We start from the raw sequence: 221,305 nt of genomic DNA, 5'->3' as shown, positions 1-221,305 counted from the left end.
GTTGGTTGGCTTGTGTGTGTGAGCGAATTCATTGAGCTTAATTATTATAATAGGCATAATTAGTTCGTTCGATAAAAATGGTTCGATTGGTCGGTGTACGACATCGATTAGATTAGTGGCAATTGAGTAGGCAATTATCGTTGACTTTGGGCACTAGACTCGGGCTAGCTTTATAAGGGACCTGTGTGAACGAGTACTAGAAGGAGCAAATTCGATAATAATACGCCAAGAATTCTTTTAAGATGTGGTTTTCGGATGCACTTAACAGATATGTAAAGCATTCGTCCATGTTTAGGAGCGGTCCTTCTAAAAAGGCGTTATATTTTGATTGTGACAAGATTTGAGTTAAGTACGAAGAATGGTATTTACAAAAGATCATAGATGCAGGAAGAGAGTATCAGTACGAACGATCAGCAGTGTCTTGACAGAACCCCAATGTTCAGTCCTTGCCAATGTGTGTGCTTCAACGCGTGCCTTAGAACACGTACGGAGCGGGCAGTCCAGTGTAGGCCGAGTAGGCACCGAAGCCTGGCAGACCGCCCGCAGTGTAGGCACTGTAAGCTGGCAGTCCCGCAGCAGTGTATGCCAGAGCAGGAGCAGCCGGAGCTACGAAGCGTGCCGCCGGGGCAGCAACGACGGCCGGAGCAGCCGCAACGACCGGGGCCGCTACCGCATGGTTGACGGTGTGCGCGTTGTAGGAGGTGGCGTACGGTGCGACGACTCCGGCCGCAGCAAGAGGAGCTGCCACTGGAACAATACCAGCCGAAGCAGCACGGAACACGCACACAACCAGGCAGATCTTAAGGAGTGGGATGGATTTAAAGATTTAAAATTCTCGACTAGAACAGCTTCGAAGGAGTAAAGGACACTTACCACAATCTTGGCAGACATGATGCTTGTTGGGGTTTGTGGGGAACTCTGACGTTCGAAAGGCTTTTGAAGTTTGTTTGTTAGATTGCTGTGAAGCGACTGATGCTACTGTTGGGGTTGCTGATGCGTTTTATACGAATAGGAGACACATGAACAACTCAACCTTTATGCCGGTTTGCATACGGAATTATTGTTCAATTTCATTTTGTCCCACTGAAGTCCACCCTCACCCTAGTATTCGGTGGGGCAGACAGTGTGTGTCATACGATGGGACTATTACAGGATTGCACAATGTATCTCTAGACCGTGGTACACTTTCCCAAATTGAATGCCAAGGCTACGACATGGTGATTGAAAACGTTGATGATACCTCAATTCATCGAATGCAATAAATCTGCGATATATTTCTCGACCTGTTCGACCTGAAGGAAAATCATGTACCAGTACGTACATGAGTTAAATGTGTAGCTATATTCACCGTAAAACTGATTGTTTTTTATGAAATTCTCATCGAATATCATCAAATGTCAGAGATTTTAATTTCACGGCGTGACGCCATTTCGCGGAATGTCTGGTTGCACGGTAATTAGGCCATAAAAGTTCAATCTCCAGTTCCAGCTACCTTGTGCAATCCCAACCCGCAAAAGCTCACTTTCACCACGATTTACGAACTTATTTGTTCGCCCCATACAAATCCTAAACTTTTTATTTTCGCTTGGTCGTAAATCGCGGCGAAAGTGAGCTTTTGCGTGTTGGGGTTGATGCTTGAAAACGATTAAGATACCTGGGCGAAAAGATCTTCTAACCCACGTTGGACGCAAGTCTTAAAATTGTATGCAAAAGTACTGAAAATCTCGCCCCGATTGGGAAATAGAGTACGATAAAATGAAATTGTTTTTTAAAATTTGAATGGTTTAACATTATAAAATGAGTTTTACTTAATGCGTACTCCAATTCTGACGATTTTTTACTCATTTTGCATGAAATTTAAAGATTTGCATGCAACCTGGGTTATACAGGGTCACTTTCGAATGTGCACATAGTTATTCACCTCTGTCAAACTTAATCCAGCTTAAGTCGCTTTGAAAATCCTGCTGAAGAAATTAAAATTATTATGATGGAAATGAAATGTCAGATTAATGTGGATTAACAGCTTGCATGCGGCGAATAACAATGTTTACATTATTTTGTATGCAATTTAAAGACTTGTATTCAACCTGGATTTTCAATTTTTGCATGCAAGTTTGGCAATTGCGTCCAGCCTGGGTTGTAATAAACGGTAACAGACTCCAACTTTGGTCGTCAAACAAAAGACTCCCTTCCCCTGCGCAACTTTGGTCGACATACATTAGACTCCCCTACCCCTCAGTGCAACTTTGTTTATCGTACATTAGACGGTCCTCCGATGTCCCCATGAGCCGGATGTCTATTCGACTTCATGGTAATAAATAAGTCTTCCACTGCAAATGTTCGTCATAATTCCACAGCTCATTCCAACTAGAAGATAATAATGCAGTAACTGTGTATGAAGTACGAGTTGAATTTCTGCCTCGTCCACGTACGGCTGACATGACCGCCACAATACATCAGCTAGTATAAATTCCCTCAACTCGTGTGACGCCTTTGAATGCGCTGGATTCGCCACGGTCAACAGAACAGTAACAGCGTAACCGAATTGAATCACTCTCCCCCATTCCATCACATCTTTCTGGTGGGTAGAAAGAAAACCTCTCTTGTTCGGAGCCCCTGATGGAATAATGAAGAAGCGTGTGAGATTTTACAGAAACAAGTAAACCTCGACAGCTCACACATCGCACGCATTCAAATTGCCATCCTCACGGAATCATCCTACACACCAACACGTGCCGTGACTGTGGTACAGGGATATCAACAATATTGTCTATTGGTGATGCCTGCGAAATACGACGTGGCTGTCTGTCGCCGGCAGGAAAGCTGATAAAACACCCCCTGCAGCCGTTGGTTGATGGAGGTAGGTGGAAAGGGAATAAGGATTTAAGGTTTGTGCTTTGCCGCCCAATGTAGAGTGGTAACAGACGAGCTCGCCTACAAATGTGAACTAGATGCACCGTCCAAGACTGCATCTTGTCGCAATTTATACACCATAAAGCGCTTTGGATGAACAAATGTAGAGTTTACCACTCACCGGGTCATGGGCAAAATTGAATGAAAATGTCATGAAAACTAGATACGAGGATGATAACATAACATGAGAAACTATTAAGAAGACATTAAATCCCGTTAAATGAGGAAATAAAGGTATATTTTAGTTAAAAAGCACACAAAACTTCACAGACTATGAAGAACAAGAAAGTAAATAAGTAAACAAATAAGTAGGTAATCAATAATCAAAAAAATTGGAAAAAGGAAAAAAGTTAAAAAACCTTGACAAATACCAACCAAACATTCTTGCAAACGATGAGAAATACAAAACTCTTCAAAAAAACAACTAACCACCAATAGGGCAAAAGAACAACTGTAACAAATCGTTCACTCCGCGTGCTCACTCCCTTGTCCCCGCTCACCTACTTGCCCCGCATTCTCGTAAGGCTGCAAATGAACGTTTGCCTCCCCGTTTGACCACACAGAGCGTGAGTAGCATTGTAAAATGGATCGCACTCCCCAAAACCAACCAGTCAGTGCGTGTTGCATCGCTTAAAATATGCTGCCCAGTGCTGCAGAGGAACCTAAGCCATGCCGTGCATTAGAGCTGCATGGTCTCGTTCCGGGACTCGGGATGTAATCGGCACGGTACAGATGCTCAAGAGCATAAGGTTTATGGGATGTGCTCGTTGCTGTTACTGCTGCCACCAAAAACTCCCATCGCATGGTGTCTTCGAGTAATAGACTTTCTTTACCAGAAGTGTAGTCTAACACCGGCATGCACGTAGCGCATGATGCCAGAAAACTGTGAGTGTGGGTTTGCCACCAATGGGTTATTGGTTTTATGGAGTAAAAAATGCATACACTGCGTCGTTGCTCGGGTGGTCTTGTGTCCATGGAGAAAGTGTAACCATTACCAGACTGCAGACCGGCAGTTAGGTTGATCGTTAATAGGTTTGTCGGGCTTTTGCTCGCATCTGAACTTGGTTTGTGATGCTCAGCATAAGGCTCGGCTACCGTATGCCACGTTTAATGCGTCTAACATGAAAGATCTGCTGGCATGAAGTAGGCATGATACAGAGAAAAAACAACTATAGAGCTCATTTCCTAAATTTGAAGACGAACCAATGGCTTAATTCAGGACCTATTATCATTTTTATTTCATTCTCGAAACGTTAATATAATTTAACAAAGTATAATGATCATCTTTGGAACCAAATGATGTAAATCGATAGGCTTGGTTTTAGTGAAACACTTGAGTGAGAATGTTTATTGGCGTCATTTGTCTGTTGACTACAGTTAATGTTAAAAGTTATTTTCCCTTCTAAAATTCTATTTCATAGCAATTACGAGTATTTCTGCCTTTTTTTCACTTGGATGGTTTAATCTAAATCGTCTACTAATCCTTTGCAACATGTTTGGCAGCTGTTGGCCATCTTAAGTTGAAGTTGTTACTTCAGTCTTCGATCTGTCTTCGATCCGTAACTGTCGACAAATAAATACGAAATAATTAAGAGTTCTGATGTATTACCTCAAGCGTGTATTTGTTATTATTTGTCTACATTATTCTTAATCTATTTTACTGCAGTTGCTAAATTATTAAGATGAACTTAACATTCTTTCTGTTTCAACAGTTTTCCAATACAGTAGAACGTCGATTATCCGGGGGCGGATTAACCGGCGGGCGGCTTAACCGTGCGCATAAATGTGACAGATGCTCAAACGTACGGCGAACACTTGCAGCGATAGTCAAGTGGGCAACCAGTTTGTTGTGCAGCTTTGTAGTGTCTAGTGGTATTTTAGAAATAAATTTTTGTTCATGAATGGTTGTTAAACCTATTATTTTTGATTAAAATAATATTTTACTAACGATTAATCGATTGATTCCAGGTGAATTAATCATGTAATCAGTGGATTTTATAATTTTATATGAATTTGACATTTCTTGGACCATTATCCGGGCAAATCGATAAACCGGCAACCGTCCGGTACCGAGCTACCCGGATAATCGATGTTCTACTGTAAATGTTTTCCAATCAATTTGTAAGACAATTTACTGACAAAATTTCTTAAATTTACCCTTATTAAAAGACAACTACGCACTCCCAGTCGATGTATATGTGTAACAGCACCATGTAGTTCAATATTAATCTACGCTAGTTATTCCAACGAAAGGTTCACCTCGCATACTCTACTGTAGCATTTGATCTAGCAAAAAAAAAATCCATTAATTAATTGGTGCTTCTCCGCTAATGCAATCTTCCATTATTAAAGCAGAGGGTAAGGAGAAAACGATACGGTGCAAAAGAAAAAGGCAACCACCATGGCACCACTGTCCTCCCGCTGGGGAACTAGGGCTAGATGGAACCCGTGTTCATTACACTTACATCGGGCGGGCTACCGCACGCTCAGCGAAATGGTTATTTCGATCATCAATTTCAATCTTGCGCTACTTTTACGCGATGCTTTTGCGCGCCCGAAAGAACACGTGTTTTCCAGCGTGATCACCAGAAGGTTCTAGTAAGAATGTAGAACCCATCCAATTGAAAGTTCTACATTCTAATTAATTTCTATTGGTACAGGAGTGCGTTCCGGAGCGATTCCGATTTGTGTGTGTTTGTGGGCGTGAGCAGTGTGTGCTGCTGGTTTACGTGCAGCTGGAGGATGGATTCTCCCACGGCGACACTAAACGACGGTGTTGAGTTGTTCAACATGGGTTCAATTTTGAACGCGAGCATTTAAAACAAAATACGATTTAATGACAAAACTTTTCGCAAAAGGCTTTATGAATTCATAATCTCGCTCACACGGGTTTTAAGCGACTTTCCAAAACTGTGTCACTTGGTGGAGCAAGCCGCAAGCGATCGCTCAGCCTGCACAGTTCATTCACCACGGAAGGCTCATTTGCGTCCGTTTTCGGCACCACATCACATCACAGTTTACGGCTCAAAATCGATTGAAATGTAAAACAATAAGTAACATGCTCGTCAGTCGTAACCCTTGTTTAATGATTCCACCAAAGTGGGAGTGCAAAAACCCGCTCCAGCTACTCGTGAATTGGAAAAGTTTATATTAAAAAAGTTGTGCTAATCTTGACTGGCGCAGCGCGATACTTGAAGCAAAATTCAGTCGCTTTTGCTTAACTACTCCGTAGGCTTGCTTCAAAACTCAGCCAACGCTACAGGAAGAAGCATGAAGGGGGGGGGGGGGGGGGGGGGGGGAGGGGAGGGGGGGCCGCGTATTAATAGGTTATTGACATTCTTTTGCAAACTGTGTTCAAACAAACACATCGTAGCTGCCTCCGGGGGTGTAGAGCCGGTACGTCAATGCAAAAGAATTACGTTGTCCCGAAACAAAGTTTAGCAAACACTTCAACAGCTTTCGATCTTAAAGCGAAAGATTGTTATTTGGGAGCGGGGATGATGCGTTCCATTCCATTATTAAACGCGGTAGATACCGAATTGATGCGAGATGAAACCCTTCAACCTGCTTGCGTAATGTCCTTCAGCAAGCAGGGCCCATACACGGTGTTCCGGTTAACATGGGTAACAAATGGCTTAGGTGAAACGAAGCGTAACAAAATGCACCGCTTCCCTCCCCCGAATGGGAGGTGGGAGGACCGAATCTTTCGAAGGAACGGGTGGAATCGAAAATGAGCGTTAAATTGATTCAGGGCAGTGGTTTTGGGAAAGTTTGCTATTGAGTAGAAGAAATGAAGGGAATAACGGGGTGAGTTTAGAATGAAGATTAATGACTAAAGTGATGGTTAATTAAACGTACTCGTCATACGAAAAATAGTTGACAGAGAGTTGGTTTTGGGTTTGAGATCTTGAATGCTTTTAAATCATGATCTTATGTTTGTTATTTTCTTAAAGTAATTTTTTTGTTTATTCGTTTACTCTCTGAATTGTTTTTACTATCATTTTACTTATTTCATATTTTTATTTGCACAAATTGTATTTCATATTTATATTTTTTCATATGTTTTGTGTTTTTATTTGTGTTTGAATTATTTTTAGATTGGTTATCGTAGCTTTGGGTTATTTATAAACTCTCTTATTTACTTGTATGTGTGCTTGTTTTGATGTTTCCTTAAAGCAATATGAAAGGAGATATATTGATTTGGTTTTTTACTTGATTTCTTTCTCTTTATTTATTTTGAATTGTTTAGATTAGCATTATGACGGTTTTGGTTGTTCATTCTCTTTAATTTTATTAATTACTCAAAGACCTAAATACGTGTTTGAAGCAATGCTGACTTTTTTTTACTTATTTACTTATTCGCAAATTGTTAACGATGGTTATTCTTTATTTTCACTTACTGCAATATCTCGAACCACTTCTCACCACCTTCTCCAACACCGTTTTACTTTCTTGCTGGATTAAATTAATGACCTACTAACTCACTTCATAACTATTTTACCATCAATTTAACAATACACTTTGTTTCATGAACTCTCCATCAATTTCAACAGCCACTTGGCAGCTTTCGGTCGATTCACTTTTTGCCACAACCTTCTCGTAAACCTGTGTAATCTGTCCAGTTATCCTCGCTCGGTTTCCTCTCGACCTCTCGACCGCTCATCACAATAGAACAATTCATTTTTAGTCTACCAAACACACAAACCTTACCGGCCGCTCCCCACAATGCAGCATTCTTTGCCCACCGGCATTGATAGTGGGGTTGTTTTGGTGTGCTTTGTTTTCGGTGCTTGCGTATTTCAGATGCCAACGGATGTGAACGACCATCGTTGTGGCCCATCGCATTACACTGAACTGAAGCGGGGCAAAAAAAAAAAAAAAGGGAAAGAGCTGGACAATTCAGCAGCGGACACAGTCCGTGCGGTGGCCCGTCCGGTCCAGGATTCGTCAGGAACCGAGAGCGGGGTTGGCAGTACGATAGTACATCGTTTCCAAATTGCAGCCATAAATAAATCATAAAAGAGGGATTACCCTGCTATCGTTCATTAAAATTCACCTACCGCAGAGATAACAAAGCCCGGTGGCACGCTGGCCTCGGGGATGGGTTAGACGGTTAGACGGGGGAGTGTCAGAATTCATCCTTAGCTTTGTGACCCGCGCCGAGATAAATGAAAGACGAATGAGGCAAAAACAAAAGGGGTACAAAAACGGACGGCCGTGTGGTGGTATGAAGCTAGAACAAAAGTGTATTACTCACGTGGTTTGGTTTGGTTCGGTGGCTGGTGCGGATGGATGTGCGTGCATGTGTCCATCGAACCTCGTTTTCCAATAAAATATGTCATAAACCTCCTGTCCATCGTGAGCCATGTGTGTACTGTAAGTTCTTTTTTTCGCTCTCTGCTCTCTCTCTCTCTCTCTCTCTCTCTCTCTCTCTCTCTCTCTCTTTCATTTCTCTCTCTTTGTTAGAGAACGAAAGTTGAAGCAGAAACACCAGCAGTAGTCGACAGTTTGTGAATTTCTAGCTTTTTGTGGGCTGGTTTGGTTTTATCGCTGCTCCAATCGTCCCTACAAATGAACAAATGAGTTGGGAGTTGGTTAGAGACTAAAGGGAAGGGAGGCGAGGACACTAGTCATCAAAATCCTTTATTCTTGACCTCTGAGTGCATTCCAACACTACCCCACTGCACTGCATAAGGGGGTAGAAAGGTACAAACCGCACCCAGAGAACCTTCCCGCACATCGCACGAGCATACAGGATGAGCAGGAATTAATTTCATTCCAACTAAGCCAGGGCAAAGCCAGGCTCCAGACAAGGCGGGGCGGGGTGGGATAAATATGGGAAGAAATATTCCATGCAGTAATAATGCCCGCCCGGCGACGACACACAATGGCAAAACCCCCACTAAGCCGGAACGTTTTGCTGCCTAGTCGGTGCCCGGTTTTGTGCAGATAAATAATTCCTAACCTTCCCCAGGTGAGTGAGGCTGTGTGTGAGAGAGAGAGCGAGAGAGGGGGCTCTCCGCCGAGCTTTGTATGAAGCATTAGCGTGCAGTTTTTTCCCCATCACAACACTAGCGAAGGTGGATTGCGTTTTACAGCACAAAATACGGTACGGTTTTAAGCTGAATAATGAACGACGGGTGCAGTTGGTTGGTGTTTTGGATCAATTTTTAAACGCAATTAAAACGTGTCAATGGGTTTTTGCCGCTTCAAAGAATGTGTGGGTGTGTGTGTGTGTGTGGATCTCTCACTAGTGTTGGATGTGGGTTATGTTTCTAAAAGTAATTGACTATTACGCATGGGTAAGGTTGTTTGTCGGCAAATTGTTTTTGAACATTTGGATTCAAAGTTTTGTTGATCGTTAGCGGTTGCTTAATCCTTTAATTCTCCAAAGTTTTATTTCTTCGCAATGTTTACAAGCTGCTGAAAAATGGCAAACTTTAAAGATCCAGAACAAAGGAGTTTGTCCTAATCCGTTGCTTATGTTTGGGGCGATAAAAGTTTTCAAGGATATTGGTCCTAATTAAATAGCGCCATGAATTTTGCATGGAAAAACGGTCATAAGTTTGTTTTATGATGAACACATACCTCACATATCGGGAAAACATAGCAGAACGGGTGAGATTGAATAATAGAAGATATTATATTTGGGTGCGGATTATGAGTATTAATGACTTTTATGTTTCACCCACTGCAAGGTGATGCGTGAGAAAAAGTATTTTTAATGTAAACATTGTTATTCACCGCATCCTAGATGTTTTTCATCAGCTGTCAAATGGTATATTAGCTTCAAAATGAAATTTCAGTTTGAACGCATGGTTTTCAACACATAACAAAGAACTGTAAAACTCAATCTAGCTTGAGTCGTGTTGAAAATCATGTTGTAGAAATTAAAAATTATTTTAATGGAAATTAAATGTCAGATCAATATGGAACAAAATTTTGCATGCGGCGAAAAACAATGGAACCTATTCCGTTTTAAGTACGTAGGCTGAAATTTAAGCCTGTCAAGTGTTTGCGTTGTACAGCAGTTTTCGAGCAGCTATCTATGTGGGTATAATGAATCTGTGGGCTTATCCCAAGGTGTATGTATTTAGAAGGTTGATTTTTATCGCTTCTACTTCTGAATGATAATTTTAAGAGTGTTTTGTGTATTCGTCAAGCCTCAAGAAAGCTCTTTGGAGCAAAAGTTTTCACCCATGCTGTCACAAAGTGATATCCAAATTCGGTTATAAAAACATGCTATGAGACCACTCGGACTACATACACTTTGATTCTGGATTCCATCACCAGATCTCTTTAATGTACCTTGGGATAAATGTAAACACCACCTTGTTTTGCCATTTTTCGAGCAGGCACTAGTATCTAATTCTAGCTTTGAGGCTAGAATAATCAAGGCTGAAAATTGCAGGCTAGTTTTGTGTGTGTGGTTTTGTATGGAGTGTTTACATGATTTCAGCCTCCAAATGTGAAATTCCATACAAAAAACTGACTAGAATCGTGAAGGGCCCCAATGTTTACATTCAAAACTGACTTGGTAAACCCTGTAAGTTCAACCACGAAGAACTATAAAAAAAACTCTCGATTATACATTCGTAGCTTGAAGGATATGATTAAAGTGAGGTGCATCTTGGAGTAGGCTTCAAAGCTTCATTGAATTCTTCATTTCTTCGCTGAAATCCAAACCATTTAAGATTTTCTATTCCTAAGCTCTAATTCACGCATGAACAAATCTGATATCTAACACTACATGATGCAAAGCTGTACAATCATCCAAAACGAAGATTACCCTAAATGAAAATAAGAAAAATAATTTTTATGTGCTCGATTTACGTTCAACAAATACTTACCACTTACTTACTCATAGAAATACTTACTACTGCTGTAAAACATAATTAAAAAAAAAACCACACACACTGCAATCACATTGTAGATATCTACCACCGACGCACAAACGATATAATAATAACCCTTGTGTTTGCTTCCACAGCTTTTCGTAAGCTCTAAGTGTAAGACTGTGGAATTCGAATTTCATCCCGGCTAGCTTATCGGCTAACTGTGCCTTACCGTACTCTGCCCTGTACCATGCTTTCAATCCTCTTCCTAGGCTTAGAAAACTTAAAATGCCACATCATATCCCCTGGAGACTTCTCCTCCGTACTTCTCCAAAAAGCTCTCGGGCTAGCTAATTTCTCGCTCAAGTGATAAACTGGTGTAAATTTAGGCACAGATTGTGCTGGACGCATTTACGTACCCATTAGCCGACACGTTCCAAGTACGTTCCTGCTGTACGTAAGATGCCGAACAAGCTGTGTGCCCAGCTGAGGAGGAGAGTGTACGGGGGGAGAGGTGCAAAAAAATGCAGAAAATCTACACAGCAATACAGAACAGCTAGATTTGCAAGCTCCAGAAGGGTTCGGGTACAAATCAGGTGTGTGTTTGTGTGCGCCGGTGTATCGGTGTAGTTCGGAGATAACATCCAACACGTGAAGTACGGCCCCTAAAACAGGCGCACACACACAGTAGTTGCCAGTTGTTAACCATTTTATTGTGGCTACACCATTTTTGACTATCTCTGCCCGGTAGAAGAATAACAAAGTACCCTTTTTCTCCCCCCTGAGATGGGACGGGAGTGCAGGCTCCAGCAACAAATGGATTTGGATTAGGAGAAGGAGAAGGCAACGTGGAGAGTGTAGCTTCCCAGTACGCATCCGGACAACCGGAGGTCATTGTTTCGTTATGGTGAAATTATTCAAAAACCAATTCCCTTCCCACCCATCCTACAGTGCCCTTCGCCATGGTACGCTTACGCAGAGCTGGGATATGTGTGTCCGTCCGTACGAGTGTAGTTTTGATTGTAAATATTGAAAATTTATTGCCATCCTGGCCACCGCTCACCGTGTTCCATTTTTCCAACCAACCGTCAGCATTCGCATCAGTTGGAAGGAACACTGTAGCCCATTCGCATGTGGTAGAGGTGTAGCCGATGTAAGAGTATTATAAATTAAATTATACTGTACTAGGTTCTGCCGTGACGCAGGTTTGTATGTACCTCCCAGATAGGACGGGTTTTTGGTTCCGATTTAGGGGTATGATTGTAAGTGAGAAGCTTGTGGTGAATTGGAGATGAGTTGCTTGTCCATCGGTAGTGCAGCCAGGGCAAATCCACATTATGATTCCGCCTGCCGATGCTGATGGGGCCATATGGATGATGGAGAAAAGAGCCTGCAAACAAAAGCAAAACAGAAGGGATTCCGGACGGGTAGCATTCCATATCTCCCGAACTCCCGAAATAGCTCGCTACCGCTATAATTTACCTCACTCACTTTTGTTGTAACCATTGCGTTGTGCACAACGGCGTGGAATTCGGGCGTTGGAAAAGTGGAAGTTATTAATGCTTCATCATCGGTTTAAGCAGTGCTATCGGTGTCTTGATTTTATGGCGCAGCACGTCATTTCGGTTCAAGCTAAATGGGTTGCCGATGGGTGAATGGTTTGGGTGTGTCTGTGTCTAAAAGTTACCCAAATGAGTCGTAAAAAACTTATGCTTCTGTGTGGGGCAGTAATAGCCACACGATTAGCGTGCTGTGAGCTTTACATCTGCTCTGTTTAGGGGAGCGTGTTTTAACAGCAGTTTGTAATTGCTTGTGGATAAGATTCTACACAGAGCAAAGGTGAACGTTTTGGAGGGTGTTTTCATCAAAAAGTTATTATTAAAACGTTCAACCAATTATTGCTTGTTTAGAAAACATTCAAACTATGGAGATAATTTTAAGGTTGTAGATTCATTATGATACATAATTTGTGGGTCATTTGCTCGACTCTTTCTAATGGCAAGTTAACTTTATATGATAAGAATTGGACGCCGTGGTGCCGATTTTTGGATGGGCTATTGAATTTGTCCAAAAAGGTTGCTCTAGAGTCCAATTACCTTCACATAAAGTTCATTTATCGTAAGAATGTTTCCTATGATAACTCCTGAAAAAAATCCCAGTAAACAAACCAGTTGAGAGTTTTTTCAACCTCTTTAATTGCTAAAAAACAGGGCTAGCAGTTGGTTAAATTATTGTAAATATCTACCAATTTTTATTGGCATTTTAAATGAAATAAGCCTTTAGTTTGTAGCGTTAAGAGCTCTCAATAAACATAAAAAAATACTCATGTAGCTTCGGCTACATTATTTAACATGATATGTGTTACTAAATAAACCCAAGAAAACAGCGAACTGGTAGACAACTTCCAATATCGACAATTATAACTGTCTACTTAGAATTGATGAATTTTTTTTGGCCACTCCACAGCAACTTAAAGAATTTAATTATAATTTAGCTTAAAAATCACAGATAATAATGGAAATTTAACAAAATCTCATGTAGTAAGTCAATATTTAGAAAATAAAAATGTGTCTTTCTTTGTTAAATGGCTGTAGCAAATCGTTGCTTGAACGAAATTTTATTATCCTATTTTTTTATAAACAATTTATCACAATTTAACAATTTTATATGCAATTTATCACCGAAGCTAGTCAACAAAGGAAAAATGCACTTGCTCCACACTCTGTTTATTAACCCGAAACGATATTCACACAACTCATTCATCAATCGATGTACAAAATAGAAACAAACCAAACAAATCCGTTCACACAAAAATTCCACCAAAATACCCACTATTCCACCCACACACTTGCACCACTGTCCACGGGGAAGGGGTGGCGGTGGTTTATGCAAACAAAACCAATAAAACCGCATAACCCGCAGCGAAGTGAACGGCCAATACATCATCCGCGCGATCGTCCAACGGGAACCCTTCCGGACGGCTTCCGCTTTGCACGCGCTAGCTGTTTCGCAAATAAAATCACTCCATTGCCATTGCCACCACCTACGCTACCACGTACTTCGGAAAAGCGGACGTGACGGTATGCGAGTAAGCTTCCGTACCGAATGGCTGCCCCCTAAAGTCTAAAGTTAAACCGCAAAAGAGGGGTAAGCCGAAAAAAAAGTGCGGAGGAAAAATCACTTGACAAAACATTTGCACACACACACACACGCACTGTCACAATTGGTAATAATCGAATCGTTTGGTGCGGGCTGGGATCTCCCAGGTTTGGCGATTGAAAATTGAGCTTCCGGGTGAGCATAATTCGATAACCAGCCGCAGCTTGGCTTTTTTTTGCTATCCCCTCCCCGGCTAAATGGCCATATGCCTGGAAGGGACATTCTACGACACGCTTAACACCAACTGGCACCACCACCGGGAGGCACTGGATCGACCGCACCGATGGCTTTTCGGTGCAATAAAAATGATTTGTCTTCGGCAATTCGATAATGCTCCCCGGATACGGGATGCTGGCAGGCGGCTGGCTCTCGGTCGGACCCGTGATCGCCTTCATCGCCCTTTTTTACGCTCCGTTGTTTACCCGGAGGGTGGGAGGGGAGTCACTAGTACAACACCATTATGCAAAAGAGACACGCACACTTTGCACACACACACACGAAGCGCAAAACGAACCCGCGTTCACAAAAACCCCTGCAAATCCTTTTCCAATGCTTCATCATCTTGCGTGTGGCCCATTTTCAATCCCGAGTAGGCGATGCGGTGGCGCTGCGAAATGGCGAGCGCCGCGACCGGTGCCATGAATTACGCGGTCTTTACGCAAAGTGGTGACAATAAAATAATAAAAAACATACATAAAAAACAACAACAATCCACGCCGTGGAACGCGCGCGCGCTGATCGTAATGGGATTGTGTGTGTTTTCCCCGCACTGGCCGTGCATTTTCAGCATTGGAAACGATACATTGAGTGTTGTGCGTTTGGAGGTTAAGCTTTTTTCTCTTTAAATTTCATGTTTTATTTGCCCTTTTATTTCTTTCCCTTTTATTGCGGCGGAGGCGCGAGAATTGCGTGCCGTTTGTGTGTGTGTGTGTGTGGAATTGAAAAATGGTAATATTTCTCACCCAATGCGGGCTGTAAGCATTTTGGTTTTGTCCTTTTCTCTCCAGCTCTTATTTGATTGTGCGTTCTGTAATTGACAGTTTAATGAGTATTGATAGTTTCAAATGGGCTTACGGTGGCATATAATTTACTGCGCGCTTTGGGTTCAGATGTACGTTATTAATTTTTAGAACAATTAATTAATGCTGATGAGAGTACTTTTCATAACCTGTTGTACATTTCAATGACTTTTACACTGTTTGGAATCTTTTAGGCATAGTTTGAAAGGGTTTTGAGCCATTTTAGGAACTATAAAATTGATTGTAATAGCTCAAAAATGAAGCAATTTGTGTCGGTGCTTTTCTAGCTCAAGGTGTCGGTTTACCGTCAAAATGCATCAACTCATCGTGAGAATTTAAGCAAGAAGAACTACTGAAGGAGTGGCAGCGATATGCAAGTGCAAGTCCATAGTGCAAGATCAGACTATCGAGCAAAATGTCACAGTCGCTCGAATCGTTCATAAGAGTCCTCCGATCCTCCTCATCGCCCCTTAACGTCACACTGGAAGGCGTCATACGAATCGTGGGTGTAGACAACGACCTCCAGAACCCAATCTTTTAACAGTATCTTCAATTTTTAAGCATCTTAGACTACATTATCATCATCGGCCCGAGATAGGGCCAACTCGGAAGCACCATACAAGGGTTAAGGTTAATATTACGCTAAAATATAAATAAATAATTGGTTCGATTTCTCGAAGCCTTTTGTTTACGGAACCGGGGAACTATAATTAGACAAAGGCACCTTTAGGATGTTGGAGGATGCGAAGGAATCGAACCAACTCACTTACGGAATAGATCAGCTGGAAGGGACACCAACTCGTGCGTGTAATTATGAAGTTCTAACATAGCAGCATCTTCCCTTCTTCAAAAGTGAATTCGAAAACAATCTGGTCTGATTTCTTACAGGTATGTTGAGTGCTTGTCTTTTCCTAATTAATTCTTCCCTGTTTTATCCCTTAGAATGCCCAACAACTTCATGAACAAAGCAAATTTATCCTACATTTTGGTTTGAAGAACCATTGATGAACCATTTTTAAACAGTTTTCTTTGTGTGCTAACCTTCCTGTGCTTTTTTTTCTCTTCCGTGAGCTCATTAATTTGTGTGCCTGTGGAAAGTATTCCTTCAGCATAAAACGTCATTTGGCGCATTCAGCAACGATTTAATAGTTCGTTTGCAGTACTTCTCATTTCGTGACGTGTTAACCCACGTCTCGTATTGTACAAATTAGCTGCTAATTAGATTCATTGCGCTAGCGTGAGGTGTTGCTGGTGTCGTCAGTGAGTCACGCAATCTGCAGACAGTGGGAAGAATATTTAAAAATTAGTTATCATCAAACGTATAAAACAAAACAAATCCCTTTTCACAACAAAAGTTGTGCCGTAGTCTGCTGTTGTCTTGAGCAAAACATCAAAAACCATACTTTAACGGGACACGACCGACCCTGCTAGCCTGGCTAACTCAATGTCCAAAAGTAAGCCAATCATCTCCAGACCAGTTCCGCTCCAAGAACGGTCGAGTACGCAAACTGGCTTCGCGTCAAGTCGCCAACATGTCTGCTCGGCCGCGTTGCCCCTGTGTATCGGTGGTCGGTGGTTTTGGTCCCCAACCCACCCGCGGGCCCGTGGCTTTGGCTGTGTTCGCTTTGACGCACGGTAATTGTGTGCGACAGGGTGATCCAACCAGTGATCGTGACATGGCCGGCGAAAACGTCCAAACACAACCCGTGGTGGAGAATTTAATCGAGATAATCTGATAACAACATTACCATCCAAACCGAACCACCGCGCAGGGTGAGGGGAGAGAAATAACGATGAAATAGGATTAGCGTGTCTGAGTGGGGTGGGCCGGGTGAAATCGGGGCTCGAGAAGGAAGGCCGTTGTTTTGGAAAATTAGTAGTCGAAAGGTGAGCCCGCTCGCTAATTAGGTTCCGACCCGGACCACGAAGCACGTCGGTAATGGAAAGCGCTGCTCTGCTCGCGAAGGAAGCGTAACATCGTCCCGAGGGTGAAAGCAGTTAGTGTGGTGATGGTGAGATGAGTCAAACTTTGAGGCCAACCCACCGGATGGTTAAACCACTGTTTGGCCATACTAAACGAAGCTGAAGCGTAGTGAAGCAATTTTCGCGATGTCCGCGCGGGCGTTCGTGTGAGCGGACAGGTGCATTAACCAGCTTGAGCAGCGGCTGCGGTCGACAGCTGCAGCAGGTCGTGGACAGTCTATAAAGCATTGCAACGTATCCCGTGCTTCGTACATTAGGCTCTGACAGGAGTGGATTGATTCAACAGTTTTGGGTGGCGCCAAAACAGATCGACCAAACCAACCGACCGAACCGCCGACCGACCGGAGGAATTAAATTATGGTTGTGTTTGTGACAGGGATTCCCTGTCAATTGTTTTAACCACCTTGTGGGATGAAGAGAGAGAGAGAGAGAGAGAGAGAGAGAGAGAGAGAGAGAGAGAGAGAGAGAACGAGAGAAGCATAGGAAAATGACATCACAATCAATTCAACGTCACTCATCGCTGTATGGTGTGACGTATGTGCATTGAGTTTGATAGATACATTCAGAAACAAAAATTAACCCGTGGGTATTGCTTCCCACAGGGCAATGGCATCGTTATTTCATCCATTTTTCTATAATGCTTTGGTTACGTTATGTCAATACTGTTTAATAAAATGTGCTTGGTAACTTCACAATCAAGCAGTTAATCATTTCAATACGTTTTAGGTCATTCTGGCTTTGTTTCGTGATTGAACTGGAGATCAAACTGTTGATTGATTTGATTAATTTAATTATTGTTTGATGAATTTCATAAGGTCATAAGGCCTCAAGCAATCGCTTGACGCAAAAAATGTAAATTTAATCATTTGTTTTATTACTTAAGAGCAGTTTTATCTGTCAGCTACATCATTTTACATTGATTTTTTATTTTTTTCTGACATTTCGTTGGTTTCATTAGTTTTTGTATCTATTTGTCGTAGTTTCTTTAACTCATTGTGATCGTTTCTTACTTCCTTTCTTATTTGCTTGTTTAATATTTCTTCCAATAAATATGTGTCATTTCATAGAGTTTGGACCTATTTTTTCGTAACTTTCTGTTTGTATCTTGTTTTTTTTTTAATATAGAGATTTTTAATTTATATTCCATTGCTATAAAAAGACTTTTAACACATCGCAAGAAGGTACTGTAATGCTGACGTGTAGAAGAAAATCATTCATTTATAGCACAACTACAATTAACGCTTTCTGTAATTTCTCATTCTGCTTGAGATTGCCGCAAGTGTATTATTTTTGCTACTAAAATTCAAACCTACCATTAATCATCATCCATTCCCCTAAACATCTCACACGCGGAGGCAAAATAGTGCACCCAGTAGTTACGGCCACTAATAGCAGTAGCAACAGTACACCAATAACAACAACAACAACAACAACAAAAACCCCTGGAGTAAACCACTTCCTGAACGGTTCCCTTTATTGAATGTTTGCACGGCACACGTTAGAATGTGGCGCAAGTGACACGCGACAGCTCGGCGCGCAGAGGGTGCGCACCAAGCGCATAAAGCAAAACGGAATACCGAACCACACGAAGGAGCGTTCGCTAATTAACACCCAGCCGGAGAAGTAATACCATTTTAATAAGCATTTTTCGTCCAGCTGCGTGACCCGGGCTTGATTAGAAACTGCCCTTTCAGGTGAGCACTTTTTGTGTTTAATGTGTGTAATGTTTTTGGGATAGTTTTTTGCTCACCTCGCACCGGGTGTTGCTTAAGACCAGCTGACCCAATTCCCGCTGCGCTAGTATGTCGTGAGTTTTTTTTCGCTTCTGCCACTAAAACACTTTTCGAGCGAGCAAAAGAGCAAGGGTAAAGTGTAATGCAACTGTGTAAACATGTGTAATGCTTTAATCACCCGCAACCCCGAGTTCGGGTTGATTGGGCCTTTTCACATGGCTGAACCTGACCTTTCTGGCGGCGTTGATAGTGGCAGTGCCCGGGCAATGGCGACCGTTCGGATGAACGCACAATCTAATCAAAGCTGCTCATCATGTGTGTCATGAGAATCGTGCCACGGTGTGCGGTGCAATTCGCGCGAGCTTTTATGCTGCGGGAGGGCGCTCTTGTTGATGATGGCTGTTGTTTTTAATGCCATCGCGGTTGGTATGATGTTTATTGCACGCGATGTACTTCTAGATTAGACATTTAATTTGCTATTTCAATTTATGCTTGTGTGTTATTATACTACCGACAAATAGCTACTCTACCCCATTAGGCACGCTATGGGTGATTGTACAAAGACAATCAAGTGACAGTGCGTAGTTTTAACCACTTCCCACCAGCGGCAAGACTTTTCAATTTATACACCTAAAAGTACAAGTTTTTATTCTGTTCCTCAACTCGATTCTGATCATAGGATTTCCTCTATCTGGCTGCATCTAGCAGCGCGACCTTACCAACCGGTCGCCGGCTCGGACATTGTCGAAGCCGGTTAATTAACTCCGGCTCGAAGCCCTTTCATAGCGGCAGCCGCTTGTTGCGGGGGATTGTTTTTTTTATTTTTGTTTTATCGCCATCACTAGTCTATAACCCGTTTTGGACGAGTTTCAGGCTCGCAATAACCAACTGGACCTCACTTGGTCTTGAATGGGCTCGAGGGATCGAGGCTGAACATTTCCAGTGCACTGCGCGCGTACAGAACGCTTGTGCTGGGCTTGTGCATTTTTTTATTGCCTCGATTCTTTTTGTTCCGTCGACCTTCCCGAAGCTCTCACTCTCACTTTCTATGCTTGGGGAAGGCAGTAGCCGGCAGCTGTAGGGTTGAGGGTTGTACGATGCTGTTCAACCGACGAGTTGAATCGGCGAACCGCAACTGCAAGTGCAAAGCATCCAGCGCTATTCCGACAGTGGTGCAGCACGGTGCTGGTACATATAACTTTTTGTAAAACAATCAAAAATTGTCTAGATTTGAGTCCGAATCTTGATTCTTAATTATGAAGGTTTGAATATGATTAAATGCTTTGTGATGTGTTTCTTTTAATTATTTTTCTTCCTATTATCATTCTTCTCGCTTTTTTGTACTTCTTCTTTTATTCTTTTTGTGATTATTACTCTCCTCTTTTTTGCCAATTATTAATTTTTTTTTCATATACTTTATATATTTTTATTTATGTTTTTTTTCTCATGCACTCCATATTTCATTTTAATTATAATTTGACTGCTTCTTTATTTTGTGAGAAAATGTCATAAAATACATAAATTAATTAATAAATAAAAAATATATTTACGAGATGTACTGATATAATTGTTATAATCCATTAATATAACAAAAAAATCCAGAAACACAAAGTTTAAATCTACTGTCGTTAAAACACCACCGAAAATCGTACGCTTGTACCAGCTCACTTTTCCCTCACTGTATCATACCGGTCTGGCTGCATCATACACCGCCTAGCCAGCACCCAATGGCTCATGCAGCATACGCGCATTGCGCGAGCATTTTCGCTTCTCCTTCCGCCCTTGCAAGCTATACCGAAGAAACACCTCCCCCCCCCCCCACCACAACGCAATAGTGACCGGACCGGACAACGCAGCGCAGAGATTGCAAACCGAATGGTCGAAATTTAACGATTGCTGCGCCACACAAAGTGGCTCAGTTCGCTGCCCGTCGCTGAACCAGTCGCACCCAGTGTATCATACGGTCTCGCAAGCGCAGAAGCTAAGATACGCTAAAGTGCTACAGTGCTGTGTGTGTGTTGTGATTAATACAAAGAGATTGAATTTACCGGCCCTCTGTTCGTCGCTTGACGTAGCGTTCAAGTCACTAACGTGCGGTTTCGCCCATTGTGCTTTATTTGTCTTGCAAATTGTACCACCCCGTCAGCGAAATGGCCTACAAAGGAAAAGTGAGTGTCGAATGGTGCGAGAGAAAGCGTAATGTTCTAAACGGTTGCCCAAATGTTTATTTATTTTGTTAAGTGCATTGAACTGACGATCGTCACGATCGGACACCCTGCGTGTGTAGACATTAATGGAGCCAATCTGCAACTGGGTCATGATCCAGTTTGCAGCCGTTTTCGTTTGCGCGTTAGATCTTAAAATGTGACCAAATCGTTGGCCCCGGAGGCCGTACATGGAACGGATGAAGTCGGTGGACGCAAAGGTGTTACGTAAAGTATAACGACCCAAACGGTATCGTGCCATGGTCTTGTGCCGCGCGCGGGCTTTACCGGTGAGCCACTGTTACGGGTGGTGAATGGCATACACTTGGACTGCCCGTATGCGAGAGAAACCGTGATGTCGTTGCCAATGCCGGCTGTCTAATGGCTTGCGGTGGTGTTTGTGGTGTTTTGCAAAAATCTTTGAATGATCATGATGAAGATATGAATAAAAAGGTCAATTCAAAATAGCGAGAAAGCAAATACAGTTGTACAATACAACATGTGTGTATACAGAATTGAAGCAAAACATTATTAAAAATTCCATTCCAAAGGAATAAACGTAGTCTTCTGAAAAATACCTCATCGCATTGCAATTTCATTGCATATGCTCAACGGTAATGCATACCATACGGCGATAAGCAATTCCATTCCCATCCGAGAACAAAAAGAACGCACTCCTTCCAAAGATGAAAAGCATTCACTCGATCGAAAATTTTCGTTGCAAAATGTTTGCTCGAACAATTTCTCACAGTAATTTGATTGCTGCGTTGGTGCAGGCATATTCGACGACAACATTACTGCTCTACTCGGTCCACCGCGCATCGGTCGGTTGGGTAGAAAACGGGAGGAAAATGGCATTTTATACCGCCTGCAACCACAATACATGCAACTTATTATGGCACGTTTTTCCATTGGATCCAATTCAACCAACCCCAAAAGTTGTGCTCGCAGCGTGGGCACTATTGGAGATATATGCCATGCCATCCAGTCCGTTTGAAGTTTCGAAGAGCAGCAGTCGCTCTGGCGCAGCATTTTACGCAGCAATTAATTAGGGGACATTTTCACCCAACCGGGCAATGGTTAAGTGGTGCAAATATTCCGAACAGTGCACCGTGCTGAGTTTTACAGTTCTACAGTTTGCTGCCTGCACTTCCATGGATTTACTTGTCTTTTTTGTTTGTTTTATATCGTGCATGATGGATTGGCACGGTAAGTAGAATTCAAACGGACTGGCTACAATATAGCTAAACTTTTGCATGCGCAGTGCCAAACCACTGGAACGTTCCCGGGGTTTGTTCAACGCTCCAACCTGCATGGGGTCCGTTGTTCGTGTGTGTGTGTGTGTGTGGTTGTCGAGTGGTGAACGGACAGAGTATCCTTGGCAGAGGACCGTAAAATTGTCACTCTATGTTAAATAAAATCTCACCACTCCAATGGTTGACCAGTGTAGGTGTAGTTGTTTCTGTTCTGTTGATGCATCGCATTCACTTATTTATCCAACGTGACGAGTGTATCTCGTACGGAAGAGGAAAAAATGGAGAGAGGGAGTGAAATTAATTTTCCAAACTAACGCAAACATAGCCCATGGAGAGCTGGTGAGTCAATTGGCCGGAAAAAATGGCCACCGGACCGGGACGGGAAGATGGGGAATCTGTGTTCAGCATCATTTAATTTTGGAGCCCAACCCGAGAGGTCCCAGAGCCATTTCGGGATCAATTTATACACCCCTCGCCCGCTGGTAAACGGTCACGTAGTCTTGTGGTCTGTTTGTGTCGAAGGATGCGTCCCCTAATCACGCCTGCACTCCCTTCTCCCCCTCTCGCTCACTATGCGGGGTGTGAAATGTGCCAATCTAAGCAAATGCGTTCTAAAGCTGTGCTTAATCTGGGTGAAATACGCAAAACATATAAAATTGGAACAGCAAGGGGCGAATGAAAATGTGCACACACACACAGGATGGCACAGTTCCACGGGGCGATTGGAATTTATTTCAGTTTGATGGCTCATGAAACTACTTGATTAACTATATTTTTCCCAAGGCGGAATTTTAAAAGCACAATCAGTTTAATGAGTGGGAAAAAACATTTGAAAAGGACTGTTAAGGAAGAGCAACTTAATATATTCTTTCTACTCGGAAGTAGTTCCCAGTGAGCAGGGCTTTATATTTATTTAATTTATTATGAAATAATTGATTAAAATAGTTTAAAAATAATTAGAAAATTAATAATAAATTCAATTCAAATAAATAATTCAAATAATCTTATTAATCGAAAACAAATCAATAATAAGAACTTTTCAGTGAATATATTTAAATTAATTCATGTAAGCTGTCATCTGTTCAAGCCACATTGCAACGCTAACCAAGCACGTACTAAGCAGCAAAGCACATGCTTCTTCAAATAAATTGATTAAATCTACCACCATCTTGTACCTCGCACTCTCGCCCTCAGCTCACGAGCAGCTGCATCCGCTTCGCCGCCGTTGCGTTGGTGGTGTTTGCACTGGCCGTCACTGTCCCACCGTGCAGCGCCCGTCCCGCCATCGAAGGGGACGAGTCGGTAAGTACACCAGAACAACACACATGCCATATCGTTCCAAGTGCACCCTCAAACATGAACTCCCTGTTCGGTTGTCGTTTTTCTGTTACAGGCTGACGGTAAAATTGTCAATCAGAGCGCAAACATTAACCTGCCCCGGTCGAGCATACTGGACAACATATTCAATGTAACGGTTTTTGTTGTTGTTGTTGTGTTGCTTTCTTGCACTGTGCAAAAGTTGAACTCCATACTGACGATTTCGCTTCTCTCTCTCTCTCCCGCCCTTTGCCAGATCCCAATCCAAACGCTGAAGGCCGTCAACGATCTGGTGCAGAGTATTGCCGGAAATTTGCAGCAGGCCGGTTCCGGCAGCTACTTCCGGGCACGGTCGGGCAACGTGCGCAACATCAACGTGAACGTGGACGAGGAGGAGGAGGCCGAGGGCGCGAACGAGACGGACGGCAAGAAGAAGAAGAAACTGGACGAGAAGAACTAGACGAACTTGCTGGTCCGCGCGGTCAGCGTTTCGGTCTGCACTTTGCATTCCAGTGCCGCAAGTCCACCCGAAGTCCACCACACAAAAGCAGGAGCAGGAAGTGGCAAAGTTTAATGGCTAAAAAGCCGCACCAAACACATCCACGGCGGGCTGATTGCACCGTAATGGTTATAATTTGAACGTGCACGCTGTCCCCGGTGCAAATTTGTGTAAATACTGATGTTTCTGTTCTGCGATTGATCGAGCGAGGGGTTCTTTTATGAGGGGCGCGTTTCGACGAGTTTCGGCATTTTAAAACCGATTTTACCCGCTCGAAAACACATTCATACACACATTCAACACGCGAGTTGCGGTAGTAACGAAATTAAGTGCGCTTATTTCCGACGAATAAAACCGCCATATCATCTCACCTTTCCCATGCGTGTAGCGCACGTGTGTGCTTTATTGAACCTTGCGGGTAACGGTGTCAAGGGGTGTCGGTGTGAAGTGAGTATTCATGGTCTGATGTACAGGAGAACAGAGAAGGCGTTGGATTGTTCCTCTCAAGATGGAAGATTGTTCTGCTTGTTGATACTGATACAGTGCCCGTGCGTCAGTGCGGAGTTGTGTTCGGCGCCTTCACTTCCAGGTGACGGCGGTTCTGGTTCTGGTAGCTTCGCTGTCTTCAATTACCAGCAGTGAGGTTGGAAAATTATACACCTCTGATGGAATAGAATCATCTCTGCTTGCTGATGTAAATTGATGTTGTGGTGATGTTGATGAGCTCAATTAAATGCGATGACCTTCAATCCGAAAAATTGGTCGAGCGAGGGAGAGATAAACAAACAACAATAATGCTCGCACCGAAGGCGGTGGTACATGAATGATTTTAATCGGCAACGTGAAGGTCTCAGCAGAGGTTAATTTGTGTTAACATTAAACATTCAGAGTTAGCATAGAATTAGCATTTTAAAAAATTACTTTAAATAACTATATGTTTAATAACTTAAACAAACATATTATTAGATGATTAGTAGTAGTTTTGATTATCAAAAAGCTCTTGAAAAGTTTGCATTTCTGAAGAGGGTTTAGATGATTTCAACTGTTTTTTTTCTATGAACGTTTAACTTACACTCATATTTCATTGACATTTTGAATGGATATTTTACAGTTTAACATTAATATCAAATAATTTATTAACCCACACAATGTTATTTAAATTTTCAGCTAGGTTTTAATGATTTAAAAATAATTGAGACTTTATCAAAATTTCTGAACGCTACTGAATAATTTCAGAAAATTCATTTTGCCGCTGTACGCCTCCGTCTTTCAAAGTTTCGTTCCATTTTTTACTCTTGCAGTGTGTGTATGGCAGCATAAACCCTGCCTGCCTGCATGACCGATTGCACCGAAGTGCATCGTGGCAACCATTAACCTCGTTTGGCTAATGCACTTGCCCACCCGTTTCACCCTTAATGATTGCTGAAGGTCGTGCGATGGGTGGACTGTGTGGGAAAAAAACCCTTCTACCTTCTGCAGCAGCGAAAGAAATCTAACCAAAAAAGCATAAAGAGAAAACCAAACCACAACAACAGCCCCCCTCCACAACTTTGCGGTCAACCTCAAGAGGCTTAGCGGTTTACTGCCCAGGCTAAAAAAAAAAAACGACGGGCGATCCACCGACGCGTGCATCGATTTCGTGCCGTAAACCAATTTTGCACTGTGGAAAGAATGCGAACGAAAAAATAAACGCCAAATTAAGCCATATGCAATGATGTGCGCTTTCATGTGCGTGTGTTTGGTTGTGTGTGTGTGTGTGTGTGAAGATGCTAAAGTTCAACGACATGCCACTACCCCACTCGTGACATGGCCAGGGGCATGGAAGCGCGGCAAAGTTAAATGCTTGTGTGGAGCTTTATTTTCCATATGCATTTCCTGCTCCATCAAGGATTGTTCCGTTTGTGTGTGTGTGTGTTGGAATGCCAAGGTAAGTAAACAAAGCGTAGATATTCATACACAGGAAACGCACTGTTGTAAACATAAAGAGACGAGAGAGCATGCAGCACACGGATGTCATCCGCTCTATGATGGCCTCCTGCTGGTTTGCCGGATGTGTGTTGTCGGCAAAACGAGCGGGATGGAATGGGAAAACAAAACACAAAAATTGCATCAAAAATGCACCAACCAGCAAACCAGTGCTGGAGTGCAGTTTTCGGGGAAAGATGAGGAGTTTTAATAGCGTACCATTATTCCGTTTTCGCATCCGGTGCAGTTGTGGACAAAGCGAACTGTTTGTGCTGCATTGTTTTGTGCTCGTTTGTGTGTGCTTTGGAATGGGTAAAGTGTTGGGGAGGAGAGGGGATGATGCAGCATCAAACAAGCGACCGGAACAATTATGAATTCATCATGTGAGAAGCAACCGAAAACAATCTTGAGCTCAACCCGGATGAGGGAGATTTGTTCTAAGCGCAGAATTACTGCTGTTTGATGCTGTTCTGTATTTGAACAGGAAGCTTGGTTTGGCTAGTCGGTAAAGTCAATGAAGATACCATTTGCAGTGAGTGGCAAGGCTGGCTAGAAAAAAGCGAATTACATAAAAATTTAGGTAGCAGAGGTATGCAAAGTAAAAGCTCAGAATAAAAGCTCACAAGCTCCACTACCTTCAACAAAGTTCTTATAATGCTACAAGAAGATTAAAGGTCAGCTTTGAATGTTGTTACGTTCACTATTAAAAGTTATGATTAATTAACCCGAACTCAAGAACAAACTCAGCTTAAGGTGTGTTTTTTTGTGTGACAAGAACGTGACATGAACGCAGCAAATATCTCTAGAGCTCTATTTTGGAAAATTGCTCTACACGCTGTGGGTTACATTCAGTCGGTGGAGTACGAATAGGTCGTCAGATCCGTTCCGTACATGTGTGTGTGTGTGTGTGTTTTTTGTGGCGGATGTAATTGTAGCAACGGATTCCATACAGTGAAATCTCAATTATCAGTGGTCTCGTTGCAATTCCAAAGCACTCTGCCCTTAACCTCAAGAGGATTAACAGTGTATGCTGATATTTCTTCCGAATTTCCTACTGCAATGTAACTTCCTTTGAAAGGTTTTTATTTCACTTTTATCTTGCATGTGCATAGCTGCATAACGTTGTTACGAACGAGGAACTTTCCAATTAAAAATGTGAAGGTTATTCGACATCAAAAGAAATGGTAGCAAACATTTTAGATACGTTACAAAATATTTTGTTTAAATTCAACGCTTATTGCTGTTACGGATTAAGTAACACCGAATTAGTCAACGAAGTGCTGTGGTAATCATTCTTTCAAAGAGTTGTTCTTCAATGTCCAGACCTTGTTATGCTGCTGTTATATCGTAAAAAACATCATGAAACCTGTTTGAATTGCAGACAACATTGAAATTGCATTGAAATATCATTCAAAAGCAATTGCAAAATACCAAACCCATCAGTGGGGCGATTGGCGGTTGCCAAACCGGTCACAAACAATAAGGCCAGAAGTGCAGCACATGAACGGATATAACTCACGTAGTAATTAAGCCATATTGCATTCGAAATGAATTAAATGGAATATCAGACAAAGAACCAGCTTAAAAAACGCATCTGCCATGCATGACAGTGACGCGTTGGGCTACCGCACTTCCCGGCACGGTTTGGTCTGCAAGTGTTAAGCACTCAGAGTGCCAACAGCCAACAAGTTGCTATTCAATAATGGTAAAATATTTGATCACCACAATCAGTTCCATTTAACGAAGCGACTGCCATCCCCGAAAGCGGTTTTTGTTGTGTTTCCGTTCCAACACACCCGTTATGCAGGGCAACACCCGCAGCGTCAGGATTGGGTTGCGCTTTCCCGGAAAAAAAACCCGAACACACCAAAGCCAAACCAACCGAGCTGGTTGTTGAAGCACTGACACTTGAACTGAAGGGGAACAAAAGCTCACACGACTACCAAACACAACAGAACAAAGGAAAAATAGCAAAAAAACAAACAGTCGAAGGATTCAATGCTACGGCAACGTTCGACACAAAGCACACGCCGTTTGTTCCGGTGAAATTCAAAACTATTTGCCTCTTTTTTTGTTGGCATTGTTGTTGCACCTCACACTTTGCCGCTTTCGATCTGCCACTCGCGGTGGGAAAAGCGGGTCATTGAAATTGAACAAAAAGTAAACACACACACACACACAGACTAGTGCACATTCCTCAGTGGCACTCAACGGTAATTCAACGGTGAGCGCTGCAAGTGCACCTGAATTTGGAAACTTTCCACAAGTGGCCACTGTTTGGCGCTTAGAGCTCACCAGTAAATCGGTGGGTGGATCGGAGGAAAGAGTGGGAGCAAGAGTAAGTCGGTGGCTTCCTGTCCTGACCCTTACCCCACCCTCCTTCCCCACTCCTCCGACAGAAGTGAGCAAAATAAAACCGACCTGGAATTAAAACTATATAGGTGCAGGGTAAGTTTTTCAATGCTGCCGAGCCCGGGATAAAATATGGTGTGGTTTAATTAAATTTCCAAAGTTGTTGGACACCGCTTGCCTAGTGCTTGTCGATGCTGTTCCCGAAATCACAAAGCAACTCGATGGGAGCCGGAAACAAGCAAATCACTTCAAGTCCGTGTGGGTCCGGGCTACTGGTCGGGAGGTGGCTTGGGAGCGGCATACATTACTTACTGCCGAAATGGATGCAAACTTGCACGGGTTGAGCTGGTTGAGTGGTTTAGTTGTGCAAATGTGATTAATGTTTGTTGTTTAATTGTCGATAAGTAATTGCAATGATCGTTCAGCTGGTAGCACGAATTACTATTAGGGCAGTCATGCTTGTTGCTGGGAATTGAGAAAGCAATTTCGATGTGCAATTAAATGGTTTTTATATTAATATTGACTTGGGTTACTGTTTGTGTTACGAAATTGATTGAATTTGATTATTTGTTTCATCGAATTCTGTTGAAATATTAGAGACAATTCGTTGAATCGCAGCATAATTGTAAAATGCACCCTTTTTTGCATACCTTCAGGCGGAATTTCCTAGTTGCCGCAAACAGATATTTTGTTCTTTGGTCGATTAAATTCAAAATTTTACACTTAAAAATTCAATTAACAGTGTTTGTAGGTGTTAATTATTGAGGGAAAGTAATTATTTTAAATGGAAAAACAAAACTGACTTTAATTGTGCTCATGAATTACGTGGTCATCAAATGTCTGAATGCAACAGTGCGATGAAATTCCTACTCGGAAGGTTATACCAATGCACTGGGTGATGTGCATTAATTATCATCACGAACACTATACTGCTGTTGCCAAATGCACCGTAATAACGTCCCATTTGTCCGGATCGATTCGGTTAAAGGGCGACTCAATGGTTCGGCAAATCAATTACTGCACATGGTTTCATGCGAAAGAGCTCATTAAGTGAACCGGGTTGATTGTTCGCCGTACGTAAATCGAGCGTGTAGGTGTTGAATTACGCATCGCACCGAAACGACGGGCGTTCGATCGGAGTTGTCCGTTTTCCAGTCAACTTTTGCTTTGTGTCTATTGTTGATCCAGATCAGTTTTACCCTAGGGGGTGGGGCCTTTGTTAAGATTGAAACTAATTTTGATGATAATTGCGTCTGCAGAGAGTATGTTGCACATAATTTAAAGTCAATTTCGACGGTATAATTCTTACTAAGGCCTACCCGTCGCTAAGAGAGTTGTTGGAGGAACAATTTTGTTAAGCAATTTGCATGCATTTAGGCGCTTTGTTCGATGGACGTGCCGGCATAGAAAACGATACGCCTTGATGTATGCAATGAAATGTTGACGAATGACATTAAAACAGCTTTGTTCAAATTTTCGGTTTGTATGTTAAGATTACCTTTTCAAATAGGTAAGTATAAATGCAATATTGTTAATGCGTTTAAAGCTCACCTTTTCAACCATGTTAGCAGCAAAAACACGATGTAACCACGCTTCTCGTGACCCAGTCCCGGGCAAAATGGCCTAATTAGGGATGCAGACGTTTCGACTATTTGCGATCCACCCGTCTCAGTTTACGACAGTGGCTTCCTGCGGTCGAAAGCTGCAGCTACACATATATTTTATTGATCAAGAGGTAGTAAATCTTTGCATTAAACCCCGAACGACTGGTGCTGTGGTCGTGAAAGCGCGGCAACCAGCGCACGGTTTACGTAAATATGCAGCACCGAAACGCTAAAGCTTAATGAAGCAAATTAACGACTTGTCTTGTAACGGAGCGCAGAGCGGGATTAATAGCGACGCGCAGTGGCACAATCCCGATTTAACCAAAACCACCCGGGAGCTCAGTGGTGATTTTTGGCAGGTTTTTGCAACAAATCACAACCATTCTTGATTGGAAACATAAATGGAATGGCTAAAAAACGGACACAGTCGTTTTGCTTATTTCATCCGTAATCAGGAAGACTATTTTACTGCATATTTACTGTTGTGATTCCACCGGACAGCAATAGGGCTCTCCCCTTTACCTTCGGGCGGGTTAATGCTAAACCCTCAACATAAATATATACACTATAAACATTCGCATCAAACGCTTTGTACCCCCTTTGTCCCCCCCCCCCCCAAACTCTCAAATGTGGCAACAGCTGTTTCACTTACACTTTCTTTCACCCGTCACTCACCCGGCTCGCTTGCGACGAGCGATAAAAATAGCCAGCACGGTCACTCACGAGGTAAGAGTGCGCTCGTGCACGTGCTCCACCACTCAGTAGACGAGTAGGCGTTACGGTATAGCGTTACGCGTAACGTCACTCACGCGCGAAAGGATGCTCGCTTCGGTTCGGAACGCCGAGCTTCGAGGAGGCTGCTTCGCGTCGGACGCGTTCAGTTTCTCGGTGAACCTCCGCACGTGTGGACGTGATCGCGCGAACCCTCGCGCTGAGGATCCTTTTCCCGGTTAACGTTAAGAAGAAGGATAACACAAAATCCCCCCCCCCCCCCGGAGGTTGCCGGTATCTCGGCCCGGTTCGGTTTGCGGAGAAGGTTTGTTACGCGTGTTACGTGCGATGTAAGCGGATGCTCTTTTACCTTCCTCTGCCGCTCAGCGACATCCCGTTCCACCCTTTCGTTTGCGTATAGTTTTGTGGCAAAATGCTTCCAATTTTCACTGCGAGGACTGTGTACAAAAAAAGAAGCGCAAGATGAGCAAATTTGCTTGCCCTAACAATCGAAACCGCAAATTCTGTGCAGGGTGTAACATTCGCCTTAAACATCGAACCCGCATTTCGGTCGCACCCGCGGAGAGGAAGTGTAAGTTCGGAAGCAAAACACTCGATCAATCGCGTAAGTGTAAGTGTGTGTAAGTGGTGTTGATTTAAACGTGATTCCCGGTGACAGTTGGCAGCCTGCGACCGACCCGTTTCTCCCGTTTGTGCGCTCACAGCTTCTATGTAAAGCCCTTACGGCTTGCCAAGGACGAGCAAATCAATCGATCCGCCAAGTTCCAGCGCTGAGTGCCCGGGCAGTAGTAGTAAGGGGGGGTGTTTGCCAGGGAGGGTCGGTGCCTGGCCCATGATTATATGGTCGACCGGCAGCAGAGAAAGTGTTGAATGTGCACATTGTAAAATGGCGAGGACAAATGAAGTTCGAAACGCATCCAAGTGTGCGCTTTTCTGGATGCCTTCGTGTATGTGTGTGTGTGTGTGTCTGTATATGGGTGTGTGTTGATGATGTCCTCTTGATTTGTTGAATATCCCGGTAGCGGAGCGGCACTGCAAACAAGCAAAAAATAGTTCAACGAGCTTGTGTTACAGCCCTGTGACCGCTCCGCTCTATTGTTTGAGGATGAATACAAATGTGTGTGTGTGCACGCGCCTGTAATAAGCGTGTAGTTGTGTGAACGTGTGTGTCTGTGTCTGTGTGTTCGCTGACGACTTACGACCTTTTACGATCGGATGGTTTTGTGAAGATTAGATTTTTCCTTCCCTTTGCGGCTCCAACGCTTACAACGCTGCCATTGAAAATCGTTTTTCCATTGTGTACCGAGTCTTATTACACCATAAAAAAGGGGTTGGTTGGCTGGTTGCGAGTGTGGGAGGGGCCAGTGAGGGAGGAATATTTCCTCTTCTCCTTCTTTTGTGTCTGCGTGTGTAGAGAGGTGTGTGTGTGTGTATGTGGGGGAGTGTTAGTAGCAGCCGGGTAGGATTTGATTTTATTTCCAGTGTTTTCGGTGCTCCCGTCGATGCCCGCCGTGGGAGAACCCAGGCCAAGGACGAGTGGAGGCGCCCAGTGTGTTGCGGTGCATTGCAAATTGAATCATCTATCAGCCCATCATTCGTGTGAAGGTTTTATTTTTCTTTTACTTTGGGGTTTCTTTGCTGTGCCCCGTGCCAAGCATGGGCGAACGGTCTTAACGGGCCCACGTGCCTGCTGGGTTTGAGATATCGGGCGACTAGCCTGAGGATATTGGAATATAATTTAATTTTGATCCCTTTTGGAGGAACAAATAGGTAGTGATGGAGGGGCGGGCATACAACTTTTCCATTTAATCGGTTTAGTGATGTGTATTAAGATTGGGTTTTTTGTTACTTTTTAACAAACGTACCAGAGCGTACCAAAAAGACACAAGTTTTTTTGTGTAGCTAAAACTTTTAAAAAGACAAATAAATAGGCAAATTAAGCAAACAATTTGAGCTCATAAAATAAATAAAATGTGATATTACACTGATCAGAACTTGAGAGCAAAGTGACGGGTGTACAGTAAACACTTATATGTTCATTCCTTTCTTTTAAATTAAGGTGACACACGGAGGAATGTGCTGAAATCGTTAAACAAAGTAAAAACAAAACCTTTCCCCCTTGGAACCCGAACATTTCCCGTGGCAGTGGAAAAAGCGTGTATTTTACTAAGTAATAAAAACAACAACATACAACGAGAGCCCCACAGAGTGCTGATGTATGTGTGCATGTGTGTGTGTGTGTTTGTGATGGTTAATCAAACAAGTGACATGTAAAAGCTGTTAACGTCGTGCACCGCGACGCCCGCCCGTGTTTATCGAAACCACTGGCCGCTGCCCGCAGACCCCAGAAGTCCCATCCCCGGATGCGTGATGTAAGTGAAGCTAAACGAACGAACCCATAGCGTGTGGGTGGGGGGAAGGGGGGGGGGGGGGCGAACAATCATCCTACCGAGGATGGTGCTGCGATAAGCGAAGAGCGTGCTTATTTTTATATTTCACCGTTTCATGGCTCTCTTCTTGTCGGCCTTTTTTTTTTAAACTTACCTTCCTGTCCTTACTTACACGATTCGCTGCGCTGTAACGTGCTGTTGGGAATGAGCACGAGAGGTATGTGTGTGTGTGTGTGTGTGTCTTTATGTGAGCAGAATACCAAAAAATGAAAACTCCCCACTGCCACCCAAAAGGTCCCCGCAGCTCGAAAAGCAAAATAAGCTTTGTGGAGGATTTTTTTTGTGTGTGCGTGGTTGTTTCCGTTGTTTTGAGCTGCCCAAGCGATCGTTAAATATTTACTGGCCAAACCGCCAACCCGGTTTCCGGTTGGGTGGCGAAACGCACCTGAGCATAGAAGTAAATAGAAGAACCGGGCTATCAGGTTGACCAGCCCGGTTGGGGCTAGCCATTGGTACGGCATCGTCCCTGCAAGTGGTCATAAATTTGCGCTAAGGATTATACCCCTCCCCCCCCGAAATGGTAACGGAGCCACACTCAGCGACAGAGAGCGTGTCCAAAAAAAATTGGCTCCAAATGAATGCTCTCAATTTTTGCAAAACCAAATCCCACCCATTTCCACGACCCAAAGCACCATTGGCAAATCCCAATATGGCCGTATTATTTTTGCTAAATATTTCACTTAAATAATTCGGCCAGCTTTTGCGCTTTGGGGGATTCCTCGCTTCGGCAATGGATCGTTGCAAGCAGCATCGAGGCAATTATTTTCACACCTCAGCCTTGGTTTGCGGGCGCAATCCATTTCCCCGGGCTGTTTGGGGAGAGCACTTTTGCAACCATAGAAAGCGCAACAAATCGCAATTAAATGGTACACTTGAAATTTATTATCTCATATACCGGTTTTTTTTCTCTCTCTTTTTACTTCCATTGTGCCGTTTATGGGAAACTTGGCTCGTAAGTGTGTTGCTACATAAACACAGTCATTTGATTTTTCTTTACGAGTTTTGGTGTGAGGGATAGAGTGCTTAGTACACGCCGTGTGTGTGTGTGTTGTTTGCTCATTAAGCGGCACGCATCATAAATCGGAAAAAATATTGTTGACACTAAACGGTACCACACCTGACACCCGCAACGGTGCTGGATGGATGTGACGATTTTACGATTATTTGTTCTTTGCCCGATAAGCCCCCTCAAAAAGTTATAGAGTTATAAAAACCAACCGAATCGAACGCTTTGCGTGGCTTTGCGGAAGGGATCGACGTTCATTTTGCGCTTCCAATACATTATTGGAAGGGTGCGCTTTGGATTGGATTGCAAAGTGCGTGACGCTATAAAAAAGGATTGTAAAATGATTACACACCATTCAGGTTCAACTGCTGTCCTAGCCATAAATCAAGCACAGTGAAATACATTTAAATTGCAACTGCAGAACCAGTCCAAACACGTGCTTCGGGGTGTGTGTGTGTGTGTGTGTGTGTGTGTGTGTGTGTGCACATTTCAAATGCTCCAGCGCCTGGGGGCAATGATTGATGAATAAAACAAAGCTGATACTCTAGTCTTCCCTGTTCGCTGCAAAGTTGGCGAGCGAAAGCACAAGCGCCATGAACAAGAGTTGCAAACCGAGCACAGCAACAAAGCCTTGCAAACAGTTGCAGCACTCAAAGGGCTGGCAAACTTTTGTCGCCCAAGTGGCTTTACCCTTTTTGTTTTGCAGCGCTCGATGGTGTTGCATTGTTTCTGGCTGTTTGGCTGTTTTGGGCAGGGGCTGTAGTGCTGGTGTTGCTGCCGTTGCTGCCAGTTGTTCATTTCCTATCGCAACGGCTCACTGTTCTGGCGGTGACTTGTAAGTTCCCACAGCCGCAGGGAAAAGTTTTCGCCCCACTGGAGGGGAAAATATTCACTCCAATGGTGAATTGTACTATCCCGCAACAGAACGCCCTTTTTATGGAAAAGACGATAAAGTTTTGCTCGCTTTGTCTGCGTGCGAGTCTGCTTTTGAGAGGTGTGTAGCGGATGTTGCCGTATTTGGACCGCCTGGCTCGCCGGGTGATTCGCTAATCTGTGTGGCACTGCGTGTCTAGTGTCTAGTTCCCGCTCATCGATAGTTGTGTTGTGATAACGCGCACTCTGCACGAAAATGCTGGTTCCAATTCCCGAAACTTTCCACAGCAGTTCGAAAATCGATCCCAGCTCGATACAGCTCTCAGAATGGAGGGCGCTTCGTTGCGGGAATGTACACCGAACTTTAGGGGACGGTTTGGGGAGGCGTACAATGCCCCGAAGCAATCAGTGCCTTGACAGAATGTACAGCAAGGGAGTGTACCTAGGAGTGCATAAGTGCAGTGCAGCTTTGCTGGATAAGCTGATTTGCCTTTCAGCACACACTATCAGCACGATCCGATTGTCGGTTGATGGAGAGTGGAGGATGCAATTCTGCTTGCCCAAATCCCAATTGGTATTGCAATTGTAATTTCAAACGTAAATCTATCTTACAGCTAGTACGGGTCCCCTCGAGAGGGAACGTTGTCGCAGCGTTTGTCAAAGCAGGTTGAGTGATTTTGAGGATGAGACTGTTGACTAGATTTGTCTGGCTCTGGAGAGGACGTCTACTCTTATCGGATTTTACAGCGCCTGGTGGCTATGTCTGGGATTTTGCATGTCGCTTTACATGATTCACACTTTGTGTCTTATGTTCGACACGTTATAAATTTAGTCCGTCCTTGCAGCTTGACTAGAGCGATTAGTTTCGTTCAAGGGCAGAGGCTGTACATTGTAGTAGTGTTGATTGACTGGCTCATAGTGCTTACTACGCTGGAATGGATGTTTAGATTTCTGTGAGAGAGAAGTGAATTCCACAGTAGATGTTGAATCTTTAAGGTTTGTTTTATCAGCTTGAATAACAAGCTTTGAGCTTAGATATTGGCTTATTGAACCTATTGAAAAATAATGATCGAAAACTGTTGTGAAATTGGGTTCATTACCCATAAATTATGCTGCTCGATTGATCGATCAGCAGATCAGGTACCGATATTGAAATTCAATAAATTCTTGGAAGCCCTTTTTATGCTCCATCCAACACAGCCAGTTAATTTATATCGCACCCAAAGGGTAGCCTGCAATAAACAAAAAAGCTTCATGATTATAAACTACTGCATTTGCATTTCCACCTCCAAATACAGCCAGTCTTCCATTAGCGAAGCTGGCAGCCCCGATCAGCATTAACCCCGCATCGGCATATTCATAAGTCACATACATTAATAAACATGGCTAATTTAGTAAGCGGAATGATTTGCTATCGCTGCTCACCTGCTTCCTCGCCTGCCCTCACACACTTCCCCCAAGGCTCGTGTAAATCGACCATAAGTCAATGTTATCGCCATCAGCACATCGTAGCCCTGATTTCCCGCGGGAAATTCAACGCCAGCGGGAGTATGATGTATGACAAACGAAACAAAACCCAACAAAACAAAAAAAAACACACACAACTTTCCCTTCATTGAGGTTCACACGCTCCTGGGACTGCCACTCAAAAGCGGCAGAGCGGGAAGGGAAGTGAGCTACCGAACGGAACGCTCAATCAACGAACCGTGACCGTTCCGGCAAAGTGCCACCAAACAACATAGTCGAAAGTCACGCAAAATTCAAATTTGCGCTCATGCTGAAAGTTTTCGGCAAACATGTAACGTAAGCGAACGTAACGCGCCAGCTTAGCGTGGGAATGCAGGGAAGCCTGGTGCCCTGTAGTAACTGTGGGGGATCAGAATGCCGTTTTTTGAATGGAAATGGCATCATATGCATTAGCACTGACAAAATGCTTTTAGTTTAGGGCACTGGTAGTGCAAAGAGTCGGATAAGCTGGATGCTGGGAATGGTTTTGTTTTAAGCAGGACGAGCAATAAAGTACTGGCAGCAAAGTATGCTGATTAGTTGCCATCGCTCGTGCGACGGTGACAAACGTTCAGCATTTGATTCAAAGTGATTTTAATGCTTTAGATGTCTGTTTGAAGCAAGCCAACACTTATGGATGTCAGTTGAAATGCGTTTTTGCTTATTTAATGAAGAATTTGGGTACCACAAATGTAAAATAGATTTAGAAATTCATCATTTATGATCGAAACACTACATGACGACGTTATTGCTAGGGCTAACAGGACTCTCGGACACATAATTAGAAGAAGCAAAATGTTTCATGACCCTCTCTGCTTAAAATCACTTTGCTGTTGTCTTGTTCGTCCGTTGATTGAGTGCGCTTCAGTTGCTTGGTTTCCGGAGCAAGTTACTAGAAATGAGAGGCTTGAGATGATCCAGCGAAAATTTAATCGGGTAGCTATTAAGCAGCTTCCGTGGAGAAATAACGACGTGCGACCAGCTTATCATACGAGGCGTCAGTTGTTAGGGCTTGAAAGTCTTATAAAGAGAAAAATGGTTGCCCAAGGAATGTTTATGTTCAAACTATTAACTGGTAGAATCGATGCACCTCTATTGCTAAGTAATGTAAATTGGTATGTCCCTACTAGACCTTTAAGAACACGACAATTTTTAATAACTGATTTTCGTTATCGTCTTTTTTGTGCTAGGGATCCGTTGTAATTGATGTCCAAGAATTTTAATTTATTTTCAAATTTTATAGACCTGTCCTTTAGTGTACCGAAATGTTATAGTGTCATACGAGACTGCATTACGTCTAATTTTAGGAACACACAGTTTATAAGACATTAGTTGTAATTGTGTATGTAGGCCATGGAGGCTCGATGCCATAATAATAATAAATAAATAAATAAACATGAAAGTATCTTGGACTTGGAACTTGAAGTTGGAAGTGGACATTACATTACCTAGATTCTGCAGTGTACACGCCTTCAAGTGCACTCTCCCCTCATACAGAAAACTCTTATCAACTATCATTGAAAGACATTTATAACTCTAGCAACCCCATTCACAGCCCAGGATTAGGAGAAAAGATCCACCAGAGCCCTCGCCATCATACGCGCGTTTTACGATCGAGCTCCATTGTAGTGCCAGGCATTACAATGTCAAAAACGCAAAACTACATCACACACACACACACACACGCGGTGGTCGTAAAACGCTCTGACCCCGTTTATCAGTACCGGTGTAAGATCGCACTTACATCGCACCAAAAGCCTTCACCCGCCCCGGGCTTGCTCATAAAAGGTGGCCCCACACTAGAGCAAGCGGGAGCAACAGCAAGATAATACATTTTTCATTAAATCCCACCGCTTGTGATCCGGCTTGTGGCCGCAATCCTTGCCGAAGACCTGGACCAACTTTAATGACTTTCATTTCATCCGCGCCAGTGAAGATTACGATGATGAGATCGTGCAGCGAAGAGGTAACGCAAGCCCCGGGGTAAGGGCTTTCATGTCAAGTTGGGTGGGTAAAAAGCTTCCCTACTTTCCCAAAAGCGTACGTAGCGTCCACCGAGCAGACGGGATGCCATTAAAATGCCAATGCTTGACAATTCTGGATATCTGTGTGTGTGTGTTTTTTCCCTGTGTTCAGGCGACGGTCTCCGCCTATCTTCCGAGAGCATACATCAACAACATCGAGCTGCTTGTGTCCGCGGATGAGCGAACGTTTTGCCAAACCGACCTTACGATACACCTGGGACCTGATGGGTTCGGATGGCCGGGCCGGACGCATCCCATGCCCATGTATTAGTGGCACTCATCGCAAAGCTCCCCCCGTGTTGCGCGGGCGGGCGACTGCTTTATCACAACTTTTAAGTGGCCAGTTATGACGAGCGGTCGTAACTTTAATTTAGTTTAACGATTTCATAATTTTGTCGCATAGGTCGTTGCTATGGCGCCCCGGCGTTTTCGCATCCGAGGACGTACTCGCAAAAACCGTTGCCCCCCCCAGTCACGGACGCAGCTTATCCTTACGCTCAGCGCAACTCAAGTATGCAATTTATTAGTTTGCCGTGCAAGGCGACCACATCTTCCGATGGTCGTGATTTGTGCGATTTCTTGCACGGCTCACGGGGCGAGTGGACGAGTGTGGACGGGACGGTGTGCTCAACTTGACCTGTGCTGAAGCGAAGGTTTCTCATCCCCATCCCCATCCACCGGCCCTGTTCGGCACAAGTGGGCATAGGGGTGCTCGAAATATGTGTCCTCCCACGGCTTACGGGAAGGACGATGGCAACGTCTTGCGTTGTACGGCTGTATGGCTTATCTAGGCGAAAGCGCTGCGACGACCAGCATTGACAGCTCCAACAGGAGGATCACCGTGTTCCGCAACTTCTCGAACCGAGTGGCTTCCAATGGCTGGTCGGTCGTACGGCTTGCGTCGTGCGGACGTGCACTTTGGTGACCCAAGTTTAGCGCAAACCCCTGCGAAACGGGCACATCTTGACAGAAAAGTTTCACACATCCTGATGGAACGCAGGGTTTTGGGCAAACCGCGAGCTGTCGGATAGGGAAGCACGAGATAGGAATTCACCTGGACCCCCGCACCATCTTCATTACAGTAGAATGACAAAGTTAGGCCGGGCCTAACCGGCTACACTTTCGCCGATGTAACCGGCCGGCCGGGTCCAACTCTTTGCCCAGCATCCTTCACATCGTGTTAGTGTCCCCGGGCGCTTCCGTTTTCTGTTTCTCCTGTTTCCACTCGCCCGGGGTGACAAGAGTTTTTGCCAGGGATGTCAAGGGACAAGGGACGGAAAGGAAGCGTCGTGCTGACGTGCTGATAGAGAATCTCCGCGGGCAAAACATATTTGCCGTGCCGTGTAGTGGTGGCAAAAACTCGCTTACCATGTGAGTCACGTTGCGTCCGTTGCGTTGTGGTTGGCACAAACACGCGCGCACCCGCGCGCGCCACACCAAACACACGCAGGAACCCCCCCCGCATGTAGGCATACAAAGTTTCCTCATTGTGTATCTAGTCGAGCGAGCGTGTGGATGGAACGAGAAAGAGGTAGAGCGTGGCTGCGTGTGTGAGAGAGAAGGAGCGGGTTCGAGAGAAAGTTTTCGTGCACAGTGCTTGACATTCGTGTCAACGCGTTACGGCTGATCACTTTTGGGATGGCTCGCCATAATCTGTTTGAATTTTAATGAAATGAGTACTGGGTGTGTGTGTGTGTGTTGCGTGCGGATGCTGCGGCACGCCGGGTGTGAAGGTTGATCGGTTCCGGGGCTTGGCTCTACCCCAAGCAAGGAAGACGGGCGACAAGGAGAAGGAGTTTGGTGCATGATGTTTTCTGGCGCAAATCGGATAAATTATGAACCCCGGCCGACCAGTCGCTGGGACGTGGGGACGCTTTGTGGAGTAAGTGTCTAGCGATACGATGTGTGTGTTCGCTTATTGGATTAAAAACCACACCCGGAGAAATTGATTCACTGCTTGGGAAGCTTCCTTAAATCGTGTATGTGTGTGTATGGGAGGGCGTTTTTGCAATGTTTACAATCGGCTGTCCTGTTGGCATGGTGATGGTGGTTTATGGTGGTTTTTTTTCGAGTAAATAAGCCACTTTACTCGAGACGGGTGGTAGAAGTAATTACTAGGAGCCTATCTTATACTTCCTTGAACATTGCTTCCAATAATCTTTGAAGAATATAATGCCGATATTTTTGGGAAGCCTATTTTTAGCTTTGGTTGGAAGGGTGCGATAGAACTATCTAAAGTAGGGCTTATCGGTTTTTTTTTGTTACCATGGAGGAAACCTTTGATAGTCACTCATCTTAAGAGGACTCATCAGATAGGCATTTTTTATAGTATTTATTATTTAAACAATGAACAAAAAAATGCTGCGAGCAAGAGAAAACCCTACAGTACTGGAATATTGGATTGAGTTTTGAATAAATATTCTGCTGAAAAAAATGCAAAAAATCGACACAAAGGGTCGATGCTTTGAGCCGTGATGCTCTTCTTGGAAGCTAGCTTTAATTACGAGGCTTCAAATTTCGCAAAATTACGCTACGGATAAAACCACAGCACTAGCATCGTATTGTGCTTCATTTCTGCAGCGCAACAATGGCGATAGAAGGAAACAATTGCCAAACAATACGTAGAATTGTAAGTAAAAGCTTTAAAAATTCTTGGAAATGAATACCTCCTTTCAATGGTTTCTGGGGCAAACATTGTTCATGTTTGAAATTCCTTGTCTTACTTCGTGTTTCTTCTTGTATGCCGCATTTGTTCTCAGAAGATTGCGTACACTAGTGCTCAGAAATGTTCTTTGCGGGCTGATTATTTCGTGAAAAACCAGCTCAGGCACAAAACCCATTCAGGGGAGTTTCGTACTAAAACCCTGCCCAACACATGCATATCAATGTGAAACGTCACAGTGGCAAAGTGCATCTTCCAACGTGTTTGCTCATCCATTTATGACGTGCGTGCTCTCACATACCGGGAATCAAGAAGGTTTTGTTTTGCGGGTAAGGGTTCTACACTGCGTTACGACAAAACAAGGGCAAATTTATTCCAGCCGGAAGCAAAACAATGCACCAACAGGAGCGAAAATAGCTACAAACAGTTCGCAGAATGTTACCGCATCTCGCAAATGGAACGCAGCAAGTGAAGTTTCTGTATGCGCTATAAAGTATCGAATTGATGCACAGGAAATGAAGGAACGCGTGCAGCATTTGCTACCCTGGGAATGGAAGCTCTCCGAGCGAAAGACGCTCGGAAAAAGATTCCCTTTGCCTAGTGCCGTATAAATAAAGCAAGTTTATGCTCGCCTTCATCCGGTGTACCGATGTAAAAGGCTCGTTTTCTCGCTCGCGTGAGAGTACCTTAGGAAACAAAGCAGGCGAAATCAAACGCCAACCCGGCGGAGCCGGCGGTGAAGGCAATAAACTCTGTTAAGGAGCGGGTTTCCGGCAACTACTCTGGAGCTACTCAGCGGAATTGCCTACATAAGTAATGAGGCTCCATTCGTGGTGGACAGTTATAAACCGAGCTACAATAATAAGCAGTCCTTCTAGAAGTAGCTGTAGCTTGTCTGCGCACATCATCTTGACCGCGAGCGATAGTGTAGTGAACCCTTTCAAGCTTGCTCAACAACACGCTGATGGGATAATGCGCTTAAAAGGCGATTTATTTCACCAGCTGTGTTTGTGGAGGAAGGAAAAAACACTGACGCGGCAAGCTGGAGGCAGCTGGAGGCAGCTTTGGAGCACTCTGTCAAAGGTTGTGAGCAGGGTCTGGGTTCGGATAACTGTCACGTCGTTCGACAGTTCAAATGAATGAAAGTGAGCTTTTGAAATGGGCGAAAACGACTGTTGCGATCGAGTAGGAATGGACAGTATTGGCACTATTTATAGACGGTCACTAACGTGATGGACGACAGGGAGGATAGTATGGATTGGAAGAGGATGAAAATATTTCATTTTCAGGACGCTTGTAAGATATGGCAGTGCTACTGAAAATGTTAAAAAATCTATGCACATTTCTAAAAAAAGAAAAGCATTACCTCTAAAGCACTGCTTAACCCACCGGGCGGATGGAGCACCACTCGGGAAGAAATTGTTTGCTTTTGCATTATTCGTTTGAGCTGTTTTCCGTCTCAAGAGCTAATCCAACAAAGGACAGCAGAAAGATGGCCCTGCTTTGCGTTGGCATCCGACGGTAGATGTTTGCCTCCATCTTATGATCCTTTTTTTTGTTGTATTTCTCCCTAGTTCCGTAGTAGTATGCAGCCATGCATGTTCTAGGAATGTGTGCGGCGGTTTTTTTCTTCTTCCTTCCTCTCATAAGATAAGGACGCAATATGTTTAACAATTTCTCCACAACAACAGCTTTTGATGTAACGGCCAAACTGGGCTGCGTCTTTGTTATTGTAGCCACTTGACGCAAGCATCTGCATCTGTGGTGGAATGGCCCAGCGCATTGCGTACAGTTTCGTGAAAAGGGGTCCAAAAAAGTTAAAGGGACAAACAACACTGCTCTAGCGTTTCTTAGTTCGCCACGGGCACGTCTTGAGCAGCAGCAGCAGCAACCATCAAACAACTATTTACGGCTGTTGCTTTCGTCAAGGGCGCATCAGGTAGATTAGATTCCAAGCAAGAGATCTGGAGCTCAACCATGCATTCTTCGGTTCGGGTTCGAGAGTTTCGGGATGCGCGCGGGCGAGTGCGAAGGTGTACAATGTCAGGGAGGAAAGGATAGAACAAAATGTGCTTACAAACGTCGGAAAAATGAATTTTCCGAAATGAAAGTTGGTTGCGTTTGTAAGTGTATCAAGTCTTGAGCATTTCTAAGAACCGCTTGAAAAAACAATGTCATAATTCTAAGCAAGAGCATTGTGGCGAAAAGGTTCTTGTCAATAATAACAAACAGTTATAAAGCTCCAAATTCTATGGTACATTATAAAAAGTTGCATATAATAATATATAATGCATTTAAAATGGCCATACAACCCCTGACCATCGGTTTGCTAGCTAAATATTATTCCAACTTTTCATGTTACTTCCTTACTACATTTACAAAATATTTCTTTAACCTTCAGCAAAACTCCACCAATATTTAGCAATCATATTCTCAAAGAAACAGAAAGAGTGCTCCGCTTCTTGCAGCAGCAGCAGCAGCAGCAATTCCCCACAGAAATCATCGCGCACGGAAAGACGCAACCTGGCGGCACACGCTGTGCGAATGATCTTGCGAATATGATAATAAAGTCAATTTGCTTGGCCATTTATTCTTGTTTCCGATGGTACTGCCGGCAGCAGGAAGACAAAATTGCAACTGCACACCGTACCGCACCGTATCATGCGCTGTCAACAGCTGTCTCTCCGGGCCCGCCCAACACTGTCATCCCGGGCGTGATGCGATGCTGCACAATTTCCACCGCGTTTCGAGCAAAATAAGGGGGAAACAGCCCCTGGGTTTTTGCTACCATGCCATCGGTAAGCGCTTTACCATGCTGCGCGTCCTCACCGTTCAGGCCCGTTGTGTATGCAATCCGCAGAGCGTATAAGATGCATTCTATATTTATTTTGCTCACTGGTTCGGGCTGCCTGCCTGCCCGGGCTTTGGTGGTGCTCCGGTGGGGGTTTCTATTCACATCAAATCACTGTTCGAATATCAGTGGCACTATAGGAGAGAGAGAATGGTTTCCATATGCAGCAGCAGCAGCAGCAGCAGCAGCAGAACGGTAGCCCATCGTTAGCAGCCATTTTTCCTGTTACAGTACGGCACCAATGCTCGATGGAGACGCCCGGTAGCTCAGCCTGCTGGTAGGCTTTTGTGAAAACCATTGCCCCTTCCCTACCCATCAAAGCAGGCCATCCCTGGGGTGTATTGTATTGTAACGAACGAATAGTGGTAATCGTGGTGGTGGTAGTGGTAGCAGACACACATTGTCTCGCAGCCTCTGTTGCGTCCGTCTCATCGCTGATAAGCAACACAATGGAGACATTTGCCTCTTCGCTACATGCTTTATTTGATTTGCGTCTGATGCAATGTATATGAATGCACAGCAACGAGCAGAAGAAAAAAGCCTGTCACGCTTCTTGTTCTTCTTCTAGTTTTGGCGTGTACTCATCTTATTCCAGTGTAGGGGCATTACCGTTTAGCGTTGAATTGTGTCCGCACCATAATGCACGCGGTGTGTACGAGCACAACGGTGCACCATTTTCGTCCTCACCATTTTGAAGGCACGTGTACGGTACGTACGAACGTTTCAATTTTCACTTGCCCTGGCAACGACAAATACTGGCACGTGTGCGCTGTGGCGCTTTCATTTTTTTTCTTTCTTTTGCTTCCTCCCACGTCAAACAAACATTAAAATGCTATTCTGAATCTAGATTACTAAAATAAAACCGGCAAAAAGAACAAAAAAAAAGAAGATCTGCAAACATTCGCATGTCTCGGATGTCCTCTGTCTGCTCACCTTTAGTTGGTTGGCCACCACGCTGAACGCGCACCGTGATGTGAGCTGTATCCGGTTTAATGTCTTCCTTTGCACACTGATTTGCGCGAGCTTTTGAGCAAAAATGCGCTACAAAAAAAAAAAAAGAAATACTTCGTTGAAAAATCATTTTATCTGTTTGCTCTTTTATTTTGTGCGTCGTTTTGGTTTTTGGTTCACCAACAGCCCGGCACTGTCTCACCGAGCACTGGATTGCTGTGAGCGTTACCATAGACACACAGCACACACACACGGCTTCCCACAGCCCAGAGGCACATTGGGACAGTTTCGGACGAACGTTTCGCAATGTGTCTCGTGTGTCACCGGTAAACGAGCGTTTTACACAGCTTTGCATTTCAAAAGGACATTCAGTGGGTCCATTTTGTGTACAGGCAGAACGCCCGGCGAAAGCTCTCGCCGCTCGAAATAAAGGATTTTGAGAAATTGAAATAAAATCCTACATGTTTGGGGTGGCATTTTTCACTCGCTTTTTATATCTGTGCACATACATGAGCAGACGTCCGATGAAATCGATCCAACTACCAACGCTTTCGGCATACTGCGATTTTAGCTGCAAGTAAACCCTGTAGCACCAGGAAGCTTCGGTTCGGTGGAGCATTTTTTTTGTATCACCAGCTAGAAATTTTACATTTTTGCTCAATTTACACTCGAAATTCATTTGCCAACTGGTGCATACACGGAGCCACCCCGTCCGAGCCCAACGTACTGGCATGTGCTGACACATGCTGTGCGAGCTCTCCCATTACTGCTGCCCGCATGCTTTTGTGGTGTGTGTGTAATTGAATTTTCCTACTACTGCCTTCAAGCTGCACTTGCCCCCTTTTGCTTTGCTGCCGGTTAGTTTGCGATTATAGCGATACGATCCATCTTACCGTGGGGCGAAAGGGGGCTGGACATAATTCTTGCTTTACGGCCCAGCGCAGGCAATTAAAAGTTCAAACAAAGCGCCCTGCCTACGGGCAATTCTCGACAGTAAGCTTCACCATGCTGCGAATGGTGGCAGGGGGTGGTTTTCTGAGTGTAATAGTTAGAGTATTATTACCTTGTATGTTTGTCATTCGTGTTTGCTGCACCTGCTTACCTTTCTCCCCTCTCTCTCTCTGTCTGTCTCTCTACTTCTACTCTCCCAGTGGGTGGTGCCGTAAAATCAGACCGGGTTGCATTTTATCCATCCAGTGGAGACGTAGCGGCACATTGGGCTGTCTCGGATACATTGTTCTACCCAGTTTTGCGTTGCAATCTACCCCTGGCAAATGCAATCATAATCATGGGCAAATGCATAATGAAATGCATACTGCACTGCAGTCAGGATAACAATGGCAATATTGCACTTTGCAACGGCAGACCCACACATGGCAGCACTTTTGGCATAGTTCTCAATAATCGAAGCATCATGATCTTGCTCGGGCCAGGAAGGCGGGCTCTATCTAAAGTGGTGCAATTTTATCCTGCATGTCTTTCCTTCCCTTCTGTGCCTCGCTTTTTACCTCCCAAAATCTCATATCAATGAAAAATACCCATTTATGGTTCAAATTGTCAATACACACACATTCTCATACAGATAGTGCCACCACTTTGGAGCAGCAGCAGCAGAAACGATTGCATCTTGATTTATTTCACTCTCTCCTGCCACGCAACCAACCGACCGTGCCTTGCATTTACGCTTCTTCCAGTTCCGGAATCGGTTTTGCGTTTCGTACTGCACATGCACAAACACACACACACACACACATACTAAGAAACGTTTACTTCCGCGTCGTCGGAGCATGTTTGTACAGGATGCAGGCAATGTATGATGATCGCTTGTAAGCTTCCGGGCGATTGAGCTGGTTGGTCGGGTGCAGCTGCAATGAGGTTGACAATTGCAAAACCCCCCTGCCCCCCCCCCCCACCAAAAAAACGGCAAAATGGTACGACAAAACGGCCTGCAGTCGTGACGTGTCTGTGTCAGTGAAAGGGGCATCTTGTTTTCTATGAATGTGTAATTTTTCGTTGCTTTATTGGGTGTATGGGGTGCGCATATGTGTTTTGAAATCGTTCAAGAACGAAATATGCAAGTCAGTTGTGATCATACGGAAGAACAGGTTTTGACTGAGCTTGGTGGTTCAAAAATGTTTGTAGCTGCAATAATAATTATGTTTTATTGCTTTCACAACTACATCGACCACTCATTTGTAGCTTTAAAAAGACTCTGAAACGTAAACTCGATCCCATCGGCACCTTCACGGAAGATGTAAAGAAGATGTTCTAACAAAAACAGACAAAACCAACGTCGTTCTTTTTTATCCCACACTATGAATCATTCGTTTGATTAATCACCAAAACTTCCTGCTGGTGCAGTATTTTAAGTGTAAATATGCACCGCACCACAATGATAGACAACTAAAACAAACAAAAATCGAGGCACGCAACCACGCCAGAACAGTTGCGGAATGCAGCACCACAGATCCTGTCGGATGCAGTGCGTTTGAAAAATGTTTAAACTGTTTGCTTTTCATCACCATCATCATCATCATCATCAGTTTTATCTACCGAAAAGAAGCACAATGGAGCTTTTATGTTCAAGTTTTTCGATGGATAAAGTTCCGTCACATCCTGCAGCCAAAGTCATGCCGTGTGTGTATGTGTGCCTCAAAGAATGAAACGCAATTTATCACTTTCTTTGCACAATAAGTAGCTCGGTGATGCATTGGAACGTACCAACGCTCCAAGGTATGGAATGGAATGCACATGAGCACGCATAGGAAAAAAAAAACATCTTTCTATCATTTCCATTGTACAGAAGCGTAGAAACACTGGCTGAAAGTTTCAATTTCCTCGCTTTGTCGAATGGTTTAAGATGAATATTCCCATCGCTCTTGTAGCTTTGGTATTTAACTGTGTGCCGCCTCATCATGCCCGCATAGCGTGAATGTTTGAAAACAAATCACAGAAACGGTAGTTAGTCAACAAAACGACCGTTTGATCGATGCATTCACTCCGGCGATATGGAGCGCATACCGGGTGCCATGGCGTGTTAATTAATTTTTCATTGAAAAGTCAGCTAATTGATGGATGCGCATTAAAATTGATGAAATAAGCGCCCGTTTGCCTGTTACACCCCCGGTGAACATTCAATTTGCGTTGCGCTAATTGTTTTAAAGTGTTTGACACTCGCCAGGTGTGATGGTGTGGTGATGTGCGAAGACAGCACGATTTAGTACTAAAAATATTTAATTAAAATTAATCATTGAATGTTTCGTGGGATGTGTGGAAAAGTTAATAACTTTAAATGTTTTACAAACGCTAAGAGTACACCCTACCGGAGGTATTAAACCTTGAGAATGGTAGATTTACTAAACAAACCCTACTTTACTGCCAATTGCCCTTGAGCAGCTTTATTAAACGTCAAGCCAATAAATCAGCAGTAAATTACGATTATGGCAGTAGGCTTGGCCAAAAACGCATTCGCCGAGGGTTGTAAATCTGCTCAGAGAAAATCAATCCCTTTTTACTGGTTTGCATTGCACGTTCACTTCACTCACCCGGTACACTAGCACTTCACCTCACCCGGGCCGCCAGTCTAGGTATAAAGCATCGTGTTTATGCCGAAGCGGAAATGAATCCGTTGCTGAACGTTTTGGAACAGACACTGAATTTCGCTAGAAGAAATTGAAGTCACGAAAAAAAGCAAGTACACCAACTAGGCTACCCCTTTCGGGCAGGATCAGGCACGCATGTTTGAAACGCCCCCCCCCCCCCCCCCCCAAGTACGCTGACGGCACGTTTTGAATGATCCGTTCGACAGTTCGCCTGGATCGTTTGGTTTCGTTTTGGTGAGCCCTTTTGCCAAACGTGTTACGTGCAGCCTTTAGACAGTGATGGCGGTAAGACGTTCGGCTGCTCTGGACGTACTATTTGTACGCTTTTCGCTTTGGTGCTGCTGTTCAAGTATTCGCAGCAAACACACCCCCTTACAGAAGCGTCCTTACCCTGCCGTAGTTTGTGAGCGAGCGACTTCCGGGAGTTCGAAATTCCGTCTGGTTCGATGTCAATGATGAAGTACCCGTGTGTGGATGTGGTACGGTACGGTTCCGGTACGGTGAAGTGTGTATCTACGTAAGTTCCTCGCTCTACCGACCCAAAACGCTGTGGCAGGCACTTGGAGCAACTGGGTAGGCAACTGGCTACACTGGCTGTGTGGTTCGTTGTGATTTTATGTAAGCTGGTGGAAGAATCGTAATATTGATTTAGAGCTTCATCGGTACACGCCGTTCGGAAATGGCGGAGCGTGCTCTATTTCGGATGCCCCTTGTAAACGCGTTTGGTAGTGATTCACTTTTTGCATTCTGCTTGCGTGTGCAGCGTAGCGTACGTTCGTACGTGGAAAATGGCGCCAATCGCTTGGAGGGGGAATTTGAAATTTCATTCCATCATAATGGCTGCAATTGGCAAACAATCGTCATTACGGGATTGTGTTAGCTTGTACTGCCACTGAACCTAAACAGTTTTTGGTAGAGCTTTTGAACATTTAAAGAAACTTTTATTTGAAGATTTATTTATTGTTGTTTATTGACATTCAGTATGATGTTCAATTTATTTAATTAAATTTTGAAATTCTAATATTGGGGCCCTTTCCGTTTTAAATTGGTAGGCTAAAATTTCAGCCTGTCAGCTGTTTGAATTGTATAGCAGTTTTCGAGCAGCTATCTAAGTGGGTATAATATACAGGTGGGCTTATCCCGAGGTCTATGCATTTAGAAGGTTGATTTTTATCGCTTCTACTTCTGAATGATAATTTTAAGAATGTTTTGTGTATTCGTCAAGCCTCAAGAAAGCTCTTTGGAGCAAAAGTTTTCACCCATCCTGTCAAAAAGTGATATTCAAAATTGGTTATAAAAAACATGCTATGAGACCACCTGGACTACATACACTTTGATTCTAGATTCCATCACCAGATCTCTTTAATGTACCTTGGGATAAATGTAAACAAAACCGTGTTTTCGAGCAGGTACTCGAATCTAATTCTAGCTTTGAGGCTAGAATAATCTAGACTGAAAATTGCAGGCTAGTTTTTTGTGAGGTTTTGTATGGAGTGTTTACATGATTCCAGCATGAACTGTCAAACTCCATACAAAAAACTAACTAGAATCGTGAAGGCCCCCATTGTCCTTTCCGTTTTAAATTGGTAGTCTGAAATTTCAGCCTGTCAGCTGTTTGCATAGTAGAGCAGTTTTCGAGCAGCTATCTAAGTGGGTATAATATACAGGTGGGCTTATCCCAAGGTGTATGAATTTAGAAGGCTATTTTTTATCGCTTCTGTTTCCGAATGAAGATTTTAAGAGTGTTTTAAGTATTCGTCTAGCATCCAGAAAGCTTGTTTGAACACAAGTTTTCACCCATCCTGTCAAAAAGTGATATTCAAAATTGGTTATAAAAAACATGCTATGAGACCACTCGGACTACATACACTTTGATTCTAGATTCCATTACCAGATCTCTTTAATGTACCTTGGGATAAATGTAAACACCTCCTTGTTTTGCCATTTTTCGAGCAGGCACTCGAATCTAATTCTAGCTTTGAGACTAGAATAATCAAGGCTGAAAATTGCAGTTTAGTTTTGTGTGTGGTTTTGTATGAAGTTTACATGATTTCAGCCTCGAACTGTCAAACTCTATACAAAAAACTGAGTAGAATCGTGAAGGGCCCCATTGAAAGATTGTCATAAAAATCAATTTTAGTTTGTTAAGAGCCTAAGTCTCTGTAGAATTTAAATATAATATTTATATAAAAAGCATGTAATATGTTGTAAATTACAATTATTTTTTAAACTGAAAGTCTTCTTAAACATTCTGTGAGCCACGCGTGTAGCGATTCTAAGCAATTAAATAAAAATATATTATTGTTTCAACAGAAATCAGCCTATCCTTTTTTCCATAAATATACAAATACCTAAAACATGAATAAAAAGGAAGTTTCACTCATCCTTTAATGCTTAAGCTTCTTACAACGTAAAGGATAATTTATTTATAACTTGCTACTCACATTACCATAAACAGACAACGGCGTTTCCGAGCGAGCTTTCCGACAGACAGAAACTTCAAATTCATTCGACAAACGACACCGACCGCCCGAAGTTAGTGGTCGACCATAAACAAGAAAGTATCGACAAGCGCTTTAGCGCGTCTGGTCATAAACCCGATCACCACTCCCACCCGTTCACCCACGCGCACATCAGCCATGCACATTGTTACACTTTTGTACACATATTGAAGATTTATGAAGCTGCAGCCCAACTGCTGGCTCTGTCTGCGTGGTGCCTCCAGAGCCCACTGCCACCAGACTAGTGTTGGGAATTTCGTTAAAAAAAGGAACGGAACGGAACTAGTTCATTTTTCAAAAAGAACGGAACGTGAACCTGGGGTGCAAATGAACCGACCCAGGGCTTAGAAGCAAAACTGTCATTCGGGAGGGGGGGGGGGTGTTACTTGAGACAGGATATGAAAAGGCGTTTCTTAAATCATCATGCTGAAATCACCAAATCCAGATGGGTTCAACCTGATGTCCAGTAAGCTGTACCAGCTGTGCCAATATAAAGCATGCATTTATTATCTAGCATTTTTTAAACTTTTTAGATGTGACGACCATTTTCGGTCAAAGCCTTCCTGTACCACTAATAGGCTTGGCTATCAGTAACTTAAATGCCCATAGCAGGATAATCATCCCAGCGTATGGGGGCACGATCCATTCGAGGCTTTTACCCATGCCGATGTTATTGAGTGGTAGGAGTTGACGATTGTATCACGAGATTGACTAATTATTTGAATTTCACTTACTACTTAGAACAAATAGTTTTTTTTTTCACATAAATCGTTTACAACATCACGGCACTCAAACGGTTGTCGAATGAAACAGAATGCTTTGAATCGAATGACTAAATATTGGAATCATGCCGAGTGCCAAGATCAAGCAGATATCGTGGCATAAAAAATAAATACATTTTATTTTTCGTTGTTCATAATCGCATATTATAATACATCTCTTCCAACCCGTTCTGCCATATGAGTACAGATTTAAATTTTATAATAATTATTTGTCTGGTTAGGATAAGCTAAATTATAACAAAAAGTATAATAGATGTTACAAATTGCACCATAACACCAAATAACATTTTTGGTCTCGTTTATCACGATTTTTATAAACGATACGCGACGAAATGTGATGAATATTCCTGTGAGCATGGGAGAGTGCACAGACAACACATACTGTGTGCGAGAAAGAGTGAACAGTTATCTTGCATGCAGCAAGCAACAGCCGGACAAAGCCGGTTTTTTTAAAGAACGGAACGCACGAACGATAGCACCTTGATGACATTATTGAAGCGGCAAAGACCGGAACGGAATGAACGGAAAGAACGAATTGAACGGAACGGAATGAACGGAAAGAACGGAATGAACGGAAAGTACGAAATGAACGAAACGGAACGGAATGAACGGAATGAACGGAACGGAACGGAATGAACGGTAAGAACGGAAAGAACGAAATGAACGGAACGGAACGATTTTGTATAAAGGATCGGAACGGAACGGCCTACATAAAGAACGGAACTTTTTTACTAGGTTCGGACCGGAACGGCCAACACTACACCAGACACAGTATCGATTCATCGCGCCCTGGTGTGGTCATTATACTTGCGAAACGAGTTTGCACTTCCTCGAAGGAAAGGAAGATGCTTTCCCTCATACCGTAGCATATGCCACGGCAGCTCTTCCCATAAAAGGCAACGCTCTCGGGTTGGTTCGTTAACCGCGTGGAGAAGAGGGAGAGAAAAAAACAATATTGGGCTGGCTTCCAAACAACAAGGCACACCAAAAGAGAGCACACAGGTTGTGGGAACTGGAAAACCAGACACAATTTTTTTTTTGTTGTTGAAATTTTGGCTATCTTTTTCCCTTTTTTTATGGGTGTGTTCCGTTGGGCTTGGGTGCAAATTTTAAAGCCGCTTGTTTAGTGCGTGGAACGTACCATCCGCCGCCAGCCAGTGGCTTTACGAGACAAACCATCGTCATAAAGCAATTTCGCAGCGACGAGTGAACGAGTGGAGGCCGAATAAATGAGATAAAGTGGCTTTACATGCATGCTGCTGCCGAATTTAAAAATAGCTGGGGTAACTGCTTACCGGTGTGGAAAGGAGCGGAATGGTAAAAGGGTAATAAATTGAATTCGATGTAAAATGTCACTGTAATGAGGTGCTTGCCTGCTATGCTACAAAGCTTTTATGACAGCAAACGCGCTGGTTTGCACTGCAGCAAGCAATTCCTCTCAAGTGCCCGAGTGTATCTTAAACGTCGTATTAAAGCCTACTGCAAGGCTTCAAGCGTGCAGGCTAATGGGAAACTTTCTACTCTGCTCAAGAAAACCACCAAGTGCTACACACACACCCACACCCACACACACACAAACACACACACACACATACACACACACACACACACACACACACACACACACACACACACACACACACACACACACACACACACACGCGTGTACTCAAACAACTCCATTCAAGTTCAACTTTCACACCGGCACCTCACGTCGGGCGTGAGGCAACAACACTTCTCCGGTTTCCGCTGGTAGTGCTGAGCGTTGTGATAAATGTGTGTGTATGTGTACGTGTTTGAGAGTGTTTGTGGCCGGCATAGTTCAGTGGCCGCTCGGTGTGTGAGGTGCGATGTGGTTGATCCATGCCCTGGACACTTTTGCCCGCACGGTCGTAGGTCATCTTCCGGTGCCGATCGGTCGGTTGGTTAATGCACAGTAGCAGTGGAGTCGGTTGGAGTGACGCATTCTTTAACGTACGTTTAAGTTGATGTTGTTTGGATAAGCATTGCAGTGGTGACATTTCTTGCTGGGGCAAGTCTCATTTGTGCTGTTTGTGGTGTGTTTTTTGGAATTTTGCTTCGATTTATCTCGATATGTTTTGATTTTATGCATTGAGTATGAGCTTGTAGGCCATTTTATACCGTCCAAATTTCAACGACCGTTAAAGGATTTTCATACGACCCACAGTGGTTTTCATAGTGGTGCGACAATTCCTTGACTCGATGCTTTATATGATGGTAATTAGACTCAATGCCACCCTTATTGGACAGGTACCTTAGAAATTCTTATTGGATTTGCCAAAAAGGATGCAAGTAGATTCCATTTCCTATCCCATTAAAGAGCCAATCAAATGTCCCACAGCTACGAGAATCCCTGAGAAACCGTGCATTAAAAAATGGGTTCTTTTTTCATCAATTTAGCTACTGAAAGCTTCGTTTGCTGTACTGTTTGATATGGAATCGAAAAATCCCAAAAACATGAGCTGCTTTTAACGTTTTCGCAAAAACCTTTTCCCAATTATCCAAACAGTTACGCAAAATATCATTCACATCATTCCTTTTCGGGAGAAATAATCTTAAAACTCTTTCATCCGTTTCATCTGCCACCAGTTGAAGACGGCACAGCTGAAACCCACACACACACACACACAGATACACCCACACACACACACAAACGTGCATCAGTACTGCAAATCGGTTCCGATCGAAATTCGATGTGAACGCATAAAAGCAAAAAAAAAAATATATCCAAAAACGTTGCTGGAACGAAATGCTTTTAAGTGAATTAAAAATCACTTTCTGCCCGAATGCGGACCGCTTGCGTCCTCCGCAAAAAAAAAGCTGCAGGGGGAAATAAAAATCGGATACTTTTCGCATTTTCCACCAGAAGGATTCGGTTTGCTTTTGCCAATCGGAGAGCGGGTTTGTGTGTGTGTGTGTGTGTGTGTGTGTGTGTGTTGGTTGTGCACTACTTTCTACGAGCTTTCGCCGTCAATTTTGCTAATACTGTGAAACATCAAAATGGACACTCGCGGATGTTTCGCGGGGAAGAAACGAGGGTCCTAACCGTACGCCGGTTTGCCTTTGCATCCGGACCCGCGGGTGCTGTGTCATTGAATCCGGAAACATCCGAGACAAGCTGTTCTGTTCGAGTGGCGGTTGTTTTGCTGTTATGGCCGGAAGGTGATACTGGTGGTTGATACGTTGAAGGGGTTTGTGCTGTTGGTCGATCGATGTGCGATGAGTTGGTTTCGAGATTTTAAAGAGATTTTATCACATTTGTTTTGATGCTGCACTTCAAAGGATATCCTGTACAGGTTTTGTCTCGTTCGGATCGTTGTTTTATGGTTTTTTAAATAGTGTATAAAAACACATGGAAACAGCTCTTTCTACTTTTAGTAATTTTTTTTTAATTCTTCCGGGGGTTTGTTGATAATCACTTTCTTTGCTTAGTATTTTGATCCGTAGTTGTTGGTGTTATACTACATTTGGTATTTTTAGCTTATTTAAACAAATAAAATAAAATGGAAAGAAATACACCTCATCAACGTTTCTCGGTAATGCCTCAAAGAAAGCCCTCTCAATCTACTTCAATAAACGGAACCAAGATTGATGGTTTCTTTGGCATACTTTTTTTTTTAAACATTCCATTAACCGATCCATTATTGATAACAGCGCTTAAAACGTCGTTAAACCGGGATAAAAAGCTTCGAAATATTTCCCGGAACTGCTCAGGAACAACATTCTTCAACTTCGTATACATGCACAAACACACACACCCACCAGCCACGTGGAACGAATTTTTGCGTGACAATGTGGTGAAAAATTCAGCTCAAGATTCCTGTTTATTATGCACCGCAGATTGCACTCGACAAACAATGAGGCACGCTCACGCAGCCTCGACACAACCACAACCACCAAGCTAATGCACTGCACGTGTATGATGGAGTACGAGTTTTACCACCCCCCCTCCCCCCCCCCCCATCCCATCACGCTTCCAATCACGCTTCCTTTTCATAATTCCATCCTTTCCTTCCCATTGTGCCAGCGACACGCGGAAAAGCGTTTTCGCTCCTGGAAAGCCACCGTTGATTTTGCTGTAAGTGTTTGTTACCATGTGGCTCTGTGTGGCTGGGTGTGTGTGTGTGTGTACCGGTCCCCTCTGGCAATGGCGTGTGTAAAACTTCGAACCGAAAGTATTTTACCAACCTCATCATCCGTCAGCATTGGTCGTTGGTGTCTTTGTCAGTGGTGTTCTTTTTCGTCCTCTTCTTCTCCTTTAAATATCCCACAATAATAGCACACATCGGTGGGGCGACTGTAGCAAGCACGAGGGGCAGTGCCATCACGCTGGCAATGTAGGAAGGACTCGGGCGAAAGTAAAAATAAAATTGTTTCACAACAGCAGCAGAGCTTTCTTTCCCTTTCTGTCGTATTTTCGCTGCGGCAAAGAAAAAAAAAGAAGAGGAAATTGAAAGTGATTGCTGCTTGGCAAATGTTCGCCTTATACCTGCCTTAGGCCCCCCTCCAGTGCAGAAGAATGTTTCGAAGTCAACCACCAAGCCGTCCGGATGGTTTGACGGTGAAGCAAACTTGCTTTTCCTTTGAGGGTTTGCCTGTTTTTTTTCTTAGTGGTGCCTTCACTGTTACGCGTGGGTATGTATTTGTGGGTGTTTTTTTTGTTGTACATATATGAGCTAAGCTTTTGTGTCACTTCCCTGTCAAAACTTAAACCGGGAAAAAGCGGTATTTCCTCCCTTCCATTTCAATGTGACGATGCCACATTGAGGGAAATATTTGATTTATGTGACACCTGCACACCATCGGGCAACTTTTGCTTCCTTTTTCCCCTCTCAAATATGTTTCACACTGAGCTACGCGTTACTGTCAAGCGGCGAAAGGTTCCCATATTGACTGAAACTTTTGCAATTAAGCAACAACAAACAAAAAATAAGTCTTGGAATTTGAGTGAAAAAAAAAAAATCCTTTCAAACTGAAAATTAATTACCCAACTCATTACGTGCGTTTAAGCTGGCTGTTTGCTTGCACGCCCCCTCGCCAATGGGCAAGGGAGCAAAGCAGATGGGAAACATAAATGTCCCACGGTCCGGAGCGGCATGTGCGTCCCTTTGGTGGTTGGGTTTTGCAGGGGCAGAGAAAAAGGCAAAAAACATAAAACGAAAACGACCAAAAGTCAAATGCCAACACTTGTTGCACCGTCATACCACCCATCAAAGCAGCGTGCAACGGAAAATCGAAAAACGTCGTTTGACTGCACTGCACGGCCAAGCAGCAGCGGCAGCAGCACTAGCAGTGTGTGATTGTCGAGTGTTTGATTGGCCCTTTTCCCGGAACGGTGATGCATCTGACACATTTTCCGCGAAAGACGCCATCGCCGTTGCAACAATCGGGAGAAGCGCTTTCGCTGCGGAAGTGTACGTGTGTGCCCGTCCGGTGTGTGTGTGTGTGTGTGTCGGAAACCCCGTGAGATGTTGTATAGTGGAGGGAGTTGTTCGCAACAAACAGCACTATTGATGCTTCGATGGTGACGGCGCTCCCTTCTTGGGCTGGGAACACACGTCAACGCAAGTGCACTACAGGTTGACATTTTCGTACCGGCTTCCTGAAGTGCTGGTGTGTTTGGTGCTGTTGTGTCAAAACTTCCAGCAGAAGGTATTTGCTCCGGTCTTTTTGCTCTGGTCCCCCTCTCTTCACCTCTTGCTTCTTCTTCTGTCACTTGCCGGGGCACGATGAAAGCGCGCACGAAAGCTCGTACCAAGAATGGTGTGCGGCGCACACTAGAACAAACAGCAAGCAGCAGGGAAACGGTCGGGATGTAACGTTCAACCATATTGAACACGGGTTCGATCCGGGCGGGTGAAGGTGGCCAACCATTGGGGGGGGGGGGAAACGCTCCACGAAAACGCTCGCTCAAGTGGCTGGTAAGTGGTGCTCCTGTGGCGCTGAGCGATAAACAAGTCAATTGATTTTTGAAGCCGCGTTTACCGACTGCGTTGACAGTATTCGGTGAGCAGAACGCAACACGAACAGATTCGGGTGGCAGCTTTTCGGTACTATAATCGGTTTGACAAAGTGGTGCCGCCAATCGCGGGGTGGGAAGCAGTGTCCGTACGCTAAGCGGACGGAACGAACGTATATTTGCTCTTCCCTGCTACGCGACGAAAATAGCAATAGCGAAAATAGAATGTATGTCACCTTTAAAAGAATGTTAAGTGTAGCGAGCTGGTTGGCGTTTAGTGTGGGAAAATGCTTACTCTTTTAACACCTATTCCTTACCGGAAAGTATTTCAATATTTTGGGGAAAAGGAGTACAGCTTGCTGCAGCGTTAGTCAAAATGGCAGCGAGTGTTGTTTTTTTTATTTGTGTGTGCTTGTTTTACATTTTCTCCAGAGTTTGCTTCCTACTACCTAGAAATGTTATTCCACGGTGTATAAGGTTCAAATTCGAGCGAACCGCTGTTACGAAGGTAAACATTGCTGGACAACTGTCACTGCAGGGATTGGGCTTTAGAGAGAAGAAAGTTGCCCAGGCACTGGCACGTGCTGCTTTTGTTTGAAAAGCGTTGATTTATTCCCAGAAAGTGGTAAAACTTGTTTACCGGATAGCAGTGGTAGCTTAAGGTGGCAATATTTTTGTCGTTTAATTTTTCGAACACGAGGTACTTAAGAGGGCTCAAAATGGCTTGCTGATTGCTTGCAGTTTTAGTTTAAATTTCACCTTATTTTGCATATGCAGGCTTCCCCCAAGATACGACCCCCTCGAGTTACGACAATTCTCAGATACGACGATTTGGATTTTGACAGTTAAAAGTTGTCATTGTGAAGAAATTGATGTATTTTTTCGAATTTCTTGCTGACGGTTATCACAGACACAGACACAGACACAGACATTTCCAAAGATTCCACAACTACCCGATCTGGAATATCTATATCGGGTAAACGGCATTTGGAGTAAAATTAATACACTTGGGACACTACACTACTTGGGACATTTTTTCGGTCCCAAATACAGCCGTATCTTGGTTGACACCTGTACTTGTAAATTTGGCCAGATTACAGTGCTTTACTGTAAAGTGTATGCAGCAATTAATAGCCTCGAACCCCAATTACAATGCAGTGTCTTCAGAAGTACCCTTAAGAGACCCAAAACAAAGAGGTCCTTACATCAATACATTACGTATTCCTGTTTAAGAACCGGACATAACGTACTGCCGATTCTGGACCTGTTACTGAATCTGTATCGGTCCAGTAACCGATATTGAACCCGATCGATTAAGAAACCCACTCCGGTCAAGAAACCAATACTGGGGCCCTTTCCGTTGTAAGTTGGTAGACTGAAATTTCAGCCTGTCAGCTGTTTGCATTATATAGCAGTTTTCGAGCAGCTATCTAAGTGAGTATAATATATAGGTGGGCTTATCCCAAGGTGTATGAATTTAGAAGGCTGATTTTTATCGCTTGTGTTTCTGAATGAATATTTTAAAAGGTGTATGAATTTAGAAGGCTGATTTTTATCGCTTCGGCTTATGAATGAAGATTTTAAGAGTGTTTTGAGTATTTGTCAAGCCTCAAGAAAGCTTGTTTGAACAACAGTTTTCACCCATTCTGTCACAAAGTGATATTCAAATTTGGTTTTAAAATACATGCTATAAGACCACCTGGACTACACATACTTTGATTCTAGATTCCCCCCCCCCCCCCGGATCTCTTTAATGCACCTTGGGGTAAATGTAAACAACACCTTGTTTTTGAGCAGGTACTCGAATCGAATTCTAGCTTTGAGGCTAGAATAATCAAGGCTGAAAATTGCAGGCTAGTTTTGTGTGTGGTTTTGTATGGAGTGTTTACATGATTTCAGCCTCGAACTGTCAAACTCCATACAAAAAACTAACAAGAATCGTGAGGGTACCCCACTGATTATACCATTCTTGGAACTGATCATGAACCAATACTGGTCCTGGCACTGATCATGAAACGATACCGGTACTGAAAGCTTTCATGAACCCATAATGCTCCTGGAACTTATCATGAACCCATACCGGTCTCGGAACCAATCATAAACCCATATCGGTTCTGGAACCGACCATGTGTCCATATCGGTCTCGGAACCGATCATGAATCTATACCGGTCCTGGAACCGATAATGAGTCCATACTGGTCCTGGAACCTATCATGAGCCCATTACGATCCTGGAATCGACCACAAACCCATACCGATCCAGAAATAGCTCGTGATTTTAACCATTTCCTGGAACAGCACCTGGAACTGTTCCGGCTTGAGAACGATAATTGGTTCGGATCTGGAAGGTAGGCAAACCATAACCGGTAGTAAATGTGCAGCGTAGGAATTAAGCGTTGGAACTATCGAAGCAAATTCTATAGAAATTTTAGTAGAGTTTTGTATAGCGATGTTATTGTTTCATCCTTAAATTATCGTGTTTTTGCTATATTCTTTACCGACAGTGTATGTTTCCAATCGTTGACGCTTATTATTGCCTACAAGTCGATTATGGCCTTTGTAGAAATAAAAAAATAAATAAATAAATAAATAAATAAATAAATAAATAAATAAATAAATAAAGTGATCAATGGTTGACTCGTTGTTTTCAGCTTTGTAAGTGTACAGCAATCGTTTCCTTAAATTCTCCTACCTAGGAATAAATATTTATAAAGTAGTCAATTGTTATAATAGTCAAAGTTTTGTATGCGTAACATTTTAATGAAAATATATCAATAAACTACCACGATCTAAGAAAAATGCTATACACAAAGAAATGTGCAGTACAGAATTAGTACCTGAGGAGCAAAACGGATAGCATGGAGGCAAATCTGAGGGTAACAACTGAATCTTGATGCGCTTTTAAACGTTGAGCTTGTCATGAATAATAATCTAGTTACTCAACTTATCAAACCTGAACTGCTCGCTACCAATCCTCGACACCCCAAACCCTCCACGGTCAATTACCACGGCGCATAAGGCACGTTCGCAGCCCGATTATGGCAGTTTAATTAGGGTTCTCTGGGCAGACGGACAGGTGGACATGGCGAACACACACTTTGGCAGAGATAAAGCTACAGCGCACTTTACTCGGTGAACATTTGCAATGATTTCGTTTCATTGTTTTTGCTCTCCTTGTCCACAAAAAAAAGTTCAGTTTCCTCCGTAGCTGAATGGAAGAAACCATTCTGCCAGCTTTTGCCACCATCGCGCACCAGCACCACCTGACAGGTGCAGCGCTGTGGCTGCAGCACAGCAAAAAGGCCATAAGGGCAAACGTCGGCGTAGCTGCAATACGATAAAACTAGCGTAGAATTAGCGATGGAACAGGGGCACGGCAAAACAGCGCTGCATAATTGCAAACCCATTACGCTGACATTTCCGAAACGCGGGCTACAATTGCCATTGCCACTGCGTGGAGCGTGGAGCGGCAAGGAGCATGGTTTCACATGCGCACAATACGTGCCCTTGCCAGGAAGCGTGATTCCAGGGCATAAATTTATTGTTTTCTTGGCCTTTTACTTTGGCCGCTCCCGTGGCGGGTCCAGCTGGTGGTCAAGGCATTCTTCGAGGGAAAAATGCGCCAGCCAACGTGGCAAACTGCTGCAGCAAAAGTTTCTGTAAAAGAGTTTCGGGAGAGAAAAAAAATTGAACGAATGTGAGAAGTGTGATGAAGTAATTGTTTCTTTTGTGTAATTTTGTGCTGAAGAGTTGAGGTTTTTTGTTTGTTGGACAGTATAATCTATTCTTGAAAGAGAAAGGAGGAATAAAAACACTAAACATAAGGTGTGCCTTTGTACTCCACAGCAACATTTGAATGAAGAAACCACACGAAAGACCATTTCAACCCCTAAATGTATGCAAATCATTGTTTCTTTCAATGCGATGAAAAAATAATAAAAAACGCCTAAATGTTCGCTTAAGATAAGCAAATCGTAAAGCATAAGGCAAAATTCAATCATTTCACCTTCACCAACAAATTACCTTCCGGGCACACTGGGCACGTCCTTTTACGAAGATGGCTCACAAAGTAGGGGGAAAACACAGTACTTCTTCAGTACAAAAACCGACTACGAAATATCACCTCCATGACCCGTGTCCAGCCGACACACACACACACACCCAGACAAACAAAAAAGTATACCACCGAAGGCGCTTTTTCCAATAAAAATGGAAATTGTCCCGCCGCCAAAGCGTTCCTAAAGCGAGGCAAGCGCACCGTTCCGGGTTTTCTTCCCGCGGGTGCGGATATTTACCGCCCAGCTCGCCTTCCGCACCAGAATCGAGCAAATAATCATTACAGACAAGCGAAGGTACAGCTCGTTCTCCCGTAAATGGAACGGCAATGTGGCGGGCAGCCGCGTGAACGAATGGCGCCACAGACAACGGCGCATTTCGGGCACGGTTGCCTACCTTTGATCGTCGGTTGTTGCTGTATTAAAATAGCAATTTCCATATCGTTTTGCTTGCCGTTTTCCCGCTACTGCTTTCGTGTGTACGCTTACGTTTGCCCGTCTGCTTATCGCTTTCGTCTCGCGTCTCTCTTTGCAGGTAGCTGCTTCCCCAACGAACCACGCCCTTGGTCACTTTTGGCAGCCGTGCATCACAGCCGTGGTTCACCTTACTGCGCGTGCAGTCCGGTAAGTTCAAAGGAATTATGCAGAGCAGTTCCGGTACCGGGGGGGCAGTCTTTCCCGAACCTACAGCAGGAGGCCACCACAGCAAACCGAATCTAGATTCGTTGATGGCTGGCTGGCTTCAATTAAAGCAATATGCTGCTGCTGCTGCTGCTGCTGCTGCTAACGGCAAGCCCCATTGTACGCTATTGAGCGTTTTATATTGGGGTTTGAAGTAGGCCTCTCGGGGCGGTTCACGGAGCCGGGGCCCAATGAATCGCAGCCTGAAGTATTTCGTAATTAAACTTTATTTCGCTTTTGCTTGAGCCGGGTTGCTCCGGGAAATCGATGACAAAAATCGAGCCTCTGATGATGGCTCGAAACGATCGCAGGCAGGGAAAATCGCAAACAAGCTTAAAGAGGATGGATTAATGTGGCGTTAGATTCAATGGGTAGTTGCAGAATGGTTTTTGCTCTTTGTTATTCAATTTAAAAATCCACTTAAAATATAAAATATTCAATATTTTGAATTTTCACCTAATAAGTAAATATTTAGTGTAAGTATTTAGCTCGACAAAGCCAAAGAAGTCAGGAAATAAGAGACAATAAAAACACCTAAAAACCAGTCTCAATCAATGAAACTATCATACCATTTGGCGTACTATTTTATTGCACAACATGAGCTGAATTACTCCTTCCGCTTTACTTTGCCCTAAGCTTCCCTAAATCATTTCCATAAACACAACAAAGCACACACACACACACGGTACGGTTTTACGATTTGCTCACAGCTTATTCTTTATTTGCTAGGGCACGAACGTCACGATTTACATACGCGAAGCAAATTTTCGTACGCCCGCCGCTGGACTGCTAGCCGATTGTGCTGTGTGTCGGTGCGGGATTATTTGTCTATGCGCAGTGCATCTCGGTTCGAGCGGCAGCACACAGGATGTGCAGGATGTAAAATTTATGGATTATGTAAATCGGCAGCCCCCCATTTAAACCCGGGAGGGTGCGTTTTAACTGACAATCGGGCATGGGCAGCTTTGCATGTGTGCTGCGTGTCGCTCGGAGCTTCGGAGCTTTTATTGATATTTTACAACTCAGGAATGGAGATGCAAACAGCAAGCGAAACGGGCATTTTATGGACAATAACAAAAAAATCCTACTTTTTGTAGCTGTTTTCTTGCTGTTTCCAGCATTCACTTCCGTGCAACGGGAAATGGTTGAAAAATGAAACTTAAATTCCTACTTTTTTGAACCCAAAAGCTTCCCATTTTTTTTCTTCAATATTGACTAGCTTACTATCCGATCTATTTATCATCATCCGCTTTTGGTAGATTTAAATGCAAAAATGCTAATGTGTTTGATTTTTTGCCTTCTCCCGGCTTGCACTCAAAAACCCATCAACCAAATGCCCCAAGGGAAGGAAACGGAGGGGCGGAAGGTGGAGAAGGTGGATGGGCAAAAAGCTCTTATCGGATAAGGCAGGATAAATGGCATTTATCAATCACAATATTTCCCAGCTTACAGTGAAGCGGTGGAAGGGGGGGGGGGGGGGGGAGGAGGTGGAGGGTAACCGCAAAATATCGTGGCTGTTTTATGGTTTTTCTCCCGCAAAACGAACCCGTCCAGTTTCATCCAGCTGACCGATCTTGACATTCAGTCGGTTTTATTTCCCCTTTTTTTCTGGCAGCGAGGTACCTTCATCTACCATGTGTCACACACACACACACACACACACACGCACAAGGGTAACCGGCTCTATTCGCCCCGAGGGTATTTAGAGCAATCACATTCGATTCCGACTTCTCAATCGTGACAGTTTGTGGTTTTTCTTGATAGCGGATGCTGCCATGCCTCCCGAAACCCATCCGATTTTCGTGATTTCGGTCCAACTTTGCGCCATCGAAAGTAAGCGAGTGCCTTTCTCCTACTTTCAGCCTGTCTCGCCTTGACAGAGCAGCGCGTCTTTGATCTTTCCACCTTTCCAATTTGATTGATGGAGCATCGGTGAAATCGGTTCTAGTAGGCGGTAGAATTGTGGTTTTTGTTTGGTTATTCCCTTTCTTTGGGCGGGTTGTATGCTCTTTGTTTCATGGGCATCGTTTTTCACCGCTAACCGATTGCTGGAACGATTCTGGAAGCAACGAGTGTTTGGTATTTTATTTCGATGCAACATTTTCACTAGAAACCGTCCCATTTCCTTTCACCTTCCGCTTAGCGTTTAGCGTTGCAAGCAACGTTTTGGGGCATTTTATTTCCACGAACTTCGAATTGGAATTAATTTAAGGTAAATCAGAAAACCCCTATTCTTGACTTTTAGCTGGAAAAATAGACGCCGTGCCATATTTTATGTCAAAGCAACTGTGTAGCCTCTTCCGTCTTTCTAAAAAAAAAAAACAAAAATCTGCCACAAATCGAAGGAAATGAAAGGCAAAAGATAAACATTTCATTCAAATGTTCGCTCAAATCATTCCGCCCCTGTTTCAATAAGCTCGTGCTCGAATGACTTTTGATTCGAGGCAGACGCTGCTGCGGTGTCGTCCACCTTTTGATCAGTACGTACGTACGCTTCGGTACAAAGTCCAAAAAACTCGGTCAGGAAATTGTTTTAGCAAATGTTTACCAAACCGTAAAAAAAGGCACCCAACCCAACCCAAACAGCCACCGCCAGCTGGCTGCAAACGAACTCGGCGAGCGAAGAAGTCACCGTCGGTCCAGCGTGGAGTGAACGATTTCGTTTTTATGCTTTTACGGCGAACGTTTTGGGGCTTTGGGGGTGGGGGCGGTGTGTTACGGTAGCCGAATTCAATACAAGACATTCAATGGAATGAGCCCCCCCTTCTCCCCTACTAAAATTTGGAGTGCCAACCGAATGAAATCTGTTGCTTGTTCGATGACTTACTTTTTCGGTTCTCGATCCTCGGAGGCCTTTCGGTGCAACTGAAGCGTGCCCGCCCGAACGGAGCGGATGGATGGTATTTCCGTGCTACAACTGAAGAGCTACTTTTTGGCTTTGTGCACTCATACGGGGAGGATGGATTGAGGGCATGGAAGCGCGCTAATAGAAAGGAGAGGGGAAAGGGGAAGATGAAATCGATGTGTTACATTTTTCTTACATGCTCTGGGACGCATCTGATTCGCTTCATTCGAGTGTACAGGATACAGCATGATTTGTACCTTCGATTGATGGGTTTTTACGATTCCAGGGGTAATATCGTGTGGGTACGGTTGAATTATTAGACGAAGTGGGTCATTTTCTTTTAAATCCATCGATGAGTGTGAGCAAAAACAGGGGTACAATGGCATTGAAATGTAGGAAATAAGGAGATTAAAGCTGCATTACTTGCATGTGTTGTATGGGAGAAGCAGAAGGTTGCTTGATATGCGCCTAAAGGTATGCAATGGATTGTTCAAAATTTACGATAAATTGGTATGCGCCTAAAGGTATGCAATGGATTGTTCAAAATTTACGATAAATGTAGAGGAAAGAGCTTTTAGCAAATAATCTTACAGGCGATAGAAGTTAGGATCATAGACATTGTTGAAGGTTCCTATGAAGTGTATTATTTACAGTCACTGACTTTGCTCTAAGAATGCAAATTCAGCTCAACAGGTTCGAGCTCAAAGAATAAATTATTATCATAGAAATTGTTGAAATTTCCTTTTAAGTGTGTTATTTCTAGTTACTAACCTTGCTCAAAGAACGAAAACTTAAGCTCAAAAGGTTTGTTGAATTGTAGGAAATTTAAACAAAAAATCAAACATTTTCTTGTCATCTACCACTTCATCTTCTGCTGTATGTAAAATTCGCCACTTCAATTTCCAGCGATTGGCCTTTCGTAAAATAAATTTCCACTGGCAAATCGATAAGTATGCTACTCCAGTACATTATACAACTTAATTCTACGAAGCAGCCGCAACCTTTCACCACACACCTACACGCCAGCGTTAAAAGTCGAACGAGGTCATACGTTGATGGTGAAAACGGCGTACACAAAAAAAAAACAAGCAGAATAAAACGAACGTTAAAAGGCCAAAGGTTAATAGCGCTGCTAGATAAATTGCAATCAATTCTCAATAATGCTTCATCCTCTTTAATGGTCGGTTCGTTCGCATCGTGAACGGTGGTCAGCGTTAGGGGTTGGTGGCATTTTTTTGCTATCGCTCGAATCCAGCATCGCTCCAGCTCAGTTTTGAAAAGCTTCTTGTACTATTTTTTGCTATTTCTTTGCACCACTTCTTGCAGCAAATAAGATGCGCTCGATGGCAGTGCTGCTAGTTGGCAAATGAAAAGGGGTTCAAAGTTTCGAAGACGTTGCTTTGCTCTAATGGCATCAGGGGTCAAACGGAGGGAACGAAACAATTTGCACAGAAAGGTAGGAACAACAATTCTAAACTATGAAACATCCTTAGCGACACTTAGGAAGGGCAAAAACAAAATCCATTCGCTGAAATAAAATCTGTGAAAATTACCATCCCTCGACACTTAATGCGAGATTCATAAGTTATGCTCAACCTTGTGGGTGCCTCTATCCGGTGTTAGCCGGACGACTCGTATGCTGGCATTAAAATAAATTGATTTTTCAAAAAGCCCCCAAAGTTAGACGGTAACCATAATCGGTATCGCTTTACCGATGCGGTCCAATCTGGTCCACCTTCTGATGGTAGAATATCGGTGTGAAACGTGAAGCTTTTTAGGTCACAAAGAAGGTACCGGAAGAACGGCCATCGATCGTACAAAGCGAAGGGAATTTCAGGAAGAATGTATTGACGGAACGAACATCTGCTTACACGTCCGTTTGAGGAAGGAGCCGGACACGCTTGAATGTCATAATTGTCCTAATTCTGGACCGAGCCGCTTCCTTCACCAAAAAGGAATATCGAATTTTTGGCGTCCCCTTCGAACGACCGATCGCACTTCAACCGTTCGCACACGGCAAGGTGAGCGAAATGGTTGATAGTTCAGCATGACAGCCATCGCTCGAACCGACCTGCACTATTAGCATTCCAATGAAGTGTAATTACGAACGGCCGGAAGCCGTATCGGACACCCCAAAATGGAAAAAAAGCGAGCGTCTTGTTCGCCTTTTCCGACCTGAAGAACGAAATTTTGGCAACGTAACGTAGCACCGCAAGAAAAAAGCAAAACGAGAAAGGATTGGTCGTACGGATGCGAGCCCAACAGGCGGACGACTGGCTGGGCGATACCGCTCGAGGGGCCATCGAGATCGACACAGCCCCAGACAGGAGGCACAATTGGCATTCCCATCGTGCCCCGTCTCCAATTGCGTAATTCCAGCCTCCCTGGAGACCACCATTTTTGCGCATTTGGACCAGCGTTCATCATCGGGGGGTTTTGGGTCGTTCCGAAGACACGAGCGTCTTCTGGAACGTGACGTCTGTTTGAAGGACCGGGTTTGGTTTCACTTTTCACGCCGAGCCGACTTTACCCCTCGATGTTGGTGTGTGTGTGCGTGTATTTTTGGCTGTGAGCCCACGCCACCAAAGATGGGTCGTTACTTTCACTCGTTCCGGCACACACACACACACACACACAGCCCCAATTACGGGGTACTTCAGGCGGGGCTCGAAGAAATCGATTTCGACCAAAGCCTGTCCGTGGTAATCCCGGTCCACCCACCCCGGTGAAACTCGACTCGACTAAACTAAAGCGAAGAATGTGGCACCGATACCTAACGAACGCGATGCCACGGTGTCTTTCACCTCCCGGCCAAACCCGGGCCGTAAACGCACCGTGGTATGGTATGCCGCTGCGAACGAAACGAGACAGATGAAATCTTCATAAAAATTATCATCAATATTACGGTTATGTTTACGGCGCCGGGAGGCGAGGCGGAAAAGCGAAGAGCGAAGCTCTAGCTCGCCCAACACAACCAGCAAACGCGGAAATGAAAGTTCGTCGAGGAGCGCGACGCTTACGGGTAGCGCTACCGAGCACCATGTTGTTATTGTTAGAGCAAGAGAAAATCAATACCAGTGCCAAAGATGGTGCCAGTGGGTATTATTTCATCGATGATGGTTTGTTTGTTTGTTTGGTTGGTTGTGGAGATGAGCGGCGAAGGAAACGAATGGCTCTTTTTGGAAAACCAAACTGTGACCGAATGATAGTCTTTAAGACACTGATTGAAGCTTTGATTGGCAATTATAATTGAATAAAGCCACTGATACAATCTATACTTAAATGAACAAAGTTCCAAAAAACACCTAAAGATGCTCAAATCCCTACACAATAGTATAAAAGCTCGTTAGCTCGGTTAGTTTGACTGCGAAACGTCCCGCCAGTCGCGCAACTATGCAAATTATACAGTGAACTAGACCCATAAAAAGTTGTTGCTTATCTTTACACTACATTCGTCGAGTTTTAAAACATTTCACACAGTATAACACCATTTCCACAATGTCCCACTTTGCCCGCTCTCGCGCGTCAATGGAGACGCCTGGTAGAGCCAGGCACAACCCCCGAAGGACCATTGCGACGCACCGTTTCCTGCGCCAAATGCACGCAAAATTAGCTTGTCTGCCCTGTCTAAGCGCAGCTGGGTGTAAAATTGGCCCAGTCAAACCAAACCAAACCGGGATCCCGCGGGTGGCCGATTGTTGGCACAATCGTTTGGCGTTATGCATCATTTAGCAAGTCAAATTTTGCGAAGCCACATTTCCCCTCCCCCGGGTGCAGCATTACGATGCAAACGGGCTTGGCGATGTCGAATTTACATCGCACGCTGAATCGTACGTACGTGCACACACACACACACACGGGAGACGCAGAAGACACCGAAGCGGCACAATAATTAGCATTTTCACTGTGCAGTTGTTGTCGGTGCACGGTGCCTCCTGCCAGGGAACGTAACCGTAGCGCGACATTCGGGCGTATCAACGCTTTGGTTTAGCAGTTGTTTTGTAGTGTGTCTTTAAGGTGATGTAGCGTTTTGGTTAGATGTAAATGGAAGGAAACGTTTAATGTTTGTAGGGGCTTTAAAATTGGGTTTGTCTAATTCAGCAACAAGATAAAGATTAAAGTATTCTTTAAAAATTAAAATAGTCTCCACTTTGGACTTTAAACACGACACACTTCATGACTTAATCTACATTTCAAAATTCTTCTGTTTTAAATTTCTACCCTTTTTGTGCAATGCTCCATCGTCCAATGGAGACCCCATTAAATTAATGTGCAAATATTACCAACCACTGACATTCCACGCCTTCAATTCAACCCTTCCCAGTCGACGTTACTTCCAGGAAGCGTGTGTGTGTGTGTATGTAATAAGCTCCAATTAAATGGACAGACTAAGTGCTGCCCCAACCCGTCGGGGGACAAATTTAAAATGTAAATAAACCACTCGGTTGTTATTGTGCTCGCCTGGAGTTCGCTTGGCCGGAAAGCGTTCGAACCGGATCGAAATGTGCACGCTTCCTGTCCGTTCGGTTTGCAATGGTGTTAATGGTGCGAGTAGGAGTAGGGCTAGCCTTGTTGTTACTGGTTCAAAACTGTCGTCAATTTCTCCCTCATCCTACTCCTTCCTCCTTCCCTGGTGTAATGGCGCCAAACCCTGCTTCCCCTGCGACAAGGGTTGGTTCATGTTTACGCGTTCATAATTTAGCGTTCCGTTTAAGTTCCTACGCTTTTCCAGCCGGCCAGATGACTCGCTGGCTGCTTGAGTATGAATTCAACATCAAGTGGGAGGAGCGGGAATAAACGGGCAACTGTATCACATTTCCACTGGTAGCAGTGTGGCCTTGGTGAGTTGGCAAGAGCCCTTTATTAATCTGGATGGTTTTGGGGTATATAGCGTTACCAATTAGATTGCTGCCCTTTATAGCGATGCTGTGATGGCAAAATATACATACTATTATTTCAAAATGTAGTGATTTATTTATCATAATTTATTTTTATTTAGAAAGCATTTTGTTGCAGTGGAAAAAATCATTAAATTGCGGAATGTGTACAGAACGTCTCATTAAATTCATACGGTTTATTAATAATCATAAAATAAATTCAACATAATGAAGCACCGCTTGAAAAAGCTTCAGCACCACTAACGCATTGCATTCATTTCTAAGCACCCTGATCGATACCATCGCAACGAGATAACACCGTTTTTCACTGCAACACACTCAATGCTTCCTATAGATTGATACACTTTCCGTGCAAACGAACCATTTCCACCATTTCCCTGCAATCGAACACGGCACTGAAAGCATCGTGGATTGCTTCTCGATTCGCTTGCTACTCCATTATATCGCTGCAGTGCTCTTCACTCACCGGTTTATGCTCGCTTGAGCATATACGATTAATCTAATTAGAGCCTGCATGATGCGGGTGTCGATGTGTATTTTTCCTTCTCCAATTTCATTTTTTTGCATTTTCAATTTCACATTTGTCAATTGTACGTGCTCTCGACACCAGCTTGGACGAAACGGAAACAGGTAGTTGGAACAACAAAAAACATCGGTTCATTTAATTGCACTGAAGAGCATTGATTAAATCATCACTGAATTCTCACGTTTCGACCTGGTTGGGGAAGAATCTGCATGACAAATTGAGCTATCGTACTGATGGGTTATTTGACAGCTGCTGACATCGATCAAAGCACGTACAATTAAAATAGGGGAAAAAAAGAATTTTCGTGTGATAAATTTAACACAAAATATATCCAATTTTTTAGATTACAATTGGAATCATAGGTTAAGTTATCGATGAATTCACATTAGCAAGTAAAACAGTGCGGTTTTAACCTTATAGCCAATACATTGCGATTATTTTTGTTATTATTTACCTTATTCTACCTTCTGCTTGGACTTATAGAATACCATATTTTCAAACATCATCATCAAACCAATACCACACCTCACCAGGGCGAACCTTCACAAACAATCTACCATTTTTCCGTGCCAAATTCTTTGCGTAAATAATATTACTGGACATCCGACCGAAGCGATAGAAGAAAAAAAAAACCAACAGGTTCCACCAAGCCTGCAAGGCCATCCTCAATTCTATTGGATTATCATACCGGCCGACCGGTCTCCATCGAAAAATGGGACACCCCCTTGGCCATCCCCCAATTCGAGTGGGTTTTGGGATAAAACACACGACCCATCGAACGACACGTGCAGCCGTGGCCCGTCCAATCAGCTCTCTGATTCAAATAAACGATCCCTATCAGGCCACCGGTAAGCTCGAGCGCCGCCGGGGTCGAGCAGAGTGAAAAGAAATGTTGATTTTGTACGGTCCCATTCACTAAATCCCCCCCTTTTTGCGTTCCCTTGGAGGCGAGGCACAGTAGCAGTGTCGCAGTAGTAATGTGAGCAAGGAAGGAGGTCAGGTTTTTTTTTGCTTCCATCACGCTGCCTCCACATGGCTGTGGCTCCGGAATGCAATCGAAAAGGATCGATGACATCGGAAGAAAAAGGTGGTATAGAAATCAATTTCGGTCGGTAAACACTCCGGTTGGTTCCGGGTTTTTATTCTTGTTTTCCTTTTTTGTCGATCGAGCTTTTGCTCGACTTTGGAATCGGAATGCAATACGAAACAAGGAAGGAAGGAAGCAGTTCCCGGAACTGCAAAACATGCGATGAAATAGCAAACCTGTCATGCCACTGGGAAGCTGTATGCATTTTTCTCCACACAAAAAACCGGTTTTTGTTTGCAGCTTCTGGTCAGGGGCTTTTATCCGATTCGATTCCGGTTAAACCTCACATGATGCTAATTCCAACGTATTGATGTCCTGTTGGATATTTTTTACGTCGATGCTTGCCTTCGATGGTTGAGCGGTTCATGAGAAAATGTCAAAAGCAGTGTTTGATGGAGAGTATTGAAAAAAATGAAATCATTTACGATAGGCACACCATCGCATTGAGAATGGAATACTGGAAACTAAATGTCCTATACCGTACAGCAATGCTTTAATGACCGGAATGCTTTACAACTCTTTAACTATTTGAAGAATAAAGCTTTGAGAGTGGAAATTGAATGTAAAAAAATGGAACATGTAAGGTAACGTGTAACGTGTAAGGTAACATTGTTTTATATTCCACATGTCGTCATCGTTTGCATTTGAATTCGTCATCGATTTTTCCCTTTTTTATCCAGCGGAATCCTTTAGAGCTTTTCTTTTTTTTCTCCTGTATATTGCTTCGGGAAGCTTTTTTGTACCTCCTGGAGGGCAGGATTTCCGAATATTTGCTAAACCAAGCTTGCTTTCCTAGTTTTATGGCCGCCACATTCGTCTTTCGGGCGTGTACAGACAAATTCAAATCTTTTATCGCTGTCCCTGCGACCGGGCCTGCTGGATGTGTGCCGCTTGCCCCTCCGGTAGGCGGTGTCTCGGCTTTGCCCGAATTCAACCCGCGCAAGCCCGCAACCCACAAGCAAGGCGGCAGTGCGGAAAGCGGACCCGAACGAACACGTGTTGAAAATTATTCCTTGTCAGGGATTTGTCCCTTTCTCGTTTGCTGGGGTGACACAAAAACACAACCGATGTCGATGTTGATAGCAAGCTCCTCCAAAACGGGGCCTTTCCAGCGGAGCGGAGGCACGATTTATCGATCCATTCGGCAGGAGGTGACGCGTGGCAGCTTGCACACCATGCACGAAGATATTTCAATTTCGTGTGCCATGATTTGCATGCATGTACAGCTTATCTGATCTGCTTTCTTTTCTCGCCTCCCATCGATCACGGTTTCGGGACCGGGTGGACGACATTCTTATCGATTGCACGCTTTTGACACTGGCTTTATCGCTTCACTGTGTGCTGCTTTGGGTGCAGGCTAGCTAGGAACGTCGCACGAAGGAACGGCTTGGCCGAGTAGGCAGAGACACGCTTAACGCTTGTGCGACACACAAGCCTGCTGCGTAAATGCTCACGTGGCTCCTTGCTGCTGTTGGATGGTAGGGCTGTTATAGTCGTCGTAAACTGGTAGTGGTAGGTATTGGTGTAGAAATTTAAATTTTTATGCTGCTTCTCAAATGTTACAGCTCCAAAGCGGTTGTTCGTTAAGCAGATGCTGTATCGCAGGAGGTAGCGTGTAGCACATCTACGGCGTGTGATTTAAGGCGTACAGATGTAAAGGACACGCTGCAGTAAGAACTTTTGCTTTTCTGTACAACCGGAAAAGCAGTCACGGCAGCATGTATGAGTGAAAATAATGGTAAATATTCTACTGAATGAATTTATTATACAGACGCAGAAAAAGCACAATAGATAAATTTTAGTAGGCAAGAACACTTGTCAGCAGTTTAAAATGATTGAAATTAAGTTCAAAAATATGCTTTTTAAAAATAAAGCGACTATCCCAACGATATGAGAATAGTTCATGCAAATTTAATTTTAAAGAAAATTCGACAAAGATGTCGAAAAAATAAGCAAAAACTATAAAAATTTAAAAAAAGGTTTCCATTCTTTAAAAAAATCCCTTGGGCTGAGGGATCTTTTTCATTCCCAAAACAAAAAATATTTTATTCCTTTCCGCCCTTTGGCGGCATGGACTGAAAAAAGCACAACAGAGCACTGATATAAGTCTAGTCCTCCACATCTGTTTTGAGCCATTTACACCAACAAAGAAAAAGAATGTAAAAAATAAGAAAGAAAAACAACACCATTTCGATTGAAAAGCACTCACCAGGATGGAATAGACTTCGCCATTGCCGCATTTCATGTGTTGAATTCAATTTAATTCATTTGCAAATAGTGTGTGTGAACGAAAAGGGCCAGCTGAAGGCCGGCCGTTCCTTCCACGAAACCATTCCGGTTCCGGATTTGCTCCGGGGCTGGCGATTGTTTACTCTCGCTTTCACCCGGTGGTTAGTATTGTTTTATTTCCCTGGATCATGCCCAACGCTGAGTGGAAGCAAGTTTTCCAGGCAAACTTACGTTACATTGAAATAGGTAGAAATAATATAGGCTTAAGTTTGCAGCTTCGAGTGGCAAAATACTTCCCAGGGTATGTAAAAGCTCATTCTCATCATCATTCCTCCTGGGTACAAAGGGCCCTTACTAATTTATGCTAGCAAACCATACACACACACAACCTACAGAATGCAGACATTTGCATAGCTCCATTTGTATTCGTTGGCATTTAAGTTCTACAAAATAGAATACTAAGAAATCTTTTCTGCGCTCTATGTTTCTTGACGTGTTTGACACACTGCTGCTGTCGCTCTTCAAATGCAGCCACGTATAACGCAACGCAAACCGTAGGAGTTAAACGACACCTTCTTGTCACGATCAGTAACCGGGCCGTGAAATAATATCGCAACATCGCTTCTCGTAGGCAACATTTTCATCGCCCTTAACGCCCTCACGCTGGCGCTACTGGAGTCTGCCAAGGGGTTAAAAGCACCCCCGATTGCCCACATTAACTTGTTTATTTATTAAAAGCACCGGTCTCGTTATGAAGTTCGCCAGCGCCGTCGGCTACAGCTCGCCAACCGCCCGTTTGTGTGTGTGTGTGTGTGTGTGTGTGTTTGATGGTAAAAGTAGGTTGATTTCATTATCGTACCTCACCACGCTTTCCCTTCGGTAATTGCAGCTGCTCCCATGTGGTTTGTGGCATGCGGGAGTGTCTGTGCAGTACCATTCAGTAATGGACGTTATCGACGCGTTCGCATCGCGTCTCAAAGATCGGCTCGATGTGATGGATAAGTTTCGTAATCGTGCCAATTAGGGACGTTAAAAGGCGGGGGGAACATGTATACAGTGTACGTGCCATACTAGTTGGGTGTAGTGTTGCTGCTCACGACGCGAGTTGTTGATGAGTTGTCGGATGTGGAGGGGAGCAAGGTCCAATCAGGACGTAAGTGAGCAGATGGGTTATGTCAACGCTATCAGCACACGCTCATCAGCACGAACGGTAGGTCAAGCCGTTTGATGTGTGATAGTAACTTTGTAAAAGATATTTTTCATATAATACACACAGTAGTTAGGTTCGCTGACTAACACATAGTTCAACGCGAAGCTTGACATTCAAAAATGGTGCGACTCAATAGGTCGTCACAAAATATGAGACAAATTCTAGGCGCAAACACACTACAAAAGCAGCACGGCTCACATTTCATGCTGCTGCTGGCGCCTATTTAAGCCTATTTCCGTATTATTTTATGTTCCTGCCAACCCATCCACCCATCGCACTGTGTGCCGCCCCGACTTGACAGCTTAAACCACCAAAGCGACTGTGTTTTTTTCTTCCTCCTCTTTTGTTCCTTTGGCCTGGGCGCCCACGCAATACTCAGCACAACATGAATGAAACAACATGAAACATAAATTGACGTAATTTAATTAACGACATCATTCAAAGCTGCTCGCAACAAAAGTGTCTAATGAGGTTTAGTCGATTGAATAAAACTTTGACATTTTCGGATGCTGCGCTGCTACGCTGCCCCATGTGTAGGCAGGCATACGTACAGCCGCAAGGCGTGGTGTGCTTGACAGAGTTGCAAAAAGGTTTCCTTCGGTGTTTTGTTTTTATTTTTCCGTTCATTTTCCAGCTTAAATTTCTTCATTTTCTCCCGGTGTCAGTTAGTACATAAAATGAATATTTTATACCTGCACGAAACGCTCATTAAAGGACGATAATGAAGGAGCAGGGGTTTTTTTCTTCCTTTCATTCGTTGTCTGTTACATACCATTCCTTTCGCGCTGCTTCATGTTTCTGCCATCTGCGTGCATTTTGATCTCACGGTGTAGCTTTTGCTGAAATGATATGCTTTTGCGCTTGCAGCGCAACGGTACGAATACGCACAGACACGCGACATTTACCCTTCGTTGCCATAGTAACCCCGAACACGTCGCTTCATTCTTTTGCAGATTCTTTAGCAATAAAGCTGCAGACTTCGCTTTACCATTCTGCTTTTTCGAGCGTTTCGTTTGTCTACCCCTTGTCTGCGTTGCTGCCCCAACAGAGCGGCCGGCTTTGTGAGCAGGGGATCAGGATTCTTGTGGCGTACGTGTGGCGTGTGTGTGTGTGTGTGTGTGTGTGTGTGTGGGTATGCTGTGTGCTATGGTTGGTGCACAATGGGACACGTCGTTAGTGAAGACACGCAATTCGTCCCCCGGGGGTCATTTGTTGAGGGTACGGACACGTGCCTGGTTGTACGAGATTATGTTTTATTGTCTCTCTGTGCCCCTTTTGCGCTCTGTAGTCTGTGTGTGCTTTGTGAGCCAAAAAAAAGAGCAACAAACCAACCCTTGGTCTTGGAAGAGATCGGCAATGAGGGTCAAAGAAAAGAAAATAAAAGAAAAGACACCCTTTAACTACCGAGACAATCGGTATTTGGGCTCGTTCCCCCACATATGACGACAGTTGGTGTCGGGGACACAAGGACACAGCTTTATTTTATGAGATAATACTTTGCTTTTTTATACATAAACATGACATTGACAAGCAATCAAAAGTGCATTTGCGTCGTCCGATCCGACGGGTTATGTTAATGTAGGTAATTGGGGATAAAAAATGTCGTACGAGGGAACGAAAAAAGAGTAATCGTGGTGAACATTAGGTGCAATTCGTAGTAGATAATTAATCTCATGGGAAAGGTTTGGTTCGAGTGCAAACGATGGCTCTATCAAGGTCTCTAAAGGATTTGTGCCATGCAACCGTGCAAGCAAGAAATGAATAAAAATGTCCAATTGATGAAGTAACTGATAGAGTCTTTAAATATGAAAGGAGACCTTATCCCAGGTGTACTTGGACATTGTAGATATTGTGCAATCCTAGTCCTTGTAAATGGTCTAAAAGTCCCTCCGTAACATCCCAGGAATCCAAACCACCGATGTGAAAGCGCATGCTAACACAGACGACCGTTACCTCTGCTTAACTCAAATATGATCTCCAGCCAAAAATGAGAAAAGGCTCCAGTACGACCCAGCTAGTATATCCCAGCTAGTATGGAGATATCAGGAGATCTTCCCAGATTTCGACTACATCTCAAGAGGGTCGTATCTTAAAGAGGGTCGTACTGCCTCGAATTCCACGCAAGGTCAGAGAAGATAGTCTGTGTCGTGATATCCAAGGCCACAGCCACATGCTTTCGTTTCGACCTGCCCTATGCGCTGGAGATGTGCGCCCAGAAGCCAAGGCATCATTCAAATGAATGCAAATGATCCCCAGAGATGTCGCGGAACCAAGACATCAAAGAAACGCTAGGAGACATCGAATACAGGAATTCATTTCCCGAATTCATCCGTGTCCCACATGTTATGCCAGTAGAAATACACTAGTAAAAATCCTGTGGGAGCCTAGAGAACTCGTGAGGCAGGATAGGTCTATCTTAAAACGATCCTTCCGAAGCACACCAAAAGCTTACTTCTTGTCATGAAGTTTTGTACACAATTCATGTAAATTTCAAACACTAATTACTACATAAATTCGCTACAATCATCACCATCTCTCAATTTGTCCTTCCAGCAAAAGCAAGTCACAACGTAATCCCACTTAAAAAGATAAGTCCACACGAATTGCTCACAACATCACCTCATACGCTCATATTTCACTTCAAATTAGCAATAATACCACTCTCCTCAAACAGAGCAGCATTCCAGCTGTTAAGACTGTAGCCTGTTCCGTTTAATGAAGTCTCCTGGCTTGGACGGTACGGTTTGTTTATCCCCGAAGCTGAGCGGAGTCAGTCAAAACCTCGAAACGCCCCGTTTTCTCCTAACTGTTGTTCTGTTTGACGAACCGACCGAACTACCGACCGCTGTAGCGAAAAGCAAAACAGATGCACGCGTCCGTTGAGCCAAAGACGGGCACGGGTAACCGAAACGGTACGGTTTTCAAGCTGTTCAGCGGGCTCCCGTGCTTGGGGCAACATTCGGGCAATACCAGGAAGAAGTAGTGCTTCTCCAAACGGTCTCGTCTGTCTATTTTCACAGCGCTTACCACAAACCCCATTTTCCCCTGTGCAGTCCCGGTCGCTTTATCGCGGTCTGCCCGAACCTGTCAAACCCGGAAGCTCAGCTATCTGCGTGACAACTTCCACGAAAACTCCCTCCCACGTCCCCATCGCTGTATAAACTCTTCTCTTCGTACGCGAGCGCTAAATCACGACTTGCGAACAAATACGCGAGTATTACGCTTCGTCAGCATTTGTCGCGCTATCTGCTGCTGCCTTGGCCGCAAAAAGCGCGAAGAAAACTGTGAACACAAACACACTCACGCTCACAGCTAGACGCACACGGGTTTGGGTTTTTAGTAGTTGCTGGAAAATCCCACACACACACACACACACACACACACACACACACACACACACACACACACACACACACACACACACACACACACACACACACACACACCACACACACACACACACACACACACACACACACACACACACACACACACACACACACACACACACACACACACACACACACACACACACGCAAACCCTCCAGAGGGGGAAGAGCTTAATCTGTCAGGCAGAAAGTCAGTGATATGTGTGTGTGCGGGAAAATGGAAAAGTGATGCTTTCGAAAAACAGCAGCAGGGAAAATGCTGATTAATTTCACCATTTTACCATTCCACCCAAAACGCACGGTTCGTTTGCAAACATACACACTGTCGCTCGGGTGGAAGGCAAGCTGCTGGGCAGGTTTACGCCCGCAAATCGACTCAAAACCAAAACCAACATCCTGGTATCATGTTTCTCGCTCGCAATGTTTACCTCCCGCTAATCGAAACCGACCCGTGTAACGTACCCAACGTTGGTTCTGCCCTTCTTTACACTCGTTCCTCGCAAGCGCAGTGACGGGTTAGTGTTTTTTGTTTCTTTCTTTTACTTCGGCAAATATCTGGTAAAGATTAATTTTGCTCCACTTTTTCTCTTGTCGTGTTGTTGTGTTTTGCTTTCGATATGCTGGCGCGGAGCGGTGGAAAAAGTCACCCGCGCGCTATCAAACTCGTTCGCAACTTTGCACGAGCCGGCTAAAGGCTAAAGATCGCCGAAGAAAACCAATGAACGGGTTCAAGTGCGGTACCAGGGGGAAAACTTCATCCCTCTCTCTCCATTCCGCCCAATACCTTCGCACTGCTGCCGAATGAGCTAACCGGCTAACCGGGAGAAGTAAATTGTTTTTCGCTTAAGTCGATAGATATTCGGTACGCTTTCGCTTCGGTTCCCTCAGTTCCTCGTCTCTTTCAACTGCGAATCTCTAACAGATACAAAACTCCCTCCCTCTCTTCGGCACTGAATAGCGGACAGAACGGGCCAGAGAAGAATGCGAAACGAAGCGAAGAAAGATAATTAAAATTTAATGAAACTAAACTTTCGCTCCGACCGGTTATCAAGCGATCCTGCTCCATCCTTGTGTACTGGCATCGGTTTTTGGCGTCTACCCTGCTTTTTATTCTGCTTGCCCCTGTGTGTGTGTCTGTTCGGGTACGTGTATGTGAGTGTGTATTTGCTCCATAAACGGCTTATAACGGCACGGTGAGGGTTTGTTGCAAGAGCCACCGTCTGTCCTGCCTTCCTTTCCCTTGTAGCTCATTATGAGTTCATCATTAGGCTCCCACCAGCGTCCCCACGAAAACTCTGGACTAGACCGGATGTCCTTTCGAGACTTCATGGTACCTCATTACCATAAAACTTCATCATTCTCAGGTCGCGCCTGACATCGGGGCGGACCTGCCTGGACCGGGAGGGAAATGGTAGGAAAATTAATTTCATAACGCGTCCCGGGCGGGAGTAATTTCATACGCTTTACCACACACATACACACACACATGTGTTCGGCTTACATGGGGCACAAGGTCATCAGGTTTACCGAAAAAAAGGAGTGAGGATCAAGTTCTTACGAAGGTTAGTAGCACGGAGGCTAGACACTGTTGTCTGATAGTTTAAAGGTTTGAGGAAAGAATCTATCGACCGAAGTTGAAGCTTGAAAACGTTCTGTTGTCGTTCCTTAACCAAACACACTATGTTAAACAAACTCTTTAAGGTTTAAACAAATTACTGAAGTTTATGTATGATTTCTTATGAATTTTTCTGTCATAGTTGATGAAGCAAAAAAGAAAAAGAAGTGAAGAGAGTTGAAAGTTCTTAATTATGAATCAACTTAGCTTATAATATTTCCTCTATATTCTCACTACGCCATTTCTATACAAGTGATGGGTAAAGTTGATGAACATCCGGAGTTAATTCCGATCCGGCTCCAGTATTTTTTTGGAACTGACTTCGGAAGGTCCGTCCGGAGCCGTTTGAAATCATCTAAAGCCTTCTGGAATCACCCGCAGTCGTCTGGATTTGGAATCATCCGGAGTCGTCCAGAATCGTCCGGAGTCATCAAGAGTCATCCAGACTCGTCCGGACTCAGAGTTGTCCGAAGTCTGAGCCGTTTGAAGTCATCCGGAGTCGCCGGAATCTGCCGAACTGCTCAAACTGCTTTTCTTAGAAGAAGAAAAAACATGTCTGAGAAGTACACGCATGCCACGACCACAAACACATTGCACTAGCCGTCATCTGCTGATTTTGACTTTGGCCGACTACTACGGACAACTTTGACTACAGCCAATTCCGGCAACTTCGGACGACTCCAGCTGACTTAGGCCGACGCCGGAAGACACCGGATGATTCCACACGAATCCGGGCGAAACTAGTGGATCCGAATAAGCCGGAGTTGCGACTCCAATTCCGATCGGACTAACAATAACCGGAGTGAGATCGTAGTCGTGAGTGAGCTTCGGAGAGCACACCACTAGTCCATGCATATGAATGAAAATGCCACATAATCACTAGCGCGATAAATCTCTTCCAATCTGATGAAAAAGCAGCAATAGACATCAAAGAGGTTGAGAATTGCTTTCTGCATCCAATATAAGTACATCGTCACTGTTAAGCATACCAAGTGCCAAAGCATCTTATGTATCTAGTGAAGACATCTTTCCAGAGTCTTGCACTGTGCAACTTCTAATGCTCCATTCCATAATTAATTAAAGAATAATTGACTTTAAGTGTGCCATCCACTAGTGACACTTCACGTTCGCCTTGTAGATAGGTTAATAATATTAACTCCAAACTCAAGCTCAATGGTTGACCTGTTCCTGCGACTGGAATATGGCTTTTGAATGAAATGATGTTCATAAGAGCATTTGACGTATCCCATGATAGTGCTTCAGTATCCTAACTACCTCATCTATCGACCCAACTCTAGTAGATCGTTAGTGCTGCGTTCAGTTTTCGTTGCAGCCGGTTTGAACCAATTTGGGTTACGTGGGAACCGGAACGTCTGACAAGATAGACTATTATATACGTCATGCCACCCATGGGCTTACACATGCCATTCATTCGATCCCAGGAAAATTGTTTTAAAGCAGAACCAATTTGTCAACACACAAGCCATTCCTGTTGCGGAGAACAGTTTGTCAAAGAAATACACGAGAAACCCCTTTCACGTATTTATGTTTATCATTTGATTGAAATAAGCTTCCCCACTAAAATGCTGGCTGCAAATGTGACGGGTGTTTGAAAGGCTTTGCCATTCATTTGCCCCAGAAAGCTCACGCATCGAAACGAAATGTTCCCGAAACTGTATGAAGCGAAACAAGCACACCCCAAAAGGATTAAAAATGAAGCGATCAATTTCAATAAAGCCTTCACCACCATTTGAGCAGTCTGTATGTATATGTGTATATGTGTGTGTCTGTATGCAGAGAGAGACAAGAGAGAGTGAGTGAGTGGTAGTTTATTCTCCATTTCCTTCCCAAGCTTCAATATCGCTAATGGGCGGTAAACGAGAGCCGGACCAATATCATGCTGTAACTTGACGTTCAATTGGTTTTTCTTTCGATCGACTTTTTTTTTCTTTCTTTATCCTCGTCCACTCTCCCCAGTCTGGATTGGATTGCCGACGTTCACTCCTTCGCCTTCTCTACAAATAGTCCATACGGGCAAGGGAGCAAAGGAAAATATGGCCCTGGCCGTGCTGTTTGGAAAGCACTTCAACGCTCAGGGAACGAAACGCACATACAAGTGGAAGGTAAATCGATTTTCCTATCATTACTTCCTGGGGATTTTTTTTTTTGGTGAATGTCTTATAGACACACACACACAGCTCGTTCTTTTTTTTGGATTCATATTCTCTCTCTCTCTCTCTCTCTCTCTCTCTCTCTCTGTGTTCCTTTCTTTGTCTGCGATCGGACGATTCGGTATGGGAAATGGTACCCGTCGGCGTCGAACCGGATGGCTGCCCATCGAGAGCTTATTGTGCTTCGGTGCTTGTTTCAAACTGTCTCCCGTGCTCGATTATGATGCACTTGCAACCGGAAGGATCAGTGCGAGCAGCTGTCCAAATTCCCCTCCCAGCAAACCAGAGCACCCTGGTGCTCCTCGGCAAGGCATGAAGAAGCATATTCCGTTGCAAGAGAAAAGGTGAAATAAAAACAAACGATAAAAGCACAAAAACAGCTCATCGGAGAAGAGTTCCGCAACCCGTTGCTTTGGGGCCGCAAAGCTAGCCAACCCGAAACTGTCCTTCTGTTTTCTCCTCCACAATTTCTTTCCCCATTTCATAACGAGTGGCAGCTGTGTGGAGCCAACCGTATCGCCCATTGCATTCTCAATAATCCCACTTTTATTTACACTGCAATCGATGAGCTTGCTTTCGGTAGACGGACGGGACACAATGGTGGAGGGGGACACAAGAGTCTGCTCGGGAACTTGGCTGTTTGCCCACGTGGTCCAGGGAGACGATTGTTCATGATTGTTCGCAATGCTGAATAAAAACAGTTGTGCATTGGCTCAATTTGCAGCCGGATGAAAGTAGTGCAAACCATTAGCCGTGCCGATTTACTGGCAAAGTGCAGCAGTTTCCTGCATTTGAGGAAAGCGGGATGGGGGGGGGGGGGCATAATTGAAAATGATTATTTCCCGTCGACAGAGTGTATCTTTAAATGGCGTGGTAAAAGGGGAGAGAAAGGTGGGGATTGTGTCTAGCTTCCAATCGAGCAAGAAATCCTGTACAATCGATTCACTCTAACATAAATAGCAATTGTCGTACATGAAGTTCTTCCTGGGAAGCGGTACAAGATTGTTATTATTCATTACAAAATAAATCTGTTCGATATAATCACACACATACACACACAGTGGGAAAGCATTTCCCTTCGCACCATTTGCCACCCGAAAGACTATAATTTCGGCACGCAAACCGCTCATTTCCCGTGTCAACCACCAGGCGTCTCCATGCGCGGGATGGAGCCTGGAAATGCTTACATTACAGCAATGATTGGTGGCTGTGGTCGGACAAATTGGCGTGTCAAACGATACCCACGTATTACTCGAGTCTTTCGGGAAAATTTTCTACCATTTCCCACCATTTCCCCGGGAGAGGAGAAGGGAAAACCGATCCGCTTAGAAAACAGGAACACAGCAGCAGCTGACAGCTTGCGACAGTGAGGTGAACGTATTCAAAGCCACGCTCTTAAACGAATGCATTTTGCCCATCGAATCGTAACAGCAGTAGTGTGTGTGTGGGTGTGAGCCTTACGATGGCGTTCATGTCGGAAGGGAAAATGTAGCAGGAAGCAAAATTGTATCATTTCCAAACGATGAATTCGACTCCCATCGTCCACAGCACGCTGAAGAAGTTTGGCATTTTCATCGCGCTATTACTGATTGAAAAGTTATAAGTTTTCCTATTTTAATGCTACCTACCACCCCTCCCATCACTGCCCCCTCTCAATCACCATTATTGGCCAGTACAAATCGAAACCATACGTACGCAGGCGATTTCGCGGCGTAACGTCCTCGTCAGATGGGAGTGTAATGGGGGGGAAGAAATTGTTTCCCAAAGTGCACAGCTGGCACATTGATTGAATTTTCTTGCGCAACCGACGCTTTCTGAAAGTATTTTTCATACGAAGGGAAGTTTTCCAATCTGTTAAACGAATACCACTCGGGGGTGCACGAATGGCAAATCATAATGTAACGATGATAAATTGAAAATGCGCTTGAAATGGGGGAGCAAAAGCAAATACCGAAAAAGTGCACTAAAACTACCCTCTTTTACTAGTAATAAGCTCCCTGCTGCTTGTTGCTATTACACGATTGCACTAACCTGTTTTGTTTTATTTTTCTTCTCTCTCTTTGCAGGATAAATTTCAACCACGAGAACGCTTGGAAGGAGCGTCACAACTAGGGAGGGACAACTGCTCCTACTGACAACTAGCTCCTAGTAGGCGCGCTAGTTGCTAACAAGCGTTTTTGTTTTATTAGTGAGGTGAAAGTGGTGGTGATAGTGGTGCTGCTTGGTTGGAGTGGTGTTGAGGGCGCACGGTAAAATCAATAACATAATCCGCCCTGAGCGGCTTACCCGCTTGATTGATCGATTTGCCGACGAAGCTGGCAATGAAGCGGTACGGCCGGTCTTAGCCCAGCAAGGGTCGGGCAGAAAGATGCAGCCAGCAGTGATGCCGGGGTCGGGGTGATAAAAACAATACGTAGAATCAACAGGAAATCACTTCCAACCCGGGCCCCCCCTGGGGCTCTTGTTTGCATACAACTGTGTGTGAAAGTGTGAGTGTGAGTGTTCGTGTGTGTGTTGTTTAATACACTAGCATCCCCTTCTTTCCCTGACTTCCTTCCAAAACCGTCCTCGTCGCCATCGTTCCCTTTCCCCATCAGTAGAGTACGCTTCCCCGGATTGCTGGTCACGCCCGTCCACAGCGGTTGTGCTCTGCGCTATGCTAAAGGTGCTGAAAAATTGGCCCCAAACAACGCACACCAACACGTCACGACGCCTGAATTGCTTCATTACTTGCCTACCCTGATCTGTGCTGTGCCGGTGCTGTGTTCGCAAACTCATAGTGGAGTAGCTTCACACACACACGCAAATGTGCTGAGCTGGCTTGAGCAGGAAGCAGCAGCAACCAGCCAGCCAGCCAGCCGCTTTTAACAATGTTACGTCAGTGCCAGTTCGTGCTCGTGGCGCTGGCGTGCTTCGCGGCTAATTGCTCCGGCACCAGCTCGGAGTACTTAATCATTCGGCATGGCCGGTCGCGGGTCCGCCACTCGAGCGAGAAGGACCACATCCGGTGGGGCCTGCAAGTGTTCGACAACTTTACGCTGCTCGACTACGATGCGGGCGGCTCGGGCAGCGGGTCCGGCAGCGAGGAAACCCTTCCCGCCAGAGAGTCACAGCAAGGGTCGAATGGTGGTGGTGGTGGTTCGCGCGGAAACACGCTCACGATTCGGTTTGACGAGTCCGAAGAGCTGGAGCGCATGATTGAGCTAAGCGATTTCGATAACCTGCGCTTCGGCGGTAGCGCGACGCCGGAACCGACGGCACGGCCGGGCACGGCACCGAAGCGGAAGCTTATCAAGAAGGAGATAATGGAAAACATTCGCCGCACGGTCGACAAGGGTCTCGAGTACCTGAAGTCGCACCACAACCTCGACGAGGTGAAAATCGAACTCGTCCCATCGTTCCGGGACTCGCAGGCGGTGCGCAGGCACGCCGGCAAACGCATCCCGTCCGACACAGCAACGATTGACAGCAGCAATCGTGCGGAAGAGCAATCGAGCAGCAGTAGCAGTGCGATAACCGTTCCGACGAGTTCGGGTGCTGCAGCTGGTCGGAAACCGGCGTTGCCATGGGCGGTGGAGGACGATGGTCCGGTCGCTAAAAGCGTCCAGCGCTCACCGAGCGCTCAAGTGTCCGCATCCAATCAACGACTAATCACGTTAGACGCGATGCCCCGCAACCCGCTGCTGCTGCTCAGCCCGGGCTCAACTCAACCGCCCGGTGTGATGGATGCGAACCACCGCTCACCGTACGAGTGGCACCGAGGGTCAAGAGTTGTATCGGATGGGGTGGATTATCCTAATGACATGCCGGTGGCGGACGCGGCAGCGGCGACGGCCGTTGACACCGGTAACGCGGCGGACGATGAGCCCGAGCAGGAAGCGGAAGGCGACGTGGACGACAGCGACGGGCTGCTGCAGGACGATGATCCGCTGCTGCAGGAGCCCGCGCTGGAGCAGGAGCAGGAGGAAACTCCGGCCGAGGCGCCGGACGCGGCCGACATTAACAACGTTTTCCACATGGAGGAGGCCGACCTGAGCGAGCTGGACGAGACGAGCCGCAACAACCGGCGCAACCTGATGAAGGGCCGGGACGTGGTCACGCAGTTCCTGCAGATCGTCGAGAGCCAGCACCTGCTCGGGGCGAACTGTACCGCCGGCACCGCGCTCAACCTCGGCGAGGGTGTCGTCGACCGGTACGCGCAGGATCGGTTTCGCGTCGAGGCGGAAATTGCCGTCAACCGGGCGAACATGCTGACCAGGTAAGTGCCCTCCCTTTTGGAAGGTTTTTATCCGTTGCCAAACACGTTGCCAACGAGTGTATTTTTTTTTTTTTGTTATTCTCTTCGGTATTTATTTCAACCGATCCAAGTGGGGATCCAGTGAGATTCTGATGAGAATTTGCTTTCTTCCATTTTCCAGTGAGTGGAGGTTCGGATCTGGTAATTGAGCTACTCGCAGTGGACAAACAACACGGCTCGACAGTGTCGAGTGTGTTGTTGCCAAGGCTGGTACGGGTTTACATGAAGGATTTTTTGGGTGTGTTTTGTAGTTTTTCCATCGCTACATTGCCCGGGTGATGCTTTTGATTGGATCCGGCGTCAATCTCGGACGTTCGGTACTGATGGGCTGCATCAAAGAGGTATCACGATGGCAACTCAGCTGCAGCTGCAGTTGCCATCGATCCATGTAGGCGGTACGTAGTACGTACAGCACACCACGATGCGGCTCCATCAGTGCTTCATTAAAACTTTATCATTTTGTGGTGCGCTGCCTGGGCGACAGAAGCCGCACATCATCAAAGGCACAAGGCAAACCATCCGCTTCGGAAGCCCTTTAGAGGAAAATTATGGTTCGTCTACTGTATGGTAGGTGCTATTACCATTACTGATTGATTGCGAGCGCTCAAAAATACGTTCCACTCATTATAAGTGCGCTGCAAGGGGTGTTCCATAAATTGCGTAACGCTTTCAATTATTCCTCAATTTCATAGCAGTTAAATTTTATTATCGTTTAGTATTATACATACTTTACATTTTTATTTTCATAAAGCGGGTGGTCCCATGGTACAGTCGTCAACTTTTTGTACTAACATCGTGGATTCAAGTCTCATATAGTCCGTCTACCCGTACCTAGGATTGACTATCCGGCAACGTGATATTAAATATGTCTCGAATGTCTGTTTTGCTCGGCATAACCGTGCAGGTCGTAATACTAAATAGAAGAAAAAGTAGAAGAATAAATGTTCTGTTGAAATGTATAACATTCAGAAGACATTTTGATATAATAATTGCGGTCTGCTCCCGAATATCGCATTTTTTGCCAAAAGAAATTGGATAAATGGGATTGAAAAAAAAAGTCTTTTTAACATTCCATTATTAATTAAAAACCGATCCGAGCAGAATTTTTTTATATTTCTGGTATGTAAGTGGTTTCAATAACGTAACATCATTTGAATTTCTATTTGACAATTTTTCAAGCAATTTATACTGATTTGGCTCATAAACTATCCAAAATCCGCTTATCTCCTAATCCGCGTAAGTAGATAACTCGGGCACAGGCTGTAAATGGTGTTTGAATGGGATTCGAACCATTACATTACCAATATGGAGCATAACTGACAGTTTATTTCCTACTGGATGTAAGAACTCCTATTGTGATTGATTGACAGTAAAATAAAACATCAATGATTATAAAATAAAAATTATGATCTCACGAAGAAGGATAAAAAAAGATCCTTGGATTGAAGCAGCCATAGAACATAGAATTAATCTTTTTAATTATTTCAAAATAAGTTTAAAACAGTGAATCACAAACAATTTTGCATATGCATCGATCTGTTCTCGTTTAACGCTATTATTTTTTTATATTGTTCTTTCATTCCATAAAAAAATTATGTGATGTTTCTTTTCATCGCAGTAAGCCGTTCAGCATGGTTGAGATTGTAACTACCTGATAAGACTGCTTAAATCGTTGCAATTTAATTCTCTCTACACATAAGCGTTACGTAATTTATGGATAGCCTTTAATAGCTCATATCTTACATACTTTCTGCTCTAGACGACGTTGGAACACTTATTTCGCCTTTCCACCCATAACCATAACCAGCTTACTTCTGAAATAATAGCCCCGTTTCTTAAGTGTTTCTTCCTACCTGTAGCCTCGGAGAAGAAAAATGCTTAGAAGAAATAATTCAGTTTACCCCGCAAAAACCGCCCCACACGCGTGTGCGGTTTGCCCACCCGGGTCCTGGGCAAGCCCTTGTTTCGCACACGCACCTTATTAACGGAGATGGATGAAATTCGATTGTACGCCCGTGCTTCTAAGACGTCACATTCGATCACACTTGTCGCGATCTCCCCCGCCCCAGCGCTGTGGCCGTCTTGCGCATCCGTCCCCGCATATCTCGTGCGTGTGGCACGGCACCATTATGTGGCAGCGTATCAAGCAAGACACGCTACTCTCCCACAACACCCGAAAACAAAGTGCCAACTCACTACCCGTGGCAAGTGGAACAGAAACACACTCCATTGGCAAACCGTTCAAGCATTGCCAGCAAATAAAGGCATAAGACGCGTACGTCCTCCTTTCAGCCTTGCCAGGAGAATAGACCTGGAACTGCCGCTACTCGGTTTCCTTCTCCCCCTCCTCCCAGTTTGCACCCAAAGTCAAGTGCCGTTTAATCTGGTCTGAGTGGGTGCGGGGGAGGTGGGAGCGGAAAGACGTGACAGAAAAGCGAACCGAACCCCCGGTATACGCCATTGATTTCTTCCATTCCGTGGTTGCCGTTCGCACGCTCCGCTGAACCGTATCCGTGAACCATCAATGAAGTGTTGCAAAGAATTGATCTTGAGCAGGCTTTGCTGCTGTCTCGAGCGCAGCACAGCTTACTGGGACGAATATATATATACTTGCTGGCAGCGCCAGAAGATCGATCGGCTCAGCACAGCACACTTGAGAGCAATGGGAGAAAATCAAGCCACAGCAGAGAGGGCACAGCATCAGTGAAGGTGCGATGCCGACTGTAGGAAGAAACGTCCTTCTGGTGGCTTGGTGGTGTTCTGCATTTGTTGCTCTCGTGTGTTTTTTCTTCGGGAATGAACGGGTGAACTTACACACACACACACAGATCGACAACACAATGACATCGATTTCCCTTCCCAAAGCTCCAAGCTCCTGCTGCCTCGGAAGCTCTCTAATGAGCGAAGTGCTGCCGCATTCGGTTTAAGAAAACGGGCAAATTGCTATTCCACCTGACGTTAATTGGTTGTGAGTGCTTCCATTAATTAATTTCGGATTCTCTCCGACCCGACCCGATCCGACCGGGGCCGAAGTGTGTTGTTTGCTTCCCTTTCCGGGTTCCTGTGTGCGACGCGCACGCACACTCCCATCAACTTCTTCCCTTCGCTTTGCAAACGGCACCTAACATAAAATGCTTGTCGGTATCGATGATTGGATTTCGTGTTCAGCCAGATCTCAAGCCTTCTCTGGCACGGCAGATGCCCGATGAGTGTGCAGGAAGAACGGTACAATCTGAAGGAGGAGGGAGGTGGGATAGAGTAGCAGTTGTACCGTTTTGTTTGAATTGCGAAGCAGTCAATCGAGCCACTCGAGCCTATCGGGGAAGCTAAATTGGTTCCGGGCAATGAATGATGGGCCCGGGCAGACACCACCTCATGCGTTACCACGCAAAGCGTTCGTCGGTGTGTTTGCCCAAGAACGGCTCACCGATCTTCCGGTAGGGCAGGTGGCAAGTGGATGGTTTTGTTTTGCTGCGAACGGGTTTTGCGTTAGTTTTGTTTGTCTGTACAGGTGTGTGCATGTATGAGCTTACTGGTTGGAACGTAACCATGCAGCATGCTTGAATCTTCCGACTCATGCTCTGTAGCGGAAGGATCAAAACCACACGCCTCCGGGGGTTGATGTGGCTCGGATGGGAAGGGATCGTTTGGCCCAGGTGTGGAGCCTGGCTGCCAATAGGGGCACGGAGGTAGCACGGAGCAATTTAATTGAAATACAAATTGCCTCTAGTGTTGCGTGGCCTATGTCTTTATACTTAAAACGATATGTAAAGCAGTATCGGTTCGGCATAATGCCGTGACTTACATGCATGTTAATGGGCAGGATTGAGCTCAAATTGGCACGAGTGAGGAGATTTTATGTGATGGGGGAAATGTGTTTGTGCGTGAAATGGTAATTGATCACGATTGGCAGCGTTGCAATTCAATCATTTGTAAGAAATATCTCACTTAAACACATTTTTCTTGAGCTTGTTTCGAGCTCAAAAAGCGCTTGACTTGGTACTGTACCTTACGTTTGCATTTAAGGCATTACACCTTAACCGGTTCACTGTCCCCATACAACAGTTTCATGATGCTTTCAGTCCAGTTCGAGTGAGTCCCTTTTTGATGCACGAAAGCATTCACATTCGCGCTCACAATTGCACAGCATTAAATGAGCACAACTCGTACCACGTGCACAAAACACAATGTTACAAACCACAAAACCCAACACACACACAAAAAGGAGAAAGAATCGAGCGAGTAAGTATTGTGTCCCCGGCTTTGTTCCACAGCACAACCCCATTAGTAGCGAAATGTTGCCGAGCTCACATGCGTGTACACATCCTACGCTGGGTTTTGCTCCGTTTTTATTCACAGAATTCGCCCAAGCACCCAGGAAGCACTTGAAATAATAAGCACGCCGGACGCACGGGTTCAGCTTCAATTCCATGCGATAAGAATGATCTCCATTCATGACAATTCCAGTTTTTTGTTGTTATTGTACACTTCTGTGTGTATGAACCGCACACTCGACAAGTTCGTCTCTGTGCTCGAGCTGAGTAGGACATCATCATCATCAGCATCATCGTCGTGCGCTTTCGCATTAACGAAGCCAACGAAGAGTCTGACTCCCTGCGGAGTTTTAGCGAAAACTAAGGACCAGATCATAATATCAACAAAACAGCTTACAGCAGCAGCAGCAATGTTACAAAGTGGGAAGTGCGGCTGGCCAGCTTCCACGCCACCCGAGCTAGAACCATGTAGAAAAGCCCTATTCTAACGGGAGAATGGAAGTGCAGTCGAACCATTGCTCCATTTTTCCATGGCCATTCTTCATGCATGCTCATGAGTGTACTAGTGTGTGTGTGTGTGTGTGTATTACGCTCGTCCACTGTTGGCACACAATGGGCGAGGAGTAATGTATCGTACAGCCCCCCCCCCCCCCCCGATTGTACAAGGGGTCCAGCACAACCAGCAACGGTGCAAGTGCTTTAACCTCCGCACCGAGCGAGCGAATGTTTAAAGAAGGTTATTTGAATTAAATCATAACGAGTTTACAATCCACGGCTGCACCAACCGCACCGGGGACCAGCTTGTGAAACCCAGTGCAATGATTTATTCTCTTGATAGAACCAGAGAGAGAGACAGAGAGGGAGAGTAAGATAACAATAGTCCGGCATCATCATGTTACAGGGGGAATACACGTGCAAACAAATCAATGAAAGTTTAGCGTACATTGTTGTGGACCATGCTGAAAATGCTTTGGCGGTGGTTGGCTTTTGATACACACAAAAACGGGCCAAAACAATGGATCGTGTGGAGCGATACTAGTAGGTAATTTACACTGTCAGTCTGCTGCTGCTATTTAGATAATCTATGAACCTCACTGGTAATCACACTGACCTTTTGCCTACGCACCCCTGATGCATTTTCCAGCTGACCTTTTCTCGCCAAATGAATGGTACTGTCGAAGCAGGGCACAATAAAGCCACCGTCCAAGCTGGATAGCCCGAGGTTTAAAGTTTCACTGCCTACACATTGAAGTGAGGGGTTTGCCGAAATTTATCAAATGCCGTTAGTTGTTATGTGGCTCACACTAGTGGTGAGAGCTCGGAATCGGAACTGCCCGGATTCTAATATTTGTTCATAATCAATTCCGGAGCTAGTTCCAATTTTGGAATCAATTCTGGAGCCAGTAAATTCCGGGATCCGTCTCCGATTTGGGAATCGGCTCCGGAGCTAGAATCTGCTCCAGAATCGAAATTAGCCCGGAAATCGTAATCAGCTCAGGAATTGGAATAAGAATTGGCTCCGAAATCAGAGTCAGTTCTTGAACTGAAATCAGAAGTTTTTTTTAAACCGAAATCAGTCCCGGCATCACCATGAGAATTGATACTTTGTAATCGTAAATTTTGGGTTCTTGCTTTGGGTAGGGCGGCTATCGATACAATCGTAGCTGCCTAGGACCCAAACGCCTATTCTCATGAATATATCGAAATCGCATTTTCTTCGCGGAACCGATTCCGTAGCCAATTTCGGTAACTGTTTCCGTACCTACTACTCGGGATCGATTTCACAAACATTCAAAGCTAGTCGGAGCTAGTCGGAGCTAGGGCAAAACTTCATATTTCCCATCACTAGTTCACACATTGTTTATTCAGTCCCCAAACATCCCTTGGTCACAATGCGAGCGACACACTGTACAACGGGAGCAGTGGGGAAAAAACACTCCAAATAAAAGCCTTCTCGCTCCCTCCCCCAAGGAGCGAATACCACAAAGCCGCTAGGCCTCAAACTTCTCTGCTTCTGCTTCGCCTCCAAACCCGCTGAAAATGTGGAATTAATCGGATTGCTAATGAAGAATTCAACGCTTTTCCACTGTTCGCTTTGTGCCTGATTTGGAGCGCCATTGTTTTGAGCACCGTCCCTTCAGCGGCACAGCATCAGCGTTTGACATTTGACGACACGAACCGGGGGACGCATTCGGAGCAGAGTTTACTAAGCTGCTACCCCTCATGGTGACACATGGTGGTTGTGTGTGTGTGTGTGTGTGTGTGTGTGTGTGTGTGGGAAGAATTTGATACCCTTCCGTCGTTGGCCAATGCATTGTGTCACGTGTTGTTTGACCGAGCGAAAAAGGTTCCCACTCCCGGGTCTCGGACAGCTGTACTGGCACCATGCTGTGGCTGGGTAAAAAGCACCTTTTTCTTCCCTCTGCTCTCCTCTGTCAACGCTGCACTAATGGGTTTGGGCTAATTTTCCCTCTCCAGGAAACTACGACTTCAATGGGATGGGAGAGGTGCAATTTTGAGAGAAAGGAAGCACGCCGCATAGAGCCTGCTTTTCCGTTGGGATTGGCTCCATGGGTGGCTGGATCAGAGTGATTAAACGCCCCGAGTGTTGCAAATTGATTCGCTAAGTATACGGTAATCAATCATCGAAGATGGCTATCGAAGAAACTGGAGGCGGGAAAAGGTACGCGCGCGCGTCATATCGAGATGGACCTTGGCTCGAGATGGGAGGTGGGAATGGATGCTTCAAAGCATCGTCTTTGCTTCGGCTTTTCTGCTGCTTGCGGCATAATGAATAGGTTGGCCCATCGGGCAACGACGGACTTACCCGGAGCCTTTTTTTCCGATTGATGGACCAACATCCCATCCGGACAGCCTGCCAGCGTTCCTTCTGCGTGGTGTGTTTTTAGGCACCCTCGGCGCAGCTTGGTTTGGCGCACTGAAGTCACCATCACCACTGAAGGATAAAGTTTCGATGGCGGTACATTACTTTCGAGCGATAGCCGGACCCCATGCCGGGCTGAGGGCTTTGTGGTTTCCCAGGAGGGGGGTGGGCGAAAGGAAAGAAAACAAAAAAAAACGAGGAGCAAAAATGTATTACACAGCATATTTCGTCCAATTTTGGGCCAACTTTGCCGGGCCACGGTGAACCCGCACACTCTTGTGGGTGGGCAGTTTTGTGGTGAAATATTTGTCAATTTGTCTTGATTTGAAGATGAGGGCCCCATTATCCGTCCGACAAGACCTTGCGGGAAGTGGGTTGAGGGGTTCAGGTGGCGCCGTTGTTGTGTGCGAAATCTTGGAGAGGTTTTCTTTTTTCTGGGTGCTTTATTTGTGTGCGGTCTCATAATGTGAGAAATATTTCAATCTGAAGGATGTGTTCTTCAGACGTGTCTTAAACTTTTTCTCCCGTCATTATGAGGGTGATTAAAACATATAGACACTTCTTTCAACATTTCATTTTTTTTAATTTCCGCAGGGATCATGCATTTTAGTCTTTCTTTAAACCGCTGTTGTCTCATAATTTGTCAGACACTTTATCCAGAAGAATTATTAGCAGTATTTTGTGATTATTTTATCGATTTCTTGAGCTGCATTAAACATTAATATGATTTTTTTATACCATTACTTGTCACAAGAGCTCGTTCCGTGGAGCATCTATTAAAGCATTTATAGTTATTGATCGGATTAATTTCAATTGGTTGATTACCCCAAGAATTTTGACACTTAAACTTAATGTTCTAGTAGTATAATGGTTTTCAACAACGCATTAAAACAACACAAACAAAGCGCATACCTGGCACGACGAAGGTTACGCACCCCCCTGGTGCTGTCATTTCAACTTGTTTGCCGCGAACGTTATTTGCGTTCCGAGCGGCACAGGACAGTTTATCTTTATCAGCAAACTTCAACCATTGGAAAGCTTTTAACCTTGTCTGGAAGTGAGGTTGTCGGCAGGAAAAAAAGAACAGAAAAATAATAATAAAGACCCGAACCTCCTAGCAAACGATAAGCTGCTAGATAAAACGTTTACGAGCTGTCATCAGGCAGGCTCCGTCGACTTTGCTTTAACTTCACCATTTTTTTTTTGTTGTTGTGTGTGTTTCTCTAGTTATTTCGGAACTTTCTAGCGCAGTTGTAAGCGATTAAGTAGCTTACTGGATCACGGCGATGACAGTAAAACCGAAAGCTCGGTACAAACGCACACAAACTGACACAAAAGTTAATTAGATGTTCTTTGCACACAACCGCTAACATTCTCTCCTTCTTTCCATGCACACGAACACACACACACACCGGATATCGTCCCGCTTGCCCGTCGCGCTGTCCCAGAATCTTCAAGTTCTCGTCCGCGGACGTCCAGGCGTCCGAGCACCTGTTGCACGCGTCCGTCCTGTCGATGGTGGAGTTCGACGATGACATCTTTGCCGGCGGAAACTGCTTCGACTGGAACCAGCATCCGGCCAAGCGGGGCCTGTTCTGCCCGTTCGCCTACCGGCTGCCGCCCCCGGACCAGGGCGCCTCGCTCGTGAAGGATCTGGCGCTCGAGTACCACTACTTGGGCAACACCTCGGAATGGTTCTTTCTGGCGCGGAAAAACGCCGAGAAGGTCATCGCGCGCAACGAGCAGTACATTAAATGTAAGTATAGAAAGGTATTCGTGCAATTGTGCTCGCAGTGTACGTCGTTGAGGAGATGACTGGCTTTATGACCAAACCCAGTGGATGCACCGGGTACCACCGTTCAGCGGGAACGGTCGGTGGGCTTATTGGGACTTGACGGAGGAAGTCCCAGGTCTCTAGCTGCGCTTGAGTGCTTCCTGAACCACTACTTCCTCACGGCTGTCCATTGTTTGTGGCCTCTCTTCAGCAGTACAGCAAGACGCTGATGCTGCTGTTAAAGCTGGCGGTGCTTACTTTTGCGGTTTGCGTTGTTTGAGCAGCCCCGGGCTCCTTTGTTTGCGGCAACTCATTTTTCTCGTCCATCATCTTGTGCTTTATTCAATTTCAAAACTCTGCACAAACTTATTCCAACCGTTCTGGTTTGACGGTTTGAACCAACAGCAAAAAAAAAAGAGTTACAAAGATCTGTTACGAATGCACACGATTGCAACTTGCGACTTGGGGGCCCCCAAAGAGACACAGACTTTGCAGACGTAAAGTTTTCCCTATTGTTAAGTAAAGCTAGACAGATCGGTTCAAGTTTGCCAAGGCCGCAAACCGGTCCTATCTGCATGCGCTCGCAAGTTGTGTCCCGTTGGGCTTTTACTGTTTCTTGACTATTTCAAAGACGTCTTGAACCATGTCAAAAAACAGGGAAAAAATCACTCCAAATAAATTACATTAATTCTTGCAGCTTAACTAAATTCGTTCAATACACGCAAAGGCATCATGAGAATAGAGTTCTTTTCCTTTCATTCCAATCAAAACCATCCTAAATATACACTGACAATGGGACCGACACGGAACAAGCGAAATGGAACGATGTCTCATACAGTGCGGCAAACCCTTGTCCGGATGCCGGATGTGCAAACACGCAATATATGTAAAGATAACAAAGAAAGCCAACCGGCTGCATTCGATGCACGTCTGTTTACTTTCCATTGCACCGGCAAACGAACCCCTCAGTATCGATCGTCGCACCCGCCGTCGTGCCGTTTCCATTCACGAGCGCAAAATCTAATAAGCGAAGTACTTTTAAAGCACACATCGACTGTACAGAAAGTGGTCGTAGCAGTAGTAGTAGCACACACGGAAGTAAAACGCTCTTTTCTAGAGAAAACCAACTCGTTTTTGTTCTCCCTTTTTGAGCTGCCACTCGCGTAAGTTCTTGGTTTGACATGTCTTTGGTACGCTGTTTCCGCGCCCGTGTTGGGGCGGTATCCTTCAGGGCCTTTGCTTGAAAGACTGACTCAAACCAGGGCCTTCCTCGCGGACTCTTTTCATGCTCAAGAGCACACTGCTGCTGGGAGGTTTTTTTTTTTTTGCTCTTTAAACAGATAAACTACACCACACTTACTGCAAGTGACAGTGCGTTACATTGCACAAGTAATAACGTTTAATGTAAAGCCGGAGAAAAAGAAGGCACTAGAAGGTGCACCTTACCTCCACTATGCAGCAAACGTGCAATAAACGAGAGAAGAGGAATAAAAAAGATATGGCCTCCTTTACCGGTAGCCAGTGCTTCCGTGTTCCGCGATTGAATCTTCACAAGATTGTGTAGCAGCACTGAGTCAGCACGTTTATCTGAAGCACCGCCGCCTTTCTTGATAATGACACTTGTTTGTGAATCAATCAGAAGGCCTTTCTACGGGGGCTACGGAGTTTTCTTTTTTTATGTCGTTGATGCAACATAGCTTTCAACAAGCCGATCAAGACAGTTCAGACTAATTAAGCAAACGCGTAAGCCGTGCAAGGATGGGGTGATTAATTAAAAGAGGCTTTTTTCGCCTCTGCTTGCGTGGTTTTATTCTTTTTTATCGCTGTTGCCTTCGACTCATCTAGTACGCTTGAAGAAACACGACACTGGTCGTGCTTTTCACTTCTTCTATCAAAGTAACACCCAAACACAACAGCAGGAGGGCTGGAAATCGCTTTTCATTGTCAATCAGCGCTAAACGTTCTAATCTGCTGTCTAACAAGTGACCATTTCCGTTGGGTGGGGAGCTCTCTTGGAAAATTGTTTCTTTTTTTCCGCTGCTATTTAGTTAAAGATATTGACGTTAGCTTTTTTTCAATCTCGCTTCCTTTTAGAGCAGTGTTCGATGAATTTCTACTTTTTTGAACAATCTCTTTTTCTGTGCTTGCGATCCAACATGATGATGGTGCAAGGATTGCTACAGCATAATGAATGCAAAAAAGAAGGGAACCCACTTCCCCGAACGCTCCACTACAGGGCGGTTTTTGTGCTTTGTGTGCCATCCCGCATCGTCAAAACCTCTTCTGACTTTCACTCTAAATTATATTCGCCGTATCCACTTCAAGCGCAAAAAGGCTCAACACGATGCTGACCATAAAACCGCAAGTCAGCTTGAAATTGATTATAGCCGGCCGGGTATCAGCCAACAGGGAGGAGGGATAGTGAATCGTTTGTCCCTCTGCTCCCGGACTATCGCCCCCAGGATAACGTTTCAGGCACGCCGTAAGAAAAGTGGGCAGCAGCAAAAAAAAAACGAGCCACACACCCGCCCCTTCTGCTGCTCCTAAGTGTGGTCCAAAAACCTCAAAAGCTCCACTAAGCTTCCCATTAACTCATTATGGTTGAAAAAGGCACTCGATTGGGGGGGGGGGGGGGGGAGGGTGGGTGGCAGTCCGCTTAAGAAGGCACGCCGAAGATGACGATGTTGATGCTGAGAAGCGGGTGCTTTTGCAACGTCTTCCGTTTTGGCGCCCAACGGTGCTGTACAAGAGTTTTGTAAGTGGCCATGCTTTTTTTGTGCCCGCCTTACATTGCGTGCTCGAATCCGTTGTCGATTCTTCCCAGGTTTTTTTTTTTTTTTTGGTTGGTTTCCTGGAGGACAAGTGGAGCAGTAAATTGGATGATGCCACTGATGTGCTGTTCACTCGCTCATCCTCCCTCACTGAGCCGGTAGCGGCACTTGAAAGGCACTAGGCCCCCTCGTTTTTGCGCTGTTACAAACTCTCCCAGCACGACCCGTTTGTCGGATATTTTTGTTTTCCATAAAACTTTTCCGGCCCTATTTGCGTCACGGAGAATCAATCTGGGCTGGGTTGTGGATGTAGCAAAAACACAAAAAAAAAAAACACACACACATAGGGTAGCCCGGGTCGAACGTGGTCGAATACGTCGGCCCCAAAGACTGATTTGTGTGAATGAATATTCACGAGGAGGAATCCTCGCCCGCTACCATCAATCATTTTGCGGAATCTATTAACTATTCTTTGCCCGGCCGGCAATCAGGGGGCGTGCGCTGCTTTTATCAATTTCGTGTGGCATGTTCACTGCAAAACAATTGCTGTGACTCGCACATTGATTCTTTCTCTTGCTCTCTCGAGGGACGCTCTTTGTTTGCCGGTGGATAGTCGTCGTGTCCGACGCCGGAGGGTTTTCAGTTTGTATCGGCCTTTGTTTTGAACAGTGACGTAAATTGGGCTTTTTGTTGCAAAAGCGGGACGTGGAAGTACAAATACAACATCGATTTAATGGAATCTTCTTACAAGTAGCGTCTTTTTTTGCATCCTTATTATTGATTAGCTTTAAGCTTTGCACAAAACTCCCTCAAAAATGTTCATTGCTCATGTCTTTGTTGCTCAGCTCAGAATGCTACTGCTTTCCGTGGGTAATTTCTTGTCTGCTACTTGACTTATCGGAAGCTTTTGAGTTAATTTTGCCATACATATTCCACAGCATGCTATGCGAAATAATAAGCTACTTCTATTTTGATGAATAATTTATTCATGCAAAGCTGTCAGCGTTCTGGGAACAACACCTCGACGACCATCGATCTGCATTTCGCGGTCATTCTCTGAACCATTTCCTCCTATTTTACTGGTTTGCAAGTATTTTCGGAAGATATTTCATTACCTTGTACCTTGCTTGTAGAAGAAAAAAATCATCATCTCAATAGTAACAGTTGTATTGCTTGTTCCCAGTGTAATACAGTATATCCTGCTTCGAGAGCTACGGAAAATCTCAAAATTCCTCAAACCTATCCAGAGTAGTGGTGGGTAACGTTGGCAATAATCCGAAACCGACTCCGATCCGACTCCGATAAATTCGGAATCGACTCCGGAAGGTAGGTCCACGCTGCTATATCCGGAGTCGTTCGGAATCTTCCAAAAAGGCCCGGAGTCGTTCGGAGTCGTCCGGAGTCGCCCGCAGTCCGAGTCGTTCGAAGTCGTCCGAAGTCGTCCAGAGTCGTTCGGAGTCGTCTGGAGTTGTCTGGTGTCATCCAAAATCGGCTGCAGACGGAGTCACCCGGAGTCATCTGGAGTTGGCAGGGGTCGGCTTGCATAGGAAGTGCAAGCGCAAAGTGAAAGACAAAAAACACAACAAAAGGAAATGTCTGATCAGAAGCACATTAAACCACACGGTTCATGTTGATTCCGACTAACTCTGATTTCGAACGACTCCTGACGACTCCGGACGACTCCGAACGACTTCGGGCGACTCCAGACGGCTCCGGAAGACTCCAGACGACTCAGGACGACTCCGGACGGCTCCGAATGACTCCAAACGACTCAGGACGACTCCAAACGACTTTGGACGACTCCGATTCCGAATGACCCCGGGCGACTCCAGACGACTCCGGACGACTCTGGACGACTCCGAACGACTTCGGACGACTCCGAACGACTTCGGACGACTCCGAACGACTCCGGACGACTCCGACTCTGGGCGGATCTAGTGGATCCATTTTGCCAGAGTCGGAATCGGCCATACAGCACATCACTAATCCTGAGAGCCCAATTTCGACAAGCCGACACTATACTGCAACGGCTATTAACACCAATTTAAAGCTGGAAACGTTGAAAGCTTCAACTTCTTGCACCTCTTGCACCAAGTTCCGTTCAGCTTCTTGTGTCCTTAACCTTCACCCGTACTTACTTTGGCTCCCTTTCGAACTGCTATCAAACCGCACCGCCCGGAAGTGCGATGCAGTTTTCGTGGCAGTATGGTCTCCTTCGGTTTACCCACCGGACCCCCCCGAACTAAGACATGAACCATACGCTCCCAGCACCATTTAACCGTTTGAATTCTACCAGCGAAACCCCGATAGACATAAAATTATCTTCCCCGTCTGCCCAAAAACCCAGCATTTGGCCGGATTTATCGCTCCTGTGCGATCGAATGTTTTACCGCAGTAACAAAATCGCCCATAAACGGGAAAACGGGAAGGAAGCTAGGGAGGGGCATAGAGATAAAATATTCAATACGAACGCGCGTCATAATACGGGCTTCTCCGGGTTTTCGAAACGGTAACGATTTAAGAGTCCTTTTTTGCACCGGGAGGGGATAGGATTTTTCGAGAAACAAAACATGAATAGGCTGCCTACCTCGGGGGAACGACACGAAGTTTTTCCGCATCGCAGATTTCACTACGTGAGCTGTAAGTTTTCTTTGCGGATTTTTGTGAGTTGTATGCTGGAATCCCTTTTTTGTTTTTGGTGTAGCTAAAAACTATACCCTCAGGATGTTATTTCGTGTGGTTTCAGTGTTGTTTCCAAGAGTTGCTGTTGCCCTTTTGGTTGCTCCCAGGGCTAGATATGGGAATGTTATGCTACAGGCCGACTTTGCAGCAATATCGCATGCCAGGAGAACAGCGTTCGGATTTTATCCATTTTGTGTCGCACTCCAAACTCTCTCCTCGTCACAGGACAGTATGACAGCATACGGTTGTGCTAATTGAACTAATGCCTCTTTGGAGAGCGTTTGCTCACCCGTCTCTCAAGCCGTGCCATAATTACATTTCCCTTTCGCTTGTGCTCCTTCTAGCGCCGGAAGTTGCACGTTTCTTTCACCGAAATCTTTCACGTTACGTGGCAAGGTGTTTCTTAAATGTTCCTCATTCATGCTCCTGGGCTGGGCTGCAAACAAACAGATAAGCCTGCCACGTCATTGACTGTCAGCTGACAAATCAAGGCGCCTGCTCATGCTGGGGTTGTACAGCAGGAGACGGAAACTTTCTGTGCCGTGCTAATTCTTCTGATGCTGCCGCCCTCTAGCCCTGGAGCATATTTCACTCTTGCGCTGGTAAAGAGATTTAAATAATTAATCGCACCAACTTCACGTGGAGCCCATGTTTTGGGGAGCCCCATTACACGGCAACGCACATAGAGAGGGTGATACAGGGGCGCTGCAAAAAAAATAAGGCACGTTTATAGACAATTAGTCTCACTCTAATAAGCTTCCATTGATATTAATTCCCCGGTTTGGCAAAGAAGGACGAAGTTTTGTCACTGTCGAATGTTTTTGACAGTGCGGCGGCGGTGTACTCGACGAAACTGTGAACAACACCGCAAGCTTGTTCGGTAAGGAAAGAAGATAGAATTAAAAATTTCCACGAAAAAAACCCTTAACCATTTTTGGAAGCTTTAGATTAGCTTTCAGAAAAGTGTACCAGCCCCCCCCCCCTTCCCCCATTGTATGGTAATGCATTCTACCCTGCCTTGCCGTTGTCCCTCTCGTGCCAGTAATGATGCAACCCAGAAAGGGAGTGGCCATCGCCTTCGTAGAATTGTCACGCCCGTGTTTGATCATTATCCAAACTGTGCTCCCGGGGGTCGAAAATTGGACACGTGTACCAATTTCATTGGCTTGTTCATGGTACGAAATTGGTTTCATTTTAGCACCGGCATACACATCGGCCGATATAAGCCAAAACTAAAGAAAAGCGACGAGTTTCGGGTGTGTGCACACACACACACACACCCGTCCGAAGCGCACCACAATAACACTCCGCGGCAAGGTAAAAGACGCTCCAATATGGACAGCTGTATTTTTTTGTGTGGTCGTCATTTTCGCTGCAATATTGAACCAATCGAGAAAGAGAACGATAACAAAATCAGAATGACCCTTGCCACTGTTGCAAAACTTGAACTCGCCGCTGCTATTTTGTTGCTGCCGCTGTTGCTCCGTCCTGCAGAACTTTTTTTTTTTTCGTAATGTAAAATGATTCTTTCTAAAAGCAAACTTTTGCTTTTTGTCCACAACATTTGCCCATCGCCGGCTTTTTTTTTCGCCCGCTGCCAAACATGGGGCCCTGGTGGGAAAGCAATTGTTGCCGCGTCATTTGCAGACGTCAGCAGTCAGCACAATCTGGGTGTGTGTATTTTCGCAAATCAAGTTGTTTTGAAATAACAATCAAAAGTTGAGGTTCAAGTTTACTTTGGGAAAAGGCTGTGTGTTTGTTACGTTCAAGCGCAAAACTCTTTCAAATAGCAATAGGGTCTTGTAATTGTATCTCAAATTCATCGTTACAAAGTCACTGCTAGCGTGTTGTCTTGCCATGTGAGAGTGTACAATAAACGTAACACATAATGTTCCACTCTTTCCGGTGCCGGTAAAGGCGGCGCGCGTAATACGAGTAGATAAGCCAGACGACGTCTCACAAGCAAAGTGACAAAATGCATCATTAGACGAGATGAGCGGATGAAATCCTATACTTCCTAAATCCGACCATATCGGTCTTTTTTACCCCGCTTCTGCATTCTCCTAAAGCACACACACACACACGCTTGATTTTGATCAAAAATCCTACCAGCACTGATGTTGTACATGTTTGTGCAAAAAAAGCTCACATTATCTGCTTCCTCCTTGATCCGGGACGACATCGATGTTTCATCTGGCTCTTTAAGCTGTAATGTCCTGAACTCAGACCAACCCTTACACACACGCACACACACACTCACGATATAATGGTAAACGTCTCATCATGTCACTCTTTCCCTTCCTGGTGAGCACACAAACCACACACACACACGCACACGCTGGAGATGATTATTACAACTCACTTCGGTGATATCCCGCGCGTGTTCGGAGGCACGCACAGGGCATGGTTAGGGTTTGCGGCACCATATTCCGCATTGATAGCATGGTTCAGATTCAGCGCCGAATCTTTTCACCCCATCTCCCCCGATCCCCATCCTGCTCCACCTTGACAACAAACATATTTTTCCGAACCTTCAAACACTGTCAACATCACTATCAACACAGTGTCGCCGTTGTCAGCGGTCGACTACCCTCCGACCGACACGAGCACACGGGGGTTAGCAAAAATTTCAACCATACACTTCCCTTCAACAAGCGTTAAGCCGCCTTACAATCCAGTGGTGGACTCGCTTCCTGGAACACACCAAAGCAAAAATTCGGAAATCAGAAGTGGAAGCTGCCGGATAAGTGAGCCAAAGCGATCAGGTTCGATGGGAGTCCGTCATCGTTGGAACAGTTTTGGCCTGCGGGACTGTGCACTCCTGCGCAGACGACGGTGGGCCGAGCTAAGCCGAGAAGGAACAAACAACAAGCTAACTTCATCGTTGATGAGCACCGCCTCTCAAATTTCGCTCAGGCAAACAAGGTCCTTTGGTTGGCTGTTGTACCGTATTTTTTGAAATTTTTACCACCGTACTTGCTAGAGATGGAAACAAGCATAAACCTTTATCATCAATGTAGAATTTCTTGGGACTTACTTTACACTGTCAAAGTTTATGACTTTGCAGCGTAAATATTGTTCCTTACAATGGCCAATTTCATTAAATTGAGAAAACTTGTGTGTTGTTACTTTTAGCTGAGAAATAGCATTTGCAAAAAATGTTGTTCAAAATACAAAGACAATTTTTGAACAAGCTTTCAACACCATGAGTGGTAACAATTAATCTCAAACTAATAAATCACTGACAGAACCCTTTGGAAACGTATGCACTGTGTTTGTATAAGCTTCACTTCATTATGGGAAAGAGCGCAAAAGAAATGAGTACACAAAAACGCGTACAAACTGACACCAAAAAAAAGAAAAAAAAACACAGTGCCTGTGTTGGATCTGGCTTTTTTTTCATTCCCTCCATGTCCATGTCCTCGCGTTATGAAGAAAATGAATCTGCCGCTGGTGTTGACATGGGTGGTAATGTTTAGCATAATGTTCAGCGGCAGCAGCAACAAAAAAACGGAGCTCGCCACGTACAGCAACTAAGCGGGAGTTGCGTGTGTCTGTATGAGTCTGTGTGGGGGTGTGTATTTGTATGTACATGTGATTAAAAATCTACTGGCGGGAATTAAGCGTGCTTCAAAACACCAACGCCGGTACAGTGATTATGATGTTCTGTTAAAATGTCAACGAGCACAACGAGCACAGCGCGATCGACAGCCCGGGTCGGGCGTAAAACCGCAAGCACTGGTAATGCCGCTACGGAGATTACAGTGCCCCGCTACAGTGCAGCCGGCGAACCGGAAATTGTCATGCGTGTGTAGCGCAAAGCTCAATCAACCACATCCGCATATCCTCAGTATCCACACGTTACTGAGAATTGGCCGCATTAGAAGCCCGTTCCGGGAAGGAAACAGGCAAAATTTGTCTACTTACTTATCATTTTCCTGTTAGGCATTTCTGGGAAATATTAAGACGCTACACATGCACACATACGCACACACAATTTCGCTCCTGTCTTCATGTGGTTGTGGCGGGATTTGTTTTAAAGCGATTTAATAATCCCAGGAAAGTGGAACTCCAGTTTACCGTATCCACACAAAAATAGACCAATTGTCTGTGATGTGGGTTTGAAGTTCCTGGGAAATTTAAGGCGAAAACTTTGGCAAACTGTGTGAGTGTACAAGCTACTCTCTTTAACAGAGCATTGTAGCGTATGTGCACACATAGAAAACACACCTTGAAGCTCTTTCGCTGAAGCGATGACATGTCGCAACCCTTGACATGTCCCCCGGAATAAAAATATGAGCAAGCGTACAAACCAATGCAACCAATCCCGCAACACAACGGCTCAACCGTCAACCCCAATCATCGCCCGTTGTTGGAGGGGCCCACAATCGTCAGACAGCACCCGCAACGACACTATCAAGGTGCGGAGTAATTTCGAAGAAAATTGCAAACTGTCCCCCGAATCATCGTGGGAGTTTTTCGGTTGATTAGGTCACGCAAAACAAAATTGCAAGAAGTAGCAAAAGGAGATAGCCAGCCCCAGTCTACCAAAATTCGACCAAAATTGGATAACTTGTTACCACCAGCCCAGGCTAATGGGTTCGTGGGAATCCTCAATCTTCAACAACAACACACACACACTAAAAAGCGCTACTCCAGTTCGGTTTGTGTCGCCGTAGTTTGTAACAGCGCTCCCTGGAATTCCTCACCGAGCTAGGGGGCGATCAGCTCGAGCTCACGACCGGAAAAAGGCAATAGTAGTTTGTTTGATTTCTTCTCCGTTTTTTTTTTTCTCAAAACTCGACGAAAACACCAAACACCCTGGGAAACGGAATCCAAAAACGACAGCTCACCAGCGCAACGTATCAAAACAGGGCCTGTCTTTTCGCGTTTGATTAATTTCCCAACGGGTGCGGCGCGCCGACCTTCCGAGTAAAGTTCAAGTTTCTTGCCCAGAGTGTCGCAATAAATCTTGCTGAACTTGCGACGAAGCTGGCACGGTTTCGGGGAAAGAAAACTTCAACTTCAACTGGTGCTCCTTGCGGCGCTGGTTGCTTGCTTGCTTGTGCGGATGCGTTACTGTGGCGAAAAGTGACGTAGTGAAAGTTTCTCATTTAAAAAGTTGCTCGCTGGCAACTGTGAGTTTGGGTGACATTTTTTGTTTGTTTTTTGTTCTTCCCACTGCTTTCAAGTGGCAGGGTCATTTGTTGTGGTTGTTGTTGCGATGAGAATTTTTCAAGTTTATGCTTGATAGCGCATCGGTATGACACATCATTAGGTTTGATAGCGTGCGTGTTGTCGGGTGTATCATTGCTGCTTTCTTCAACTGGTGGTTTTGTTTATTTTTCATTTTCAACTCTAAAATAGATGGCTATTTGTTTCTTCGCAATACGCCCAGAGCCAATCATTATCACTAAGTACGGCATTAATGGTAGCATTATCTGCTCCCCAGATCCCATTTACTACCTTGCTTACCATTTTATTTACTACTTCGTAAAACGGAAACACTGACAAATGGGAGGGAAAAAACCCCCTTCCGCTTCTGTCAAGGTGCACAACAAAGATGGAACACGAAAAAAGCTTTCAAGAAAATGGATTTTGATTTCGCAGAAGTCTTTTGCTGCTGCTTTTCACCTGATTGCTCCCTCGAAGAGAGAGAGAGAGAGAGAGAGGGGGGGGGGAGTAAATAAAATAACAAACAAAATAAGCAACAGCAAGAAAGAGGAAAAAAACTAAACGTAAATAGCTTCCTGGTGCGATTTAATTTTTCCAGGCAACATTTAATATTAATTTTCCTGTAATGTGTTTCTCCTTCTCTTCATCTCTCGCTCACTTTCCCGGATCCGCGGACACGACGCAGCTTTTCACGTGTACACCAACAACACCGAACGGCAGGCGGACGAAATCCTATCGGTCAAGTACGAGGACGGACGGTGGTCAAAGCCGTACTACGACTGTGGCGGTGGCAATATCTGGATGCTGACGTACACGGTACCCTTCTTCGGCTACGAGAATGGGACGTACTTTTTCAAGTAAGTGTCAGAGTTTGTTCGTTCTTTTTTGCGCTTGAGTTCATTCAGTAGGTACGGTAACGGTGAAATTAATTGCAAACGGTGCAAACATTACTCACAATATTTCTTTCTTTCTAAAGCAATGCATTGGTACGTTGGTGCATTTATCATTTCAATGCTCTTCTCATTTGCAAATCGTGCCCGAAGGGGAAGCAGATTAATATACTTAACAGAAAAAGGGACAAGCTTGGGAAAGAATTAGGATGAACCTGTAAAAATGAACCATCGATTTCAAAATTGGCAATCTTTTTACACAAAAAAAAATTGAAGAGGAGTTCCAAGACATTAGCAATAACAATCCTCCGAGCTGCTCCCCTTTTCACCATTTATTTGTATCTTTTCGGCAATAACTCAGTACCATTTAATTTATGCTACGTGTTTCCATTAGCATCCGCTTTGCAGCTCAACCAATGTAGCTCGATGAACGTTCCAATTTCTTTCCACGATAATTACTTGTTGCTGTTTTTTTAAGGAATTATTTTTCTCTCCCTCACAATCCAGACTGCCCTTCAATTATCGTGCTACGTGTTTTCATTAACTAGCATTTAGTATGCCGAGCTTTATCAGCAGTATTTCCCAACCCCCCCCAGTGAGCTTAATGGTGCCATTTGTCTGTTTCCATTTCGCTTGATGTGCTGTTTGATTTTGAATCGAAAGCCTGAATCGGACTAAACCTGCGCACGGGGGGAAAAAATAATGTCCACTATGTGAGCTCACGACACACAGCACAAAAGCCCGCTCGATAACGAACCCCACTTATGGATACGGTTCAATTTCGAACCAAATAATAGTTTTCACAGCCAACCTTGCAAACGTGCTGAAAATGTGCCAATGTGTGCACGGCAAGGGCAACCACAGCCTACTCTTTCATTCTTCGCCCAGCCGAACTAAACAGGCCTGTCCCTGTGGCTTGGTTGGCCATCCTTCCACATAATTATAATCCCACCGGTTTCGACAATGGCATCAACGGTTTCAATCGGGCAGAAGAAGAAGGGAAAGGAAAGGTCTTCCCTGCTGCACGCTCGATTATCTGCTCATGAGATCGGAATCGGAGCCCCTTTTTCAATAGTTTTCCCAAAAAGCGAAACGATTAGCGAGCGCACGGTTGAAACATGCCGCTCCATCTCGGACACGTGCCGATTCGAGATATGTCTGTCAGTGGGTATGTGTGTATGTGTGCGTTGGCGAGTACAAGTCCCTTGTCGACATCCCCATTATTAATAGAGCTGAGGGTTGCAAATAATTGCCGAGCTTTCAATTGCCGAGCTTTCCGGGTTGTGCTGGGGCGAGGCACAACCCGGAAAAAAAAGAAAACCTTTCGGTACAAGCACAGCACGCCGTCCCAAGCGCCACTATTCAATGGCAACAGGGTAAGGGAGAGTCCGAGCTCGAGGAAAACACCGCTCACAGGGATACACAATAATACAAAAAAGCCTGCCAACGGGAAAACCTACTGGACGCGGGAGACCGCAGCACCGACCGCCATGTTTTTGCCATCTTTCGCAGAATTATTTGTTCACATTCTTCACAACCAGCACACAATGAATGGATGTGTTTGTGTGTGTCTGGTTGTAGGTGGTTGTATGCAATCGTTTCAGCGCGCCTAGGCTTAGCATCGTGCTGGCAGCGCCCACGCTAACCAAACCGACACTCGCTCCCAATGTCCCAATGGGTCCAATTTGAGCCGGCACGAGAAGGGGGAGAGGGGGGGGGGAAACAATCGACGGAAAAACGGGATACGGGGTTCTCTGCCATCGGTTGAACGGACTGGACGTATTGGACGCAACAATCCCGAAAGGGATCATGTTCCACCGGTTCCACCGTACACACTGTTGGACGCGTGGCGATGCAACAGCCTCACCCCAGCACTCGCAGCCTTTCACAGACAATCGGATTCCATCGGGCACAGCAAAGTTTATTGTTCGGTCCACAGGCCATTTCACTCTCGGCCGAGCATGGTGGTGCGGGAAATTAGAGACATGCTGGGCAGCCCGCACAAGCACACAAACTAGGCGAAAGAAATTGAATGCGAAGAAAAGAAAGAAAAAAACTGGGGCTTTGTGTAGAAGAGATCGTAATAAAGCGAGGGAAAAAACCCCCCCGCTTGACAGGAGAATGCCGCGGCACGGCACGACATTTGCAGCTTCCGGGGGTGGGGGGGGGAAGGAGATGTTGCGGTTAGCCGGACTCGAAACCGCCACCGCAACACAGCGAACGTGCAGAAACCCGTAATGGGATTTGATTGAATGAGCTTTCGCTCTTCCATCTTCATCAGCGTTCGACGACGAGACGAGGGACAGAAAGCTTTGAAAAAGCGTAAGGAAGCACGAAACAGCAAAAGCAACACTCACACACACACACACACACACACACACACACACACACACACACACACACACACACACACACACACACACACACACACACACACACACACACAGAAACCCCCAGCACGTGCACGTTCGTTGATGAAAAATGTCTCCACCCAAGAACTTCCGAGCTTCGACTCGAAAAGCAACAGCCTACCAGTGCGAGGGCGCTTGGTACGAGTGAAAATTGATTGCGGTAATTTTGGGGGGAACCGCTACGACGGCGAACCTACACCACACCAAGTGTTTCGACTTGTTGAGCCCACCGTGCCCCGTCAGGCATTGCTCGCCCGATCAGCATCGTTAATGTCCGAATTTTGGGCACTCCCGTTCACGTGACACGTGATCCGTCAAGTGCCGTAAATCACTCATCGTTACGCATCGGTGTGGTCAATAAATCGGTGTCGGAGAGGCCTACTTTTTGGAGAAGGCATCGTGCCCGGTGCCTGTCGTCCAAAAGCTCCACGCACAGAGTGGCGTAGACTTGTGAGACCACTTAAGTTAGAACCTGGTCGAGTTGGAGAGGATGGTCTGATACTCCTCCCAATTGCTTGCAGTCGCTGGAAATGGGTGGATCTAGACCACAAAGATTGATTGAATGGGACGGACGGTCCTAGCACGGGTGTCAAAATTGTACCGGCTTTTCGAAATCGCATCAGTGGGTAGAATCGATACTCGGAGCTGCTGTCGAAGGCACCAGTATCCAGCCTTACAGGTGGTTGGTCCACTTCCTAGACCACAGGCTGACGTTCTGATAGGAATGTTTTTTCTTGTTCGACTGATCCAATCTCGATGTCAAACAAACCCCGTTTCGTGTTGGCTTCCCTCAGTTCGCCCCATTGTAACAGGACAACTCTTATAATTAACAGCGGGCAACACATTTCTCATCGCTGGGTGGGTGAAAGCGGTAATCCGCTTAGCATGGAATGCTTCCACAGGCACTGGCCGTATCCCAAATCCTTCCCAAATGCGATTTGGAGCAGAAGTGCCGTTGCCTGGGATGCGGTTTCCAGTGCCGTTGACCGACCGAGCCTTCGATTTGAGAGCCTACGGCTCGGCCCTGTGGGCGATTTCCTTTTTCGCCTTATTAATCAACGCGCTTATCGATGGCACAATCTTTGCAGTTTTTGTGGTCCGGCAACAACCGTGCCTCGGGAGATTAATTATCGGGACTGTAATTAATAGTTGAGTGAATGGAGCATTAGGTAAAGTGCAGAAAAACCCCGAAAGATCCTTATCCTTCCACCATCACCAGTCCAGAGTGGTACTCGGTTTTGATTTGCAATTGTGAACGTTTTTTTCTTCTCTTTTCGTTTGATAATTCAAAGACGCCGCACTTTGAAGCTTGGTGATGATTAATCGGTTTCGCCATCCGCAAGCGTATCAGTTGATGGAATCTTTTGTGCAGTACCGAAAGGGCGTAAAAATAAAGAAGCGAGAAAATAGGTCCACTGGTTTGTGTTAGCTTCCACGATTTGATCAATGGGGCTTTGGGGCGAGACTATCAGCGTCGGTAAAACTTCCGCTCAACTTTCCAGACACCTTTGTGCCCAGCTTTTATTATGATGTAGAACAATGTTTCTTCGCAACCCTGTTCTTCGACACTTATCGGGCTTTATTTGCCTGTGCACTTGTGTCCATTTCACTTCGCCTGGTATTTAACTTTCGATACCTTGTGCTGTTATAAATTACATCAAAATCGTTCAGCTTCGAGAAAGAAAATCGAAGAAAAAGCTGCTAAAACATTGGCGCAAGAAACTCGCTCTCTCTCTATTTCTTTCGCGCAATAGTCCAACGCTAACTTTAGCTCCTAAATCGACAACATCAACAGCACCGTGGAGGCAAAGTTTAGTCACTCTTCGTCCCACGGCTCTTTGTTACCTTGGAGATGGTGTCAAGAAGTTGTCGGTGAACTCCTTAATGAGTGGGGGAAAAACAAGGAAAAGCAGCCCTCTCCAAAAACAAGCAATAATAATGTTGCAGACGTTCCGTAGCTGTACTTCCCATCTCATCGGGGTAACTAAGTCTGTTCGGTTTTTGTTTGCTTCTTTTTTGGAAGAAAAGAAAAAGTAGGACACAGCATTGAGCGTAACACAGACGGATCACCAAACAACAAACACAAGCCGTCCATGCAGGCAGACAAAGTTCGCCATCTGTAGCGGAAAAGAAACAACGACAAGAATGGGAATCCGGAAAAGCTTCACCTTCACCGTGACAGTTTTCCCAGAACCGAAGCTCCTTGCGGAATTGGCCTTCAGAGCAACAACACGACAAAAAAAAGATTACTTTCACTTATTAGAAGGTCTCGTGAGATCTGCTTCCCGTTCCGATTGCATGCGTCGACAGCGCGAACGCCCACGTCCACTCACACAGGCAACTCGCACGTCGAGACGTCGGTCCATTTCATGTTCAATTAAAAATCAATGAGCGACAACTTAATAGGATTACTTGCTGCGTGCCCTGCCCTAAGAGGGCTGCCCTTCCACTCAGCAAAACGCGCCGCACATCGTCACATCCGATTACGGGTCTCCCAAGCAGCCGCTTATCGATTGTTTTGCTTTCATTTCAGATTAAACTTTCACAATCGGCCGTGAACAGAACGCGAAAACCCCAGCAGTGAACAGTGGGTTTGAGGCTGATATTCTGTGCGCTGACTTATGGCCACTGGTGGCGTGCGTGGGCTTTCGACACTCATTGCAATGCTCCAGTTCGTTACCGATATCGTTGCTTAATGTGTAACGGCGTGTCTGGGGGGTGCTGCGCGACCGTTTTGTCGCACAGTCGAGCACCAGTCGAGTCGTCAGGGGCGGTTGTCAGGGGAGTCATTTGGCCAATTTGCAAATCGCGCCCGCCAACCATCCAGCGTCGCTGCAGGGCAGTACAATACCATACACCGGGCTGATGGATTAAGCTAGATGGTGGTTGGAAAAGTTGGAAAAGATTAACATCGGAAGTTGTTTCGCAATGGTGAACCCGGGGAGAAACCCGGAGAAACGGTAGTCGAGTGGCTTAAATATTTAGGAAATGAAAATGTTTCCTGTTTCTCATTAATAATTGATTTCAGTGAGTGGTTCCAGTTTTGGCAAGCGATGGTCGAGCTTCATTTGGTGTGGATTATGTTTAAATTAATGGCTTCACGGACGTCCGTCAAGAGGGTGCTACAAAAGCGGAAGCCGATGACGTACTTCCTCGTACGATGTGCTACACAAAAAATTACAATACTTACTCAGTACTTTTAAAGAAATTTGCATCTTTATGATTAGGTAGAAAGCATCTTTTGCTACTGAACTGAATAATTTACGCAAATTTTAACACATTTTTAAAGAGAAATTTAAGACAAAGCTGCTCCCTAAACCCACTGAAAGCAAAATCAAAATCGATTTATTCATTAGCGTTCGCCAAAACCTTCCCCAGCCACGTACCAAAACGAATGAATAAAGCTCCATTTGCTCGCCTCAACCAACCAGCTGGCCACTTTACTGACCACGTTCTTGCCATCCTTTCCCTGCAGGGGCACTTCTGGCATCGATATCGATTTAAGGCGCGTCGACATTGATCAGTGTCCGCAGAAGAACTCCCCATCGGGGGCACCGCAGCCGCTCAACATATTCGCCGGCACGGACAAATGCAAGCAGCGCACGACCGAGGTAAGTGCCGGGAAAGGGATGCGCCTTACTCCTTCTGTACGACACTGAACGGCACCATACACATACAGATACGTCGAGTTGGATCAGTGGGTTTGCTTTGTTTTTTTTTTCGCGTTGCTCGTTTCGTAGTGCTTTGTGTAATAAAATTTTCAAAACAGCCGTTAACTTTCGACGCAACAATGGATAGGGAAAGGTTTTTAGGAACTTTTTTTTTTGTTTTGAAGAGAAGGAATATTCTTCCGCACCCAAGTCAATGCTTTATCATGCCGAAAGCTGGGCAACACTAGCCCCATGTGCGAACGCGAAAATCACGTTAAAATGGTATTTTTAAGGGATGGCCTGCCTGCTCTTTTTCCAAACAAACCTCCAAGCCCCAGCTACACCCGGAACGTTGGCACACTGTTGCCGAATTTGGCCTGGACGGACTCCTTCTGGCTTTTCCCCATTTTTTTGTTTGTTTTTGTTCATTCACCACCTCCCTTGTACCGTACAGATTGAGTGGAAAATGTAAGGCAAAACGATCCAAAAAAAAAAAACGCCACGCTACACCCATACGTACGTAAATTCCTTTGAGCAAGCACGGTTGAGTTATGGCGTGGCCCATTAAAGCACGCCGAGTGATGCACCTTCCCTTCGCTCGCACGGCGTCAGGGCTTATTTTCGTACATTTTCATTTTCCGGCGCTTTTTTCCCCACTCTCATCTCAGCATCTCAACCGGTGCCGGCGGTTTTGCGGGGCCCCTTCCTCAAAGATAGAACTTGAAAGCGATAAATTTTCATTGCTTTCATTAGTTTTAATTAATTTAATGCTGTTTCAATGTTGCCGGTACTTTAATGTTGCTTGGGTGCGTTTTTTGCTTTTTGTATAGCGATTTTCTTGTAACCGTGGTTCGTTTGGGCGTCCTTCCATCGCTCCCGTTAAGTTGATGTTGCTTTTCAAAGCGAGATTACCTTTCTTTTTTCCACCGGGTGAAACCCCACCGGCCCCACGGCCCTAGCTTTTGCAGAAGCACTTGATTTATTTAACGTGTCGATTTATTTCTCCGTTTATTTCAAAAGCCTATTTATTTTAAAGTCCTGTAAAACGCTTGTTTTAAATATAGTATTGCTTTGTACATTTCCTCTCTTTCTCTCTCACACATACACACACAGTGTACACCCATCCCGGGGCTTGGCTTTCGGCGTGGCTCGTACCGGTGCATCTGCCGCAAGGGCTACTACTTTCCCGACACGACGATCGAGCAGAAGTACTTCAACGGCAGCACGCTGGAGGAAGAGTACGAGAAGCTTATGCTGGTAAGAGTTGGTGCCCCAACACTGGCTTCACGGTGAGTGTCTCTTTTTTCCGCTACATCCATTTGTCCGTTTGTCACTGCAGAACGAGTACAGCACGTACAGCATCCCGAACTCGTACGAATGTCTGCCGTGTGCGGAGGGCTGCGACTACTGCGAGGATGCATCGCCGTGCGTGGCCGCCCTGAACTGGCCGATGCGTACGTCCATTCTCGTGCTGGCCTGTGCCGTGATCGGGCTGCTCCCACCAGCGGCCGTGTTTACCTTCAAGTACCAGCAAGTGAAGGTAGGTCGGGAACAGCGGGCTTAGAGCGAAGCAAGGGGGGATCCCCGTCCGTTTGGGCTTGCATTTAGAATGCTTGTTTGCTTTTCATTTGTGGTGCGGTAGGCAGGCAGGTGGTCCGAGCAGCGTACAGGAGGTGGGCACAGAGCCTGCAAAACCAACACACGGCTGTACGGTGAATAATTTTAATTTAAGCCGTTCCGCGTCAGCGAAAGAGAAATGTTTGCTGGCCACAGCAATGGAGCTGCGCGCACTCGGAATTGATTAAAAAAGATTCAATTTACTGCAAGCCTTGTTTAGAGATTTCCTCCACCGTGTGTGCGTAAATAGCAACGCCAGTCAACAGTAGACTTTAGTTTATTAATTGAATGGAGCTTTTTTTACACGGGAAGTGTTATTACCGTTGGGAAATGAAAGGATAAAACGACCTTTTTTGTCCTCGTGGTACAATGGGCAAGCGTTACGGTTAGTCAGTTTAATGTACAATTACCCGTTTATTTTATCCACCACAGTTTAAATTTTGCTTTAAAAATTTAGCTTACAGGCACGATCCTTCACAAACAAACACATAAAAAAGCCAACGACAACAAGCACACGCAAAAAAAAAACCACACTCGCGCGCGCCTACATATGTTCACACCACGGGATGTGTGGTCAGCCCGGATAAACCGTTCGTCACTGGTCATCATTTCACTATCGATTGCCAGACCTTTACTTGCAGCTGTAGCACCTGCAACAAAACAAACGAGCAAACAGTGCAAAACCCGTCATCGTTTGGCCGCAAACCTATGACCCAATCGCAATGAAGGTTGCTCTCTCTCTCTCTCTCTCTTCTCCACGAAAACGGGAAATGTAAATTACATTTTTTTACGCTCTAGCATCCCTTCGATTCTTTGCGGAAGAGCGACACCGGTTGACATTGCATATTAAAGCACACACACGCGCGCGCGAAAGGCTTGGCGGTTGGTGGTTTGATTTGGTTGTATCTTGCCATCGTTTTTTTTTTTTTACCAATCGACCACGGTTCTCCGGATTGCGGAGGCTTTGGAATTAATTTATTCCCGGTTTCACAGATCCGTACGTCCGCTTGTTTGGCCGCTACGCAACACACCAGCGCGCAGCCTGAACCGCGTCGCCAGCCGGGAGGTGTCAATTGCTGATTGGTGGTGGTAAATATGCAGCATGCGTGCAGTTCGGCCATGAATTACATTGCACTGCTGTATGTGTGTGTGTGTGTAGTGGAATGATTTTCTTTTTGCTTCAATTAATAATAAAGCTTTTAACACCCTTTTCACCTGTGACCTGCGTTTGCTGCAATACGAAAGGAGGTAGAGAAGAAATGTTAAATGTGATTACTTGCTCAGGAAACCCAACAGTGGGCGATCTGTTTCAGAAAGCTAAAAGCTTCAAATCCACAAGCCTCATGCATTTAAAAAAAAAAGTGCATTATCTGAGCATCAGTCCAAAGCTTCCGATTAAGCAGTAAAAACGCCACATACAAAGAATGCAAAACCAAATTTTCCTTTTTGCCTTCTTCTACGACTATTTTTCTACCATCAACGACGTGGTAGCAAAATTAAATTCGTACAATTATTTGCTGCGAAATTTGCGCGAAATTTAATTTGTGCAGCTTTGCTGCCAATGGGCAGCAAAAAAAGTAAAGCAAAAAACAACGACCAAACGTAACTGAGTCTCACCCACACCTTTCTCTTCCTTCGCTCACTCTCATTGCAGGTTGTAAGGGCGGCCAGTCCGGCGCTGCTGCGTGTAATTGCATTGGGCGCATTTTGCATTTATTGCACGGTAAGTGCCTCAAGCGTTCACAAACCAAGCGGAATGGGGGCTACGCGGCGCAGGGGATTTGCAATTTTGCAAACATACTCAAATATCCATTCGATTTGGGGGGAATTTTATTTTTAATTCTTCTTCGTTCTTATTTCACTCCCTTCGCGGACTGTTGTCGTCAGTCAGAGCGGTGGCGAGGCTTCCGGCGACCAGCTCGTTCAAAGGAATTCATTAATCTTTCGTTTCATTACATTACAAATGGCCGTTTGCCGGGGGTGGGCTACTTTTTGCTGTGCTTTTTTTCAAACATTTTTGTGTCCTTTTTTGGGCTTTTTTCAAACACGGTTCAGCCTCTTTTGCAATTGCTTCTGTTTTCCATCCTTTCTGAAATGTGATATCTTTATTTAATTTCAGTTTAAATGATTATTGTGCGATTTTTATTTTGTTTTCCTCTGTCAGCCTGCTGTTTGGTAGCTTTTGAACAAGGAAACTCATTTAAATTCGATAGTAGCAATTAAATCACGATAAAAAGGGCAATATTAGATAGATTAATCCGCTTTTATTGAGCCACTTTCAGGGTTCGTTGCTTCCCCATTAATTATAATTTTGAAATTTAACGAACATCGCAAACTATTCATGCCAAAACTTTACTATGTTGACAGTGTTATGGATATAAAAATTCTTATTTAATCCTTTGTTTACTCAAACAGCTCAAAGTAGCAGCATAACTGAAGATTCTTTACTATTCAAACCATTCATGGCCAGATTTATTCAATTTAAATAACTTCATTCTTCAAACACGGAGTCTTCAAAAGCGAAGGAAATTGTCACCAGTCTTCTCTTGAATCTGGAAAATAATAGAAAAAAAGCCACGGCAAAGGAATGCACCACCGAGAAACACTTGTCGAGTGCAAATATTTGCTACGATTATTCAACTTTCGTCCTCGGCAAACACACACACACACAACCACACAATCCACGTCCACTTGACAAGCCTTTACCGGCCCAGACAGAAGGCCACCATCCTGCCACGAAAGCACATCGACGGAAATCAAAGCTCGGGTTGGCATAGTTTTCAACAGCCCGCCCTCCCACTTTGCCTATTTTCTCCCCCTTTTTTCCTGACCCGTCACCGCATCGCGTCAGTGGCATTTAAATAATTCTTCCCTTCGCTTTCATTTTCATTTTCGCCTGGACCGATGGAACGAGCAAAGAACATACACACACACACACAAAAACCATAAAAGTAAAAGCAAATTAAAAACTACCACCACAGCGGGCTCATCCCATTCATTTATGTTGTGTGTTTTTGTGTTCTCTCCCGTCCTCGGTTTGAGCGCTGTTTTCGAGCTGTGCGGGAATGTTGTTTTCTAGCGCGAAGGAATTGGTTGCTGCCCCCGCTCTTTTGCCCCATCCCGGGCACAGGAACCTGCAACAGAAGAGCAACAAAGAAAAAAAAATACACCAACAACCGCACAAGCAGCAATATTCGCACCGAAAGCTAAAAAGGAAATCTAATTTTAACTTCATTCGAACGCCGCCAGAATCACTAATTACCTTCATTTACATAACTAACTGCCCCTGCGAGAGGTGGTGGTAGTGGCGATGGACCAGGGGGGGGGGAGAGAGGGAGGTGGAGGGGGCAGGGAATGAAACGCATCACTTTCATTTTAGAATCGCTCAGTCAATCACACTTTTCACTCACCGTGTCCAACGTGCTTTCGATGGGTTTGTGCTGTGTTGTTGTTGCTCGCAGGAGAAGTTTCATTACATTACCGCACTTCATTTTCGTTCGCTCTCCTTTACTCATTCACTCACACTTCTCGCTTTCTCTTTCTCTTTCTTGTTCAATTTGTTGCTTGCTCTCTGTGGGCAAAATCGCGTGTTTATTCTTGCGGAAACTGTCCACACGGAAACCGGACTCGACAGTCGGTGGTGATGTATCCGCCCCCGTCGCTCTACTCCTGCACCGCCCGCATCTGGTTGCGGGAAATTGGCTTTTCCCTGACGTACGGAGCGCTGATGCTGAAAACATGGCGGTAAGTTGAACCACCAGCAGGGCCGTTGTTGTTCGAAAAATCACAATTAACTTTACCCGTGCTGCGGGTTTTTCGTGCGCGTAACCAAGGTAACCGAGCCGTTTGGTACGGGCAAGCTGTCCGAAGCAGGTGGGCTCATGAGTGAAGCAAACGAAAGTAAGCGCAAATAATGAATTGTTTTCATGAGTGTAGGTGTGAGTGATTGTCTATAAGGAAAAACTGTATTTCCTTGATGAATCAAACGAAAAAGCAGCAACAAGTGGATGAGTTATAGCGGAACTTGGGGCAAGTGTGCCACCTTAAACATTTCAAGTTATAACTCACTAAAACGTGTTTTTCAAAATCCGATTTAAATCTCATAACCATTTTACATCTATTTCCTCACTTATAAATGAGTTTCGCTTGAAAAAGTGCAAACAAAACAGTTTTTGAAGCGTTTTAAAAAGGGTCCAAAAAGACGTTATTTTTTGGGCTATGGGGCAAGAGTGCCAGTCGTATGGGGCAAGACGGCCACCTGGTTAAAATAACCGTATTCCTTAGATAATTGGAAATTATTACGTTTGTACCACTAGTGTATGTATTCCTACATGTCTTGAGTCACCAATGAACCCCTTTTCATCACAAACTGTACCACAATATGGTTTGTTACTGGTCTGTATTTCCGAAGAAGAATCCGCTCGTAAAAGCGCACCATACCGCTAAACGCTACAACAATGTTTACATTTTTGACAGCTCGCGCTTATGAAAGGTGGCACACTTGCCCCAAATAGAGGTAGCTCTTTTGCCCCAAAAGTTGTAACTTTTTTGAAATTGAATTTTTCAGTGACATAAAGAAAGTTTTTTTCAACTAAACCCACAAAAAATTTCACGTTTTCTCAGCTATACGGTGTTGTAAATATTTTCTCGGTTGATTGTTCGCATGATTTTTGAGAGCTTATGTGGTTGGATTAAAAAATTATAATATTCTGCTCAATTTTGAAACTCAATATAAATCAGTTTAAAACAATGGGAAAAATCGATTGGTCTGTATGAAATTAGGCTCAGAATACCTTGTCATTGGAAAGCAACCAACTGTATACACAATTGATCATTAAACTAAAGTTTTTAAGGAAAAATGCTTGGTGGCACTCTTGCCCCGTATGGCACACTTGCCCCAATTTCCGCTACTCGGCTGTAGTACATCTAGCTCTTAAGGTATAAGAAAATTGATTTAAAAAAATCGATCAGAAGTAAGAAAAAAGAGACAAGACAACACCACAAGAATCCCGCAAACGATGCAACCGCAATGTCTACCTAGACTACGAACCCCTTTTTTGTTCTCTCTTGCGCTTCATACCTTCATACCATTTTTTCTTAATATTTCCCTTCTTTAAAAAAAACTACCCCTCTTTCCAGGATATCGGTTATTTTTCGTGTTCGGTCAGCGAAAGCGGTCAAAATTACCGACGCCTACCTGCTGAAGCGGATCGGTGTGCTGTGCGGTTTCGTCGGGATAGCGCTGCTCGTCCGAACGCTGGTCGCACCGCCGGTAGTGATCGTCGGCCGCACCGCCGACAATCTGAAGGCGTTCCTGTGCAAAACGGATTGGTGGGATCATACCTTCACCTCACGTAAGTAGCCATTCTCTCCAGTCCTCCTCACTCCTTGATTGCGTTTCCGGGTTTGCACCCCGAAGTCCAGATCCTTCCCGGTAAAGACGTTCGTGTTAATGCCGGTTGCGCGGGATTAATTAAAATGTTCTGGCCCGTTAAATTGGCTTCGACCGGCGGCGGAAGTGTTGGGCGTGTTTGTTGTTGTTTTTGCTTTCTTCCAAGTTTACAGCGATCGCGTGTAACACTGGTTTGGTCGGTTAGCGCCGTCGGCTATGTAGGGCAGTACTATCTTGCAAACTGAAACGAAAGAAGGAAAAAATCAAGTACCAAAAAAAACGAAACGATAATTACGGAGCAGCAGATAGGATTAATTTGAATCGTGCAAATGAGCTTGAAGTTTTTTTTTTGTGGTTTTGGTTTTGCGCTTTGGTTTACGTGTTATTTTGTGTGTTTTTTTGTAGATTTAGTGAATTTTAATGAGTATTTAGAATGCTGGACTTATTTGTGATTTCTTCAATGGATATCTGCGGTCCAGACGGTTTAGTAAATAAAAGCAGCACTCGTTTGGGCGTTTCCGTTTATGATGTTACTTTCTACTTAGAGTAGGCGTCGTACGATGCGTGCAAAAACTGAAGATTAAAACAATTCATCTCACGCTGTGCTACACATTCTAGGAAGAAAAGCTTGCACTGTTTGATCCAATCCTGCTTGCTTTTTTACGCTGTACTTCAGCCACATAGAATTCGTGCTTCTTTGAAGTCAAGCCTACGCATTTAGGATGTGTTTAGTTAGGTTTATGGGTTTAGATCTTGGGCCAGTAAAACGGATATAGAAAACTCGTTTCAACAATTAGTAATTTAGTAAAAACGTTGTGAGTTGCATATTAATAATGTTTGGTTTGGTTAAGTTTGGTTTTCTTACTTCCCAGAGTTCGTTTACTGAAGCTCATGATTGTAATAATCTGTCAATTACTTCAAAAAAATAGGCCTTTGATCACTTAGCGATCAAGTTTCAAGGAGATCAATTATTCTAAATGATGGATCGATGTTGTATTCAAAGAGATATGCTCAAAAAGAATCTTAACTTGGCAAATAGGTTCAATCAAATTACGACTTTTCTTACATACCATACAGTCGTTGCTGCTAAATGTTGGCTCTAACTCACCTGTTTTTGTCTCTAAGGCAGCAATTTTCGACAGCGTGTCACAATGTTTGCCTCTAAGGCATTAATTTTTGAGTGTAAGTCCATTGCTTTAAAAATGTAACGTAATGTCTGACACTGTGTGCTCCACAATTATTGAATTTATGTTAAGTATATTGAATACATATATCACTATTATATTAAGAATATATTCATATGAATTATTTTTACACGATACGACTGACTATAAGACCAGACTCAATCAAAAAATGCTTATAATCTTAAAAATGGGCTGATTTGATTTTTTTCTATGGAAAGGATTTTGTTTAGCAAAGCTCGCAATTAAAAACATTTTTTAAATCTAATGTTTTAAGATTTTTTTTACTGCTTAGTAGCTACATCGGAGGCAACAGTCATTGCTATTTAAAAGGGATTCAGCATACAAAGTATACAAAAATCAGATTTAAATGGCTCTGTAAAACACACAACTAAAAACTGTGAAACGTAGTAACCATCTTCCAAATCAAAGAACTGAGTTTTACAAGTGTGTAACACGGGGAAAAAAAATATAACCCATAGTACACGATCAACTCGCTGCCTCTTCCTTCCCAGACACAGCGAACGGAGTTGTTCAAAAGGGGTTTAAATTTAAACACGCCCGTGAACACACACCGGAACACAATGTTTCTGCCCACAGCTTCCCTTCCAAACGGCTGCCGTCCCGGCCAAGAGAAGGTGTTCCGATGTTCCCCAGCATCCGTACTGTATAATTTGAGCACCAGCTATTAACACTACCATTACCACCGGCGTGCAAGAAAAACAACGGCATAAATCTTCACACCTTAGCAGGATATTTATTGGCTCCACTGTGTGCTGGAGTGTGTCCGCTCCGCCTGCATAAGGCAACTGCAGCAGGCAACTGCACAGCAGCAGCAGCAGCAGGAGCAAGGCCTGTGCTGACATACTTTGTAAAAGTGATCATTATTTTACCAACCTTCCTTTCTTTTTTCTCTGCTACCCTTTTTTTTCATTTCACTACCAAACCCTGGTGTGTGTTTCCTAAAATGGCAAAATTGTGTTGCACCGATACTGCACTACGGCACCGAGGCATACTCTCCTCCTAGCAGGATGTTACGGCTTAAATTACTAGCACATGTTGCACTTCTGTCTTCTGCGTTTCTCCAGGAACGCGGCGCGCAAAAGTTCCGCTTGCGATATTGAACTTCTGGCTGCGCCTGCTGCTGGCGCACATATTATGCCTTCCGCCACATGATGGGCAGGCAGGTTGGGGAGTGTGCGCATACTGCACCAAGCGTAAGCTACCGTTGCTTCTTTTTTTTTTTCTTCTTTCCAGCCAGGAAGTTGCAGCTGTAAATCTGTCGGCGCGCTTCTAGAGAGGTCGGTGCTTACCTGCGAACCGTGCTTGAGCGGCAGGAAAGCATCTCCGTTGCAAATTTTGAAATAGCGCCGCTGCAACGCGTGCAAGAAACTGGTTGGTAAAAGTAAAGAAAAAAGCACAAAAACTACAAAGCAAAGTGAATTACAGAAAGCTGTTCGGCTTCTCCCGGATCAAGTTCAGCTTTCATAAATTGTACCAAACTTCCAGCCAAAAAAGAAACAATCTGGCCGTGGGGTTGCAACTGTACGAAAATGCTGCCCGGGTGAGGGAGAATGGGTTTCGCAAAGTTTTGTTTGAACTTGTTTCCGACACACTATCTTTTACTATCTCCTGTACAGTGTGGTGCCCTTTTTGTTTGTTGCCCTGTGCATCATCATCGAGATTTATAGAAAACTCCTAGGTCAAATTCTTTCGCGCACTCAGTTTTGTTTATTAAACTGCAGCGTGCAGTTGCTTTTTCTTTCTTTCCTTTTGTGTTGCTTCTTTTCTGACCATAAACTAAGTCCCGCACAGCTTCAGCGCGAGCGTGCAGATTTGGTTTTTACCACAGGAGCGCTTCAAAGCACTATTTGCGCACCCTTCTGCACTTCGCATGTACGCGACGTGTAGCAAACTTGCAGCGTCGCGTTGCTGCAGCATAGTATAGTTACAGATTGTGAAAGCAAACACACAAAAAGCGCTAACTACAATCTCTCCACCGAAGCACTAACTTTCTGTCCGCTCTTTTCTTTTCATGGCTTTTCATGGTACTGGCTGCCACCCACCGACCGACCGACCGACCGACCGCGTGCGTGTTTACTTCCACGGTAAAAATATGACCACAAATTCCACCCCTCCTTCCGATGCTTCAAACAACGACCACCGCCAACCAGTGGAGGTCCTGTTTCTGGCCTGGGGCGTCCGGCTCTGCATCATGGTCCGGAAGGCCCCGTCCGAGTTCAACGAAAGCCGCTTTATATCGATGGCGATCTACAACGAATTTCTACTGACCTGCTTCCTGAATGTGTCAATGTGAGTATCATTCGTGTGTCTGGTCCTTATTTCTTTTACCCCCTCGTTTCCCGGCGAATGAATTATGTGGTATTGCTGGGTTGGGGAGTTTTTTTGTTCATTTCCAAGAAAAATCGTTATTTGCTTTTACGTTTAGCTTTGTTGCATCTCTCTTTCTCTCCAGCCCCTTTATGCCTTCATGCCTTATTGTTTTCTCATCCTTGCTGTCTACACTCACTGACCTTTTTTATTGATGGGCGGAGGAAGAGCCACCAAACAAACAAAAAAAAACCTAATACAGCTTTTGCCTTACGATACGCTGAATTGCAATCAATAGCGTTATTTATTGTCTCACTTAATCAAACCAAATAGCGCCTAAAAGATTTATGCTACGGTGTTCCGAGGCAGAACGTGAAATTATGAACCCGTGGGATTTGTTTGGCTTTTTTTCATATTCAGGCACAAAAAGATTAGTAATAAAACAGTAGCTGTTTTCTTTGAAGCTGGGCGAAGGTTAACAATCAGGGTTAATTTATTGCATCTTTAGCGCTCTGCTTGACTGAAAAGAGTATATTGAAGCGCTTTAATCGGTTTGTATGCTGTTTCTTATCTTTAAATAATCTTCAAATGGGGCCCTTTACAATTCTAGTCAGCTTTTTATATGGAGTTTGACAGTTCGCGACTGAAATCATGTCAACACTCCATGCAGAATCTCACACAGAACTAACCTGCCATTTTCGACCTAGATTATTTTAGAATAAAAGCTAGAATTAGATTCGAGTACCAGCTCGAAAAATCGACAAGGTCGTTCCAACACAATTGCCATTTTCAAGCACAATTAACCGGGAATTCGGGCAAATTCCCTTAGACTGGAACTTTAAAGTTCCCTTAAACTGCACCAATTTAAGGAAATTTACAAAAAAAGTTCTTCAAAATCAACCATAATACGCGTTTTTCGATGCTTTATTCTATATTCGCTTAGAAATAATGTTTTCTATCGTTATAGTTGGTCCTGTAGCTATTTTATACTTACATAATACCATTATTTTACAAAATAATGTCACACAAAATTAGCTTTTGGTTTTCATCAAAAACCAAAGCTATGAATGTAAAATGGGCATTCTCCATATGAAGAAGAAAGTCTAATTTACGAACACACCAAATCTTGGCGCTTGGAAAAATAATTTCGAGCAAATGTCACTTGGGAAGTGACATTTGTTTTAAATTTTTAACCATGATCTGCTCGAACGGTACTAGAGATACCAAAAATTGTGGATTTGTGTGTTATAAACCATGTAGAAAGCGTCAAAACCTCGTTTGTGCGTGCGAATGGCCTTTTTCTATTGAATGATGATGGCGTTCAGTTCTTTTTAGATTGATTTGCTGCAATATTTGTGCAAAAAAATAAAGTACATTTCTTACGGCGTTTATTTGTGAAAATTTGGTGGTTTTTGGTATAAGTTGACTATACGACCAGCAATAAGGATGAAAAACGTAATTTTCTAAAAGGATAGATAATAAAACAACAAAAAAGCTACATCACAGTCGATTTTAAAGGCCCCGATTTTAGAGCTCTAAAATGTCAATTGGGGTGTTTTCATTTATCCCAAGGTGTATTAAAGAGATCAGCTGGTGGAATCTAGAATCAAAGTGTATGTTGACCAAGTGGTCTCATGTCACTGTTTGACAGGACGGGTGAAAACTTTTGCTCAAGCAGGCTTTCTGGTTACTTGACGAATACTTCAAACACTCTTAAAATCATCATTCAGAAGCAGAAGCGATAAAAATCAACCTTCTAAATACATACACCTTGGGATAAGCCCACCTGTATGTTATACCCACTTAGATAGCTGCTCGAAAACTGCTCTACTATGCAAACAGCTGACAGGCTGAAATTTCAGTCTACGAACTTACAACGGAAAGGGGCCCAATATCAACTAAACGAAGAAAAAAAAGTAGGTGCATCTTGCCTTGTTTAAGTTGAACGCATCCCATGAGTCGAATTGGTTCAGAAGTAACTCATTTTTCCCATTTGCTGCTACCAAACGAAGCATCCAGCAATGGATGTAAACCTCTTTAAACTTGCTTTTACATTGGTTTTAAAACAAATTGAACCAATGAAAGGAATGTAAACTCTCAACCCAAATGAAAGCAAAAAGAAAACCACACCGGAAATCTCGATTGAATATTAATTTGCGGACGCCCGGACGTTCCGGCCAGTCGGTCCCTCAGCAAGTAGCAGCATACGCATCCGGCACCCGTCGCCCTGCGCCATTGCAACAAAACCAGATGAATAATTTAAACTACACTGTTCATTTCCCCTGCTCAGCCCCAACTCAGCCCCCGAGACGGAATCGAAGTCACACAAAAATCGAACTCCATTTTGTGAAGATTAATTATACATTCCGCTTTGCAAGGGGGACTTTCACCGCGCCGCAGGAATGTGGCCGGTGCATTATCGATACTCTGCAGGTCACAAAAGCGCAAAGGACAGGAAAAGTATGCTTTTTGTCTGCGATCGCCTCTGTCTGGCGGAGGCAAATGAATATTTCAATATGGAAATTATTATCCTTAAACACCTCACTTGTCATTGCAATTGGTTCGATTCGATGGGATGGCTTTTTTGATTCATTTTACACTCCCTTTATCTCTCTCTTGATAAGCTTGTTACTTACAGTATGGTTCATTTGTGTTATACGCACACAACGTATGCATACAACAGTGTTCAAACGAAGACTTTTTTCCCTGGAATACTAGAATAACAGCATGGAGTTAATCGGCCAACAGATTGGCTACAATGAGACTGTATTTTCCGGGAACGCAACCGGAAAGCTGCAAAAGTCATTTGAGGTTTTCCGAGCAATTTTTTTGGTTGTTTGTGTGTTGGCCACTCATATGGCACTTGAAATGGTTTAATGTATTCCGGGAGCTGGATTTGAATATTGATGAAAGCGAAACTGTGCTGACTGTGGATGAGCTGACAAAAAGAAAAAAAGGCAACAGAAATACGTTCAGTAAACCCACATCACATGATCGAATGCTTAGGATTGGTTGGATGTGTTTGGCTTTTGGGATAATCTTTTCCGTCTCTTCCATCCATCTCGGTTTGTGCGTCCACAAACACACCCATACGAGCTTGCACCGATCTGTGGACGTGTTGGAATAGGAATGGATTTGGGCAAACGGAAAATCCAACAGCAGCAGCAGCCCCGGCTGTCCGATCGATCCTTCCCATATTGTGGATGATGGGTTTTTAATGGCTATTCTTAGCACACCGCATCACCTTCTGACTTCAGGGCCTTCGCAAACACTAAATCAAGCCTCGGCTCTACCCCTCGTCGCGGTACTTATCTCGTGGGCTAATGGCCAGTTTCAAGTAGCCCAACGGCCAGCGGTAACGCACACACACACACACATACACACACACTCGAACGCTATGCAAATAAGGGCGCATCGCATTGATATTCAAGACGGAGGGTGCAAAGTATTTATGGGCGAATGTTGCTTGCCGCGCCAACGCTTGGAGCCACTTTCAGCCGTGCGTTACATGGACACGAACGTTAATAAGGGAGTGGGTGGTGTAATGATGAATTGGAGACTTGCTCTCCCTGCAGAAGAAAACTGTAACCTTCCCCGGGTGAATGTGGTTGGTGGGACGGTAAAGCTTTCATCCATCTTGATCGAAGATGATGTGAAAATATGCACTGTTTATGGATGCACGATCTACAGTTTCGTTCGCGAACGTGAAGAACAGTGCAATCAATAAAGATTCATTTTTATGGATTCGTTTGTGTACCCAAATGGTAGCAAAATTAAACGGAACATGAAATGAAACTATTTTTAATTAACTGCTCCTTTAAAACTGCAGCTGTACAATCATTTTAGTACCTAGACTGTAAATTTACAGCTTAAAAAACCACAATATTTCTCTATAAAATGTCCAACTAAAAGGAAAAACAAAAGAAATGTAACAAAAATTGACTTAAAGCAGGAAACGCACAGTTTTCTCACGGCTCCCAAAACCTCATCATCATCCCAAACCTCAAAACCAACCACAAAATTCGGACTATTATGAGCGTACGCTTCTAGGAAAAAAAGGTTCATGCATCACCGGTTTGACGTAAGGCAACAAACCCCCCCCCCCACCGACCCCCGGTATCCGTCGTTTAGTGCAACCGAACCCGCAAGAATGCCCGGGCAGCAGCTGCCTTCCGGTGCTTGTGGCCGGTCAAAATAAATGGGATTTCATTTTCTGGTCATGTCTTTCCTCTCGCCCGTGGTTTGCCGTCTTCCCAGCTACGCAACCGTAACCGAGCGCGATGAAACGGCTGATGGCGCCTAGTCGCTGGAGTCGCACAACGGCCAACGCTTCAAATGCCCACTCATCCGCAGGATGAGATGAAATACTGTTGCCCGCACTAAATGGAAAGATGGAAAAGTGTTTTCTGCTCCACCGGCCGTCCCACGAACACGAAACAAAATTTTAACAAAAGCAACAAAACGGACCACCTTGAGCCAACAAAGAGAGAGAGAGAGAGAGAGAGAGAGCGAGTAGAAAAAGGGGACCACTGAAACAAAACATGGTGTAAAATAAATCAACCCCGCCATAACCCTCGCACACACACAAACGACTGGTGCCGGATAATAAATCGCTCTTGCTCTTCTGCTCATGCTGATGCTCATGGTCACTGTTGATGGTTGTTGCTTGCGCGACCACTCACCAACCTCCCTGGCCCCAGGCTCGTCGTCTCATTCGCGTGGTCAAAAGCGTGACAGTTTCGTGTCAGAAAGCTGAGCCAAGAAGCAACAGCACACAACAAAAAACACTAGCGAGACGTATTAAGACGTTTGTCTGTACGCCACGAACCGTCAAATGATACGCGAAGGCCACGGGGCCGCCCGTTCCCCAGTGCCATAAAACTATGCATACACAACCACCCCACTGTTTGGCACTGTTGATTCGTGTGCACTCGTGAGAGTTGTGAGAAAAATGTAAAAACTTCCTGCTGTGAGCTGTCGGGGGATTTTTATTCCCCTTTTCCTTCGATAAGCGTCCCAGCAGCCGGAAGTCGTGGAAACGATGCAGTAAGAACCGGGCGGGCTGGATTACAAATTTCAAAAGATTGCTAGGAAGACAAAAAGCAAGTTATTTTTGAGAAAGCTTTGTCAAGAGTAGGATCAAAAATAAATGGAACCACGGTTGCACGGTGGGCAAATTCTATGGCGGAGTGCGTCAGCACAGTTTGTTGCAGCAAAAAAAAAATATTAAAAATTGTTTATCACAGTAAATAATTTTTGGGGAAAATGTATATAACATTCTGTGTTCAATATTTAGCCTCATTGCTAACTGTAGAGTTGGCAACCAGATTTACACACGTAAGTTGGCAACCGGCATACCCGGGTATTCCACACATTTTAACGCAAAAATTAACGGTTTTCATAGGCAAACAATGCTTTCTATCTTTTAATGCTGTAAGCAAGTAATGGTGACTATATATTCTCTTCTATTTCATTTGTTCATAAAAATTTTTTTTCATTACGAAAAGAGTTACGAAAAGAGGAAAAAGAGAAACGTCGTTCTCGTCATGGAATACCCGGGTATGCTGGTTACCAACTTAAATGATAAAGTTTAAAATAAATAAAAAAATACTTAAAGGCTGTTTAATATTAAAATTTATGCACCAAAACTTCTGAAATTAAAAGTTGGAAGGCTACGGAAATAAATTTCAAGGTCAATACAAGCAAGGAATCAAAATTTATTGCAGTTTAAATTTAAAAAATATACCCGGGTATCCGGTTGCCAGCTTAAATGTTAATGCCTTTGAAAATTCTTTAAAAAATCTGTCTAATATTCTTAATAGCTCGAATTATTTAGAATTATTTTTGACTACTTTTCATATCTTTCTTAAATTCAAAAATTCAAGTTAAATAAACGGTAACATAGACAACAGACTAATAATTAACAATCTCTAAACTAAACCACAGCAACGATTCAGATTATGAAAAAAGGAATAAGTCCAAACTAACAAAACCCACCTTTCTTCAGTCCCTTGAGACTCAAACGATTTGTCCTTCATTTCCCTCACTGTGCAGGAATTGCAGCTCAAATCCGTTGTGCAGCCACTGCAGTATAAACAAAGAACTATCATTTATTTAGAACTTATTTAGAAGTGCCCCTCCAGCAGCTCATCTATTTAGAGCAAGAGCACAGGCCAGCTCCCCGCTCCACTGATATGATTGTGTTGATGATCATAACGCTTCATGGCATGCTGAGTACGTTCCACAGACACACGAGCTCTGCCAATTCCCAGACCCATCTTGCTGCTACGATCTTTCATTCTTCTATCACTCTTCAAACTAATGCATTTTCCTACCAGCTAAGCTGTGTTGGCAGGGAGGTGTGCGTTTGAGTTTCTTTGCCATTTCTTTCCCAAAACATAATATTTGCTTTTTCATCAACAATCTACAAAAGAGCTTCTATGCCGCTCCTCTGTTTTATTGCGATTCTTCTAATCCTCTTTTCTTGCTCTCTTGTTTCGCTTGCTCTTGCTCACTCTACTTTCAGGTTGTTCCTGCAGTCGCCGGCTAATCCCGATTTATTGTACATCATATTTTTCTGTCACACGCAGCTAACGGTCACGCTACTGTTGGCTTTGATTTTTGGCAGCAAGGTAAAACAAAAGCTATCCAATTCCTTCCGTTTGCCCCCGAGCTTCCTTTCCTGAGTCCTTCACAGCATTGTTCTTCAGGCGCGAGAGAAGGAGCTGCTTGATTGCTTTTCTTGCACGTGTAAGTGGTGGGCCTTTACCCATTACCCGCAAACGAAAACGAATGTATCCCGTCGTTAGGACAAACAATCGTTGGCCGCTTTCCTGAGGTTTTTTGTTTTGCTTTTTTGTTGTGGTTCACCTCCCATTCTCGTTGCCGTGCGCTTCTGTCAACACTCTTGCGAAATTGCTCTTGAGAAAAGGATCGTACAAAGCGGCCAGCACCGTTGGCCCCCGCACAAAAACGCCCCCCTCCTCAACTTCTTTGACGGGGCACTTTCTGGCCCGGCACTCGTCATCGTCGTCCGAATGATCCAGGGGTAGCTGGCAAGCGACGACAAGCGACGAGCGCTTAAAATTCAACCATTTTTATTCGGCATCCCGTTGCCTTCGTTGCTGCTCCAACACGACGATCTATTTTTACAGCTTCTGCGGAGCCCAATGGGAAAAGGAGCGGCAAAAACTAAACTGCTAGGGAAAAAAAAGGATAATGAACCACTTCTAGATAGCGATCCGGTAAATAAAACCCATCGCTCTAAATGAAAAGTACACACGGTATGGCCGTAAGACACGGGCCCCGTTTCGGGTCGGAGTCGAAACAGATAAGCACGTCCTAGATCTGGCGGCAGGGTTGCTTCACTCTTTCTTTTCTCGTCGGTTTGTTTGTTTTGTTTTCTTTTTGTCGCCTGTCGTGTCCCCAGCGCTTCTAGAAACAAGCCACAGAAACAGCTCAAGTTGTTCAAGTGTGGTCGACAACTTCCAGGAAGTATTTTATAAAACCCCAACCATCAGTAATCATCCGTTCATGGTTCTTTGTAGCAGTACGAAGCGAGTGCGCTAGAGAGCACGCGGCGAAGAGTTCGAGGTATCGAAAATTAACCCGAACTTGCACAAAATTAACAGTCAGCAGCTATTGTTTGCACTGAGATTGTGAAGTCAGCCAGCGCGAATAGCAATGTTTGGACGGAATTGGCATTTCAAGTGCTCGAAGGTATGCTGTTTCCTCACAAACGAGGGGAAACAATTTTCAATCTTAGCTCTCGGAAATGCACCGATGTGCAACAGAGCTTGGGGCAAAGCATTTCGATGTAATTTTAGCACAAATTTCTTCACCATTCCGTACGGAATTGTCGCACCACGTCTTATTGTGTACCTTTTGGACCCCCCCCCCCCCCACTCCCCTCAACTAAACCGTTCCCTTCGAAAGCCGCCACTTACACCGAATGAATTTCGCAATCAAACGGACGCACTCAAGAGATTGCCACTATCCAGCTGGAAAGAGTTATGCCATCGCCTAAAACAACCGACACAACTGTCAAATTTGATTCCGTGTAAAGGCAACCGTCCCGTTCCCGGGGAAGCAGAATCGTAAAGCATATCGCACCTTTCCAAGCAGAAACTTGCGCTCTGCTTGCACTGCCCTCACACCGTCGCACATTGAAATGTCATTCCCGATTACTACTCTACACTTTGCCACTCTCTCTCTTTCACCGGTCTCTTTTCCCCGCAGGTGTACCTGGTGTTCCGGGGCGGTGGCAAGCATCAGGACGACCCAACCGGGCTCGGCATCAAACCATCCGGTGCCAAATTTATTAGCCGCTCGCACGGACGTACCTTTGCGAACGCTAGCAGCGTCACGACGTCGACCGCCCAGCTCGGGGCCAACATGGGTCAGTATCAGTATGCGGTGCTGTCGCTTAGTCTTGTTAGTTAGTCTTGTTTTTTTTTTTGTCATCGTTTCCGGGTGTTTTATAGTCCGTTTTTTACATGTGCAAAGAGTAATTGATGGAATGAAACGTTTCCAGGAACACAAATGACCGCATGTTGAGCCATTTGATTCGTTTGATTCGTTTGATGTGTTGCATTGTGGAGCTAGGAAATCCCATTGGAATTAGTGTGTGTGTGTGCACTAATCGGAAGAACGAATGTACACACAGTTCAGCAGAGCAATTCGCTTTGATAGTGTTAGCAATGATTGCTGTCTAAAAAGCCATTCCAGGGCAATCGTGTTCGCTGCGTACGTGCCACAAGAGCAGAACGAACGAGTTGAAGTGAACGGAAACTCTTTAGAAACTTCGACCGAGAGGTCGAGGGAGCGTTTGCATCGTTCCAATGCCAGATTGTTTTCGTTTCATTAAATTCAATTTGGGAAACTATTTGACATCTTGGACATTCGGGAGAGCACGATCTTTCGGGAAGAAAAAGCCCGTTGCAGCTGAAAGCTCGGTCCGCTCCCATTTGTCAGTGACCTCAGCAGGGGATAGTAGTGAACGCTACGGAGGGAATTGCATGTGCTGGGATGCTCGTGGAGAGGAAACATCGAACAGCAATCGAGAGAGGAAGAGAGAGAGAGAGAGAGAGAGAGAGAGAGAGTGACCCAGAACACTTATCCCCTTTCATGAACTTGTGTACGATTGGAGCTGAATCCTTTTTTTTCTCTCCCTGTTTTCTTTTGTTTTCCCCGCTCCACGTCCTCTGGTTCAAGTCCGTCCGACACCCAGGGAATAGGCAAGCCAACTACAGACACCGCTTTATAGCTCCACTGCCGCCAGAAAAGCAAATAACGGAACCGAAACCAATTACATACAAGCTCGAGGCATATTTCGATAAATCACTTTTCGGCAAACCGTGTTGCTCGACTGGCCACACCGAACGAATGAGGGAGTAGGGGGTTGGTCCCAAATACAAAGGAATAATAGTGTGAGAGTGCCTCTCTCCCGCTGCTTCCCGTGCGGTTTTGCCACTATTCACAAAGGAAGGAGAAATTATACTTTGACCCGCTTTTCTGCACGCTGGCAGTGATCAAGTGCCCTTTTACATTGGATAGACGCATCGGTGCTCTACAAATCGGTTCAACCCTCGCCCCATCTACACCATCCCATGCATGAGCATGCATGCACTGGAAAACTGGGATGCGAGCACTCGAATCCAGCCAGCCGGGAGAAGACACATCCTTTCGGAAATGAATTATCGTTATCACATTCCACGCACTATAGGTGGCGCGCAACGGGTCGACAGGTATTCGGGCCCGTTGAAGCTTCCCCCGGAATGATCGATCAGCCACTTTCATTACCAGTCTACCACCGGCTTATAATATTCCCAACGGTGGAGAGGGTCGGGGTGGTAATGAAGATGAAGCTCTGCATGGCCGTACATGTGTGTGTGTGTGTGTAATGGGAATTGGAAGCTTGTGCCGAAATTGATTAAACGCATGAAAAATAGACATCGTTCATCGGACAGAAGTATTACCCCATGAGGTGCAATGTTTGTGTGGCTGAACTACCATCTAACAAACAGCTTTGTTATGAGGTGAAGTTGTGTGTGTGTGGGTGAAGAAAACACATTCCTCACGCCGCCCCTCCCCACTGCGATGGGCAGACTGATTGATGACATTCGGTCGGATGATAGTCAACCGAAACAACACTTACGAAAGCAATTAAATCGTTCGCACCAATTTGCCGGAAGCTGTTACGAACAATGCGCTATGGGTGAGAAGTTGATTTAGTGGTGATACCATGGCAGTTCAAGTGCGACCTGTTGAGTAAACAGCACACATTTGGGACTACCGACAGCTTCAAGGTGTGGCTTGCGGGAAGCAAGTGTCTTTGTAGCTGGGTGGTCCGCATGTTTCTGTTCATATTTGTTGAAGTATTCTTTTTGCCCAGAGGATATTCTGAAGACATCTGGCAGTCATCATGAATAGTTTTGCAACTGCATAGATGGAATCAAGACAATTTAGATCTTATTGAGGATGTAGAAGCATGAAACTACTTCCTCTTTGTAAATTTCATTATTTATTGGTTGGTTACATTCAATGCATTAGATAACAAAAGGAAGGAAGCCGGGGTACATTGTCCTTACTCGCTAGTGTGATTTCGATTTTTACTAGCGCAGCTGGCGGCGGTTGACCGAAGCATTTTTCCAAACAATTTGGAGCCGCTTCAGAGAATATGTTTTTTTCCGTATCTTTTACTTAAACTGGACTGAAAAAGCTTTTTAATTTGTAGATAAATGTGTTGTGCAAGTATTTTAGTCATTTTCGCGTCAAAAAACGATGAAAAAGCTACTTAGATTTGAAATCCGGAAGGACCATTTCATCGATTACCAAAAAAAGCTTCCACCAGCCGCCGCCAGATGCGAAAGTGAAAGTGATCTAAATTACACTAGCGAGTACGGACCATGTACCCCGGCTTTTGCAGTGAAGATTCACTAAGATGAGCGTCTCAAGGATCATTTACTGCCTATTACAGTGAGATTTCTGTACGATGTAGTCTCTTCAAGACGAATTGTTTCTTTAAGATAAACACCTTCATTATATAGCAACACCTTTATGGCGACACGGTCCATTTGGGGCTTGAACCCATGACGGGCATGTTGTTAAGTCGTACGAGTTGACGACTGTACCACGAGACCGGCTAGTGGAGAGACTTCCCTATTGTTTATTTCAGCAAACGCATTGCTTCTTTTCATTGCATTTTCTGTACCTTAAAGAGTACTTATGTCATTCATTTTGAGGAAAGGTTTGATATTTTTACATTAAATTTCTCTTCGTTAGGCTTGAGATCTTTAGTATTGGATTGCTGCTTGATTGCTACACTTTATTTATTTTGTACTATTTTGTTTCAAGTTCTTGAACATAATTTAAATACGAGAGTTTTGTTTAGAGCACTCTCTACAACATCGTACAGCAATACTGTACTGTATCTATCTCCTGCGAACCCTTTTGAATACGACCCATCATGAGCCAAACATTCTGGGAAATGAGTATGAAACTTACAACGGTAATAATTGAGCCAGCTTGTCCCCGGGCGTTTCATTCAATCTCAACTTTATTTCATTCAAAACCATCATCACAGAAAGTTACAGCATCCTTTTCTGTCCCTCCCCCTTTTTCCAGCGAACGAAGGGCGCCTCACGGAAACGGAAGCGCTGGAAGAGCTGAAGCTCCTCTACACCCAGCTCCAGCGGCTGTACGAGCGCATCCCGCAGCGTGGCGCCGCCATCCTGACCGTCGCCAGCCTGATGGAGGCGTGCCGGACCACCTCGCTGCGCCCACCGCCCGCCCTCGGTGCGCCCAGCCCGCTGAAAGCGATCCAGGCCGCCGGTCCACCGGACGGCCTGTCGGTGGCATCGGGCGCGACGGGCATCCCGTCCCCGGCGCCCACCCCAACCACCATCCTGCGGCTGGACAAGAGCACCAACACGAACACGACCGCAACGATCCCGAACGGGTCGGTCACGGCCGCACCGCCCGGAAATGGGTCGATCGTTCCGCTGCCCGCCCAAACGCACATCACCATCACGGACGAGCTGGACGGGCCGGAGGAGGCGGCGCCCGACCCCGCCCGGCCGGACTGTCTCCGTTCGATCGATGGCAGCGACTTCCGGCTCGACCACCAGCAGCTGCAGTGCATGTGCAGCGGCGACGAGGAGCCGGCCCTGTCCCGGTCGATGGAGCTGACCGGCCGGCGCAACAACAGCAACGGTTGCTGCTGCAGCTGCGCCTGCTGCGCCTCGACCCGCACCGCACAGCCCCAGCAGCAGCAGCAGCAGCACGGCTGGCGCAACGACAGTGTGATAAACAATTCCACCAGCGCCGGGGTGCTCACCGGTGCGGGCAGTGCGGTTAATTGTAATTGTAAGATAAGTGGAGTGCACGTCAAATCCGGTTCCGCTTCCGGGTGTACCGCCTGCAGTGCGGGCGGGCGGCGGCAGGACGCAACGGTCGGGTGTGCCGGGCCGTTGCACAAAGCCAAACAGCACAGCTCGGAGCTGGTGCTCAACTGTCAGTTTGTCGATAGGAGCAGCGGCGAGCACCGGAAGCAGCAGCAGCAACCGAACTCAACACAGCAGCAAATGCACCCTTCCCCGCATCACCATCAGCGTGCCTCCAGCACCAGCGAGTGTGGTGAGTTCAGTACAAAAGCTTTCGAATCTTGTGATAATCTGCTACATCAGCAGCAGCAGCAGCCAGTCCGCCAGCACCAGCGGCACAACCACCCATCGGGCACCGGCCCCCATACCCTTGTAGATAGCCAGGCGACGCAGACACAGGCGGGGGTGGCCGGGACGCTTGCCCAGCTGGCGCCCGCCACCGACGAGGCCACGATCCGGTCGGTGAATCTAGAAAAGTTTAACAAATTGTACGCCAACAACAGCAGTAGGATAGATAGCTTGAAGGAGCACTTTCTGATGCGGAACGCGCTCACGACCGCGCTGCAGCATCTGGAGATTGAAAACCGGTCCAGGGGCCAGGGGGGAAGAGTGAGAGGAAGGGAGTCGGTGGAGCAGGGTGGTGGTGGTGGCGTGACGGAACCACCGGCAAGGGACACAGCAGTACGAACGCAGCACGAATCACAGCAACAATCAAGCACGGTGGCCCCCGGTAACCCGGTCGGCCGGGATGAAGCAATCAATAGTAAATGCAATAGCAGTAGTGATAGCAGTAGCTGTAGTAATAGCAGTAGCAGCAGTGCCGGTGGTAGTAGTAGCACCAAGCGAAACAACCACGCCAGTCGAAGGGGCGAAAGCAGCAGCGGCACCGGCAACAGTGCCGCCTCGCCGGAAACATCGACCGCCGGTGGGGACGGTGCGGGTGGCGGGGAGGGCGGCAGTGAGGGTGGGGCGAGTGGCGAGGTGGGCAGCACCAGCACGAGCGGGACGAAGAAGAAAAAGTCGCCCGACAAGCGGCTCGTTATCGATCTGAACGATCGCTCCAAGTACACCGAGGAGGTGTCGGTGTGAGGTACTGCCGTGAGGAGTTGAGGTGGTTAGGACAGACACATGCAAAATTTTACGACACAATCGTGTCGGTGTGTGTCTGTGTCTGTGTTAGTGGAAAAAAAGCTTCCAATGAGTGGATAAAATGAAGCACGAAACGAGCGAAACAATCAAAGTCCGGCCGTCTGCCCGTACATCGATACACGAGTAGCGTTCGCGATAGTAGACAGCGAACCTGTGGTTATGTTTCTCTTTCGCCGGCTCCACCGGACAAAACTCGATTATTGAGTGGTTTTTTTAGTCCCTCCTACTCCATCCGTTCTAATCGCATTTTCGCTTCGGTCGGGTTGATTTGGTGTTGCGATCGGTTACGATTAAAGCCGAAGCTGTCGAGCGAGCTGTCAGCATGTTCCGTTTGTGTGTGTGTATGTGTGTATAAGTGTGTGTGTGTATTTCTTTCTCTCTTTTATATCCTTGCTTAACATCTCTCTTTTCGAGGCTTATATCGTTTATAATGTCCGATAGCCATGCCATTGTGTTTGATATCAATATTGGCGAACGTTTCGTATGGTTTCATCACACGCTAGACGAAGAAAGACGTGATCAAAATCATCCCAATGTTTGTTCGTATTCCTGCTTCTGTTTTCTACCAGTCAAACCTTGCTTGTATGCTTTATTTGCACAGCAACAGCATTTCAACCAAATCATTGCTCTTTCTTTGGTTCATTCCGATCCGTTTCGTCTTGAATTAAAGGCTCCTGCCATTGCTGTGGATAAGCGCACATTAAACATTCATTTCACCCATCAGCGACTGTAACCATCATACGGTGCTCATAATTTGCCCTTACCTCTGCTGGGACCACTCCCGGCCTGCGCCCCATGTGCATAATTAAAACAAACAGTGCACTGTTGTGTCATATTTTCACTCTCCTGGAGGGAGGGGTGGCGAACTTCTGCGTTGCGTTTGTTGCTTCCATCGGGCAACGCACGCTTATCAGCAGGCACTGATCATTCGGCCCGCTCCCGGTCGTAAAATCAATTTATGAACTGGTACCAGCAGCGCAACACGTACAGCACAGCGCCTGCACAAGAGATACTTTTTCGCTCGATTTTATCGCACACCCGTTTGCACATGATTCACATTGAAACCGCTGGTGGAGTGGGTGGTGCGCCAGTGCGGTGAAAGGTGGAGATGACAGAAAAAAGGCCCCGGCATCCGGTATTGGCTTACAATTGTTTCGACATTTGTTTTCACCCCAGCGTTTTCCCCGCCCCAGCACACTGTGTATTACATTATTTCCAATTTCATTTACGTGCGCTCCGTGCGCAGCCGTGCCCGCCGCACGGAACGTGACCACGGGAAGCGCAACGAAGGGACGGCTGAGATACGACGCCCCTGTTGTCAGTTTTCTTATAAATTCCCCAAGGCAGCATGAGGCCTGGGATCGGAACGTAACAGTGAGCATGACTTGGCTCATTATTTGGAATATTTATGAAATCAAACAATCTTCGCATCGCGCGCAGAAAATCGCTTCTTAATGTGTGCGTTTTCGAGTGCGGGCTGTAATAAAAGCAATGTATTTATTTTATTTTTTTCTGCCCATTCAGATTCTTCGTCCCCGCACGACTGTGGAGTAATAAAATCGACACTATTCATTCGTTCGTGGATTTGTCTTACGCCCAGCACTGCGATGGAATCACGGGTGGAATATCGTAAAATGTGTCGCAAGCTTTCTTTTTTATTCTCTTTTCTTACTTAAGAAAAGATGAAAACAGATACGAGTGGCAACCTACCGCACAAGACACGGTGGCTTCATGTTGTATTAAAAAGCTTTAATGCTTCTACAAAAGCATTGTAGCATAGTCTACTCGCACGAAAGTCAAGCTGTACAAAATAACACACATTTCCTTTTTATTAATCAACGTTTTGCGATACTCTGTGCCATGCCAGCGTTCCGTGGGGGGAAGCTCTTGTGCTCTCCCCCCCCAGGCACTAGACTGTCAGAACATTCCGGGCCTGGGTAAGCGAAAATGCTCACACGCTCAACCCCTTGCACTGCTCTGCTTCACCTTCGCAAGGCATGTGCAAGAATGTGTTTGATCTTTGTTTGCCTCTGGTACGGACCATTTGCTTGCGACGATACAAACAGCGATGCTGCTGAAGGTTTACATGATGGGTGAAAGGCAAAAAGTGGTACACATATGCAATAAACAGATCATTGGCGTTTACTCCCACCCAACCGACCGAGCGAGCGAGCGATAAGCATCTCGGAGCGATGAAATTGTGAAACACTTGCTTTTCACCGTATGCTTTTTTTTCCTTTCCCTTACGGTAGCTACTATCGTATTGCAGAGCGATGGTGGCCCCAAATTGCGGTTGGTGAAATTGTATCGATAAGCGCGTTGGAATATGCTGACAAAATTCCTGCAAAAAATAACTTTCATCTTATTTTAAAAATATTCACAATTCAATTGGTGCGTGTTTTGGCCTAAGAAGCCATGAACTTGCAATATAATTTTTGTGAAATACTAGGCGCCTCCATTATATTTAAACTATTTCCTTTACAAAATTTTAGTTAAGTGTAGCATTAATTATTCAAAAACATTACTTTATAAAGTTTATATTTTCATATTTTGAAAAAAATCACAACTTAGTTGGGGCGTTTTTGGCCTAAGAATTCATGCTATTTCTATGTATATTTTATAAAATACTAGGCGCCTCCATGTTATTCAAACAATTTCCTTTTAGTAAATTAAGTGGTAGCTATCTCAGTAAATTAATCTTACCATATCATCAAAGTATGCCTACCAATGTATGGTTTCGTGTTTAAGCTTCACCATTTAATTTCAATGATGCTCCTTCGAAGCCTCGGTTACCTAGTAGGCTGTGATAGATAGCTTTCACGTGTGGTAGTTGTGTTATGTCAAGGAGACGCCCAGTACTTTACTTATGGTGGTGGAGACGCCTGGTTCCTCTTACTAAAAAGCGTTTGAACGGTTTGAAACACGACCAACTACGGCGATCTCCGCCCCTATAGCCGTTACCCTTAGTAATATGTTAATGTACAAAAAACCCAACCAAAATTCTACATACGTTTTTTACCGCAAAAATCCCAAAAATGACTGAAGGACTTTTTCGAAAGATTAAAACCCCTTGCACAACATTACACAAACCACACACATAAACGACCTGATTCGATCGACCGTTCCGGGGTACGTTATCGTACCATCGTAAGCGCTTCATCCATCAATATTTTCACCGCTTTCGGCAATCACGCCGGTACAATCACGAACCAATGGGAGTCATGCACGGAACATCGTCATGCAACCTAGGGGCAATATTTATTTTCGATACATTTTGACTACCGCCTCACTGCGTTGCTTTCGTTTCTTCCTTTCCGGGAAAAAATACACACAAACACACACACGCACACACATCTTTCCAAACCTGCTGCATGCGAATGGATCATTTGCATAGCGTACGAATTATTGCCTGATGATTTGTCAATATGCGTTTCGTTACGATTTAACATCACCATGCGTGTAGCACATATTTATTTTACTACATTCCACGGACAGCAGCGAATAAAGGAATCGTTAGCTGTCACGATACGGTACGATTGATTGTCATACCGTTTGACTTGCCGAAAGGCGATGAGTCCTAGTGCTCGGATACTATCGGAATGCTCCCCTGTAAAAGCAATGATTTAAGATTTACTGATAATCCGATTGCACGCGTTATGTTTATTCCCTTATCCCAGTAGCTGTACATTTAAGATCCAATATCATCGAGAAAATCGAAATCTGAACGCTAGCTAACAATAACGCTTTAAAGATAGAACATATTCTGCTCAGTTGCAACACAAAGACTGTACACCTTGCGTTATCTTGTTTGCCAAAGCGAATGCTCCGTCGGATTTTGCAACTCAACCGCTATCCAAAACACACTGCTGTCACCATCTCGCATTCTATTGCATTGCTGCAACGTAACGTTTGAAACCCATTACGCATAAACCAAAATCACCACGTTGTCTAAGTGAGCCCCTTAGAAAACGTTTGCATTTCGTGGCTTATTGCGGGATGATGCACGATGCGAGATGGGTACACTTCGTTTTGCCCAGCGATTGAGTAAGATCTTGTGAGGGACCATTAGCAATGCACTCCTAAGGAGTGTTTTTACTTTATCGCACATTCGTGCATTCGTCGTCGAGCGTTAGTTAGCATTCAATTGCCATTTGCTATGTTTGATAAAACATATCTCCAAACTTTACTAGCGTGTAGGTTAGATACTTTGAGCGCTGTAAATAAAAAGCAAAGCAACATAAGTAGTAGTGACGCTTCTTGTTCGTAGCACATAAAGTCAACAATCGAAAAGCGATTAGTAAGGAAAATTTCACAGCAGTCCAATCTGTTGCTATATTTGTAAGCTACACTCAAGATTGCTGCACCCCTCAGCCGGGTGGGATAGTGTTACTGTGTGTAATGTAAATATATGCGAACGATGGGGAGATGTGGCATCTAGACACACGAGCCAAAACGTGTACAAAGCAAGTATTGTAGGTAACGAGGATTCGAGTTGTTACATTTTTGCTCCGTTTTCACCTCCACCACCGGGTACCGATCCACCAAAACACTTAGATTCGAGCACTATTTTTAAACAACACATTGTTCAGATTCACTAGAGATTTACCGAAGCGTAGCAGTCAGACAGAGAGAGAGAGAGATATTTATACTTGTAGGGAAAAACCATCTAATCCAAAAGCAAACATCGGTTGTGGTACTGTAGAATGGAATTGTTTCGTTATTACAACGCGTCCAGCGAGACGTTAGTAGATTTACAGATGCGTTTGTTACATTAAAACCGATTTATTGTTGCGTTTTGCTTAGAATTTAACGAAAGTATCATTGATTTTGTAAAGTTTGCGAGTTTTAGAAGTAACTAGCAGGGCCCTACAGCCAGGGTTACGACCCTACATGCCAATCGAAACTTTGCAACGCACAGAAACTAGGCGTTCCATGGTGCAATGGGCGGCAATCGGAAACAATCGTTCAAGTTGACAAGTAAACGAAGCACTCCATTGGATGATTAGTATCACACATTGACGGCGCCACAACCACATACATACATACATACAAGTCGTATCGCAGCGCAGCGCCACAACATGAAGATTTTAAAGTGAGATAGTGAGCTAAGACATAATTTATACGTAAGCATACTACTTTCCACCATACCAACGCATTAGCAAACATCTAAGCTCGTAAGAGGTATGAAAGCTGTACAGTACAGTGGACTCTGCTCGTGAGTGAAGTGAGTCATAATGAAACAAAAGTACACAAGAGTTGTTCATGTTTTGTACAAACTATAAAAGATGATTTAAAAAAAACAAACAAACAGACAGATGATAAAGCCTGTACGATGTATATTATATCAAAAAACGATGTGTAAGCGAGGGAGGATATATTGTCGAATATGTCATAGTGTTTTTTTTGTTTGCGTGGAAAGCATTGGAACACGACGTTTAGAGTGTAAAGAGCATATAAACTACTAATGTGTAAGATGTAATAGGATAGTAAGTCCGGAATTGGGATTATGCTCCGTTTCACTAACCATGTGAAACAGAAACATTCAATAAAAATCAAATTTTATCATTCTAAAAATAAATTGGGTATTACTATAAAGTTTTACATCCGAAATTGGCTTTTGTGCTGTGCCTATAATTACGTTACTTATTACTATTTGAAACATTCCTTGTTGTGAGATACTAGGCGTCTCCATCAATGTTTCCGGTTTATTGTAAGTATTAGTGGTGGGAGCTCGGAATCGGACCTACCCGATTCCGATTCCGTGTTCGGAATCAATTCCAGAGCCGATTCCGATACTGAAATCGATTCTGATTCCGGAGTCGATTCCGGAGCCGATTCCGGAGTTTTTTCGGAGCCGATTCCGGAGTTGAATCCGGAGCCTATTCCGTAGTAGACTCCGGAATCGATTCCAGGATCGGAATCGGCTTCGGAGTTGACTCCGGAATCGATTCCAGGATCGGAATCGGCTCCGTAATCAGAACTTGACTCCAGAAATGTAATGGTTTGAATTGAAATAAGAAGTGTGGGAAGCGAAATAAGTCCTCGAATGTGAATAGATCATTTACAAGTAAATTTTGATTGTTTGTCGCTATCAACACATGGCACCATTGGACCCAAACGCCTATTCCTATGGAGATGCTCAAACGGACTCCGTTTCGAAGCCAATTCTGATTTCGGAGTCAATTCCGATGTCGGAACCGATTTTGATTCCGGGGCCAATTCCGGAACCGACTCTGATTCCGGAGCTGATTTTGATTCCGGAGCCAATTCCGATTCCGGAACCAATTCCCGATCCAATTCCGATTCCGGAGCCGATTACGGAACCAATTTCGGAGCCAATTCCGGAACTAGTTCCGGAGGCGATTCCGGAGTTGGTTCCGGAGTCGATTCCGAAATTGGTTCCGGAATCGATTCTGGAAACTGATACCGGACCTACTATCCGGAATCGATTCCAGAAAATTTTGGAGCTAGCCGGAATCGATTCCGACGAAATCTTCATTTTGCCCACCACTAGTAAGTATACGCTAAGTTGCTTATTTTACTGTTAAGATATCACTGTTCTTAAACTAAAGAAGGCACCCACACAGGACATTTGATTTTTGGTTCAATTTTTATGTATACGTTTAAATGAAATAAATTATTTAACTACACTTATTTATAAATATTCAGCAAAACTTGTGCATAACTACAATGGATTAGTTCTAGCATATAGAAATAAATAGCAAGGTTCATAGTCTTTGTAGTTATCGAAATAGACCCATTGTCGAAATAAATAAATTATCGCATGTAGCTTTAATAATATGATATAATAACAAAGAAATCGACATTGATTTTCTCAGTGAAAGCTAACCCATACCTTGGGGCATACTATTGCTTGCCTACTCCACACACATTAAAGTGCATTGTTTTGCCAATAAATAACGAATGAACCTCTTCATATGACCTCTAAAAACAAGCGTAAATGTAATGTTACAACGTGAACAGAACCAACAAAAACACACACTATAACCAAGCTACAGTTAATCATAGCAAAGTAACTGCACCATACCTCATGAATGCATAGCACACCGTTCCATTATAAATGGATAGCAAAGATAAATGAAAATTACGACTGCAATTCCTCATCACAGCCAACCACACTGTGATGAATAATTTTTGACTTAAAATCACATTCATATTTCCCACCCGCTCAGCCGCTTCCTTCCCAAGCAAACGCACGCAGCAAAACAGTAACGAGTTTTAATATTTCATCCTCTTCACAATATGCACAGCCACTAAAGAGGCAGCGCATTTCGCAAACCCCGCAGGCGTACATAGTTTCGTTTGAAGCCCCATCGATCCCCGAAATTTCCCGAGAACTCGTGCCGCTTGTTTTGAGTGAGGCGACGATGAGGCGTATTCAAATCTTCGCCCAGCAACATCAATCATAACAGGCGCCACGCATCGCCTGCAAGCGTGCCGTGGGCGTCGCTGTTTGTGTAAGCTTCAATAATCCCACTGATTAGTGCTGACCTTTTCCTGAGCCATTTCCTTTGGTGAGCTCAATTTCCGTAATTAATAGCAGTTAAGTAAAACAAAGCCTCTTCGAATTCAATCAACAGAAACGGTTTGCTGTCAGTCTGGTCTGGTCCATGACGTACGTTCAAGCGCAAAGCGACTGATCATCGGCCAACGCGATCGAACGTGATTTGTCCCACCCATAATGTCGCTCCTTTCTGCGGCTCTCCTATGTAGCAGAAGCCTACCAAGGGATTGAGCAGGCGGCAGAGAGCCTCGGATTGCAGATAAACGAGGCAAAGACCAAACTGATGGTGGCAACATCAGCGGACCTACCAATAAATAATCCGAATCTACGTAGGCGTGACGTACAGATAGGTGAACGCACTTTTGAAGTCGTCCCACAATTCACCTATCTTGGGTCAAAGGTCAGCAACGACAACAGCATGGAAGCTGAGTTGCGCGCAAGGATGCTGGCTGCCAACCGGTCATTCTACAGCCTGAAAAAGCAGTTTACCTCAAAGAACCTGTCGCGACGGACGAAGCTGGGACTATATAGTACCTATATAGTACCAGTACTCACATACGCCTCTGAGACATGGACACTGTCCAAATCTGACGAAACCCTCTTAGCCGCGTTCGAGAGGAAGATGCTCAGAAGGATACTTGGCCCCGTATGTGTGGAAGGACAATGGAGGAGCCGCTATAATGACGAGCTATACGAGATGTACGGCGACCTCACTGTCGTACAGCGTATAAAGCTCGCCAGGCTCCGGTGGGCTGGCCATGTTATACGCATGGAAACGGACGACCCAGCCCGTAAAGTCTTTTTAGGCCGTCCACAAGGATAGAGGAGGCGTGGTAGGCCCAAATTGAGGTGGCAAGATGGCGTGGAGGCGTCCGCCATTAAGGCCGGGATAACGGACTGGCAGACGAAGGCGCGAGACCGTGAGTGGTTTCGGACACTCCTGAGGCAGGCCAAGACCGCAAAGCGGTTGTAGTGCCGGATAAGTAAGTAAGTAATGTCGCTCCTTTATCAACCCAACACCAACAACCACGCAAGCTTGCACGTGAAGGGTGTAAGTTTGTTCGCCTTCCAAAGCGCTTTCACCTCACACCCACGGTCGTGCACTGTCCGTGCGGTTAAAGTAGCTTTAATTACTGTCACTCGTTATCGGAAAGTAAGTCGACCTGCTACTCGTCGACCAAAAGTCACTGTGCCGGTTTCGGGTTTTTTTCTACTCTCTTCACTTTGTTTTTACCTCATCTTAAAAAGTTTTACCCATTCCATGGCGGGGTTTAGAAGACACCGGGAACGACGACACGTGCGAACTGCTGGAACGGACGGAATTCGCACCGAACCGGCAACGTTCAGTAGACGCAAAACCGACGAGTTTTAATCTTGGTGCCTGTGTTGTGGTGGTGCTGCTGCTGCTGCTGCTGCTGCTACTACTGTTGCTGCCCTTCGTGATATCAAATTATTTTTAGCTTACTGAAACTGTGCCATCACATTGGGGTGGGGACTTTTTTTTCCGGGACGGGGAAAGTAAATGAAGCTGGAATGGTGAGACTTTCCACCACTTTGCTGGAGTCTTTTGTATAGGGACAGAAAAGGGCACAAGTAACAAGCGAACACACACACACACCGACAAAATACGAACGACAGCTCGCTGATATTTACCATCAGCTTTACAGTGACTTAACTTCTGGTGACAGATTTTGCGGCCAAAAGACGGTGCGGGAGAGAGAGATAGAGAGCGAATAAAGTACTTTGCCCGGTTGAAGCCTTCTGTGGGGTTTTGTGCCCTGTGTCGCTTTAGATAACTTGCCACCAACTGTGTGAAGGAGTGTTTTTGCGTTGGTTAGTTGTGGTTGTTTTGTTTATTCGCTCGTATCGAATCCATCTTCAGCACTGGTAAGGAAACTCAAGAGCAATTTTGGTTAAAAATGGTTGTTTACGGTTCCATTTAAGATCTTCTTTTTTCAGATATTTTTGGCTTTTAAAGTACAATTTCAAGTAATAAATGCTTGCCCTTATACAAAACATTAAGAAGATAAAAGCGTTTCGTTCATCTCCCGGCCAACAAACCACACCGGCACAGGGCACGTGCACCCAGTCCCCACAAACTGCTTGGCAGCTCGGCGCAAAGAACCCACCCAAGTGCCACGGGCCCGAGTGCAATGATTCGGATCATGATTTTCCAGTCGTAAAAATTAAATGAATCTGACAATCTGATACGCCAGCGAAGCGGAACCGGAACCGGTTCGCTTACCGACGGAAAGCGAATGATGAAAATATTTTCCCCAATAGCAAGCGCTCCCGCGCTGCTACCCAGCCTCAGCGCCCGTACCGATTGTTTACCGATGCGTCATGCGTATCAAATGTTCAGCAGTGGAGGGTTTCTTCTTTACTCATTTCGTCTTTACATTCACCCCCGCAATGACTTCGGTGTTCCGAAGCCGGTGGGAGCTAATATAATTACCTTTATTAATTTAGCATGTTTATCAGCAAGCGCTGTAACGTACCTCAGTGCAAACGTTTCATCCTTTACAATCCCGGAAATTACAGTTATACATTTACCGAAGTGGGAAGGTTTTTTCTTTCGGGGGGAGTTGGAAATGTTTCTAATTCAATTATTGATCGAAGCTGTTCCGGGGGAGGAAGCTTTACCGCTTCCGGGTAGTTATTGAGTAGTGGAGTGTATCATTTAATTTTGTTCGGACATGTTTCCCTTTTCAAAAGGATCTCTTTTATTTGCAAGTAGCAATTGTAACCAAAGATACCATCCCAACACGGGAGGGGAGCCATACCAATGACAGAAGCTTCGAAGCGTTTTCTTTTACGGTACGGAACAAGTTCATTAGCACGCTGCTAACTGAAATTGAATTTCTCACTCGTACTGCTCAACTATTTTCTTCTCAAGGGGTGACTAAGCTTTCACCATAAATATATGCCTTAATATGCAAAACAACTCGCAACCCTCATTGTGCTTTCGCTGGTTGTGCGAAGGATCAACATGAAATTATGTGTTTTGGTATTCTGGATACAAAACACAGCAAGGCGTGTCGAGTACTGGTTTAAGGCTGTCGATGGATGCAGAATACCGAACCTCTTGCCATTACTGTCAACTGTAAAGCCTAATCTAATGCTTCTACGCTGGAATGCTTGAGTACGGGTAGCCATTACAATACGGTACAGGATGTTTTGGGATGAAATTGTAAACAAGACTTAAAGGCTTTTCTGTTTCGATAAGTTTTTGTTTTTGAAAACACAATGTTTTTGAAAACACCCTAACTCTAAGCGGGACATAAACATCCGAAACAGTCAAACGGGAAAGAACATCTAACAAGTAAGGGAAAATTGTCGTGCAGTGTTCGAAAGTTCTAAGTAACTATCCACATTTTATACTTATAGCTTTAAAATTATCTTCAAATATCATTCTTGTTTACTACACAAATGTCAAAATAACCAAAATAACAACTACAGAAGAGTTTATACACATAATACTAAACATTCCAAGAAACATATCCATTTCCAACATACCTTTTACTTTTAAATCGTCCTGAAAACGTTTCTAATGACTGTCAGTCAAAATTAAAATTGGAGTTTTGATGGCTGGTTTTAATCAACGTTTAATCGTATTTTAAAGCACTTTGTAAGACTTGTTATTTTATGCTAAGGATACTAAGAAAGGACTATTGTGAAGTATTTTACCAGCGAAATTTTCTTGACATGGATTTTTGCTTTAGCTTTTTTTTTGCTTTTTTTTTGCGCGAGCGATTTTTTCAGAAAAAAATATCAACATAACAATTGGCAATTATTTTAACCATTATTTATATAATTATGTTTTACATTTATTACAAACCAAATAAATAAATAAATAAATTATTGTGACGTCATATTCCTTACTTCATTGTAATGAACCGTCTCAAGAACGTATCCATAGCAATGAGCTTTAATTTTGGGAAAACAAATCGGTTGTATTAAAATTTTTCCAATAACAAGTTTAGTTACTTTTTAGTAAGAACATGGCTGTAAAAGAGCAAAAGAAAGTTAAACCTGCCCTTAACTTAGCTGCCATAAACTGCTTTTTACTTTCAACTTTAAAGCGTAATTTCAATACGACCTTACTAATGCAATGCCACGTTCACAACGTTTCGGTAAAGCAAAACAAAAAATGCAAAAAAAAACTTTATCAACTACAGCTGATTTTTTGTATCACAATGTCCTACTTTTACCATCACACAAGAACAGCACAGCAAACAGCGCAGCCCATACGTACAGAAATAGCAAAACTATCCGCAAAAGCTCATGATTCCCAAACGACCCGATTTGTTGGCGGGGAAACAGCCGTAACTTGCTGCACTCTCCTCCCCGCCGGTGCGAATCGTTTATCGTCCCACGTCCTATCGTCACAACGTCACAAACATCAACGACACAATCTACTACCTTGATTAGTTCCCTTTTCGTTTTCTTTGTCCCAACCACAGCCACTCCCGGGAGGTTTGTTTGGCACCTTTTGTTGACATGGCACAATCACCTTTTTCTACCGATATGCCCTCACAAACACACGCACACACATACATACATGGTGAACACCGGATGTGAGTTTGACACTTTACATAAACTGCCAATATGCTGTTATATTCCCAGCTGGATGAACACTGCTGCTACTGCTGCCGTTGCCATTAGGGAAAAGTTTGCACCACAAACCACTCGGTCATTCCCTAGGCCCGTTTGCACTTCGTTACGAGCGGGCGGAGCATGGGTCCAAAAAGTTTTACCCTATTTGTTTCACGAAAACCACCACAACCGCTCCTTTTGAGTGAATTCATTAGGAATGGGGGGAATCCCTGGAGGGTTTTTTGTTGATTTTGTATAGAAGATTTTCCGTTGAAGATTTTGCACTGTTTGATGAAATGCAGGTATGTTTGAAGAAGGAAGCATTTAGATAGATATTTTAAAAAAGTAAATTAACACATTTCTTGGAATAATTTAAATACATTATTATTCTTATAAAACAAAGATGTCCAATTCCTATTGATCAACCATTATTCAATCCCACTCACTGGATCGCTTTAATCGTATTAAAACACAAAAGGTTCGAAATTCAATTACCCCTCCAGCCTCAAAAACAAAACACGCATCAATATAAACACCAGCGCTGTTTTGATTGCTTTTTTTTTCAACGCAACGCACCGGGATTGCGTCAGCTAACCCGATGAGCGCTTTCCAAGAAAAGCCAATCGGATTTTTAACCATTTGCCATTCGTTAAAAACCGGCCCCCGGGAGCGGACGGCCAAAGCGCACACGATGCGACGACGACGACGACGACGACGGCGGCATTGAAGCATATGCTTCTCAATCAATTCCAAAGCCTTTCGATCCCGCGAGATCCCGCGCACAAATACAGCCGCCCCTGAGCCAACTGATGAGGAAATTGTTGCTTTAACCTTCCAGAGCCAGAGCGCACAAGCACACACACAGACACACACAAACACACACACACGCATGTACGAACGTCAATAACCTGTTTTGTAAAACCAAGTAGGCCAGGCAGCCTGTTGGGCAAAAGCTCACAAAGAAAGCCTCCCCCGAAACAAAAGGAAGACACGATGTAACTGTATGATGTAATTTGCTTGGGAAAACAGTACTTTTTTGGTCCTTTTTTTACATTTTTATTTACTTTCTCTTTCGCTCACACATGGCAAGATGGGATTACTCTTACGCCACGCACGTTGTTGTGGCCGCGAGGCGTGTTTGATCTGTGCGACACCGTGGGAAGCAGCGGAATCTCGAGAGCTTTTACCCCTTTGATGCATTTGTTTCTACCGCACGCGCTGTTTTATATTTGCGCTACCATTGAGAGGACACACTGCTACACACACTCACTCACACACACACATAAACACACACACACACACACACACACACACACACACACAGAAAAAAACCCGCACAAAGAATTGCTTGCTAAAGAGAAAGAAAGTCAAACAGGTTGTGCCACTTGATGCGAAGAGACAATTTAATGAATTTTTGCATGTTTTGTGTGTGTTTGTTTGTGTGTAGGAAACTCTTAAATATATACACACACGCACACACACACACCCGTTTGAGAGTCTAAATCACTTTTCGCTTTATACCATTTTCCTATCCCGGTAAAATTGCTCTAAACTTGAGATTTGATTTTGGCATCGTTCCAATCACGGCTGATGGCCGTTGAACTTTTACGCCACGGCACCAGCACATTCACCTTCACCGAGACCTTGTTTGTTTGTTGAGAAAACACTCTGCACATTGTGCCTGCCCGGGGAGGTACTGCCTGCCAGGAACCTCCGGACCGTCGTTGTACCGTCGAAGCGAAGCTCATCCCCCTCCCTGGTTAGCCGGCGCGTTTCGTGTGCTTTTGGGAGTTTTCCGCGTACTCGGAAGAGGAAAAAAAAGATTAACAATCCCTCCCTTTTCCTTCAGCCCCACTCTCCCCCCCCATCCCCTCCCTTTGGGCACAATCATTCATCAATTGTGAGTATATTAACGCGAACATGGGTGGGCGGAGCGGAAAGAAAATTCAAACGAAATTACAAAACAGCTTCCAGGCGCTGTACACAATGCCTGCCGTTGCGGTGCGGAAAGCACAGTCAATCCAACATGTTGATTTTTGCCTTCCTCCCTCCCTCTCCCGCTGAACTTTCCTGCTTCGGTGCAACAAGTTGGGGGGGGGGGGCGGCCAAGATGGCGGCCCAAACTTGGCGGCGTTGTCATTGCAACAGTTTTATTAGTCATCGGTTTGTGGCGGAACGTGATTATGCAGCCGCCGGTGAATCGTTTTCCGAAAAAGGATACAATGTTGTTGTGCGTGCCTTCAGCGGGGGAAAATAGGGAGTGGCAAAACGGGATTATATGGAGCGGAAAGCTTTATTGGCAACAACAACAAAAAAAAAGAAGAAAAGTTACGAAAATTGTTGCGCACACTGTCCCAGTTTGGCGGCGCCCAACCAGCAAAGAAGTGCTTAATATTATTTGACTAGAAATTGACTGTGTTTCGGTGAAAAACTTTCTTAGCCGAGGCGAGGGTTTTGCTACCATACTACGTCTGAAGTAGCAAGTTAGACGAGGAGGAAAACGGAGAGAGGAAACTCAAATGCTAATGCAATTCCCTTGTCGTGGAATTGGAGAGGGAGGGGTAAATCGAACTAACCGAAGAAGAAAAAAAAACCTTCCCAAGAACACAATTTCGGGAACCACTTTCCACCGCGGCCTTACCGAGAAACCATTTCCTTATGGGAATTTTGTAAAATAAACTTGTTCCATGCCGTGCGCCACGCACACCCACGCCAATCAAGTGTGGCTAATTTGTTCGCACTAAAACCGTTTCCATATATTTACAAAATAATTCACATTGAGTAGGTATTTTTCTTTTTTTTTTTGGGGTAGGTGATACAAAATTTTCGGAATATAGCCATTTATCGAGGAAATTTTCCCTTCTACGGATCTACGAGAAAAGATAGGCAAGGGAAGCAAATTTTGTTATTACCGTTTACGTTTGTATTTTCAATTGGTTCTTCAAAAGTTTATGATTTCATTACGTAATTCTACAACAAAAACTAAATAGCTAAAAGAATACGATATATCTTATTTAAATGGCAGATTTTTATAATCACGATACACAACACAACTACTTGAGTTTTTTATATAATCTTTGAAATGTAGATAAAAAAGGATTGACAATGAACAAAAAGCTAATTGAACCTTTTTTAAACAAATACTTTACGATACTTTTTATCTTTGGTATAACAACCGTTGTCTTTCAAGGCCTGTCTATACCATTAATGGGCTTGACTTTCTGTGACATACTGATTACCCATAGCAGTCCTGCGTATGACGGGGCTTGAACCCATCACGGACATGATGTTAAGTCATACGTTACGATACAAGCCAGTTACAGGTATTTCCCGATATACGCCATACGCGATTACGCTATACGCTATGTTTTAAATTTGACAGTTCTTTGAGCCAATTCAAGGTGTATGGATATTAGGAGGTGAAGTGCTTCAGAGCAAATTGACATTTCACGACATGACATAACAATACTGGGTGCTCCGGTATTAAATCGGGAAGGGCTGGAGCGGGGTATAGAAAATTGTATGCGATTTGACATAACAATACTCAATGATGGCGCCCGGCAAACGCGCTAATAATTCACCACCTAAATAAACACACCTTGAGGCAATTGTAGTAATTTGACACAACGAATGTCAAATTCAAAATCAATTCCCTTTTGATCGAATTTTAAAAACCATTTCGAAAGGTATAAAATTGTAATCTTCGGTTAAAATTAGATCACATAACTAATTAGGTAGCTAAAACCTACCACTTCAAGCAAAATTATACGAAAATTTGCTATAATTTGACTGAAAACCGCCAAATTCAACTTACGCTAATATTTCAGATACGCTATTGCCTCCGGTCCGCATTAATAGCGTACATCGGGGAATATCGGCACTTTTTTATATGCAGTTTGATAGTTGGCGGCTGAAATCATGTCAACACTCCATACAAAACCACATGTCTAAAAAATATGTAAACAAAGAGCAATTCGTGCCTCGATGACTCGACCAGGTTCAGCCTTTGAAAGGTTGACTTATTTTTTTGCTGAAGCATATATATTTTGTCAAGAAAGGTTAAACATTCTCTGAATCGTAATTTAAAACTTTTTAAAACCCCGTTTCAAAAAGAAAATAGGGAAACAAAACTATTTTAAAATACATCTTTGTTTGTACACATATACTGAAATCCAATATGGCGGAATGTAAATGTTAAATGGATACAACCCGAATGATGAATATTGTTTCAGTGACAGGTTGAAAATTCAGCTTGTTGGTTAGAGAAAGAATAGGGGTGAATAACAAAAAAAATATGAAAAAAAACATGGCAATAAATATAAACTTAAATGGATACACTATCTTGAATCGTCACCAATTTCAATGATACCCGTTAAATTATGGGATATTTAGTGATCATTTTGTTATTGAGGCAATCAATGAACAATCTTAAAAGCAGCTGATAATCAATGTTCAATGACCACCAAATAAAACTCCAACCCATTTGTATTCCCTCCCCCAAGGTCATGATAACCAACATCCGACACAAACATTCCTTCCGATTGCATTATTCCACACCGATCCATTTCAGTGAAGATATTACGCTAAAAACGCAAAGTGCTACGAGCACTTGCTATCTGTCGATATTTTACCGGCCCAGGGCCAAACCTCAAGCTACATTGTTTATTCGGTGTCTGGTTTTCAACACGCACCCACACACACACAAAGTGATGAACTTCAATCTTCACCCCAAACAACAGTGCAAGGACAACACCGAAAAAGGCACCCGAAACCTGTCAGCAAGAAAAGAATCTTTCCTTATCCAACCAAACGCAAAGGCTTTTAGTAAGGTGCGGGAGTGGGTGCCTCAAGTGGTACAACATTTACATTTCATTAGCTTGGCACCTCCTCCATTAGTGTTGTTCTGTTGTCTGAGTCGGTTTTTAAAAAGAAAATCATTACCATTTCCTTCATTTGTCTCCCAAAAATGAGGCGTCTGAAAGAAAAAAAAAACCTAAAAAGGATCCTGTCGAGGCGGGGCATGTATCACCCAGTCAAAACACCAAAAGCCAATTCAGCAAAGCTTGTACTGCAGCAGCAGCACACAGAAGCTTTGTGCGTGAGTGTTTGATCGAAAAATAAAGGCTACACCAACGCACGCAGGACGCACACGTCCAAAGTAAGTGAAGCTTACATTAATTTTCTGATTTGCATGTAAATAACATTCGATCGGATATGTGCGTGTGTGTGTGTGTGTTTTATTCCCTTTACTCCCTTGCTCCCACACCGAACACACACACACACGCACACACTATCATACAACGTCAATCTTGATGACTCCTCGACTCCACTTCCCGGTACACCATTAATCCATCCTCCCCAAAAAGGGCACGCGGCAACACACGATCTGCGCTGACAGGCAGAATATTGGTAACGCCCTCTCCTAACCCCTCCTCACTTCTTCACGTGCCCACCAAGCCCAGCATCGGTAATTTGACACGCATATGTCGTCGTGGCGTCGGCGGAACGGAACTAAAGCAAATGAAGAGCCGAAAGACGGGACCAGAGCTGCGTAGCGAACGGGGAGGAAGCATTATCTGATTTTAATCACAACATTAACATCATGTTACGTTACGCCCCCGGGCAGCTGCTTTGGGGATTGGGACTTTTTAAACGGTAGGAAAGACAGGCTTGCAGCCAGTGAGATTGGTTTAAAATAATAACAAACCTAAACAGGGCTAACGAAAACCGACAAACCGATTAATGAAATTAAGCACATCATCCTCAAAACAATTAGTGTCTTGGGTGGTGCCATTCAGAGTTGCCACAACACCGACCCCACCCAATGGAAACAGTTGAAGAAAAGAGATTAAAATTCGTTAGATTGTTCTCGCATTGCCTTCCCTTTTTCGAAACAAACCCAGGCTTATTAGTGTCAAGAATGTGTCCCTGTCCCAAGAAAAGCATCTGACATGCACGGCTCGACTTAATTGAATGAAGTGTTTTCCATTTTGTTTTTTGTTTTTCGAGGGAGAATGAGAAGGTGTCACATTTGACGGCTCCACGCTGATGGAACTTCGGTGTCGTGTAAGTTGCCGGCCCTCGATTTGTGTTTCTTTTTTTCCTGCAAAACCTATCCCACCAACCATCAATGGAAACGACACGGGTTTTGCTGCCTGTATGTCTGCGCTGACATTAGCACGTTATTTATAACCTCACTTTATGCGAATCTTGGCGTGCATCTGTTAAAGGAATCGTGTTCATGTTCCTCTTCCCGTAGGCCATCCCATCCGACCGATGCCCAATGCCCCGGGTAAGGTCAAGGTTAAATGATTTACAGCGCCCATTCGGTGGAAACACCCCCGGCGGCATCATGCTGCGCGCTTCGCCATAATGGAGGAATGGCAGTAATAAATTGCAGCCCGCGTGGCTGACGGTGGTGGTGGAATGGCGAGCTGAGGCCAAGACAAGACACTAACGCATCAGAGATTGAGCTACGGGAGGGAATACACAGAAGAGCAAACACAGAAGAAAAGAAAACCCCGCACCGGAGGTCCCATTTTTGTGGATTTTCTTCCCAGCGCCCGTTAGAGCAGTGGTAATTTTAGGGCCAACCTACTGCCCAAATCAAAACAGGTAAGGGACAGGTTTGAAATCTTGGTTGGATTTTTGCCGTTATCCCATCGCGCAATAATCGGGATCGGAGGTCAAATCTTGTGCTAAAGCCTGCCGTACCTAGCAAGCGCAGCGCCTACCCCAAGGGAGCGTGCACAAGTCCTGGCCGGTAGTAGAACTTCCAGACCTTTCGGTGGATGCTCCCCGCTAGCAAAGCTTAGCCGTTCCAGCCCCACGGGCTCAGCTCAGCTGCTGGCCGTGACAAATCATTGGGGATAATGTAGCTTCATTTCGTTCCATTATTTTGAATTATTGCGCCAAACGAATTGAATTATGCAAGGTACATTTCCCATTTTTATTTTCCTCTTATTTTTTTGCTTCCTTCTCCTTCACACACACCCCCACCCCCCCTCCTTTAAGGTTCTGCTGGTTGCTGGGTGTGCGAAAAAGCGACGATCCGAATTTTGACAAATTGCAAACCAAAGCATCGTGGACAGATGGGAATGGCAGAGGTAAGCTGGAGGGGTTTTTTTGTTCTTTACCCTGTGTCACAATGGATAATACTTGCTCGGCTGGAACATACGTGCTCGGGATGGACAAACAGGCTAATAAAGGGGTGGGGGAGGGAACGGGAGAGTAGGAGGCTAAAATATTCATCAGTACGGGTGAGGGATGGCTTTATTATCCCTGGCGTCCGGTTAGAAACAGGTTGGGATCGATAGTAATTGGCGCGTAAATGGTTGAACGCTCATATTTCTCTATAAACTTGCTTTACAGTGTTACTCCATTTAGGATTAGGTATTATAAAATATAGAAAATGATGAAATTGAATTGAAAATGAATAGGTCTGATTGGAGAACCCTACTGCACTGAAGATGTTTTGTGTTTCATTTTAATTCAAAGTTTTTTTTTTAATTCTAATATCGCCCGTTTCTAAACAAAATGGATGAAAAAACGATTCCACAAAGCTTTCGTATATAGTTCACGCTCAGTAATACGCACATTTTTAATCCACACGCTCGATAGTACGCACTAAAGTCTAATACAGAGGTCGATGCATAGCTTGATTTTGGTCCACCATTTTCAAAGCTTAACTTAACGACAAGCCCGTCATGAGTTCAAGCCCCAAAAGGACAAGCCCCCCTTGCCGCCATACGTAGGACTGACAATCCTGACTATATGGGGTGAGGGGGGGGGGGTGGGGAGATTAACCCAGAACTAGTGATACAGGCAGGCAGGGCTTGACCGACAACGGTTGTGCAGCCAAGACAAAAAGAAAAAGTTTTTCAAAGCTTGATTTTGACAGTTAGATGGAACAGTGTTTACAAACATTTCCACAAAGCCAAACACTTTTTAGGGCAATTTGTGCACTTTATGCACAAAACCTAGTGTATTCTTCGTGTTTTTTTCAATGATTCATCAGTTAAAAACTACCATAATCAGGAAACTAACCTCCTAGCTTTGGTTTTCTTGAGCTACACACTATTTCGTCCTAATTTTAAACACTGATCGTGTTATAATCGATAATTGCACAATAATTCTATCGTTTTTATGATACTCCTCAACTTTCGTAAGCAAAATCGTACGACCAAATTAGGATTTTTGAAATTATAGCTTTTTTTGTACAACATGAAAATGTATGTATAGTAATAATTGACTCATGAACTCAAACAAAAATAAGAAGTTTAAAAAACACATCAAAACATCATTTTATAAACCGTGTGATCAAGTGCGGATTACCGAGCGTATACTGTACAAATATACTTCATGGCTTCCTTGAAGATGTTTTGCTCTAAAAATGGCCAAATAAACGATTGCTTCAAGTTACAGAAAAGGTGACACTTTCTGTCAAATGGAAAAAGCACGCTAAAAGCATGAGAGAACACAATCGAACAAATTTTAGGTTGTAGCGTTTACAACGTTTTACACCTCTCCCTGAACCGTTCCCTGCTCAAAAACACAAATGTTGTAAGTCCAACGCCTGTCCGTGTGCTAACCGATGTTCAACAAAATGCGAACACCGAACGCCCAGCCCCGGACGACAAATCATGGCAAGATTGAGTCGTATCAGATTGCCGACAGCGGAATGGAAGCTAATTTCCTTCCACCGGGTGCCGGGTTGGAACCATTTGCCCAGGTTCCAATCATCGGTCACTCGATCCGTATCTACCGCTTAGCAGCCGTTTCGACCTCCTCTCCGCTCCCCCCTCCCCGCATGTGTGCCGCAACCATGCGAAACGGAAAAGGACTGGTCCAATAAAACCTCGGGAAAGGTCAACCGCTTGGATCGCCTTTGCCTTCCCTCACCACATCCGTTCCCGAAAACCAGTCCGTTCAAATGAATGGGCTACTTCAACGGTGGACAAAACCCACCCCCAATAAACAACAGCGCGTTCGGCCCCAAAGTGATTGGAGAGCGCGGTTGATTCCACTGGGAGGGGTGGGGGGTTGCAGTGGAATGACGATGGGGGGGGGAGGGGCTAAGGAAGCTCGTTTTACTGAGCCCCAGTTCGGAGGAATGTGGAAGCGGAAGGCGTGAGCCCGAATGTCTGTGTCTTACGACCAATAAATTAGTAACCAACAAGAAAAAGGATTTCTGGCCGGTTTTGTGACAGTTTGACCACCCTTTCCGATGCTTGCTGCTTAGCCCCTGTCCATGATTCTCACTCACTCTCGCTCTCTCCCCGGCCATCCATTTATTTGGCGAAGCAATGGAGCTTTTATGGGCTGCCCCATTTAACCGTGGGTCCATTTGCGTTTTCAAGCGAGTTTGGTTTATCTTACCCAAACATGCCCATCACAAGTGGCAGCAGAGTCATGCGAAGTGCCGGCAAGATGCTGTTAAATCTTATGCTGGAAGCAACGAAGAAAACGAAAAACGTGAATAAACAAGACAAACGATACCCTAACGAACGGACGCTCCTCCGTTTGGGTGATTTGTTCGCGAATGTAAAGCATAAATTCGATCGTAATTTGCACCCCCACTTCTATGCGTGGTCCAACCAACCGGGGGATGCGAACAGAGCTGCAAACAAAAAAAAACAAAAAAAACGAACGCTTAACAGTACCATTTTTTATCGGCATGTCTCAATCAGATTTACGTTATCCGACCGGTAAACAATCGCACCGCGAACTCGGCCCCCGCACGATCGGTGCGGTAAATTCATTTCGCTTCTGTCAAGTTGTTTTTTTTTTTCGTTTCACCGACACAAAACGGGCCCTGCACAAAACTGGCAAGCATTTATACGCGACACGGGTATGATTAGATCTCTGGCAGCCAAATTGACATTAAATGGTTTGAATGGAGGATGTCTCGTTAGCGACCCGTTTCAAATTAAAATACAATCAGTTGAGCGCAATTTTCGTTGCTTTTTTGTTTTTCTTTTAGTTCTCTCCTGAAGAGAGCAAAATACTTCAAAAGGGCCCTAGAAGCTTTTTATACACGGTTAAAGCTCTCCTAGCATGGAAGTATAATGGTGAAATTATGTTCTTTTCACTTAATTTTTTATCGTAAAATTGTCATCTGCCCATAAGTATTTATTTTCCATGACAAACAAAGGTATAGAGCGCAACACTTGCTTCTTCCCCAAATAAACATATAAACTTCCTGTCGAGCAAAATTGATCTACAGTCTAACACAAAACACAGCTCCATCGTGTTGAAACACACTCAACCGGGACCGCCCAATACCGTAAGAATAATCTGAATCGTAGTTTGCACTTCGGATTATACCCTTATCAATGCCGTTCGCTAGTCGTAAAGCTTTACCACTGCAACCGCTAGGCCCGGACTGGAATATTCCATACCACCGTCAGGTACTGTGGTGCGATGCGGTCGTAAAATCAGACCCACGTCACTCCAGACCCACCGAGCGTTGGGCGAAATCCACTCAATTGCAGCTTCGAAATGACTACCATCAGCACCGCTGCCGGGAGGCACTATTGATACGCCCAATTTTATAACCGCTAAATGGTCAAATTTATACACCAGTACACCGTTCTGCTTCTGCTGCCGGATTTGCTTGGTTTGCCTGTTGCGTTTGCTGTACCAGACTTTGCGCCAGCCAGCAGACAGCTGCTGTTGCTGTTGCTGCACCGGGCTATAAAATGAAATCGTACATCGTTAGCGGTATCTGTATTGCACGTAACGGCACAACTGTTGCAGGTATCATCACTCACCAGCAGCAGCAGCAGCAGCAGCAGCAACAGCAGCAATCCATAACCAAATCGTTGAAACAGAACAGAACAAAACCGGGTACGATTATTATCATTGCCCCGTTCTGGCTAGACAAATTAACCAAGCTGTGGAAAATACGTCCAAGGAGAGACAACTGGAGCTGCCAACAGCTATGGCTTATTTATTTCCAATCGCATTTCCTGGGATGCGATAATCTTTCTTCCTACGAGCAGCTATCGATACTGTCTGCTTGGATGAAAGTTTCAGTGTGCTTTGGGAGAAGCTTAGTAGGGTGCACTGTGAAGAGTAGATTCAGGTTTTAGGGATACAAGTTATAAATTTCACTCGTCAACGCAACGACAACGGCTGGCAGAGAGCGAGATAAGCGAGAAACTTCCAGTAGCTTTCTGAAGAAACAAATGCACAGACGAAGATAATGTTTGTTCAACATAATCCAAACAATTATCATGAAATGCTTCATAAGCTTTTGCTGTTAAGCTTTAGTAGATCATTTTGTTCTGAAGTGGATTCAACTCATTTCTTTCACTCATTTATTCTTTGCATTCTGTTGTTTGAGTGATTCAGTAAACATTACCTTCTAAAAAACCTGATTCATGTTCTATGAAGTATTAAAAAAGTGTAACCACTTACAATGCAAGCTCAAAAAAAGCTTTTTGTATATTTGCACACCAAGTACATTGCTCAACAAATCCTCAAAGAAACAAAGCAGCATCCTTCGAAATCTTCATCATTCTTTTGCGTAAAAAAAGCAAAAGCAAAACCAAACAAAAGGGCAGAACATTTGTTCGAACGTGCTAAGCGCGCCAGAAGTGCTAACTCGTGAAAACATATTACCATTTTTCCAACCTAACCTAACGCCGGTCATATTTTCTTCGCTTCACACACGTTTGCTCCGCAATCATATGGCTCATTTATATTTCATCGCCCGCTGCATACAGTTACGAGCCGATCGAGACCCTACCCTAACTGTACCCCAAGGAGGAAGGGGGCCACTCCTCCCCAAACAGCACCGAAGAAAGAAGCATAAAATTTAAATAAATCAATGGTCAGTGGTAAGAAAGCAAAAATACCGTTGCTAACTGCAAGGGTAAGGCTGTTCATCATCTTTCAGTTTTCTGTTCAGCAATGTATTATTATTATTTTGCCTTCTTTTGGATCTTCTTGATACGGGGGGATCCGGAGCACCTTGGCGGAGTTATTTGTTTTCCCATTTTTACATCAAAATGCGATTTTTTATCTTCTCCTCTCACACACCCCAAACAACAGCAGTGTGAATGAATTTTGGCTGCGCAGAAAAGGATTGCGAGGATCCCTTGCTCGGCTTTTTCGTTGTTTGTTGCGATAAAAGTTTTGCCTTTGTTTCGTTTCCTTTTTTTGTTCTTTTCTCCTTTTTCATTATACTAATTCATAATTCAAAGCCCGAAAAAAATGCGAGCACAAAAGCGAAAAGCCACCGGACGATAAAATGCTGGACAAAAGTTCATTTTTCGGTTTGTACTTTTCGCTTTTATTCTCGTTTGCGTTCCCCTTCATTGCACCGCTGCTCGCTTTGGTCAGAAGCTCAAAGCAAAGTTTTTGGTCAAAATGTGGGAAGGTTAACAAGTGGAGCTCTGAATTGAATCGACTTTTCAAGAAGGACGTACACAAAACGTACACTGTTAGTTAAAAAAGGAGAACATTTCCTCAACCAAACAAGTGAGAATGAGCATCGAACAGTACATTTGCTCTTTAAATGCCTTTCCTTTGGATATAATGTTTAATTTCTTTCAATTGCATCCACTTCAATAATCACAGCCTACATTCACTCAAATGGCACATTCGATGACACCTCTTTGGTACATAATTTATGCTATGCTCTTGCAGTTGCGTCCAGATTGGTGGCGCAATCAGTTCACTTCTGATTGTCAGTGCTTTCCGCATACACGGACCGCAACTTCCAGCTTAGCACCAGTGTCACGTACGATCATGGAATGCGTAATGAATCGTCACGCAAGCGTCAAAAGCGTTCCCTTTTCACCAAATGATAAAGAAGCAAGACAAACGGGCGTGAAAAAGTTGAACCATTTCGGAAATAATTACACTCACATCGACCGCCATTGCCGGGGCAAAAAAAAAACCGGGAAACACGCAACGCAATTACTGCTGCCCCCAGAATTTCGCTTCTTCCCAGCCGCTCAATAGTTCAATGTATTGAAAAACATTAAATGTCGTTTCTTGCTTCTCCATCCACCGTCTGCATGCGCCCGAAACTTCCGTCTGAAATCTTCATAGCTGAATGACTTTCTGGCGAGTGACAAGATAAATTGTCACATCGTGCATCGTGTAGCAGCGAGAGCCACGGCACCAAGCTCTCGGAGGAAACGGGGCCAACCAGAAAACGCGTTCTCGTTGTCCATCAGCAACCATTAATCATCGTGTGCGACCGTGTTGATAAAAAGCGGGCCACGCGTACCCCAAACGACACCCCATCTCCTTCCCCCCACACCGGAAGTACGGTCGACTCTGCACACTGTGCCACCACCGTGCACAGGAAGTCAACTCATAACTCATTTACGGTAAGCTGCAGTTGTTAATCTCTTGCCTGCGTATTTACTTTATGCACACCCGCCCAACACCCAACTCCGACAGGTTCTGGACGCAGGCAACTGGCTGTGGAAGGAGCAAATCGTGAGTGCGTGTGTGTGTTGTCTCCTTCGGTTTGGGTGTTTGTGCTCCCGGTTCTATGGGGTTGAATTTATGACTGTCGGATGCATCTATGTTCGATACAAAACCTCACCGTGCTGGAGGCGATTTGTCTTCCACTTCAAATGAACTTGATGAAAGCGTGTAGTTTAATAAAGCTGCTACATTGTCTTTAATGCGCTGCTCCTTCTGCTCCCGGTTGATAGTGTGTATTGTTACAAAAGATTGTCTTTCTCTTCTGTATCACTTACGGGTTCGTTACAACAAACTTAAACTGTATCATTCCATTCCATTCTCAGTCTCTATTAGTGATGAAACTTTATTCATCGCACGTTTTGCGACCCACTACAAGCGCTCCTTCAATTTGGTCTACGAACATTACGCTACATGATTACAACACCCTCGAGGGACACTCTTCAAGCCGGTTGATGAAGTAGTAACACGTGCCGGGATGAAACTTTCCATTTTGTTTTGTTTTTTCAATAAATAGTCCCATCAACCTTCCGAATGACTGCAATGAGTGAAACAAAGTATCTTGAACGGAGTCGTGCCGACAAACAAAGTGTGAGCGAAGGATGAAACAAAAACTACCTACACACGCTGCGGAGTTGATAACATAAGATTCGTTCCGCCCTTGCCAAAGCTCCCAAGGGTTACTGCTCGGTAGCAAACTTTTGCCCGCGTCTCCTGGGGTTTGCAAATCACTCAACGCAAAGCCCTAACCCTTTCGGGCTACGGGGAAAACTTTCTCCTCCCGTAGCGGCTCCAGCAGGGGAAGTTCCGATAAGAAAATTGATTAAAAGTCATCCCAACAAAAACAAGCAGCAACAGCGAGCGGGTAGGGAAATGGGGCCGGTGCAAGTTTGTCGGGGGGACAGTCTTTCTGCCGGAGTCTTTTCTGCTCTGTCCGGGAATCTTGGGAAGAAGTAAATAATCTATTTGAAAATAACAATTTGCAGTAGCAAGATGATGATAATGGTCCTTTTTTTCAACTTAGAAAAATTGTTTTATGCTATGGTGTGGTAGCATATGAGCTGTTTAAACGTGTGATGGTAAAAGAAAACGCCAAAAAAGTATGTAATTATGGACAGTTTGGAAAGTATTTATCAAACATCTGAAAAGTTTTATAAGAAAGGTAATAAAACATTATTCAGACTGGAAAATAGGAAGAGGATTTCTTAATAAGTGTAGACTATTTCTCATCTATTCTTGTATTCATTCCACAATGTACACAAGAGTGTTGAGTCAAGTTAGCAAAAACACGGAGACGACTCCGATCTACCTCCGAATATTTTGCAACCGACTCGGGAAAAAGTTTCAACCAGCACTATCTGGAACCATTTAGAATCGTCCGGAGACTTCAGGAGTCGTCGGGATACAAAGTCATCCGATCTCGCAGCCGTACGGTGTCGTCATGTGTCGTCCGGATTCGAAGTCATCCGGAGTAGTCCTGTGGCGTCCGGAATCGGAGTCAGATGGTGAAATGATGAAGTCTTAAATTTCAGTCGTAAATCGCATTGCTGTCTTTCCGGTCGACTGCGGCTGACTTCGATGATTTCAAATCTGGATGACTCCAACTCCGGATGACTCGAACTACGGACGACTCCGGCGCCACTCGATTCGGACTCCATCCGACTCCAGCTCCAGAGGATTCCAAATCCAGACGACTCACACTCCGACTCAGGATCGAACTAGTGAATCCAAATTTGCCGCAATGAGACTAACTGGAATCCGATTGGAGTCTAGGGTGCGCATCAGAGTTCATAATGCTTTAAAGGCAGTAAACCGTTAAATCGACGAAAACATATTATTCATTTAGAAACAGGCAACATAAAATTTACAATATTTTGAGAAATCCTTCTGAACAAAAACAAGAACTTAATCGTCCCTTCTTATAATTACCTTAAAACGAAGCTTTCTGGGAAGTGTTCATAGCTAAAAAGCATTCCTGGACTAGTAGGCTCTATCGAAGTTACCACAGCACACACTCTATCTCTCTCTCTCTCTCTCTTTCTCTCTTTCTCTCTTTCTCTCTCTCTCTCACTCTCACTTTCTCTCTCTCTCTCTCTCTGTGCATTACTGTCCTTCTCCAAAAACGGTCATTTTCCACCTCAACGAGCTGCCAAAAACACACACTATTATTGTCATCCTTGCCGAGAAATGATTTGGGTTGCTCGGGGGGTTCCATCACAGCCAAACAAATAAACTAACCCCGTCCAGCATAAAATTGACAAGAGCTAAAAGTTAAAGGCGAAACTTACCATCCGGGAAAAAGGTATCCTTGCCCGTCAGAATCAATCGTCTTCGGGTTTTGAGAATTCGTTTTAAGATACTTTTCTCACATCTCTCCTTTTATTTTCCTTCTTCTTAGTGTCTCAAAATGGTATTCCATTTTCCCTCCACCTCGCATAGATCGAAACTAAGAACCAGAGGAAGTAAATGCTGGGGGACATCCCTGTATCACCGATATTCACCCAAACTTTCATATTAATCGAAAAACTTTCTATCCCCACGTGCCATGTTTTTTTTTATTAACTTTCACCCAAAAGTGTTTTGGGGGATGGGATGTTTTGTTTTGTTTGGGTTTTAATAAATGTATATCACGGAAAGCGGAAACAAGACTTTTGTAAATTATTCATCCATTTGAGTGGATTTGAGAACAACAAAAAACCAATACAATCGTTGCGCTAAAGTTTGTTGTGCGTGTTGGTGAAAACTTGACTGCCGATACACGGCCGTACTGCCTCTGCCCCTAGGGACCTATCGGTGGCACGTGCCACACCGAGGTCAACGTTTAATTACTACGCACCAATTACCGTGGGGAAAGTAATGACCATTAGTGCCGCAGTTTGTAACGATATAAAATAAACACGAAGAAAACGGGTAAATAATAAAGGAAGACGCACCAACGTTCCCGGTAATGGATTCCTGGATCGAGAGGATCGATCGTGATACATGTGTAGGGAAAAAACTTTTCTTTTTTTATATCAAATCCACGCACACACACACACAGTCCGACAGCTTGTCTGAAGAACGGGAACCCCTCGCAACAAAAACAAATAAACTTTTTCACCGACACATTTTCCCGCAATCCCATCGTTTCCATGTATCCATTCGACAGCACTTGCTTGGTAGGTTGTTTTTTGTTTCGCCTTTTTGTGCCATTCGAATAAGGTTTCGCATTTTTATTAACACAGCACACCACCACCACCACCACCACCACCTTGGCCCAAAGTTCCTCGTCCTTTTTTGCTGGCGGATGCCCGAGTCCGAAGTAGATCAGGCATCCATTACCGATCGGTTCGTCTTCTCCATCGAACCATTTATAGGGTGAAATAGATTTTCCATTCCTTTCGCTTTGGGGTACTTGCCCGCCGACCGAAACACACACACATACCGACGGACGCTACTGCTAATCCCTGGGAGCATTCGGGCGCTTCGGACACGGTTTTCGGGGATCGTTTCCCGGCGTTCGGTTGGGATTGATTGATTTCTAATACCACCATCGAACACCATGAGCTTACCCATCCACACCATCTAACGTTCGTTCCGGGTGGGTATCTTTTTTTTTTCGGGGTGGGCAACAGAACTTTCCACAACTTCTCGAACGATGCGAGGACAATAGACAACGAGCTTGATCGAACCAAACAGTGAGTTCCAAAAACAAAAATAAAAAAGTGTAACGAAACACAGCACAAGTTGACGGGGCGTAGTAAAACTTTCGGGCGCGCGTGCAACAACCGGGACAAGCGGGACCAGTGCCGGCGAAGGGGACGGAAAGTTTTCACCCGTAATTTCCCGCCAGCGAAATGATCCGCCGGTACCGGATTTGACTACCGTTTCGTCCTTCTGCACTACCCTGCACCACCCTTCCCTACCCGGGCGAAAAGCCAACCAAAGCTCGGATAAAGCAGTGGCGCGATGCGCTGTAACGAGAAATAAATTCAATTTCATCCACCCCGAAACCTTTCATCGCCAGATGCTTCAGCATCGTCCGCGAACGTGTTACATCGTGCTGTAGATTGGTCTCGAAGCCTCCCCAAAACTAATGTCGACAGACACACAAACACACACACACACAGCGACTTACAAACAACGGCTCCCGGGTGATTGTTGGTTCCGACGACGCCGGGGCAATGATGGTTTGCGCGACCGAACGCACGCGGAATGGAAAAACAACAACAGCCTTCTCGCTGTTCCAGCAGCGAAGGAGTGGTGGATGAGGTGGAGTAGGCAGGTGGATGAATGGGGGGGGGCATGGACACAAGGAAATTTAACATTCTGACAACCCATCTAAATCACGGCCCAAACTCGGCTCGCTTTTCGCCGCCAATTACCATCATTTGCCACCCCTTTTTTCTGGTTCTGCTGCCTTTTTCTCAGCCTCGGCGCAGTCTGTGCCAGCACTGTGGCCAGTTCCAACGGAACGGAATCTCAGCACTGCCTTTTAGGGAAGGGCTATGGGTCGGGGACGCAGGGAAAAGATTCACGAATCTCGTTTCCCGTTTTGCCCTTGCGCCCATCGCCTCAAAGACGGATGGGCACGCTGTATAAACGATGGAAGGAGGTTCATTGTGTTGAGGTTGTATCTTTTGGTGTTTTTACCCCGCTGCACCCATTGCCCCGTTGCCACCCTCTTGTTTGGGCACTTTGGTTGGCTTTTCACGACCGGAATATTTGGGAGCCTGCAGGTGCGTCGGTGGACGGTAGTGGCTATGGGCCTCGAATTAGCCTCTAAATTGCACCAAGGTTAAGATAATTGACCTCTCAACGTGTCTGCTCTTGGTGGGCGAGATATTGAGGGTCGGTTGCTTTGGTGGGTTTATTGTTTTTCGAGCGGACAGTATTGTTCGATTCATAAGTAATGCGATCATTTATTCATTTTATGAAGTGTGAAAATGTATCGAAAAATAGGAAAGTGTTAGAAAATTGCTACAGAAAATTGTGCGCTTCGTATCTTTCAAATTCTGGTATTTATTACATTTACTTGAAATATTTGCATATTTTCACAGTGACAAAGATTTTTTTTTTATATTGTTTAGTACTCAGGAAACAACACCTGCGAACAGAAAGAAAAGTGTGAAAGCTTCTAAATACCAATCCCTTTTCTACGATTGTAAAAACGCCTGAAAGTAGGCAACAATGCAAAGCACTTCAGAGTGTATTTTTAGCCAATTGCCTAAGCTCATCAATAAACCAAATCAATAAAACCCTAAACGAAACCGTTTATTTCGTGTCCCAATTCACCCCGAGAAAAGCTCAATGTTTTGTACAGAAGTGTACAAACGATTCATCGTCAATTTTATGTGTTTCCCAATTGCCGTACTTTTTTTTTGAAATAGAAAAAAACGACATTCCCACCGTCCAATGAGATAATTTCAATGGTCCTTTCCAATGCCACCAGCAGCCCGGGTGAAAAAAAGGGTTTTCCAAAGACATTAGCATTGATTTCGTTCCATTCCCCGTGCTTCGTCCTGGTCTGCCGGTAGGTCCCAAAGGGCTGAAGCATTTCCCGCAAACCGAAATGATTGTCTTGCACATTGTTAAACCCGTTGCCGACCGGGCTGTTTTAACTGGCCCCCCAGCCCGATCCTGCCCCGTCACCGGAGAAAGGATCACACGCTGGCAACATGCTGGCACTCCCTGCTGTCTCTCGCTCTCTATATTTCTCCATGTTTTCAACTCCTCTGCACGCCCTGTCGTCCCGTTCGTTCGAGCTTCATTACCGGATTTAATGAGCAGGTAAGCGATACTTTACGGCACCATAACTTGACCGAGCCCGAGGAGCCTCGTGGTGGTGATGGTGGTGGCGTTTTCTGGGACAGCAGGAAATCCGTTGGTGAAAATTAAATTAGCTACGCCTCGGCGCACTGCCGGAAGGTGAGGGCTTCCAAAACCGGGCCTAATTTGACGCGTGTACCAGAACGCCCGCCCGGAAGGAGGAGGACTCGGCAACGTGGGTAAAATACGGCCACTTCTGGTCTGGTCTGGTCTGGTCCGCGTCGAACAGTTGCACCGGAGGCTGGACCTGCGGTGGGAATGGAGGATTTGGAGGTGGCTGTCGATCTTTTCTCCAACTTTATCGGGACCCAATTTACGTTTTTAATTAACTCGCCCACCGTTACGCGGCTCATCGGGCATCCTTTTCCCTTGCGATGGGGCCTTTTTTGTTTTGGCTGGTTGGTGTTCACCCCTTTTGTATCTGGTAACTGTTTAGGCAGGCAGGCAGCCAGTGTCGATGAGAACGACGGGCGGTGCTTTTCGAAGACCGCTGGTGCGATGTTTAGCAAATCGAAGCATTTGTTTTGCGATTTTAATTATTCAGCTCACTTGATTCGAATTCCACACTCAAAGCTCCTTTTTTAACTGGACCATATTTTTGACAACTTTTACGCATCATATTCTTCTAGGAAAGCACGCTCTTTTTCAGCTTCCAAACGACCAATAAAGTATCACGTTTCTTCTCAACGATAAAACATCCCATCTGGTTCCGGGATCGTGCATATGCTTTCCCATATCGACAATCCGGACAACCTGACGCTATGACGGTTTCCGCCCCACTCACAGCTGATTGCTTGTGGACCACATTCTAAGGATCGTAGAGTCGGGCTATGATGGAAAAATAGCTCCATGTAGTCGTTTTCCTCCCTCCCAAACGCTCATAAGAATACCAAATGTCCGTGAAACATGCGGTCAACCATCATCAACGCAGCAGCGCGAATATGAGGACAGCCACTGGTGATGGTTGAGGCTATGATAAGATATATTTGATTCCACATTTTCTAAACGCCACCATAAACTCCAAATGGCGCAAGCTTATCAGCTTTGCTGTAAAAAAAAAATAAAATGAGCTTCTTTATAGCAAAAGGGGTAGAGTGATGTTGTATTCAAATCAAGATGCTTCCCCGACGATGTAACCACTTGTATGAGATGACTTTTTACACACACACACACACACAAATGTTAATAAACAGAAAGCCTATCTGCGCCCTTAACTGGCTTGTTTTATTAACATAATAAAGTAAAATGAAGAGCTTTTATGAAACATCAATTGAGGTATGTTTTATGATTTGTGAAATCGATTTGAAAACTCATTCAACACCAAAAATAAAGGCGAGAAGAATGAGAAAGCAGTTTAAATTGCATAACCATGAACAAAAAAAAAATGGATTGTCAAAAGCCATTTTCTGTACATTTTTCCATTGTGGCACTTTTGAAAAAGAGCAGGAGAAAATACAATAGATCACAAAGATGAAGCAAAAATTAATAAAATATACATCTTCTTTAATATGAAAATTTACACAAAACTCTACATTCAAACTAATTTTCTGCACTTCAAAAATGCTGTATTATTTTCAGTTTTTCAAGAACAATCAACATGCAATGATAATTTCTGGCAACAATTATTGTTTAATTAAATGTTTTAATAGTACAAAACCAGGAAGAATTAATTTCAAAAATAGATCAATTAAAAATTGAATAAAACTCCGCTCCGATCGCCATCTGCGGCAGCCTGGTTTTGTAAAACACATTCAACCCGTAAATCAGTTTCCCCGTATCGCATCGCCAAGCGATACACAGCTCGTGATACCGTGGTAGTGCTACGTCCCGCGGATTCGTTAATCAGGCACCGAGCGAAGTAATAATCCGCCGACCTCATAACTCATGTCAATCCTTTCACTAATTTATAATTCACCCTGTGCCACGGTGGCCGGGGACACGCCTGGGGCAGCCTGCAACCGTCCGGATAATGTGTTCATTGTCCTGCAGCTCATCGGTTCTGGGAGCAGAGCTTCATAATTAGCGAAGCATACGTCGAGCTCAGCTAAGCTATAGCTCATCGATACCAAACACCTAAAACACACACACACACACACACACACACACACACACACACACACACACACACACACACACACACACACACACACAGACGCACCCACATGGCATAAACAGTCAACATTTCTTAAAGCACCCTTCTGCAGCTTAACAACGGCGCCAGCGTACAGCCAGCGCTGGTGCGTAAAGGTAATGAGCTCTAACTAATGTATTTACATCGACCACATTCATCACACCGGTCGGTGCCATGAATCAACGTGATTAATGCATTTGCGAATGCTGCCTCAAATACATATATCCCTGCGTGAATTATGCTCCGAGACGCTTTCGGAGGTTCTCTTTCGGTCGAAAAGAAGCGAACAAGAAATCAGCGCGTAGCATCAAGTGTTGAGCTGGGATTTTGAGATTTAAGAGCAGGCAGGCAGAAAAAAAGGAAAAAGGACCCCATGCTAGCACCAGTCGATAGCTTAATGGTAGCTTAAGCAAACAATCTCACCCAACCTCAAACCCGAACCGAACAGCGCTTGCTTGGTGCAAAGCATCGTTTCTTCGCAGCCCGCGGGGCGCATTTGTCGTACATTACGGCAAGACAATGGTGCCGCATTTGTCATCCGCTATTCAAACGAACACAGCGACGGGAAATGGCTGGTTGTAAATAAATGCGCTCGATTGATAACATCAGGCGAAATAAGTATTCCGGCGGTTTCCGGCCAATCCCGAGCCAATTTGATTGACAATGAGTGTTGAGTTTGTGTACTGATTAGGTGTCGATGTTAATAAAACATCAATAAACGTGTTGACTAATTGGGTAATTAATTACGCCAACAAAAGGTAAACTATCACGAAGGGCTGATAAGCGTTAGCGTTGGATCGATTCATTAGCGAATTGAATAATTGGTATACCGCAGGTGGAAGGACATTTTCAAACCATTCACTTTTACTTGAGTTATTTGCATGCATTTCGTGATGTTTTCAAGCAAATTGAAATGAAAGAAAACCACAACACGAGAAACTTTCAATATCATCCTGCCAGACGTCTCTGCTAGACGAAAGTCAATTTTCTTTGTCGTAAAATATCGATATTACCCACGACAGCTAACCGAACCTTGTATGTTTGTGGTGTCACTGTCATCTCCACACCCTACGACGAACCAGAAGACACACACGCCTACGAGATTTTTACGCTCCTATCGGTAGGCTTCTTGCCTTTCCCACAATTCAGCGTATATTCTTTTCACCGAGCCGTTATGAAGATTATCTTGCTACAAAGCAACAAAATTGCCTCAAAGTCTAAGCATCAGCATCAAGCCAACGCCAAAGACCTGGTTGGGCCTATCAAACACGACCGCCCAGCGCACTTGATGGTGTTCGCGCCGCATGCCCCGGTCCAAAGGATTGCCGGCTTCTGCGATTCCGCATGGACACCGGGGATTGGATTTGTCCCAGAAGGAGGAGGTGATGTTACGACGCACCCGGCAAAAGCTCATCCGGCCAGTCGAAAGTTGATCGAGAGAAAGTCACTTTTCTGCCCGGACTCGGTTTGCCGGCTGAACGCCTCCGGTCGAAGATTATTCACCGTCATAAATCACGGCGATCTGTACACGGGCACACGGGTTCCAGCCACTGATGCTGCTGCTGCTGCTGCTGCTGTCAAAGCACCATGAATGGACAGCCGGCAGTTGAGCTGTGTGTCTGCCCAGCTAGCGCACATCCACTGCCAATGCCATCACAGTTGTGTGCGAACATTAAATCCGGCAAAGACGCTGGATTATCACATCGTAACACAATAAAGATTGTGCTTTACGGTTTAGCTTTCGGGCGCTAGTTTTGGGAGTTTTGGAGGGCGCGCGGTTGTGCATGGGGTGCTGGAGCAAAGGGAAGGAGCAAGTTGGCCAAATCAGGCTGACATTGTCTGGGATGCTTTGAAAGGAGCTTTCCACTGCTGGCGAACCGATGCAACAGCCGTCACATTGACAAAAGGAACGTCGAAGTACACAGCAGCAGCAGTATCTGTCTGGAAGTTTAAGCTTTGTACGTGGACATAACGACACACACACACACACACACACGTTCCGATGGTCACACACAAACTTTTATCCTGCTCGAACAGAGCTGCAGTATGCACATTTTTGTAGGTTGTGTGGAAATTTGGATTTTATATTGTCATCGTACGCAGAGAGGATTAGCTTTCTGGTATACTTTTAACTATCTTACTGGCTAGAACCCGTAAACGGGCTTATGATACAGTTGCAAAAGTACTGCGTAGGAAATCAAAGTCTGTTTCTTCTTGTTCTTCTGTGGCGTACCAACAGATGTTGGTCTTACGGGTCTATGCCACTGATGGGCTAGGCTTTCTGCGAATGATTGGTGTACTCAGAGCACGCAAGTCAGTCCTACAAATCAAGGAGCTCTTACTGGACTTACCGGAGTCATGACGGATGTGCTGTCAGGTCGTGTCAGAAGTTGACGACTGTACTGCTGGACCCAAGTAATTTTAATCAATGTCAATTGTTTTAGTTATAACTCCAATACTTTTACACTCTTTGGCATGAATTTCAATTAAATCATTTTGAAGAAGCGTTCTAAATAAACCATAAAATATAAATCAACAAAAATAATACATCAACTAAAAAAATCAACTAAACACCATCTCAAAATTAAAGTATATAAAGTGCGATGTTAATTACATTTTATTTTGAAAAAAAAAAACAGGGAAGTTAATTAAGAAGTAAAAACAAATCCAACATATGTCTTTTCTCTTGCAAGATCTCAACGCTTTTTTTTTTAAGAAAACAACAAACCACTCAATTCAAAATCAAGTCCCAAGCCTCTACCTAATCCTTATCATTGACTGCATCGTGCCGCGCCTGTGTAAGAAAGAATTGCTCCAACGTTGGCTGATTAGCAGCTACCTCGCGCGGAGCTTCTTTGCGCCTCGCCGTACGCGGCATACGAACGGCGCGTGCTGCGACAGGTTGTGATTGGCACTGCTTTTTGAGCCACGGCTCATCCATGCCACTGGAAGGTGGCGGCGTAGTGCTTGAACCATTGCCGCACACAAACTCTCTCACTTGCAATCCCAGTGGCCAAGTGTTGGGTAGGAAAGCTTTAGCCCGGAGCGTACCCGGGATGCCTACTTTAAACGAGAGCGAACGTACGGTAGCGGCATCGTCACCTTTTCGCAGCAAACTGAAGACAATTATATCGTCGCTTCCCAGCAGCGACGCAACGGCGGATGTAACGTGCTCGCTAGTAACGCTATTATCCAATCCGGACAGATGAAGCCATGCACGCGTTGCCGGTGGGCATGGTTTGTGAGCAACAGGCAGTGCCGTGCAGTTTAAGTTGGTACCGATGATGGTGCGAGGGAAGGATGTGGCGCTGGTCGCGCTGACGGTGGTATGCCGTTTCTGGGACAACTGAGAGTTGTTTACTGAGGAGTGTATACGCTGCGATGCTTCTGTTTGAGGCTGCACCGCACGTAAAGCCGCCGTAAGCGGTATACTGTGAGGCGTATTTAAGGCAGTGGTGCATCGACTGCAACTCCAATGTAAATCGATACGCCGTCTTACTTCGTTGGCGAGTGTAGCAGGAAGCTGGATGCATTGGATGTGAAACAATTTGCCACAGCAACTACATGTGATATAAACAGTTTCTGCAATGATAGGGTAACCGCAGTGCGAGCAAATGGATGCCATTGTGCAGTCTGACGTGACACGTTCAATGTGCTACAAACAAATAAAACAAAAAAAGGTATAATGGTTTTCCTATGCTCTGTCGACTAAAACTGTCGATCTAGCAATCAACTGTCAATTGTTGATGGAGAGAGCTTTCCGATGTTTATTTATATCAATGTAACAACGATTCAAACAACAAACAACTTTACACTGTATTAACAAAAAACTTTACACACACATACCGGACAAGAAACGACTCACCTCGAAGTAGATTGAAAACTAACCAACCTGTGCACACTGACAGCATGGTCGCCCCGGGGTGCACATCCCACTTGAGAATCTTTATCTGCAAAACTATTAAGATAGTCTCTCCAGTGTCACTCGACTGACACCGTACGCTCCCGACACCACTTGGGTGCCGGTGTGCTTGTGACCGGCAGCTCAGCACCAATCATTCAGCGGTCAGAGAAGTGGTTTTGCAAAGTGCTCACCTCCTGGCACCGTTCACTCCAAACGGTTCACACCTTGCTGTTTTGCAAAACGGCAGGCCACGCACACCGGCACAAACGCTTCAAAGCTTCCCCATCAGGACAGAGTGCCGATAAGGCTCTGTCACCATAGCGACGCTTAAGCTCAAGTGCGTTGCCGAAATGAAACAAATAAATGTAAAGTCGCTTAGCTGAAAAGTTGCTCTAAGTATCTTGGTTTGTATGCAGGAACGAACGAGCAGCGCCGAACGGGTGGGGTCGGTGCAGCAAGAAATAAATTTACCATGCTTCAAACGGTCGAGAGAACTCTGTAGCCATACCCACAAGCATCCTACGACGTCATACGACTGTCGGGAAGTTGGTGAGCCTTTGCAGAAGTATATCGCTCCCCAGCCACGTGACAAAAGCAGGTGTAGGTGCAGCGGTGGGAAGCATCGTTGAAAAGCTTCTCGCTAAATGCTCCAATCACTGGAACGCTGGAGCTCGACAGCCTGCTCTTGACCCACACACTTCAGGCGGCGACCGTTCAAGTGCTACAGAAATGCGTCTCGGTTCGAAGTTATCCAAAAAAGCTTACGCCAAGCTTTGTCAGGTACGGAAGAGGAAAGGCGCACGGGCCGTGAGGATGATTTTTGAGGTAAGCGTTTTTCGTTGCCAGAAGCAATGCCACCCATCAACCACTTCTGCCAACGCATTTTCCCCTCATCGGTAAAGCCCAGCCCGTAATCTCCCGATCGATTTGTCATCATTTTCTACACCCTAACACCACGCGGATGGAACGGACGGTTATGATAGCAACCGGGGACCAAGGTGAAGAAGGGGAACGCACCATTTTGAAGAATTGGAAAAGTTTGTCTTTGACGATGACGATGGCCTAAGGAATGGGATGGGAGCCCTCTCACGTGCTCACACAGCTCTCACTCACACCAACTCGCAACTGCTCGGGACATTTTCACGGTCGAGATCCGACCGCCCACCCGTTCGTGAACCGCTTGGCTTGGGCAAGCCGGATTTTATCCGGGATCCGTGGCGATGCAACCGTGTACCGCGTGCCAAAAGCGCCAATTTGTCCTGCTTAGAATCCAATCCACTCCACGCGAATTTCCGCGTGCCGCTCGACTGCGCGCTGCTTCACGTCGGCGTTGGAATCACATTCCATGAGCCTTGCCTACTTTCTCGGCGCCGACAGGAAATTGGTCGAATTTGCCGTCGGAAGCCGCTGATGCGGAACTGCGCGGCTGCGGATTACGTTAGCTGGAACGGCTGCTGCTGGAGCTATTTTAGTATAAGATAATTCACGTTGGTAGACGCATACTCGTCTCTGAATTCAGCTTTCTCCGCTTCTTCCCAGCACTGCGCTTCACTGAAGGGTGTATGCACAATTTCGGATAACTTATTCTATTTATTTTTCCCCTCTACTTAAGCTACCTGTTCAAACACGTTGCAGTGCTGATTGAAACAACGAACGGAAGCACTCCGTTAACGAAAAGGTATCAGCATTACCCGCAGTAGTACCCAGCACTGTGCTACATTCCACACAGTTGGTCGTTGCCCGAGAACATTTCTGCATACCGGCAGCAATTGGACTGAAATAATTGAGCCCTTTCTTGTTGCATTGCTCGCTGAGCAATGGGCTACAATGAAGTTCGCTCATCGTATAGCAAAGTCCGGAGCAGGTTGCAGGATTTGATACCGTCTTTCAGCCAGTGCCACTCGTTGTTGCTATCAGGGATTTGAAAGCAGTTGAGCTATGCAAGCCTTTCGAGGAGAATTCATAAAGCTTATAATAGCAACAAAGTACCAATAGCGCGAATGGCTAAACACAGATTGTGAATGTTTGAGGAGCGCATTTTTGGGGAACGCATCTCGGAACGCATTTAAATTGCAATCAATTCACAACTGGCTACAATGTTGCATCTGCAAAAACAGTACTGCATTTTTATGTCCGTTATCTGCATCGATACAGTATTTACCTGCGTGAGATCTATCTCTATATTTTTCCACAACAGCACAAAACCCCGCTGTCAATTTCATAAGTTGAACATAAATTTCAATTTCAATAATCAGCGCATCGCAAACCGCCGGGCTGGTGCGCCACCATACACGCCGAGTGGTGCATGCACGGCGAGTTTACATTCGATTGATTAAATTTCACCGCGTTGCATTATCGATGCAATCGGCAATTATTTTCCGAGTTGTGCATCCCATAATTAAAACGTGCCCGCGTGCATGCGTCATCCTCACCCGGTTGGCGCATAATAATTTGCGCCCGGGATGCACAACTCCCCGTTCTGTATGTAAATCCTGAAGTTCCTGAATGCATTTCGGATTTTAAGATGGATTTGATTAAATATAACTAGCATCCTCTCTACGTACACTGAATTTGTTCTGGGCAGGATTTTGCACATGATACGTGATAAAGTATGTGATTCTGTGCAAACACCTAGCCCCGGATATTCAAAGCACTGCTGACAAAGCAAGATGATTTACACATTTTAGTGGGAAACAAAAATAGTACGATAGAACTAATTCATCGTAACCAGCCGAATCGAAATCTGCGCCGACTGTCACTCTTGGCAATACTGTCTGGTACCATGTCGCCATTTGGGTTGTTTTCTTTTTGCCGCCATCCCCTTATTTCTATTGTGACAGACGAGTTTTGCAGCAGGAAATCCAACCATGCAAGCGTCACGCCACACATGGTTCATTCTTATCCATATCTGTGTGTTGTGATGCACACTGCACCAGCCCGTCATAGTTAGTTTTGCATGCAAAGCACAAAATCTGTTGATCTCCAACCCCATCCGGAATGATGCCATCACAGTACGGTGCACACGACATAACATTCCAATTTTTACTGGCAGATCGTACGTACCTTTCGTTGTCGTTGGAAGGTAAGAGAGATGGAGGAGGAGGAGTGGGGGGTGGTAGTTACACGGTATCCATATCACGCGGTGGCTGTCATCCGAGTGACACCCCGTAGCACGCCAAAGGTACTCACGAAATAATAAACAACTAATGCGCCAGTCAGCAAAGCTCCGGCGGTGTCAACCTCAATCGCATCCACTGCACATCAAATGGAGAGGCAAAAAACAGCGACAGCGCCCTCTGGATAGGCGCCGCCGCCTGAAGGTAGGCAAAACAAATGTAGCGTACTATTGATGCAATGCGATCAAACCGTTGTTTTAGCTCGTACGGGAAAATCGTTACCACAAACAAGTAACGTATTACGGTGTTCACGTTTTCCGCGCAACGAAACGAGTTGACGAGATCAATCTAACTGTAAAATAGTGATTAATCGCTCAACACTAGCCAAAGCCTCTGGCATTGCAACTGCCCGTCCGAGGCGTACTCGCTGTCGGTCTGCTTTAGGCTTCCTTTTTATTATGTTGTTTTCGAGAGAGAGAAAGAGAGAAAGAGAAAATTAAATCGATCGCGAAACGAACCACCCAGAAACTCCGGTCACACCAGTGACACTGCCACTGACAGCAGATTAGGTTCTAAATATAATGATTATGAAACGATGAAAAATGTACCATTGGCGCGCCGGACCGTTTCGCGGCCCGTTCGTCGTCGGCACCCGCACATCATCAATCAACGGAAAATTAATGAAAAATGTGGATTACTACCGCTACTACTCCCACGGCCGGAGCCGTGGGTGCGAAGCGGTGTACTTTTCGGCAAACTGGTAAGCTTTTTGGCGCTATCGCTTTCGGTCCATTTGTAGCCGAAATTGGTTAACGTTTTTCACGAGCAATGGTTCGCGGCGCATCAAAACCGGTACAATGCATTAGTCAAATGTTTGATTTCTTAATCGGAGTGTAATGGATTGTTTAAAGCATGGGCAGCGTTTGTTGTCTTGGCGTGGGTTATTAATGTGTATGTATAGTCGTGCCATTCATTATTGGAATCATTTCAAGTTTGTTTCAAGGTTGAACAGTGATGTTTGTCGGATCTTAGTATAATATTTACTGTACCAAAAATAAACATATAACATGGAAAAAGTATTATTGATAAAATAGCCTGGAACCAACAAGAGCCAGTACTCCATCAAACATTACGAACCTTTAAACAAAGCCCACACTCAAATTGCCATCAGGTATTTTAAGAATGGAATTATTAATGGTATTGTTTTACACGAACAATCTGCCATTGGAAGTTATTGTGCTATTGTTTTCTGTTCGCTGGCCTCACTCGATTTTCGCTCTACAAACAAAGCGTTACACGATACGTTCAAGTGGCTTAAATAAACAACACCTTTAGGGCAGTCACGGTGGAAACAAACCAGAATAAAAGCGATGGCAATATCAATGTATACGTCTTTGTTCGTTAAATTCATTTCATTTCCAGCCGGAAGCATTCCGCAGCTTCGAATTGCAGTTTAAAAATACATCCTGCAAGCATTGACGTTGGCACTGATAGCATTCAATTCTGAGATGAAATAGAGAAAATTTATCGAAATATCCAAACAAACTGAATAACCTTTGAAAACGGGAAACGAATCCACTCATCTTACACAGCAACAGCCCTTATTAAGAAAAACCAGATGAAGAGATCTTCAAAATGGTATTGCCCTTTCTTATGATTTTATATGTCCTCACAACAACAAAAATCCACATGAGAAACAAACACAACAAAACAGTATGAAAAAACGGACCACTTTCCCACCCATCTCGACACCATTAATCAAGCGACTAGTTACAATGAGCAGCTGAACGCCACGGCCTGCGTTTGGCTTGACGAAGACAACCGGTGTACTATAGATATGCCTCCTGGCAGCTATTTCTTTGCCAAACCACACGACGTCGAATGAAAAATGATCGTCAGTCGAATGAAATATTATGACAGCAAACAGATACACCTCCTGTATGTTTCTGGTCGTCCCGTGCGGAACGGCACACGAATGGACGATTTCGTTTGTATTATACCGGGTAAAATAAGTCGCAATCAAAGCCCTTTGTCTCGTTTGAGGCTTTGGCTAGATTTGAGGTTTTGAGAACCGTTTTAAGAGGCAAAAAAACACATAATTATCTTCACCGGACACCAATTTGAAAGTCACACCCGTGTGAGGTTTAGATTGGCAAAGAAAACTAAACTCCACAATCACCGCACATATGATCCGGATAACGTTCTCAGGAAGTCATCATCATTATAATCGCATATTCCCACCACCATAATGGGGCCATTTGGTGCGAGTGCCCTTATACTTTGTGCAGCTTACAGCTCAAGGCTACCTTCTAATTGCTCAAGATACTAGACTTACCGCTCTGGCGGCAGGAACCGCTCGGAAATAGTATTCTTCATTTTCACCTCATTACTGCACCAACGCAAACGCACCACATATCCCCTGCCCAACGCCGAGTGGATAAGCGAGAAACTTTCACCCGAAGCTGGCCACGAAACGGGTTGTTAATTAGTGGTAATATTTGGGAAATTCTTTCCCACTTTTCGGTAGCCACAAGCAGGGCTGCTAGTTTTGGTTTACTGCGGATCCCGTTGTGATAAAGTTTGTGTTGTCTTTTCTGTGGGAAGAGTTGTTGAAAAAAACAACGAGCAAGACGACCAAACACAACAAGAAGCTAAAATCGTTTTTCAACACACGACGAAACGACTTTTGGGAAAGTCGCCAGTCGCTCATTAGACGTGCTCGTTTCGACCGGACGCAAGCGAGCGTACCAGTTTCTCTCCGTTGCCAAACTGTCTGCCGGACCTATTTGCCATTAGGAGCCGGTCGGGTATGCCAGAAGTAACTGAGAAATTAAATCGCGAACTATAGCAATTGCCAAAACGGTTATGAATCCTACAGTTTGGAGCTGATGATGAAGTGAGAAAGAAATAAAGATCATTAGGCAAACTATAAGTGCGCCAAAATGTAATTAAAATGTTTATTAATTAGTCCAAAAAACCCCGAGCGCCCGATATGATCACGTCAGCTACCAAATCTTGATAGAAGATTTGTTTTTAAGTTTGCAGTACAAAGTGAAGTAAATAATTAAAATGGCTTAATTCAAAGTGTTGCACAAATCTTCACTTACAAAATCGTCCCTTCTTTCACATTCATTATCCAAACCTTCGAGCAAATTCGGCGCACCGTCCAGCCCACCGAAAAACATATAATTAAATTGATCAACAAGCGCGTGCAGGCGGGAAAGGTTTGCCAATAGGTTTTCAATTACATTTTATTAACCTAAAATTGCCACGTTTATGCTCGGCAATACGCATTTCGAGGACGGCATGGGATGGGGCGACGAATGAGATAAAAAGATTACCAGAAGCTTCTTGCAACAAAAGCACGGCACAGGCAAAAAATAACGCACCCAATCTTGCATCGTGATCCCGTGGAGAGTTGGGAAAAATGGGCACGGGAAATAGGTTTTTCCATTCCCCCCATTTTTTTTTTCGTTGCTTGCCTGTCTAGATAAAAGAGAAATACAAATTCTCACACACCAGGGTAAGGGAAACGGGACTCTTCGTACCATTTATGCCTATAAACATCCCTATCGGGTTCATTTTATCAAACGACCTTTACTACCGACCGTAAAGCCACCGTTTGGCTTCCCCGGGGGGGGGTAAAAGGGCACAAGTTCTTATCTGTACGTTCGCTCTTTCAAAGGTGGTGTCGCAAAGTTGGTTTGAAGGAATAAAAAGGAAGTAATAATAGTGGCCCGTACGATCAAAGGGTCGCCGGTTTTGGATACGATATGGCAGAGTAGTAGAACACTCGGCCAGATGTAGCAAGATATGTGAGAGATTTTGAAAGAGTGTTTGAAAATTATTAAACACAGCAGAAAACATTACTCAAACCCGCACACCGTACGCATTCAATTTTCTATCCATTTGCCACCACAGGTAGGCACACATTTTAACCAGCGCTATTTACATTTATTCGAATGAAACACAACACTTCCGAGTAGTGGAGTAGCGTAAACGGGGTTTTAAAGCGAATTTACGATAATCGAATGTCACCAATGTAATACATATCATTAATTCTCGTATTTATACGAAGCCTGCAGCGCATTAACGCAGAAACCGCGCACCGAGCGGGCCCAGCACTGCAGGGTAAGCAAATTGAATGATGAACCATCGAACCGTCTTTCCCCGTTTTGCTCCATTCTGCACCTTATTTGCATTTAAATTACAGTCGTTGGTCGGGGTCTCACTTATCTACCCGGGCACGCCCGCGGGCTGCCTACGGTCCTAATACAACAGGCAAGAAACGCCTATGCTGGATACGAGCAAAATTTTCGTACGCAGAGAGAAAAAGCTCCCCCAAAGCTATGCGTATGCTCCTCCGGTGATCGTACGTTTGGTAAATTTATATCGGCAAAATGGATCCTTCATCGGATACGCCTACGCGATACGCGTGCAGTAGTGAATGCGAGTGAGAGAAAGAACAACGGCAACCCAATCCAACAGACAGTATGCGAGTGAGCCGAACAGAATGTAGGAGAATTGTACTGTGCGCTTTCAAGTGTGCATGTCAATTTGTTTTGCAATGAATTCCAGACTAAACGTTTCAAACCAGATTGAAAAATTGAAGCAAAAAATACACGATACAACTGTACGAGTAAGCAAAATATTGCCTTCCTTCAGCCATATTGTTATCCTTGATCCGTAGGATGAATGTTTAAAATTAGATTTTTCTTAGCACAGTTAGGCTTGTAGGGCTTCTGTAAAAAATAAGGACTCTACCAAGTGAATGCCAAGCAGATTTTAAACATAAATGCTCCGAAAAAAGTGTCTACAAACTTTTTGAATGGTATCTCTAAAATCACTTAAAATCCCAATTTGACTGTTGATGTCAAATATTTCACATCAATAGCAAGAAGGTCATCATAAACCATTGCTAGCCACCCTTACGACGCACTCGTCAGCCATCTTCCAAGCATCAAAGTGTCACACGAACTCATTGCGAACGAGGAAAAGTTCGCTCAACTTCATCCCGAATCCAACTCAATCAAACTTTTCAAAGTACATCAGTCACGAGTTGCAAAACTTGCCAAAGTCTTGCATAAGTAGAATGACGCTTACGGCGCTATGCACTGTCGGGTGAAGCGGCTGTGTACTGCGAACAGTTGCTCGCATCTTCGCGCGCACGCTTAGGGGCCGGCAAACTTTATCCGACACAATCAAACTGACGTTTGCTTGTGTGCAAAGTGTCTTCACACAGTTCGACTGAAGATGCAGGGGGGGGGGGGGGAATCGAGGAAGAATAATTAAGCATGTGGTTTGGTTCAAAAACTTGCTCTATAATTATACACTCACACCTGGTGCAATCGAGAGACAGCTTGCCAGCTTGTTGTTAACCTATAGCCAAAAACACCGTAATTTGATTCCGCGCGGGTAATTAATCGTTCCATCATTACGCGAGGAACAGTTCCTTTACTTAGCATAATGATTCACTTTGCATAATAGCATCTACCATGATGGTGCAGGTTGTAGCACAATCCAAGCTGTTTTTGCACATTATATTCAATGAATTACCCAATTTTCTGTGAAAAAAGTACTTACAGATTTGTATAAAACATGTTTAATAGCATACATCACAGTATGTTTTGTTCTTTCGATATTAAATACTTTAATAAAAGTTTCATGATGATAAATTTAAAGAGAATATACACAACAATAAACGAAAAATGTTCGGAACAAATAGATAACAGCAATAACGATTGCTATTCTGTACGCAATATCCTTCCTCTCCTATGTTTAATAATTGCCGATGCATATGTTAATCGGAATCGCGTAACCAATGATTAATGTGAGAACGATGCTGCTTGCGCGATGCGGCTTGCAATGCTCCAGAAATGCATATGCAGCGGTACAATTAAATCAGTCACCGGAAAGAGCATCCTGATTGCAGCTGGTCGTATTTTCCGGGTCGCCTTATCCATATTAATATGAAGTGTGCAAGCATAATTCTGTTTTCCTGCGAATTTGAACAAATAGTTTAAATTAGCAACTGGCCGCAACCGACCGGCAGTGCCAGCTGGCAAATGAACAGGTCTGTAGGTCGAACATTGGGATTTCATGGCCATTGTTTCTCACCAAAGTGCTGCAAAAGGTGAGATGCGCAAAGAGCACGTGTAATGTGTAATTACGATCACACTTCCAGCGGCCAGCGCCACAGACCAAGCGGACAAAGTTGTTCCCTTTTGTTTGTGCACAAATCAAACAAAAAAGCTACTAGAGAAAACAACAAAAAACCGATGTAACTAACCAAGGGGCACACATGCATCCAGAAACGGTGTTACATGCCAGCCGAGCACACCGAACAGATACGTGTCCGATAATTTATGTCCAGCTCTAAACCGGCAAACGGCAGCAGCAGCAGCAGCAACACTCACCTAATACCACTCACCCGAACCCGCACCCGGGTAGGGAGAATAGTGCAACAATGCTAGCGATATGCAAAAATTTGCATACAACACACTAACACACGCACGAAGTGAAGTAGCTTAGCTGCTCGGCTGGTGTTTTTCACCGTGCATTCAACTCCTTTCGCACTCCGCACGCTACATAAATTAGCATAATTTGTATCTGGAAACAGCGTTGGGACTGCGTGTGAAAGTGCTTTCCCAGACACACACACACATACATACGCACTCAAAAGGTCTGATAACGGTATGATCAATCTCTTTTTCAAGCAAATGTGTAACTGTGCTTGGGTCTAAGTGGGCAACGAGTGGTCCCCAATGTGCAGCTACACTTCGCTAGCCGGGAGACCAGTGGAGAAGATGTGTGTGCGTGTGTGTAAATGTAAATTAAGCTACAGGAATCCTGGGGCCAGATATGCTCAAGGTCAGTGCCATTTGGAGGATGTTGGCAGGCGGGATGTTTTAACCAAATTCAACACCGTGCCCACTGCAACCTGGCAAACGAACTTCAAACTTCAAAGAAATACCACCTCATCTATAGCACGTACGCTCATTTGATTCCATATTTGCTCGAATCAAACACCCGTGACCAGCACGAATCCGTCACTACGGAGACGGCATGAGACCACGATCCTAGCCTTCAACCTCAAAAACCGAAAGAAAACACTGTCCCACAGCAAAACCCGGTACGCCTTTGCCGGAAACCGAGCAAAGCGAGCAAAAATCGTTTCCAACTGCAGTAGGTAAGTGCACATCTGCACCAATCCAAACCAAGGCATCGGCCGGAAAATGCTGTTACCCAACGAGCCGTTAAACTAGAACGTGTACTGGTGAGTTTGAACGAAGCTTTCTTTCGATTCGATGGCGGTTTTGCCCGGAATCACACATAGCAGCTGGACGGATACGGTCGAGTGGGTGGTTGGGGATCTTGGTTTGATCTTCGCTAAGCGACATGGCGTTTGTTTCGTGCATGCCGTCCGCCGTCCAACCGAAAGGGAATCGCGTAAGGAAATAATGAAAAACCACCGTTACCGTCACTGCTTTCACGCTCACTGGTTGTGTATTTTGTATTACGTGTGTGTGACAAAATCAATGCAATTTGCACTTTAACGACCTGTGGCTTTCGAAGGTGGTGCAGCGGTGCATGAGACGGTACGATACTTATTTAATTGCTGCCATCGCAAAACCCGAGTGTACTTCTCACGGACACATTGCGGTTATCGTTGTCCTATTTTGAAGGTTGTCTTTCTATAAGATTGTAGTAGCAAAACGTTGTTGAATGATAATGGGTAGATGAGTTGAAACGTTATTGAGAGCACTTCAGTATACTCCTTGCACATTGGAGTTTAGAGCTAGACTATCCGATGGTTACTACTTCCCCAAACCGATACCAATCAGCCAACAGTGCTTGCTTTCTGCAATTCTGCCAACCAAGGTAACTGGGAAAGCCGGAAACTACAAATCAAATCACACCCTCCCAGCTCCCAGAATCACAAGCAGATTGATGTTGTCTAAAATCGAATTTCCATTGATCAATCCGTCCAACCTTAAGCCAATGAAATTGCAAACAACTGCACCCAGGCAGCCAAGTTGTTCGCCAAATTACCGCCCGCACACAATGGAGCAGGACAAAATAGATATATACACATACACACAGGAAAATCAGTCAAACGAGACAATCCAATTGTCACCGAGGGCGCACTGTCCAGTGCCGTCCAGCGCTCTGTCTCGTATCGTAGCCACTGTGCGCTCATCATACCAGCACATTAGCACCGTGTTTAGAATTACCGGATGGCACCAGAATTATCCACAACGGACCCATCGCCCATAATTGCAGCACGTATTGGCGTAGTTTCGGTGCAGCGACAACGAACGGTGCACCGCGTGATCGCACCTGAAACGAGCTGAGCCATCAACCTTTGCCTGTTGTGCTGGTAGCACAAATTCGATTGTGTTTGCAAGACCACAAGACATCACCGTCGCATGCGACAGCTTCCCGGACAAAGGTATCGTGAGGATCATCGTGTGTAAGGATTGCATCGTGGACGAGACACAATTTGCCTCCCTGGCTCCGCTTCCAAGCTCCTCCTTTGAAGATGCAGCTCCATGCGGAGATACACCAATCGAGGTAGCAAGGATCGCTAGTCACTCTTAATCACCGGTAACACGTTTGTTTGCGCAACGTTCAATTCCGTCTAGATAATCCCCGGGACAGCAGGAAACGACCGGACAACGAGCTTATTAACATTCAAACATTGCAATGGTGCAGTTTAGCGTTAACCCTTGGGTGTTGATGTTCTACCGACATGTGCGCTTAAATTGGATGATGTAGCTACAATTTATAACTTTTCACACATTCAATTAAGATTTTCATTTGATTTTGCTCTTCTGGTGTACTATAATGGCATTGATACTTGCTGTAACTAATTTTAGTATCTAAGGAGTAAGGCATTAATTACTGAAACTTAAATTTCTTTGTAATAAAAGTCTTTGAAACTGTCTGATATCAATTCATGTCGATAGAGCAATCAAATTAATGTCCAGGTGCTAATGTATTGCGATTACTATGCCAATTTTGAAAGCTCTAGCGTCATTATTTATTACTTTTATACAGCAAAGTAGTTGTAAAGTTTTCCGATTTTGTGCTAAGTTTCCTTTCAAATACGTTTCCTCAATTAATAGATTGATTCAAATTACGTTTCCTCAAATACGTGGCAAATGTGAAGAGACATATATTAGAGGGCAACATCTAAACACACTATCAACAATTGATTTCTTGGAAGAATAATTGTGTGGTAATAACTGTAAGAAAAATGAAGGAGGAGCATTGTGGAGCTTTGTAGGAGCTTTTAGTAATAATGTTCTTGATGTAATTAACTAAAATTCTCATAAAATAGGAGTAATTTAATTAGAAAAATTCAAACTGACTTGAAAACGAATGAACACAAACTATAAAACTTAATTAATATATGAAACTGCCATTCTCCTACATTCAGGTTGTGATCCTGGTGTAAGTCTTCTTAAAGAAAATAACCCCTATTGTATATCAAATTTCCACAAAGCTCATTAGACTAAGCACTACCAAAACTAAAGAAAAGCTAAAAGGGATTAAACGGCAACTGCCAAAAATGCACCGCTACGCATAAACAATCATTACCCCGGTATTATCCCGCGTACACATAACATTCGCAACAACGCTGGAAACTACTATCGTCCACACTGATTGCGAAAAGCGTTGGAACATTGTTCCAACTCCGCTTCGCAGCACTCATCTCATCCAGCACACATGCATAAGACATGTATCCTTTCCAAAATTCTCTAAATCCCATTATTCGACACCAGCCAGCCATTCCCTACGATGCGTATTTCTAATTATCCTTCCCCGGTTCCCTCTACCTCGATCCGCTTAAGTAAGACTTCGCAGCGCCGTACTCGCCAAATACGCCAAAACTTGGCACCATCTTACCTGGGTGCCTGGAAAGCGCCGCGTCACTTATGCCACACAGAGCGCCAGAAGGTAAAACTTCTAATGAGCCATTTGTTTAATACCATTGGATGGAGAGATGGCGTGAGAGCTGCATTCGTTGCATTCATTACACGTACCGGAAAGGGAGCGTTTCTCGCTGCCCCGGGTGGACCGTTCCATTTCGTTGGAGCTGCTTGCGTTCAAGGGATTGCACTGTTGCACCGGACTGTTCCCAAGCTGATGGTGCTGCCATCGTCGTGTGCCCCGGGAGAATCTTTTCAGCGAATGGAAACATTTGGACGGCATGAAGTCGAGCGGACGAACACACACACACACACACACACACATTCGCACACTTTCAGCAACACTTTCTGTTGGGCGAACTCTGTTCGTGTTACGTTCCCGGTGAAGGATAATCTGGCAAGGGTTTTCTGATGTTGGTGCATCTTGCCACATTGCCACATTGCCCTCCTGCTGCTACATGCGCATGCATGCTTTCCGTGATCTTCAACGGAAAGGGCATGCAAGCATGGCTAAAGGCCCGAATGCACACACAGACATACATTCATGGCAGGTGGTATTCTTCACATTGCCTCTGCACGAGTTGCACGACCATGCTCCCTGCCGCTCAGTGACCGTTTATAGCTCGCGGGTGTTTATCGGACGCTTTAGCGTGCGGAGTCTACCATCCGACGTAATGGATTCGTAATTATCAAACCCCTCGCCGTAATAGCGTGAATTAGAGAACTTATGCTCGGAAGGCGCTTACAAAAGATCCCTGTGCACCTACGACAGTGCTACACCGAACATTCCCAAGCATTGGCTACATTGATCGACGTCCACCAACCGACTCGGTTGTGCCGTTGCCGTTTGACTGTTCTTCATTCGACTATCTACCATAGCAGAGCAGAGCAATGTCTCGCTGTAGCATTGGCCAACCGAAAGGTAGCCAAGCATTCCACAAATGGTGACTTCTTGCATTCGCTTGCCAAGCGAGCGCCCACTGGTAACGCTGGTAATGAATTTTTCATTTCCTCATCACAGAAATCACAGACGCCTGAACAAAATGCCACGCTTTTCTGCCCACTGAACCGTACCGAAGCACACGGAACGCAAGGATGGCAAAGCTGCCAACGATTTGAATACAACCATAATCTGGGGACGCAACCGGCGGGCAATTAACGGCTAAACCCTCGATCGGAAATGGGTGAGGATACTGCGCGCTCCCAAACTGCGCTTCAAACGGGAACAAGATCAAAGGAAGACGTCGCTGGATGGAGAATTGCAGGAATCGGGAATTTAATCAAACCACTGTAGGAAACTGTGTAATTAGAACAAACTCTTACACGCGCGCACACAAACTTGTGCTTAACAACTTAAAAATAGGAGGAAATATTCATCCTTTTGTTTGTGAGATTGATTGGAAGGCGTTTCACCATCTTTTTTGAGGTCAGTTTGGCCTTTTCAAGACTTATTTTTACGTCTAATGAGTCTGGGTAGGCGAACATAGGCAGTATTTCGGAGCGTGCCGTCCGGAATGGCAATCGAAACAGACCCTCTAATGTACATGACCGCCCTTTATGGATTGAAACGATGTTCTACCTCGTGAGAAACTTTTCAAGTGATCTCCTCAGGTCAGGCAACACGTTCAGCACGTTTTGGAACACGGTCCATCGGTAGGTGTTGCTATAATTAAAAATCTTTTCCATGTCCATTTTCCAACACAATGCTGGGTTTCTGCAAAACACAAACTCCAAACATTGTTTGCTCTGCATAGCTTCAAAAGATATTCGGATCGCCTAGCAGGCGAATCGCTTGCAAAACACCTTCCAGACCAACCACTGCCAGAAACAAAGTGCCAGCTGTTGTCCCTTACCTTTTGTCCCCACTCTCCCATCCACCCCCTCTCATCCCTTTAAAAACCAAATTAAAACATTATAACATCAAACACGACTGCAGAGTGGCCAGCTTCGGAGAAAATTACAACGTAGGCCATTTTTCTTGGATCGCTTTCAAAGTTAGCCAGCGCCTGCAAGCATTGCTGAGCGCTTGGAGGCCATTTTTTCCACGATTTTCCATTGTTTTTGCCACTTTTCTGGTTCAATTTATTCCTCTCCTTCCCCGAAAAAAAGCCACTCCAAAAAGAGCTTTGTTTACTAAATAAAAATTTCCACTTGTTTTCTAACACGTGTTGTTCCGATTACACTACACACACACACACACACACACACACACACACACACACACACACACACACACACACACACACACACACAGACGGGACGCTCACTGACATGCTGATGTTATTCGAAAGCCCATCGCATCATCCTAAACAAGCAACAGTAGCATAGTTGCATGGCATCCTTTCGTGACAATTTCGGAACCTCAATTCTCGATTCAAGTCCAGCTTCCCAGCACAAGGGAAGAAATGTCTATGTTCCCGTTTTCGACCCACCCCGTTACCTTGCTGCTAGAGTGGAGTTTGTAAATATATAAACTAATCTAAAACAACATCAAATTCTGAAAACATCGATTGACGTCTGGCAACCGGAACTTATCGCAGGCTTCGGTCTGGTAGCGTGAAATTAGCCCACAGACTGAGACGAGACCGTACCGGAACTGTTTTTCGGATGAACGGTAAACTTCTCAACCCGTCCTACCGCGTACCCGCATACCACTCCACCCGTACCCTGTGGCTGGAACCACACGATTGAGACGTCGGGCACAAAATTTGTGTCTCCTGCTCATAATTGATGCCGATTGACCTAGCGTAGATGAAACCTTTTTTTGCGATGGCGCGCGGCACCAGCTGGCTGGCCCACCGTGGCGTCGTCGTTCCGAGAACTCTCCGGAAACTCAATTTCTCAGTTGATAAAGCATCCAAATCAAACTGGTTTGCAACGTTTTCAGACTCAGTCTGCCGCTTGTTGCCGCTTCCACCTTGGCTCCTCCACCACGGCTGCTAGCGACAGCTGTTTTAGAGCGTTGGTAAACAGAACCATCCGAACCCAACACTGTGCGAAGGGGTTTGTTGTTTCAACTCGTTATTTTACACATGCAAATTGTGGGTACCGAAAGCTGGGAGTGAAGTGTACTGCCTTGCAAGCGGTACCATTTTGCTGACAAGTTTTGACAAGTGTCTCCCTTATCATTAGTATGTTGTTACACATTTTCCTTAAAATACATACCGTAGTATTTTTTTATTTTATTTTTTGCCTAATCCGACAAAAGCTCTCCCATACACACACACCGCGTCTCGGAATCCCATGGGAAGGGAAAGCATCCGGATATTACATATTTAAGGGTTTACTGGTGAAGCGTAACAGAGCATCACGAACTCGCAACGGGCCAAAGATTGACCAGCTTTGGTAGAAAATTTTGGAAACGTTCGTGTGCCCTCTGTCAGGAAAGGCCAATGGGAAAGAAAGGCAAAGGCTAACCTTCCGCCCGGTAAGGGTCAGGCCAATTCTACGAGAACGTTTTCTGTAAATATTCCTACATGTGCGCTATATCTTGGTGGAGCGTATCCTCCTACCTCAAAGAAAGATGGGGCGTACAAAAACGGACCAAACCCACCAAACCACTTTTACTTTACAAGATGGTTGCCGTTCTCGTGTACTGTAGACGAAGGTCAACATCGAACGGTTCGACAGATTTTGCACAGTGCATTGGTACGCCCCGGGTCGGTTCATTTGTCCTGCGGCCCAACATCGGGTTCATTAATCACACCGAAACTACGCCCCAGAGCACTGCCGTTGAACGTTTTGAACAGACACTCACACACACACACACACGTTCGAAGAAGGCTTTTTATTTGGTATGGATGGTTTGTGAAGATCGTCTTAAAATAATGGCACACCGTGGCGTGGCATTTAAAGTGCTCTTCTTATCTGTGTCGGACTTTAAGATAGGAGTTAATGTGCTTTCTGTGGAATTGCGCTCTGACTTGATTAATTGAGGCCATAACTCAAAAGCTGTGTTTGGTAGTGTAAAGACAGTATGGAGGTAAAATTAAAAGGCACAAATGAATGTAACTTATTCACTGTGGACTTCCATAGCTCATGAAATGTTGCTTCATCCCGAAAGTAAAGTTCTTGCTACCAGTGTGCCGATTTTTGGTCTAGAACCTTTACATTTAAAGGCAATCTGAAGACGTTCAACCGTAACATCGCTGGAAATTGTGGTGCTAATTAACTGATTTCTAAACTTATGTCTAATCATTTCAAATCGACTGTACATTTGCAGCGTATAGGACAGGTCGACTCCAAGGAATGTGAGTGAAGGCTTGATTTTCTTGACATTGATTGTCCTCTTTAGTAACACGTGGAATATGAGACTGAACGAGCCGTTTTGCTGAGCCGCAGTCAGATGAAGGGTGTTCTATGAATGTTTTAAAGTAAAACTTGTACGATACAGACCCCATATTTTAGAGTTTGTATTTGGTACCCGTGAACTGAACCGTACAGTATATACACACATTCAGAACTAGCATCGTAGTGGTCTATTCGATAGATGCGTTGGCTCCTACAATGTCAACCGGGATCGATTGTCTCTCAGTAATAAGAACTTAATTGCCAGTTGTCGGAAGCTTGTACATAGACCGTATTATAGCTTAAACCGGAGCTAGATTATAAGACATCCAGCTTTGTTGGTTAGTGTTAGCATATTAAACAAACTCATGAGGCATAATCTACAAAAATCCATATGACGCCCTCAGTCCTGCTACGAACGCAAAGCTTACAATAGCATGACCGCGTACAACGTTGCGCTTACAAACCCGGGGAAAAGACTCTGTAAATCCAAACAGGAAGTGCACTTTGGTATAAAGTTCAACAATGCGTTAAATTGTATTGCTGTGCAAGAAAACAAAGCATAGTGGGTTTTGCCTTCCCCGATCACTTTCGTTTAACGAGCATTCAAATTGACCCACTTTGTTGTTGCTTAAATCATAAAAATCTATTTTTAAAGAGCAGCTCTTGAAACGGTGTTGAGTTTTCCCTGCTTCTAAAAGCGTCGTAAACGTGCGTTTATGCATTCCCTTCCCTCAGCCCAATTCTACAGCACAGCATTGAGTAATGGTAGTAGTACGTTAAAACTCATTGCTGCTGCCAGCTTCATTGCGGAAGTGATAAAATTAAATTGTAGCACAAAAAAGTGACCAAACCATGCATAAATGAACGTTCACTTTATTCTCTTGAACTGTGTTTAGCTGTATGCCCGTGTATATTAAATCTTGCTTTGGTCATAGTAAAAGTTTGACCAACTGCTCTTCCTGTGTCATTTTTTTTTCATCCCACAAACCTTATTTTGTGGTGTAATTGTTCACCTGTCGAACAAAATTCCACGAAAACACCGAACTGTACCGACGGCACGTACGGTGGTACATTTTGCAGACAAAATAATCAAATCAATTATTCACATTAACGCACACCCTCAAGGTAAAGCGCTTAGCGTCAGGTTTTAAACTGTCTTTTCAGAACCGTTTTGTACTAGGCGTGCGAGGGGGATGGGGGGAAGAGGGAGGGAGTATACACATCAACAACAACAGCAAAAAGCATACGCACAGCTACCCACACACACACACACTGCTCTGTGGCAGCATCTCATTTGCAGCACAGCCTCATTAAAAAAACGAAAAAAATGGAAACGAACAACAGGCGCTTGCGGTGTACATGGTACAGAACTTACACTCCCCCAAAAAAAAAAAGACAAACGAAAAACACGAGCCCATCAATTGAAGAGCGGCACACTGTCAAATGCAAATCCAATTACCACAAGATCCAAGCGGAGGTGGAATCTGGAACCAGCAAAATGATTAAAAAAAAACATCCAGAATGAAAATAAATAAGAAGCCACTCCAACGCACGGTGGGAGACGAAGAATGCTCACGTCCTTGGATGGTGAAACCGAAATTTTACCATAACGATCTGCTCATCTTTCTTTCTTACTTTTGTCCCTCCCTCTCCGCTCGAAAGCCATCGTTTCTGTCCTCATTATCTTAATGTCCATAATGTCCATTCTCTTCTGCTAGAGGTCATGTAGTTAGTGCAAAACCGCAAAAGAAGCGCATCCACTATGATTCTTACTTTCCTACTCTACACCAACACACTAACCCAAAGTTGAGATGTTTGTTTTCTCACACACTTTCCGACACTTCGCCAGTAGATGCTCTATTGCTCGGTGACGAATCTGTTCTTCTTCAGTGATCGTCGAGTGCCGGACGAACTTCCGTTAATACCATAAAAAGGGACCAAACTCGTCCAGCTCGTCTCCATCGGGGAGTTACACGGGTACACGGTAAACCACGCGGCTACTTGAAACGCGTGACTGACACGCTTGACACGCTAACCAACAGCTTGTCTGTCCAGCGAGCTGACAGCCATCTAGCAGGCCTTGGATTTTATTTCTGTTGACCATTTGGGAATAGAAAGAAGTCGGGGGAAGAACGAGATTTTCACAAAAGCAGTACCGTCCCGCAAATTACCAAGTAGCGAAGGCGGGAGGGAGCCTTTCATCGTCCGCAATGGGATGCGGTTTGAAAGTGGCAGAATTTCTTTTTCAGAATTTCTAGGAAGTTATCATACCTCAAGATGGGTTGATAGTGGAAAGTGCTTTGGTACAGCCAGCTGGAAAGGAAGTCAGCACAAGACATTTGCAGGATCATAGGAAGCGTCGAAATTCATCTCACAGCATACACGGCTAATGACGAATACTCCAACATTAAAGCACCACCAAGTAAGTACATAGTAGAATGATCTAGCACTGGAACTCATAATTCATCTTCTGTGCGTATATGTTTCAACTGTTCCTCAACTGTTCATGTGTTTTTCACCTTCAAAATCCAAAGAAACGTCAAATAGATTTCCAAGGACCTCTGCTTCAGAGTTTCACCCATTCCATCGCGACCAAACCTGATGGCTAGTGCGCTACCGATCGATCCATGTAATCCACACCGCTTGGGCCGCTTTGTCACCACCGTTGAAGGTAAAGTTGCTGTCAAAACTTGTCCGACAGGATGATTTCGGTACCGAGCCGGAGCGCCATTTCGTCACGCCGCCCCCGTCACACAAACACGCTGGATCATTGATCAAACATTGGAACGATTTTCCTTATCGCCCTCCCAGCACGATAATGTGTGGGTACGGCGAAACAGAGCCAGGACCATCAAATTGAGCCTCACATCCGTGCTGACCTTTCACCAAATCACCCGTCGCACCACGGCACGGCATTTGCAGTGACCCCGTTGGTGGCTTTCCGGCTGATACCCCGGCAATGAAAACGGCCCCGGGTCGCGTGTGTGCGTGTGAATGGGCCGTGTTAAAATTGAAATCTCTCACCCTCATCATCAGCTGTCATCCCGATGCGGCCATTAATCATAGCTTAGGTAAGCGGAAAACGTGCGGAATGCGTGTGCCGCGCACGGTCGCTAGATGGCCGGCCAGCGTGCCGCGCTGCCGCGACCGTGTGCTGGCGGTGCGGATTGTCACGCGGCATCGCGGCAGGAAGTGGTGACAAATGAGTGTGGAATCGTTTATCACACTGCGCCCTACCTACCTGAGCCTGCCTGGTTGGTACCTGCGGTGATGGCGGTGTGATGGTGCGTTGACGTGGGAGGTTGAATTGCCTTCACTTCCTGACGGCACCACAAATATGCTAACTGCCAAAGACAGTGCCAAAGCCCGTGCCTTTCTTCGTTGCTGTCCCGTTGCGCTCCCGAGCAGCAGCACAGGAATGCGAGACCGCATTGGAATGCAAATTTATTCCTGGACGATGCTACAACGACGATGCATCAGCAGCAACAGCAGCAGCAACAGCAATATGCGGATGCGATGTAATTAAATTAACTTGCCACACACTTTCACTTTAAATCAGGGAGCATTATTAGAGCGGTTGCGTATGCGGTGTGCCCAGAGCAGCGCCGGCAGCAGATCTTTAAAGGAGGATGTATCAGTCCACATTGTACAGAAATAGGACGTTGTAAAAGGCAGGAAGGGTTTATGAAAATTAAGCATAGTGTTTAGTCCTGCAGATTTTCCTAACAATTCAAAATTAGGAAAACACTTCCAAATAGCTCAAAAGATCCGCAGAGCTCTTATAATGAGGGTTTTGAGATATCGCTTTTCAAAATTTTCACAATCAGCCGGCAATGAAACTGCACCCGAACCTATATCGATCCTGTGATTGATCGTGAAACCATATCGATCCTGTAACTGATCCCGAACCCATACAACTTCTCTTAATGATCCAGATATAATATTGGTTCTGGAATTTATATAGAACCCATACGGGTCCTGGAACTTATCCTAATCTTATACAGATGTTGGAACGTATGCTGACACTACATCGATAATGGAACTAATCCTGAACCTATGCCAGTAATGGAACTGAAAGTAATGTGGCTGGAACTAATTCTGACTCATCTGACTAATTCTGACATGGCTGATGCTCAAAATGTTCCTAAACCCATACCGGTCCTGGAAATGCTTCCGAAGCTTTATCGATCCTGAAAACAAGCCTGAATCCAAAACTTAAGCCTGATCCCGGATTTTATACATTGTCCATAACGGCCCTGGAACTGATTCTGAGCTCATACAGGTACTGGAACATATCCAGACCCCATATTGATGCTGGATGTCAAACTTATATCGGTCTTGAACCTGGTCCTAAACTCATACCAATACTGGAAGTTATACAGAACGCAAGATGCTTCATCTGTAGGCGTTCTGCTGCTAAATACAATTAAGATTCAAGTAATAAAGCAAAATTCACTAGTGAAGCTGACCCTATTTGTAACCCAATCAAACGCATAAACAAACCCACAAGAAATCAAATCATTCCTCCAACGCTACGTACCTCCCACGAGAGAGCTGCTCGTTCAATTTGGAAACCCGCGTAATTCTCAACTTATTGATTAAATTCAATACAAAATGATGTAATTTCGGTTCCATTCAACGGTGCACCGAGCAAAGCACCAATTAGCCTCCAAATCCCCTGGCCATCCCTTGTTCCCAATTCCCCCCCCCCTCCGATCTCACCCCTCTTCACAACCTTAATCGTGCATGTAATACCACCGTGTAAACGATTCGCGAATCCTAAACGCACCAGTATTTTGTTACACCGGACGGGTTGAGCAAACGATACCATTAAGCTACTGACTGGGAGGAAGGTGCGAGATGGTGGATGGGGGTGGCGGCGAAAAACCCCGCTGGTTGAATTTCCAATCATGTGGCACATTAGTTTTGATTTCATGTGCAGCGGGGTGTACCACTACTAATCGGCATCGGGCCGGGGGTACGGCGGATACAAAGTAGCTGCGCTACAAACAGCTCAATTTAGCGGCGCAACTACACATGTTGCTGATATGCTGGGTCGGCTGCGAGACTGCCTACTACGATGGTGTAGAATTTCATTGCCTACACGGTATAGTAACGGTTACGGTTACAAGGCGCATCATCGATTTATTTACACCCTGCCCTTTCGCGAAATAGTCAAACAGTGCTCGGCTCGGTGCGAATTTCAATAGCTATGTTTATTGTGCGTGCAAATTGTAGCAAATCATTACAAATATAACCTTTCGAACAGGCGAACTGCGAAGGGAAAGAGGCGAAGCAGGGAGCTCAAGATTCCGTTTCGCGCAATGTGCGCCCAACGACGGTGAACGCTCGTTATGCTCCGTTATTTGCAGCGAAAATCAAATACACACAGTATAACAAACAAAAAAAAAGGAAAGGAAATTCTAGCCGCCGTCTAATTTGCAAAACGGTTCGGTCCAAACAAAACGAATAGCGCCACCGGTTTCGGCCTTTGTTACCAATTACGCATTCGGTACGCGGAATTCAATTTGCAAACGCGTGTGTCGACAGGCGGCTGGTTTAGGTGGTTCCCGCGCGGGTGGTACCGGATGCTCGGGAAGGGGGATTGTAGCTGGGGCTGGATGGAAGCAGCCCCGCCCGCACTATCTCCCTGCACGTTGTTTCAATCGCTGAATTGCCAAACGCTTTCATTCAGCACATTCATTCCGTGTGTAGGTGTACACGCTCAAACACGAGAGGCCGTTCTGTTCGGACTCTCAACATGACATCTTGCAGTGACTGTAAAAAGACACCCACCAGGTCTGCCCTTCAGCCTGCACGGCTAGGTGACATTTCGCTTGGGGACACACTTCACGAAACGACCATTACGAGATCGCGATTACTGGCGCGAGGCTCGCTGTGCTGTGCATTCATTTCAACCCCTTTCGGGTGTAATTTGTTCAGTCGCTCTCCTGCTCTTCAGCCCATCTTTCCGTTCACTGCTCAGCCAACGCTGGAAACGACACAGCGGAGTGCCACGGTGCGCCACAGTGCTCCGCCGGACCGGCTCGAAACGGAAACACTTTGCTGTAATGGCCGGATGAGCTGCCAAGGTACAGCCGAGACTGGGCCGTTGCAAGACACCCAAAGGCCCCAACCCTAGCTAGGTGACGAGGTGCAGCCTGTTGTACCTGAGCGAAATTTTAAAATGGGCTCAGTGCCACAGGAAAATCCACCACAGCCACCTTACACTGTAGGACTAAGCCAAAGCGGGAGTGAAACTGTTACCATTCGGTCAGCCCTCCAGTGGGCCCATCCGGACCTAGCTCAGTGCGAGTTCTGCACACTCAAAGCTTCGCCTGGAAGCGATTCCGGGGGGGGGGGGGGGGGGAGCGTTAGCGGGATGCTGCACCGATGGCTGCACTGGTCCCGCTTGCACTCCAAACTTCATTAGCAATAAATCACTGTCAACAGTTTGTACCAGCCCGTGCAGTTTCGCCGAAGGGGTCATACGTGGCTTTGCACACGTTGGGCTCCGAAAATGGTGAGCATTGCAAAGAGCGAAAACCGAATGTAGACAACAACAGTACCAAAAAAAAAAGAAAAGGTTAGCTCCAGCATTCCCAACGCTCTGGCGGCAGTGTTTGGCACTGGACACGGAAGTACGTAATGAGAAAACGCGAGTCCAGTCGCCCCGCGGTACTCGGTACGCGCAAGCTTTGCCGGGTTGCGCAAACAAACGCGAGGGCTTAGAAATCAGCTTCTCGCTTACATGCAATGTGACAGGGGGGTGGAGATACTTTTTTCCTAAAAGTCAATTAAGCTCACCCATCGGGAATCGGGTGTGTGTGTGTGTGTGCTCCATGGCGTACCCCTAGGGCAGCACACGAAGTGAAATTAAAATATGCAAAGCTACATATGACAGATAGGCGGAGGAAGAGTAATGTGATGCTACAAGAAACCCCTTTTGCTGTGTTTTCAATTAAAATTTGAAATTAAATCATTGAGTGGAGCAAGATACCTTTAGTGGTAATATCACAGATCAAAATATTATGTGTGCCAAATAATTAGCAAGCATGGTGACTTTCTTTCCAAGAAGTCAACTCTCATCAACTCACACGACTTTACTACATGCCCGTTACGGGTTCAAGCCCCGAAGGAGGACGTTCTCACACACATTGGACTGACTATCCTGTTATGGGAAAATAATAAGACAATGAAGCATGTTTTACCAAATTTTGTAACCAAGATGTTTGCGACCAAGAATTTTGCGTATAGGATTTTTGCGACCAAGATATTTGCGACCAAGGTTTTTGCCCACAAGACTTTTGCGAACAAGATGTTTGCGAGCAAGACTTTTGTAACAAATCATTTATTTATATTTAAGATGACAAGAGATTTTAGTGACCCAACTGCCATTACCGCCCTTTATGCTAGTCAGGTTAGATCTATTTTAGCATACGCGTCTACTGTCTGGTGTCCTTACACGCACATGTGGATAGCGAGGATAGAATCAGTCCAAAGAAAGCTATCTCTTTACGCTCTTCGGATGTATGACCCTGGAATGACCGCTCTCGGTTGCCACCCTATGAATCGCGTTGTCTACTACTAGGTCTTGAGACGTTAAGCAACCGCAGGAAAAATGCTCAGGCTCTGTTCGTAGCAGGAGTTCTGAACCGAACGATAGACGCACCGCGTATCCTAGAGCAAATCAATTTCCACGTACCCAGAGTAGCAGCCCGGCATCGTGTATTTCTCTCACTTGATCGAGGCAATACGCGTTACGGAGAAAATAACCCTATAGCTACCATGTCTAGAAGGTTTAAATTATCCGCTGATTTGTTAGACTTTCATATAACTCAGGCTACATTCAGCGAGCGTTTACGTCTATCTGAATTAAGGACCACATAAACCGTGCTTTCTTCGTCTTTTGTCGTTTTACATGTATAGATATGCTTTCCTGTAAACTTACACGCTTAAATTAATATTAGATCACCCGTTTAAACCACATGAGTTGCGACCAGGATTTTTGCGACCAAGATATTTGCGAACAAGATGTTTGCAACCAAGATGTTTGCGACCAAAGTTTTTGCCCACAAGACTTTTGCGACCAAGATGTTGGCGAACAAGAATTTGCAAACAAGATTTTTGCGACCAAGATATTTGCGACCAAAATTTTTGAGGCGACACGAACACGAACAACTGCAAAACTAACGGACGCATATACACTGGGTGTCGTGTTATATTGCTTGATTCATTAAAGTTTAGAAAACCTGTAAAGTTCAGCATTACTGTGAAGGTAATTACGGCTCACAGAGATCCATACCTACATCAAATACTATCATGCAGTGGTACACAAATTAATAGTAAACTCCATGTGAACACCTAAACACTCATAAATTGAAAATACTGAATTAATCGTTCACGCAAACAGTGCCACAAAGTGTTGAATAAACAAGCTCCGGTGTGTTAGTGTATGCATCATTAATCGTTTCCAAATGGCATAAGCTTAATTAACTTTCATCTATTCTTACACACACACACACACACACACACACTCACAACGTGCAGCCATAGACATGCATTCACTCTACCGTTTGGTGAAGCACGATGATTTCAATTTGCCCATTTCCCTGTAAAAGAGGCACTCGGCCATTTTGTCGCATCAGTGCGCTCGGTCAAACAAAATCTCCCGCTCCCCACCGGCCCTTTGAAAGGGGTGCAAACCGATCAGCATTACGCAGCAATGAATAGATTATTTGCTGCCGGCAAATGCACCAACAGGGCCAACTGCGCACAGCGCAACATACGGCAACGCTTAATGAGCTAAGCTGGAATTTTAATCGACACTAAATCGTGCATAAAATCATTTCGCTGTGTTAGCTGCGGGTGAGCGAATTTCAAACCCCACCCGGCTGCCAGAGACAATTTCCACCCGGAAAATCCCGAGACCTGGTGAACCTATTGAACCCACAGAGTCCTGCTTGAAAGAGTATAATTTGCATATTTAGAGCAACAGCGGCGGGCTACACTGATTAGCTTTAATGTGGATCACAATCTCCGGCCGGGGGGTTTCCCCCGGGTTTGACCGCTGGCAAAGCAGTTGGGAAAAGTGCCGATAGGTTAACGAGCCAGCAGTTAACAAGCTGGCGGGCACAACATTGTCCTCACAAAAGTTTGGCCCTCACAGCACCGGGCTGCAATCGAGGCTAGTTTTGTGAAATAATAGTAGTTGCTTCCGCCTGTTTGTTTCAATCGCGATTCCCCACCAGCCAGCCAGCGAGCCAGAGCAAAACAGGAAACTTCTGTCCGCACTAAACTTCACTTCCTGGCGCCCGGCTGGACCGTAGCCAATCGTGCCACTTTCCCGGAAAAGGCCAATATTAAAATTACCTCCCGCTTCGGTGCAGCAACACATGGTTCTTCCCTGTCCCGGTGCTTCATCCTGCGCACCGGCAGCTTTCTTTTGGAGGTTTCGGGGATGAAAAGTTTTGCCACCGTACCGTGCCGTAAAGTCTTGACCACATACACACACACACACAAACACGCTCTGGTCGATTGCGATTAAGGTTTCGCTTCCGGTTCCGCCCGTATCTTTCCCGCTTGAACGCATGAACGCAACCGGCACACATAATAGCGAACAACATCGCTAAAACATCGCACTCGAGAGCACGGTTTGAACTGAGCGTTATGAAAACCAAGAAGAAGAAAAAGTGAATGTCCGCAAGACTTCTTCTTTTCACTTTCAAAGTTTGTCGTGGCTACATCCCGGCAGGAGCTGATGCATGCAACCATACCCGCTGTGCTTGTGGCTGATGCTCCCGGTCCAATCACCAACCCAATGTGGCACCAACCATTTCGTCCGGTTGACTTGTGTTTATGGCCAACGCAGTTTTGCTTCTCCGCCCTCACCGATAATGTTTGTCAACCGCCGGACCACATGGACACACACACACACACACACAAAAGGCACACGGTGGGGACAGACCCGTACGGGTAAGGGTGCAAAGTTATGCCACAGAGTGAGTGTGAGTGTGGAACATCTCGTTCGACGGCATTAACCCCGCGCACACACAGAGAGAGAGAAAACCCTTTTTTTCTTCGTCCTAACGCCCTTCGAGGGGAGGGAAAGGTTCGGGAGCGCCAGCAACGAAAGCGGTATAACAGGAAAGTTATGTCGTAAATTGTTTTTTACGGGACAAATATTACTTTTTACTTGTCGCTGTTCGGGTCGTGTTTTTTTTTTTGCCGTGCTTTGCTTCCCTTTTATTTCCCCTTTTACTTCTGCGGTTTGATCAGTTTTCTCTCTCTATGTTCCCGCAATGCAGTGGCTGGAACTAAGGACGGATGGTGATGCGACGCCCCGCACTGTGAGCTAGAGAGAATTTAAATTTATTGAATCGACCTCATTACTACTACTACTACCACCGCCTCCTACATGGTGGACAAGAGGTCATGAGGGATTGGCATTTCAGATATTGCCACGATCGCTTCGCTTCAAGCTCCATTGTGCTCTGGAACAATCGAAAGAATTCATCATAAACGCATGACCACGAGAGAAAGATAAAAAAAAAAGCACGGAAACCTCAAAAACTGCCATACATCTACCCCCCGGGAGGGGATGGAATCGGTTAAAATTTATGTGCTAATATAGAGCAACAATAAAAGTCAATCCCAACATTCCCAGGGGTTAAAAAAAAGTCAGCGTACGCTTCGGTACAATCTGACAACATAATCGATCAATTGTTTAAATCCTGATGTATACAGGGCGTACTTTTGTCTTTCTCTCTCGTAAGTTTCAAAACAGAAGCGAAAGTTATAAAAAGACCTCATTTATCCCGTGCATAAATCAATTCCAATGTGCAGGGAGGTGAATGTAGTGAATGCTTTAAATAAATTAACCCCCTCGCACACTAACGGCCCCGGTCCGGTGTGGCATGACTTTAATGAAAATAAATCACTTTATTAAAAGTCAATCAAGCTCCAGCTCCCCGCGAATCGCACTGTTTTGCGAGCCTAGGGAAAACGAGATAAATTTATTTAATTGCCCATTATCGCCCATTTACGATCAATTAATTGAACGGTTTTATATTAAATTTCGTTTTATTTAAACGCTGCTTTTCGTGTGTGTGTGTGTGTGTGTGTGTGTGTGTGTGTGTGTGTGTGTGTGTGTGTGTGTGTGTGTGTGTGTGTGTGTGGTGTGTGTGTGTGTGTGTGTGTGTGTGTGTGTGTGTGGTGTGTGTGTGTGTGTGGTGTGTGTGTGTGTGTGGTGTGTGTGTGTGTGTGTGTGTGTGTGTGTGTGTGTCTTTGTTTGCCTTTACCTGCAACAATGTAATGGGCCACACGTTTAATCCTTCTCCCGTCCAGCGCATTCATTTGCGCAAAGCATTACGAGCCAACTCATCCAGATTCATTTCCCCGGCAGTAAGTCCATCGGTCAACACGCGGCACACAGGTAGAGCAACTAACCTGCTCTGAATATATGTGTGTGTGTGTGTATATAAGAGATGGGGATGGTAAAAATAACTAGCTCATCTGTTATGAATACGTACCTAGTTACACAAAATCAGAGCGACTAGTTACTCATCCTTTTCAACTAATAATAATAACTTCCGTCGATCATTTCTTTGTGACAGGTTATTGTCAACTGGTAGCTTGTGCTACTTTCCTCTGGTCTGCGCTAGGGGGAGTTCACCCAAAATTCACCTACCTTGGGTCAAAGGTCAGCAACGACAATAGCATGACGGCGCAACGATGCTGGCTGCCAAACAGGTCATTTTACAACCTGAAAAATCAGTTCACCTCAAAGCACCTGTCGCGACGGACGAAGCTGGGACTGTATAGTACCTACATAGTACCGGTACTCACATCCGCCTCTGAGACATGGACACTGTCCAAATCTCATGAAACCAAACGTATGTGGGCAAGGACAATGGAGGAGCTGCTTTAACGACGAGCTATACTAGATGTACGGCGATCTCACTGTCGTGCAGCGTATCAAGCTCGCCAGGCTCCGGTGGGCTGGCCTTGTTGTACGCATGGAAATGGACGACCTAGCCTGTAAAGTCTTTTTAGGCCGTCCACAAGGACAGAGGAGGCGTGGTAGGCCCTAACTGAGGTGGCAAGATGGAGGCATGGGGGCGTCCACCATTAAGGCCGAGATAACGGACTGGCAGACGAAGGCGTGAGACCGTGAGCGGTTTCGGACACTCCTGTAAGCACCGACAAACCGACGTGACACTGGGGTTACAAAAGTGTCCCACACGAAAGTACTGTCATTTACCAGTGAGGCGAACACTTCTGTCAAAGTAAACTCTGTTCATTGCTGCTCCGATGTAAACAACTTTTCTAAATACAAATGGCGAAGGAAGTGTGAGGCAAGATTTTGTGAGAATTATTGGACAAAACACCCAGGAAAATCATTTTATAAGTTTCCAAATCAATGCAAAAGATGTGAGAAGTACATAAAACAATACGCATTGGAATTTGCGAAGAAAAACAAAAAGGGGATTTAGCATTTTCTTCTCTGTGTCAGTGTAGTAAGCGAATCATTATAGAGATGGCGCTAGTGTTTAACGTATTTTCATTTGAAATAAGGAGACAACTTTTGAAGCTCATTTTGTTCGAAGTGTCACGTCGGTTTGTCGGTGAAGTAAGTACGTAAGTAAGTAAAGTAACTAGTTACCTTTGAAAATTGTATACAATCTATTGCGATAACTAGTCTGCCTGTAACTAGTTGCTCGTAACTAGTTCATTTTGGTAGCTATTTTTACTGTTTCAATTTATTTCCATCCGACTACCAGTTACTTTTAACCAGTTATTCCAACTACTTAATATTGCCAGTAACCATTTTTGGTAGTTACTTGCTCTCTATGTATTTCTTTCAATCCGAGGTAAGTATTTAATTACTCTTACTAGGTAACATCTCCATTTATTATTTCTTCTTTATTAATTTCTCTCAATACTTCTTGTAACTAGTCATTGTAGCTAGTTATTTTTTAGAAAATGAACTAATTACTTTTTGATTATTTTTCATTTTTGTAGCTCCCATCTCTAGTGTTGTATGCGCACCCGTCAAACTATATTTTCCATCGTCCCGGTATCCCGCGGGCGCTTGTAAGCAGATTAGCGGAAACGGATCCTAATCCATCAACCCACGGCACGGAACAAAGCAATATTATAAAAGCGAGATCAAATTCAATAAAATGCCCCCGCCCTAGTCGTGGTTCATTCTTCGTTCCCCTCGGCTGACCAACCGCGTGGGCAGTAGAGCCCGTGTTTCTCATTTTTCACCACCCTAACCTGGTTATCCAGTGTAATGCAATTTACACTGCGCGCCCGTCGCGAAGGGCCACAGCTGGGTGCGGCAAATAACATCCAAGCACCGGGTGTACATACCGATTTTGCAATCGACGCTGCTGGCACTCTAGGACAGCAGAACCGGGGCAAGAAAAACAACCGCCGGCTAATCGAATCGCCAACAAAAATAACAAAAAATATGCTCACTTCCCAGCGTACTATAAAGAACTATAATATTACGAACCGAACCAAAGCAGGAAAAAGCGCTGCACTGAACTCCAACAAAATCAAATTGCACCCATTACACCAAACAGGGGAGCTGCCAAACATGTCGAAATCGGTCCAGTTTTCCGGATGCATAATTAACGCGGCAGTGGGCACTTCTTGCAAAACGAAAAGGCTTGCAAACCATAAGCATCGCGCACTAGAGTGCATCTCCCGTTAGCCGGTTGGGCAACGTTCATAGATTGATGCTGATGCATTTTTAATCGAGCTTTCAGATGCAGATTTTGGTTTGCACAAAACATAAAAGGGCTGTAAACGTTGCTGGACTGCTTTTGATGCATCTCGGTGCACAAATAAAATTGTTCATTTATTTTCCGGGGTGTATCCGGGATTTTAGAATAAAAAACATATCTAAGCCCCATGAATATTTTGAACACGTAGTAAAGCAACTTTACAACGATTCTAGCAGCTTTCAATCAAAAAACAAACTCTAATAGGTTTTATTTTACAATTGTTTGATGTTTCCGACGCGGATTTAACACATTTGGTAATGAACGCTGAGAAAAACGGGTTTTAGTTGATTGCTTTTCCAAACTTGATGCTTTGATCTTGATTTTGTTTGCCTTTTTCTAACTTTTGCTCATTATTTTCTGCAAAATCCTCCTTGTTTTAAAAATTGTTATTAAGAGGACTGATTGATTCATTAATTTTTCAAGTTTTTTAGTTCTATTCGGTTTCAAATGCTCTTCGTTTGAAATTCAACTGACAATTTGTAACAAAATACAGTCTGTTCCCGAGTTACGCGGTTCTCGACTTACGCAGATTCGGAGATACGCTGGTTTCTTAATTTGACACATCAAATGTCAAATCAGTACAATTTGCTTCAAGAATTGTCCGATAGTATATATAACAGCATAAATTGATTTTTTTTAACAAATTTAATCCACTTAAAAGCCAAAAATATCAGAATGTTCTTCACAAATCATATCGCATAAATAATAAAGTGTATATTACATTTAATAATTTTTTTTTCAATTTATTACTTTTACGCACTTTAAACATATGTTAATCACTCCAAACTCTTAAATAATCACGCGATGTTTTTTGAAAAAATCTAAGTTTAATTTTTACATCGCTGCAACCGAGCGCTCTATAGCTGGATGTAAAACTCCATAGCTGTTTGTGTTTGACAGATTCCTCTATATGCCTGCAAACCTCCATTGCAACGTTGCAATCATCCCCTTACCATTTCAACCATTCCACCGAGTGGATCAAGCAGTCCATTATATGATTCGAAACCCTGTATTCGAGTTACGCGGATTCCTCGGGAACGCACAAACCGCGTAACTCGGGAACAGCCTATGCCTGCTTTGATTGCTTTTATTTTAATTGAAAGTTAAATATTGAAGCGCTAAAATCCTTTAAGTTAAAAAGTACAGTAAAAAAGTATTATGGTTTTTTCATGCTAAAGACAAAATAATATTTAAATAGATTGAATTATCAAACAAAAGAGAAAAGATAGCATTTAATAGTATGACATTAGTTTATACATTTACGCATAGATGGCGCTTTTACAACTCATCTAACTGATTATCCAATTTATGCATCTATCTCATGATTCACCGTTACTCTGTTTGCAGTTAATTGCTTGTCCTCTTTCCAAGCAAGCTCTATTCTCGACTTAAACCAAAATTACGCCTGTAAACGTGCCAGTGAGCTACTAAGCAATAGAACAAATGTTGTGCGGAAGCACGGCAGCCTTAATTTGTGCATTAGCAAAACTTCACCATCTGTCATTTCGATCGATCTTCTCCATTCTCAGTAAAATGAATATACATCCCACCGTCAATAACAATGCCCACCCTGTGCACTCTTACATTCGCCGGCATACAGGCAAAGCTCAACCCAGCATCAACCACTCCTCCCAAACCAGCATCAATCGCTGTCTCCCAGCTCCAGGAACGCGCGCCGTTGGCAGCAACACACACACACACACACTGGGGATGGTGGGCGAACCTCGTCCACAGTCTGTATCTTTGCCGTATAACAAATAGACACCAGCCGGGTGAAGATAGACACCAACGCCGGGTTTGCCGGAGGACTCCCAAGGGCACCTTCCATTATTGGCCCATATGGTTAGGAAATGGGAAATCCTTCCACCAGCAGAGCTAAGGGAAGACGCATCGTAACGAGCGTCTTCCGGATTTGGCTCGCAACCCATGCACAAGCGATTCCATTTCCCCCCTTCAAACCCGGGCAGCCACACGCTGCACCGTCAGCTGTCTTTTCCCACGAAATCCATCCTCCCAGCTTCAGCCGTCTCTCGCGAGGCTGGGCCGGGCTGGGCCAAAAGAAATTGAATTTCCTCTTGGATTAATCTCAGACAGTAAATCTCCTGCTCGCTGGGGCGCTGTGTTGTTGCGGAAGCGAAGATAAATTTCCCATTGTTTCCGATGGACTTTCCGATCGACCGGTTCGGTGGATTAAAACCGGTGGAAACAACCCCTACCGTACGAGGGGGTGGGGGGGAGGGTGAGGGTGAGGTGATGCAAGGGAATGGTTTCCGAAGGCCATCGGGAACATTTATTCCCTGCTGCTGCTGGGTTTAGTTTGGATCTCGTCTTGGGGAGAGATTCCATCTCGGAACACCGATGCGATACGATACAGCCGGTCCCGATGCAGTCAGTACGGTGCACGGTGGTGCATCCTGCTGCCGAGAACGCTGCTGCTGAACGGAACTCGAAGGGAGGAAGATACAATTTTTGCTTCCATCCCGTTCGCGGTACCATGGAGAGAGAGCCTGCTTCAATACGCGCGATGCCCAAAAGACAGCGCTTCCGCTTGGGCCTGACAGTTTGCTACAGACTTTTCAATTTTCCAATCAGCTCCCATCAATCGACCGATTGCTTGCACTACAGAGTTAAAGGCGCGCACGGTGATGAGTGAAAAAAAAAGAATGGCAACAATTCATGTACCAGCTGCTTGGGCACCCATATCGCGAGAGCCGCGAAGACTGAACGCAACGCTGAAGATGCTGCTAGCGATGATGCAGACGCTGCACCATTGACAGCGGCAATTGCTTAGCACCGCTGCACTGTGGAAGCTGATACAATTAGCAGCCATATATAATGGGTTTGCTGTTGCACTCTGCAAGAAAGCAGCTACCAATGCAACAATACAATGAAGCGTTTTAAATGGCACAACAGAGAATGCACTCTTCCAAGCGCAAACACCGCGCAAAGTTGGCGGCTGATTAAGATATTGCACCCAACGCATCACTCACTCACTCACTCGCCCGATCCGAGGGCCGATGGCGTTCCATTAGCGCTAAATCAATCAGACCATCCATTTGCTTGAACTCCTCCTCGCAACCGATAGCTTTCCCTTGCGCAGCGTTTGCCACTTTCCGGCTTGTAGCGAGACAAGACAAATCGTTTCATCTGCCATCCAAAGCTTCCGGGCGGTACATTGGCATAGCAGCAACAACAGCAATACGGTGACATTTACACGATTGGTGATTTCAGAGGAAAAATAAATCCACCCCATAATCCCGAGCGATGCGTACCGGGGGGGGGGGGGAATTGGTGTGTGTGTGTGTGTGTGTGTGTGTGTGTGTGTGTGTGTGTGTGTGTGTGTGTGTGTGTGTGTGTGTGGTGTGTGTGTGTGTGTGTGTGTGTGTGTGTGTGTGTGTGTGTGTGTGTGTGTGTGTGTGTGTGTGTGTGTGTGTGTGTGTGTGTGTGTGTGTGTGTGTGTGTGTGTGTGTGTGTTGGCGTAAAGCAGGGAAAAGGGTGTTTCATGCTATCGCCCCCATTCGCAGAGTGACGCAGCTGTGTGGGAAATTGATCATTTCTTTAGCCACTTAGCGTTTTCGATGGAATTGTTTCCACTTCTTTGAAGCGCACAGATAGTTCTGCGAGCTGGTAATACTGGTGGATCGTTTTAATGAGCTTCATTGTATTGCACAATCTGTTTTGGTGGATTCTGCGATGACCTTTAAGAGTAGATCCTATAGATGAGTTCCTATCTTATTGTAACAAAAATCAACACTTGGCTATTATAATCATAGGTTTTCATACTTAGATATCATGTTGGACTTTGATTATTCGTTGGGTGTGCTTCAGTTTTGAATTTAGTTATTTGTGCTTTTCCTAATTGATCGGAAATGGCTTACAGTAACTCCTGAACTCTTCCTTCTTGTTCTGATTAATGGTCTGATTAATCTCCTCCCTGCTTCCAGCACTCTATGAGATTATTTAATGAAGTTCGATTTTGTTCCTTAAAGAAAACCTTTCTGATCTGATTTTGATGTTTGATTTTGAAGCATTACCTTGTCATTTTGATTTTGATTCTTACTGGATCCTTGAGGCTGGGGGACACTGTCCGTAGTCGCTAGTGTAATTTAAAATTTCACTTGCGCATCTGGCGGCGGTTGACCGAAGCATTTTGCCAAACAATTTGGAGCCGTTTCAGAAAATATGTTATTTTTCCATGTTTTGTACTTAATTCGGAAGAGAAAAGTTTTGTAAAAGGTAGATGCACGTGTCCTGCACGCCTTGCATCCATTTTCATGACAAAAAACGATGGAAAAACTACTTTATTTTGACATCCGGCATGACTTTTCCTTCGATGACCAAAAAAAAAAGCTTCCACCAGCCGCCACCAGATACGCTAGTGAAAATAGAAATTACACTAGGAAGTACGGACAGTGTCCCCCGGCCTTTAGATCCGCATGTTCGGCAGTTCGGAATGAGCCAGAATGAGCCGTAGAAGTGAACAGCAAACTCGATGGCTGGACTGGATGAAACCAGACCTGTTGGAGATCGGATGGCCAACAAGAGAGAGATAAAGAGAGAAAGATTAGATCCGAAAGTGTTGCATGAACTAGATCAAATAAGTGATAAAATCTAGAGTTGTGATTCATGATTCATCGTTCGTTGAGATTCATGATTCATCGTTCGTTAAGATTCATCCGCAATGATGAATGATTAAAATCACCAACCAAATCTTTACATACGTATACATCTTCCTGAGTTCATGAATGATTAAACATATATTTGAAACTCCAAAGATGTATGCATTTCTATAGAGTTATGAATCTGTAAAGGCCGGGCTACATTAATCGTACTCCATAGCGTAATTTCAATTTTCACTAGCGCAACTGGCGGCGGCTAACCGAAGCATTTTGCCAAACAATTTGTAGCCGCTTCAGAAAATACGTTATTTTTCTATGTTTTGTACTTGATTCGCACGAGAAAAGTTTTGTTAAAGGTAGATGCACATGTCCTGCATGCATTGCATCCATTTTCATTACAAAAAAACGATGAACTTAATTTTGAGATTCGGCATGACTATTTCCTCGATGACCAAAAAAAGCTTCCACCAGCCGCCGCCAGATGCGCTAGTGAAAATCGAAATTAGACTAGCGAGTACGATCAATGTAGCCCGGCCTTAATGGTGCATGATTCGCCAATCGGTTTCTAGTCTCTACCGATTCATGTAACGTTCATGTGCAGAATCCATCGTAAAGGTAGATGTAATCTTCGGATGAGAAGGAAGTTTTTAAAAAGATTTTTAAGTTTCAAGACAAGAAGAATTATTTCAGATTCACAGAATCCGATATTCATGAATGTTAAGAGATTCAAGAAACTTTAGAAGCTCTTGCTTTGAGATTTATATTAATAGAATCACTTTAATGCTTAATTCTGCTCTGATTCCTTATCAGAGTTAACCATCTCTAATAAAACCAACAAGCAAGTAGGATAAGGCTGTAAACCTTTCACTGAAAACTTGAACATTCTTGGCATTCCTTGGGTTTTGTGTAGTGACATCAGTCCCGAAAGACAATTTATATGAGAAAAGTGAGTAATGTGAGTAGCTCTGTACTGTATTAAACACACTACTTTGTACTGCCATCTAAAGCAATCCATCACTATGGATCAAACCACCACTCCACTATCACCCAGTCGTCACGTAGTTACTTTAATTGCTCTCACAATAAACCAGTATTAGCACCATTCCATTCCCTTCCCCATGATACCGAGTGATAATTGAAAACTCGCCCATTTGTCAACGATAGATTGTGGGACAGCACAACAGAACACATCACAGCAAAGCACACCCGTCTCGTCCAATTACCAGGCTAATCCACTGGACCAAGTGTGTCCAATTCCGTTTCAAAACCATTCTACAATCTCACACCGTGATACATCGTACGGGAAAATGACACACTCACTCGTCGTTCTACAACTATTGCCCGACTAAAACTTTATCATCGACCCTTTCTCCTTGCCTGGGGTTTGTCCTTGCTAATGCGGTGTCATCCGAACCGGGATTGTTTCTGTATTTATTTGCTACACGCAAATCTTCTCCAATTTCCCATCGAAGCAGTTCGAAACGGATTCCCATAAAATACATGTATCCTTTTACTGTTTTAGCCCAAGACCGATTCGCCTAGCAGCAACATTGTACACAACCAGATCCGAGAGATCCCAGTAAATCCAGCTAAAGCGAAGAATGTTCCTTACTAGCCACCCACACAACCTTCAAAATGTGTTTGTATGTGTGTGGGCGTCACGTTCATTTGTGTTGCAAAATTTAGATTTCTTCGCCGTCGGAAATTACACACCACACTACACTATCACTAGACAAAGCTGCCGGCCATGGCAAAGCTGCCGGAAGTAACGCACCGGAAGAATACGATTATTATGCGTGGTGTGGCTGTGTCTCTCCCTCTCTCCCTCGCTCTCTTGCGAGCATGTGTGAGTTTAGCTTAGCTCTACATGCCCGTTTCTATCCCGAATGAGATAATTAAACCTCACTCAGGCACACGATAAACAACACGATAATCAACACCATCGCTGGCAAATATTTAGCTTACGTCGAGGGGTTGAAAGACAGAAAAAATTAATTAAATGTGCATTAAAGCAGTAAGCAGTGGAGGAGGAGGAGGAGGACCTTACCACCACGTGCTTTCGGTTTTGCAATATCCCGGTTGCGCTATTGCTATTGCGTTTATCCAGCTCCTTAAGCTGCCGCCCCCCTTTATTCGGAAACAGGCAACGAACGGGTGTTCCCTCTTCATGTTTAACAAACTGCCAGCAAAAGGCAAACGCACAACAAATCTCCAAAGTCGCAGAACGTACTGTAAAGAGCTACGAGCTAAGGGATTGTTCTGTTTGCACGTTTGTGCCGTTGTTGGTTGTGTGTTTATGTTTGCGTATTTATGTTCATAAACGGTTTGGTGCATTTTGTGCAGGGTTGGAGGGGATGTGCGACTTCCCTTTGAAATATCCAGCCCCCTACCTACGCTCCAGCACGAATTGCATAAATAAAGTGCAAACGTATCGTCGTAAAACTTGCCAAACACAAACAAATTTCACTCCTTGTACCCGTACATGCGGCCGTCCTTTTCCTCCATCCGACCCAACCGTGCTCCACCGTGGAAGCAACACAAAAAAAATGGGCTCCCCACAAACCCCCAAAGATCAACCAAGTAAGCAAGTGTGTTGCAAGCGACACAAACAATTGCGCCACCGCTGCCTGCCTCTGCCAGTGGAGGGAGCGGGGCTGGTGTACCGCAGTACAGCCGTCATTTGCATAAACTGCTGCGCGAACGAAGAACGCGCAAACGCACACGTGTGTTGCTATAGGAAGGGTTGCTTGGATGGGAAGGATGGGAAATGCTGCTTGCCCCACCACCCCCCCCCCCCCGAACCCCGTCAACGATAAGTAAACACGTGTACACAACGTTGGTTTCACGGTGCAGAAAGGTGAAACAGGGAAAGGATGTAAACAAGTGCCTGATAGATTACGCGCGGCTAACTTTACAAACACAGAAACACGTACAAAAGTTACACAAATTTCAATTACCCGAACTTTCTGCAGCACAAACGCGGGGGGGGGGAGGTGTTTTAGTTAATTGAGCGTGATGCTTACCGTCATTGGTTTTGTGGTTTAAATTCTGTACTTCCGAATTGACAAAACATTGTTTATTGTAAAGTTGCATACTGCATGTTTAATTTACTATTGCTTTATAACGCCAATTGCCAATATAATTGCCGATTGTACGTCAACAATTCTTCAGGTCAGTTTCCCATCAATTGGCAAATTTTAAATACATCTTTCATCATTCATTAAAACAGCCGTGAAATTAATCAAACGTTTTTTTAATATAAATTTGCCCTCCTCTAAAGGCCAATTAATTGCCGGAACTCTGCCATTTAATTAGACCTTCTACCCAAACACACCAAGGGCAAACCCTACGCATAATAAGGGCCGAAATTTGCATAATGAGCAATATTATCCGCCAAAAAGATGATCCGCCAATCCCACATCACAGGGGACACGTTCAATTGTATTGCCGGTGCCGATCGGTGAAGGTTGTCACCGTTTTCCACTGTATTAGCCCCCTCTCGGTTTGGCGAGGGAGGTTTTTCCTACTCATCTTGCCACGATTCCTGCTGCCACCATGCCTCATTGGCTCATTGGCCCCCGAACACCAGCAAAGCCGGTGTAATGAAAAATTCCTCACAGATTGCCCCCGCGTCTAGCCATCTCGGTGTGGCTGTGTCTTGCGTTCTCTTTGATGGAAAGAACTCGGAATACATCAGGGCTTTGATAAGACACGAAAAAAAAAATACAAGCTGATGGCAAAATCAATGCAGAAAACAGTGGTTTTGCGGCACGAGACACGCAAAGCCAAGCGACGATCCTACACGTATTGGAATTCAATTTCACTGCCGGGTCGTCTCTCGTTTGATCTTGCCATGAACGGTACACACACACACACACACACACATTTATACGGGTGCTGCGGGTTAGGATGGCATGGTGACGGGGGACGCCAATCCGCTTATTTGCTGGACCATTGATTACATACCGGGTCTTTTATGGCTGCTTAGATCAGAGAGAATTGCAATGTGTTATTTTAGGCGATGTCCTTTTTTTGCGCATGCTAACCATACCAAATCATCTAAGCAACGCAAAAACGCGCCTAAAAGTATGCAATGCGTGTAGCTAAATTGGGCAAATAAACGACACGCTGGTCCTAATAGCAATCAACCGTCCATGGCGGTGCAGTTTGGTACTGTTTTACTAATCAAATTTAGTGCACGACCATTTGCTCACATACACTGCCATTCGTTTTACACACCAGTTCCATGAGTAATTCGAATTCGCTGAACCATCGTTAGCAACGCAATAAGGTCGGAACGCTCGAAACCCATCGGTGGGTCGAATTATTTACAAACTTTTTGCCCCGTGCGCCAAAATATCATTAAAAATGGATAAAAACTTCCGCTTCCGAAACACGAAGCCATTTCATCGATCACAACTAAATTGATCGACAATTAGGCTTAATCCGACTGTAACTCATCGCCTTGCACTCCCTTTCATATCGTTCAGACTTTTGCAAACCCATCGGCAACACATATCGTAAAGCCAAGCGAAGGTTAACTTATTTTCCAACTAGCAACACATATAAATTCTCCGCGCCTTGCCATGAGAGGACCCTTTACGGCGCCTTATCATGAGAGGAGCGCTAGCAATATATCCGAGAGCTGGTAGCCGGCACCACCAATCCACTGCCACAGGATCCAGGGCCCCAACAAAAAAAAAGTGCTGATCCAACCGTGTTGAACGTTCCAGCAAACATACGTCAACAGGAGCTTCAACGCACCGGAGAATGGGAATGGAACAAAAAAAGAGAGAAACGAATTACTTTTGCCTTACATTTAATTGCTTTTTGATACCATACATGGTTCCAGCACGGCGGCATGATCACCAGCATAATCATCATCAACATCATCATCATCCACCCCATCTCATCACTATCATTAATCATCATTTCAAACACTTTCAACTTGTGCCTTCTCACAGCGTGTAGTAGAGGGAAAACTTTTTCCCCTATGTTCTGCTGAAATTAAATCGTAGCTCTAAAAATCGAAAAAAATAATCACCTCAACTGAAACCCGTAGGCGGCCAGCGGCTCTACACTACTAAGCGAGACCCTCAGCAGGTTCGTTGATCTCGTATGGGTGAGGGGAGCTTTCTGCTGCTGCATTACATTTGGCAAAAGTTTGTCCTGATGCCGCCGCTGTAGCCGGTGAACGTTGTCTGAATGTCGGGTTGGCTTCCAAAGCGGAGGTTACTCTTCTCACCGGCATAGTAAGTCTTCAACCGGTCTACGGTACGGTAAAATCTATTTTTTGTGCAACTATTCGGTACGTACACTTGTGATCTTTCATGCCAGGGTGAGGCAAGGGCTGTTAAAGTTCTAACTATCAGCAGGAAATAGTGAATCCTTGTAAATAGAGCTACGATTCAGGAGTTTCGTTGTGACTGTACTATTACTTATGCGTAAACTGAATGTTTAGACAGTAATTTTTATTTGCTTGTTATAGTAAATACATCTTGAAAGAATAGTAAGAGCAAAATTCAGATGAAATTGACTGGCCGTAATGCGATAGAAGTTCTCTTAACACTTTCAATGATCCTCTTCTATCCTATTTCAGGTTTTTTAACCACTTTTACTATCTCTTTAATTTCGACTCCTCTCTTAACTGCGTAATCGTCTTCTTTCTTCTGATTTTCTTTAATACTTTTTCTTAGTTTCCTTTTACTCTCTTTTTTTCTCTAAGTTTATCATAGTCTCTACACTATACCTGGGTATTTTCTTTTATTTATTTATTTTTTTTTGCTAGGTTAGTACTAGTGTAGTTAGGCTTAGTATTTCCTAAATTATTTTTTTAATTTGTTAGGTATTAATTAGTTTTAAGTCTACGTTATTTAGCCTTCATGGTGCATATTAAATTTAATAAATGAAAAAAAAGTTCTATTTAAAACAAAGGAAAGTATGTTAAATTTTTATTAAATGATCATATTTAGGCGTTATGTTATTTTCCATTATCAAATAATGTCGTATATAACGTCTAGTAACACTAGTGCCTGATTTTTTAGGCCGTTCAGATAAGTTATTAGTACAATGTTTCAGTTTCAGTTAGTGTTATTAGTACAATGTACAATTTTGAACATTTTAATGTATTTTAAGATTTTTTTTATTTAAAAAGTCGTTTTAAATTAAACGACCTTCTATAGTCCGACTTTCTTGGGACTTGATTGCCTGCTAGCTTATTATGTCTTTTAACGATCTTGCATGGTTTTAGCTAACTCAACTCTTGAGAAACCGTTGAGACCGTGTTGATGAATTTTCTTAATTTTTATCACATTCTTCATAAAACAGTCAAAAGTATGAAAAATTGTGCTTAAAATTTTCCATTTTTATGCTTTTTTAACTCTTAATATTTTTTTTTAGATAAGCTACGCGAACAGCTTTTATGAAGAGCTTTATCAAAGTGATTGTATTTAGCTTCCGATCGCATAGACACAGTAACTTAGCACCTTTGACAATTGCAAAAGAAAACTTCCCAAACAGCCACTCGAAGAGTAGAAAACAGAAATAAGAAAGACGATTTTTTTTTCATCCAAAAGAGAATTTAACTCCGCGACAGCTCGTTAAATAACATTTACGCTCAATAAACATACATACCGCTTTCTGCTCCCAGCTGCTTGTACAGCGCGATGGTAAACGAAGCATATTTGCTCGCTCATAAGCTGGCAGCTTCCGTACACTAATCAACTATAGCACTATTGCAAACAGTCAAACACGTATTCGTTCCATTTTTTGCTTGCTTTCCTTCACTGCTACTCCAGTGCCCTACTGCTACACACATACAATAAAAAACAACTCTCCTGCACACTCTGTCCCGGTGGAATCTGGAGCAGTTCTTCGTTCCTTTTCCCTTCCTCCGTTTGCAAACTTTTTTACACTTTCACCGAGTGCAAAATGCAGCCGCGTACGCTTCCGGAATCAACATTTGTGCGAAAGTTTAACTACAGCAAACGGGCCAACCCAACGCTTCATCGTACAAGCGTACCGTATCCCTGAGAGGCAAAAGTGTCTGGCTTTTAGGCAAAAGAGCATCTGCAAGCAAATGCTAGAGGAGGAGGAGGAGGAAAAAAAAGGCTCCTCACATACATCCTTTGCACTACAGCCCTCTCTCACCCTCGCCCGGGATGGGATTTTATCACTCATAATTAAATGCACCAGCTGAATGTACCCGAAAATACTAACAAATGTTTGAGGAAGCCAAAAGGAACACGCAGCTAGCAAAGTTTAACTTCTGGGAAGTGTGTGTGTGTGTGTGTGTGGCTTTTTTTTCTTTTCTCTGGTTAAATTTTCGCTCTCCGTTTTCATGTCCAAAGGCAAGTTGGAAAGGGTAACTATCCGCTAACTAGCCGGTTGCCCGCAAGCCACACCACCCGTCGTAGGTCAACTTGTGATTTATGGTAAATTTGTCTTCCGTTTTTTTTTTCCTTCTCCTCTCTTTCGTGGTCAATTTCTTGTTCCATTTTTTTTGTTTTCTTGCTTTTCTCCTATCCGAGCGAAAGGACGAAATGAGCCATGCACAAGAGCTTACCAATTTGCTGCCACAGCAGAAACTAGCAGAATCACCACCACCGGTAATACCGGCACGATCACGGCGGTATATCGGGGCCTGTTGCTGAAGCTTAATTTGTTGATCCTTCGTTCGAGCTACCACACTCACCGACGGTCCCTCCCCAAGGGAGCCCAAGGGAGTTGATTAATTGGCCAACAAGTTTTAGAGTAAATCGCACATAATTAGACAAACTTTAAGGTAACGAGACGGAAGCAGCATACGGCACCGTCACGTGTAGACCGTCACCAGCCACCACCACCACCACTGGGTTAAACTTTATCGTATGATTTTACTAACAAACCGACGACCACCGTGGGAGCTCCTGGGAGCTACCACCTTTCGGTCAATTGATCCGATCGAAGCTGCAACAGTGAAAGATGGGGATGCAAAAAAAAAACAAGGAAAACTGTAACTAAACTGCATACGAGCGGGTCGGGCATACCAGCGCCCCAATCTGCATAAGGCTCAATTAGCACTTTCTAGCAAAGAAAGGAGAGCAGGTGGAGCGGGGAAGGGGGGGGGGGGGGGGGGGGGGGGTAGGGGGATTTGTCTGAACCATTAAACGGCAAAAAATGTGATCCAAAGCTACGGTTGGATTTTAATCAAAGTCAAACGGATCCTACACCCTAGAAGAAAAGCTTTTACTGGATTGAGGGGTTTTTTTGGCAATAAACTTTTCTAATTGAACGCCACTGGACCTGGTGGTAGCAATTGTTTTGTTCTACATAGATACTTTCAAGGCATTGGGCCTGATCGGGAACGAAAGTCGATAACGGGGTGGATATTTTATTCGATCGGTTAGCAAAATTCTAATGTTATCCAATTGCGTTTTCTCAATCAGAATCTTCGCTAACCGATCGGTTTGGTAGTGGAATGGTGTTTGCCACCATAGCAACGTGGTTAAAAAGTCGAGCAGTAGGATATGCAGTTGAAAACTACATATAAAAAAAACCCATTTCAGTCGGATAGCCATATCTACTGCTCCACCCCAGTTGATATAGCAGTGGAAAACTAAATAACATTAAAAACCATGTTTGACAGCTCGCTAAAAAGGATGTTTTATCGCTGTTTGAGTTATTTGAGATGTTTTATCACTTGATTTAGCTAAAATATTCTTTTTTTAGAAAAAATAAATTTACCTGTTTTTTATAAACAATCAAAACACATAAATTTAGGTTTATAACAGGTATATAGCTTTTATGATTCAAGCTAAGAAATGAGAAACCAACATAAACAACCATTTTCTATTAATCCTTCTCTTTTATCCAACCTTATGTTATGGCCTTATTGCATGTTAGAATGGGTTCCGACACGTAAATGCAACGAGACTGAGAAGACCAGTAGAATCACTAGGTACAGGAAAGTATAAGCAAATCATATCCGTTGGAGCGGCGAGTTCCGGCCGGAATCGTTTGCGTTGTCTCGCACCTATCGAAGGTGTTGTGCCTACATGTACCTTCCAAACTATCCCCAAAAACTCAAGGTCGCTTATGGAAGGATACAGCCCGGGAATGTTCGGATTGACACACACATCGCTAAGTTCCACGCCTCGTGACAAACGTGTCACCCAATGATTTTTTTGTTCATCAATTTAAACGAATATGTACAGTTGAATAGCATCTATACTGAATCGCATAGATTACAATTGTAACGTAGTTATTTTATTTTTATAAAATCTGACGAAATCATCATCGTATGTGTGGAAGCACACTCATTGTCGTATCAAGCTCGCCAGGCTTCAGTGGACAGGCCATGTTAAACGCATAGAAACGAAAGACCCAGGTGTTGTGCGGGGAGAGGGGGTTGATTTCGTCACTTGGCTTTAAATCAAAAACACTTTAATTTTTCCAATTTACGTCCTCCAATTTATACGATTTTGTTTCATCTAGACTTGTTCAGCCAACAACCCGTTTTACACTTTACCCGGATCGTTTGAAAAGGCCTACAGTCGGTACTGTCTAAGGGCACTTCTGGTGTGGATTCTTCACTAGATGGTGTGTAAATAAGCAAAATTTACTATTTTATTCATACCGAAAAAACAACACCTCTAAATGTAAACAAAAGTGTGATTGACGGATAGGCAAAACCAATGGTTACTCGAATCGGAAAGAGTTATCCACCCGTGGAGAAATTATCCACCGGTGGAAAATAAATTCCACCGGTGGATTCGGGCATATTAACCGATCGGATAATTTTTACCGACTTTCGTTGGCGATAAGGCCCATTGTTCGATTGTAGTAGGCTACTGTTTGCTATGCCACTTGGGTTTCATGCAGGAGTTTCTGATATGGTTTACTATATAAACATCGCACCATTAAGGCCGGGGGACATTGTCCACACTCGCTAGTGCAATTTTGATTATCACTAGCGCATCTAGCGGCGGCTGGTGGAAGCTTTTTTTGATCATCGAGGGAAAAGTCATGCCGGATCTCAAAATAAAGTAGTTTTTCCATCGTTTTTATGTCATGAAAATGAATGCAATGCGTGCAGTACATGTGTATCTACCTTTTACAAAACTTTTCTCATCCGAATTAAGTACAAAACATGGAGAAATAACATATTTCTAAAGCGGCTTCAATTTTTTTTGGAGAAATGCTTCGGTCAGCCGCCGCCAGGTGCGCTAGTAGTCAACACTATCCTGCAAAAGCATCCCCGGGACTACACTCTGGATGAGACCGTTACAAAACTTAAAAAATTTTTTGGTCGCCAAAAGTCGGGGTTTCCACTCCCGTTACCAGTGCCTGCAGTATGCCAAGAGTGACGCGGATGATTTTACTTCGTATGCTGCCATGGTCAACAAGCACTGCGAAGCGTTTCAACTTTCGCAGCTTACGTCGGATCAATTCAAAGCTCTCTGATTCGTCTGCGGACTCCAATCACCATGCGGATGCGGACCTCCGTGCCAGATTGATCTGGAAACTGATGAGACTGCAGTTGTTGGAGAACATGAAGAAGCTGCTGCAAGTAAGGTGACTCTAGAAAACCTGTTGCAAAAGTGTCATCGTATGGCGAGGGAGATGTAGTAGGCTATGTCTACTAAACAGCAGACTTTGCCTCAGCAGAGTGAGCTCCCTGGATATAGTATGCTATGCCTTGTTATGCGTAATAGATAGATCATAATTAATCAAGTTAAGCAAGTTCACTTTTAATTGCTCTCCAGCTGAATTGTAACAGTAGCGCGTTGATAATCAAATTGCGAAACACATTTTGTGATACAAATAAAGCATAA

The 221,305-nt window shown here is 44.5% G+C and overlaps 3 protein-coding genes across 11 annotated transcripts; 2 read left to right on the top strand and 1 right to left on the bottom strand.

Moving 5' to 3' along the window:
• Positions 1–290: 290 nt before the first annotated feature.
• On the bottom strand, positions 291–1,009 carry LOC121593465 (cuticle protein 16.5-like). Its single transcript, XM_041915801.1, has 2 exons — positions 874–1,009; positions 291–799 (listed from the first exon to the last, which is right to left on the bottom strand). Exons 1-2 carry the CDS (start codon positions 889–891, stop codon positions 476–478), a joined length of 342 nt encoding a protein of 113 aa, XP_041771735.1. The 5' UTR covers positions 892–1,009; the 3' UTR covers positions 291–475.
• Positions 1,010–20,548: 19,539 nt separating this feature from the next.
• Positions 20,549–24,293, top strand: LOC121592638. Its single transcript, XM_041914273.1, has 4 exons — positions 20,549–20,810; positions 23,297–23,404; positions 23,496–23,570; positions 23,676–24,293. Exons 1-4 carry the CDS (start codon positions 20,793–20,795, stop codon positions 23,877–23,879), a joined length of 405 nt encoding a protein of 134 aa, XP_041770207.1. The 5' UTR covers positions 20,549–20,792; the 3' UTR covers positions 23,880–24,293.
• Positions 24,294–30,730: 6,437 nt separating this feature from the next.
• LOC121592530 lies at positions 30,731–142,903 on the top strand. Of its 9 annotated transcripts, none has more exons than XM_041914045.1 (16): positions 30,731–30,788; positions 32,631–32,943; positions 62,349–62,437; positions 84,531–86,722; positions 95,368–95,675; positions 107,007–107,178; positions 113,098–113,233; positions 114,386–114,529; positions 114,612–114,812; positions 116,544–116,612; positions 118,524–118,633; positions 120,029–120,243; positions 123,637–123,775; positions 130,320–130,425; positions 132,032–132,191; positions 135,419–142,903. In XM_041914045.1, exons 4-16 carry the CDS (start codon positions 85,335–85,337, stop codon positions 137,263–137,265), a joined length of 4,995 nt encoding a protein of 1,664 aa, XP_041769979.1. In that variant the 5' UTR covers positions 30,731–30,788; positions 32,631–32,943; positions 62,349–62,437; positions 84,531–85,334; the 3' UTR covers positions 137,266–142,903. The 9 variants fall into 9 exon arrangements, with proteins under 9 accessions (XP_041769979.1, XP_041769975.1, XP_041769977.1 ...); XM_041914041.1 differs by having other exon boundaries at positions 30,735–30,875; XM_041914043.1 differs by having other exon boundaries at positions 30,735–30,900.
• Positions 142,904–221,305: the final 78,402 nt, after the last annotated feature.

This window comes from Anopheles merus, chromosome 2L (assembly GCF_017562075.2).
Source record: "Anopheles merus strain MAF chromosome 2L, AmerM5.1, whole genome shotgun sequence".
In the NCBI taxonomy this organism is placed as follows: domain Eukaryota; kingdom Metazoa; phylum Arthropoda; class Insecta; order Diptera; family Culicidae; genus Anopheles; species Anopheles merus.
The sequence above is the reverse complement of the archived record's forward strand: the minus strand, read 5'-3'. Positions and strand labels throughout refer to the sequence as shown.

What these genes read in the sequence shown, in the direction of transcription:
- LOC121592638 (XM_041914273.1), top strand. An exon ending in CCATCGAAGGGGACGAGTCG is followed by an intron (nt 23,405 to 23,495) that starts GTAAGTACACCA and finishes TTTCTGTTACAG; the next exon opens with GCTGACGGTAAAATTGTCAA. An exon ending in TACTGGACAACATATTCAAT is followed by an intron (nt 23,571 to 23,675) that starts GTAACGGTTTTT and finishes GCCCTTTGCCAG; the next exon opens with ATCCCAATCCAAACGCTGAA.
- LOC121592530 (XM_041914045.1), top strand. Translation starts at nt 85,335, where the DNA reads ATGTTACGTCAGTGCCAGTTCGTGCTCGTGGCGCTGGCGTGCTTCGCG. An exon ending in CGGGCGAACATGCTGACCAG is followed by an intron (nt 86,723 to 95,367) that starts GTAAGTGCCCTC and finishes GCGCTGTCCCAG; the next exon opens with AATCTTCAAGTTCTCGTCCG. An exon ending in GGATCATACCTTCACCTCAC is followed by an intron (nt 120,244 to 123,636) that starts GTAAGTAGCCAT and finishes ACCGCCAACCAG; the next exon opens with TGGAGGTCCTGTTTCTGGCC.